This window comes from Eretmochelys imbricata, chromosome 18 (assembly GCF_965152235.1).
Source record: "Eretmochelys imbricata isolate rEreImb1 chromosome 18, rEreImb1.hap1, whole genome shotgun sequence".
Classification (NCBI taxonomy): Eukaryota; Metazoa; Chordata; order Testudines; family Cheloniidae; genus Eretmochelys; species Eretmochelys imbricata.
In genome coordinates this window covers 3,091,721-3,372,797 of record NC_135589.1, presented here as the reverse complement: position 1 = coordinate 3,372,797, position 281,077 = coordinate 3,091,721, and the positions used below count along the sequence as shown (strand labels likewise).

At 46.5% G+C, this 281,077-nt stretch overlaps 3 protein-coding genes and 1 long non-coding RNA gene across 6 annotated transcripts; 2 read left to right on the top strand and 2 right to left on the bottom strand.

Moving 5' to 3' along the window:
- The first annotated feature begins 59,305 nt into the window (after positions 1-59,305).
- YBX1 (Y-box binding protein 1) lies at positions 59,306-80,634 on the top strand. 3 transcript variants are annotated; one of them, XM_077837022.1, is made up of 8 exons: positions 59,306-59,623; positions 60,039-60,102; positions 69,393-69,426; positions 73,525-73,614; positions 73,853-74,155; positions 74,989-75,071; positions 75,158-75,435; positions 80,265-80,634. In XM_077837022.1, exons 1-7 carry the CDS (start codon positions 59,467-59,469, stop codon positions 75,402-75,404), a joined length of 978 nt encoding a protein of 325 aa, XP_077693148.1. In that variant the 5' UTR covers positions 59,306-59,466; the 3' UTR covers positions 75,405-75,435; positions 80,265-80,634. The 3 variants fall into 3 exon arrangements, with proteins under 3 accessions (XP_077693148.1, XP_077693147.1, XP_077693149.1); XM_077837021.1 differs by having other exon boundaries at positions 59,307-59,623; positions 80,260-80,634; XM_077837023.1 differs by having other exon boundaries at positions 59,309-59,623; positions 75,170-75,435; positions 80,260-80,634.
- A 32,209-nt stretch (positions 80,635-112,843) lies between these two features.
- On the bottom strand, positions 112,844-126,913 carry PPIH (peptidylprolyl isomerase H). Its single transcript, XM_077837164.1, has 10 exons — positions 126,770-126,913; positions 126,268-126,332; positions 124,725-124,748; positions 124,303-124,347; positions 123,722-123,764; positions 119,460-119,552; positions 117,148-117,235; positions 116,271-116,311; positions 114,575-114,665; positions 112,844-113,101 (listed from the first exon to the last, which is right to left on the bottom strand). Exons 1-9 carry the CDS (start codon positions 126,833-126,835, stop codon positions 114,597-114,599), a joined length of 534 nt encoding a protein of 177 aa, XP_077693290.1. The 5' UTR covers positions 126,836-126,913; the 3' UTR covers positions 112,844-113,101; positions 114,575-114,596.
- Positions 126,914-126,937: 24 nt separating this feature from the next.
- Positions 126,938-130,306, top strand: LOC144276808 (uncharacterized). Its single transcript, XR_013348339.1, has 2 exons — positions 126,938-127,000; positions 127,767-130,306. It is a non-coding gene; the product is annotated as an uncharacterized LOC144276808 (long non-coding RNA).
- A 3,197-nt stretch (positions 130,307-133,503) lies between these two features.
- CCDC30 (coiled-coil domain containing 30) lies at positions 133,504-269,550 on the bottom strand. Its single transcript, XM_077837566.1, has 24 exons — positions 269,486-269,550; positions 266,333-266,515; positions 261,753-261,873; positions 227,881-228,071; positions 223,380-223,484; positions 220,737-220,890; positions 211,707-211,778; positions 206,462-206,577; positions 201,899-202,006; positions 201,362-201,462; positions 200,022-200,188; positions 189,717-189,865; positions 180,716-180,853; positions 178,878-178,988; positions 173,771-173,947; positions 172,502-172,711; positions 167,619-167,776; positions 159,048-159,213; positions 157,336-157,457; positions 154,433-154,574; positions 151,647-151,783; positions 151,131-151,245; positions 149,662-149,729; positions 133,504-133,775 (listed from the first exon to the last, which is right to left on the bottom strand). Exons 1-24 carry the CDS (start codon positions 269,501-269,503, stop codon positions 133,562-133,564), a joined length of 3,243 nt encoding a protein of 1,080 aa, XP_077693692.1. The 5' UTR covers positions 269,504-269,550; the 3' UTR covers positions 133,504-133,561.
- Between the last annotated feature and the right edge of the window lie 11,527 nt (positions 269,551-281,077).

The window sequence follows — 281,077 nt, the reverse complement described above, 5'->3', positions numbered from 1 at the left end:
TGAGGGGCTTCTCACAGCACTGGGGTATAGCAGAGCTGGTCAAAAATGGGGGTGGGGGTGGACAGTAAACATTGACAAAAAGAAAATTTCATTTAAGTTTTCCAGAGCATCCTGCACTAAAGCAAAGGCCAGTGGTTAGCAGGGAGTGGAGTCCTCAGCTCCAGCCTCACAGGTAGGTGCCTTTCCTCTGGGAGGCAGGTGGCAGGCAGACCCGTGGATGTCTCCTCCACCGTCTTGGTGTCCGGGTGCTGGCACAGCTGGCAACAATAAGCAGGATCCCCGTCACACAGGTGCAGATGGTGCCTGCCGCAGCCATCCAGTAAGAATAGCCCAGTTCATAGGTCACCCCTGGGATCCCAAGACTGACCTGAAAGGGAAGGTAGACAGTGAGCTGAGTGGGACACAAGGAGCTGGCTATAAGCACCAAAGTGAATTTTTCAGAAGGGTCTGGTACGTTTACTGGGATAAATGCTCTCGGAGTTCTTGTGGGACAGTTCTCTGGCTGTGCTACACAGGAGGTCAGATTGGAGGAGCACAATCCTCCCTTCTGTCCTTGGAATCTCGGGCATCTCCTGGTGACTCCGTGTACATCCCTTCAAAGTCTCAGACCTCGGGCTGTCACATGTCTCTTGGGGTGGACTCATGCATTTCTCCCACTCTGAGACCAGACACTGGGTTGAATGGGTAACCCGCTCTGGAGATGGTTGTTCCTGACATATTAAGCCAAGCTTCTAAGGAATTGGCCCCTGGACTACAGCAGCAATGGCTACAGAGGCGCAGGACTCCATTTCCCGGAATGCCGAGAGTCCAGTGTGCCGCTACTCCCAGAGCCAAATATAAGCTTTACTACCAGGTTTGGGTGTTGTTGCCGTGGGGTGGAGAGAGAAGCATCACAGCCTGGGAGGTCCCCATTAAACTTCCCATTCCTTTCTGAAAGGAAGCTTTGAACTCAACAGAGACCCGCAACGCAGGAGCCTGAGGAGCGATTCCAGACCAGGGCACCGTGTCAGCATCCTTTTCCATTGGGCTCCAGAGCAGGAAGCCTCAGGAAGAGGTGTGAAGAGCTTGTAAGAAATCCTATGTCTATTTATTTTGCTGGTGAGGTTTAAGCTGCCTAATAATTACAGCATTTCATCACCCACTCAATCCACTGTCTGCCTAGGCAGGTGCTAGGAGGGAGCTGGGTGGTTTGGGCCTGTTGTAAATGTTGAGAGGTGGAAGGTTTAAAGTACTGTTGCTATTTTATTATTCTAGTTACTCCTATTCTTTCCTTATCCCTAATCCTTTGTTCTCTGTTTCGCCTCTTGTTGTATAGCTACTCTGGGAACTGTGATAATTGTTTTATTCCTTGTCTATTGGAGTACACTCCTTGTGTATTATTTGTCAGTAAACAATTCCCCAAGGGCCAGCATCCCTTGTGTCCCAGGCATTGGGAGGGGCCCCTTTGGGTAGAGGCACCAGGTGCTAAGATACAGAACTTAGGATTCAGACCCCTGAGATGAAAAGCCACTCCAAGGCAGCAGGGAGAAAGCTTGAGCGATGCAATGACAGTGGTAAGCAGTGACCGAAACAGGCTTCTTCAAGCAAAGTCGTGCTTATTTAGAATAAAAGCCTTTAGCAGAAAATATATTTATTGTAAAACGCACTAAGCACATTTCCAGCTTACCAGGGGTCTGGCAGTCTCCCAACCTGGAATCTTAGCAGGACTAATTCCTGACAGGCTCTTCTGCAAAGCCTCTCCCTGGAGCAGCTTGTCTCTGTGTCTGAGCTCACAGATAACACCCGTGCAGCTCCTGGAGAGTGTTAACTCCTCTGTGCATGGATCAACCCACTTTTCTCTGGTAAGCCTTTGCTCTGGTAACCTCCAGTTTTGGAAAACAAGCTGGCATCTTCCTCAGTGCCGGGATTCTGTTGCCTTTCAAGTGTGTGCTTGGGCATTCGTCTCTGGGAAGTCATGGTGCTGCCTTCCCTTACAGACCCCACTGAATTTGAGCATTATAGTAGATATGTGTGACAGAATACACCCTACGCGCTGTTGTAATAACCTTTGTACATGGTCTGATTTTTGAGGTACCATCTGAAAACTCATAATTTGTCAGTATTGTCTTTATAGAATATGTGTGGCAACATTGTATGTGAAGTTATAAGATTTCTCTGTATGATGTTAAAAGTTCATGTTCAAAACTCATGTAGCACCAAACTGGTCAAACAGGCCTATCTTGAACAAAGAAATGTATGTTTGCCCTAATTTGCGTTTAAGCAATAAACAGATTCATCAAGCAGGAAAGGGAAACAAAGGAAGCTCAAACAGGTGGAAAAAAAATCCAACAGACTCTTTTTTTCACCATTCCCAGTTGGAAATATTTTTCTAGAGGACTGGAACTATAAAAAACAATAAACATCCCTCCCTCTCATCCTGTCTGCCTCCGGTATCACACATAAGAAAACAAAGGAAACAGGCTTTGGGGGGAAATGTCCTGACCTGACAAGTTTGGCTGGAAGCATGTAGTGAAAAATTTTGTTTGAATCTAATATAGTTTGTTATGTTAGGCACTAGAAAGTCTTTTATTTTTATTTTTCTTCTAACCATTTCTGACTTTTATGCCTCATTAGTTTTACTCATTTAAAAGCTATCTTCATGTAGTTAATAAACTTGTTTTATTGTTTCACCTAATCTAGTGTGTTTAAGGAAATTTATATCTCTGGTCTGTCCCAAGGCTGGACAGTGCAGAACATACATTTCTGGGGGGAAAGTCCCGGACTGGGAGTGTGTGGTGGTCACCTTGCAATTTAACCACAGCTGGTGAGAGCCAGGGTGTGACTGGCAGGCTGCAGTTACACAAACACATCTGGGGAATGGCTTGCATGCTGATAGCTGGTTGTGAACAGCCTAGGTTGGAAGCTACAACAGCAAGCCACCCCAGGTTACAAGGAAGGTGCGACAGCCCCTCACTGCTCTGGATTATACCCCGGCATGTCACGGCATATACTAAACGTTCCACTTCAGACAATTAAATTTAGAGCCCTACAGTCACACAGGAAATTCTAATAATCAATACACAATAACTTCTCACTCACCCACTTTCTTGAGGTGCAGTGGCTGAATGGTTATGGTGCTTGACTACAATCCTACAGGATATGGATTTGCATCTCACTTGATCTCCCACTGAAAGGTCCTTTCCAGTTCATCCAGCTGCAAACTGTGTACCTGAACCATCAGGTTGAGGAGGTCTGATGTGTTGCTGGCTACCTCACTCCCTTATGTACTGTTGACAATGAAACTGATGTACTTTTAACCACATCCGCCTGACAAGCCATTGGCTTGGAGGAACTTTGACTGACCTACTCACACAGAGTGTCCATAAAATGATCATGTCTTAGCACTCATAACATTATATATGAGCTCCATGTCTGTCACCTGGATAGTATAAAAAATGTCCAGACCTAGACAGATAACCAGACTGATAAGCTTCATGCTTTTAACCAAAACTGGCTGGTATTTTACTGACTAGCTGGGCTAAAATGAAGCTTCAGAAACAAAGGAGCTGTTTTCCTATAAATATTCCCATCAGGAAAGAAGAAGAAAAGAACTATATGTAATGTACTGGGCCAGAAAGATGACTTCAGCTGTGATCTGGGTGTGACTTGCCATAACAGAGAAAAGCCACACTCCTGAGAGGGGAGAAGAGGGCCTTTTGGTGCTGTGGTAAGACAAATTATAAGAGAACATGCCATTGTCTTCGGCCACCCTCAAAAGGAAATAGTCTTCCTTGGGATAGCATTCCAAAATTGGCCAGAGGGATTAGTGGGGATTCACTGAAGAATCTGTCATGCTCAGAGATCGGACAATTGGCCTGTACCAGTGTGCTAGCTCTTATATTCAAATATTGCAAATCAATAGCCATAAATCAAGATTAGCCAGGTGTGATGAAATGGGAATTTTTTATAATATTTTTATGAATCCTACATTTGCCTCAGTTTCCCTTATACTTTGCATGGCTACCCGGGCAGGGAGGAATACTACGTTTGCTCTTAGGGAAAGCTAAAGGACATAAACATGTGTGTCATCTCCCTTCTGGGTGGAATGAAGAGTCGTTATGGAACTACTTGAAACCGACGCAGACAAACAAGGAGGCCAGAGAGACAATGCAAGCTCCAATGACTCATAGATTCCCTCACCTCTCAGCAAAGAAGCTGAGCAGAAACTCCAGCTTGAGAACAAAGGACTGGAAGGTACGAGATGGGGGAATAAAAGGTTGGCTTCCGAAAGGACTCTGGGCTCACTGACCAAAATAGTCCACTATGACCAGATAATGTCCTCTGAATTCACATAAACCTGCAGCTAGTCTCTTCCAAGTCCTGGCTGGTAGGCCTGGTGTTGTTATTAAAGGTACTTTGTGTTGTGGTACTCTGTTAGTTCTGCAATGGTCACATGCAGGTACTAAGGAAGGATATCAGAGAGAGAGACAGACAGCCTGAAAATGGAGTTTACTACAATTTGGCTGGTGCTCTTACTAACCAGGATGGTCTATGTTTTAATCTTCATTTCTCTATGATAACCTAAGAACTTCCAATTCTGTGTTCCAGTTGACTAATAAACCCAACTGTGTTGAAAGCACTGCTTGAGTATCACTGTAAATACTTGGTAATGTGAGCAAATTCCTGAAGAGGGAACAAGTCTCTACCAGAAGTCTATCTGTTGGACACACGGAACAGTGCTCACAGCATGAAGCCCCAGAAGTTCAGTTGCAGGAGGCAGTGGGCAAAGGAAGTGTCAGACCTGTTGGGATCTGGCACATCACAGGGTTCCTCCAAGAGACAGTTCCAAGGGTAGGAGCAGAGCACCTATCCTGCGGATGTGTGACACCAGGGAAAGCAGAATAGTTCCACACTGCAAAGCACCAAAAGCTGCAGGTGAGTCCAAGGTGCAGCTCCAGAGTCCACATGTCAATGTGCTGCCCAGACCCGCCTTGCTGGCCTTTTTCATCGATTCATGGATTTAAGGCCAGATGGGGCCATAATGACCATGCAGGCTGACTCCCTGCTTAGCACAGGCCAGGAACCCTCACCCAGTGACTCCTGCATCCAGCCCAACAATTTATCATCAAGCTAGAGCATATCTTTTGGCGCGAAATCCATTTTTAATTTAAAGACTTCCAGTGACAGAGACGTGACTACCTCCCTTAGCATTCTGTTTCAATGCTTTTCTTGCACTCTATTTCCAGATTGAACTTTGTTGAGCCATTAGATCTTGTCATGATTAATTATTTGGTCCTCAGAATAAACACTCTGTCTAACCCCTACCAACACAGTAAGTGGCAAACAGCTGCAGTAGCTGAACATTGTTTGTCCCTTTGGAATGCCAAGGCTCCGAAGAAGCTTTCCGGGGTTGCCCATGGTTCCACATCTTTGTGCCGTTTTCCAGAAGGAGACAATTGGGCGCAGTAATGCTGACATTTTACAACAATCCATACCTATATGACCCTTATCACGGCAGTGTCTCATGGCCTCATAATGCAGTTATCCTCACACAAGTGCACGGTAAGGAAAGGGCATCCCCATTTCACAAATGGGAAACTGAGGGTCCGGGCCCGGCAGAGGGAACCTGTGCCAGGAATTAAATCCAGGTCTCCCTAGTCACTAGACCACCCTTCCCACCCCTCCGAATGGGAACTGGCATCCAGAGGCTTCAGGCAACTTGGACAATCTCAGGCTGTCTTTTCCTGCCTCATCCTTTCCTTGTAACTGACGCCTCTGAGCACAGCCCAGTGCCAGTCCCAGCAAACAGAGATGCTTCATGAGCTGTGATGTGATCTGATTAAAATATGACCATATAGACGATTGTTGCAACCACTGTTATATATTTGCAGCAAATATTGTACAATGGTTGTCGAGTGAGGTGGTGATGATTATACTATCTGTATACATGAATCATGTATCTGTATATATGTATCCTGTCATTTTTGTATTTGAAGTTATAAGTATTGGTTCTATACTTGGATTACAAATATTTGCTCCTGGGGGGACGCCCACAAGGTAGCTTGGAGGAATTGTTCATATTAAGTGGTTCAAGCAAGAAACCCTTTGTTGACAATGGACCATGGGAGATACCCATCTACATTGTGTGGACTACGCTGTCCACTCTGTCTGGAGTGTAGGTAATGTAGGCTTCCTGCAATGACTAAGGGAGATTGGGCATGAACATGTGACTTGCCCATGTGACTCCAAAATCCAGCATGTTGCTGAAATTTTCCACAGTAAGAATAATGGGATGTCCTCCACATGGCAAAAGCTATAAAAGACCCCGGAAACAGCTCCATTTTGTCTTCAATCCTGCTTCTTTTTGCTACAAATGGAAGCTCTGAACAATAGAGTGAATGATCCATCCAAGCTGTGGATGTACTCCAGAGACTTGACTTAAGTCACCAGTTCATTTCATCACTGCTACAGGCCTGAACCAAGAATGTTGCTTTTATTGTATGTAATTGATTCCTTTAACCAATTTTAACTCTCACCTTTCTTTCTTTCTGTTTATAATTTTACATTTGTGGCTGCTTTATTAATTAATAAATTAATAGGCAGCAGATTTAAAACAAACAAAAGGAAGTATTTTTTCACACAGCGCACAGTCATCCTGTGAAACTCTTGGCCTTCACAACATGCTCCTACAAGGACGAAAACAGGGTTCAAAGAAGAACTAGATAAGTTTATGGAGGATAGATCCATCCATTAGCCAGGATGGGCAGGGATGGTGTCCCTAGCCTCTGTTTGCCAGAAGCTGGGAATGGACAACAGGGGATGGAGCACTTGATTATCTGTTCTGTTCATTCCCCCTGGGGCACTTGGCATTGGCCACTGTTGGAAGACAGGATACTGGGCTAGATGGACCTTTGGTCTGACCCAGTGTGGCCGTCCTTATGTTCTTATGCTTCTTCCAAGCTCAAAACTCACCTCTAGCCTATACTTCTGAACAGTGTCCACCGCATAGCAGAGAACTGCGATTGCTCCTGACAGCCCTGCAAAAGAAAGCAGTCATTACCCCCCTGGGAAAAAGGTTGCACCCCAATAGATGCTAGACTGATGCTTTGCATTTCTGTACAGTAGGAAATGCACTTTAACATGGGATATTTCTCCAGAACATAGGGGGAAACTAGCAGGGAACCTGGAAGAGGGTGTGCTTCCTCTCTAACGCAGGCTGCGGGCCCAGCTCTGCCCTGGTACTGGTTTCAGTGCACAGTTGGTGGAATTCTGGATATTGTTTTTCCCAGGGCTGAGGGGTGTTAAAAACTGTCACAGCTAGGAAGGTTTGGAAGGAGCTTTATCGGACATATGCAGCAGGGAGAGACAGGAGAAAGGAGCAAGAGCTGTTGTGGGTCCATCTACAGAGAGAGAGAGACTAGGAAAGGAGAGGAGAGCTGGATCATTCCAGTCTGAGCCCAGGAAAGCCCCCCCACAAAGCCCTCTCTCAGTACACACACCCTTCCCGCACACCGCAATACCGCTTCCCTCTCATCCCAAATAGCTCCTGCAGCACCCCTCCACTGTACTCCTTCTCCAGCTCCCCCACTCCTGGCAGTGTCCGCTACTTGGGAACTTGAAATATGGTAAACCTAATTGTAGCCACTGGCTCATCTGATTTCTTTGCAGACTCAGCTGATAAAGTAGCAGTGTAAACCTGACCAAGCTTACAAACCATGGTCCCAAGTCCACAGAACTCTTAGCAACTCACAGAATCCATCCCTAAGATTGGCAGATGCAGTTGCTTGAGGATTCCCGAGTCTAAGGAACTGATGCAGAACCACCATGGTAAGTAACCCCCTGCGTCATGCCAACCTGGCCTCGGACAGAGGAGATGTGGCTGAGAGAAAAGAGCAAATGGCCAGGGTACCCTGTATCTAGCCAATCCTGGTTACTTAAATGCCCATGAGGGCTGCTGGCAGCTGTTGCAAGACAAACTTGCGCCAGGCACTGGGATGTACCTCGTTTACTGCCACTTGTGCCACAAGCCTGGACAGGTGCTGAGTGATGCATAGCTGGTGCAGAAATTCTAGTGATCTATCTATACTATTTACAGCACCACTGAAATGCAGCCACGTCTGTGGGGAGAGCAGTAGCCAGTCAGCGCTGCCGGCAATGTGTCCTTGAAAAGATCTTGGAAAAAGATATTTCTCATCCATAGCAACAGAAAAGCCTCTAAAACACCCAGCAGACAAATTGCACCAGTGGGTTGACCTAGCACAGTGTCTGAGATGCATTTTGCAACTTTGGGGACTATGCAGATGCAATAGCTGGAGATTGTTCCCAGTTAGATAACGGCTTGTCTATACCTGAAAATTAAACTGGAATAAAGTTGGGTGTGAATTGAAAGCTGGTTATTCCTGATTAACTCCATGGAGTTCCAAACTGCACTTCTTTTCCAAAAGGTCTCCTTCATCGGGTGGGGTGGACCAAGGCACCAGGGCTTCTGCTTGTTGGCAACACATGCCTGTTACACCCCATTACAAGTGCCTTATTCCAAATTAACTTAATTCATGTTCTGGAATAAAAGCATCCAGACATGGAGTTAATCAGGAATAACTATTCCCAAATAACTACCAGTGTAGAGAAGCTCTAAGCACCTGTCACATACAAACCGGTCACAGCTACACTGTGGCACTGGGTTTTCATACTGCAGTGTTGCCTCTAGGGAGTGAGAAGAAATGTGAAGCAGAGTAAATAAGCACCACCCAAGAGCCGAAAACCCTCAAGAGACCACACGGAGCCAAGAGATACAGGGCCAAAGTCAGAAATGGTGGTGTGAGTTCTGCACCAGGAAGTGGGGGTAAATTGGTTTAACTAACACGGCCTGATGATGGTAGGGTGATAGCAGGAGAGCAACCAATAAGAGAGTGTCAGAAGGTGTAAGATCAAATAGCAGGGACCGTCTGACAAGCATCAGTTGGCTGCTTTCTGGCTATCTTTCCACCTTCCTGACATGCTAGCTACACCAATTGACACCCACAAAGTGACATGGACTGATACTATGACTTACACTACTGTTAAATCCAGGCTCATTTGACGTCAATAGGAGTTTTGCCATGACTGCGGTAGGGCTGGGATTGTCACGAGGCCGTAGGGTGCGACAGAGCCCTGCCTACAGGCAATGAGTGGGTTTTCCAAAGCCTTCCGCGCTGGCTGAATGCCGCTCTTATAGAAAGAACAGCAAAGAGTCCTGTGGCACTCTTACTGAAATCAATGTCAAAACTTCAATTGACATTCCTTGGGGCAGAGTGAAGCCAGTGCCTTGTGCTTTTCAAATCCCACCCCAGGACCCTGAGTCAATATCCAGGAGTGAACCTCAGACAGTGCCCTGATGCAGCCCTAGAGTTACCATACTGAAGCCCCTTTGATGGGTGTATAAATGCAGATCCAGGACTATTTATACTATGCTTGCATTAAATAAAAACATTGGTTTTACCTCCCAGAAAGAAAAGGGTCCCAGCAGCAAGGGAGAATTTGTATTTCTGATGGACCTGCTCACTGATCAGCTTGGTGCATTTCATTCCTGCGATTAAACAGGGCACCGCACCAAGGCAGAGGATGCCAGTCAGAATCACCAAAGCACGAGTAATCACCAGGACAGCTGGAAAGACAAGAGTGACACAGTGTACAGCTGCTACAACTAGTTACGTCTGCTAGGCGAATGCCAACTTTGGGTGTATGTCACCACTTTATGCCTAGACAGCAAAAAGCCATGAAATGCTGGCAGATCCAAGCTATGCACTGTAGCAGAGCACAACGTGTAGCCAATGCAGCCAAGGTTGCATAACCTTTCCATTATAAGCCTCTGTTTTCTGACACTCAGAGCTTTATGAATAGTTCACTTTTAAGGCTGAAATTTTCCAGCCTTCATCCCCAGCTGAACTGAATTTTAAAAAGAAACAAAACTTGGAGCCATAGCGTTTCTGCCCTGTCGGAATAAGAGCACTGTGAAAAAGTAGAAAAAATATATTGTCAAAAATTGGGCTTTTTTAACAAACCTCCAGATGGAAATGCTGAGAGTTGAAGGGTGAAATCTGGAACAGGAATAGCTCTCCTGATGAGCTGTGCCGATCCTGGTCTTGGACAAAATGAGTTTTGGCTTGTTGGAGCCATCTCATACTTGACAACCAAGACTTTGAGTGTGCTTGAGCAATGGTCTCTTGGCTGATGTACCACAAATTGAACCTGTAGAGCTTGAGGTAAAGTTGCCTTTAACAAGCTCACATCTTCTGAAGATAAGGCAGAGGAGGGGACAATACACATTCATGTGTACCCACCACTGTGCATAGGAAAGTTAGCTGCAAGATAAGGGTGACACTTTTAAACATGTGTGCCTAGCTATGGAGCTTGGCATACTAATGTATCATGTATGCTGAGAACCTAAACAAACTGGGCCATCTAAGGCCACTGTTATCATTACCTGTATAAGCATCTAATCCTTTTTTTTTTTAACCATTACTAGACTCTTGTACTCAGCAAGTCCTGGTGGCAATTAGTTCCACCGGTTAGCTATGCATTAGGTAAAAAGGATGTGAATTTATCATTTTTAAATATGCTGCCGTTCAGTTTCATTGAATGTCCCTTTGTTCATTTATTGTGAAAGTAAATAACAGTACGTGATCTACCTACTCTAGACCATTCTTTATTTTGCATAGTTCGAAAATGTCCACTATTATTTCCCTTTCTAAGATCAATAGTCCCAATCTTTTCAATCTCTCCTTATATGGAATTTTCTTTGTGCCTCTAATCATTCTTGTCATCAGTCTCTGAGCTCCTCTCTTTCTGCTATATCTTTTTTGAGATGGGGTGACCGGTACGGCCCACAGCATTCCAGGGGAGAACAAATCATTGATTTATATAATAACACTATGATGATCATTTTCCATCCCATTCGTAGTCTGTTTGTTTTTTGTCTGCTGCTGTACATGGAGAAGAGGGCTTCATTGGGCTGTCCACATTCATACTCAGCTCTTTGTTCTTTGATGGTAACAAGCCCCAGTCATATCAGATTCCATCAAAGCTGGCACCAGAGAGCCATGGAACCTCCGAAGGGACAGCGGAGGTTGGAGACTGGAGCCCTGCCGAAAGAGACAGAAGCGAGGAGGGTGCAGAGATGAAAGTGCCTCAGCTAAATTTGCTGGGCAGGCTTCTACACAGAGGCCTGGCAAGGACAGACAAGTTCTCCCACAGTACATTGCAAACTAGTTCCTAGATCAGCTCCAGTTTGTGAGATGCTAAGATTCCCCAGGGTATGTCTCCAGAAATCCTAGCACCAAACTCACGTAACTTCACTGCCAGTGCGCGGGTGGATATGTGTAGCCCTGCAGGGTGGATGCTTGCAGGGGGCTTGGAAAACACAGTCGCGCATACATGGGAAGATTTGCAGAGATTGATTACACTAGGCTCAAGTTGCTCAGGCATCCAGTGAAAAAAACCAAAACCCAAGGCTAACATTAAATGACGACAGGGAATGATTTGGTTGACAGGGCTGAGCTAGCTGAGAGATAGACCAAGAAAAGGGTTTGCTGCTCAGCAGGAAAGCTCTGGCTCTCAGCGGCAAGAAAGAAATTCACTGTATTATTATTTAAATTGCTGTAGTTCCTAGGAAGATCAGGGCTCATAGTGCGAGGTGCTGTCCATGTGTATACTGAAAAGATAGTCCCCTCACCAAAGAGGGGACCAACCTTACCATGAGGTTCTGGATGTGGTTAGCAGTATCTCAGAGAGCCCCAAATCATGAGAGTTAGAGAATTGCTGCTGGCCTTGCACGGATCCCAAGCCTGGCAATCCTGTGGGGATGGGGCCCTTCGAGAAAAACACTCACATGCTGGACTGCATACTTCTTGTGTTCTAAATTAAAATGCTGGACAAAATCACCCGGCTTCCCATGCTGCCCTGATTCATGCAGTAACACAGCACCAAAGTGAACTTTTACTCACCAGAATGCTCACTGAGATAGGAGATGGGGATGTCGCAGGTCCAGAGATTGGCCATATTATCAAACACACACTCACTCCACAGCCCCCGGCACCTGGCGCTCAGACCCACTGAAGAATGTGGGTCTTTGGCATCTTGCTGCAGAAGAAAATAAAATAGTTCATCTAAGGGTTGGGCACCATTTCTGTCCTTCCCATTCATGCCAGTGAGAGGGAGAGGGTCTATCTGCCTTCCTGCCCCTGGCAAGTTGATGCTGGTAAATATGTCTAGGGTGAAGGGCTGTGATGGAAGAGCAGCGAGTGAATTCTGTGGAAAGAAACAGATTCTCAGCATTTATTCATTCTATACCTAGCACCACAAGTGAAATGAAAGAGACACACTCAGAAGCTTTCTTATGCTTAGTTTACTCATATTGCAAGTTCTGTTTGTTCTGTGTTTGTACAGCAGTTAGTACAGTGAGGACCTGGTCAGTGACTAATGTAATAGAAATCAATAATAAATAACCAATCATAATAATACCAAGGCAGGAAATTACGATATCAAGCTGCCTGCTGTCATACCAGTTGTCATAAATGTAAAGGGAAGGGTAAACCCCTTTAAAATCCCTCCTGGCCAGAGGAAAAATCCTCTCACCTGTAAAGGGTTAAGAAGCTAAAGGTAACCTCGCTGGCACCTGACCAAAATGACCAATGACGAGACAAGATACTTTCAAAAGCTGGGAGGAGGGAGAGAAACAAAGGGTCTGTGTCTGTTGGTATGCTGCTTTTGCTGGGGATAGACCAGGAATGGAGTCTTAGAACTTTTAGTAAGTAATCTAGCTAGGTATGCGTTAGATTATGATTTCTTTAAATGGCTGAGAAAATAATTGTGCTGAATAGAATGACTATTTCTGTCTGTGTGTCGTTTTTGTAACTTAAGGTTTTGCCTAGAGGGATTCTCTATGTTTTGAATCTAATTACCCTGTAAGGTACCTACCATCCTGATTTTACAGGGGTGATTCCTTTACTCCTATTTACTTCTATTTCTATTAAAAGTCTTCTTGTAAGAAAACAGAATGCCTTTTCATTGTTCTCAGATCCAAGGGTTTGGGTCTGTGGTCACCTATGCAAATTGGTGAGGATTTTTACCAAACCTTTCCCAGGAAGTGGGGTGCAAGGATTGGGAGGATTTTGGGGGGAAAGACATGTCCAAACTACGTTTCCCAGTAAACCCAGTTAGAGTTTGGTGGTGGCAGTGGTTATTCCAAGGACAAAAGATAAAATTAATTTGTAGCTTGGGGAAGTTTTAACCTAAGCTGGTAAAAGTAAGCTTAGGAGGTTTTCATGCAGGTCCCCACATCTGTACCCTAGAGTTCAGAGTGGGAGAGGAACCTTGACACCAGTTCTGAAAACAGAGATTGTGGGATTCACACACTGGCAGGAACTGAATGAACGCTCCCCTGCCATCAAGTGATGGACTGAGGATAAAGACCTTAGGAGCAGATAGCATTTGCATAGAGACACCTACTTTGTCTAGGTCATCAGAAGACAGATCTGCTTTGTCAAAGGGATGAATTTTGGCCTTTTTGGGTTAAAATTCAATTTAGTCTGGGATGCAAGAGTAATAAAATGTTCTTATTGTATGACAAAATGGCAGAAGAACTGTACTAATGCAGTGGACACTCACTTGCTAAGCACGAAGTAGGGATGCCAAATTCAAGTAGAAGACAGAGTAAGTGAGCGGTAAGCTGTTGCAATTTAGGTGGATGGACGGACTTGTTTAAGGAGTGGTAAGGAGCTGTTTGAATTTACTCCTTCAGTGTTTAAAGACAGAACTTATCAGATTTAGTGGCGAGTGTATCTGCTCAGTCACTGCTAAAGATGAAATCATTTAAGGACTGAGTTGTAGACTGAGTGTGGGAACAGCACTGGGGTGAAAGATAATACAGGGGATACAGCACCAGTGGGGTTCACCAGAGCCCCACATAATCACTAAGAACTGGGATGTGGTATCACAACTAGAGGCATTGCTTGACAGCCTTCTCCTCCACCACCACCCGCAGGGGTGGATGTTTGTCTTTCACATTACAAAGTGGAAAACTGAGGCAAAATACTCCTTCCAAGACACTGTGGGTTGGGTGTTTACTTAAGATTTACATATTATAGACTAATTATTGTTGTGTTTTCCCAAATAATTGCTGAGTTCCGTCTTCCTTTAATAACAGTTTTGTTTTGTTTTACACAGACTGTGTTTGTGCTGGTGAGTTGCTACGGAAAGAGTTTGTTATCCCGAAAGGGGGGGAAAGGAGCAGAGCCAAGGCACGAAGAGAAAGCACTCTGAGACACAGGGCATTGCAGCAGGAGGCATAACAAGGAGCAGAAGAGGCATCAGACGTGGAAAAAGCTAATCACCAGAACAGCCAGGAGGAGGTGCCTTAGTGCTGAATGGAACCGCGCTACACCCCACATCCGATAAACACCACCAGCTTCGGAAACCAGCCCTGTCTCCCGGCTAAGAAGGCCTCCCTATTTGTTGCTGGGATTGCTGAAGCAGGAACAGAGGCAGTTGGGAAGGGAGGTGCCCACAGGGAGCCCTGTACTCTGAAGTAGCCCCACAGAAGCCTGTATTCCCCACTGTATGTCTCTTGGTCTGTTACCTGAGGTGCCTGCAGTGAAAGGAATTTAGGGGCTCTAGGTTGCAGGAAGCAACAAGGTCAGAAGTGATATGGACACGGCACCGGATATGGACTGGGAAGAAGGTGGAAATAGGTGATTAGGCAGAACAGCATGTGCAGAGGCTGATTGGTCTGAGGACAAAGAGGCGCATTAGAGCCCCACTGGTGGATGCCTCAGAGCTAAGTCCTGTTGCCCTGAGCTCCATGGCAGCCGCGTCATTTGCCCGTTGCCTTTATTCCTGCACTGGCTCTGGAGAGAGGGACTGGACAAGCCAGCTGTGGATGTTATAACTGGAGTCAGTGCTGTTTCGTTCCGGCCCAGAGTGCAGTGAGCCGTGCAGCAGGGCCCTATACAGAGGCCATGGGCTATGTAGGCCCGGAACCCATTAAAGTCAAGAAGAGTTTTGCCATTTTGAAGTCAGTGGGAGTTTATGTTGGTGAAATCCTTGTGACAGCTGACGAGACCCTCCCTTGGCAGTTTCTGGAGGTTACAGGGCTCAGGAATGTTTGTTTACTCAGAACGTTTCTTCGAGAGGCGATAGAAGTGCCTGTGACATTTCCACAGTTTAACAAGTGTGACTGTCCCCAGCTGCTGGCTTTCATGGCTGAGTGTTGTCATGACAACTCTTCTTATTTTACAAGGCAATGCGAGCCATAGCATGGCGTCTGCTCAGCTATTCAACATAATTCTCCATTTCCTCCTGCAGGGGCAAGGGCTTAGCTCATTTGGGACCCAGGACATCACAGGGAGAATGAGCAGGAGAAGCTATATGACAGTCCAGTTCCCATTGGTTTAAACAGGAGTTAGAATCCTAATCTGTTTTGGTGCTTTTGTAAATCTCATTAAGTTTGGCCTTTAGAAATCTAATTCTCATTTAAGTTGTACTTGGGGTCCTAAGTGAAGTAAGTCACTTTTTAAAAAATGAGTCTTACATTCCTCAACTTCTTAAATGCTTTGAAATATTTCACCCCTTGTCTGCGCCAGAATACATGATCATTTTTATCCCCGTTGTGAACAGTCCAAGTTAGCTGGCACAATGCTGACCAGGATCACTGTGGACCAGGACAAATTGTGTTTACCATTCTGCCATAACTATACCATAATCCCAGCAAGTTTCTCTTAGCCTCACTGATATCTGGTAGCAATGAATTCCACAGACTAATTATGCCTACTGAGAAAAATACTTATCAACTTGAAATTTGTTCCCTTTCAATTTCATTGGCTGTCCCCTGGTTCTTGTATTATGAGAAGGTAAATGGGAGGACCAGATTTGCTTTCGCTGTACCTTTCATTATTCTGTTATCTCCGCTGAATCCCCATCTTTTTAATCTCTCCTCCTCTGGAAGTTTTTCCATGCCGCTACACATCATCCATTTCTGAATACCAGTGCTGTTCTGAACTCCGGCAAATAGGGACCCAGAACTGAAACGCTGTAATCCAGGTAACTGGGAAACATTGATGGATATAATGAAATAATATTTTCGGCATTATTTTCTAACCCATTTCTTAGGCAATTTAATTGTTTTGTCTGCACATGGAACAGCCGTCTTTACTGAGCTGGCCACAGTCACATCCGGGTTCTTTACATGAGCAGTTAAAACTAATTCACAACCAAGCAATGTGCATGAGCACTACCAAGCTTCATCTGCCATCATATTCCCTGTGGTTCAGACCCTCCAAAGCTCCTCACAGTCCTCTCTCGTCTTGCTTAACTGAGACAATATTGTGTAATCAGCAAATTTAGCCACCTTACTCTCCACCCCCTTTTCCACCTCATAGATAAAAATATTGGGTGTATGGGGTGATTCAAACTGCCACACTCCTTGAGTGGTTCCTTTCCTCTCTGGTCCTCAGTGGACAAACAGTTCTCACCTGTGGCTCCAAGTAGCTGTAAATTTGCGACAGTGGCCACAGCCTGGTAAACCGCCTCGGCCGGCGGGCGAAACCAGGGGAAGCTAATCGCTAGTGACGGTGATTTAGGGATTTTCCTCCCATACATATGAAGACTTTTCTAATAGCCAAGGCAGAAGAGCCATATATTAGTCCAACGGCTTGAAAAACAGTGCAGCAATGCATTGTGGCAGGCGAAAGGCATGATGGAGCAAGACAGAAGTCATGGCTATCCACTGCAGCTAAAGAAGGCTCCAGTTGTCACCGTCTTTGTGTCACTGGGCCAAGCTTCAGGAGCCGAGAGAATGAGATTGTCCCATTGCAAAGACTCTCCCATTTTAATCAAGCTCAAGGACATGTCATTCATGCACATCTCGCTTCAAAAGTCCTGTGACTATGGGGGAGTGGCAAAGAGACAGGTGAAGATGATTCCTGGCAGTCATAGTCACAAGCCTGCAACACAGGCCGCCTGCGACATTGTTTGCTCATCCCTGACCCATTGGCAACAGGGAAGCTGAGCAAGATCCCGGGCTTACCGTGCCTGGTGGATCATCCCCAGCGCGGTCAGAAACCAAAGATAACTAAAAAAGCACCACTACTTGAAACATCAGGACTATGATAAACAAAGACGATACTTCTCGATTTGAAAGAACAACAGCTCTCCTTTCAAAAGAGCGAGCCCAGTATGATATTGACATTGCAGCGCTCAGTGAAACCAGATTGGCAGACAAGAGCTTTATTACAGAACCGGCTGGAGGGGTGCGGGGGGGCTACATCTTCTTTTGGAAGGGAAAAGAAACACATGAAGATAGAATCAATGGAATGGGAATTGCTGCAATGTCTTAAAGAATTCCGATCAGTCATCAAGAAGAGACTCATGAAACGTCGACTATCTCTAAATAAGTCGCGATTTGCTACCATCATCAGTGCATGGCCCACCTTAACAAGCCCTGACGACGTTAACGAACGGTTCTACTCGGATCTCTCATCAAGTCAATATAGCAAAGTGACAAAGTTATCATCCTCAGAGTTCAATGCAAGAGTAGATAAAGATAACAAGTGGCAAGGTGTGTTTGGAAAAAATGGCATTAGAAAAATGAATGAAAATTATCTCCTGCTCTTAAGTAACTGTGCAAGACAGCCTGACAATTAAAATACCGTCTTCAGACAGGCATAAAAATATAAAACTACATGGCTGCACCGCAGATCCGGACAATGTCATCTACCAGATTTACTCCACTGTCCAACAATGTGACATAAGGAATGTCAGGATCAGCAGAGCCATGCGTAGAGTAGAATGCTGGACAGATCATAGAATGATTAGGTCAATAGTGAATGTACACATTGTATCCACGTGCCAGAAATGCCCCAAAACAATCAAGATGTCTCCTGATATTGCTAAATTAAACCATGCATCCCTTTGAGAAAATCTACTAATAACTTGGTAAGAACTAAAGGAGTACTTGTGGCACCTTAGAGACTAACCAATCTGTATCTGTACAAGTTTTTTCATGCAGTTGATAGATTTCTACTCCATACGGCTAAATGCAGTGCCTTGCATCATGACAGGTTTCAGAGTAACAGCCGTGTTAGTCTGTATTCGCAAAAAGTACTCCTTTTCTTTTTGCGAATACAGACTAACACGGCTGTTACTCTGAAACTTGGTAAGAACTGTCTCATGGAGGAATTCAAAGCACCCGTACAAAATAGCTTGGAAGGCAGAAAAGGGTTCACCACGACTGGCTTGACGAAAACGATGAGGAAATCACAGTTCTCTTGAAAGAAAAAAATGAGGCTTTCCAAAACTGGGACAATGATAGTCCACGTCAAAGAGAAACCGACTCAAACACCTTCGAAAAAAACAACTACGCTGCAATGAAGATCCTGCACTTCGCTGGAGAGCCCAGAGAGCAGAAACTATGACGCCCATAGTACATGGACTGAGGCCGCCGTCCCTGCCACAAGTGCCTTAAAGTCCTTCTTATAGTGCTCCCGGAGGGAGCCCTGAAACTTGGGGAGGGATTGCCAGAGGTTAAACTCTTAGTGACCCAGGAGAACCTGATGGTTTACTACTCGTACCTGAAAGCTTGACGACGAAAAAACCTTTCTCTTGAAAGTATCCAGCCTCCGAGAGTCTTTGTTCTTGGGGGCCGGGGCTGGTTGCCCCTGCCGCTCCCTGTGGTTGACCAACTCGACCACGAAGGAGTTGGGCGCCGGCTGGGTATACAGATACTCGTGTCCCTTCGTGGGTACAAAGTACTTGCGCTCTGCCTTTTTAGAGATGGGAGCCAACAAGGCTGGTGTTTGCTACAGGGCATTTGAAATTCTTGCCACCCCTTCATGGAGCGGCAAGGCCACCCTGCCCAGTGCTGAACGGGACAGCACATTAAACAGGGGCTCTGAGGTATCTGCCCTCATCTCCTCAGCCTGGAGGTGGAGGCTCGCTGCCACCCTTTTTAGGAGGTCTTGATGGGCCCGGTAGTCCTCTTGCGGCAAGGAGCGGGGTAGGGCCACAATCAGCTCCTCCGTAAGGGGCGAGGCCGGTGTGGTGCTTTGAGTGTCGTCCGGCTCCGGGGATCCACCACCTGGTCGAACTCCAGGCACGGTGCCCAGGGCACAGGTCCCACTGACCTTTTTTCTGGCCGTCTAAAGATGGACTCCAACGGTGCTTCCGAGGCCCCAGCCACAGAGCGAGCCCCCACCGGGGGCTGCACCGGGGGCCATGGTGCCCTCTGGTACTACTGGGGCAGCCACGACGCCTGGTGCCATTGCAATTGCTAAGGCACCGGTGGAACCAGCTGTTCGGGCTGGCTAGCTTGACCTGTAGACGGGCGGTTGTGAGGGGACGACGAGCAGACATATGATCCACGGCTGCCTCTGGACCAGGAGTATCGGCGGTTCCGTGATCTATGTCGGCCACGGGACTGCCATCTCGACGCGGAGCAGTGGCACAGACCCTACTAGCTGTTCGCGAATGGCCTCGACAGGCGGACCCATGTCGGCGAGACACCGGCGATCGAAACCCAGGGCTTATGATGCCTTAGTGGAGACTTGGAACGGGAGTCCGAGTGGGAACGGCGTTGATGAACGTGCTGTGACCGACCGCGGTATCTCCTGCGGGACGAGGACCGTTGGCGATGTCCGCCATGGTCCTGTCGATATTCAAGTCGTGAAGATGCGCGGAGCCAGGAGTTCCGGTTGGACGGCACCCACCAGGACAGTCTGGCCGGCATCCAGGGCGATCCACATGGACCGAGCCATGAACGGTCACTCGGCGGTGAGTGGTGTCGGGAACGTTACCTCCACCGAGACTTGTACTGGGCCGGTGGCGGCTGTGGTGATCCCAGTGGCAGCTTGCCTCTGGAGCGTGGGGCCGGCATGGGCGGAGCTCCGGGCACCGGCATGAACGTGACGTCCCTGGCTGCCTGGAGGGCTTCGGGCGCAGACAGCATCTGGACATCTGGCCTGCTCCGAAGGGGCTGGGCTACTCCGCTCAATGTGAATCAGAAGGCTAGGTGCTGTGGGGATAGGGAACTACACGACATAGGCCTAGCCTCGGTCCCAGAATTCCCTCTGTGAATTGCGAAGAGAGAGTCTTTCCGGTCCTCTTGGAGTGCCCCATGGATGCAGAGCAGTGCCGACTGGATGATGGTACCACTGTGGTGCCGGGTACAGGTTCAGAGCGGCGTGCCGGGTTGGGGGCCAGCACTGACTCTATCACGATGGCCCGGAGCCTAATATCCCTTTCTTTTTTAATCCAGGGTTTGAAAGACTTGCAGCTCTTGCACTTTCGCTGACAGGGATTTCTCCCAAGCAGCGCAGACAATCTGCGTGTGTGTCGCTCCTTGGCATAGATTGCCTACAAGAGCTGCACGACTTAAAGCCTGGGGTGCGGGGAATGTCCCGGCCCAGGATCAAACTAACTGAGTTAGCTAACTGAGTACAGGTACAACTGAACAAACGAAGAGTTATAGGGACGAGCTGGACGAGCTGGACGACGAGCTGGAGCTGAGGAATGCTGAGCTGGAGCTGAGCGGTTCCGATGCAGCTTCACTGGCGGCAAGAAGCTCAGCACCCATTTTACCGCACCAGGCATGCGCTGCTCCAGGGGTCATGGGGGAGGGGCGCTTTCCCCTACGGGTACTACTAGGAGCAAAACTTCCTGCACCAGTACATGGGACGAGCACGCACACCTATTGTGGAATACAGATGAGCAATCATTCGAAGAAGAACTAAGAGAAGGACTCTTTGGGGATGATTGTGCCCTCCAAGCATACACATAGGGAGATCTCCAGGAAAACCATCATAGATAACTTCACTGAAGCATCAAAATTGTTTGGCCTTACTGTGATACCCTGACACCCCAATACTCAGCACTGTCATGTAATAGGATATGTTTTGCACAAAGTATGTCTTGCGAGGTATCATTCTAAAAATTTTGATCTGCTAGATATTAATATCGCGTTGGATTTTATGTGTTATCATCATATGTGAACTTATGAAGTTTGGCTGTGTATGTGTTACTGAAACACGTGAGATTGAACGCACCCACAAGCAGCCTTAATAGTTTATTGAGGAAATGCACACAAGCACCAGGATTACCCCAGGAACTGTGTGCAATAGAAACCACTCAGAGATACCACTACACAATGGGAACTGTTTGACCCAAGTCACAGTAAATATAAAAGGAGGAAATGACATCATAAAAGGGTCCTCAAACTCCCTACAATAACACACCTGGACATGCCTGAGGGGCAAGGACTGAACTGTTGGAAGTGATGGTCCCAAGCTAGAAGGATCATTAGTCTGTGTATGAAAACATGTTAAAGCCAAGGCTATTTTGTGCCTTAAGAGTCTACCAGCCAGTTTATCATTCATAATAATAATTTGCTGGTTTATATCCTGCCTATGTAGCGTGTTAAAATCAGTTTGCAATTTTTTTTTATTTAGTACGGTAATCTGCTTTGATCTGTGGCTATCCCTTATAATCACTTAAAATATACCTCTTTGTCCTTAATAAACTTGTTTTTGTTTTTAATGCAGTTTTTTGTAATTTATAGCTAAGGGGGGAAAATGCTGTGCATATTTCTTCCACATTGAGGGAGAGGGCGAATTTCAGTTTTCTGTGCAGTACAAAGCAATACCGTTTTGGGTTTACGCTCCATGGGATTGTCCACTTGAGTGCTGCACAATTCCCTAGCTGAAGCCTTCCCAGGCAGTGCTGATTTCGGCGTCTGTGGCTTTGTGCGGCTGGCTGAGTACCAACCTGTTTATGTGCTAGAGGAGGCTTGAGGACCTGGCTCAGAAGGACAGGGTGAGGGAGCCCAAGTTGGTGGAACAGGCGGGCTCAGTGGTACCCCAGTACTTCATGTGGCATCCTGGACGGGGTGCGGGGGGGTTTCAACCTCTTACACTCACAATCAACCTGGAGAAAACTGTGTTTTTTGCATGTCATCTTCACCACTCCATGCCATATCCCCCAACATGTCCATTAGTGGAATCCGACTGAAGCAATTATCAGTTTTACCTATCTCGGCAGCAACACCTCCAATGATGGATCTCTTGACAAAGAGATCGCAAACAGGATACAGAAAGCTTCTCAGTCATTAGCAAAGTCCTGAAATCTCACAACATAACTCTCTGAACAAAAACAAAACTTCATAGTGCTTTTATGGTCACAGATCTCTTCTACGGCTGTGCAACCTGGACACCATACAAATAGCATCTCAAACAGACCTTCCATCACCGCACTCAGCACGCCATTATGGGGGTCCCCTGGCAGGAAAAAATTACCAACCTGGAGGTTCTCCAACAGTCAAATTCCAGAAGCATTGAGACCATGTGGATAAAAACCCAAGTACGCTGGGTTGGATACCTTATTAGGATGCCTGAAAAATTTTCTATGGAGAATAGGCACAAGGACATCGGAATCAAGGCCTACCCAGAAAGCGCTACAAGGACAGCATCAAGAACAGCACACACTTTAGGGCAATAAAAGTGGATGCTCTCAAGAAGGCTGGGTTAATAGCCTGGCAACACACAGCACTCAGAGCTTTCCAAGCCTTCGAAGAGGACAGAAATAATCGATTGTTAGCTACAAGGGAAAGCATCATACTACGACTATAGCTATCAAGACTCTCACCAATGACTTTGTCTGCCCACGAGTATGCACATCATGCTTTGGACTTCAGAGTCACTCCAGAATCCACAAAAAGAGAGAGCATGAAAAGCTCATCGTCAAACACATGCACTATGCGGGAGATAAAAATAATACGCCACAGCAGTACTAGTCAAGAGAGGAAGGGCGAGTCTCGGGAGTCAGGAGATCTATGTTTATTTGCTAGCTGTATCTCGGGTGCCCTGTGTGACCCTGAGAGACTCACTGGCACAAAAAGAGATAGGCAGACAAGTCCCAATTTTGGCTTCACTGCGATGCACAAACTCATGCTGAACCCTGTAGGTGCTTAAAAACACTCAGTGCCTAAGTTTGGCTATAACAGTTCCCCTGGCACCTATGTTTCTGCCTCTGAGCATGCACGGTGCTGCCTCCCTCTGGGCTCCCAGGCAACTATCTCTCACCTCTGCACCAAAACTAGCCATCCACAAACCAGAGAAGGCATGTGTTCGCCAAGCCATCTCGCACATCGGGCTCAATCCGATAGGCATACTCAGACCGCACCTCCCAGATCGGAAGACTCCAGCTAAGGGGAGAAGGGATTTGAACAGGGCTGTGCCAGCTCTCAGCTGAGTGCTCAAACCACTCAGATATTCTGATGTGAGATTCCCTCAGTCCCTCCTATTATCTCGCCAGATAAATAATGAAAGGTGTCCCATCTTCCAAGTGAATGCTCTAAGCAGCAGGCTTCAGAGTCATTCTCATGCCTGTGCTCGCTCTCTCTGTCTCTCTGACCCAAAAATATATATATGTGTGTCAGCGAGAGAGAATGACCCTCTATAGCAGGCTAGAGCATCCCAAGCCGTGAGTTAGCTAATCATTTCTCATTCACCCATCAATAAGCATCACGTCCACGACACTACAATGATTTTAGCACTAGTGTCAGAGATGTTAAGGACAGAAGTAGAAGCTGATCCAAAGAAAATGGGGATTTGAAAAATGTGTCCCTTTTTCCACAGAAAGAAATGTAAGCCAGGAAGGGACCGTTGTGATTTTAGTCTAATCTTCTGCAGAGCCAGGGAAGGAAACCTCACTCAGGGACTCCTGTAGCCATGCATAAGCAAGGGCAGCACTTTAAGAAAAAAATCAAATCTCAATTTAAAGCTTTTTCAACCATTAAAAAAACAAGAATTTCCAAAACCAGGAAACAAATAAAACTAATCCAAACCCCTTCCCTTGGAGGGCAATTGGTTCTGCCTTCATCAATGCGACACAACACCTGCCCCAGGGCTCAACTCAAAGTGCTGCCTTGGCCAATATTTATGCAGGGATAGCAAATCCTTCCTGACTCCCCAACTCCACTGTGGCTGTAGCCAATATTCCATTCCCAAGGCAAAATGCTAGGTCCCAACATCGCTGCAGGCCAGGGCCATCGCCAGGCTTCTAAGACCAGGAGTTCTGTTACAAGTGCATCCTTTCACCTCCAAAACCCACCTGACTGAGGTGGCGGAAATTGAATGTTTGTCACTTCTAACTACTAACAAAGCGTGCTCTTAGTTTAAAAGTCAATGACTTAAAACACTATGGAGTTTGTTCTTACCCTCCAGCAATCTGTTCCAGTGCACAGGACGAAAAACAGAAGTCCCAGCCCTCCTACTGCCATCCCCAGTATATCCACAGCCGCTGCTGTGGTTGAGATTTCCATCCTTGCTCAGCAGGAACTATTCCTTAAGAAAAGCCCTTCCACACAGCCAGCTAAAGGGAATGCTAAGCCGCAGTTCACAGTAAATCGTCTCCTGCTGTACTGACAGGGAGCTTGCTGAAGGCATAAGAGCCCTTCTAGCGGGATAGCAAATATACATGCAAATGTTACACCAGTCAAAAGCCAAAGACTTAAACGCCCTTCATTTTGCTTAGAAAGGGCGGATCAGTGGTCATAGAAATCATTATGTACTGCTCTCTGAGTCCCTCTGAAAAGGTGGGTAACTACCATGTTCTTCATTTTCCAGGGAGCACAGCAAAATTAATACAAGTCATGCTGCACCCATTGGGACACACTGCGCTCTCAACTCTCATTCTCTATAATTCAGACAGCGACTCTGCTCAGGATTATCAGTATCAAACAAAAAATCTTTTGTTAACGGGAGTTCTGACTGAGAAAGTATCAGCGGCTTAAAGTCAAGAACTGTAAGAGAAGATTGTTGAAAAGCCCAAACAGCTAAAACCTGGGAAATTAGAAATGAGGATTAAACTGCAAAGAAAAAAATAGCTTTTGAGGATACAGGCCTTTCCAGGGAAGGGTCCTTCTTGCCGTACAATATGAATTCCATCCCTCTTAGCTCGTTCATAGTTCAACCCCTATTCAGGTGCCACGTTGAGTCAGTGAAGGGCAGTACCATGTGAATTTCACCTAGGACTCATGGTCAGCTCTTTCAGGGCCATGATTTTTGTGTTGGCTCAGTGGTTTCTGGCTCAGCTGCTGCTGAGAATGAGGTTTCCTCAAACCTCTCAAATAGCCCTCATTTGGAAGAACTGCTCTCATTTCAGTCCCAACGTCACCTCTGTTCTACACAAACGTGGTGTCCGCGCCTTACTTTTGCTCTTGTATCTTGTGATCTACATTAGCAATGCAAGCTTGTTCTCAATCAGGCATGGACAGCTTGTAGTAACAAATATATGTATATGTTACAAAATCATGTTTGGTCTGGAAAAAGTGAATAGGGAACTATTTATCCTTTCACATAATTCAAGAACGGGGTGGGGGGGTCACCTAATGAAATTAACAGGCAGCAGGTTTGCAACAAACAAAAATACATCTTTATACAACGCACAGTCAAGCTGTAGAACTCAGTGCGAGAGGATTGTGTGAACACCAAAAGTATAACCGTGTTCAAAAAGAATGAGCTAAATTTAGGATAATAGGGCCATCAATGGCAATTAGCCAAGATAGTCAGGAATGCAACACAATGCTCTTGGGTGTCCTTAAGCTTTGACTGCCAGATTTTTGGACTGGATGACAGGGGATGGATTGCTTGCTAATGTCCTGTTCTGTTCATTCCTTCTGAAGCACCTGGCATTGGCCACTATCAGAAGACAAGAACTGGGCTAGATGGACAATTCTTCTGACCCAGTACGGCCGATCTTACGTTAAACTATTTCGATTTAAATGCAGCAGCACACAATAACTGGAGCCTGCTGTCTGCAGCAGTGCGTGTGTAAGCAGAGTCAGGATGAGCTCCACTCTGACATCTGGTGGTGAGGTGTGGCAAGTTGTGGAAAAGAACTTCAGGGGCCGATCTCATTTGCAAAGGCACACCCACCCCGCCTAGAATGAGGCCATAGCTGCCCAAATGGTCACTTTGGCTGTTGTGGGATCCCCAGTGTCTCTGTTATTGGGGCAGGAAGAATAAATTGTTATTACCCTGATTATGGGAACTGTGCTTGGAACTGTACTTGGCCTTTTGTTATGATGGAGGGACTCACCATCAACTAAGTAGCACTCGCTAGGCAAAGGTCATGGGTTCCAAAACTCAATGAATTGAGAGAGGCTTGAGATAGGTATTAGTACTTGGTGGTATGGGCCCCTTTGTGAGGGCCTGAAACACCAATTGCACCTCTGTCTCTCTCAACTGTGGAATGTCAGAGCTAATTTTGGGTCTATTAAGAGTCTTGTTACAGGTACTGTGCTGAATTCACTTTGGCCTTATGGTGTACCAGCGCTAAGGCTCCCACTACTATGAGCTGAAATCACTGAGCACTGTGTCACGTAGAGGGGAGCTGGAAGATCTAGAGTGCAGTGGTGCTGTTCGTGGATAGGCTGGCGGAGCGTTCGTGAGACGGCGAGATGAGCTGTGCAGAGCGGAGCTGTTCGTGAGACGGTGAGGCAAGCTGTGCAGAGCGGAGCTGTTCGTGAGACGGTGGAGTGGAGCGTTCATGAGACGGCGAGCTGTGCAGAGCGGAGCTGTTCGTGAGGCAGCGGAGCGGAGCCCTGTGGGGCAGTCAGCTTCAGGTCACGTAAGGTGCCCCTTGCCTCTTTCCCCCACACACAGGCACATTTTTTAGCCAGACTGGGGAGTAACACTCTGCAGACAAACTTTTGAACTCTGGGGCTGGACTTTTTGGACTTTGGGTGATTTGTGGATTGCTGGACTTCAGAGACGTTTGGGTTCTGGGACTCAAGAACCCGAGGGAAAGGACGTGACCCAATTTGCTGGGGTGGGTCTTTGCTCATGGTTTGGTTAATGAACACTAGTTGTGGTGTTTCCCCAATTTAATGCTGATGTCGTTTACCTCATGTTATTAAAGATTCTCTGCTACACCGAGACTCTGTGCTTGCGAGAGGGGAAGTATTGCCTTTTTGAGGCACCCAGGGGGTGTGTAAGATTTTCCCAGGTCACTGGGTGGGGGCCCGAGCCACTTTTGCATTTGCTTTGATGAGAGGGAACCCCTGTGTACTGAACCCGGCCCTTGCTGCTATCAACTTGGCCTGGCAGAAGGGTTACACGAGTGAGATGGCAGCCATTTTGACCCACACAGTGAGCTTGAACCAGGCCTCCAGAACTAAAAATATAAGCTGTTAAGCACTACAGATGGAGGTATAACAGACAGCCTCAGTGGATCAGGCACAGTGGGTCAACGCAACCAGTGGGTTATACACACGGAGGTTATGAAAGCAGTGACTAACGCTTAGGGTAGATATCCCTTATCCCAATGCCATTTAATGAAGAGAGTTTTTAGAAAGAAACACCTCTTGTATGACAGTGTCCGAGATGGTATTAATTATTAGAATCCTTCATCTAATTTCAAGCCTAAACTTCTTGTGGTCCTCAGATCATCCTAGTAGCCCTTTTCTGCACCTGTTACAGTTAGAATTCATCTTTAACGTGGGAGAGCAGAATTGCACAGTATTCCAGGTGAGGTTTCACCAGTACCTTGTATAGTAGCACTTTCTCTACTGGAAATACCTTGCCTGATGTATCCTAGGACTGCATTAGCCTTTGTCACGGCCACAATAACATTGGTAACTCATAGTCATTCTATGATCAACCCATGTTTTTCTTCTGCACTGTCACTTCCAACTGATAAATCCCCAGTTTACAGCAAAAATTCTTGTTAGTCACTAAATGCATGAATTTGCATTATTAAATTTCATCACATTTCTATTAATTCCATTATTCAATGTTGTCCAGCTCCTTTTGTATGCCATTCCTGTCCTCCTCTGTACTTGCAATGCCTCCCATCTTTGTGTCAGCCACAATTTTTTTTAGCACACTCCTACTTTTTGTTCCAAGGTCATTAATAAAAATATGAAATAAGACTGATCCCTGAGGAACTCCATTAGTAGCCTCCCTCCAGCCTGACAGTTCATCATCTGTTTTAGTCTCTGCTTAAACGTGTACCTTATCCACCTTTCAGTGCTCATATTAATCCCCATCTTCTCCAATTTAACTAATAATTTTCCATGTGGAACTGTATCAAATGCCTTACTGAAATCCAGGTAGATTAGTTCTAATATATTTCCTTTGTCTACAAATCTCTTATCTTCTCAAAGGAGGAGATCAGGTTGGTCTGGTAACATTTACCTTTTGTGAAACCATGTAGTATTTTATATCAATTATCTTTCACCCCGATTTCCTCAACTATTTTCTCTTTCAAAATTTGTTCTGGGACCTTGCATACAATTCAGGTCAAACTTACAGGCCTGTAGTTTCCTAACATACATCTGATCCCTCTCTTAAAAATAAGAACTTATCACACGGCCAAAAAAGGTTAAGCAGGCTAATTGACCAATATTCAACCCTTAGAGTCATATTAGTAGTTAATGAGTGTGTTAAATTTAGTATATATTGTTAGAGACTGACAATGTAATCAAACAGTTCCTGTGTATGCTGTATTCTGTTAATTAAGAGACCAAAAGAAAATTTTATCATTTAAATGAACTGTATATATACATATATAGTGATATCACTGTCTCAATTTCCCTTTGAAGTATATAGCAAATCACCTGTAATTGGTGGAACATAGGCAATTGCCTTATGTTAATCCATATAGCTAATGCTTAGGAAATAGGTTATTTTAAAACTATATTGTTCACTCAAGGACTGGTACTGTCATAAGGCTGAAAAAAACCTCTATAAAGTCTCTTGGGGCCTCATTCTTTCATCTCATTTCTGTTTAAGCTTCATTCAGGGGAAGGTTGAGTCGTGAGACTGAGATCTCCAGTCCCATGTGCAACGCCCTGACAGTGAACATTGGACTGTAACCTGATGAACTGATTCTAAAAAGGACTTTGCAGTTCTGAAGCACCAGCTCTAAGATGATATTGACCTAAGGATTCTCGCTCTCTCTTCTTTTTAATAAATCTTAGCTTAGTTAATAAGAATTGGCTGTAAGCGTGTGTTTGAGTAAGATCTGAAATACTCATTGACCTCGGGAGTAATATACCTAATCTTTTGGGATTGGTAGAACTTTTAAAACAATGAACAAGATTCTCAGTAATCCTCATCATATTTGACTTGGCTGTCTGGGTGGGAGCCCAAGAGAACTGTGTTTTTGGCTTCTGGGTAACCAGTAAGGCATTGTAGACGCTGTTGTGTGTGGCTTGGTGAATGTAAGTACTGAAATAATCACCAGAGTTGGGGACATTCTTTGCAGTTTGCCCTAATTGAGTAATCTCAATGTGCACCCCCAGTCCCCGAGGACCCCGGTCACAGAACTATATTAGCAATTCTCCAGTGATACGTACGACCTTTGAGTTTATAGACGAATTAAAAATCCTTACTATTGAACGTGCCATTTCATGTGCCAGTTACTTTAATATTCTTGGATGGAGATTATCTGGATGCTCCGCTGCGCGCCTGTCCCCCCCTCCCCCATTTAGTCTGATGAAACTGAGTTTGACGTCCAACTTGGATGTGGTAATTTCTCATTCCACGTGTAGTGCCCCCTATCCACCTCATTACCTGCTTTAGCACCTTATTGGTTTTGACGGACAGGCCTGGGTTCTTCTGGATCCCATCACTCACTCAGCAGGGTGTAACATTTTCTTCCCATGTGAATTTTTGGAGGAAAATTCTAATCACAGGGTAACCCCCGCTTCTTAGCCAGATTGTTTTATTTTTTGGAAGTCTTCAACTAAAACATATAAAGTATTTAAAACAATAATTATATTAAACAGGAGATAAATATAACATAGGGTAAAACACTATTCTCAGGGTCAATTGGCCCCATGTTGATACCTGTGAATTTCCTCAGTCGCGTGATCTGATATAGCAAACATCAAATTCATATCCGGTTGGTATGCATACTTTGCTGGGACCCTTGAAGACCTGTGACGACCGTATCTTCTGTGCAGTAGTTAACAATGTGGTTGACTGGGTACAGTACAGCCTAAAGGACTCACAATTGAGATAAGGTGGATTTCTTTGTTACCTCAAAGCGTCCTGACAACAATCTAAAAGGTAAAACAAAATCTAATAATAAATGTGTACCAGTATCATTGCAATGTCATCACTCCCGGGACATTTCCAGTCAACATATCACTACTGTGTTAATCATTATCTCTGCCATAGAGTTCTGTACAGAGAATATTGTTCTGACTACAGAGACAGATGATTGTGCAGTGACCCGGGACTGGTACAGGCACAATTATGCTCAGACAATAGTGATCCAGTATCTTATCTTATGTGCGAAAACATCCAAATCTTTCTTTGCTGAGATGCTTTTTTAACATGTTCTTCAGAACTGTCCCATTGGCCTGGTCGAAGTTCGGCCAGTGATTTTTCTTTTTTGGTGGCTAGATTGAGGCGCAAGCAATACAGGTTTCTGCGACTCCTTTCTTGCTCAGGTCACACAGCATTGCTACTAATGTCCTTACTGTAGTAATTGTGGCACTCTGACATTCTCTCCCAGTTTGAGAATATCTCTGAAGCACTAAGATCCATTCATGTATAACAAGAACTATGTTGCAGAAATCAGGAAGGAGTGTGTCACAAACATGGTGTCATGGTGCCTGTTTCAATGCACGTTATCTTTGCTCTGTTTTTGGAAGGCATGAACAGGAAGGGACAAAACGTCGGTGTCAGATGACCTAATTATTATGGTTCTTTGACACCAAAAGACCCAAAAGCCATATTGGTACACACAGCAAGCTGAAGAATGCTTGAATCTGCTTCCTCTTAAGTACTGTACAAATCCCAGGCTTCTTCAGCACCTCTGCTGGTGATGGATTTTGCTATTTCACCGTTGAAAAAGCCACCACTCAGGGTGTTCACCAATCTTTTGTTATTTCTGGTATCCAACATTAGATTGTGTCCAATGTGGTCTTTCTGAGATTTTCATTGAATTACTGTTGTATCTGTCAACGACTTTAATGCCACAGTTAGCTTTGTCAAGTCCTTTTGGGACCTTGCTCAACTACTCATCAGCGAATTCATCAAATGTGTGGGATTTAGCTACAGCCGTCATTTGTATGACAGCCATGGCATCTCCGATGTAATCTGTGGTTTATTTTTTTGCATGCTTTTAGCTCATGGGTTCCTTCAGCTTGCCTTCGAGCTTATGCCCTTATTCAGTTTTGTCTGTTCTTCTCATTGTCCTATGAACATGGAACAGGGACATAGGCACATGTCCTAGAGACTGACTAAGAACAGTTGCTAGTGAAACATAGCCACATCATGCAAAGGAAAGGACACTGTGAAAAGCAATTCCTGGACTGATCGCTGCTGTGATTGTCCCTTCCTTGCCATACTTAAATTTGATGAATCAATGTTTTGATACTAGATTTCTTGATAAGGCACCTCTCACAATCTCTTTATTGGTTCATCAACAGCTGATATTTTCAGTGGAGACTTTTGTACATATGATTTGAAAAGCACTCCTGTAGATAGGTTGAAAAGCACTTCTGGATGTGATTCATGGTGTACCTCAGTGGAACACCCAGCACCCTCATAGTCATCCATGTAAAATGACTGTATGGTATCCAATGCATAGTTTATCATGTCAGATACCTTCGGAAGGCATATGATGCACTGAGCACTGCTGTTGTAGTGACGTTACAGTAATCGTTGTTACAGTAATGTTATAGTAAAGTTGAAGGTTGTAATTTCGTGTATATAGTTATGAGGCTGAAAATGTGTCCACATGGCTTAAACCAAGCCCAGAAAAAAGTTCCCAAGAGCAGAGAGGCAGCTCACACCTCATCAGGGTATGCGTGGGACAATCCCAGCCCAGCCTCACAGGAAAAAAGGACACTAAACTAGGCAACAACAAAGGTGCTGTTGGAGTCTCGAGTGAGTCGCCCACGTTCCTTCGGCCAGTTTGGATCTGTGATGAGATAATGCTAACCTGACTGGGGGGCGCAGCAAAGCCAAGATGGAAGAAAGGACATGATAAAAAGGAGAGCTGTTTTGCAGGCTCTTCCTCTCTCTCTTTCACCTCCATCTATACACATCACCACCAAGCAACTGACGTGCAACCAGCCTAGCTGAAGAGCAACTAGCGTTGTGGTGAGACGCATCTAAATTTGCAAGGATACCGAAAGCGTTAAGATCAGTTTGGAATGTGTTTTGCTTTTATTTCATTTGACCAAGTCTGACTTCTTGTGCATTAACTTATAATCACTTCAAATTGACATTTGTAGTTAATAAATCTTTGTTTATTCTACCTGACGCAGTATGTTTGGTTCGAAGCATGTCAGAGACTCCCCTTGGGGTAACAAGCATGGTAAATTTCAATTTCTTTGTTAAACTGAAGAATTCATATAAACTTGCCGTGTCCAGCGGTCATAACTGGACACTGCAAGATGGAGATTCCTAGGGTTGTGTCTGGGACTGGAGGTATTAGCTTCTGTCTTTCAGTTGCATAATCCAAGGAGCAGCTTACATGCCAGAGGCTCTGTGTGAACAGCCCAGGAGTGGGGGTTCTCACAGCAGAGCAGGGTAAGGCTGACTCCCAGAGTCAAGGATGGGAGTGATCTAGCAGATCACCGGTCCAGATAACACCAGAGGGGACCGTCACACATGGTCAAATGGGTTAGTAAGAGCTGTAAATACGCTCTTCATCACACTTCAGTGCAGAGAAAAGGACTTTGGTTGTGGAGTTTACGACTTTGTTTTAGGCCACATGTTTCTGTCATATCTTTTGCATACTCATAATATGAAGCTGTGTATTGTCATCACTAACATGAATACTAACCTCTGCATAAGTGTCACTGAAATAAAAAGCTAGTTTCTACAGTATTTCAAGGGCTAGTACTGCATGAATAGACAATTACAAATGAAAGCCTGCTACCAGGTAGGCTACATTACATTATAAATTCAAGTAGATTTGTATCTATGCACTATGCAGTTGAATCTAGGGACACTAAGTCTGCCACTACAGCTGCTCCACCTTCAGCGTGAGACTGTCTGGTCAGCAAATGTCAATTGAAAACGTAGAAAACGATTAACACTGGTGAGATACATTGAGACTTGGGTATATGCAATATGCAACCATTCCATATTAGTGTATCACAAAATGTTGATATTGGCCATTTTTCAGCTTCAGCATTCTTGGGAAAAAAAATAAAATTTGCTCAAGCAAAGCCAATATAAATTTGTCAAGTGGTAGCTTTGACCAATAAATCCCACATGAAGGTATAGAAATTAACTTAAACAGTAATAACTATACTGATAGTCATGTTGCAGTGTTTCTGGCACTGTGGGGAAAAGATTACACTTTCCAGTGTTGGGTAAAATTGTCTAATCTTGCTTAGAACACTACTTGTGAGCTCCACATGAGACCTCATCATATAAAATAAGCTATAAAAGGGTATATATCGTGGATATAGTAATGTGGATACATTAAACTCCAAAATATGGAGACTTGCCGCACACCTATAAGAACTGATTTCCTAATAAAGTATATCCAGAAGAACTGGTAGTGCATAAGAAAACAGTTTACATTACTGGTTAATCGTTCTGTTTGCGAAAGCGCAACTTGACAGAGTTCAGAGCGTTTTGATATTTATATCGTAGTTGTCATTGCAATACCATTTCACAAGCTGTATTTTTATTTCAAATTGTATGCAGCTAAGTCAAAGATCTACTGATTCAGCTTAATCAATAGCCTAATTGCAAAGCACTCTGGTCCAGTTTGGACAATTAGTGTTACGAGGCATTTTGTGTTTTAACTTTGTTGACCAAAACTATCTCTTCTGCTTTTAAAATTGTCCCAATTCATTGTTCAGTCTCTTGGGAATTCTTGTGTCATCTGTAGCTACCTTAGAGTGGAATGACAGAGCTGCTGAGCTGCTACCCCAACAGGATTCCACAGGATTCCAGTGACTAGATAGCTAGCAGCGCACACAGAATTATTCACTAACAGCTCCCCTCCAAGGCTAAATAGGAAACCAGAATGATGATGCCACTCCCTTGTCAGTTGGGATTCAGGATCTCCAACACCAGACTTCTACTCTTTGAAGCAATGTAGCAAGTAGCGAGCTCTTAGTCTTTTATGTAGAACATCCATGAGAGGAGAACTCCATGTGCACCCTCATGGAGTTCTCAGTCTTTTACCTAGAGGAAGTATGGATCGATCACACCCTTCTGTGGATAGCGGCAGATTCAACAAAATCACTTCTACTACAGACACATTTCAATCAGTCCCCAGTAACACGAACTCACATCCATCGTGGCTCTTGAAAAGATTAAGCTAATTGTCTGTGCGTGGCTATAATATCTGCAGACTCAGTCCTGCAGGGCATTCCAAGACACAGGAATTTGGCTAGCAATTAAGTTCGGTAATTCCATATCTGTGTAGTAAATGAGGTAGAGAGCTGCACAAAAGCAAAAGACTTAGACCAAGAAGAGCTGGTGTTTAAGGCCTGGCATGACAAAGCCCTAGTTGGGCTGATTTAGTTGGGGTTGGTCCTGCTTTGAGCAGGGGGTCGGATTAGATACCTCCTGAGTTCTCTTCCAGCCCTAAGATTCTGTGATTCTATGATTTCTGGCTCTATCAGAGATTACCGAAATTCACTTCAAGTTTTGGCTTTTATTTCTCAGTGCCTTAGCTTCCTCTCTGTAAACCATGATTAGGGCACCTGTGTCGCTAAGAACTGTCCATAAAGACCCACATGCCCCTTTCCCTCCCCTTCTGAGTGTGAGGCTATAAAAGGGGGCATTGCCGTGTTTGCCACCTCAGTTTGTTCACAATACTGTTCTCTCAAAAGCCTGATTATTTACCACACAAGTCTTTGGTGATGTTACCACCACCTCCACCACACCTACTGGGTCACCTCTGTCTTGACTGTTTTGGATCCCTGCCTCAGTGGTATCCCCAATTATTTCATTGTCGGATCTGGGCTTGGATCCACATTGATGAACAGGCGGATCCAACGGTTCATCTGGACCTGTGACCTCTGGGCAGTTCTTTTGACATGAACTATCACAAATACATGTATTTCCCTAACTATGATATGGTACCAGACTGGACAAATTGGCAGGAGAGGCAAGAGACTTTTCTAGATGTCTTGGCCTTATTGTTTAACTCCAGATTTTCCATATCAACCACCTTCAAGAGCTAGAACCTTAGTTCTGTAGCAAGGCAGAGATGTTTTCAGAGATCAGTGACATTAAGATCCCAGACACTCTGCTCCTTCACCAAGTGATGAGATAACAAGAGATAAGTCCCCTACACTGATCCAAAAAATCTTACATGATAAAGAAGTGCAAGCTGATGCATCTCAAAAAATAAAAAAATAAAAATAAATGTTTTGATCAGAAGCAGGTACGTACAGCCGACTCCTTTCCAGATGGAAATCATCAGAGGAGCCTCAGCTCCCTCAGCATCTGAGGACGCTCCCATTTCCAAGAGTTAGTCAGCAGAATTGTTTCTACTTTAACTTTAACTCATCCTGTTTTTAATATTCTTGGGTATACCTCTACAAAGTTTCTCTGCCCCTTCTGGAGGGTCCCCAGCAGGCAGAAAAATCCTTATGGAATACTTCATCTTCCTGTTAATCAACTGCTAAAAAAGCAGATAAGCTTTATCATATCCCTTAGAGGGTTTTCTTGTTTCTACGTATATCCTCCTCCTAATTTTCTTGTAGTAGTTGCAACAATGCAATTCTACTCTCAATGACAGAGGGCAAACAAAATAGATTATCTGGGAAGTAAAGTTTCTTTTCATCGTCTGTAAACATTCAGAGAGCAAACTACCCCAGATATCATGGCTAGATATCAGTTTCATCTGTGGGAAAAGGGGTTACTCTTTACCTAGACTATTCCTTATGAACACTGCAGTCTGATTAATGCCCTCTTTAAGGCGGACCATAATTTTGCTAAACACACACTGTGAGTGTCCTCTGATGTCTCAAATACATCTGCAGGGTCAATAGCTGTAGCAATAAATCTTGAACATATGTCTGGTTATGCTCCTTCTCTACTCTCCATGAAACAAGGTCAGCGAGTGAACAACTTCCATTTTAAGGAGGGGGGCTGTTTAGTTCTAAACTGACAACGTTTTAGAGAAAAGAGCTAGGTCTCGGGTCTCTTGCAGCCTCTCAAGAAAAGTATTTCTACACCTGCTTTCAGCCAGCAGAGACAATATTATCAACCTTCTTTTTCATCTATCAGAAAACACTACCACCAGCAGCAAGAGCAGTCGTCTTTTTCTCAGTAGCAGCATAAAAGAGTCCTCTAAATCCAAGATGAGACAAAAGAATTCATCCGGCACTTCTTCTTTACCTGCGTTTAGATTGTAGGTTTCACATGATGTTTGAGAACAGAGAACTGACTTTGAATTCTGTTCCCTTAATATTTATGCCAATGTTAAGCTGAGTAGCAAAAGATCATCATGGGTAGATGGGTTCTGGACACCAAAAAGGATGGTTATTTCATTCAGTTCAAGATGCTCCCTCCAAACCAACCTCCCGCTCACTCCCGATTCAGGGACCCTTCTGACAGAGCAATAGAGGTGTTTCCAGTAAAACTCAAGAATCAGGATTCCTACTAGTGCTATTTCCTAATTCCCAAGAAAGATTGAGATCTTCATCCAATCCTGCACCTGAGGAAGGGTTCACTTCAGAATGTTAATTTAAGGATCTATTATTCCCTTCTTCTCCTAGATAGGTTTACTCTTTCAACCTTAAAAAAAAATCCTATTTTCAAGTTTTGGTAAAAGGGTCACACAGGAAATACATTTGATTTGCAAGAGGACAAGACCATTCCCAATGCAGGATCTTCCTCTTTGGCCTTTCCACTGCACCCAAAGTCTTTACAAAATGTTTCTCTGGAGTAGTAGCTTTTCTGAGAAAACTGGGGATTTTTGCTTTTCTGTATTTAGACAATTAGCTTGTAAAGGCAGCTTCTAAAGACTAACTGAAGGGATTCATGGAATTCTCATGCTCTCTGCTCCAAAGGTTAATGTTTTTGATCAACAAAACAAAATCCTTACCTACCCCAACACAAAATATCCTTTTCATAGGAGCTCTTCTTGACTCCAGAATGGCGAGGGCTTACATGCCAGAGGAGACATGCCTGAAAATGAAATCTTTACTTCTGAGTCCATTTCAGAAAAAATGGTTACCTACCTTCTTGCAACTGTTGTTCTTCAAGATGTGTTCCATTCCAAATAGGTGTGCGTGTGCCGCGTGCACAGTTGGAAGGTTTTTTTCCCCTAGCAATACCTGTTGGGTGGGCTACGGCACCCCCGGGAGTCACGCCTCCATGGAGGTGTATATAGGTCTCTGTGGACCCGAGGCCTTTTCAGTTCCTTCTTGCCAGATAAACAGAGGGGAAGGTGGGTGGGTCTTGGAATGGACATGAGGAACACATCTAGAAGAACAAGAGTTATGAGAAGGTAGGTAACCATTTTTTCTTCTTCATGGACTTTCTCATGTATTTTCTGTTTGAGACGTTGTTCATGAGAAGGGTCCCTGAAGAGGGAAGGGGTGGGAGGGACTAAACTAACAGTTTTGGACAGAATATCTCAATTCTACCATGTATAAGACCCATTGGTCCGAACTGATCCAGGCCCAGCCGTGGCAGAAATGGGATAAGATGTTTCAGAAAATGGGGGAAAGGATCTGCGATTCAGCTTCATGTGTCACCCCCGGGTAAACCTTCAAAAGTTTTGCTTGCAGGCTAAAGACTGCCTTGTCGAGCCGTGGCCTTAGTTGGAAGAGGGCTGCGAGACTATTATCTATTACTCATTCATCTTGTCTGGGATGAGCACGGTAGAAGCGTGGTGGAGGCTGAGATTTAAAATGCTCCCTCGGTGGGGCTGGTTTATGGAGCCCCAGAGATTTCAGTGCTGCTCGCGAGTCCTTGAGACTATGGAGCATAGAGTCTGTTCCGAGACCAAACCCGAGGCATTGAATGGCAAGTCTCAAATTGTTCGTTGGACCTCATGCAGGAGGCTTTTGCAGTCAACACTCATGGCTTTTGCAGTCAACACTGTGCAGGTCACCAAGTCCACCAAGTCCAGTGCAGCTTGCAAGGAGGTCCTTGCGATTACCTTCCCTTCTTCAAGGACGGCTCTAAAGTCGGACCGAAAATCACCTGGGACTAACTCCTTGAAATTGGACAAAGCATGCCAAGAGTTACAATTCCAGTAGCTGAGGACAACTTGGTGGCTGGCAATCTGAAACTGGAGCCCTCTGGTGGAATGAGCCTTACAACCAAAGAGGTCCAACTTTTGTCTCCTTAGGTTTGGGTGTTGAGCCCTGCTGTCTTTGTCTCTCTTTTTAGTTTGCCACCACCACAAGAAGAGGAAGGTACTCACCTTGTGCAGTAACAATGGTTCTTCTTCAAGATGCGTCCCCGTATGGGTGCTCCACTTCAGGTATCTGTGTTCCCTTGCATCTCTAATCGGAGATTTTTGGTAGCAGTGTCCTGTTGAGCCCGCGCATGTGCTCTCCCTCCCTTGTGGTCTGCCTCAAGGCTATTTAGCACTGCTCGGGCAAACCCCCCTCACTTCCTTGTCTATCGCAGAGCCCTATAGAGAACTCCAAAGTAGAGGGGAGGAAGGCGGGTTGTGGAGCACCAACAGGGACACACATCTCGAAGAACCATCGTTACTGCACAAGATGAGTAACTTCCTCTTCTTCTTCGAGTAGTGCTCCACTTTAGGTGACTGGAGGCTGGGACTTCGGGGCGGAGTCTTTTACTACAGAGAGTACTGTGGAGTCGAAGATGGTGTCAGCGGCCAAAACTTCAGTGATAGCATAATGTTCTGCAAAAGTATGGACAGCAGCCCCAATCATTGCTCTATAGATTGGGGAGAAAGGGGTATCCCTATGGAATGCGATTGAGGTAGGAACTGATCTCATGGAGTGCGTATGGATGGAAGCAATTTGCGCCCTTGCTCAGTGATTAATGCCACTAGAGACCCATTTGGATCGTCTTTGAGGAGATATTACAGGGCTTTTGGATCTTTCTGTGGACAAAAGGAAGAGTTTAGGGGATTTCGTTAAGTCCTGAGTCCTGTCCATGTAGAATGCTAATGTCCTTCTAATATCTAGCGTATGCACAATTGTCTTCGAGTTGTCACAATGTGGTTTTGGGAAAAAACAGGGAGATGGATCTGTTGATTCATATGGAAAGTGCAGAAAAGGTAGGGAGAAACTTGGGATATGGCCTTAGAGTTAATGTTTTTTAATTTTTTTTTTAATTTTAACTTTTTTTTTATGAGACAGGCCGTGATTGATGGGTGTGCATTAAGGCCGCTATTTCGCCTATGTACCTAGCTGAGGTGATGGCAATTAGAAATGCTGTCGTCATGGACAGATGTAAAAGAGAACAAGTTGCCCCGGACTCAGAGAGAGGTCTAGTCCAAGCCATGAGAACTAGATTAAAGTCCCAGGCTGGAGCGGGTGGTGTCACATTGGAGAAGAGAGTCCCAATGCCCTTAAAGAGTTTACGCATTAGTGGTTGAGCAAACTCCAAGGAGGAAGCCATTTTTGCCATGAGATGTACCTTAAGGAAGCTGAGTCAGAGTTTAAAATGTAGTGCAAAATCAGAAGGAGGAAAGATGAGATTGGGTCTGTCCGTTTGGAATGGTACAAACGTGGAGTCATTTCCATTTTGTAGATGGGTATGTGGAGTGGTCAACTTGTGGTTGTGTTGCAACATGTGTTTCAGCTTGTCAGAGCATTCTGCTTCTAAGCCTCGGAACAAAGAAAGATCCAAGCCTGGAGGCGGAGGACCCATGGTTTGGGGTGAAGGGTCAGCCCATTGTTTTCAGAGACCGGGTGAGGAACGGGCTGACGTCAGAGGAACAGGAGGGCATATTGCCATCTGCGTCAGGTAAGAGAGCCAGACTTGTCATAGTCAAAAGGGGCAATCACAATAACTGTAGCTTTGTTTCGTTGAATTTTCAACAGAATCTTCGATAGGATAGGAAACTGGGAAAAGACATACATGTGGGCCCTGTCCGCTGGGAAGATGAGGGCAACTGCCAGTGAACGTTTCCCCAAAGGGTGGCTATATCTTGAAGCACCTGTGAATTCAATATATACTCATTCTCGTGAGAAAATTCCAACTGAGACTGTTGGTTATCCCATTCTCTACCACTTGTAGACAGACAGCTGATGAGCACATTGTGATGGGTACATCAATTCCAAACTTTGAATGCTGTCTTGCAGAGGGAGGGAGCTCTGGCAGCTCCTTGGCAGTTTATACAAAACATACAGGTCACATTAAGTCCATCATAACCTTTGTGTGTTGTTTTTTGATGAAAGGCAGAGTTTGTGCACAGGCACTTCTGACAGTCCCTAGCCCCAAAAGAGTGATATGGAAGGTCATTTCTGTGGAAGGCCATTTGTCCTGAACCTTGTTGTTGTGTAGGTAAGCTCCCCAGCATATTAGGGAGACACGGGTCCCAGGGTGGTGAATGTGGGTAGTGAGAGGAGCGTTCTTGCTTGTACTGCATCAGGTTGATGCTGATAAAGTCCAGTCACTGTACTGGGGTCAGTATGCCACTACAATGAAGTGAACCTTGGAGACTACCCTGTGTGGAGCAGTCTGTACCTTTCATGATCCTGCCCCAAAGGTAAGCAGTAGAAAATCTCCTGTACTTTGGTTGTATTGTGGCTCAGAACAGCACAGAGATGGTGAGTATTGAAAAGATTGTGATCTGTGGTGTGGTTGAGAGGTATATATTCTCTTCTTGTCCACAGTGTAGCTTCCTAAAGAGTGTAGTGCAGTGCGAGAATCCTTCAGGATGTGGAGAGAAAAATCTGTCTTCTCCGCAAAGTGTTTGGCCCTTCATATTGGAAGTCTGTAGCTCTTTGGGCAATCTAGAGAGGTGTAGTGAACAAAAACAAACAAACCCATAATCCACCTCAGTACAACTGTCATGGAGACTGGGTGGGCAGCAGTTAGAGCTACATCCAGTGGCTAAGACTGGTCTGGCTCTAGGACTGGTCGGGTATTAACTGACCTTCTCTAAGAATGGTCTGAATCTGTTCTTTTTGTGTTTCCAGTAATATTTAAAAAAACAAACAAACAAAAAAAACCAAAAACAAAACATAAAATCTCAGGGTTGGAAGGGACCTCAGGAAAATCATCTAGTCCAACCCCCTGCTCAAAGCAGGACCTCAATTTTTGCTCCAGATCCCTAAATGGCCCCCTCAAGGATTGAACTCATAACCCTGGGTTTAGCAGGCCACTGCTCAAACCACTGAGCTATTCCCCCCATTTTGGCTATGACAGTTTGGTAATTTATGACTCTAAACAGTAATGCTGCTGATGAACACGCCATCTTGCGAAGCCTGATCATGGTGTTGACTTGGTATTATGTTGCTTGCTTCATGCATTAACAGTCTTGCCTCACTGAATAGAGATGTAGCATTGGTTTTGTTTATACTCCGTTGCTGGTTGGTGTGATGGAGTATGGCTCTGCCAGATGATTTTGGTATGAGCTAGAATCAGCTCATTAATTGGGAGGACAGTTCTAGATGACACGGTAATGTGCAGAATTTCCACCAACTTGTGATGTGTATCTGCCCACCTCCTATAAGGGAATCTGCAGCTCATTTGCCACCCTCTTGGTAACATCCAGAAAGTTCTTAAATCTTCACCTAGTGATGATGGGTGTGCAGCACAGTCTCATCTGGAAGAGATTAGGAGAAGTGTACTGAAGAGGGAGCTTTCTCTTCAGGTTTGTTTTGTTTGCCCCGTCATGGTTCCTTCCCCACTCTGAACTCTAGGGTACAGATGTGGGGACCTGCATGAAAACCTCCTAAGCTTACTTTTACCAGCTTAGGTTAAAACTTCTCCAAGGTACAAATTAATTTTATCCTTTGCCCTTGGAATTTCCACTGCCACCACCAAACTTTAACTGGGTTTACTGGGAAACATAGTTTGGACACGTCTTTCCCCCCAAAATTCTCCCAACCCTTACACCCCACTTCCTGGGGAAGGTTTGGTAAAAATCCTCACCAATTTGCATAAGTGACCACAGACCCAAACCCTTGGATCTTAGAACAATGAAAAAGCATTCAGTTTTCTTACAAGAAGACTTTTAATACAAGTAAAGGAATCACCTCTGTAAAATCAGGATGGTAGATACCTTACAGGGTAATTAGATTCAAAACATAGAGAATCCCTCTAGGCAAAACCTTAAGTTACAAAAAAGACACACAGACAGGAATAGTCATTCTATTCAGCACAGTTCTTTTCTCAACCATTTAAAGAAATCATAATCTAACACATACCTAGCTAGATTACTTACTAAAAGTTCTAAGACTCCATTCCTGTTCTGTCCCTGGCAAAAGCAGCATACAGACAGACATAGACCTTTGTTTCTCTCCCTCCTCCCAGCTTTTGAAAGTATCTTGTCTTCTCATTGGTCATTTTGGTCAGGTGCCAGCGAGGTTACCTTTAGCTTCTTAACCCTTTACAGGTGAGAGGATTTTTCCTCTGGCCAGGAGGGATTTTAAAGGGGTTTACCCTTCCCTTTATATTTATGACACTCCCCCCAAATCACAGCTAGGGTGAAACACTGGCTGGGATTTCTTCCTGGAGATCTAGGAAAAACAGAGTTAATAAGACACATGCACCTCTAAATATACTACCAAGTACATAAATACTAACAATATTTTCCACATCTCAAGGACGATTTTAACCAGTTGATTCTGGGAAACTTTCACGGGAGAGTGCATCAGCCACTTTTTTAGAAGCTCCTGAGATGTGTTGGATGTCGAAATCAAAGTCTTGGAGAGCTAAACTCCACCAAATAAGTTTTTTGTTATTTCCCATGGTGGTATGAAGCCACTGTAGCACAGCTTGGTCGGTTTGCAGGTGGAAACGCCGTCCCCAAACATATGGGCGTAGCTTTTCCAGGGCGTAGACAATGGCGTAACATTTCTTTTCACTGGCTGACCAGTTGCTTTCCCTCTCAGACAGTTTTTTGCTGAGAAACACTACAGGGTGGAATTCTTGATCAGCTCCTTTCTGCATTAAAACTGCTCCCACACCATGCTCGAACGCATCTGTGGTTACTAGGAACGGTTTGTCAAAGTCTGGGGCCCTTAGTACAGGGTCAGACATGAGTGTCGCTTTAAGCTTGTTAAAGGCCTTCTGACACTTTTTGGTCCACTGAACGGCATTTGGCTGTTTCTTTTTAGTTAGGTCTGCCAGTGGGGCGGCGATTTGGCTGTATAGCATTACAAATCGTCTGTAATAACCAGCCAAGCCTAAGAAGGATTGAACCTGTTTCTTTGACTTTGGGACAGGCCACTTTTGGATAGCATCCACTTTGGCCTGTAGGGGTTTGATAGTTGCTTGACTCACCTGGTGTCCAAGGTAAGTCACTCTGTTTAGGCCTATTTGACACTTTTTAGCCTTAACAGTTAGTCCTGCCTCCCTTATGCGCTCGAAGACTTTTTGTAGATGTTCCAGGTGTTCTGCCCAGGAATCCGAAAATATGGCCACATCGTCAAGGTAGGCAACTGCATATTCTCCTAATCCCGCTAGGAGACCATCTACAAGTCTTTGGAAGGTGGCGGGTGCATTCCGCAGCCCGAAAGGGAGTACATTAAATTCATACAGCCCGCGATGTGTGGTGAAGGCTGACCTTTCCTTGGCGGATTCATCTAGCGGTACCTGCCAGTACCCCTTGGTTAAGTCCAAGGTAGAGATGAACTGGGCCCGTCCCAGTTTCTCTAATAGTTCATCTGTGCGGGGCATTGGATAGTTGTCTGGGCGAGTTACAGCATTTAGCTTACGGTAGTCCACGCAAAAACGTATCTCCCCATCTGGTTTGGGAACTAGAACTACTGGACATGCCCATGCACTGCCAGAGGGGCGGATTACACCCATCTGTAACATATCCTGGATCTCCCATTCTATAGCAGTTTTAGCTTGAGGAGACACCCGGTAAAGTTGGACTTTAATTGGGTGAGCATTACCTGTGTCAATGGAGTGGTATGCCCATTCAGTCAGTCCTGGGGTGGCTGAGAACGTCGGCGCGTAGCTAGTGCACAGCTCCTTGATCTGTTGTCGCTGCATACGCCCAACGGTCATGGAGAGGTTCACCTCTTCCACACCACCAGCACTTTGCTCTTCGAGGTAGACACCTTCAGGCCACTCAGTGTCATCTCCTCCCTGGGCTGTAAACTGACAAACCTTTAATTCTCTGGAATAAAAGGGCTTTAGAGAATTAATATTGTACACTTTAGGCTTTCGGTTGGAGGTGGGAAATGCTATGAGATAATTAACAGCTCCCAGGTGTTCCTGGACCATGAATGGTCCTTCCCACAATGCTTCCATTTTATGGGCCTGGAACGCCTTTAAGACCATGACCTGGTCCCCTACTTGGAAGGAACACTCTCTGGCATGTTTATCATACCAGGCTTTTTGTTCTTTTTGAGCATCCTACAGGTTTTCTTTAGCAAGGGCTAGAGAGGTTCGGAGGGTGTTTTGTAGGTTGGTTACGAAGTCCAGGAAGTTAGTTCCTGGAGAAGGTGTAAATCCCTCCCATTGCTGCTTCACCAACTGTAATGGCCCCTTAACCTCATGGCCATATACAAGTTCAAATGGTGAAAACCCTAAACTGGGATGTGGTACAGTTCTGTAGGCAAAGAGCAACTGCTGCAACACTAGGTCCCAATCATTGGAGTGCTCATTTACGTATCATGGCCCTCAAAGTTCCATTAAACTTTTCCACCAGGCCATTTGTTTGATGGTGGTAAGGAGTGGCAACCAAGTGATTTACCCCATGAGCTTCCCAAAGGCTTTCCATAGTTCCTGCCAGGAAATTAGTTCCTGCATCTGTGAGGATGTCGGAGGGCCAACCTACCCTGGCAAAAATGTCTGCTAGTGCCTGGCACACATTTTTAGCCCTGGTGTTGCTTAGAGCTACTGCTTCTGGCCATCGGGTGGCAAAATCCATGAAAGTCAGTATGTACTGCTTTCCTCTGGGTGTCTTTTTCGGAAAAGGACCCAGAATATCCACAGCTACTCGCTGAAATGGAACTTCAATGATGGGGAGTGGCTGGTGAGGGGCTCTGACCTGGTCTTGGGGTTTTCCCACTTTTTGGCATACCTCACAAGACCGGACATAGGTAGAAACATCCTTGCCCATTCCCTCCCAGTGGAATGACCTCCCCAACCGGTCTTTGGTCCTGTTCACCCCAGCATGGCCACTAGGATGATTGTGGGCTAAGCTCAAGAGCTTGATCTGGTACTCAGTTGGAACTACAAACTGTCTCTGAGGATGCCAGTCTTCCTGGTGTCCACCAGAAAGAGTTTTCTTGTATAAAAGTCCTCTTTCTACAACAAACCTGGATCAATTAGAAGAGCTGAGAGGCGGTGGATTGCTCCGTGCCACTGTTCAAGCTTTCTGGAGGCTTTCATCTGTTTCCTGTTCGGTCTCGAACTGTTCCCTTGATGCTGGAGACATCAGTTGCTCATTGGATTGTAGACCTATGCTTGGTCCCTCTGGAAGCGATGTAGGGGATGGGGCTGTTTCCGTTGACTGTGAACCGCTCTCCGCTGATGCACTATGTTGGGGTTCAGGCTCCGGCTGAGCCTCTTGGTTATCGGCTGCTGCCGGTTCAGGTTCGGTGGGGTCCTCTGGTGTTGGGGTTGCAAATACTGGATTCAGTGCGGGCAATGGGTCTGGTGCTGTTTGTTCCGCTGGTTCCGGTTCTGGGACTGGCTCTGTCTGGGTCTCTGGGACTGGATCCACAACTGCTGTTGCAGTAGTAGATCCATTGGCCTGGGGTCCGGTTCCATCACCTCTGACTGGGTCCTGGTAGAAGTTTCCGGAACAGAGCTAGGCGTGATGGCTTGTTTAGCCTGGCTGCGGGTGACTATTCCCACACTCTTGGCTCGCTTCACATGATTGGCCAAGTCTTCCCCCAACAGCATGGGGATGGGCATAATCATCATAGACTGCAAAAGTCCACGTTCCTGACCAGCCCTTGTACTGGACAGGCAACTTGGCTGTAGGCAAATTGAAAGAGTTTGACTTGAAGGGTTGAATCATCACTTGGATCTCTGGGTTGATTAAACTGGGATCCACTAAGGAAGCGTGGATAGCTGACACTTGTGCTCCGGTGTCTCTCCACGCGGTGACCTTCTTCCCGCCCACACTCACAGTTTCCCTTCGCTCCGAGGGTATCTGGGCCTTAGGATTTCTGGGGTGTTTCCGGTGCAATGAACTGTAATCTGTTGGGGTTCTTGGGGTAGTTGGCCTTTACATGCTCCGGCTCGTTACATTTAAAACATCGTCCAGTTGACAGGTCACTGGGGCGAGGTGGGTTGCTGGAGAACGGTGTGGCGGGACGATAAGGTGTCTGGAGGATTCCTTGGGGGGTAGGTGGGGCCTTGGGCTGCCCCCGGTAGTAGGGTGTGGTCTGAGGTCATCCCTTCGGGTATCCACTCCAACTGCGACCAGTTTTTTTCTTCTCTGCCACCTCCACCGATTTGGCTTCAATCTCCCCCGCCTCGATTACAGTTTTGGGCTTCCCATCTAGAATGTATCTTTCTATTTCCTCAGGAACACCCTCTAAGAACTGTTTCATTTGCATTAGGAAGGGCAAATCTGCTGGAGATTTAACACTTGCTCCTGATATCCAGGCATCCCAATGTTTCACAATGTGGTAGGCATGTCGGGTAAATGACACGTCTGGTTTCCACCTGAGGGCTCTGAACCTCTGACAAGAATGCTTGGGTGTTATCCCCATTCTGACTCTCGCCTTGGATTTAAACAGTTCATACTTGTTCATGTGTTCTTTAGGCATTTCAGCCGCCACCTCAGCTAAGGGTCCACTGAGCTGCGGCCTCAGCTCTACCATGTATTGGTCGGTAGAGATGCTGTACCCAAGGCAGGCCCTTTTGAAGTTTTCTAAGAAGGCCTCGGTATCATCGCCAGCCTTGTAGGTGGGGAACTTTCTGGGATGGGAAGTGGTACCTGGAGAAGGATTGCTAGGGTTTGTTGGTATATTCTGCTGAGCCTTTCCCTTCTCCATCTCCAGTGCATGTTTCCTCTCTTTTTCCTTCTCCTCCGGTTCTTTGACTCTTGCCTCCATTTCTCTGTCCCTTGCCTCCATTTCCCTCCTGTGGGCAGCCTCCATTTCTTTTTCCCTGGTCACATGTGCATCCATCTCCATCCGCATGAGTTCTATTTGTCTTTCATATTCCTTTTGTTTTTCCTCAGCCTCAAATCTGGCTAATTCCAGCTTTTGTTGAACCGTGGAGTCCGTCATCCTAACCTCTCTGTTTTTAACTAACTTTACACCGTAGAGTTAGAAAGAAAACCAAAACAAAAAAAAACTTGGCTTGTAAAATTTTGCTGTGCTGTCCGGATACCTATGTTCTCTGATATTGATTGTCAGCCTACAGAGAAATCCTAAAAAAAAACAAAAAAAAAACACCTAACACCTTTGTCTCCAGGCAAATAGGCAGAAAACCCCTCTAGTTGCTCTTAGGTTAAAAAAAAAATCTTCTTCAGGTCTGTGAAGACTGGTGAATTTCCCTGCAGGAGGTTAACTACCCTGCCTTTAGGCAGAGAAAACTCCAGCTCACAAAAGACAATTCCCTTTTGTCTCTGCTCTGGCCCCAAAGCAGAGAAAAAAACTCCAACTGCTTCCAGTTGGAAACCTGCTTTCCAGCAGCCCAAAGGGAAAAAAAGAATTCCCTTTTAAAATCTGTTTCTGGTTCAAAAAATCTCAAATTGATCTCAAAATGATTTCAAGTTAATCCCACCGCTCTGCCACCATGTCAAGGTTCCTTTCCCACTCTGAACTCTAGGATACAGATGTGGGGACCTGCATGAAAACCTCCTAAGCTTACTTTTACCAGCTTAGGTTAAAACTTCCCCAAGGTACAAACTATTTTACCTTTTGCCCTTGGACTTTCGCTGCCACCACCAAACGTCTAACCGGGTTAATTATTGGGAAAGAGCCATTTGGAAACGTCTTTCCCCCCAAAATCCTCACCAAAATTTTGCACCCCTCTTCCTGGGGAAGGTTTGATAAAAATCCTCACCAATTTGCATAGGTGACCAGACCCAAACCTTGGATCTTAAGAACAATGAAAAGAAGCATTCAGTTTCTTACAAGAAGAATTTTAATAGAAGGAAAAGTAAAAAGAATCACCTCTGTAAAATCAGGATGGTAAATACCTTACAGGGTAATTAGATTCAAAACAGAGAATCCCTCGAGGCAAAACCTTAAGTTACAAAAAGACACAAAGACAGGAATATCCATTCTATTCAGCACAGCTTATTTTCTCAGCCATTTACAGAAACTAATCTAACGCATATCTAGCTAGATTACTTACTAAGTTTTAAGACTCCATTCCTGTTCTGTCCCCGGCAAAAGCATCACACAGACAGACCCAGACCCTTTGTTTCTCCCCCCCTCCAGCTTTGAAAGTATCTTGTCTCCTCGTTGGTCATTTTGGTCAGGTGCCAGCAAGGTTATCCTAGCTTCTTAACCCTTTACAGGGTTTTTCCTCTGGCCAGGAGGGATTTTAAAAGTGTTTACCCTTCCCTTTATATTTATGACAGCTAGCTAGTATTTTTCAGTTAACCAGTTGTTTTAATCAATTTAATGTGTACCATGTTGATTTTGTATCTTTCCAGTTTCTTAATCAAAATGTTGTACCATACCAAGTCAAATGCTTTAGAGAAGGCTATACATATTACAGATGCTCCCCGGGTTACACAAACCCTATTTACGCAAATCCGAGCTTATGGAAAAACTTCCATAAGCTAGAAATAGGAGAGGTTTTTTTGTTTGTTTTTTGTTTTGCATAATGGCTGGAGATACATTTCCGACTTACACAAAGTGTTCCGGAACGGAACACTTTGCGTAAGTCAGGGAGTGTCTGTACATCAATACTATGACTTTTATCAACCAAACTTAATATCATAAAAAGCTATCAAGTTAGTGTGCCAGGATCTATTTTCCATAAACCCATGTTGATTAGCATTTAATTCTTTATTAATGGAGTTCCGTATCAATCATTCCATTATTTTGCCTGGCATCACTGTCAGCTGCCAAACCTATAATTTTCCAGGTCATCCTATTTATCCCTTTATTTGGTGGCACTCTCTCTCTCTCTCTCTCTCTTCTGTAGAACATTGCCTACCTCTGTGGTCCCGGGAGACAGGAAGCCTGAATCAGTAAAAATATGGAACATCCCACAAAATCCAGCAGAGCTGAGAGGTCTGTGTGTCAGGCCACTAAGCAGCCAATTTTCAGGCCAATGGGACCTTCTGGTAGATTTTAAGAGAAGATGAAAAATTTGGTTTTAAACAAAAATGGAGCTGCAGTCTTAGCTAAACTGGTAAACAGAAATTTCATCATGTGGAACAGTGGTGCGCACTTTCTCCCCCCCATAGAATCATAGAATATCAGAGTTGGAAGGGCCCTCAGGAGGTCATTTAGCCCAACCCCCTGCTCAAATCAGGACTAATCCCCAACTAAATCATCCCAGCCAGGGCTTTGTCAAGCCTGAACTTAAAAACCCCAAAGGACGGAAATTCCACCACCTCCCTAGGTAACACATTCCAGTGCTTCACCACCCTCCTAGTGAAAAAGTTTTTTCTAATATCCAACCTAAACCTCTCCCACTGCAACTTGAGACCATTAGTCCTTGTTCTGTCATCTGCTACCACTGAGATCAGTCTAGAGCCATCCTCTTTGGAACCCCCTTTCAGGTAGTTGAAAGCCACTATCAAATCCCCCCTCATTCTTCTCTTCCGCAGAATAAACAATCCCAGTTCCCTCAGCCTCTCCTCATAAATCATGTGTTCCAGTCCCCTAATCATTTTTGTTGCCCTCCGCTGGACGCTTTCCAATTTTTCCACATCCCTCTTGTAGCGTGGGGCCCAAAACTGGACACAGTACTTCAGATGAGGCCTCACCAATGTTGAATAGAGGGGAACTATCACTTCCCTCAATCTGCGGCCAGTGCCCCTGCTTGTATATCCCAAAATGCCATTGGCCTTCTTGGCAATGAGGGCACACTGTTGACTCGTATCCAGCTTCTCGTCCACTGTAACCCCTAGGTCCTTTTCTGCAGAACAGCTGCCGAGCCATTCGGTCCCTAGTCTGTAGCGGTGCATGGGATTCTTCTGTCCTAAGTGCAGGACTCTGCACTTGTCCTTGTTGAACCTCATCAGATTTCTTTTGGCCCAATCCTCTAATTTGTCTAGGTCCCTCTGTAGCCTATCCCTACCCTCCAGTGTATCTACCACTCCTCTCAGTTTAGTGTCATCTACAAATTTGCTGAGGGTGCAATCCACACCATCCTCCAGATCATTTATGAAGATATTGAACAAAACAGGCCCCAGGACTGACCCTTGGGGCACTCCACTTGATTCCGACTGCTAACTAGACACGGAGCCATTGATCACTACCCATTGAGCCCGATGATCTAGCCAGCTTTCTATCCACCTTATAGTCCATTCATCCAGCCCATACTTCTTTAACTTGCTGGCAAGAATACTGTGGGAGACCATATCAAAAGCTTTGCTAAAGTCAAGAAATAACACGTCCACTGCTTTCCCTTCATCCACAGAGACCATTATCTCGTCATAGAAGGCAATTAGATTAGTCAGGCATGACTTGCCGTTGATGAATCCATGCTGACTGTTCCTGATCACTTTCCTCTCCTCTAAGTCCTTCAGAATTGATTCCTTGAGGACCTGCTCCATGATTTTTCCAGGGACTAAGGTAAGGAGCCCACACTTTCCTTGACTTTCTGGTTGTTGCTAACATACCTGAAGAAACCCTTCTTGTTACTCTTAACATCTCTTGCTAGCTGCAACTTCAAGTGACCATGAGTTGGTTGAGTTCAGGATCCTGACGCAGGGAAGAAAGGTAAGCAGCAGGATACGGACCCTGGACTTCAGGAAAGCAGACTTCGACTCCCTCAGGGAACGGATGGCCAGGATCCCCTGGGGGACTAACTTGAAGGGGAAAGGAGTCCAGGAGAGCTGGCTGTATTTCAAGGAATCCCTGTTGAGGTTACAGGGACAAACCATCCCGATGAGTCGAAAGAATAGTAAATATGGCAGGCGACCAGCTTGGCTTAATGGTGAAATCCTAGCGGATCTTAAACATAAAAAAGAAGCTTACAAGAAGTGGAAGGTTGGACATATGACCAGGGAAGAGTATAAAAATATTGCTCGGGCATGTAGGAATGAAATCAGGAGGGCCAAATCGCACCTGGAGCTGCAGCTAGCGAGAGATGTCAAGAGTAACAAGAAGGGTTTCTTCAGGTATGTTGGCAACAAGAAGAAAGCCAAGGAAAGTGTGGGCCCCTTACTGAATGAGGGAGGCAACCTAGTGACAGAGGATGTGGAAAAAGCTAATGTACTCAATGCTTTTTTTGCCTCTGTTTTCACTAACAAGGTCAGCTCCCAGACTGCTACGCTGGGCATCACAAAATGGGGAAGAGATGGCCAGCCCTCTGTGGAGATAGAGGTGGTTAGGGACTATTTAGAAAAGCTGGATGTGCACAAGTCCATGGGGCCGGACGAGTTGCATCCGAGAGTGCTGAAGGAATTGGCGGCTGTGATTGCAGAGCCATTGGCCATTATCTTTGAAAACTCGTGGCGAACCGGGGAAGTCCCGGATGACTGGAAAAAGGCTAATGTAGTGCCAATCTTTAAAAAAGGGAAGAAGGAGGATCCTGGGAACTACAGGCCAGTCAGCCTCACCTCAGTCCCTGGAAAAATCATGGAGCAGGTCCTCAAAGAATCAATCTTGAAGTACTTGCATGAGAGGAAAGTGATCAGGAACAGCCAGCATGGATTCACCAAGGGAAGGTCATGCCTGACTAATCTAATCGCCTTTTATCATGAGATTACTGGTTCTGTGGATGAAGGGAAAGCAGTGGATGTATTGTTTCTTGACTTTAGCAAAGCTTTTGACACGGTCTCCCACAGTATTCTTGTCAGCAAGTTAAGGAAGTATGGGCTGGATGAATGCACTATAGGGTGGGTAGAAAGCTGGCTAGATTGTCGGGCTCAACGGGTAGTGATCAATGGCTCCATGTCTAGTTGGCAGCCGGTGTCAAGTGGAGTGCCCCAGGGGTCGGTCCTGGGGCCGGTTTTGTTCAATATCTTCATAAATGATCTGGAGGATGGTGTGGATTGCACTCTCAGCAAATTTGCGGACGATACTAAACTGGGAGGAGTGGTAGATACGCTGGAGGGGAGGGATAGGATACAGAAGGACCTAGACAAATTGGAGGATTGGGCCAAAAGAAATCTGATGAGGTTCAATAAGGATAAGTGCAGGGTCCTGCACTTAGGATGGAAGAATCCAATGCACCGCTACAGACTAGGGACCGAATGGCTAGGCAGCAGTTCTGCGGAAAAGGACCTAGGGGTGACAGTGGACGAGAAGCTGGATATGAGTCAGCAGTGTGCCCTTGTTGCCAAGAAGGCCAATGGCATTTTGGGATGTATAAGTAGGGGCATAGCGAGCAGATCGAGGGACGTGATCGTCCCCCTCTATTCGACATTGGTGAGGCCTCATCTGGAGTACTGTGTCCAGTTTTGGGCCCCACACTACAAGAAGGATGTGGATAAATTGGAGAGAGTCCAGCGAAGGGCAACAAAAATGATTAGGGGTCTGGAACACATGACTTATGAGGAGAGGCTGAGGGAGCTGGGATTGTTTAGCCTGCAGAAGAGAAGAATGAGGGGGGATTTGATAGCTGCTTTCAACTACCTGAAAGGGGGTTCCAAAGAGGATGGCTCTAGACTGTTCTCAATGGTAGCAGATGATAGAACGAGGAGTAATGGCCTCAAGTTGCAGTGGGGGAGGTTTAGATTGGATATTAGGAAAAACTTTTTCACTAAGAGGGTGGTGAAACACTGGAATGCGTTGCCTAGGGAGGTGGTGGAATCTCCTTCCTTGGAAGTTTTTAAGGTCAGGCTTGACAAAGCCCTGGCTGGGATGATTTAACTGGGAATTGGTCCTGCTTCGAGCAGGGGGTTGGACTAGATGACCTTCAGGGGTCCCTTCCAACCCTGATATTCTATGATTCTATGATTCTAAGTGTGATTTGGCCTTCCTAATTTCACTCCTACATGCCTGAGCAATATTTTTATACTCCTCCTTGGTCATTTGTCCAATCTTCCACTTCTTGTAAGCTTCTTTTTTGTGTTTAAGATCAGCAAGGATTTCACTGTTAATCCAAGCTGGTCGCAAGGATTAAACATGGGCCTTCCAGAGCCACCGTTCAGCCTTTTAGCACCAGGAGCCTAACACACATTTTTGCAATGAGTTATACAGCTATTGGCTAGACAGAAGTAGAACGTTGGGAAGCAGGATTCCTGGGTTCTATTCCTGGCTCTGGGATGGAAATATTTATTAGGGGCTAAAACAATGGTTACACACAGGCTAGCCACATAGTCAGTACAAAAGGCAATGTTGATGAGATCTGGTCTCCCCTATTAGAGATCTGGGTTCTGTTCTTAGCTCTAACAGTGATGACTGAGAGCAATTGTTCAGTTACCTTATCTGTAGAATGGAGACAATGATAGTTGGTTTTGCATGCAGCATGGAAGTATGAGGCTTTGCTCAGTAATAAGGGTTGGAAAGTTCATAGGAGTAACAGCCGCCAGTGGAAGAGAAGGCTTGAATTCACTGATCTATTTTTTCAATATGATACATATTGCATCTGAGCCTCTGCAGTGAAAATACTGTTGCCTGAAATCTCTCTGTGCCACCAGAGGATAAAACAGCTGATGAGCAGTACAAAACAGAAGGCAAAACTGGATGCTGGTGTCAGATTCTGGGGTGCAATCCAGACCAGCGAGGGGGTCTGCCACCACCTGCCTCACAAACTTGGGTGCCTCACAAAGCTTTGCTGTTGTAGCTCCCAACCTAGGCCACTCACAACCAGCCAAAACGCATGCAGGTCAGACCCTGAAGGTCTGTGTATAGCTGCAGCCTTGGTCCAGCATCTCTAACCTCAGCAGCCTGTCAGCAACACTCCAGTCAAGCAGCCTTGGTTACTATTGGTAGGGTGACCCCAACACACTCCCAATCCCGAGTTTTCCCCAAAACGTTTGTTCTGCACAGTCCAAACCTCTCCTGGACAGTTCAGATATTAAGATCTGTTGCCCCTGTCCTTACGCTAGTCAAGTTTGCTATTTTAACTAGAGTTACCAAACAGTTCAGTTTAAACACCACTGGATTGCTTTAGATTGAAAATAAAACAAGTTTATTTAAAAAAAAATTGGATTTTAAGTGAAATCACATCTCAGAGAAAGTTAGAAATGGTTACAAGCAGATAAAAGTGAAAATGCATCTAAAAGTCTAAAATTTTATCGAGCAAGTTCTGGTTCAAGACGTTGTTTAAGATGACCTTTCTCACCCACCGTGTTCCTGCAAGATGGTGACTGACCCTTTCCTTGGTCAGGATCTCTCCCAGAGATCCCAAGGTGCTGGTGCCTTTGTCTTCTTAAGTGAAAGAGAAAATCTGGGATTCTGCACTTTTTTATAGTCCAGTGAACCTTTGCGGGTTACCATTCAAAGTTAGGTTTATTCAAACAGTAAAGAAGGTGATACGGAGTCTGGTGGTGAAGGGGAGGCTCCATGCCTTTTCTTCCCCACCTGTGTTTGCTGAAATGCAAATTTGCTATGTCTCCTGCCATCTCCTCCCCCTGCTGTCTGAGGACCCTGTTTACTACTTATATGTAAACTGAGGTAAACACACATGCCTTTGTTTAGGATAGACCTGTTTAACAACTTTTGCATAGGCAGGATTATGTGGTTTTGGACATGTGCTAATAATATCATACTGGGGGATTTCATGATATTACATATAATATTGCTACATACATTTCGCTATGATATGATTGATCAGTGAGTTATTTGTTTTCAAATGATACCTTACAAGCCATATTTTGCACAAAGATTATTACAATAGTCATGCAGGGTGTGAATACAGAGATGCTTTTAGTCATAGCTGGTTGGTAAAAAATGCTCCCCTATCAGATCTCAAGGAAGATAACCAAGTACAATCCTGGTCTTTAAAATCCTCTACGGAAGGAGGGAGTATCAACTTTATGGGAAATTAGTGTTCAATTAAATATTCCCTGTTCCGCAACAAATTGAAAGGGCCAAGTCTGCACTAGTCAGCCAGACCCTGTAACACACTATCGTCTTGGCCCCAAGACAATTTCTCTTGAAGAAGAAAGGACTTCTCAGATCTTAGACTGTGAACTGGTTACACAACATTCTCCTGTCCCAAGATGACTGTTATGGGGTTCCCAGGGTGCAACCTGAACTGTGGGATCGCTAAGCCCTCTCTCCCACATAAGAATGAACATACTGGGTGAGACTAAAGTGCAGGCGCCAACTTTTCAAAGTGCTGGGGTGCTCAACCCTTTCCCCCAAGGCCCCACACATGCCCTGCCTCTTCCTGCCCCTGCTCCACCAACATCTGCCTCTTCTCATCCAGTTCAGCGCCCTCCCCTGTGTATACTCTATCCTGGCTCCTCCCCCACTCCCCAACATGCTGCAAAACAGCTGTTTGCAGCAGGAAAGGGGAGGAGGCGCTGAGCTGCAGGGCCTGCTGGTGGGTGGGAGGTGCTGGGGTGGGGGTAAGGGTGAGCTGATGGGGGGCTGCTGGTTGGTGCTCAGCACCCACCATTTTTTCCCCTTGGGTGCTTCAGCCCCGGAGTATCCACACAGTCCACGCCTATGGATCAAAGGTCCATCTATCCCAGTATTCTGTCTTCTAACACTGGCCAATGCCAGCTGCTTCAAAGGGAATGAACAGAGCAGGTAATCATCAAGTAATCCATCCCCTGTCGTCTATTCCCAGTTACTGGTAAAACCGAGGCTAGGGACCCACCAACCTGAGGTATCCTTCAAACTGTGATGCTGTTGGCAAGCTACAAACCTCTAGCAAGTACTGTACTTACATAAACATCCACAGGCCGGGGGACACTCAATTGAGTTACATGAATGCTTCTCCCAGCCACTCATGAATCAACAATAGAGAGGCCACAGCCAATTCCCCCCAGCTCCTCAGCCTTGTACCCCAGAACTGTGCCAACTTGCCTTAGTCAGAAGCCTGACCAGTGTAAGTTCATTACCCAGTCTGTCCCCCCTCGATATGCAGACGACACACACTAGCCTTTGTAACTGAGCTGAGATTTCCCAAGCACTTCAACCAAAACACACGGTTTTGGATAAAATATAAAACAGACTTATTAACTACAGAAAGATAGATTTTTAAGTGATTATAAGTAGTAAGCGTAGTTTCCCCACTTGGTTAAGCATTCTCCATTGTCTCCGTGCTCTCTCTGAGAAGTCTCCATTGTATACAATTCTTGGGCTAGTGGATTCTCAGCATGTCTGGCTACTCCACTGTTGTACCTGAAAGGCTGGTTGTGGGTGTTCCCAACCTCACAACCTATTTCAGTTGCGCACACATAGCAAAACTTTGTTAACTCCACATACAACAATAGCACATACAATCCAATAGGATATTGATGTTCAAAGATCAAGACTTTTAAAATGATACCTCACAAGGCATACTTTATACAAAACAAATCATAATTAAATGACAGAGGTGAATATGGGGGTTCCAGGGTGCTGATTTGAAGTACAGAGTGCCACAATGACCTTTGCTGCACTTGTCAAATGACTCCTAACTTGCACATAATCACAGACTTGTCTGTTGATATCTCAGAGACAGAGACTTGCTGTGATTGTACAGACCGATGCCTGAGAGGTTAACTGAAGAGAATGAGCGTGCTGAAAATCCCTCACAGTTGGTGTGGTTTGAGATTCTCTCCCAAGTATATACAGAATGGGATTTTCAAAAGCACCTAGTATGGGCTGGATGAATGAACTATAAGGTAGACAGAAAGCTGGCTAGATCGTCGGGCTCAACGCATAGTGATCGATGGCTCCAAGTCTAGCTGGCAGCCGGTATCAAGTAGAGTGCCCAAAGGGTCGGTCCTGGGGCCGGTTTTGTTCAATATCTTCATTAATTATCTGAAGGATGGCATGGATTGCACCCTCAGCACGTTTGCAGATGACACTAAACTGGGAGGAGAGGTAGATATGCTGGAGGGTAAGGATAGGATACAGACGGACCTAGACAAATTAGAGGATTGGGCCAAAAGAAATCTGATGAGGTTCAACAAGGACAAGTGCAGAGTCCTGCACTTAGGACAGAAGAATCCCATGCACCGCTACAGACTAGGGACTGAATGGCTAGGCAGCAGTTCTGCAGAAAAGGACCTAGGGGTTACAGTGGATGAGAAGCTGGATATGAGTTAACAGTGTGCCCTCATTGCCAAGAAGGCCAATGGCATTTTGGGATATACAAGCAGGGGCACTGGCCGCAGATTGAGGGACGTGATAGTTCCCCTCTATTCAACATTGGTGACGCCTCATCTGAAGTACTGTGTCCAGTTTTGGGCCCCACACTACAAGAAGGATGTGGAAAAATTGGAAAGAGTCCAGCGGAGGGCAACAAAAATGATTACGGGTCTAGAACACATGATTTATGAGGAGAGGCTGAGGGAATTGGGATTGTTTATTCTGCGGAAGAGAAGAATGAGGGGGGATTTGATAGCGGCTTTCAACTACCTGAAAGGGGGTTCCAAAGAGGATGGATCTAGACTGTTCTCAGTGGTAGCAGATGACAGAATGAGTCATTACTCTCAAGTTGCAGTGGGGGAGGTTTAGGTTGGATATTAGGAAAAACTTTTTCACTAGGAGGGTGGTGAAGCACTGGAATGTGTTACCTAGGGAGGTGGTGGAATCTCTTTCCTTTGAGGTTTTTAAGGTCAGGCTTGACAAAGTCCTGGCTGGAATGATTTAGTTGGGGATTGGTCCTGGTTTGAGCAGGGGGTTGGACTAGATGACCTCCTGCGGTCCCTTCCAACCCTGAGATTCTATGATTTATATGCCAAATGCAAAAGTGAGGTCCAAAACAACTTCCATCTCCTAGAGCACACAGCAGTTGGATGCATGCTACATGTGCTGCAAAAGCACTTGCGTCAACCTAGTCCTGATGCTCACAGTCTAGGTCTCAGATTCCACTGCCAACACCAGCCTCTACCGTGGCCTGACATCCCATCTGAAGCCACATTCGACCTCATTACAGAAACCACCTCCCTTCCAAGCCTGGAGGAAGTGCTCATGCCTCAGGGGAGTCGCCTCAGAGTGGACTGAGGGTGTCTCTTCATGGCAGTGCTTTAATGTGGCTATGTAGTCGCTCCCCAGCGCTGTAAAAAACCCACCCCCAGGAGGAGAGTAGCTCCTGCTGGTGCACTGTCTACGCTGCCACTTTACAGCGCTGAAACTTACATTGCTCAGAGGGGTGTTTTTTCAGCACTATAATACGCCAGCGTAAACAAGGCCTGATGCCGAACTGCCCAGAGTCGCAGCAGGGCCCTCAGAGACGCGTGTGTGAACGGCGTCGGACCGGCGTGAGGTTGGTGAACACCCTGGGGTGGGGGCGTCTCTGTGCCGGGCTGGGGGACACCCGGGGGGGGGGGGTCTCTGTAGGCCCTAGGTACCCCCACCTGCATGCCCTATCCCAGCCAGGCGCCCAGCGCTCACACAGACCCAGCTGTTTCCCACCTAAAGGAAAGCCAGGCCCCTTCCCCACAGACTGGCCAGGGAGCAGGGCAGCCCCAGGGGAACACCAGTGAGCTGTAGCTCACAAAGCTTATGCTCAAATAAATTGGCTAGTCTCTAAGGCGCCACAAGTCCTCCTGTTCTTTTTGCAAATACAGACTAACAGGGCTGCTGCTCTGAAACCAGTTCAAGCCAGGGCACGTGCTGCGGGCCCTCCGGCTCCCCACCCCCGCTGTAACCCAGCGCTCTCCCACCCCCGGCCTTCTCCAGGCAGCGGAATCAGCGGCGCTGCTGCACCAATCACGCTCCGCAAGGGAGGAGTAATGAAACTGGCCGAAAAAAGGCCCGGCGGCGCTGATTCGTACAGCCAATGGGTGTGCGCGTTATATGAGAGGCCGGCTCTGCGGCCAATAGATGTTAGCGAGCTGTCTGTGCGGGATAGAAGCACCCAATAACTGAGAGCGTTCGATGAGGGGCAGGCGCCGTATCCAATGGGTGCGTCAGTGACCGCGTGGGCGGATTTTTAGAAACCAATGAGTTTGCACGTCGCGTGACGGTCAAGCTCCGCAGCCAGTGAATGAGCTAGTGGGCGGTGCATGCGGGGTGGCTAGCCGGTGCGGGCCGCCATTGTGGTCAGTTCGATCGGTATCGGGAGCGGAGAGCGGAGCCCAGCGAGCCCGGAGCAGGGAGCAGCCCCCCCCACGGCCGGCCCCAGTCACCATCACACCGCGGGAGGCGGCGCAACAGCCAGTCACCACCACCGTCCGCACCGAACAGCCGCCGCCATGAGCAGCGAGGCCGAGACCCAACCGCCCGCCGCCCCTCTCCCCGCGGCGGCCCCCACCGCCCCCGCCGAGTCCAAACCCAACGGCGGCACCGGCAACGGTGGCAGCGGCCTGGCCTCGGCGGCGCCCCCCGCCGGCGGGGACAAGAAGGTCATCGGTGAGGGGGGGTGATGTGGAGGGGCTAAAGGGGAGGGGTCTGTGGGCGTCATCCCTCCTCCACCACAGGAAGGCGCGAGACCCCTTCCTGGTGCGCGCGCAGTGGCCGTTAGGCTCCGCGCGCCGCCTGAGTCGTTGGGCCCCGCGTGCGGCGGTGGATGGGGCGGGGCTGGCGCGGAGAGACTCAAAATGTCCGCCACGCGTGGCCTTTGTGTGAGACCCACTTAGCCACGTGCCCTCCCGGGACCCCAGCGCGCAACGCTCCGTGAGGCCTGGCCGTCCTGGAGTGCGCTGGCCGAAGGGTCCGGCCGGTGGGGAGGGGGCCGAGCCCGTCTCACTGGCGCGGTGGGAACCTGGCTCAGCTGCCCGGAGATGGGGGCGATGCGTCATGTGACATGTTCGGTTTTTTCTTTCAGCAACGAAGGTTTTGGGAACAGTAAAATGGTTCAACGTAAGAAACGGCTACGGTTTCATCAACAGGTGAGGAAGGAGGTGCCATGTGCTCGCTGACCAGGGGTTCAGGGGCGGGATGGTGTCCTGAGAGCTGGGTGGGGACCGTGGGAACACTTTAGACAGAGTCACTGTATCTGTCACTCTGTTCGCTGACCAGGCCTCATCTGACACATCTACTGGCTTTCAGATGAGTCTTTACGAAGCTTTTCAAGTGGCTTAGTGCTGAGATGACTAGCCTGGGGAATGGACTGAGACTGGGTTGGTGGGTTTGGTGGCTGCTGCAGAACTTCCCCAGGGAGACGTTTTGACTATTCAAGTACATTGTAGTCATGGCTTTTTTTCCTCCCAACACTACTCACATTAGGTTTATTGTTTCACATTTTTCTGTCTTTAGTTTTCCACCAAACCAGGTAAGAAATCCAATCATAGTAATTCCCCATGTCCCTGCCTGCTTTCCCTCAGGTCAGCAGGACTAGAGCAGTGGGCTGTCATCACAGCCTCCTCCTTTGGTATGTGGCAAGACGCTTGTCTGCAAGTGTTGTTTTGGCTGACGTTCTGGATATTTCCAAACAAACATTGGACCCAAGTGTAGTTACAGTTTCAATAACATTTTTGTGAGCTGTAGGGAATAATGCGTGTGGATCAGGTGTGACCTGATCACTCTGTCTCATGGGGCTTTTCACAGAAGTGGTAAGTTGTTAATGCAGGTATCCCCTCTGTATTCCGCTTTTGTTCTCTTGCAGAGTTTTCAGTAAAGTGGTTTTAACAGGGATATTTAGTCAGTGTTGGAGGTAGTTGATTTTCATATGTAGTGATTTGTGTCTTTGATCCTTTGAGATGAGGTTTAAATGTAAAACAGGTTCATGCCCTGTGTTAATACTTTTTTGATTCTAAGCTGTGTTTAAATGTACAAAAGTGATAAACCTGTTTTGCATTAGGTATTGATACTTGCATTGGTATTTTTGAAAGTCATTTGACTATAAGCATAGTAATTTATACTGAACCTAGTTTCATTTTTAATTACACCACTCTCAGAAATGTCACTTCTAGAACAAAAACGGAGCGTATCAATGCTAACTGAACTGCAAAGAGTACACTTAGTAAAATGGTCTGGTCAATAGTTTTATTTTTTAAACTCGTTCAGTTTGCCCTTCTATGCAAAGTTAGATAATTTTTAAATGATCTGTTTTAAACCTGTTGCAGGGAATTTCTAAGATGGCTAACAAATTAGAATTTTTTTCTCCATTTGACAACACTTTGTGTAAACTCCATTTTCACTGTTTGCTCTGTGTTGTCAGTTAGAAAGGGAGACTAACTGAGAAGTCTCCTGTAAAAATACCTCATTAGATTAAAAATGAGCATAAGGAGTTTTCTGAATGAATTTTAAAAAGACCAGCTATATTTTCTAAAGTGTTCGCTATCAGAAAATGAGCTACTTCCAGTTTTTTAAAATATACTAATTTAAAGTATTCCTTGTATCTTGGATTATTTTAATAAGAGCTATGTTTGTTAATACTTGAGATGGAATCTCTAGCCGTGACTCAGTAGAGGTGCTTAAATGCTGGTTGCATTTTAATAAGATGCCAAGTTCCTTTACAGCTCAATTCTGGAAGCCTTCTGCATGTAGGACTCTCATTGAAGTCAGTGCGTGTTTTGCAAACAGAGCTGGCAAAGAGCCCTTAGAGCAGTAATATGGAGGCAAAGAGAATAACTATGTTAATCCATGTATTGCTTTGAGAGGTGTACAGTAGTACCTGCGTTATCTGAGAGTCTCAGAATACCTGCCCTCCCCAATAGGGTAATGTGAAATAACACAATGAGCAATTATAATAGACAACAGTTAGTTTTATTGTATAAATAAGATGTTTATTTACTCCTCTTAGTGAACTAGAGCACACACTTCTGCACCATACCACTTCTTGACATCCTAACAGGTTATTGTCTCATTTTTCCTCCCAACACTCCCAATTGTTTTTGCTCTAATTTTTCTTAATAGGATATGTAGGAACTAGTGTTGACAAAGCAAACTACTTTGAATTCCTTATTTATCCAGGAGGGCGCAGGTGTAGGCTCTGATGTGTTCATTCATAAAATTGGCTGGATTATGTAAAAGGTCTAGTAGATTATGTTTAATTGGTTTTGCACATGTATCATTTAAATGTCTGGACATTCCTATAGTTCAAGTGTAAAACACTTCTTATGTACAGCCTTTTAATTCTGTGGCTGAATCTTAAACACCAGACCAAGGAATAGCTGTTTAAATTGTAAGTGCTAGGAACTCTTGACCGTTGCAAGTTCAAAACAGTGGGTTATACATTCTACTTGTAGAGAAAGTATTTACAACTACATTCATTAAAGAAAATTTCACTTAAAAAGAAAATGTAAGTTAATCAAGGAAATTACAGCACATAATATTCTGAACATTCAGATGCCTTTTAACTAACTAATATGAATTGGGCAGCTTCTTCGTCCCTGGAGCTGCTAGTTTAATGAGAAACCCTGCATGATCACATGTTACCAAGACAGGAAGGTTAAAGTTGCAAAAACTAGGAACTTCATGACATTTCCACAACTCTTAGAACAAGACTGTTCTTTCTGGGATCTCTCGTTTACTGTAAGAAAAACATTTCATAAACAGAGCACTTCAGCTATTGCTTGTATTTAATTGCAGATTGTGTTTTTGTAACTCTGATCATCCGGTTTTGATGCAAATATATGTTAGCTTAATGACAGTATGGCTGTCTATTTTATATTTAGTGTTTTACTCTGCAGTGTCATCTTGGGTTCTAAGGATCTTATCAAATGTTTCTCTGTTATAACAGTAATTAGGTCTTCAATGACAGAGGTTGCCCCATTGCCTCAAATGGGGTTGCACATGTATCTGATGATGTATTTGGAACTCCATAGAATTTACTTTGAATACCCACAGGGAATAGACCTCTTAAGTAAGAAAGTGCCACTTCTAAACAGTATCTGGATTGTGTAGTGCAAAGAGGAGATGTACACCATAATTAATGGTCTAGAGAACGCAAACAGAGTACTCAGACTTATAACAAAAACACAAGGCGACTTCAGATTATACCAAAAGAAAAGTTTAAAATTGTAAAATTTGTTTACACAATGCATAATAGTGGGGCCAAAAGAAATCTGATGAGGTTCAATAAGGATAAGTGCAGGGTCCTGCACTTAGGACAGAAGAATCCAATGCACCGCTACAGACTAGGGGCCGAATGGCTAGGCAGCAGTTCTGCGGAAAAGGACCTAGGGGTGACAGTGGATGAGAAGCTGGATATGAGTCAGCAGTGTGCCCTTGTTGCCAAGAAGGCCAATGGCATTTTGGGATGTATAAGTAGGGGCATAGCGAGCAGATCGAGGGACGTAATCGTTCCCCTCTATTTGACATTGGTGAGGCTTCATCTGGAGTACTGTGTCCAGTTTTGGGCCCCACACTAGAAGAAGGATGTGGATAAATTGGAGAGAGTCCAGCGAAGGGCAACAAAAATGATTAGGGGTCTAGAACACATGACTTATGAGGAGAGGCTGAGGGAGCTGGGATTGTTTAGCCTGCAGAAGAGAAGAATGAGGGAGGATTTGATAGCTGCTTTCAACTACCTGAAAGGGGGTTCCAAAGAGGATGGCTCTAGACTGTTCTCAATGGTAGCAGATGACAGAACGAGGAGTAATGGTCTCAAGTTGCAGTGGGGGAGGTTTAGATTGGATATTAGGAAAAACTTTTTCACTATGAGGGTGGTGAAACACTGGAATGCATTACCTAGGGAGGTGGTAGAATCTCCTTCCTTAGAGGTTTTTAAGGTCAGGCTTGACAAAGCCCTGGCTGGGATGATTTAACTGGGAATTGGTCCTGCTTCGAGCAGGGGGTTGGACTAGATGACCTTCTGGAGTCCCTTCCAACCCTGATATTCTATGATTCTATGATAATTAACTTGATCTCATTGCCAGATAATACCGCTTGAGGTAGTTATTTTAGGAGTTAAAGTATTAATGTTTATATAGATAATTAGCAGATTTAGAATTACATTAGGATTTGCAAAAAACTTTTATAAGGATATAAATCTTATACTTCAGGGTGAGCAAACTTCAAAGCAGTGGGTTAGGAAGAAATTTTCCCCAAGGGGAGATTATATTAACTGTCAGCTACTGAATTTCTTGTGGCTTCTTGTGAAGCATTTGGAACTAGCCACTGACAGGATATTGGATTAGATGGTCTGAGGAATGGCAATCCAGAGAAGTGTACTGCACTTTGAACTTTAGGAATCTGTTTTAAATTCTTTGTAGTGATTTTTGACCCTGATCTTGTATACACTTATGCACATGCCTGAGGATTGTGATCCTGTTTGACCCTAAGTCAGTTAACTTTCAGTTCACTGCGATCTTCCTTTAAGGTGACTGGGGGAATTCTAGATCATCTCAAGCCAAATAGGCAGCTGTTGCATATTTCAAAGCCAACTGTGGGTGTTAATCTTGCCAGAAGTAGGCACAAATGACTTTGGCTGGTGAATATGAGAATTCAGCACTATGATCCTGGGGCAGTGCTTTGAGAAGGCTGTCATCTCAGCAATTGGGAAGAGATGAGGTTCTGGGATTTCTAGAAGGATCTTGTCCTGGGACCCTGCTTGAAGGTTTCATCTTTCATATCTTCTGGCCAATAGGTATCTTATTAACTTGAAGCATCACTAACTGTTGGTAAGGTGAAAGTGCTTGTGCTCCTGGAGGCTGTGGTGTGTTGTGACTTTGTTTCTCTGCCTACTGAAACAGTAAAGAGGCTTACAGTGCAGTGCTCTTCCTAGATGTTCTCAGTTTCAGTTTTCCTGCTCCATTAACCCCTGAAGCTCACAGCACTCCCAAGGAATAGCATCATGAACTGTCATATTTGTCCACAGAGTGTGTTTTTCTCACAGTTGCTATATAATAAAAATGGTTCTACGCCCATACGTAGCATCAGTATAATATTGGAGATCAGTGTGATGTAAATTATGACCACAAGTGGTCACTAAAGTTAAGTTTATTAGATGCTCTAAAAATACTAAGTATTTCATATCACAGTGCCTAAGGTGGTCACAGCTGAGAATGCCCAACTCAGGACAGACTGCTGAGAAACAGGGCAGACACATCTCAAACTAGTGGTCAGTCTGTCTTTAGAGTTCACCAAGCCAGTGACAAGATGTGCTCCTGTATCAGTACAGTGGTTAACAAGACAAAAACAAGTCCTCTTAGGCATTTCAGCACTTGGCTCACCACCCATACAATTGGACTCTGAGAGGTTACTGAAAACCAGATTCATCTCATATAAAGTTCTTCCAATCCCAAGGGACCAGGTCAGTATATTACCCAAAAGTCACTCTTAGAGTCAACCCTTTAGTAACTAACAGCTAAAGATTTAATAGTACATATATAAAAAAGTTATAAATGGCTAAGGAAACAGATACATTACAGTTGATTTCAGAGATTGCAGGTCAGGGTCATAGGCGCAGACTCCATGGGTGCTCCAGGGCTGGAGCACCTATGAGAAAAAATTAGTGGGTGCTGAGCATGCACTGGCAGCCAGCTCCCTCTCTTCCCCCCCTCAGTGCCAACTGCCCATTGCAATTAGCTGTTCAGTGGCATGCAGGAGGCATTGGGAGGGAGGGGGAGAAGAGGGGATGTGGCATGCTCATGGAGGGATGGAACTGGATGGGAAGAGATGAGGTGGGGGCAGGAAGGGTGGGGCTTGAGGTTCGGGTGGAGTTAGGGTCTGGGGCAGAGCGGGGGTTGAGCACCCTTGGGACTGGAGGAAGCTGGTGCCTATGATAGCAGTGATGTAGATCTGCCATCTTGTAAAAGGTATGGATTCACCCAAACAGATTGGGGATCATTCAGTTCCCTGTTTTAAGCTTCCTTGTTAGAAATCCATTCCAGATATGCGAAGCAGGAGATGAAGAGACAGCAGTGATGTTACGGCTTGCAATTTATAGCCTAACCCCCGTGCATGGAAAGTTAATGGCCTGATATGGAGTCCAGGGTCACATGAGCATGAAAAGTTAATGGTAAAAGATGCCGTCTTAGGTCACGTGTCCTTACGTGGTTTGCTGAATTGCAGGGGGCAGCCATTGGTAAAGAAAACTTACTGCGTGGGATGAGGTTTTTTTCAATGGGCCCCTCCTGAGAGTTGAGTGTTCTTAATGAACTATCAACACATAACTGGCTACCCTTGATGTAAATTTATTGGGTGGGGCGAGGTGTAACTCAGGAACACAACATGTTTGATAGAAATGCATAGCCAGTATTCATAACTTGAGCCACAAAGATGCATATAAACAGAATTATTGTACTTAATAGATCATAATTTTTCTATTGATACCTTACATGGCATACTCTATTAGACAATGCAATTGCACAGTAATGGTGATACATTAGTGATTGTAACAGTGGTGATACATTAGTGTACACTTGGTTATCATTCCTTACATCACATTTCAGTTTTCAGTTTTAGATGAAGTCACATGAGTTGTATTAAGACTACTCCCTCCTTGCAGTGACTGTGTCTCTTGACTGCAGAACAGACATTGAAGTGGCTTTATTTGCTGCTGTATTGCAGTGCATGTTCAGATCTTACTTGTGCACTTTCATTACAGCTTCTGAAGTGACTCCTTTCTACTGAATATTGCTTTGGGGTTTTTGCAGATGTATTGACATACTGAGCTATCCCTCCCCCTGTAGTTTGAGCATTGGCCTGTTAAACCCAGGGTTGTGGGCTCAATCCTTGAGGGGGCCATTTAGGGATCTGGGGAAAAAATTGGGGATTGGTCCTGCTTTGAGCAGGGGGTTGGACTAGATGACCTCCTGAGGTCCCATTCAACCCTGATATTCTATGATTCTATGACTTGGTTGTCCAGATCAAATCTTTTAGTGTCTTCCCATATTTCTGATTTCTTTAGGTTCCTTTGAATAGTGTTTGAAACGCCTCCCCACTGCAAATTTAACATACTACTTTATCTGAAGGGCAGCACACTCATGTCTAGGGAGGAGCTTTGACTTGTGCTATCATTCACTGTCCATAAAGACTCATGAAATAAAGGGGGAGTGGGGTGGCAAATGCAAAACTAAATAAAGTTGAATAGGTAGTGTGCCTTTTCTACATTGATGCTACCTTGTCTATCCATTTGCCACCATACAAATGGCTTATGCTGTCTTCTGTGCAACCCCTGTGTACTGAATGTTTTCCCTGATCTGATCGACAAGGCCATTAACCTCTACATTCAGGTTTCCCTGAAAGACCCACCATTGATGTAACCTGTGAGAGAACTAGCTGGCAATGAAAATCGTGAGTAATTGGGAATAGCAGATAAATTCTATTTTATTTAAATAACAGTAACTCTGTATTAAGATGACATGGCCAGTCATCAGCTTAATCATGCTCCTCTTTTTCTGAGGATTGTGAGCTTGCTGGGAAAAGCACTGTGATCTTTGTTGGAAAGTATCTAGACACTGGGGCACTACCAGAAATGATTGATTTTAACCATTACCATGCTAAAATTCCCTCCAGTTCTCCTCGCCATATCTCCTTTGGACCTGAGTGGGAGTGGGGAGAGAAATGCTATCTGTTAGGAAACTAGTGAACTGCAGGGGGGTTGGAAAGGAAGTGGAGGGAAAAACCGACTGAGTTATGCATTATGGAGGGGTAGGAGGGACATAAACTTGGTGTGAAGTGATTGAAAGAGCATGAGGTAGCGGGCAGTGTGAACACACAAGAGTAAAGGGAAGGAATGATTTTGTTGAGAGATCTCTAGGCCTAGTGTGCCTACTTTTTAACTAAAGCACCTTGTATGCTTGAACTCTTTGAAATTGACTTATCAGATATTTTTAAAGCACTCTTTTACTTAGTATGTCTTCAAAATGTTTCCTTTTTTCAAAAATATTTGCCACTTTTTGCTTCCTCTGTGTAAAGGGATATCAATTTATCTACTTCTCCCTGCTTAACCTGATGAGTTAGTGCTGTCAAACACTTAAACTCCCAACAACCTCATGTTTCTTGCCAACTTTTTAGTTACAGAAAATTGAAGTGGGGTAGGGTGTTCAAAATATGGCACTTGGGTTGATATCCTTTTAATTTGAACACTAGAATGCAGTTAAGGGGTAGGGACATCACGTACAGTGACTCCTCGCTTAACATAGTTATGTTCCTGAAAAATGCTACTTTAAGCGAAAAGATGTTAAGCGAATCCAGTTTCTCCAGAAGAATTAATGTAAATAGGGGGTGTTAGGTTCCAGGGAAATTTTTTTCGCCGGACAAAAGACATATATATACACAGAGACAGTATAAGTTTTAAACAATTTAATACTGTACACAACAATGACAATTGTGAAACTTGGTTGAGGTGGTGGAGTCAGAGGGTGGAGTATTTCCAAGGGAATGCCTTGTTGCTAACTGATGAACTAGCCCTTAGCTAAGACCTCAAGGGTTAACACATTATTGTTAATGTAGCCTCACACTCTACAAGGCAGTAGGAATGAAGGGAGGAGACACAACAGACACATGGCAGTGTCTGCAAATGTTCCCTGTGGAGACTGAATGTTATGATGAACCCACGCTATCCCACTGGAGTGCACCACTCCCTGCACTTTCCAAAATGCTGGGGCTTACGTCTGTGTGAGAGAGAGAGACGTGCGCACACACCCTGTGTGAGGGAGAGACTCGCATTGCCCCTTTAAGTACGCTGACCCCACGCCTTTTTAAGTAGATCAGCAAGTTGAGACAGCAGCTGCTGCCAGCAAGCTCCCTCTGTCCTGAGCCCTGTTGTGTGCCCCTCTGCCCTGTGGAGACAGGGTACAGGAATGGGGGAAGGTGGGACACCCTGACATCAGCTCTGCCCCCCCACCCTCCCAAGCAGGAGGTCCTGGGAATAGCTCCAAGGCAGAGGGCAGGAGCAGCACACGGCAGTGAGGGGAGGGACACCTGAATTGCCTGGCAATTCATAGCTTGCTGGGGGGCTGCCAGCCCACCCTGGTTCCAAGCCTACACCAGCTATCTCCAACGGGCTGGTCTTCCTGCAAGCAGTAGACAAAGCTGGCGGCTGCCAAACAACGTTATAAGGGAGCATTGTGCAACTTTAAACAAGCATGTTCTCTAATAGATCAGTGACATAACAATGTTAACCCAGACAATGTTAAGTGAGGAGTTACTGTACTGATAGCCAATGTGGTCTTTGGCAGTACCTCAGGTTAGCGTTTGGCCCCATGCCAAACATTAGTGAGTCTAGAAAATGTGTTGGTTTTGTTCACCACACCCTTCTGAATCTGAATTTTTTTTTGTATTGCAGGAATGACACCAAGGAAGATGTGTTTGTACACCAGGTGAGTTACTTTTCTGCAGGTGGTAGTGCAGATACCTCTTTTTAGAACTAAAGCTTATTATGCTGACTTGGTGAACTGTACGAGTTGAAGCTTAACTGAAGGGAGGGGGAGCATATTAGATGCTGTGTTCACTGAAGAAATCTTAGTTCTCCAAGGTCATCTGCCTTAACACCATGGATTTTCATTCTGTGGGTACAAGTAGTACATCCGTATAGTTAAGGTTGCCAAACAGTCTCCATTGTAATCCTATATTTTTCATGCCTGGACAGTTTTATATTTACATATTTTATACTTAACTTAAAAACCTCATTATGTGCAAGTGTACGCTTCTTCCTTTAATCTGTTAAGATATTTTTGAAGAATTTTCAAAAGGATAAAGGAGAACTAGCAAAAAAAAAAAATTAAAAATCCAAATAAATGTTTGACTGTCCTTCATGAAGCTATTAAAAGTAGTCATGGGGGGAGAAGTAAAATTCTGTCATCAGTTAGAAACTGTAAGAATAAATGGAAAATTCACAGCATTTAAGTTGTGGAACTTGCTGGTACAAGGTATTCATGAAAGCTTAGTAGGATTTGAAAACTGCTTACACAAATGAGTGCCTACACTTACATTTGACTAAAACCTTTGAGATAAGAACCTTAATCCCTTAAAGCATAAAGCAATTCACACCTGTTTCAATATTAACTAACAACCCAAAGGGCAGGCTCTTCCATAATGAACAACCATGGGAGTTTTACACCTTCCTCTGAATATGATGCTGGGCAATCAGTAGAACCTGTTTAAAAAGAAAAAATGGACAGGTGGTCTGATGCATTATGGTAATTCCCATGTTCTACACACACAAGAGGACAGAACTGTGAGGATTCAGCTGCACTGTTTTATATTTCCTGACTTAAATGTATAAGTTATTTAAAATTCAAATTGTATTGAAGGACCCATGGCAATCTGAAAATCATACTTCTGGCTAAAAATCTTGAATTTAGGAAAGTTATAACACTTATAAGTACTACAGCTGAAAAGTTAGCAGTATTTCAGTTAACCTTGTGCAACTTACAAAACTTATTTACTATTTTCTGTGGCCAGTTAGCCAGGAATAAACTAACTGCAATGATAAAGGGAGCAGAATACCCTTCCTGTTTTTTAAGTAATTTCAGAAAGTGTATTGTGATATTTCTATTTTTTTGGTTAACTAGTAAGTTTTGGTCAGTTTCTGAGTGTCCTGAAATCTTCCAAAAAGTGTGTAACAGGATATATGACTGATCATCAAGAACATAGTAAAGCTTGACTGTATGCAAAGCGCTAGAAAATGAGCGAAGTAAATGGAAAATAAACTGAAACTAAATTTCAGTCTCTATAATTACTTCTAAGATTGTGAAGTGAGAGATGCTGATGAAACACTATGAGAGCTAGTTATTAGGGTTTGTTTTGTTTTTTAAAATAATGTAATTTGATGGTGTTTTTGTAATATAGGCAGTGAGTACATGGTAACTAGCAATCAGTTTAGATCCAATTTGAAATAAATATAAAATCAGTGACTTTATAAGGTAAGAAGAAAAGGAGTACTAGTGGCACCTTAGACTAACCAATTTATTTGAGCATAAGCTTTCGTGAGCTACAACTCATTCATTGGATGCTGTAGCTCACGAAAGCTTATGCTCAAATAAATTGGTTAGTCTCTAAGGTGCCACTAGTACTCCTTCTCTTTTTGCGAATACAGACTAACACTGCTGCTACTCTGAAACCTGTCTTTATAAAGTAAATCTCTAATTTGATAGGCGTTTGAGGAAGATATAAGCTCTCTCCCATCCTGTTACCAATTTGGGTTCTTTTCAGACATCAGTTGTGCAGAGCAACTAGGGGAGCAGGCTTTCCTGGTGTCGTCTCAACACAACAGTAGATCAGTAGACTGAAAATTTGCAAATGTATTGTTACAGTGGATTTCATTCCCTCTGGGGCATGAAAATGCTGGGATGCTGTCAGCACTATTTCACTTTTGTGAAGTTCTCATGCTTGTGCTCTACTACTGAGCTCAAAAAGTGTTTGGTAAACAAAATGTGGTTTTGTGAGGGATTAGTGTGTACTGAGCATTTACAGGATTTATTAAAAATCTCTTCTGACTCCAGAAAACATGGGGATTTTCAGTATGTAGTTGCACAGTCTGTTAGAAGCTGTAGGCTTGTTTCTGAAGTGTTGCAAGGTTAGACAGCCTAATCTTTATTTTAAAATATACTCAGAAATACAGGATTGAACACTTTTTCTGATCAGGGTGTAAACTAAGCTTTTTAAGCAGCCTTGCAATGTTGTGGCTACAACTGATTTAAGAAGGAAGCAGTGCCTCAACTTCAGGCTGTCTTCAAGTTTGAACTGAAATGAGATCAGGCAATTGTTTTCCTCAACTGTAATTGTACCATTGCGTGTAGTACTTAGTGTGGTTTTACATTAGCTTATGCTCTTTAATTTTAGACCTCAATAGACTATATAGTAGAATAAACACTGCTGTGGAAACTTCAATGTCTCTTGCAAATTCTCAGCTGTAACAAAGGTTTTAGAATTTATAATCCAATAACAGCTATTTTCAAACTGATGGGCACTTACATAGCTACACAGATACCCAAATAAGTGGCCTGACTGTAAAAGAGGTGAGTTCTCACGATTACAGACATGCAATGCCCCTCTACCATGTACATTGGTCAAACTGGACAGTCTCTACGTAAAAGAATAAATGGACACAAATCAGATGTCAAGAACTATAACATTCATAAACCAGTCGGAGAACACTTCAATCTCTCTGGTCACACGATTACAGACATGAAAGTTGCGATATTAGAACAGAAAAACTTCAAATCCAGACTCCAGCGAGAGACTGCTGAATTGGAATTCATTTGCAAATTGGATACAATTAACTTAGGCTTGAATAGAGACTGGGAGTGGCTAAGTCATTATACAAGGTAACCTATTTTCCCTTGTTTTCCTAACACCCCCCCCCCCACCCCACCCCCGATGTTCTTGTTAAACCCTGGATTTGTGCTGGAAATGGCCCACCTTGATTATCACACACATTGTAAGGAGAGTGATCGCTTTAGATAAGCTATTACCAGCAGGAGAGTGGGGTGGGGGGAGAGAGAACCTTTTGTAGTGATAAACACCCATTTTTTCATGATTTGTGTGTGTAAAAACAAACATCTTCTGTATTTTCCACAGTATGCATCCGATGAAGTGAGCTGTAGCTCACGAAAGCTTATGCTCAAATAAATTGGTTAGTCTCTAAGGTGCCACAAGTAATCCTTTTCTTCTCACAGTTTCAGTGACTTCAGTGGGAGTTAAATGCGCTCAGTGCTTGGAAAAAAGGCCACTGATCTGGAAGTGTAAATTTGGGGCTGTATTTGGCCATATGCTTTTTTTAAAGTAGTCTTAGTTTTGTGGGAAATAATACAGTGTGATGGAATCCTGAATACACAAATTCCAGGGGCAAAGCGAACCTTTTTTCTTTTGTATAGATCAGCATTGATTATTGAGAATCTTTTTTAAAATATTCCTGACAGTGATTTGGTTTTATCAGTTTGATTGCTTTATCTCATTTTTTTTTAATTCTTCAAGGCATGGCAGTTAAGTGGAGCAAAGCTTGCTGAGAAGCATGCTCCTTGTTTTGACAGTACTGGACATGAACAGGCTATTTGTTGTACTAATCCTGCATGCCCTGTTATATTGTCAGACTTATGGGAACCCTCATAGGCTAGTATCAGTGGCTTTTGACACTTATCTGGTAGGTCTGCCTCCAATTAATTTAAATATTTGTAGCATTATTTTAAGATATATTAGAATGTTGCCACTGTAGTTGAATTTACATGTTACTGTAGGCAGTTTTGGGCGAGCACTTTTTGTTAGACATTTTCCCCTGTGAAATCTAGCATATTTCTGTTGAAACTAAAAGTTAGTTTATATGCTGATATTGCTGAATTTCTAGTTCAAGGAAGCACATTCTACCAAGGAAAACAGAATGTTCAAGTACATCCAAAATCTAGGAAATCTCTTCATATATCTTTACAATCTCTGCATGCTGTGCGTCTAAAGCTAATTCTGGAATATTATGTTACTAGACTGCCATAAAGAAGAATAACCCCAGGAAGTACCTTCGCAGTGTAGGTGATGGAGAGACTGTGGAGTTTGATGTGGTAGAAGGTGAAAAGGTGAGCATATTCTCTAATATTAAAACTCACAGAAAAATTGATTTGCCATTTGGGCTGATGTTTGGTGGCTTCTTCTGAGTAGATGGCTAATGAGAAGTTCAAGGAGGTTAAATTTTTTTCTCGCTTTCCAATATGTGTGCTCAGTTAATCGTGATTTACTTACGAGTCAGTTATGGCATGAGAATGTAACTTTTTTTCCTCTTCTGATCATTACTTAACACTATCATGCTGTTTTTAGGGTGCAGAGGCAGCTAATGTTACAGGTCCTGGTGGAGTTCCAGTACAAGGCAGTAAATACGCAGCAGACCGTAACCATTACAGACGGTATCCACGACGTAGGGGTCCTCCACGCAATTACCAGCAAAATTACCAGAACAGTGAGAGTGGGGAAAAGAACGAGGGATCAGATAGCATACCAGAAGGGCAAGCCCAACAGCGCCGTCCCTACCGCAGGCGGCGGTACCCACCTTACTATATGCGTAGACCCTATGGGCGTCGACCACAATATTCCAACCCTCCTGTGCAGGGAGAGATAGTGGAGGTAATTTTTGTATAACTTTTGATACTGTACTATCTTGCTTATAATGGAAGGGGTTGGGGCTTTTCAGCTACCTATATGTAGGATGTTGGGTTTGTTTCCTTTGACTGTGTAAGGTTTAGCAATACAAATGAGCTAAAGAGCAGAAATCTTGTTTGCCAGCAGACTGTCAATTCAAAAATGCTATAATTTAAGTATGAAATGTGAATCAGTTATTTTTTCAGATAGTTTTTTAATTATTTAAAGGTAACCGCCTAAACTAGACTCCACACATAATGCATTAGTTTGTGCCCCAGGACCTCTTTGGCGCTTACCAGATACTTTGCTCTTACCCAACAAAGATTCAGTGCGCCAAACTGCCACTATGGCTAATAGCGACTTCTAACTAGTTGGTTTAAGTCATTTAGTTCAGGGGTTCTCAACCTTTTGTTCCTGAGGGGGCCCCTGCCCAACCTGCTATAAAAACTCCACAGCCCGCCTGTGCCACAACAGCTGATTTTCTGCATACAAAAGCCAGGGCCGGCATTAGCGGGTAGCAAGTAGGGCAATTGCCTGGGCTCCCCACAAAGCTTAAGTTGCTTGGGCTTTGGCTTCGGCTTCAGCCCTGCATGGCAAGGCTCAGGACCCCAGGCTTCAGCCCCATGCAGTGGGGCTTCGGCTTTCTGCCTTGGGCCCCAGCGAATCTAATGCCTGGCCGTGCTTGGAGGACTCCCTGGAAACCTGCTTGTGTTCTCTTCAAACCTTCCCCCCCCCGGGCCCCGTGACCCTTGGTTGAGAACCATTGATTTTGTTCGCTCTTGTAGCTGGCTAAGTTGTCTTGATGTACATTATTTCAGGGTGCTGACAACCAGGGTGCAGGAGAACAAGGCAGACAGGTCAGACAGAATATGTATCGGGGTTACAGACCACGATTTCGCAGGTATGCTGCAGATCCACTTGTTATGTTATGAAATTTTGTTTATGTGCTAGAACACAGTGGTCAGAAGGTGCATCCTTAAAGCCTAGCTTGATTTTCAGGGGTCCTCCTCGTCAAAGACAGCCTAGGGAGGAAGGAAACGAAGAAGATAAAGAGAACCAAGGGGATGAGACCCAAGGTCAGCAGCCACCTCAACGTCGGTACCGTCGTAACTTCAACTACCGACGCAGACGCCCAGAGAACCCTAAACCACAAGATGGCAAAGAGACGAAGGCAGCCGAACCACCAGCTGAGAACACGTCCGCTCCCGAGGCTGAGCAGGGCGGGGCTGAGTAAATGCCGGCTTACCATCTCTACCATCATCCGGGTGGGTATTCTCATTCTTGTTTAAGATATTCTACTATAATAGAGTTCCTTCAGAAGCTTTTTTTACTTCTAACCTACTTCAGGTTTTAACTGTTACAGCAGTTGTTTTCACTCTTGTACTTGTGATCCCTTTCACATAGCAAGCCTCTGAGTGCAAACCCCTAATAAATTAAAAACACTTTTTAATATATTTAATACCATTATAAATGCTGGAGGTAAAGCAGGGTTTTGGGTGGAGGCTGACTGTTAGCGACACCCCAGGTATAACCTTGTCAACCCCCTGAGGGGTCCTGACCCCCAGTTTGAGAACTCCTGTGTTATAATATGCATTTCTTGCCATTTGGATTTGGTGTGAATGCACATGTTGGGTAAAATGTCTTGTAACAGATTGCAGGTTCAAGTTCTTTCAACAGGACAGCTATAAACTAGGGGACTTAGCTGCAGGAGGTTTCTGATTTTAGATGGGATCTTAGCCATGTCCTGTACAAGGCTAGGCTTGGATGTGTTCAGTGCTTTAGCCTGGTGGCAGATATTTAGCTCTCATGTATGTTGCAAATAAGAATCATGTAAGTGCAGGAGTGGTTGTAATTGTATGTGAATGAGATCTTAGTCGCACCTTACAACTATATGGAACAAATATTGAAATAACCAAACATCTACAGGTAAAAGCAGCATTGTTTGCTAATTCTTTAAAAGATAAACCCTATTCTTGATGGACTTTTGGTAGAATTATGTTAGTAGATGAATGGAACAGTGTTGGGCTAATTTTTGTATTTTAGTTACTCAACTGAAAAATTAACTCAAACTGGCTTGGATAGGGTCACTTTCAGATGGTCTGAAGACTGGTTGAAACACTTCCCACAAGGTCACAATAAGCACAATGTAGTGACATGTGGGAGATGTTCTAGTGGGGATATTGCAGATGCATTAGAATCAGTCCTCATCTGGAGGAGAGAATAGCAGTACATTAAACTTCTAGATAATACTAGATTGAGGAGTTGCTAAAATTGACTAGGATTGAGGAATAACCCAGGATGCTAGAGAGATGTGGACAGATTCAACTTGGAAAAACTAATACCTAGAGAATGTGAGAAACTGAATCTTGAGAAAGACCTAGCAATCATACGCAGCCAATTAGGAATAGTCTGCAATGTGGTATGCCAACAAAAAGCCAATGTCATGTTTGGCTGCATGTGCAAAGACATCACATCAAAAAGCAGGGAGGCAACAAACAGTGCTTGGTGTGGCTGCCCTTTTGATACTGCATTTAGTTTTGGCCTTTGCTCTACCAGAGAGGAATGTTTCACTGGCCATGGCAAAGTTTGTAAAAATGAAAATTGGAATATGGCCTTTATTTAGTAACTAAACTTTTAGTTATCGTGAGAATAGGTCATTTCTAGGACCATCACTATTCCTGCCCTTTGTTTGTTTTCCTCAGATCTGCTTTTCTGTGTTTCTGTCCTTGTTCCTTGTCTTTAGATGTCCTCTGTTCTTTTTCATCTGTTTCCTCCGCTGCACCAACCTTTAGTTCCCACCCCATGGACTGCCACTCACCCTTCTGTGAAATAGTTATGGTAGACCAGTGGTCCTCAAATTTTTTAAGTCACGTCCCCCCCATTATCCCCAAATGTAATTTTCCAATGCTCCTTCAGTTGCTGGGAGTGGGGCTATAGTCAGGGTTGGGGTGGAGCTGCATCCGGGGCTGGAGGCCGGGGCGGAGCAGGGCTAGGTGGTGCTCCCTCCCTGCCCCCCAGTCCACACTGCACCCCCCCGAATGTTCCCCTGTGTCCCCCGGGAGCGGGGGGACAGGCCTCGTAGTTTGGGGACCACTGATGTAGACTCGTGTCATCATTAGTCTTCAGTATCAACACACCAAAGGGATTATTAGGGAATGCAGGAGTTTGCATCTGAGTTACTGTTTAAGGCCCTGTGATTCAGAAAGGCAAGACTGAGAGTCTGTTGTTCAGTTCACACTTTCAAGGTTGTACTCCTAACCATGAGGGCTAGAGACTCTTTTTAAATGAAAGTTTAGATTGTTGAATTTGCATGTCATACAGGTCCAGTTTACTTGATTGGACACCCCTGCTCTAGTTGTTCCTAGCAAAGAGCTTTCTATTAGCTGATAGATATGAACTCCCGTCATTCAGCGATGTGTTAATCTTAACACCTTTTGAGATGAAGTCAGATGGCGACTTTAGTTTCTCCTTAGCATGGACAGTAGTGCTCATCTATTCCTTGTATACTGAGAGATCTTTGGGCTCTTAAATGGCACTGCAGAGATAGCGGAACCAGGTTCTTTATTTCATTCTTCTCCTCCAGAAAAATTCCTCACCTGTGCCTTAAAGGGGAAAGAGATGCAGTATTTAAATGTCTTCTCGACAGCCACCAGGGGCCAAAAGCCTTAGGCTTCCACAGCAGCCAAAATGTTAGTCTTTCACCTGATCTATATGAGAGCTGCAGCACACTGTGAATTTAAAACATAGTACCAGTGTAAAATCAATTTTGGTACAATCCTTCTCAAATAATATTGTAAGTCTCTGGAAACAGAGGATGGGAATGAGGGGAGAATCGGGAAGGGGAAGTGCGCTGCCACATAGCCTAGGGTCAAATGCAGCGTAGGACCCAATAGATAAGTGGCTTCCTAACAAAAAGTAGGCTGTTTTGATATGCAGTGAGTAACAGTGGCACATAGTCAACTCCAGGCTCTAGTCACAACAATGGGGAAAAGGTCTAAGCTAACACTGAGTAGGAAAGATGGCAAGAGACCACCAGGGATTAACCAGGAGATCTTCAGTGATCTGAAACTCAAAAAAGAGTCCTACAAAAAGTGGAAACTAGGTCAAATTACAAAGGATGAATATAACAACACAAGTATGTAGGGACAAAATTAGAAAGGCCAAGGCACAAACTGAGATCAAACTAGCTAGAGAGACAAAGAGTAAGAAGAAAATGTTCTACAAATACATTAGAAGCAAGAGAAAGACCAAGGACAGGGTAGGCTCATTATTGAATTGCGGGGGGACAATAACAGAAAATGTAGAAATGGCAAAGGTACTTAATGACTTCTTTGACTCAGTTTTCAGCAAGAAGGTTGGGGGTGATTGGATGTCTAACAGTGCATGCCAGTGAAAATGGAGTAGGATCAGAGGCTAAAATAGGGAAAACAAGTTAAGTTAAAAATTACTTAAGACGAGTAAGATATTTTCAAGTCACCAGGGCCTGATGAAATGCATCCTAGAGTACTCAAGGAGCTGACTGAGGAGATAGCTGAGACATTTGCGATTATCTTTGAAAAGTCATGGAAGACGGGAGAGATTCCAGAAGATTGGAAAAGGACAAATATAGTGCCCATCTATAAAAAGGGAAATAAGGACAAGCTGGGGACTTACAGACCAGTTAGCTAAACTTCTGTACCCAGAAAGATAATGGAGCAAATAATTAAGCAATCAGTTTGCAAACACATAGAAGATAATAAGGTGATAAGTAACAGCATGGATTTGTCAAGAACAAATTGTGTAACTGTTGCCAAAAAGCGAACATTAGTAGGAATGTTGTAAGCAAGACATGAGAAGTAAGTCTTCCACTCTACTCCTATCTGATTAGTATTGTGTCCAGTTCTGGGCACCACATTTCAGGAAAGATGTGGACAAATTGGAGAAAGTACAGAGAAGAGCAACAAAAATGATTAAAGGTCTAGAAAACATGACCTATGAGAGAAGATTTGGGGGTGCGGACTGACCTTTGAGAGAGGTTGGGGTGGGGGAAATGGGTTTGTTTAGTCTGGAAAATAGAAGACTTAGAGGGGACATAACAGTTTCCAAGTTCTTAAAAAGTTGTTACAAGAAGGAGGGAGAAAAGTTGTCCTCTTTAACGTCTGAGGAAAGGACAAGAAGCAATGGGCTTAAATTGCAGCAAGGGAGGTTTAGGTTGGACATGAGGAAAAAATTCCTAACTGTCAGGGTGGTTAAGCACTGGAATAAATTGCCTAGGGAGGTTGTGAAATCTCCATCATGGGAGATTAAGAGTAGGTTGAACACACCTGTCGGGTGGGCAAACTATGGCCCTTCAGACATTTTAATCCGGCCCTCAAGCTCCGGAGTGGCGTCTGGGGCTTGCCCTGTTCCGCGCATGCTGGGCCTGACTCCATGTGGCTTCTGGAAGCAGTAGCATGTCCCCCTCTTCCCCGCCCCCCCACTCCTCCTACATGTAGGGGCAACCAGGCGGCTCCGCACATTGCCCTTGCAGTTCCCATTGGCTGGCAACTGCGGCCAATGGGAGCTGCAGGGGCAGTGCCTGCGAACGGGGCAGTGCGAAGAGTTGCCTGGCCACACCTCCGCATAGGAGCCAGAGGGAGGATATGCTGCTTGAGGTAAGTGCTGCCTGGAGCCTGCACCCCTGACCCCCACCTATGCCCCAACCCCATGCCTCAGCCCTGATCCCCCTGCTGCCCTCCGAACCCTTTGGTTCCAGCCCCTCGTCCCCAGCCCCACCCCAGAATCCACACCCCCCAGCCAAAGCCCTCACCCCCTCCTGTACCCCAATCCCCAATTTTGTGAGCATTCATGGCCCACCATACAATTTCCATACCCAGATGTGGCCCTCAGGCCAAATGTTTGCCCACTCCTGGTCTAGATACTACTTAGTCCTGCCATGAGTGCAGCTGATTGGACTAGATGACCTGTTGAGGTCTCTTCCAGTCCTACAATTTGTGCACCTTTCTTAAGCGTTCTGCGAATCCATGTTGAATTAATATTGCAAATGATCTTATCACCAGAAACACTTAAGCCTCCAACACGCATCTTTGATAGTCTTTTTCCTTTCCCAGTTTAGTCATCAAAGAAGAAAAGAATATGAAATAAAGAGAAGAATATGAAATTCCAGCAATAAGAAATGAACAAAAGAATTGGAACTGAAGACCTTAAGTGCTTGCTTTTTGCTGTTGACCAGATAACTAGACTATCTGCATTATCTATGCAGCATGGGATTTTTATTATTTTTACCTGAAGAAGTCTCCTTTTGGGAACGACAAACGTTTTTTAAAAGGCCTGTTTTTTCTCAATACACCTTTAAAGGTTTTTAAATTGTTTCATATCTGGTCAAGTTGAGATTTTTAAGAACCTCATTTTTAATTTGTATGAAATGTACACCTAATTTTTTCAAGTCAAACTGCAAGCATCTGTTAATAAAGGTCTTAAAGAAATGCCGTGTGTTTGTCTGTTTCAGCTCTGCTTTTCCTTTTACTGAAGGGTTACAGGCTGCACCTTAAATGTTAGTCCTGGTCTACACTATGAGTTTAGGTCAAATTTAGCACACGATGAAGCCATTTTTTTTTACTTAAAGGGCTATTAAAATAGATTTCTGTACTCCTCCCCCAACGAGGGGATTAGCTCTGAAATCGACCTTGCCAGGTTGAATTTGGGGTAGTGTGGTCGCAATTCAACGGTATTGGCCGCCAGGAGCTATCCCACAGTGCTCCATTGTGACCACTCTGGACAGTGCTCTCAACTCAGATGCACCGGCCAGGTAGACAGGAAAGGGCCCACAAACTTTTGAATCTCATTTCCTGTTTGGCTAGCGTGGCAAGCTGCAGGTGAGTGCAGAGGTGCCCATGATGGAGTCGCAAAAGAGCTCCAGCATGGATTGAACTGGAGGTACGGAATCTGATCACTGTATAGGGAGACAAATCCATGCTATCAGAACTCCATTCCAAAAGACAAAATGCCCAAGCATTTGAAAAAATCTCCGAGGGCATGAAGGACAGAGGCTATAACAGGGACCTGCAGCAGTGCTGTGTGAAACTTAAGGAGTTCAGGCAAGCCTACCAAAAATATAGAGGCAAATGGCTGCTCAGGGTCAGAGCCCCAGATATGCCACTTCTATGGTGAGCTGCATGCCAGTCTAGGGGGTGCAGCCACCACTACCCCACCCCTGTGCTTTGACTCAGTCAGTGGATTATCATGCAACAGGGATGTGCATTTTGGGGATGAGGAAGATAGCGCACAGCAAGGAAGCGGGGAAACCATTTTCCCAGAGGGCCAGGAACTGTTTCTCACCCTGGACCTAGAGCCAGTACTCTCCGAACCCACCCAAGGTGGGCTCCCGAACCTGCCAGGCAGAGAAAGGACCTCTGGTGAGTGTACCGTTGTAAATATAATACATGGTTTAAAAGCAAGCGTGTTTAATGATTAATTTGCCCTGAAGATTTGGGATGCATTCACAGCGAGTACAGCTACTGGAAAAGTCTGTTAACATGTCTGGGGATGGAGCAGAAATCCTCCAGGAACATCTCCATAAAGCTCTCTTGGGTGGTCACTCCTCATGGTCACCTGGTTAAAATAGGGTAATTTCATTAAGGGGACATTCAGAGGTGGCCGTTCCTGCTGGGCTGTATGCCTGTGGCTGCACAGAAATCTTCCCCACTGTTAGCCACGCCGTGGGGGGAGGGGTGAAGCGATCATCCCAGAGAAGGGGGACGGGGGGGTTAGTTGGGTTTGTGTTGCATGTTAACCCGAAAACCACAGCCCCTCCTTTTAAATGGCCAACCCAACGAGTGCTTGGTATGGGAAATGAGGGTGCTCTGTTTGAAGCCATTCCCACATCTTATTTAGGTTAAAGAAGCCAAAAGACTAGCTTACCGTGGCTGCCTGCAAGCCGAATTCTGTTGCCCGGCCCTGCATGTGGGATCTCTCACACCAAACCGGCAGACCCTCAATATAAGAGGCAAAATGCAACCTTGTACCAAAAGCACATGTGCTATGTAATGTTAACAGCAAGGTTCACCCTGAAAGAATCTACCCATTGTTCTCTAAAATGTGTCTTTTTAACTACTACTCTCCCTTTTTTTTTCCCTCCTGCAGTTGCAAATGTTTCAATGCTCCCCCTATCATTTCTGTAGCAGAGGCTAGCGAAGATTAGAAGGCAAAAAAAAACGCACTCATAAGGAAATGAGCTCATGCAGTCCTCCCACACTGAAAGAGCCCAGCAGAATGCGTGGAGGCAAGCAATGTCAGAGTCCAGGAAAGCACAATATGAATGCAAGGACAGGTGGCAGGTTGAAGATGATAGGTGACGTCAGCTTGCTGACAGAAGGCAGGAGGCAATGCTGAGGCTACTGGAGGATCAAACTAATATGCTCCAGCATATGGTTGAGCTGCAGAAAGGCAGCAGGAGCACAGACTGCCGTTACAGCCCCTGTGTAACCAACTGCCCTCCTCCGCAGGTTCCATAGCCTCCTCACCCAGACACCCAAGAACGCAGTGGGGGGGCCTCCGGGCACCCAAGCACTCCACCCCAGAGGACTTCCCAAGCAACAGAAGGCTGGCATTCAATAAGTTTTGAAGTGCTGTGTGGCCTTGTCCTTACCTCCTCCCCCACCACTCCCAGGCTACCTTGGCAGTTATCCCCTATTTGTGTGATGAATTAATAAAGAATGCATGAATTTGAAACAACGACTTGCCTCTGCAAGTGGTGATCTAAGGGGGAGGGGAGGGCGGTTGGCTTACAGGGAAGTAGAGTGAACCAAGGGGGCAGGTTTTCATCAAGGAGAAACAAACAGAACTTTTACACCGTAGCCTGGCCAGTCATGAAACGGGTTTTCAAAGCTTCTCTGATGTGCACCATGCCCTCCTGTACTCTTCTATGTGCAGCCAGGCAATTTGCCTCAACCTCCCACCCCGCCATAAACGTCTCCCCCTCTCTGATATTTTGGAGTGCACCGCAAGCAGTAATAACCATAGGGATATTGGTTTTACTGAGGTCTGAGTCAGTAAACTGCGCCAGCGTGCTTTTAAATGTCCAAATGCACATTCTACCACCATTCTGCACTTGCTCAGCTTATGGTTGAACAGCTCCTGACTACTGTCCAGGCTGCCTGTGTATCGCTTCATGAGCCATGGGGGAGGGATAGCTAAGTGGGTTGAGCATTGGCCCGCTAAACCCAGCTTTGAGAGTCCAATCCTTGAGGGACTATTTAGGGATCTGGGGCAAAAATTGGGGATTGGCCCTGCTTTGAGCAGGGGGTTGGATTAGATGACCTCTTGAGATCCCTTCCAACTCTGATATTCTGTGATTGGGTAGGCTGGGTCCCCAGGATAACTATAGGCATTTCAGCATCCCCAACAGTTATTTTCTGGTCTGGGAAGAAAATCCCTTGCTGCAGCTGTTGAAACAGACCGGAGTTCCTGAAGATGTGAGCGTCATGTACCTTTCCCGGCCATCCCATGTTGATGTTGGTGACACATCCCTTGTGATCCACCAGTGCTTGCAGCACCATTGAAAAGTACCCCTTTTGGTGTATGTACTCACTGCCTTAGTGCTCTGGTGCCAAGATAGGGATATGGGTTCTGTCTATCGCCCCACCACAGTTAGGGAATCCCATTGTAGCAAAGCCATCCACTATGACCTGCACATTTCCCAGAGTCACTACCCTTGATAGCAGCAGCTCAGTGATTGTGTTGTCTAGTTGGATCACAGCAGCCCGCACAGTAGATTTGCCTGCTCCAAATTGATTCCTGACTGACTGGCATTCAAAGCTTCCAAAGGGCTATCGCCACTTGCTTGTGAACTGTGAGGTTTGCTCTCACCTTGGTATTCTTGTGCTTCGGGGCAGGAGAAAACAAGTCACAAAGTTCCATGAAAGTGCCCTTAGACGTACAAAAGTTTCGTAGCCCCTGGGAATTGTCCCAGACCTCCAACACTATGTGGTCCCACCAGTCTGTGCTTGTTTCCCAGGCCCAGAATTGGTGTTCAATGTGTGAACCTGCCCCATTACCACCAGGATGTCCAAATTGCTGGGGCCCATACTTGGAGAGAAGTCTGTGTCCATGTCCTCATCACTCTCGTCACCGCGCTGCTGTCACCTGCTTTTGCAGGTTCTGGTTCTGCATAAACTGCTGGATAATGTGTGTGGTGTTTACAGTGCTCATAATTGTGATCCCAGTGGCCTCCATGCTTGCTGTGGTCTGGCATCTGTAGGAGAGCAGAGTGGCAGCGGAAGCGGTGGGTGGATGACGATGCTGACAGCAATATGTCACCCACACGGAAAAGGTGCAAAATATTGTTGGCTGTTGCTTTCACAGAGGAAGGGACGGGGGAGCAAGTGGTAGGCTGGCAGCAGACAGTGCAGTATGACTGCTAGCCGTCATCGTCTCCTGGGTGCTCACCAGCAGACAGTGCAGTACGACTGTAGGCATCATAGTTTCCAGGCAGACTGAATCTTCATGAGATGAAACTTAAGAAGAGAAGGACGTGGAGTCACTCCCATTTATGTCTAGGCACCCCTGAGGAACCTCACCAAGGTCTGCCAGGAGCTCCCATGTCTGACCAGGCACCCCTGACTGACCTCACCAAGGTCAGCAAAGAGCAGCCAGGAGATGACAACAGCTACCAGTCATACTGACCGCTGCTGCTACAAGGCAATGAGCTGCTTCTGTGTAGCAATGCAGTACCCCATCTGTAAGCACTCAGGACACGTATGGTGACAGTGAGCTGAGCGGGCTCCGTGCTTGACGTGGTATGGCATCTGCACTGGTAACCCAGGAAAACAGGCACAAAACAATTGTCTGCAGTTGCTTTCACCGGGGGGGAGCCTGACGACATGTACCCAGACCACCCGTGACAATGTTTTTGCCCCATCAGGCATTGGAATCTCAACCCAGCATTCCAATGGGCAGCAGAGACTGCGAGAAATGTGGGATAACTACCCACAGTGCAACGCTTCAGAAGTAGACGCTAGCCTCGGTACTGTGGACTCACGCTGCCGACGTAATGGTCTTTGGGGAATCATAGAATATCAGGGTTGGAAGGGACCTCAGGAGGTCATCTAGTCCAACCCCCTGCTCAAAGCAGGACCGATCCCTGACTAAATCATCCCAGCCAGGGCTTTGTCAAGCCTGACCTTAAAAACTTCTAGGGAAGGAGATTCCACCACCTCCCTAGGTAACGCATTCCAGTGTTTCACCACCCTCCTAGTGAAACAGTTTTTCCTAATATCCAACCTAAATCTCCCCCACTGCAACTTGAGACCATTACTCCTTGTTCTGTCATCTGCTACCACTGAGAACAGCCTAGAGCCATCCTCTTTGGAACCCCCTTTCAGGCAGTTGAAAGCAGCTATCAAATCCCCCCTCATTCTTCTCTTCTGAAGACTAAACATCCCCAGTTACCTCAGCCTCTCCTCATAAGTCATGTGTTCCAGTCCCCTAATCATTTTTGTTGCCCTCCGCTGGACTCTTTCCAATTTTTCCATATTCTTCTTGTAGTGTGGGGCCCAAAACTGGACACAGTACTCCAGATGAGGCCTCACCAATGTCAAATAGAGGGGAATGATCACATCCCTCGATCTGCTGGCAATGCCCCTACTTATACATCCCAAAATGCCATTGGCCTTCTTGGCAACAAGGGCACACTGTTGACTCATATCCTACTTCTCGTCCACTGTAACCCCTAGGTCCTTTTCTGCAGAACTGCTGCTTAGCCATTCGGTCCCTAGTCTGTAGTGGTGCATTGGATTCTTCCGTCCTAAGTGCAGGACTCTGCACTTGTCCTTGTTGAACCTCATCAGATTTCTTTTGGCCCAATCCTCCAATTTGTCTAGGTCCCTCTGTATCCTATCCCTACCCCCCAGCATATCTACCACTCCTCCCAGTTTAGTGTCATCTGCAAACTTGCTGAGGGTGCAATCCACACCATCCTCCAGATCATTTCTGAAGATATTGAACAAAACCGGCTCCAGGAACGACCCCTGCGGCACTCCATTTGATACCGGCTGCCAACTAGACATGGAGCCATTGATCACTACCCGTTGAGCCCGACAATCTAGCCAGCTTTTTATCCACCTTATAGTCCATTCATCCAGCCCATACTTCTTTAACTTGCTGGCAAGAATACTGTGGGAGACTGTGTCAAAAGCTTTGCTAAAGTCAAGAAACAACACATCCACTGCTTTCCCTTCATCCACAGAGCCAGTTATCTCGTCATAGAAGGCAATTAGATTAGTCAGGCATGACTTGCCCTTGGTGAATCCATGCTGACTGTTCCTGATCACTTTCCTCTCCTCTAAGTGCTTCAGAATTGATTCCTTGAGGACCTGCTCCATGATTTTTCCAGGGACTGAGGTGAGGCTGACTGGCCTGTAGTTCCCAGGATCCTCCTTCTTCCCTTTTTTAAAGATGGGCACTACATTAGCCTTTTTCCAGTCATCTGGGACCTCCCCTGATCGCCATGAGTTTTCAAAGATAATGGCCAATGGCTCTGCAATCACATCCGTCAACTCCTTTAACACTCTCGGATGCAACTCATCCGGCCCCATGGACTTGTGCTCGTCCAGCTTTTTTAAATACTCCCGAACCACTTCCTTCTCCACAGAGGGCTGGTCACCTCCTCCCCATGCTGTGCTGCCCAGTGCAGTAGTCTGGGAGCTGACCTTGTTCGTGAAGACGGAGGCAAAAAGAGCATTGAGTACATGAGCTTTTTCCACATCCTCTGTCACTAGGTTTTCTCCCTCATTCAGTAAGGGGCCCACACTTTCCTTGACTTTCTTCTTGTTGCTAACATACCTGAAGAAACCCTTCTTGTTACTCTTAACATCTCTTGCTAGCTGCAACTCCAACTGTGATTTGGCCTTCCTGATTTCACTCCTGCAAGCCCAAGCAATATTTTTATACTCATCCCTGGTCATTCGTCCAATCTTCCACTTCTTGTAAGCTTCTTTTTTGTATTTAAGAGCAGCAAGGATTTCACTGTTAAGCCAAGCTGGTCGCCTGCCATATTTACTATTCTTTCTACACATTGGGATGGTTTGTCCCTGTAACCTCAATAAGGATTCTTTAAAATACAGCCAGCTCTCCTGGACTCCTTTCCCCCTCATGTTATTCTCCCGGGAGATCTTGCCCATCAGTTCCCTGAGGGAGTCAAAGTCTGCTTTTCTGAAGTCCAGGGTCTGTATTCTGCTGCTCTCCTTTCTTCCTTGTGTTAGGATCCTGAACTCGACCATTTCATGGTCACTGCCTCCCAGGTTCCCATCCACTTTTGCTTCCCCTACCAATTCTTCCCAGTTTGTGAGCAGCAGGTCAAGAAGAGCTCTGCCCCTAGTTGGTTCCTCCAGCACTTGCACCAGGAAATTGTCCCCTACATTTTCCAAAAACTTCCTGGATTGTCTATGCACCGCTGTATTGCTCTCCCAGCAGATGTCAGGAAAATTAAAGTCACCCATGAGAATCAGGGCCTGCGATCTAGTAACTTCTGCGAGTTGCCGGAAGAAAGTCTCGTCCACCTCATCCCCCTGGTCTGGTGGTCTATAGTAGATTCCCACCATGACATCACCCTTGTTGCTCACACTTCTAAACTTAATCCAGAGACTCTCAGGTTTTTCTGCAGTTTCATACTTGAGCTCTGAGCAGTCATACTGCTCCCTTACATACAGTGCAACTCCCCCACCTTTTCTGCCCTTCCTGTCCTTCCTGAACAGCTTATATCCATCCATGACAGTACTCCAGTCATGTGAGTTATCCCACCAAGTCTCTGTTATTCCAATCACATCATAATTCCTTGACTGTACCAGGACTTCGAGTTCTCCCTGGTTGTTTCCCAGGCTTCGTGCATTTGTATATAGGCACTTGAGGTAACCTGCTGATTGCCCCTCTTTCTCAGTATGAGGCAGGAGCCCTCCCCTCTCACGCGTTCCTGCTCGTGCCTCCTCCCGGTGTCCCACTTCCCCACTTACCTCAGGGCTTTGGTCTCCTTCCCCCGGTGAACCTAGTTTAAAGCCCTCCTCACTAGGTTAGCCAGCCTGCTTGCGAAGATGCTCTTCCCTCTCTTCATTAGGTGGAGCCCGTCTCTGCCTAGCACTCCTTCTTGGAACACCATCCCATGGTCAAAGAATCCAAAGCCTTCTCTCCGACACCACCTGCGTAGCCATTTGTTGACTTCCACGATTCGACGGTCTCTACCCAGGCCTTTTCCTTCCACGGGGAGGATGGACGAGAACACCACTTGTGCCTCAAACTCCTTTACCCTTCTTCCCAGAGCCACGTAGTCTGCAGTGATCCGCTCAAGGTCATTCTTGGCAGTATCATTGGTGCCCACGTGGAGAAGCAGGAAGGGGTAGCAATTTGAGGGCTTGATGAGTCTCGGCAGTCTCTCTGTCACATCATGAATCTTAGCTCCTGGCAAGCAGCAGACTTCTCGGTTTTCCTGGTCAGGAAAACACACGATCAACTGTATAAAATCAATTTCTAAAAAATCAACTTCTATAAATTCGACATTTCGTAGTGTAGACATACCCTTCATGTAAAGCAATATAACAGCTTATTTAAAGATACTTATAAGGGGGCTTTAGACTGAATAGATGGTATTAGTTTGTTGTATTCATTGGCTATCATTTTGGATTACTTGGCGGGCTTTATCAAAAGTCATCTTGAACATCTGTGCTAGTCAGTCTATTCAAAGCTCCCTCAACTGTTGCCCCAGTGAGCACATCTTCATATCCAAAGTCCATGTACTTATGCATTCTGTAGCCAACCACTTGACTGTTCTGCCTTCTACCTGCCCTGCTGCAACCTATCTGCCACTACTCTTTTCTTCAGCTTTCCCATAAGTGAAGTTAACTGGATTATCAGCATATGTTTCTGCACTGAGAAAGTTGCAGCAGCAAAATACTGATGGGCAAGGAGCCGCTAAAGCTTCCTGCATCTCTGGCAGCACAGTGGTGGGTGTGGGGCTTAAGCTGAGTTAACTAGAAAACACTTAAGTTTGTGGAGTTGAGGCCCAGGCAACTAGAGATCCTTGGAATAGTTTATTCAGTATTTCCCAGCCTTTGGTGACTCCATGTAGTCTGTATCAGTCTTCTCTCTCATGTGTGCCAACTGGAATGGGAGAGAGCCTTGAGCCACTGAAGCCTGCTAGGAGACAACCCCATGTCCTGTGAAAGTAGAGGGACCCAGGTACAATAGCCATCCAAGTTAGCCTAGATCTGCCCTCATTCCAAAAGATAACGCTTGGTAGGCAGTTTCAGTAAGTGGTGTGTAGAGAGGAGGAAACAGAGCCCGTGTTGCTAGCAGCTAGATAAAAGGGGCAGGAGGGAAGCTGCCTTAGGCAAAACCAGAATGTGTATTCCAGAATATAACAATTTACATTGTTTCAGAATTTAGTTTCCTGCTGTAGGACTTGGGTTCATTGTAGCATGAAGTACCTGCGTCCCTGACAATTGTAACCAGTAGCCTACTATGCACAATGCACATTGTTTTTCACCAAAAAGTTTAGTAGCAATTAGACATCTCACTTAATGAATGCCAGTGAAAATGGTAAAAAGAAAAGGAGTACTTGTGGCACCTTAGAGAGTAACCAATTTATTTGAGCATAAGTTTTCGTGAGCTACAACTCACTTCATCGGATGCATTCAGTGGAAATTGCAGAAGACATTATATACACAGAGATCATGAAACAATACCTCCTCCCACCCCACTCTCCTGATGGTAATAGCTTATCTAAAGTGATCACTCTCCTTACAATGTGTATAATAATCAAGTTGGGCCATTTCCAGCACAAATCCAGGTTTTCTCACCCTCCACCCCCCACACACAAACTCACTCTCCTTCTGGTAATAGCCATAGAATCATAGAATATCAGGGTTGGAAGGGACCCCTGAAGGTCATCTAGTCCAACCCCCTGCTCGAAGCAGGACCAATTCCCAGTTAAATCATCCCAGCCAGGGCTTTGTCAAGCCTGACCTTAAAAACTTCCAAGGAAGGAGATTCCACCACCTCCCTAGGCAACGCATTCCAGTGTTTCACCACCCTCTTAGTGAAAAAGTTTTTCCTAATATCCAATCTAAACCTCCCCCACTGCAACTTGAGGCCATTACTCCTCGTTCTGTCATCTGCTACCATTGAGAACAGTCTAGAGCCATCCTCTTTGGAACCCCCTTTCAGGTAGTTGAAAGCAGCTATCAAATCCCCCCTCATTCTTCTCTTCTGCAGGCTAAACAATCCCAGCTCCCTCAGCCTCTCCTCATAAGTCATGTGTTCCAGACCCCTAATCATTTTTGTTGCCCTTCGCTGGACTCTCTCCAATTTATCCACATCCTTCTTGTAGTGTGGGGCCCAAAACTGGACACAGTACTCCAGATGAGGCCTAACCAATGTCGAATAGAGGGGGACGATCACGTCCCTCGATCTGCTCGCTATGCCCCTACGTATACATCCCAAAATGCCATTGGCCTTCTTGGCAACAAGGGCACACTGCTGACTCATATCCAGCTTCTCGTCCACTGTCACCCCTAGGTCCTTTTCCGCAGAACTGCTGCCTAGCCATTCGGTCCCTAGTCTGTAGCGGTGCATTGGATTCTTCCGTCCTAAGTGCAGGACCTTGCACTTATCCTTATTGAACCTCATCAGATTTCTTTTGGCCCAATCCTCCAATTTGTCTAGGTCCTTCTGTATCCTATCCCTCCCCTCCAGCGTATCTACCACTCCTCCCAGTTTAGTATCGTCCGCAAATTTGCTGAGAGTGCAATCCACACCATCCTCCAGATCATTTATGAAGATATTGAACAAAACCAGCCCCAGGACCGACCCCTGGGGCACTCCACTTGACACCGGCTGCCAACTAGACATGGAGCCATTGATCACTACCCGTTGAGCCCGACAATCTAGCCAGCTTTCTACCCACCCTATAGTGCATTCATCCAGCCCATACTTCCTTAACTTGCTGACAAGAATACTGTGGGAGACCGTGTCAAAAGCTTTGCTAAAGTCAAGAAACAATACATCCACTGCTTTCCCTTCATCCACAGAACCAGTAATCTCATGATAAAAGGCGATTAGATTAGTCAGGCATGACCTTCCCTTGGTGAATCCATGCTGGCTGTTCCTGATCACTTTCCTCTCATGCAAGTACTTCAAGATTGATTCTTTGAGGACCTGCTCCATGATTTTTCCAGGGACTGAGGTGAGGCTGACTGGCCTGTAGTTCCCAGGATCCTCCTTCTTCCCTTTTTTAAAGATTGGCACTACATTAGCCTTTTTCCAGTCAACCGGGACTTCCCCGGTTCGCCACGAGTTTTCAAAGATAATGGCCAATGGCTCTGCAATCACAGCCGCCAATTCCTTCAGCACTCTTGGATGCAACTCGTCCGGCCCCATGGACTTGTGCACGTCCAGCTTTTCTAAATAGTCCCTAACCACCTCTATCTCCACAGAGGGCTGGCCATCTCTTCCCCATTTTGTGATGCCCAGCGTAGCAGTCTGGGAGCTGACCTTGTTAGTGAAAACAGAGGCAAAAAAAGCATTGAGTACATTAGCTTTTTCCACATCCTCTGTCACTAGGTTGCCTCCCTCATTCAGTAAGGGGCCCACACTTTCCTTGGCTTTCTTCTTGTTGCCAACATACCTGAAGAAACCCTTCTTGTTACTCTTGACATCTCTCGCTAGCTGCAGCTCCAGGTGTGATTTGGCCCTCCTGATTTCATTCCTACATGCCCGAGCAATATTTTTATACTCTTCCCTGGTCATATGTCCAACCTTCCACTTCTTGTAAGCTTCTTTTTTATGTTTAAGATCCGCTAGGATTTCACCGTTAAGCCAAGCCGGTCGCCTGCCATATTTACTATTCTTTCGACTCATCGGGATGGTTTGTCCCTGTAACCTCAACAGGGATTCCTTGAAATACAGCCAGCTCTCCTGGACTCCTTTCCCCTTCAAGTTAGTCCCCCAGGGGATCCTGGCCATCCGTTCCCTGAGGGAGTCGAAGTCTGCTTTCCTGAAGTCCAGGGTCCGTATCCTGCTGCTTACCTTTCTTCCCTGCGTCAGGATCCTGAACTCAACCAACTCATGGTCACTGCCTCCCAGATTCCCATCCACTTTTGCTTCCCCCACTAATTCTACCTGGTTTGTGAGCAGCAGGTCAAGAAAAGCGCCCCCCCTAGTTGGCTCCTCTAGCACTTGCACCAGGAAATTGTCCCCTACGCTTTCCATAAACTTCCTGGATTGTCTATGCACCGCAGTATTGCTCTCCCAGCAGATATCAGGAAAATTAAAGTCACCCATGAGAATCAGGGCATGCGATCTAGTAGCTTCCGTGAACTGCCAGAAGAAAGCCTCATCTACCTCATCCCCCTGGTCCAGTGGTCTATAGCAGACTCCCACCACTACATCACTCTTGTTGCACACACTTCTAAACTTAATCCAGAGACACTCAGGTTTTTCTACAGTTTCGTACCGGAGCTCTGAGCCGTCATACTGCTCCCTTACATACAGTGCTACTCCCCCACCTTTTCTGCCCTGCCTGTCCTTCCTGAACAGTTTATAACCATCCATGACAGTACTCCAGTCATGTGAGTTATCCCACCAAGTCTCTGTGATTCCAATCACATCATACAAAGTGATCACTCTCTTTACAATGTGTATTATAATCAAGGTGGGCCATTTCCAGCACAAATCCAGGTTTTCTCACTCCCCCCCCCCCCCAAAAAAAAACCACACACACACAAACTCACTCTCCTGCTGGTAATAGCTTATCCAAAGTGACCACTCTCCTTACAATGTGTATGAAAATCAAGGTGGGCCATTTCTAGTTTTTTCCTACCCCCCCCCCAGACGTTCTGGTTAAACTTGGATTTATGCTGGAAATGGCCCACCTTGATTATCATACACATTGTAAGGAGAGTGGCCAGTTTGGATGAGCTATTACCAGCAGGAGAGTGAGTTTGTGTGTGTATGGGGGGGGTGGGGTGAGAAAACCTGGATTTGTGCTGGAAATGGCCCACCTTGATTAACATGCACATTGTAGGGAGAGTGGTCACTTTGGATAAGCTATTACCAGCAGGAGAGTGAGTTTGTGTGTGTGTGCTTTTTGGGGGGGAGGGGGGGAGAAAACCTGGATTTGTGCTGGAAATGGCCCACCTTGATTTTCATACACATTGTAAGGAGAGTGATCGCTTTAGATAAGCTTTTACCAGCAGGAGAGTGAGTTTGTGTGTGTGGTTTTTGGAAAAAAAAAAAAAGGGGGGGGGGGGTGAGAAAACCTGGATTTATGCTGGAAATGGCCCACCTTGATTATCATACACATTGTAAAGAGAGTGGTCTAGGGACCGAATGGCTAGGCAGCAGGGATCGAATGGCTAGGCAGCAGTTCTGCGGAAAAGGACCTAGGGGTGACAGTGGACGAGAAGCTGGATATGAGTCAGCAGTGTGCCCTTGTTGCCAAGAAGGCCAATGGCATTTTGGGATGTATAAGTAGGGGCATTGCCAGCAGATCGAGGGACGTGATCGTTCCCCTCTATTCGACGTTGGTGAGGCCTCATCTGGAGTAGTGTGTCCAGTTTTGGGCCCCACACTACAAGAAGGATGTGGATAAATTGGAGAGAGTCCAGCGAAGGGCAACAAAAATGATTAGGGGACTGGAACACATGACTTATGAGGAGAGGCTGAGGGAACTGTTGCTGCTGTCCAGGTTTCTGTTGTAGGGCTTATTGACACATGGGAGTAAGGGTCTCCCTAGATCACGATGGGCATTTTAATATCCCCCACTGCAATCTTCTGGTCTGGAAATAAAGCCCCTGCTAGGAGCTTTCTGTACAGGCCAGTGTTCTTGAAGATGTGTGCATCATGCACTTTCCTGGACCACCCCGTGTTGTTATGAGTGAAATGCCCCCTGTGAATACCTGAGAAGCACCTGCAATACCAGAGAAGTACCCCCTTTCTACTGATGTACACTGTCGCAAGATGGTCCGGGGCCAAAATTGGAACATGCCCCTCCAAAGTTAGGGAAGCCCATTGCCACAGAGCCATCACATTTCACACACATTGCCAAGAGTCAGTCCTTCATCGTAGGATGTGATAAATGGCCCTGCACACTTGAATTAATGCAACCCCAACAGTCGACTTCCCGACTCCAAACTGATTTGTGACTGACCAATAGCAGTCTGGAGTCACCAGCTTTCACACAGTGGTTGCCACGTGCTTCTTCACCGAGAGGGCAGCGCTCATTTTGATGTCCTTGTGCCGCACTCCTGAGGCAAGCTCTGCACATAGTTCCTGGAAGGTGATTTTTCCACATCCAAAAGTTCTGCAGCCACACTCTTCATCCCAGACTTGCATAATGATACAATCCCATCACTCAATGGTTGTTTCCTGAGCCAAAAGCAACGGTCCACCATGTTCAGCTACTCTGGGAATGCCAAAAGTAAACTGGTGTTGTTTCTTTCCATGGCACACAGCAGGTCAGGCAACTCTGATTCCTGTTCAGAGCTCAAAATATACTGCTTGACCATCCACAATGTGTTCATAACAGTGACTACAACAGTAGAGAACAGTGCACCATCCATCCTTTCAGACAGAGATGGCGGGAGCACAGTAAACAAGGGCCATTGAAAAATGCTGCAAAATGCAGTTGGAAACCCATGGAATCCTGGGACAGAAAGAACTGCATCATGGGACATTGAACCTGCACCTATGATGGATGCACTGCGATCCACTCTGCCTTCCCACAACTCCTAGCTCCAGAAGGTGGCAAGTAGCACAGTGATAGAGCTACCTCTCACTGCTGTAGCTCCCGAAAGCTTATGCTCAAATACATTTGTTAGTATCTAAGGTGCCACAAGTCCTCCTTTTCTTTTTCCTTCAGTCTCCACTCCCTGTGTTTTCTTTTTTTCAGCTTCTGAAGATTGGAGTACCTCTCAGAACATGTCCTTGGTCCCCTTGGTTGCTTCCTTATCTGGTAGAGGCACTCCGTCAGTGTGTAGGAGGTTCCCCTGAAAGCCACATTTAGAAGCACAAGAAAAAATACACAGAATCATGATTGTTAGTTTATGCACAGCACTGAATGATTACAGTAAAATACACCTCTTTTTATGTATGAATCACTTTCTCATTCTCCCTTGGCAGGCACACATCTCAGCGAACACCCTAAACATGGTGAGTTCATCCTGGCTTGTGGGTTGGGCAAAGTGTCTATATTGCTTTTTAAGGGGATCAGTACAGGCAAATAGGGACACTATTGTAAATTTTGCCACCATTTTCCATAGGCGGGAGTTATCAAAGCCAACACCTCACTCCTGAGGGTAAGAAAGGATGCAAGAGTGCATCTACATATGTGCGGCTTCAGACCTGAGCCCCATGCTGCTCACCTGTGTGCTGCTTTTGTCCCTGCACAAGCAATTGACGATTGGTGCAGGAAAGCTTCCTACAATGGGGGGAAGGAACAAAGCAGCTTTGCCAAAGAACCTTCGGCAGAGGATTCAAGAGTCCCTCCAGGAAAGTTTCCTAGAGATCTCTCTGGAGGATTCCCGTTAAATCTCGGCGTGCATTAGCACACTGTTGCACCACACTGCTTAGTTACACAGGGGAATGTGGAGTACAGTCAAACACAGCTAGTCTTGTTCATTTCTATCCCTGCACCCACTCCTAGACTATAAAAAGACCAGCTCTACCTCATATAACTGAGCAGCATCAACTCAAAAAGATCACTTACCCGGGCCCTCCTCTCCTGCATCATGTGCGCCGGAGACGGACTGCTGGGACTGGCTCGTCCCCTCGAGTAGAAAAGAGGTCCTGACTCGCCATGTCACCCTGCCGTGTGCTCCACATTGTTCTCCAATTCCACATCATCCAGAACTTTGTTGTCAGGGCTGAGTCTGCTGCCTCCAACCACACTGAAGTATCCACAGGGCTCTTGGGGGTGGAGGTGGGGTTGCTGTGAAGGATGGCATCTTGCCTCTTATAGAAGTAGCCGGTCTCCAGCGCAGCACAAAAGCGACAGTTTGCCTTCTTTGCCATCTTGTACACCTGCCTCAGCTCCTTCATCTTCGTATGGCACTGCTGCGTATCCTGCTTGTAGCCCTTCTCCAACAATCCATGAGAAATCTGACCATTGGAATTGAAAGGATGCATTTCCGGGGAGGGATAGCTCAGTGGTTTGAGCATTGGCCTGCTAAACCCAGGGTTGTGAGTTCAGTCCTTGAGGGGGCCATTTAGAGGTCTGGGGCAAAAACTGGGGATTGGTCCTACTTTGAGCAGGGGGTTCATAGAATCATAGACTATCAGGGTTAGAAGGGACCTCAGGAGGTCATCTAGTCCAACCTCCTGCTCAAAGCAGGGTCCCTTCCAACCCTGAGATTCTATGATTATATGAAGTCTCTACTGCAAGAGCAGAGTTGGGACTGCACAGCCTCCTCTCCCCACAGTACCAGCAGATCCAACATCTCAGGTGTGCTTCAAGCAGGAGAGTGTTTGCTTTGTAGAGCCACCCTAGTCAGCTGGGAAGATGGGTTGTGAGCTATCCACCTGGAGCAAATAGGAAGTGGAATTTCAAAAATTCCTGGGTCTTTAAAGGGGGAGGGGAAGAAGCCTGTGTACAGTCCCTAGGTGCAGGTCAGCACAGTTTGAACTGCTGACCAGAGCAGTCTGGCTTACCACTGCAGGACACCTCTTGGAGGCCATTTCCAGTGACATAATCAAGCACGGTATCTACACTGACTGTCTATATAACTTTGCTGCAAAAGGTCTATGCCTCTCGTTGAGGTGGTTTTATTTTCTTAGCAAAGCAGGAGAGTTTTGTCAGCAGAAGGAGCATTGCAGCGTTTACACCTCCACTCTTTTGTCAATGAAACTTGACCCTTGTCAACAAAATTGAAGTATAAACCAGGCCTTAGACAAGTTAGATGTCTTCAAGTCACCATGGCCTGATGAAATACATCCTAGAATACTCAAGGAGCTGACTAAAGAGATATGAGTCATCAGTGATTCTTCTTCAAGCGCTTGCTCATATCAATTCCAATTAGGTGTGTGTGCACCGTGTGCACGAGTGTCAGAGAATTTTTACCCCAGCAACACTCGTTGGGTCGGCTGTGGAGCCCCCTGGAGTGGTGCCTTCATGGCGCTGGATATATACCACAGCCCCCCCCTCCCCCCCCGTTCCTTCTTACTTCCTGTGATGGTCGTTGGAACTGTGTCGTCCACTCTCCCTAGGTTTTTGCTTCCTATTGTAAGATAGTTGTATAATTAGTATAGTTGCAGCGGTTACAGAGATAGTGATAAGTTTAGGCTTAATGTTGGGTTGGACGGGGCCTTTCCCCTCCTCCCTGCCCACCGCTTGGGCTCATGCCCAAGTCTCCGGGTTTCAAACCTTGCTTAGCCTGCTCAAAGCCCATGCCAACGGGGAGACCCCCACAACTCCTGTTTGAAGTGCCTCGGAGAGTCTCATCAGGCTGACAAGTGTAGGATCTGTAAGGCGTTCAGACCTCGGACCAAAAAGGAGTGGGACTTTAGACTCAAGCAGCTCCTCATGGAGGCAGCCCTTAGCCCAGACCCTCCATCGGCATGCCAAGTTCTGGTACCGGGCGCTTTGGTGCGCAGCGCCCCGGCAGCAGCATCAGGTACTGCACCGTGGTTGGACTCTGATGGAGGCCCGCAGCACTGGACCTCTCCGACAGGTCAGCCAGTACAAGTGACCCAGCGCCATTCTCTATCTCCGGGCCAGACGAGACAGCGCATACCAGAGGCGACTGTTCCACCTCAACAGACACAGGCACCTCCTTTATCAGCCTCGGGGTTGCGTCCAGGACCGATATAGGCGCCGTTGACTCTGGCACCGAGAGAGGAGCCTTTGAGTCCAGTGCACACAGGCTCCCCGATCCGGACCATGGTTGAGCCCTTCTGTCAATGCCGGAGACGTTCGCAGCAGTGCAAGGCCTTATCGCCCTTACAGAGCTGGCATCATCGCAGACTGCGGCGCTGCCTCCAACTTGTGCAGTACCGTCTAGGGGCAAGCCAACCCTTATACATCCGCCATCTCCACGCGTGTAAAGACGGCACCTCTCCTGGTCCCGGATCTGGTCCCGATCCCAATGCCGTTCGCACTCCCAACGTCGATCGCAGTCCCGATGCTGCTCCCTCTCACGGTGCCGGTCGTACTCACGGCACCAATGTGGCTCTCTGCAAGGCTCTGGACCATGCTCAGGCTCCCGACGTCGCTCCCGGCACCAATCAGAGCGCCGATCTCCTTTCTGGAGCCGATCCTGACACCGCTCCCACGGACGGTCATCGTTGCGGTCCAGATCTGGATCCCGGTACTGCCCCAGTCATCTACCGTGACCTCAATCCCGGTACCGATCCTCCAATGACCCAGTACCGATCTGCACCGTGCCCCGGAGAGTCGATGCAGGCACGGTCTGCACCGCCTTGGCCCTCGCGCTCTGACTCATGGTCATCACAGTCTGAGGGCAGCTAGCTCTCAGCCTACCCCGCTCCAAGCCATGGCGAGAGTGATGGGGTCACTGGCAGGAGCCTTTACAATGGTCACAGCAGGTTCTGCCAAAGGATCCCCGGCCCCTGTGGCATCCTCATCCTCTCCAGATGAGGCAGTGACAGAGACAACAATCTCGGGTCTTCCCCCAATAGACCTTCGTGCCCACCAAGACCTTCTGCATAGGGTTGCACTCCAAGATGAGAGGTAGTGGAGTTGGAGGACCCAGTTGTGGGCATCCTTTCAGCGGAGACCCTGGCCCGAGTAGCTTTGCCCATTATCCAACATGGGAGCAACAGCTGCACTCCCTCAATGTTCGTAGGGCTCTCGCCTTCTATATTGAGCTCACAAAGCCGTTTAGAAAAATGACCCAGCTCTTTGTTGCCATGGCGGACCTGATGAAAGGCCTCCCAGTCTCCTCACAGCGCATCTCTTCCTGGATCATGGCCTGTATCCATGCTTGCTACGTCTTGGCTGGTGTCCTGACCATGCACCTCACCACCCACTCCAAAAGGCCTCAAGCCTCATCGGCCGCTTTCCTGGCCCATGTTCCAATACAGGAGATCTGTAGAGCAGCCACTTGGTCATCGGTACATTACACTCATTACGCGATAATTCAGCAGTCCTGGGTGATGCTGCATTTGGTTCAGTGGTCCTTCACTCCACGACATCTCACTCTAACCCCACCGCCTCGGTAAGGCTTGGGAGTCACCTAATTGGAATTGATAAGAGCAAGCACTGGAAGAAGAAAAGACGGTTACTCAGCTTTGTAACTGTTGTTCTTCGCGATGCGTTGCTTATATCCATTCCAAACCTGCCCTCCTTCCTTCTGTTGGAGTAGCCAGCAAGAAGGAACAGAGGGGGCACTGGGTCGGCTGCGGCATATATCCAGTGCCATGAATGCAGCACTCCAGGGGGCTCCACAGCCGACTGACCAGGTGTTGCTAGGGTAAAAATTCTCCAAAGATCCTGCGTGCGGCGTGCACACCTAATTGGAATGGATATGAGCAACACAGCTCAAAGAACAACAGTTACAAAGGTGAGTAACTGTCTTTTAGCTTTGAAAAGTTTTTGAAGATGGACAAGAGTGGAGAGGACTTGAAAAGGGCAAATATAGTATATTTCTACACTTACAAGAATACAGCAGCAAACCTGTACAGCTACAGGTGTCCAGCTGTAAGAGCATTCATGTAGCCACATTATGCCAATGGGAGAGAGCTTTTCTGTCAACATAATAAAACCAGCTGAAAGAGCGGAGGTAGCTGTGTTCGGGGGAGAGCGTCTACTGTTGACATAGCTCTGTGCACATGAGCACTTATGCTGGCAGAATTTGTCACACAGGGGTTTGTTTTTCACACCCCTGAGTGACAAAAGTTATGCTGACATAAGTGCTAGTGTAAACATGGCCATATTGGCCATCTATAAAGAAGAGAATAAGGACAATTCTGGGGGATCACAGGCCAGTCATCTTAACTTCAGTATCTGGAAAGATAATGGAGCAAATAATTAAGCAATCAATTTGCAGAGAGCTAAAAGATAAGGTGATAAGTAAGTCAATACGGATTTGTCAGTAAATCTTGTCAAACCAACCTAATAGTTTTCTTTGACAGGGTAACAAGCCTTGTGGATGGGGGAAGCAGTGGTATAGCTTTAGTAAGATTTTTGATACTGTCTGGCATGACCCTCTCATAAACAAAATGCAAAATAGATGGAGCTACTATCAGGTGGGTGCGTAACTGTTTGGGAAACTGTTCCTAGAGAATAGTTATCAGTGGTTCACAGTCAAGCTGGAAGGGTATATCAAGTGGGGGTGCCAGAGAGATTGGTCCTGCATCCGGTTCTGTTCAATATCTTCAGCAATGATTTAGACTATACCTAGCTAGGAGGAGTTTCCAGTGCATTGGAGGATATGATTAACATCAAAATGATCTGTACAAACTGTAAAAATGGTCTGAAGTAAATAGGATGAAATTCAATCAGGACAAAAGGCAAAGTACTCTACTTAGGAGGGAAGAATAAGTTACATACATGGAGAATGACTACCTAGGAAGGAATACAGTCGAGAGAATTCTGGGAGTCAGTGGATCACAAGCTAAATATGAGTCAACAGTGTAATGCTAAACAAAGCAAACATTCTGAGATGTATTAGCAGGAGTATCTTAAGCAAAACACAAGAAATTAAACTTCTGCTCTACTCCGCACTAATTAGGCCTCAACTGGAGTATTGTGTCCAGTTCTGGGCACTATATTTCAGGAAAGATGTGGACAAATTGGAAAAAGACCAAAGAAGAGCAAAGGCCTAGAAAACATGACCTACAAGGGATGATCGAAAGTGTGGGGTGAAAACATGATAACCTTTTATGTACTTGAAAACCCTTGTTATAAGGAGGTGGGAGAAAAAATTGTTTTCTTTAACATGTGAGGATAGGCCAAGAAGCAATGGGCTTAAATTGCAGCAATGTTGGCTTAGGTTAGACATTAGGAAAAACGTCCTGTCAGGATGGCTAAGCACTGGACTTAATTGCCTAGGGTTGTTGTGGAATCTCCGTCACTGGAGATTTTTAAGGGCAGGTTAGACAACATGTAAGGGATGGGCTAGATCGGGGTGGGCAAACTTTTTGAACCGAGGGACACATCTGGGAATAGAAATTTTATGGTGGGCCATGAATGCTTACAAAATTGGGTTGGGGTGCGGGGTGGTGGTGAGGACTTCAGCTGGGGGTACGGGCTCGGGTGGGGCTCGGGATGAGTGGTTTGGGGTGCAGGAGGCTGCTCTGGGCTGGGATTGAAGGGTTCGTAGGGCGGGAGGGGGATCAGCGGCAGGAAGCTGGGGCATGGGAAGAGGCTCTGGGCGGCGCTTACCTCAACCAGCTCTCGGAAGCAGCAGTATGTCCCTTCTCCGGCTCGTATGTGGAGGTGTGACCAGGTGGCTCTGCACACTGCCCCATCCGGAGGCACCACCCCTGCAGCTCCCATTGGCTGCGATTCCTGGCCAATGGGAGCTTCGGGGGCAGCACCAAGTGTGAGGGCAGCATGCAGAGCGGAGCCCCTAGCTACCTCTTGGGAGCCAGAGGGAGCCCATGCTGCTGCCTCCAGGAGCCACGTGGAGCGGCCCCTGACACTGCTCCATGGCTGCAGTGGTGGAGCAGGGTGAGCCCTGCTCCTCGGCAGGAGCTTGAGGGCCAGATTTAAACAGCTGGCAGGCCGTATTTTGCCCACCCCAGTCTAGATAATGCGTAGTCCTGCCATGAGTGCAGGGGACTGGACAAAACTCTCATTTGGGGCATGCTCTGCCCAACTATCAATACAGACAATGTACCATGGACCCTTCTCTCTGGTACCAAATGAACCCCTGGTACTGCATGAGCTCTGGTACCCTTGAGACCTGATGATTGGGGAAGAACACAATCCCCATTACTTGGTACCAGGAACACAATATCGAGCACATCCCGGCACCCTGAATTCCTCTTAGGACTGGGCTGTATACTGCCAATACCCCAGTCAGTGGCACCCTTACCCACTGACGAATCTGACACTGGCCAGAAGGAGGTCATTCCCTGGCCCTTCAAAGTGGTCCACCACCACACTACAAGTGTCATCCCCAATTCCATCACGCCAACTGCCCATGCCTGCCTTCCTGCCTCTCCCTCCCAAGGCCATATTGTAACTCTTCAGGTATATACACACACAGCACGACCATCTCCGGTGTCTCTCAGTGACAGTCCACCACAGGGAGAGTCCACCAGATGGTTTGCTACAACCTGGCCCCTGAGCCAGGGCAGGAGAGCATGTGAGCCAGGACAGGAGAAAGCTTTTTCAGACCAGGAAAGAATGTGGAAGGGGGCTGTCATAAATATAAAGGGAAGGGTAAACCCCTTTAAAATCCCTCCTGGCCAGAGGAAAAATCCTCTCACCTGTAAAGGGTTAAGAAGCTAAAGGTAACCTCGCTGGCACCTGACCAAAATGACCAATGAGGAGACAAGATACTTTCAAAGCTGGGAGGAGGGAGAGAAACAAAGGTCTATGTCTGTCTGTATGCTGCTTTTGCCAGGGACAGAACAGGAATGGAGTCTTAGAACTTTTAGTAAGTCATCTAGCTAGGTATGTGTTAGATTATGATTTCTTTAAATGGCTGAGAAAAGAACTGTGCTGAATAGAATGACTATCCCTGTCTGTGTGTCTTTTTTGTAACTTAAGGTTTTTCCTAGAGGGATTCTCTATGTTTTGAATCTAATTACCCTGTAAGTTATCTACCATCCTGATTTTACAGAGGTGATTCCTTTACTTGTATTAAAAGTCTTCTTGTAAGAAAACTGAATGCTTTTTCATTGTTCTAAGATCCAAGGGTTTGGGTCTGTGGTCACCTATGCAAATTGGTGAGGATTTTTACCAAACCTTCCCCAGGAAGTGGGGTGTAAGGGTTGGGAGAAAGACGTGTCCAAACTACGTGTCCAGACGTTTTTTGGGGAAAGACGTGTCCAAACTACGTTTCCCAGTAAACCCAGTTAAAGTTTGGTGGTGGCAGTGGAAATTCCAAGGGCAAAGGATAAAATTAATTTGTACCTTGGGGAAGTTTTAACCTAAGCTGGTAAAAGTAAGCTTAGGAGGTTTTCATGCAGGTCCCCACATCTGTACCCTAGAGTTCAGAGTGGGGAAGGAACCGTGACATGGTGGCAGAGGTGGGATTCGAACCCATGCCCCCGAAGAGACTGGAGGAGAAGGACAAAGAGAGAAAGCATGTGGAGGAGATGGAGAAGATAAAGGCTCAGCAGAATATACCAACAAACCCTAGCAATCCTTCTCCAGGTACCACTTCCCATCCCAGAAAGTTCCCCACCTACAAGGCAGCGATGATACGGAGGCCTTCTTAGAAAACTTTGAAAGGGCCTGTCTTGGGTACAGCATCTCTACCGACCAATACATGGTAGAGCTGAGGCCCCAGCTCAGTGGACCCTTAGCTGAGGTGGCGGCTGAAATGCCTAAAGAACACATGAACAGGTATGAACTGTTTAAATCCAAGGCGAGAGTCAGAATGGGGATAACACCCGAGCAGTCTCGTCGGAGGTTCAGAGCCCTAAGGTGGAAACCAGACGTGTCATTTACCCGACATGCCTACCACATTGTGAAACATTGGGATGCCTGGATGTCAGGAGCAAGTGTTGAATCTCCAGTAAGTTTGCCCTTCCTAGTGCAAAAGGAACAATTCTTAGAGGGTGTTCCTGAGGAAATAGAAAGATACATCCTAGATGGGAAGCCCAAAACTGTAATCGAGGCAGGAGAGATTGGAGCCAGATGGATGGAGGTGGCAGAGAAGAAGAAAACTGGTCGCAGTTGGAGCTGAGACCAGAAGGGACAAGCCCAAATCACACCCTATTACAGGGGGCCGCCCAAGGCCCCACCTACCTCCCAAAGAACCCTCCAGACCCCTTATCGTCCCACCACCCGGTTCTCCAGCAACCCACCTCGCCCCAGTGACCCATCAGCTGGACGATGTTTTAAATGTAATGAGCTGGGGCATGTAAAGGCCAATTGCCCCAAGAACCCCAACAGATTACAGTTCATTGCACCAGAATCACACCAAAGATCCGCAGGCCCAGATACCTCCCAGATACCCTTGGAGCGGAGGAAAACTGTGAGTGTGGGCGGGAAGAAGGTCACCGCGTGGAGGGACACCGGAGCACAAGTGTCAGCTATCCATGCTTCCTTAGTGGACCCCAATTTAATCAATCCAGAGATCCAAGTGACAATTCAACCCTTCAAGTCCAACTCTTTCAATCTGCCTACAGCCAAGTTGCCTGTCCAGTACCAGGGCTGGTCAGGAACTTTTGCAGTCTATGATGATTATGCCCATCCCCATGCTGTTGTGGGAAGACTTGGCCAATCATGTGAAGCGGACCAAGAGGGTGGGAATGGTCACCCACAGCCAGGCTAAACAAGCCGTGAGGCCTAGCTCTGTTCTGGAAACTTCTATCAGGACCAGGTCAGAGGTGATGGACCTGGACCCCAGGCCAATGTCTGCAGCAGCAGTAGTGGATCCAGTCTCAGAGACCCAGACGGAACCAGTCCCAGAACCGGAACCAGCAGAACAACCAGCACCAGACCCATTGCCAGCACTGAATCCAGTACTTGCAACCTCAACACCAGAGGGCCCCATCGAACCTGAACCGGCAGCAGCCTATAACCCTACACAAGAGGCTCAGCCAGAGCTTGAACCCCAACAGAGTGTCCCAGTGGAGAGCGGTTCACAGTCAACGGAAACAGCCCCATCCCCTACATCGCTTCCAAAGGGACCATGCATAGGTCCACAATGCAATGAGGAACTGATGTCTCCAGCATCAAGGGAACAGTTCCAGACAAAACAGGAAGCAGATGAGAGCCTCCAGAGAGCTTGGACGGCGGCACGGAGCAACCCACTGCCTCTCAGATCTTCTAATCGATCCAGGTTTGTTGTAGAAAGAAAACTTTTATACAAGGAAACTCTTTCTGGTGGACACCAGGAAGACTGGCATCCTCAGAGACAGTTGGTAGTTCCAACTAAATACTGGGCCAAGCTCTTGAGCTTAGCCCACGATCATCCTAGTGGCCATGCTGGGGTGAACAGGACCAAATACCGTTTGCGGGGGTCATTCCACGGGGAGGGAATGGGCAAGGATGTTTCTACCTATGTCCAGTCTTGTGAAGTATGCCAAAGAGTGGGAAAACCCCAAGACCAGGTCAAAGCCCCTCTCCAGCCACTCCCCATCATTGAAGTTCCAGTTCAGTGAGTAGCTGTGGATATTCTAGGTCCTTTTCCGAAAAAGACACCCAGAGGAAAGCAGTACATACTGACTTTCATGGATTTTGCCACCCGATGGCCGGAAGCAGTAGCTCTAAGCAACACCAGGGCTAAAAGTGTGTGCCAGGCACTAGCAGACATTTTTGCCAGGGTAGGTTGGCCCTCCGACATCCTCACAGATGCAGGGACTAATTTCCTGGCAGGAACTATGGAAAGCCTTTGGGAAGCTCATGGGGTAAATCACTTGGTTGCCACTCCTTACCACCATCAAACAAATGGCCTGGTGGAGAAGTTTAATGGAACTTTGGGGGCCATGATACGTAAATTCGTAAATGAGCACTCCAATGATTGGGACCTAGTGTTGCAGCAGTTGCTCTTTACCTACAGAGCTGTACCACATCCCAGTTAAGGGTTTTCCCCATTTGAACTTGTATATGGCCATGAGGTTAAGGGGCCATTACAGTTGGTGAAGCAGCAATGGGAGGGATTTACACCTTCTCCAGGAACTAACATTCTGGACTTCGTAACCAACCTACAAAACACCCTCCGAATCTCTTTAGCCCTTGCTAAAAAAAACTTACAGGATGCTCAAAAAGAGCAAAAAGCCTGGTATGATAAACATGCCAGAGAGCGTTCCTTCAAAGTAGGGGACCAGGTCATGGTCTTAAAGGCGCTCCAGGCCCATAAAATGGAAGCATCGTGGGAAGGGCCATTCACAGTCCAGGAGCGCTAATTATCTCATAGCATTCCCCACCTCCAACCGAAAGCCTAAGGTGTACCATATTAATTCTCTAAAGCCCTTTTATTCCAGAGAGTTAAAGGTTCGTCAGTTTACAGCCCAGGGAGGAGAAACCGCTGAGTGGCCTGAAGGTGTCTACTACGAAGGGAAAAGTGCTGGTGGTGTGGAAGAGGTGAACCTCTCCATGACCCTTGGGCGTATGCAGCGACAGCAGATCCAGGAGCTGTGCGCTAGCTATGCGCCGACGTTCTCAGCCACCCCAGGACTGACTGAACGGGCATACCACTCCATTGACACAGGTAATGCTCACCCAATTAAAGTCCAACCTTACCGGGTGTCTCCTCAAGCTAAAACTGCTATAGAACGGGAGATCCAGGATATGTTACAGATGGGTGTAATCCGCCCCTCTGGAAGTGCATGGGCATCTCCAGTGGTTCTAGTTCCCAAACCAGATGGGGAGATACGTTTTTGCGTGACTACTGTAAGCTAAATGCTGTAACTCGCCCAGACAACTCTCCAATGCCACGCATAGATGACCTATTAGAGAAACTGGGATGGGCCCAGTTCATCTCTACCTTGGACTTAACCAAGGGGTACTGGCAAGTACCACTAGATGAATGCGCCAAGGAAAGGTCAGCCTTCACCACACATCTCGGGCTGTATGAATTTAATGTACTCCCTTTCGGGCTGCGTAATGCACCCACCACCTTCCAAAGACCTGTAGATGGTCTCCTAGCGGGATTAGGAGACTATGCAGTTGCCTACCTTGACAACGTGGCCATATTTTCCGATTCCTGGGCAGAACACCTGGAACATCTACAAAAAGTCCTTGAGCATATAAGGGAGGCAGGACTAATTGTTAAGACTAAAAAGTGTCAAATAGGCCTAAACAGAGTGACTTACCTTGGACACCAGGTGGGTCAGGGAACTATCAGCCCCCTACAGGATAAAGTGGATGCTATCCAAAAGTGGCCTGCCCCAAAGTCAAAGAAACAGGTTCAATCCTTCTTAGGCTTGGCCGGTTATTACAGACGATTTGTAATGCTATACAGCCAAATCGCCGCCCCACTGACAGACCTAACTAAAAAGAAACAGCCAAATGCCGTTCAGTGGACCAAAAAGTGTCAGAAGGCCTTTAACCAGCTTAAAGCGACACTCATGTCTGACCCTGTACTAAGGGCCCCAGACTTTGACAAACCGTTCCTAGTAACCACAGATGTGTCCGAGCGTGGCGTGGGAGTAGTTTTAACGCAGAAAGGAGCTGATCAAGAATTCCACCCTGTAGTGTTTCTCAGCAAAAAACTGTCTGAGAGGGAAAGCAACTGGTCAGCCAGTGAAAAGAAATGTTACGCCATTGTCTATGCCCTCGAAAAGCTACGCCCATATGTTTGGGGACGGCGTTTCCATCTGCAAACCGACCAAGCTGCGCTACAGTGGCTTCATACTGCCACGGGAAATAACAAAAAACTTATTCAGTGGAGTTTAGCTCTCCAAGATTTTGGTTTCGACATCCAACACATCTCAGGAGCTTCTAACAAAGTGGCTGATGCACTCTCCTGTGAAAGTTTCCCAGAATCAACTGGTTAAAATCGTCCTTGAGATGTGGAAAATATTGTTAGTCTTTATGTACTTGGTAGTATATTTAGAGGTGCATGTGTCTTATTCACTCTGTTTTTTCCTAGAGCTCCAGGAAGAAATCCCAGCCAGTGTTTCACCCTAGCTGAGATTTGGGGGGCATGTCATAAATATAAAGGGAAGGGTAAATACCTTTAAAATCCCTCCTGGCCAGAGGAAAAGCCCTTTCACCTGTAAAGGGTTAAGAAGCTAGGATAACCTCGCTGGCACCGGACCAAAATGACCAACGAGGAGACAAGATACTTTCAAAGCTGGAGGGGGGAGAAACAAAGGGTCTGGGTCTGTCTGTGTGATGCTTTTGCCGGGGACAGAACAGGAATGGAGTCTTAAAACTTAGTAAGTAATCTAGCTAGATATGCGTTAGATTGGTTTCTGTAAATGGCTGAGAAAATAAGCTGTGCTGAATAGAATGGATATTCCTGTCTTTGTGTCTTTTTGTAACTTAAGGTTTTGCCTCGAGGGATTCTCTGTTTTGAATCTAATTACCCTGTAAGGTATTTACCACTCTGATTTTACAGAGATGATTCTTTTTACTTTTCCTTCTATTAAAATTCTTCTTGTAAGAAACTGAATGCTTCTTTTAATTGTTCTTAAGATCCAAGGGTTTGGGTCTGTGCTCACCTATGCAAATTGGTGAGGATTTTTATCAAACCTTCTCCAGGAAGGGGGGTGCAAGGTTTTGTTGAGGATTTTGGGGGGGAAAGACGTTTCCAAATGGCTCTTTCCCAATAATAAACCCAGTTAGACGTTTGGTGGTGGCAGCGAAAGTCCATGGGCAAAAGGTAAAATAGTTTGTACCTTGGGGAAGTTTTAACCTAAGCTGGTAAAAGTAAGCTTAGGAAGTTTTCATGCAGGTCCCCACATCTGTACCCTAGAGTTCAGAATGGGGAAGGAACCTTGACACTAGCCAATTACAGTCTATGTTCTCAGTTTATATAAATCCAGATCCAACTGGATTAATTAAGAATAGAGAAATGGGAGACAATATTCAGACAGTTCTTAAAATCATCGCCAGCCCTACATTTCTATGGTTCTATAATGAGAGAGAAAAAAAAAATCAAATTTCTCATTATCACTAGATGCAGTGAAAGCCTTTGAGGGGAACTTTCTGTTTCAAGTCCTGTCCCATATGGACTTTGGCCTCCAGTTCATTAAATAGATACCTACTCTTTACACCAGTCCAAAAGCTGCCGTGCGAGTTAATAGGGTGAGCTCTCCCCTTTTGAGTTACACAGAGGGACTAGGCAGAGATGTCCATTGTCTCCTTTACTTTTTGCACTGGCCGTGGAGCCTTTTGCACAGAGGATACGGAACAATGGCTTTGTAACAGGAATAGAACTTTCAGGAACAAATCAGAAAATGGCATTGTATGCACATGATGTAATTTTTATCTAAACCAAATATTCCCCAATTATTTGGAAAATTAGTTTCCAAAATAATCTAGGACTTTGGGAAAGCATCTGGGTTTAAAGTAAATTGAGTCAAATCTGAAATGCTAACTATAAAATTGCCAGACACTGAAAAGTCACTCCTCCAGGAAACATTTGGGTACAAATGGGCAACAAATTCTATAAGATATCTGGGAATTCAAATTTCAACCTAGAGCTCTATGATTTAAATGTCAAACCTCTACTTCAGCAAATGAAAAAAGATCTGAGGGGCTGGAGGAAGTATGCAATTTTTTGGTTGGGAAGAGTAGCCAGTCAAACTGAATATTCTGCCAAGATACCTTTCTAGTTTCAAAATCTTTCTTTGATTGTTCCACAGAGGACGTAATTAGCATTCATATTGAATAAGAAAAGACAGAGTGAGAATAACTAATTTATACAGACCCATTACACATGATGGAATGGCCGTTCCAAATAATCTATGGTACTACTAAGATAGCCAGTTCAAAGCAGTAGTGCATTGAGGGTATTCTAACCCCACCGACACTGGGTTTTTATTGAATAAAACCCAGAGAGCTGGCTGTATTTCAAAGAATCCTTATTGACGTTACAGGGGCAAACCATCCCGATGTGCAGAAAGAATAGTAAATATGGCAGGCGACCAGCTTGGCTTAACAGTGAAATCCTTGCTGATCTTAAACACAAAAAAGAAGCTTACAAGAAGTGGAAGATTGGACAAATGACCAGGGATGAGTATAAAAATATTGCTCAGGCATGCTGGAGTGAAATCAGGAAGGCCAAATCACACCTGGAGTTGCAACTAGCAAGAGATGTTAAGAGTAACAAGCAGGTTTTCTTCAGGTATGTTGGTAACAAGAAGAAAGTCAAGGAAAGCGTGGGCCCCTTACTGAATGAGGGAGGCAACCTAGTGACAGAGGATGTGGAAAAAGCTTAGGTACTCAATGCTCTTTTTGCCTCTGTCTTCACGAACAAGGTCAGCTCCCAGACTACTGCACTGGGCAGCACAGCATGGGGAGGAGGTGACCAGCCCTCTGTGGAGAAAGAAGTGGTTCAGGACTGTTTAGAAAACCTGGACGTGCACAAGTCCATGGGGCCGGATGCGCTGCATCCGAGAGTGCTAAAGGAGTTGGCGGATGAGATTGCAGAGCCATTGGCCATTATCTTTGAAAACTCATGGCGATCCGGGGAAGTCCCGGACGACGGGGAAAAGGCTAATGTAGCGCCCATCTTTAAAAAAAGGGAAGGAGGAGGATCCTGGGAACTACAGGCCAGTCAGCTTCACCTCAGTCCCTGGAAAAATCAAGGAGCAGGTCCTCAAGGAATCAATTCTGAAGCACTTAGAGGAGAGGAAAGTGATCAGGAACAGTCAGCATGGATTCACCAAGGGCAAGTCATGCCTGACTAATCTAATTGCCTTCTATGATGAGATAACTGGTTCTGTGGATGAAGGTAAAGCAGTGGACGTGGTGATCCTTGACTTTAGCAAAGCTTTTGACACTGTCTCCCATAGTATTATTGTCAGCAAGTTAAAGAAGTATGGGCTGGATGAATGCACTATAAGGTGGATAGAAAGCTGGCTAGATTGTCGGGCTCAACGGGTAGTGATCAATGGCTCCATGTCTAGTTGGCAGCCAGTATCAAGCAGAGTGCCCCCAGGGTTGGTCCTGGGGCTGGTGTTGTTCAATATCTTCATTAATGATCTGGAGGATGGTGTGGATTGCACCCTCAGCAAGTTTGCAGACACTAAACTGGGAGGAGTGGTAGATACACTGGAGGGTACAGAGGGACCTAGACAAATTGGAGGATTGGGCCAAAAGAAATCTGATGAGGTTCAACAAGGACAAGTGCAGAGTCCTGCACTTAGGACGGAAGAATCCAATGCACCACTACAGACTAGGGACCGAATGGCTAAGCAGCAGTTCTGCAGAAAAGGATCTAGGGGTTACAGTGGACGAGAAGCTGGATATGAGTCAGCAGTGTGCCCTTTTTGCCAAGAAGGCCAATTGCATTTTGGGATGTATAAGTAGGGGCATTGCCAGCAGATCGAGGGACGTGATCGTTCCCCTCTATTAGACATTGGTGAGGCCTCATCTGGAGTACTGTGTCCAGTTTTGGGCCCCACACTACAAGAAGGATGTGGAAAAATTGGAGAGAGTCCAGCGGAGGGCAACTAAAATGATTAGAGGACTGGAACACATGACTTATGAGGAGAGGCTGAGGGAACTGGGATTGTTTAATCTGTGGAAGAGAAGAATGAGGGGGGATTTGATAGCTGCTTTCAACTACCTGAAAGGTGGTTCCAAAGAGGATGGATCTAGACTATTCTCAGTGGTAGCTGATGACAGGACAAGGAGTAATGGTCTCAAGTTGCAGTGCGGGAGATTTAGGTTGGATATTAGGAAAAACTTTTTCACTAGGAGGGTGGTGAACACTGGAATGTGTTACCTAGGGAGGTGGTGGAATCTCCTTCCTTAGAAGTTTTTAAGGTCAGGCTTGACAAAGCCCTGGCTGGAATGATTTAATTGGGGATCGGTTCTGCTTTGAGCAGGGGATTGGACTAGATGACCTCCTGAGGTCCCTTCCAACCCTGATATTCTATATTCTAATAAGAAAATTGCAGTAATGTAAACATCACTAGCTACCATGGATTAATAAAAAAAAAATCACACCCTCCAGAAATTTACACACATCCTTTAGCGAAGGCTACTCTATGGGCTTGGGATAGCACTAGAGAGAAGATAAACTCTTTCTTCACCAATGACACCCACTGCAAATAATCCAGAGTTTAACCCAAAACTGCAAACTAAAGAGCTTCAAAGACTGGGAGAGCCAAGGAATACACACAGTTGACCAGCTATTCAGTAAAGAAACTTCTAACTTATTTAAGAATCAAAATTAATTTTAACTGGCCCACTCTCCCCTGGCACCAATACTTTCAAATCAGGCGTTGTGTTTCTCAGCTTTCTAGACAACCTGGTTTATACAGAAAGCTAATTTTAATAGAAGCAATGGCATCCAGTCAATTAGGAAGAAAAAAAATTATAACATTTATCAATTGTTGCAGACAGCTTTCCTAACAAATAAGTGTCCCTATGACACACTGGGAAAAGGATACTGATAGCCAATTTACCCCAGAGGTATGTGATTTGATGTGGAAAGGGGACCAGCAACCTCAGCGTGTAGCACAAAAAAATAAAATGTCTTTAAGATATTGTTTCAATGGTACCTCACGCCAGTCAGATGGAAAAAATATAGAGATTTAATGGGGATAAATGTTGAAGAAATTGTGGTGAAAGAGGAGTTATGCTTATATGGTGGCCATGTCTGGTCATTTGAGGGTATTGGGATGCAAGCTGTAACGAACTACCACAAATTGCTGGATATTTATTACCAAATGATCCCTTGTAATCCTCCTGGCGCTTCCTAGTGGAAAGGGTCACATAAAAGGAAATTAATTAATCTCTCTTCTGCTAATAGCTCTTGGCTGTTGTTAGCTTCTCACTGGAAAAAGGAAAATAGCCTGACCATAGAGAACTTGTTAAAAAAAATGAAATTGTGGTTATGGAAAAATTAACATACAAATTACCCAGCAAAATACACAGAAAACAGGTAATTCAATATTTGGTTACCTTTTATTTACTCAAAGTACACTGACCTGCAAAAAAAAAACAACAAAAAGTACCTGTCCAAGAATCCAGCCTGAAATATTCTAATTGAACAACACTGCAAAGACATTTAACAAAATGCTTTATTTACACTGGAAAATTTGTTTTTAAAAAAATTGTGCATCCTGAATATCAGAAACTTCTGTAGAAGTGCCAGCAGCACAGATATGGCCTGCAGGAAAAGGCAACGAGGGACCAATGACTACCTGGAAGTGGGAGGAGAAAGAAGATCAGTAATAGTAATAGCCATGTCACAGAATCCTCTGACTGATCCCCAAGAAGAACAGCTGAAGGGATGGAATAGAAACAGCTAAGTAATTCGGCACTCTTAGCCCCAGCTCATGGTCTGGGTTACATCGCTGTGCAGTGATACTCAGCTGAGCCCCAGTGTCTGTAGCTGTATCTCAGCTAGTCCTTGTCAGGGACATGGGAATGGCACAATTCTGTTGCCATGGAATCTGCAGCAGAATCTCAGCTTCCATTTAAAAATTATGCTCCCAGCCACCACAGCTGCAAAAGAAGCTTTGAAAACTATGAGCAGAGTGTAAACGCCTGCCCAAGTCTGTGAGCAACTTAACACCCACCCCTCAGTGAGGCGTGCTCCACGCATGAGCCCAGTGGGGGAGCTGAAACCTAAAGATGGCAATTTCAATGTCAGCATTATTAATGATTTCACTGTTCATCATCTTAACAGAACTACCCAGCTAACAGGAACTGCGAACTGGGGAGAGGAAGCAGCACAGAATGGTGATATTACTTACCTACACAGCTGGAGGCGTCATTTATTGAGGACCCAATCCTGCAAAGCACTGAATGCCTTCTCTAAGGGGCAGAGGGCACTCAGCATCTTACAGGATTGGGTCCTAAATGTCTGCAAAGCACTGTGGATCTAAACCCTTCCTTGTGGCAGGTATCTATGCAGGCATTTTGGGAATGATTTGGGCTTAGCTTGTTTTCAAAAAGCAGTTCTGTTCATCTTGCAGATGATATGAGTGGAGAGGAATCATATGCAGTGCTTCCATGCCACTATCTGCTTGTTAAAATCTGAAAGTCAGTGGCTAAAAGGCTAACAAAAACAGACGTTTGGGAAATTCTAATTTAAAATCAAGTTGTAGCTTGACATGCTGTAATCTGCGCACACATGTTGAAATGCTTTTTGTCTGGGATGAAGTAGCTGGATGAGTGGGAAAGACAGCATTATACTTTAATATAAGGTCTCTGGCGCAGTCTATGACCTTAAGTACCAACGACTATGTGAGCAAACCAAGGTGGCCAGGAGCACAGTAAATGCTAGAAACACTTGACCATGGATCAGGAGAATGGCACCTTCTGTCGTCAGGAGAGAGGGTGTACCACGTGTCAGCAACCTCACTTTCATGACAAGAGCCCTCCCCATCCTGACAGTAAGTGCTTCAGCTTCATGATACATACGGCCCCAGGAGAGACAATGCCAAAGTTGCCCTGAATTAGGAAATACAGAATCCTCTATTCTTCCAGCAGGTACTTTCTTGGGCTTTAAGATTTACTTGCATCTCCCACAGACTACGAAACTCTTCACTCTTTGCAAGCTGGCAGAACCGCAAATTGTGAACTTCAAGGCAGTGAGAGGTGGATTTCGATCACAATAATCTCTTATCAGATAGTTTCTCAGCCACACTGATGAAGACTGACAGACCTACCGAGATTTCTGCGTTCATTGCTCTACATTTCACCGCACTGTGAGATGACCACTGGCAGTTTGGGTTTGTTATTTGGACCAGTAGGTACATTCTGGGGGGACAAAAAATCCACACTGTTACAAAGTATAAATACACAGCAAGTTAGTGGGAGTCACAAGCTATTTTGAGAGGCTGGATAAGAGAATTAGGCTAACTGAGCCTCACGAATAGGGAGGAACTGCACTTGGACTATGTCTGACTCATGACTGCTGCTCTTTCATTTCCTCTTCTCTTTTGCAGCAATGTCCTTGGACCCTTTCCTAGAGCCAGCTAACTGCCTCTTTACTACAGAGCTGTGAGACATGGGAAAGACTCTGACCTCACAAATGGGGAACAAAGCAAGTGGCAAAGCGATACAGGTAGCTTCCAGTGAGATGCAATATGTATCATGTCACTTGCTATTTCTTTGTCTTTAGGTCTTTAAAATGACACTAATTACAGTATCAAAGAGAAAAGCAACCCGTTTGTACAGAAGGGGGAGCTATTCAGTAACCTCAGAAATCACACATCATTCTGGACTTGGGCCAATGCTCTTTGTGTGTGTCACTTAATTCCTTTCTACTCTGCCCATCACAGTAGTGTTTGGGCATCCTACAAAAGAGGTACAGTTATCCTCCTTTTGTTTATAAAAGTACTTCTGGTGGGAAACGCGGCAAGAGGAATCTCCTTCTGGTCTCCAGCCATGGTTATGACGACTCTAAGCTATGTGTCAGTTTTGGTCTCTTCTGTGTTGGCTACACCTCCAATTTACAGCAGTCAGACAAGGTGATCAGGGAAAGTTTACACTTTCTGTATATCTAACATAAAATTTTAACAAAAATCACCTATACGGTGGTTTTCTTAAAACAGAGCTAGCAATAAAGGAATTGTGCTGTATGATTCCCAGCATGAGACCTTCTCAGTGAAGGTCAACATGAGGCTTTAAGTGGAGCTGTTGTCAGCTCTGTAATGTCTTTCCCCCTTTTGATTCTCTATATTACTAGCATTCACACACTATTCCTGGCTCAGCTCTGGGATCCACTGTTTGCACTCAAGCACCCAGTCAGAAAGCAGAATGCCAGGGGGTGCTCTGTCTATTCAGCTATCCATCGCAGTGGTACGCTGACACTTTACAAGAGTATATTAAACAGGCCCTGGGTGTTTATCAGCCACACACCATTCTAAATATGGAACTCACTGGTCAACACATAGATGTGTGTATCTGCAGCACCTGGAAACCCTTTGGAAACCTTGTTTAATATTGATTATTAGAAGGTGTTGATTAGATTTCAACTGAAGAACTCAGGGAATTTATCATCCCCTTCACATTACCATGCAATATCACAGAACCACTACATTCCTGTTCTCAACTTGTAAATCAAACAGGTTTCCAGAAAGGATTCTATGCACCACAACCAAACCCATCTGAACAAGTTTCCCAGTCACTAACTGGCTACTCCAACTGCACAGCACAAAACTCCCTGTGTCCTACTAAGGTAAATCTACATGATGGACTCCATCACTGCAGAGGGCACAGCCCCTGCAAGGAGCTCCCTGGCACTATTGTTAAATCATTGTCCTGCACATGGACAGGGAGGGAACATGAAGCCCTGATTACTGCCGCATGTGACTATCTGGCTTGCGCATTCATGAACAGGATGGGGAACTAAAAACTTACTTCAATTTTTCTCATGACAAGGAGCCCATCAACGATTTTACCTGTAAGGGAAAAAGAACACTTATCAGTAGCAGTTTTATACTGCACTTATTCACCTTTTCTGTAGTCCCAGATTGTCAAGTACAGAGGATACTTTACTCTAATTTCTCAGACCCCTGTGATTCCTTTGCTCTGGACTTGGCTACCTCTCCATACACCATTCTTTGCCCCAGCGAAGTCTCTCACCCATTTATAACTACAGGACACCTGTGGGTTTGTTATATATCTGATAAAGGGCTCATAAATAATACAACTACAACCTTCCCAGACATGGGGCTGGTATCTATATCTTCAGGACAGGCACCGTGCATCTTCCCAGCAGGTAGGGCGTGCATGGAAATACAGACTGAGTCACAGCCCTCTCCGGTGTATTATTAGACATAATCCTACTGATGGAGATGCAGTTTGTGTTGTTTGTGAACAGGAAAAATGGCTATTATCAAATAGCCTGGAGGACCCAATAAGGAGCAGGGCCCCATCATGCCAATATTATACATTAGTTCAGTAATAAGATGACAGACCCTACCCTTAAGACCTTACAGTCTATGACATAAAACGTGCGCTTTTGTAAAATTACAGCATGCAAACTCTGGTGTCACTGCTATTTCATCATGACACATAAAATAAGCATCAGTTCTCCACATCCTTCCCTCAACCAAGTCATCATTAACTAGCTGATTTATTACTGCTTTCACAATAGCAGTAGGTTTCGATGCAGATTTCCATAGAAGCTCTTACTCCACTTGGGTAAGATTAATGGGAAACAACAACAAAAACCATGTGGTTGAAACAGAAGGGGTATACGACCAGGATATCACTCTGTGCTGCAGCTACTCACCAAACACAACATGCTTCCCATCCAGCCAGTCACATTTGGAACATGTGAAGAAGAACTGACACCCGTTTGTACTTGGACCACTGTTTGCCTGATTGAAAATGCAAAAACAAAACACAGAAAAAAGTTAGGGAATAGAACATCTCAAGCCAGAGGCAGTCAGAAGACAGAGGCGCCTGAAACAAGAGCGAGCGGTCACTCCTGGACTATATTCTAAAGTTAATATTAGCTCCACAACATGTGGAGCAAAGAAAAAAGCAAGAAGTGCCATGTGCTATGATGGCGACTGTGGCCTCAGAGCCCTTGCTGAGCAATAACAGATCATCTGAATCCGATCTGTGGATCGTTCTCTGAAAACATCTACTCAATGTGCAGCGGCAGTCAAAAAAGCGAACAGAATGTTGGGAATTATTAAGAAAGGGATAGATAATAAGACAGAAAATATCATATTGCCTATATATAAATCCATGGTATGTCCACATCTTGAATACTGCATGCAGATGTGGTCACCACATCTCAAAAAAGATTTATTGGACATGGAAAAGGTTCAGAAATGGGCAACAAAAATGATTAGGGGTATGGAACAGCTGCCGTATGAGGAAAGAGTAATAAGTCTGGGACTTTTCAGCTTGGAAAAGAGATGACTAAGGGGGGATACGATAAAGGTCTATAAAATCATGACTGGTGTGGAGAAAGTACATAAGGAAGTGTTATTTACTCCTTCTCATAACACAAGAACTAGGGGCCACCAAATGAAATTAATAGGCAGCAGGTTTAAAACAAACAAAAGGAAGTATTTCTTCACACAATGCACAGTCAACCTGTGGAACTCATTGCCAGGGGATGTACTGAAGGCCAAGCTATAACAGGGTTCAAAAAAGAACTAGATAAATTCATGGAGGATAGGTCCATCAATGCCTATTAGCCAGGATGGGCAGGAATGGTGTCCCTATTCTCTGTTTGCCAGAAGCTGGGAATGGGCGACAGGAGATGGATCACTTGATGATTACCTGTTCTGTTCATTCCCTCTGGGGCACCTGGCATTGGCCACTGTCAAAAGACAGGAGACTGGGCTTGGTGGACCTTTGGTATGACCCAGTGTGGCCATTCTTATGTTCTTATCTGCGAGTGTGTGCAGCCAGCTGAATCACAGAGATTCTTCTGTAGCTCTGAAAGAGCTTTGGGGCCAAAATAATACCGTGTTGAGATCCATAACATCACACTGTGCTTTTGGGAGAAGGGTGCGTCTTTTGTATTGATGACACTTACTGCATCATAGAAATTGTCACAGATGAAGCTGAAAATTTAGGGATCTGTGTAGGGGAAAGTTATGGATTTTTGCAGTTAGGAAGGATGCTTAGGATTATAGGATAAACAGGTTAGCTGGATGCTCTGCTAAAATGATCAGCAGTGAAACAGTTAATGATGAAATTTATTTAGCCCTCTACAGGTTTCAGAGTTAACACGCTCTGAAAGGTGTGGTACAGTTCCCACACCTCTCAAAGCTGTCTTTTCAGGCTGTCTCAGGAAGACATCACTGCATCAGTTATACTTGGTTCATGTTTTCAAGGTTCTCTTTGCAGCCAGGAGGTGGCCCAGAAACAGGTTACTTAAATTAACACTGAGAAAGGAGAATTCTGTAACAAATTCTGCAGCTTCAGAATCACAGGATATCTGGGGTTATGCCCAGTTATGTTCCAGCACAACTGCCCATTATGGGGGTACCATCCTCTGAAATAGCTAGTTAGTGACAACATACTGCACTAGATAGACCATTTGTCTGGTCCAGCATGGCCTTTTGTATGTTCCAACCTACATAGCATATGATGGTGGCTATGTTTCTATAAAATGAAGCACGGAGCATATATTATACAAGATTCAAACACTATTTCTATTGCTATTCAATTCCTTGACTCAACGTTAGTTGGGTGGTGTTTAATAACAATTAGCAGGTAGAGAAGAAAGACTTACTGGAGTGCAAAAATATGAGAGACCAATAATTCTAAAAGCAGAGCAAATTAAACCTACCCCAACAATTCTAATAGAGAAGGGTAAATTATTGACTGGACTGCTACCTTGAGTCATGTTCATTAGCACCTTATGCCATTAATGGTTCCACTGAAGTCATTGGGAGCTACTCACAAAGTAAAATACTGTTCAACATGACTATGAGTAGCAGAATCTGGCCCTAAATGAGGATTTTTCAGACATTCTATCCAAAGCAGGAGACTTCTGCAAGCCAGGAGATAAGCTAAGAATCTCCACAAGGAGCACAGAGCTATTTTAGTCCTACTACTTTGTCTTCTTCTACTTACCATAGACAACAGCCCAGGAGCAGAATGTCTGAGTTTGAAGTTTTCATCTGCAAAGGGACCCCGATATATACTAGCTACTCCAGTACCATCTCCCTGTATAAAGAGAAGGTGTTCAATCCCACCTCGATAGAAGTGCAGTCTGTAGCATGCATTTAAAATTCCGAGACAAACTGCTTTGTTAAATCAGAGTTCCAGTTCAGAACATATTTCCATTTGAAAACCATTGTTAACAAGAATGTTAGAACTGAAAACATCTGAACATTTTAGAGTAAGGAAACCAGGAGTCAGTGTTCTAACCGCAACTATGATTAAGCCCTTGCTACCTCGTCTGCCTTCCTCATATTAGCCAGAAACTTGCTCCCATTGCCATATGAAACTACAGGAGAGCAAGGACAGATGGTGTCAAGTGGGGGGTGGAGTCCAGGTATCAGAGCCAGGAGACAAGAGGTCATGGATGGTAGTGAGTGGATCATTTTAGACACAGCAGACATTCTGGAGGAAACAGAAGGGAGGAGAGAAGGAAAGGCGTGGGTGTGAAGTTTAAAAGTGTCACAGGTGACAAATGAGGCAGAGGTGGTGATGATGAAGGGTAAGCATGGTGGAAAGGAGGGGGTGGGGTTGGAGGAAGGCTCAGGGTTGAGGGCTAGCCTCAACTGTTTTAAGAACAGGGAAATGATCCCCTCTGTTGGCTTTTCCAATGGATGTCTGTCTGTGAGGCCTCAGATGACACACTTATGGGAAGCAGAGATTATAACTTTGCTGAAGTTCCAGCCATACTGAGGCAGCTTTTACTCACCCTAACTGCCAGCATTCAGGCCTCAAAACAATTTATAAATTATACCAGCACAGTATGTCACTTCTGCAAATTAGAAGCTTGCACTGTTACAAAGGAGTTTAGAACTTCCATGTAGGGTTGTCGATTAATTGCAGTTAACTCACGCAATTAACTCAAAAACATTAATCGCAATTTAAAAAATTAATCATGATTAACTGCACTGTTAAACAATAGAATACCAACTGAAATTTATTAAATATTTTTGGATGGCACTGTAAAAATGATAAAAAATAGTATTTTTCAATTCACCTTGTACAAGTACTGTAGTGCAATCTCTTCAGCATGAAAGTATAACTTACAAATGTAGATTTTTTTTTGTTACACGACTGCACTCAAAAACAAAATAACGTAAAACTTTACAGCCTACAAGTCCACTCAGTCCTACTTCCTATTCAGCCAATCACTAAGACAAACAAGTTTGTTTACATTTACGGGAGATAATGCTGCCTGCTTCTTATTTACGTCACCTAAACGTGAGAACAGGCATTTGGATGGCACTCTTGTAGCTGGCATTACAAGGTATTTACGTGCCAGATATGCTAAACATTTGTATGCCCCTTCATGCTTCGGCCACCCTGCCAGAGGACAAGCTTCCATGACGATGATGCTCTTTTTTTTTTAAAAAAAAAAAAGCCTTAATTAAATTTGTGACTAAACTTCTTGGGAGAGAATTGTATGTCCCCTCCTCTGTTTTACCCGCATGCTGCCATATATTTCATGTTATGGCAGTCTCGGATGATGACCTAACACATGTTGTTCGTTTTAAGAACACTTTCACTGTAGATTTGACAAAATGAAAAGAAGGTACCAATGTGAGATTTCTAAAGATAGCTACAGCACTCGACCCAAGGTTTAAGAATCTGAAGTGCCTTCCAAAATCTGAGAGGGACGAGGTGTGGCGCATGCTTTCAGAAGAGTTAAAAGGGCAACACTCCGATGCAGAAACTACAGAACCCGAACCACCAAAAACAAACAAACAAAAAAACCCCCAAACTTTCTGCTAGTGGCATCTGACTCAGACAATGAAAATGTACATGCATTGGTCCCCACTACTCTGGATCGTTATCGAGCAGAACCCGTCATCAGCATGGATGCACGTTCTCTGGAATGGTGGTTGAAGCATGAAGGGACATATGAATCTTTAGCGCATCTGGCATGTAAATATCTTGCAGTGCCAGCTACAACAGTGCCATGCAAATGTCTTCTTACTTTCAGGTATATTGTAAACAAGAAATGGGCAGCATTATCTCCTGCAAATGTAAACAAACTTGTTTGAGTGATTGGCTGAACAAGAAGTAGGACTGAGTGGACTTGTAGGCTCTGTTTTATTTTTGAGTGCAGTTATTTTTGTACATAATTCTATCTTTGTAAGTTCAACTTGCATGATAAAGATATTGCACTACAGTACTTGTATTGGGTGAATTGAAAAATACTATTTCTTTTGTTTTTGCAGTGCAAATATTTGTAATAAAAATAATAATAGAAAGTGAGCACTGTACACTTTGTATTCTGTGTTGTAATTGAAATCAATATATTTGAAAATATAGAACATATCAAAAAATATTTAAATAAATTGCAAAAAGAAAAGGAGGACTTGTGGCCCCTTAGAGGCTAACCAATTTATTTGAGCATAAGCTTTCGTGAGCTACAGCTCACTTCATTGGAGGCCTCACCACAAGTACTTTTCTTTTTGCGAATACAGACTAACACGGCTGCTACTCTGAAACCTTAAATAAATTGTATTCTATTATTGTTTAACATTGCGTGATTAATTTTTTTAACCACTTGACAACCCTACTTCCATGATGTCTAACAGGTGATTCCTACAAGTATTATTATTTGAGAGTGCAGGAGGGCTACTGCTTCCTCAGGACCCTCCAGATCCAGAACTGTGCAGGGCTCTGGGGGCACTAGGACTCCTGTGGCATACCCTTTGCCTTCAGCCATGTGGCTTTAGGCTTAGGGAAAGAAACAGTGAGTCAGAACAAACCTGCCTGAGGCCAAAACTGGCAGAGCAGCTTCAGAAGCAGTGTAAGTAGGGGCTTCTAGACACTGATGATTTATTTTTTCCCCAGTTGACTGGACATTCTCTTCCCCTGTGCTGACTGGTGTTTGCCCCAACCCCCTCCTCTCTTCTCCTCTCCTTGTTTTCTGTTTAGCTTAGACCCTCCCTCACTAAAGCACACCAAACACTAAGAAAAAGCACAGTGGCACTAACATGATGTTTGCCGCTATCACTGTTTATTCTGCTCTGTACGTTCTACCCTGCCACTGTTAGTCTTATCTGGTTAGACAACAAGTTCTTCAAGGGAGGGGCTGGCTACTGCTCTAAGTCCAATGCCCAGCACAACTGCTCTCAGTTGGTTCCCGGCTCTACTGTAATAAACAATTTTTTCTCTCATAATTAGCAGTAGCAATAAGTTACAAGTGTCAATGGAGCTTGTAATTTTTGCTAAGCTTCTACTGGAAGTTATCAAACGTCCCTGTGGTGTTTAGAAGAGCACTCATGAATAAAGAACCTGACTTTAAATAAACATAGGTAGCTAAACCAAGCTTCCTGTGGCCAGTTTTGTGAGAGCTATCATGAAGAATCAAAGCATAACCATTTTTATTTGATTGGTTTTGATCAGCCAGCTTTTATTCATTTTGCCAACTCATAATTCAAACTGAAAAAAATAGCAATTTTCCCAACTCCCAAATAGCTCAATGAATCTCAAACTTAAAAAAATATTCTCCTCTTATCAAAGCCTGAGGCCTACAAATTTCAAGCAGAAATTACCTTTTAATTCTGAGATAGTTCAGTAGGGGAAAACCCATCAAACTTAGTAACCCTTCGTAGAAGCTCCGTTTCCTCTAAATACAAACGTTCTCTCCACACAGCCAATTATCATTTTTCTTCACTAGTGTGAGATGCAGTTTATGAAACACTGGTTAATCTGGTAGTGCAGAAAATTACACTTCCTTTTGAAAACATGAATGTCAAATCCAACCCTCAACTGGCAGACCAAACGTTCTCCAGAAAAGATGATGGAGAACATTGATGTCGTGTGGAATAAACTGTCTCATGGTTAGAGGCACCTCCAGCAGGCCACGGAAACCCCACTTTGCAGAGGACAGTCATTGCAGCAGAAGAGCCCAGCACTTCTCACCCAAGGAAAGGGAATTTTTGCATGTCAGAAATACATGACAATTTAGCGAATGCTGTTCCAGTTGCTGCAGAGAAAACATTTTGCCCAGTCCCCAGATATCTGTTTCCTAGCACGTTCCAATTTATTCCAGTGCAGAGAGTAGGAAAACACCAGCGAAGCTTCTCAAGTAATATCTTCTCATGAGAGAAATAGTGAATAGAAAACAGATGAATATCTACCCGGGAAAGAGCAACACACCACACATCCTTTAAGACAGGAAAAGAACACAGAGTACCTACGTTTACAAAGTCACCTCCCTGTATCATGAAATCCTTAATGACTCTAAAGAAGTAATAAAAAAAAATAATAGTTACTTCTTTCTGAAAAAGCTTCTTGAGAAGCTTAATATGTTAGTGAAAAATAGAGATACTCCCCACAACAATGAAAATGCATCATGATTTGCAAACACATACATTCTGTAATAATGTATATAATTCCAATATATAATTCCCACTGTTTAAGATGAAACGAATTGTGGCCATTGGCCGTTAGATCTGATGATGTACTCAAGGGGAATTGAACCCTGATCTCAAGAGAGGAAGAGAAAGGAGAGGTACTGCCTGTCTGTGGGATCAAAGGCACCTAGAAGGCAGTGGTTTCTCTCTGTAAGTACAACAGAAGGGCTACCAAGAACTACAGTGGACAGAGTCCCGCAAACTATAGGTGCAAGGCAGAGGTTACAGAAGGAAAACAAATTCAGAGCTACTATTTTTTAATGTGTATAGCATGCCTCTTAGTTCAAGGATGTCCTTAAAAAGAGGGCTCCAGAATGCCTATAGTTCACCAAGCTGTTTTAAGCATTAGAAGGAAAAATATTTACCTGTGGAAAGTGCTCCCTTTGTAACCTATTGGGACACCATCTTTCCTACAATGAAAGAAAAAGAAAGGGCATTGGGAGTCACTGCACCTCACAGCACGAAACCCCCCAGGAGTCTTTAGTCCCAAGAGCTCCAAGTTGAGGAGATCAACTCCTATGTGCTGCCTTGACATGTTTCCCTCTTACACTGCTTGTGAGGGCAGCTTGTTTGGCAATATTGCAGTTTGTAGCCAATTCAGTCCGACAAACAGCAAAAATATTTTTGACGTCAACTGAGTGTTTTCCAAGAGTCTTTATTTTGCATTCATGTAGGTAACAAGGAGGAGGTTAAGAATAAGTACATTTAATCCCTACTATCTGTCCATAACTCTTCCTGCTTGTGGGAACTTATTACTTAAGCGGAGGCAGAAATTGACCCTACATACCTGAATTCACCTGTACAAAATTGCCTGAAAAGAAAAAACAACAAACACACTAGTTAGTGAGTCACTTTGAAAAGTTATTTGAAAATCAAGGACACAAATTATTACCCACTGAATATGTCACAGAAGAGGAATAGCAGGGATGTCCATTATTAGAAGGAATAAATGACACTGTCTCTAGAAGCAGGTGCCATCAAGAGCTGTTAGTAACTTTCAGCTCTTCAGGTTTGTCTCTGCAGCTGGGAGAGGGATAGGACCGAACAGATACTGGGGCTTGTAAGAGGCAGGTGAAGTGGAACTGGGCAGCATTTTGTGGAGGTCTGTGATGGATGAGGATACACTTGCTCATCTTGAGGGACTGGGCTGTCTGTTGTGCAAGACACCCTCCAGCCAGAGGTAAGCAAGCAGGGGCCAAGTCAGTATGTTGCCATCTCTCTTGTGTACTGAGGTGCTATGGGAGGAAGGGGCAAACATGAACAGAGTGGGCTGCTAGGTTTCTGAGTCATGCACACATCTCCCAAGCAAGAATGGTTGACTTGCTCCTCTTTTCTGAGCATGTGGGAGTAGCAGCTTGGGCCAGGCCTCCTTCCTTAGGAACTAGTAAAAGTCTGGCCAGTCCGAATGTACAGCTGAGTTTTGCTCACCCTGTGGACTGAATCTCACAAGGACATAGCACAGAATTTGGTGCCTGGGTGGTGATGGGGAAATATGACAGTAAGGCCACCACATCTGCTAGGCTATTTCCAATATGGAGACTTGACATGGGATAAGAGTCTTAACCCTGTCCCTTACCTTTAGGGGACCAGCTAAAAGTAAAAGTTCAGAGGAAATTATGCATGTCTGAGTAGACGAAGTTAGACAAACCCGTGACCATTCCCACTTTCCCCAGAATGTGACTCCATGGAAGCAGGTGGTGGGCAGGAAAACAAGAATGGTCAAAGTAGGATTTCCTAGAGGTGAAAAAAAAATGGCCAGGGCTAACATTGGTCTGGCTTCTGGCAGCCTAGCAAGCAGGTACTTTTAGTCCAAAAGGTGTATCCCAGGCTGCAGAGTCTAAGATTTAGTTTCATTTAAATCTCTAGTCTTGAATATTATAAAGACATCTTAAAACATGACCTGAGTGTAACTGATGCAGTGTAACTAATGCTTGGGTCTGCAGAGAGCCTGAAACTAAACTTTGAGAAATGTGAATTACCCCTTTCATCTGAATGGGATGATAGCTCTGAAATCCAGTGATGACAGTTTAATTGTCAAGGCTGTTAATGATTTCCTTGCTGATAAAAGCACATTTTAGAGAGGACTGATCACTTACAAGTGTGCAATCTGCTGCATGGGGCAGCTCACACATGTGCCTCAAATGGGCAGAACTCAGTGCTCAACCACCACTGAAATCTCTTCCCAATCAGACACCATGGGCACCGAGCTGCGCTGGGCGCCCCACCACAGGGAGGGATGGTCCGGTATGGGGCTGTCCTACCATGTGTTGCTGCGTGACCGACCCCAGGGAATTGGGCTGCCTCAGTAGGAGCAAAGTGCCACAGGTTACCTGAAATTCTCCGCCGTTTTGGGCACAACGTCAGCGAACAGTTCCACCTTCATGCGGCCAATCTCCTGGGGGGACAGCGAGAATCAGCGCTGGGCGCCGCCCGTCTAAAGGCTGTGACCCCGCCGCGGCCGCCTCTTCTCCCGGGCCCCCGCACTGCAACCCCTGGGCCCGGGCCCCCGCACTGCAACCCCTGGGCCCGGGCCCCCGCACCCGGCCGCGCCCGCCTCTTCCCCCGGGCCCCCGCACCTCAACCCCTGCGCCCGGGCCCCCGCACCGCAACCCCTGCGCCCGGGCCCCCGCACCGCAACCCCTGCGCCCGGGCCCCCGCACCCGGCCGCGCCCGCCTCTTCCCCCGGGCCCCCGCACTGCAACCCCTGGGCCCGGGCCCCCGCACTGCAACCCCTGGGCCCGAGCCCCCGCACCCCGCCGCGCCCGCCTCTTCCCCCGAGCCGAGCCGAGCCCCACTCCCGCGGGCCCGGCGCCGCAGTGGCCCAGCCCCCACCTGGCCGCCGATGCTGACATCGAAGAAGACCACGGGGTTGTTGGGATTGGCGGCCAGCACCGCCATGGCGACCCAGCCTCACCCGGAACCGGAACCCGGCCGCCGGCAACATGGCGGGCCTGCCCCAGGCACGCGCGTGCGCAGCAGCACGTGCTCCGCCCTCGGGGCGGGAGGGGTCACCGCGGAGGCGCCTGTGCCGTGCCCGAAGCTGTGGCTGTAGGAACGTGCTCGGTAGGGGGCACGGAGCATGCGCAGTAACATCTGCCCCTTCCCGGGGTGGGGCTCTGCAGCCTGCCCTTTACGCGGGCTGCAAAGCGGGAAGCGGAGCCGGGGGGAGGCCAGGGTCTGAACAGGGGGCGGAAATCGACGGGTGGCGGCCGGCGGCGGGAGGCAGGGCCAGGCTGGGGCTGACGGGGAAAATCAGGGGCGGGGGGAGCCGGAGTGAAACGCAGGGGCGAGGCGCTGGCAGAGGGCAAAAGCCCGGCACTGCGGCCCGGCGGTGGGCGCAGAGCCCGTGTTTGCAGGGGCCGGGCCGGGGGCCTTTTGTCCCCCGCCCACAGGCGGCACCTCTCAGCACGGGCTCCGCAGGGCTGGTTCTTGGCGGCCCAGGAATCCCAGGGCCGGGGCCCTGCAGCGCCTCTCGCTCTGGTGAGGGGGGCTGCGGGGCTGCAGGAGCCTTGGCTCAGTGAGATGCTTTACTCCAAAGGCAGAATCCCGTGTCCGTGTATCTGACCGCATCAAGTCTCATAGCCCTTCACCCTCTGTCTGTCCTGCTGCCGGGCTTCCCTGAGTTCCCCTTAGCACGTCCCCGTTGAGCTTTGATACCGTGCAGATGCATCTCACTGTGCTATTTAATTTATATTTTAACAAGACTCATTGAAAAGATGTATAAGTACTTGCTAGTAGTTTGAACAACGACATCTGTGTTTCTAGTAGTGTTTTTTACTGTGATTTCCAAGTTGGAATTTTTAATTTAACTTTTTCTTATTATTTTTAGAGCAGAAGTTTATTCTGATGGATCATCTGACTTCCAGTCTGACTGAATTTCTGGCCTGGTCTCAAAACTTTGTTTTCATTCAATCCACTAATGGCAATTGCCTTTTGCAACTGTTATTTTGCCTCTCAATCCAGCCCTTAGTGTTTTTCCGTATGCCATTGCTTGCGTGTAGAACTTGATTCTCAAATATTCAGTAGAGGCAGTATACTATCTCATGTGACATTCTTCTCAAAAGCAAAAATCTGTTCTAATTTTTGCTAAACATTAGAACTGCTGTAGTGGGTCAGACCAATAGTCCATCTAGTCCAGTATCCTGCCGTCTGACAGTGTCCAGGGCCAGGTGCTTCAGAGGGAATGAACGGAACAGGCAATCACTGAGTGAACCATCCCTTCATCCACTCCCAGCATCTGGTAGTCGGAGGTTTAGGGAGACCCACAGCATGGGGATGCATCCCTGATTATCTTGGCTGATAGCTGATGCACCTATCCTGAGGAACTGATCCTCACTGGGGAGTAAGGGTTGCCCTCACCAGTTCAGCATACACTCCACACAGTGCATGGCTCCTTTGGGGTGCTAGGTATAGCTGGCAGTGCCTCCTGCCCCTACCCGTTTGCCATCAGGGTATTTAGGCAGCAGCAACATTATGGCTTCCATATGAATGGGTGTGTTTGCAGGAGGGAAAGGACTTCTTGGCCCTCTTCTCACCTCCACCTCTGTGTGATGGCAGCCATATTTTGACCCTATAATAGATAGGAACTGCTTCTATCAGGAAAAATTCAGGTGAGCATAGATAGCTCTCAGTAAGGGAAATAGGAAATCCAAAATACTTCTCTCTCCTTTCTACCCAGCCAGGGACTAAAATACACCTGCATGGAGACAAACCCATCTGGATCATCTTTACCCTACTGACATCAAAATCTCTCTCTGAACAAGCCCCTTCATCTCCAATGAGATATTACCCCAGGAGCTTGCTGGAATCTAGCCTCCCTTTGATCAGAAACCTTTGTCAGTCAAGGCAATAGGACAAGTGCATTGCTGCCTGTGACTGCCTGCTGAGTTGATGAAATGTAATGGTCAGAGATTGCACCAACATAGAAGTATATTGAAGGCAAACCCTAAGAAAATTAAGAGTTTAAATTATCCTCCACATGTCCCGCGTCCCACTAAAATTAATCCAACCCACAGGTAACTTGGGCAGAAATGTCAATGTCAGGATGGCACAGTAAATGAAGCTGCAGAATAAATGATGTTTAAATGAACTCACTCTATTTTTTATAATCCTCTGTTAAGAGGTAATTGATTCATATGTACCCCAGGCAGGGTCATTTGGAAGCCGAACACTTTATGTTTCCATCTCATACTGTAAAGCTTTAGCAAATTAGGACAAGTTTTAGGAATTAGGACAAGTCAGCAAATAAGAACAACCTTAGGTATCAGTAACTGCTACTGGTAACAATTCACTGCTACTGGTAGCATAAGAACGGTCATACTGGGTCAGACCAAAGGTCCATCCAGCCAAGTATCCTGTCTACTGACAGTGGCCAATGCCAGGTGCCCCAGAGGGAGTGAACCTAATAGGTAATGATCTAGTGATCTCTCTCCTGCCATCCATCACCACCCTCTGGGCTAGGGACACCATTCCTTACTCATCCTGGCTAATAGCCATGAATGGACTTAACCTCCGTGAATTTATCCAGTTCTCTTTTAAACCCTGTTATAGTCCTAGTCTTCACAACCTCCTCAGGCAAGGAGTTCCACAGGTTGGCTGTGTGCTGCGTGAAGAAGAACTTCCTTTTATTTGTTTTAAACTTGCTGCCCATTAATTTCATTTGGTGGCCCCTAGTTCTTATATTATGGGAACAAGTAAATAACTTTTCCTTTTATAACTGCCTCTTGAAATTTCCACTACATGCTTCTGACGAAGTGGGTATTCACCCACAAAAGCTTATGCTCCAATACATCAGTTAATTTATAAGGTGCCACAGGACTCTTTGCCGCCTTTACAGATCCAGACTAACATGGCTACCCTTCTGATACTTTACTTTTCCTTATTCACTTTCTCCACACCACTCATGATTTTACATACCTCTCTCATATCCCCCCTTAGTCTCCTCTTTTCCAAGCTGAAAAGTCCTAGCCTCTTTAATCTCTCCTCATATGGGACCCGCTCCAAACCCCTAATCATTTTAGTTGCCCTTCTCTGAGTGTATTCTAATGCCAGTATTGGGCGGGATTGAGATGAGGAGACCACATCTGTACACAGTATTCAAGATATGGGCGTACCATGGATTTATATAAGGGCAATAGGACATTCTCTGTCTTATTCTCTATCCCTATTTTAATGATTCCTAACATCCTGTTTGCATTTTTGAGTGCTGCTGCACACTGCGTGGACGTCTTCAGAGAACTATCCACGATGACTCCAAGATCTCTAGTTGTAGCTAAATTAGCCCCCATCATATTGTATGTATAGTTGGGGTTATTTTTTCCAATGTGCATTACTTTACATTTATCCACATTAAATTTCATTTGCCATTTTGTTGCCCAATCTCTTAGTTTTGTGAGATCGTTTTGAAGTTCTTCACAGTCTGCTTTGGTCTTAACTATCTTAAGCAGTTTAGTATCATCTGCAAACTTTGCAACCTTACTGTTTACCCCTTTCTCCGGATCATTTATGAATAAGTTGAATAGGACTGGTCCTAGGAGTGACCCTTGGGGAACACCACGAGTTACCCCTCTCCATTCTGAAAATTTACCATTTATTCCTACTCTTTGTTCCCTGTCTTTTAACCAGTTCTCAATCCACGAAAGGATCTTCCCTCTTATCCCATGACAACTTAATTCATGTTTGGTGAGGGACCTTGTCAAAGGCTTTCTGGAAATCTAAGTACACTATGTCCACTGGATTCCCCCTTGTCCACGTTTGTTGACCCCTTCAAAGAACTCTAATAGATTAGTAAAACATGATTTACCTTTACAGAAACCATGCTGACTTTTGCACAACAATTTATGTTCTATGTGTCTGACAATTTTATTCTTTACTGTTGTTTCAACTAATTTGCCCGATATTGACGTTAGACTTACCAGTCTGTAATTGCCGGGATCACCTCTAGAGCCCTTCTTAAATATTGACATTACATTAGCTATCTTCCAGGCTTTGGGTACAGTAACTGATTTAAAGGACAGGTTACAAACCATAGTCAATAGTTTCGCAATTTCACATTTGAGTTCTTTCAGAACTCTTGGGTGAATGCCATCTGGTCCCGGTGACTTGTTACTATTAAGTTTCTCAATTAATTCCAAAATCTCCTCTAGTGACACATCAATCTGTGACAATTCCTCAGATTTGTCACCTACAAAAGACAGCTCAGGTTTGTGAATCTCCCTAACATCCTCAGCCGTAAAGACTGAAGCAAAGAATTAATTTAGTTTTGCCACAATGACTTTATCATCTTTAAGTGCTCCTTTTGTATCTCGATCGTCCAGGGGCCCCACTGGTTGTTTAGAAGGCCTCCTGCTTCTGATGTACTTAAAAATCTTTTTGTTACTACCTTTTGAGTTTTTGGCTAGCTGTTCTTCAAACTCCATCAGATTACATCAGATAGGAGTTTTCTACAATCCCTTACATATGAGTAACTGCTACCGGTAGCAAATTCCAGTGCAGAAAAGGGGTCGCCTGAGCGGGCGGGAAAAGCGCCTACCCAGTCTCATGTCTCCCTCCTGCCCAATGCAGGCCAGGCCGGCTTGTCTGGAGGATAGGATTGGGGCCCAGGTCCCGCTGTGACCGCAGGATGCAGTACCGGGTTTACAGTGGCATCAGGCCCACACTTGGAAGTGGCCATGTGACTACTTGGGGGCCCACAAAGGGTTAATCCAGCCCTGGCCACAGCCCAGCAATGTGAAGTCAGCAACTTCTCAGTGCTGGTTGAAACCGCATGCAGGCACAGCAGGGACTGGGTGTTGCAAGGCATGCTGGGAGGTATGGTTTGCACGCCACTGCGTTCCGCTGGGGCCTTGGGATCTGCGCTGCCAGCTGCAATACTAGTCCCAGCATGCCCCGTGCAATGCTGTGGGCTGCCCCAGGTGAAGCGGGCAGACCAAAAACAAAAAACCCAACGCCCCAGCAAGGAAATAGTGCAGGGAGAGAGTTCCCAGTGCTGACCCTGCTTGGTCCCCTGCCCCCATGGGGCACGGCGGGAGGGGCTCCAGGCTCACCCCACCCCTGAGTCTGTCCCGCTCTCCTGGGGCAGTGGGAAGCCAGGAGCGGCCGTGGTGCTCTGACTCCCTGCGTGCAGCCCTCCCGGCCATGGGCTCCTGGGCACCATCTGGACCCTGCAGCTTTGCATTGGGGGGGTTGAAGGTGGTTGTCTGTGGCCCCCAGGGGAGGGGGGCGGTGACAGCAGGGCTGGCTGCCCGCTCCCTGCCGGTGGCAATGCCCAGCAACTGCCCCTGCCCTCCAGGGAGGGCAGAACACGGCTTGGGGGGAAGGGGCAGTTGTGGAGTGAGTCTGGGTTCAACGGGGGAAGCTGGTGGTGACTCTGTGGGGGAGGAGGATAGGAGAAGCAGGGTGTGAAGGTGGAGGGGGCAGAAGGAGGGGATAGTTCCGGTTGAAGCTGGGGGTTGGTTTGGGGGGGCAGTAGAAGGGAGGAAGGTGACAGCCCTGGGGTGAAAGTGTGTGTGTGTGTCGGGGGTGAGTGGTAGCAGGGATATTGAGAAGAGCCCTTGTGTGAAGGTCGGGGTTAGTTGTGTGTGGGGGGGGGGCAGTAGGAGAGACAGGGAGAGGAGAGCCCAGGTGTGAACATTGGGGTAGAGGCTTGAGGCTGGGTTGTGGTAGCCTTTGTGATAAAGAGTGTGTGTGTGTGTCTCTCAGTAGTCTTTTCTCCCAGCACCAGCAATTTTCCTCCCCACACTCCACCCCAGTAACTTACGTTTTGTAAACATTATTGTACCAAGCTAGAAAATCCAGCTTTCAAAATTGTATTTATGAAACATAAGGAGAGGGTGGAGGGGACATGCAGGTGCAACTCTACTGAGGGGTACATTGGGGCTTAATATGGCTCATAAATGTGCTAGTTAAGCACTTGTGTTCAGGGCCAGAAGCAGGCCCTGAGTGTTTTAACAAAAAAAGCAAAACTAACAAAGAACCTCCTCCCACACAAGTAAACCAAATTCAAGAGTATTCTGAATATATTGATGTTAGCCCAGTCTGTTCTCTATGGACTGAGGGAAGGTCTTAATCAAGTATGGCTTCAAATATCTTGTTTAGTTTTTGAATAAATGTTTTCATCTCCATCCCAGCAGGACCAGGTTTACTGTGGCACCGTTGCACTGGGCCCACACTTCGAAAGGGTCCATAACGACTACGTGAGGGCTCACAGATATATTTGGCGTCAGGCCCACAAAAGTTTAATCTGGCCCTGGCAGGGCAGACCTATGTGGAGGGCAGGATCAGGGCCCTGGCCCTGCTGTGAGTGCAGGTGGGCCCGTGTGGAGGCAGGATTGGGGCCCCGGCCTGTGAACGTGTCTAGATCACACAAGGAGTTGAGACCAAATGACAAACACCCCTTTTAAAAAAACCTTGTTTAATTAGATCTGTGAAAATTCCAGGGAGATCTGGGATGAGACGCTAGAGCCGGGCAAGTGATTGACATAACAGCTGTCAAATAACAGCTGAGAAAATCACAAAGTTAATTGAACGAGTTATTAGACACACAGTGATCCAGCTGGCATGGCCCCTTGCAGCGGGAAGCCAACAGCCACAGTCCAAGCAGAGAGCAGCTCCTTGTAGTCCCTCTTAGATGCTATCGCAGCTGAAGCTTGGACTCTGAGGCTGAGTTGGGAAGTTTGGGGTGTCTCCAGGTGAAGCCACATTTAAGTAACCAATCTCAGAAGGCTGAGACGGTGATAAAGAAAACATGGACTTTGGGGTCTCGGTTCCTTCTTCAGGCTTGACATCTTGAATGGCTCTCAGAATGCCGTGGGAGTTTGACAGCCCTGTCACTGAGAAGCTGAAAAAGAATTTCCATCACTAATTCACTTTGCAAACATCTGCCTATGGCAGTCACCTGGCCTCCACTATTGTAGCGTCTAAGTGCCTCACAATCTAACATATTTGTCCTCACACGCCCGGTGGGCAGGGCAGTGCTATTATCCCCCAATTACAGCTGGGAAACAGGCTCAAAGAGGCTGAGTGACATCAGACAGGAAGTCTGTGGCACAGCAGGGACTTGAACCCAAATCCTAGGCTAGTGCCCTACTGACCGGACTATCCTTCCTTTCTCTGCAACCTTCCCAACAGGTTCTCTCGCCAGTAAGGCCATGCTTTAAAGGAACAGGGCAATTTGTGTCACAAACAGGTGGTTTTTAATTTAAAAATAAATGTTTTGGAGCTGTTTTTGGAAAACTTCATTTGGGAGAAAAGTCAGTAAAATGTGCTTAAACGTGTGTTCAGAAATGTCCATTGCTGTTGCATATTTACAGTGCAGTGCTGATAATATCTGTCAAGTTGCTTTATTCTTACACTGTCTTGCACAGAATATGTTTGCTAATGTTTATGGCAAAACCCCTGAGTAACCTAAGTCAATGTGCAGCTGCCCTGCGACCCCAGCCCTGCTAACCAGCAGAAGCAAAACTTTCTCTTCCCACTCAGTTCCATATCACCTTGATCAACATGGGCAGGGCACCAAGTTCTGGGTCTCCACACCTCACTCAATCCTCATGCCTCCCCAAATCACCTAGTTTCCCCCATAACCCACTGTCCCCCAACTCAACTTGAGGCAAGCCCCAAGCCACCCAGCTCTCTAGATGGCTGCTCCACCATAACTGTGATAGACTCGTATTTCCCTCGCTCCCTTGGCTCCTCCTAACCCACAGTGCCTCCAAAGCTCCCCACAAAAGTACACCCCTACAAGCTCCTGTGACTCAATGGTTCCCACCATGATTATTTCAACCCCTCTATCCCCTCACTGCTCCCAACCTAAACCTTAGAGACTCTGTTTTCCTCTGAGGAGCCCCCAGACTCCACAGTGCAAACAATGCCGAACTCCTGGCTCTCTGATGGCACCCCAGCACTCTGTGCCCCTTCCTCAGTAAACCAACAGCTCTTTATTGTTATTAATTATGTGTATTGCAGTGGCACCTGGAAGCCCCAACCAAGGAGCAAGGCCCATTGTGATAGGTCCTTTACACACACAGTGGAAAGCTCCGAAGGGCTTACAATCAAAGAAAAGGAGGCAGCAGCTAGCAGTTTAGCCACTCGACCACACCTATAACCCCCCTAAAATTCAATTCCTCCTTAAACACCCCTTCTTCACATGACCCCTGCTCCCCCTTAGCCCTGGGAGTGTTTGAGGGAGGGCTGTAGCCAGAACCCAATTTCAAATTTTGGGCAGGCCAATGGCCCACGATCCTCCAGGTTAGGTACCAGGATCTTCAGGAGAAGGTCACTGCCCTTCCAATACCCACAGGGGCATGGCCTGTTATGCAAACTAAGCTGGCAAAGCACTGGCCCTATCTTTTATAACAAGGCCTTGGGGGAAGCCCTCCCCCAATGGGCAGGGTTTCTCTGTGTGTATGAGTAGCCCCACCAAACAGGGGTGGAGTGGGGCTTCCCCTTAGCATGGGAGAAACCCTGCCCATCGTAGGAGGGGCTTCCAAAGACCCAGCAACCATAAGATATGTATTAAAGACCTGGATGCTGGGGGACAAGCATGGGAATCCCTTTGCAAGGGTTTCTTAGTCCCTCTGTCTCCTAGGGCACGGGCAGAGGGCTTTTTTTGAAGTTTCACTGCAAACAGTTTTGCAAATTATCAAGTCCCCTGAAGAAGAGTTGTGAGAATGGGACTAATGGTTATTATGATCCTAGTGACAGGACAGACAGCTTATGGAATTGTGGGAAAAGGCCTAAAATCTTCTAATGAAGAAGAACCCAAGCAGGCTGGGATTTTGTTGAAATTTATTCCGAAAGCTCTATTTTGTGGTTGTCTTTCAGACTGTTTAGGAAATGACACTTAGCACTACAGGAGAAGGTTCACTCCCATGTATGGTTATGGAGACATTAAGCCCGAGATCATGAAAAAGAAAAAACGGTTACTCACCTCTGTAACTGTTGTTCTTTGAAATGTGTTGCTCATATCCATTCCAATTAGGTGTGAGCGCGCTGTGTGCATGGCCATCGGAGGATTTTTTACCCTAGCAACACCCGGTGGGTTGGCTTTGGAGCCCCCTGGAGTGGCGCCTTCATGGCGCTCGATATATATCCCAGCCGACCCATCACCCCCTCAGTTCCTTCTTGCCGGCTGCTCCGACAGAGGGGAAGGGGGGTGGGTTTGGAATGGATATGAGCAACACATCTCGAAGAACAACAGTTACAAAGGTGAGTAACTGTTTTTTCTTCGAGTGCTTGCTCATATTGATTCCAATTAGGTGACTCCCAAGCCTTACCTAGGCGGTGGGGTCAGAGTGGAGCAACCTGAATTGTAGGACCACTCTACCAAATGCCGCATCATCTCCTGTGTGTCGGATGACGGCATAGTGCGAAGCAAAAGTGTGTACCGAGGAACAAGTTGTGGCTCTGCAGATCTCCTGGATCGGCACCTGGACCAGAAAAGCCACTGATGAGGGCAAGCGCAGATGAAGACATGATCTATGAAGAGATCCACTGAGAGGAGACCAGGAGGCCTTTGATCTGGTCCGCCACCTCAGCAAAGAGCTATGTCAAGTTCCTGAACTGCTTCGTACACACGATGTAGGAGGCAAGGGCTCTATGGACATCGAGGGAGTGCAGCCGCTGTTCCTGGCGACTGGCATACAGGTTTGGATAAAAAACTGGAAGAAAAATGTCCTGGCTGATATGGAAGGCAGATACCACCTTGGGAAGAAAGGCTGGGTGGGGCCGAAGCTGCACTTTATCTTCATGGAAGATTGTGTAGGGTGGTTCCAAGGTAAGGGCTCTGAGCTTGGAGACACGCTGTGCCGACGTGATAGTGATATGGAAAGCCATTTTCCAGGAGAGGTAGAGGAGGGAGCAGCTGGCCAGTGGGTCAAACGGGGGCCCCATGAGTTGGGAGAGGACCAGGTTAAGGTCCCATGTGGGGACTGGCTGTCGAACCTGTGGGTAGAGATGGTCCAGGCCCTTGAGGAACCTGCCAACCATGGGATTGGCGAAGACTGAGCGACCATTTGCGCCTGGGTGAAAAGCCGAGATGGCCACAAGGTGACCTCTGACAGAGGATGCCGCCAGGCCCTGCTGTTTTAGGCTCAGGAGATACTCCAAAATGAGAGGCATGGACGCCTGGAGAGGGGGCGTGTTGCACTGAGCGCACCAGCACAAAAACCGCTTCCACTTAGCCGTATATGTGACCTGAGTGGAGGGCTTCCTACTGCCCATCAGCACTTGCTGTACCGAATCTGAACAGACACATTCTGAAGGGTTTACCCAAGCAGCATCCATGCCGTTAGGTGGAGAGATCGCAGGTCGGGATGGCAGAGGCGACTGTGATCCGGAGTAATCGGTCGGGAAGAAGAGGCAATGGGACTGGAGCATCCACAGAGAGCTCCAATAGCACAGTGAACCAGAGCTGTCTGGGCCACGCTGGAGCCACCAGAATCACTTGCGCCCTGTCCCTGTGCACTTTGAGCAAGACCCTGTGCACAAGGGGGAACGGGGGAAAGGTGTAAAATAGTCAACCCATCCACAGGAGCAAGAAGGCATCTGTGAGAGAGCCCGGGGAACGGCCTTGGAGGGAGCAGAAAGCTGGGCATTTCCGATTGCTGCGGGAGGCGAACAGGTTGACCTGGGGAAACCCTCACCTTCGGAAGATGGGGTGGATGACATCTGGTCGGAGTGACCACTCGTGGGAGCGGAAGGACCTGCTTAGGTGGGCCGCCAGCGTGTTCTGGACCCCAGGGAGAAAGGACGCCACCAGGTGAATGGAGTGGGCTATGCAGAATTCCCACAGTCGAACTGCCTCCTGAGAGAGGGGGGAGGAACGGGCCCCCCCCTTGTTTGTTGATGTAGAACATGGCCATGGTGCTGTCTGTGAGGACCGCCACACAAGGACTGTGCAGCCGCTCCTGGAAGGCTTGTCAGGCAAGGCGTACCGCCATCAGTTCCTGTACGTTGATATGAAGGGAGAGCATGGAAGGGGACCATAGGCCCTGCTTCTGAATGTCCCCAAGGTGGGCACCCCATCCCAGGGTGACGCATCCATGATAAGGGACAAGGAGGGCTGTGGGCTGTGAAAAGGGACTCCTTTGCATATCACCAGGGGATCCAGCCCCTAGTGGAGGGAGGCCAGGATCCACTCTGGGACGGTGGCCACCAAGTTCAGGCTCTCTCGACCTGGGCGATAGACTGATGCCAGCCTGGCTTGTAATGGGAGGAGTTGAAGTCTGGCATGCCTAGTCATGTATGTGCAGGAAGTCATGTGTCCGAGAAGACTCAAGCACCTTCTTGCCGATGAGGTTGGGAAGCTCTGAAGGCTCCGGACAAGGGCCACTATAGCCTGGAAACGAGCGTCCGGCAGGAACATAAGAATATAAGAACGGCCACATTGGGTCAGACCAAAGGTCCATCCAGCCCAGTATCCTGTCTACCGACAGTGGCCAATCCCAGGTGCCCCAGAGGGAGTGAACCTAACAGGTAATGATCTAGTGATCTCTCTCCTGCCATCCATCTCCACCCTCTGACAAACAGAGGCGAGGGACACCATTCCTTACCCATCCTGGCTAATAGCCATTAATGGAATTAACATTCATGAATTTATCCAGTTCTCTTTTAAACCCTGTTATAGTCGTAGCCTTCACAATCTCTTCAGGCAAGGAGTTCCACAGGTTGACTGTGCGCTGAGTGAAGAAGAACTTCCTTTTATTTGTGTTAAACCTTCTACCCATTAATTTCATTTTGTGGCTCCTACTTCTTATATTATGGGAACCAGTAAATAACTTTTCCTTATTCCCTTTCTCCACACCACTCATGATTTTATATACCTCTATCATATCCCCCCTTAGTCTCCTCTTTTCCAAGCTGAAAAGTCCTAGCCTCTTTAATCTCTCCTCATATGGGACCTGTTCCAAACCCCTAATCATTTTAGTTGCCCTTTTCTGAACCTTTTCTAATGCCAGTATATCTTTTTTGAGATGAGGGGACCACATCTGTATGCACTATTCAAGATGTGGGCATACCATGGATTTATATAAGGGCAATAAGATATTCTCTGTCTTATTCTCTATCCCTTTTTTAAAGATTCCTAACATCCCGTTTGCTTTTTTGACTGCTGCTGCACACTGCGTGGATGTCTTCAGAGAACTATCCACGATGAATCCAAGAACTTTCTCCTGATTAGTTGAAGCTAAATTAGCCCCCATCATATTGTATGTATAATTGGGGTTATTTTTTCCAATGTGCATTACTTTACATTTATCAACAGTAAATTTCATTTGCCTTTTTGTCGCCCAATCACTTAGTTTTGAGATATCTTTTTGAAGTTTTTCACAGTCTGCTTTGGTCTTAACTATCTTGAGCAGTTTAGTATCAACTGCAAATGCCACCTCACTGTTTACCCCTTTCTCCAGATCATTTATGAATAGGTTGAATAGAATTGGTCCTAGGACTGACCCTTGGGGAACACCACTAGTTACCCCTCTCCATTCTGAAAATTTACCATTTATTCCTACCCTTTGTTCCCTGTCTTTTAACCAGTTGTCAAGCCATGAAAGGATCTTCCCTCTTATCCCATGACAACTTAATTCACGTAAGAGCCTTTGGTGAGGGACCTTGTCAAAGGCTTTCTGGAAATCTAAGTACACTATGTCCACTGGATCCCCCTCGTCCACATGTTTGTTGACCCCCTCAAAGAACTCTAATCGATTAGTAAGACATGATCTCCCTTTACAGAAACCATGTTGACTTTTGCACAACAATTTATGTTCTTCTATGTGTCTGACAATTTTATTCTTTACTATTGTTTCAACTAATTTGCCCGGTACTGACGTTAGACTTACTGGTCTGTAAGTGCTAGGATCACCCCTAGAGCCCTTCTTAAATGTTACATTAGCTATCTTCCAGGCATAGGGTACAGAAGCTGATTTAAAGGACAGGTTACAAACCATCATTAATTGTTCCTCATTTTCACATCTGAGTTCTTTCAGAACTCTTGGGTGAATGCCATCTGGTCCTGGTGACTTGCTACTGTTAAGTTTCTCAATTAATTCCAAAACCTCCTCTGGTGACGCTTCGATCTGTGACAATTCCTCAGATTTGTCACCTACAAAAGACGGCTCAGGTTTGGGAATCTCCCTAACATCTTCAGCTGTGAAGACTGAAGCAAAGAATTAATTTAGTTTCTCTGCAATGACTTTTTCGTCTTTAGGTGCTCCTTTTGTATCGCGATCGTCCAGGGGCCTCACTGGTTGTTTAGCAGGCTTCCTGCTTCTGATGTACTTAAAAAACATTTTGTTATTACCTTTTGAGTTTTTGGCTAGTTGTTCTTCAAACTCCTTTTTGGCTTTTCTTATTACATTTTTACCTTTTATTTGGCAGTGTTTATGCTCCTTTCTATTTACCTCACTAGGATTTGACTTCCACTTTTTAAAAGATGACTTTTTATCTCTCACTGCTTCTTTTATATGGTTGTTAAGCCACGGTGGCTCTTTTTTAGTTCTTTTACTATGTTTTTTAATTTGGGGTATACATTTAAGTTGGGCCACTATTATGGTGTCTTTGAAAAGTGTCCATGCAGCTTGCAGGGATTTCACTCTAGTCACTGTACCTTTTAACTTCTGTTTAACTAAGCTCCTCATTTTTGCATAGTTCCCCTTTCTGAAATTAAATACCACAGTGTTGGGCTGTTGAGGTGTTCTTCCCACCACAGGAATGTTAAATGTTATTATATTATGGTCACTATTTCCAAGCGGTCCTGTTATAGTTACCTCTTGGACCAGATCCTGCGCTCTACTTTGGACTAGATCGAGAGTTGCCTCTCCCCTTGTGGGTTCCTGTACCAGCTGCTCCCTTAGCATTTCATCGTCACTATCACTGTCCTGGGCAGGTGGTCGATAATAGATCGCTACTGTTACATTCTTATTAGAGCATGTAATTACTATTCATAGAGATTCTGTGGAACATGTGGATTCATTTAAGATTTTTATTTCTTTTGATTCTACATTTTCTTTCACCTATAGTGCCACTCCCCGCCCCCCCACGTACGACCTGTTCTGTCCTTCCAATATATTTTGTTCCCTGGAATGATTGTGCCCCATTGATTGTCCTCACTCCACCAGGTTTCTGTGATGCCTATTATGTCAATATCCTCCTTTAACAGGAGGCACTCTAGTTCACCCATCTTATTATTTAGACTTCTAGCATTTGTGTACAAGCACTTTAAAAACTTGTCACTGTTTATTTGTCTGCCCTTTTCTGATGTGTCAGATTCTTCATGTGAATGTTTCTCGTCTGATCTGGCCCATATTTTGTCCTCTTTCCTCCTCTCTTCCTGACTAAAACCTGGAGAATCTCTATCACTAGACTCTCCTCTAAGAGAAGTCTCTGACCGATCCAGGTGTGCCTCTGCAGCGATCGGCTTTCCTCATCTCTTAGTTTAAAAACTGCTCTGCAACCTTTTTAATGTTTAGTGCCAGCAGCCTGGATCCTTCCTGTATAGGCTGCCCCCAACCCCAAAATTTCCTCAGTTCCTAACAAATCTAAACCCCTCCTTGCTACACCATCGTCTCATCCACGCATTGAGACTCTGAAGCTCTGCCTGCCCACCTGGCCCTGCGCCTGGAACTGGAAGCATTTCTGAGAATGCCACCATGGAGGTCCTGGATTTCAGTCTCTTTCCTAGCAGCCTAAATTTGACCTCCAGGACGTCTCTCCTACCCTTCCCTACGTCATTGGTACCTCCATGTACCACGACCCCTGGCTCCTCCCCAGCACTACACATAAGTCTATCTAGATGCCTCGAGAGATCCGCAACCTTCACACCAGGCAGGCAAGTCACCATACGGTTCTCCCTGTCATCACAAACCCAGCTATCTATGTTTCTAATGATCGACTCTCCCATTACTAACACCTGCCTTTTCCTAATGACTGGAGTTCCCTCGCCCGGAGAGGTAACCTCAGTGCGAGAGGATACCCCAGCATCATCTGGAAGGAGGGTCCCAACTATGGGAAAGTTCCTCTCTGTTCCGGTTGACTGCTTGTAATGGGGCGGCGGCCGCATTCCCATGCCAGATTGGGCTACAGCAGGCTAGACCGGCTGCGCACCACGGCAGCCAATCAGGGAGGGCCTGTTAGAGAGCCAATCAGGGCTGAGCAGGAGGCAGTCAATCAGGGCCAGGCTAGGCCCTATATAAAGGCTGCCCAGGCAAGACGCAGTCAGTCTCTCCCAGACCTTCAAAGGGGAAGGTCTGTCTCCTGAGCGAGGAGACCAGCACCTGGGACACCGCAGTGCTGGGCAGGCTCAAGGGAGCAGAAGGGAACTCCAGCCTGGTACCTGCCAGGCTGCAGGCCCTGATAGAAGGGCCCACAAGGTGCAAAGGGGCCAAAGGGAAGCGAAGGAGGGCAGGGAGGCTGCTGCCACAGGGTCCCTGGGCCGGGACCCAGAGTAGGGGGTGGGCCTGGGTCCCCCCCCTTCCCCCTTGTATTACACCCGGCCGTTAGAAGTGGCCATAGCGGACTGCACCCGACCCCTGACAGAAGGGGGTTAGACTTTAGGGGTGTGGTTGGCCACTGTGGCTGGGGCGAAGCAGAAAGACTGCTGTTAACCCCCCTGGAAGGGGGTGAAGGTGGACTAGGGGGCACTGCCGGAGGGCAGTGTCCTGAAGAGGACGCCGCGAGAAGGGAGCAACGCGGGTCCAGACGCCAACAGAGGGCGAGAGATGGACGGGACACCACCAGCGGAGGGCGCTCCACATGGACTGAGCTAATTCCCAGAGTTACCAACAAGAGGCGCTATGGTGGTGAGTCCCAACCCCGTCACACTGCTCTCCTCTGGGCCTTTCATCCTCCTTAACAGCGCAGGGGCTGTCTGACCAGAGGTGGGACAAATCTACAGTGTCCTGGAAAGCCTCATCAACACACCTCTCTGCCTCCCTTAGCTCCTCCAGTTCTGCCACCCTGGCCTCCAAAGCCCGTACACAGTCTCTGAGGGCCAGGAGCTCCTTGCACCGAATGCACACATACGCCACCCGCCCACAGGGCAGGTAATCATACATGCTACACTGAGCACAATAAACAGGATATCCCCCACTCGGCTGCTGGGCTTCTGCCTGCATTTTCTCCTACCGTTACCTAGGTTAATGATAGGGTTTTTGTTTAAATCAAGAAGTTTTGATTATAGTTTAAAGGTTTTAAAGAATGGCAAATGTACCTTGCACCCTTCCCAACTCCCTCTCGAAACTCCCTGTTAGTGGCCCCTGTTTGCAAAGCTCCCTGGTCGCTTGCTCACTGCTTTATAAAGCCCTGGCCTCCTTGATAGCCCCGCCCCCTGACTAAGGCTCAGCCAATGAACAGAGGCTTCTAGATTTCAAACCTTGTTTAGAAGCTCACAGCTTCCAACTGCCGGCTCATGTTTGCATGGAGTACAGAACCGCCCCGATTGGGTTGCCACTTTGAGAAGGAGGCGTAACCGACTAAACGTGTCTGGGACCAAGCGGAAGTAGGACTGCACCTATTCTCTGATGCGCCCCTGGTTAAGCCAGTCGTCGAGGTAAGGGTATACCTGCATCCGCCGTCGACCAAGGAAGGCCGCCTCGACTGCCATACATTTAGTGAACACTCGGGGGGATGGAGGGGGCGGGGGGAGACCAAAGGGGAGGGCCATGAACTGATAGCGTTCGCAGTTGACCACAAAGTGGAGGAAGTGTTTGTCTGTTGGATGAATCGCTATGTGGAAATACACATCCTTCATGTCAAGGGTGGCGTACCAGTCTCCAGGATCCAGGGAAGGTATAATGGTGCCCAAGGAGACCATGCGGAACTTCAACTTTACCATGAACTTGTTGAGTCCACGCAGGTCCACAATGGGCCAAAGCCTGCCCTTTGCCTTGGGGATTAGGAAATATCGGGAGTAGAACCCCCTGCCTCTTAGCTCCCACGGAACCTCCTTGATCGCCCCAATGGCGAGGAGCGTCTGAACCTTCTGAATAAGGAGTTGCTCATGAGAAGGGTCCCTGACGAGGGATGGGGAAGGAGGGTGGGGAGGAAGAAAATTGGAGAGAGTATCCCCCTTCGACCGTGCGGAGGACCCAGTGGTCTGTGGTTATGTGAGACCAAGCACAGTGGAAACAGGATAAACAATTCAAGAAAGGTGGGGTAGGATCCTGAACGATGTCCAATACATCGTCCTCGGGCGTCTCTTCAAAAGGCCTGTTTTGAGCCCGATGAGGGCTTGGACGGGCCCTGGCCTTGTCCAGACTGGTGGTTGGAGGGCTTCCTCCTGTCATAACACCCCTGCCTCCTATAGAAATCCTGCCTCGGCCAAGGAAGAGGATAGGAGCCTTGTTGCGGCTGCTGGGGTTTGAAGGATTTCCGCTGGGTAGCAGGTGTGCGCATGCCCAGGGACTTCATTATCGCCCTTGAGTCCTTAAGGCTTTGTAGCCTTGAATCTGTCTTTTCCAAAAACGGGCCCTCTCCATCAAAGGGGAGGTCCTGCAGTGTTTGCTGAAGTTCCGGTGGCAGGCCGGAGGCTTGCAGCCCGGAGATAGGCCTCACTGCGATCCCTAAGGACAAAGTACATGCGGTGGAGTCAGCAGCGTCCAGCGAGGCCTCCAACGAGGTCCGTGCCACTGTTTTGCCTCTTCCACTAAAGCCTCAAACTCCTCTCTGGACTCAGGAGGTACTAACTCCTTAAACTTCAGCACAGAGTTCCAGGAGTTAAAATTGTAACGGCTCAGGAGCGCCTGCTGATTAGCGATCCTGAGCTGAAGTCTCCCCGAGGAATAAACTTTGCGCCCAGACAAATCAAGGAGCTGAGCACCCTTTGATTGGGCCTGCTGGCCAGGCCATTCTTTTTCGTTCACTGATGCCACCACAAGCGAAGAGGGCTGTGGGCGTGTGAACGGATAATCCTGTCCCTTCGAGGGGACAAAGCAGCCGCGCAGCCAGGTGGCGGGAACGGGGGGAGCGATCCAGAAAAAAAGGCACCACCCGCTGCGGCGCGTGTACTCCCCTGGCGGCGCTCCGGGGCTTCGGCGGCGGGACCACCCGGGGCGAGCGGGGGCGGCCGCTGGGGCTTCGGCGGCGGGACCACCCGGAGCGAGCGGGGGCGGCACCGGGGGCTTCGGCAGCGGGACCTTCAGGGCAGACACCCGGGGCGAGCGGGGGCGGCACCGGGGCTTCGGCGGCGGGACCTTCAGGGCAGACACCCGGGGCGAGCGGGGGCGGCCGCTGGGGCTTCGGCGGCGGGACCTTCAGGGCAGACACCCGGGGCGAGCGGGGGCGGCACCGGGGGCTTCGGCGGCGGGACCTTCGGCGCAGACACCCGGGGCGAGCGGGGGCGGCCGCGGGGGCTTCGGCGGCGGGACCTTCGGCGCAGACACCCGGGGCGAGCGGGGGGCGGCACCGGGGCTTCGGCGGCGGGACCTTCAGGGCAGACACCCGGGGCGAGCGGGGGCGGCACCGGGGCTTCGGCGGCGGGACCTTCAGGGCAGACACCCGGGGCGAGCGGGGGCGGCCGCGGGGGCTTCGGCGGCGGGACCTTCAGGGCAGACACCCGGAGCGAGCGGGGGCGGCACCGGGGCTTCGGCGGCGGGACCTTCAGGGCAGACACCCGGGGCGAGCGGGGGCGGCCGCGGGGGCTTCGGCGGCGGGACCTTCGGCGCAGACACCCGGGGCGAGCGGGGGCGGCACCGGGGCTTCGGCGGCGGGACCTTCAGGGCAGACACCCGGGGCGAGCGGGGGCGGCACCGGGGCTTCGGCGGCGGGACCTTCAGCGCAGACACCCGGGGCGAGCGGGGGCGGCCGCGGGGGCTTCGGCGGCGGGACCTTCAGGGCAGACACCCGGGGCGAGCGGGGGCGGCCGCGGGGGCTTCGGCGGCGGGACCTTCGGCGCAGACACCCGGGGCGAGCGGGGGCGGCCGCGGGGGCTTCGGCGGCGGGACCTTCAGGGCAGACACCCGGGGCGAGTGGGGGAGGCCGCTGGGGCTTCGGCGGCGGGACCACCCGGGGCGAGCGGGGGCGGCACCGGGGCTTCGGCAGCGGGACCTTCGGCGCAGACACCCGGAGCGAGCGGGGGCGGCCGCGGGGGCTTCAGGGCAGACACCCGGGGCGAGTGGGGGCGGCCGCTGGGGCTTCGGCGGCGGGACCTTCAGGGCAGACACCCGGGGCGAGCGGGGGCGGCCGCGGGGGCTTCGGCGGCGGGACCTTCAGGGCAGACACCCGGAGCGAGCGGGGGCGGCACCGGGGCTTCGGCGGCGGGACCTTCAGGGCAGACACCCGGGGCGAGCGGGGGCGGCGCTCCGGGGCTTCGGCGGCGGGACCTTCAGGGCAGACACCCGGGGCGAGCGGGGGCGGCCGCGGGGGCTTCGGCGGCGGGACCTTCGGCGCAGACACCCGGGGCGAGCGGGGGCGGCACCGGGGCTTCGGCGGCGGGACCTTCAGGGCAGACACCCGGGGCGAGCGGGGGCGGCACCGGGGCTTCGGCGGCGGGACCTTCAGGGCAGACACCCGGGGCGAGCGGGGGCGGCCGCGGGGGCTTCGGCGGCTGGACCTTCGGCGCAGACACCCGGGGCGAGCGGGGGCGGCCGCGGGGGCTTCGGCGGCGGGACCTTCAGCGCAGACACCCGGGGCGAGCGGGGGCGGCCGCGGGGGCTTCGGCGGCGGGACCTTCAGGGCAGACACCCGGGGCGAGCGGGGGCGGCCGCGGGGGCTTCGGCGGCGGGACCTTCAGCGCAGACACCCGGGGCGAGCAGGGGCGGCCACCATGGGAGTAAACGCGCCGCAGCGGGTGGCACCTGTTTTCCTGGATCGCTCCCCCCCCGTTCCCGCCACGGGGGGAAATTTAAAAGGCACCAAGACATTGACGAGGCGCCACTTGTGCTCAGAGGGGGAGCGGCCACTGTCCCGCTCCCCCCCAGCTACGTCACTGGGACAAAGTATTTCCGCTCCACTCCCTTAGCAGCTGGGGGAATGGATGCAGGTGTTTGCCAGATCGTTCTGGCGGTGGTTTGGGTGGTCCGAATAAGGGGCAGGGCCACCCTTGATGGAGCTTCGGCAGACAGAATGTCTACCTCGGGGTCCTCCACCTCTACCACCTCCTCCGCCTGCAGGTTCATATTCTGTGCCGCCCTGTGCAGGAGGTCTTGGTGGGCATGGAGGTCTATCGGAGGGGGACCCGAGCCTGCAGTGCCTGCCACCGCCTCGTCGGGGAGGAGGAGGCCACGGGGGAGAAGAGGGTCATCTAGGGCCTCTTGCGGAGCTGGGCCCAGCTGTCCTGTGTCAGCGACCTCAGTGCCCGGACCAGGAACTGGTGTCGGAGGAGGTCCTGAAGCAGGGAGAGAAGCTGCCACAGTCTCCATGCCCCCTGGCGGTAGCCTCTGGCACTCGTGGCTCAGATGGGGCTGATCGAGAAGCTGATCCAGAAGGAGCACCCTGGGCCTGGTGGTACACCCAGGGCGTCCAGAATAGCCATTGAGTGGGCCCTTGAGCGAGACCCTGCTCCTGCTCCTGCCAATGCCCAGCCCCTGACTCCAGGTGGCTACGGTCCAAATGGCGGCATTCCGAGAAACGTGACCCCGCCTCTGATCCCGAAGAACGAGAAGTGGAATGTGAGGGCCATGGTGGTGCTGAGCGGATCTGCGCCGAGGCACGCTGATGAGGCGATTGGGAGTGGTGTCGCAACGCTGGGGGGCAATGCCGGGACCTGGACCGGTATCTGGACCGGCACCTGGATCTGGACCTGGGCCAAGATGATGACCGGCGTCGAGAGCAGTCTCGGGTCCGGGATCTGCTCCTGGATGGCAGCCGGCGGGCAGACCGGTGGCGTGACCGGGACCGGTGCCAGGAGTCGGAGCGGTGCTGCAGGTACAACCGGCGCTGCAAGGGAAAGTGGTGCCGGGACCGTGAGTGGCGTCGGGAGCGGGAAAAGTGCCAAGAACGGGATTGGTGCCGCGGCTTGACCAACGGTGCTGAGGGGTGGATTAGGGCCAGCTTGCCCCGGGATGGTGCCGCACGTACAGGCACTGGTGCCTTGGCATGAGGCTGAGGGGATGCCGATGCCTTCATGGCAATAAGATCCCTTGCAGCCGCAAAGGTATCCGGGGTGGACGGCAACTGGACCTCAACCACGCTCTGTGTCGGGGAGTCCAGGGGCACCGGACTCAACGGTTCTCCCCTGGGGGCCGGAGTCAATGGTGCCGAAGCCGTAGGTTGTGCCCCTAGATGCTCCCCTGCGGGATGCGTCTCCGCAGGTGGTTCCAGGGAAGCTGGAGGTGGGTCAGCCTCTTCCAGCTTCCGGTGCCGCTTCTGGCCAGGAGAATGGGAGCATCGGCTGGGCCGATGATGTTGGCTGCGGTGCCGGGGAGCGCCGGTGCCGCAGGTCTCTGTCAGAGTCCAACCGCGGTGCAAGTCCTACCGCTACCGTCAGGGCGCTGCACACCGAGGTGCTCAGTGCCAGATCTTGGAGCACCACAGGAGGCTGAGGGCTAAGAGCCGCCTCCATGAGGAGCTGCTTTAAACAAAAGTCCCGCTCCTTCTTAGTCCAGGGACTAAACCCTTCACAGATCCTGCACTTCTCTGCTTGATGAGACTCCCCCAGACACTTCATGGGGGTCACCCGTTGGCATGGGATTAGAGCAGGAACCGCAGGGCTTAAATCCCGGAGCCTTGGGCATGAGCCCAAGAGAAAAATCAGGGACCCCCCCCCCAACCCCACTAACACTAACAACTATAACTATCTAACTATAACTATTAACTAAACTATGAGGTATATGCTAGGGAGAGTGGAGAGCAGTGAAGCAGGACTCCACAGTTCCAATGACTGTCATGGGCAGTAAGAAGGAACTGAGGAGGCACTGGGTCGGCTGGAGTATATATCGAGCGCCATGAAGGTGCCACTCCAGGGGGCTCCACAGCTAACGCACCAGATGTTGCTAGGGTAACGAATTCTCCAATGGCCATGCACACAGCGCACTCACACCTAATTGGAATTGATATGAGCAAGCACTCGAAGAAGAACCCTAAGTTTTAGCAGCACCTGTGGGGCACAAGAGTAACAGAGAAATAACTGGTTTCAGAGTAACAGCCGTGTTAGTCTGTATTCGCAAAAAGAACAGGAGGACTTGTGGCACCTTAGAGACTAACCAATTTATTTGAGCATGAGCTTTCGTGAGCTACAGCTCACTTCATCGGATGCAACAGAATCCAGTGACATTAATTTGCACCATGTACTCCTGAGCTTGGCGAAGAAAACTATAACAATTGAGGAATGTTATCCATCAGTATTACACTTAGTGATTTAAATGTGAGCTTAGATGGCACAGACCAGCTGTCTTCTGGTTTCATTCAAATTATTTTATTATCTATTATAGTATCTCTTAAGAAGAGCTGTGCATGCATGGGCCAAGGGATAAAGATTTTGAAACTCCACTGTGTATGTAGCTGACAGTGCATCTTTAGTCTTGTACGATTATGTTATCACTTAAACTACCACCCATAAATCATGTGGAGCTGGAAAACGTATTTCTGGAGTTTTACTTCTGTGTACCATGTGCTTTTATATAATTGTTTTATTACTGTTTTTTCCCCACAGCATGACTAAAACACATCTCTGAATAAAAGAAAGGGTGGAGCACGTGTTTGGAAAACAAGAATTCACAGCTTTCTTCTCCCCATACACTGACTAGTCTCACTATTAGTAAGTAGACAAACTGCCTGTATGTTTTTACTTATAATACCTTGTGTTTGGACGTGGCAACATCTTACTTAGCAGCTGGCATTCAGAGAAGCCAATGCTCCTGATGTCCTAGAAAGAGAACCAGAAAAATAAACAACAGATCCAAGGTAGGAAGGATGCTCTAGGCAATCAATGCTTGCAAGTGCGTCATTCACAAACTAGAGAGACAAAGAAGGTTTTAATATAACATTTATAGAGAGAACACGAGGAATCACAGACACAGAGAAGTCCAAAGAGATGAAACACCTCAAGGGGACATATGTTTTGTGTGTGTTGGTGGGGTGTGAGGGATGTTATTTATAGGATGGGTTTTTTCCTAACAACAACAGTTCAATGCAAGGGCATGAGCCAGAGGTGGGCAAACTACGGCCTGCAGGCCACATCCGGCCCGCAGGACCGTCCTGCCCGGCCCTTGAGCTTCCGGCTGGGGAGACTAGCCTCTGGTCCCTCCCCTGCGGTCCCTCCTCCCCCGCAGCCTCAGCTCGCCATGCTGCCTGCACTCTGGGCAGCAGGGCTGCGAGCACCCTGCCCTGACATAGCTATGCTGGCAAAACCGCCAGTGGAGGCACTAGTGTGCCAACTTCTGTCAACCGGGCTAACCGTCTGGGGAGGTGGTGTAGCTGTGTCGGCAGAAAAACTCTTCTGTCAGCCTGTTCTGCATCTACACTAGGGGCTATGCTGCTATAGGCTCTATAGTGTAGACATGGCTCAGATATATTGAGGCCCTTAGGCTGTGATTTTCAAAGGTCTCTAAGGGAGTTAAGCACTCAATTCCTATTTAATTTAAACTTTGAAAATCCCAGTCAAATAAATGGCTTGATTCTCAGAGGTCCTGAGTCCATGCAAGGGGAAATGGGAGTGCTCAGCACCTTTGCAAATCAGGACACCTCTTCAGATGCCGAGGTAGGGATTTAGGCTCCCATGTTTGACACTTTGGGGTCATTTGTGTAAAATATCTAAAATTACCCACTTTTAAAAAAATTTTCCTGGTTCCCGACCTTACACGTCACTGGGATATTTTTAATGACTGAAAAACAAAAAAGAACAAAGGTAAGAAAAAGTGATACCTTTGTCACGATGACAGGTGGCCTAATAACACAACAGACACGGGCACTGGCTGTGTCAGCAGACTGGAAATGAACCATAAAGCCTTGCACATCTAGGCCACTGGCTCCAATTCAGCTAATCAAGAGTGACATTACCAGCCAATCTCTGGGGGGTGTCATTTATGAAATGAGTTGGTGGGACTCAGTCCAATGCCTAGGGAACTGGGCCACTAACAATACACCTCCCCTTCTGGCAGTGGTTACTACTCACTTTTGAAAGTCTGGTCCTGTATGGACATATGTACCAAAAATTCCTGTGGAGTCTAGAAGAGGTTCTTTCAGGTTAAAGCTGAGGTATATTGGTAGGAACTAGGGAGAAATTCCTCAGATGTGCCCATTTTTGGAGAAAAGCAGCACATCTCACCTCTAAGTTGTGGGTGTGGATGTTCCTCAGAGTGCGCTCCAGAATGCCAACCTGACCGGAAAGCTGCAGGGTGCTTTCCTGGAGTCGCTTGTTTTCTTCATCCAGGAACTGCACTCTGAGAAGGTCACACAGAAAGGGCACAGTTTATTTTCTGCACATGAATCTTCACCCTAACCATTTTCTGTTTTCAAAGGGGCATTTCCTCTCAATCTCTCTGCTGAGAAACTCAAACAACCCTTTAAACCCTTCAAACATATTGCCCCTGCAGTTTTACACCTAGTCACGTTCCATGCAGCAGCAGAGGCAGGGCCATTTCAAAGCAGCTATTCCCGTGTAGTGGCCTGAGTACATCCTTTAGGCATGAAGAGCAGCTGCCTGCCTCATCACTGCGCTACCCTAGTTGTATCCATGCACAGAACGAGGATTTCATTGGAGTGACGCTGCACAGAATGGGAGAAAAGGGCTAACTTTGAACTCTGGCCCAGGAGCGCTCTCTGTAACAGCATTAATGGCTACCTGTTCTGGATTGTGGAAATGATCCATTTGTTGTTCCGTCCAATTTCTTCCTGTTCATTAAGCTGCTGTAAGAGTTCTCTTTTCTCTTGGAGCAAATTCTCATTCTCCGTGGTGATCTGTCTGATCAATGCATGTTCCTGTGGTTAAGAAAACAGGATGAAACAATAAGCTTTGATATAGCACTTTTCATCCACAGATCTCGAAGTGCTGAGTAAAGGAGGTCACCATCCGGGGTCTGATTATAAAATATGTATTGTCTTTGATGTTATGTGGCCTGGAAAGGGCTGTGTAGTTGCACCTGTCCAATGGCATTTCAGATGGACAGGTGGAAAGAATGTTTGACACCATCAGAAGCAGATGTGAGACAATCCCACACATGTCCCAGTCATAGAGTTCTCCCCAAGGCACCTGTGTTTTTGCAGAAAAGGGCAAATTAATTCAGAAAACCTCAGTCTCAGTAAGTAATACTGGGTATTCCAGGAACTTCTACTGTGGCCAGGCAACAGTGAGTTACTGGGCAGCACCAGTCACAGTAAAATCACCACTGCCCTCCTCTGGTAGGCCCACCGCAAGAGAAGGGTTCTCTGCACATGGGCAGTTTGGGTTTGTTAAATAATAGGGAATTGCATTTCCTTAAAATAAAGGATTTCTAATACACAAAATACATCAGTTAATGCGACAGGCCAAATCTGTTCCTGGTGCAACCGCAATGTGCTCAGTGGAGACAGGAACACCAGAAACTAGGGTGACCTGTATGTTAAGTTTCAGAGTAACAGCCGTGTTAGTCTGTATTCGCAAAAAGAAAAGGAGTACTTGTGCCACCTTAGAGACTAACCAATTTATTTGAGCATGAGCTTTCGTGAGCTACAGCTCACTTCATCAGATACATACCGTGGAAACTGCAGCAGACTTTATATATACACAGAGAATATGAAACAATACCTCCTCCCACCCCACTGTCCTGCTGGTAATAGCAAGGTAGCCTATTTCCTCTTGTTTTTTCCTCCCCCCCCCCCCCCCCCAGATGTTCTGGTTTAACTTGGATTTAAACTTGGAGAGTGGTCAGTTTGGACGAGCTATTACCAGCAGGAGAGTGAGTCTGTGTGTGTATGGGGGTGGGTTTTTGGAGGGGGGTGAGGGAGTGAGAGAACCTGGATTTGTGCAGGAAATGGCCTAACTTCATTATCATGCACATTGTGTAAAGAGTTGTCACTTTGGATGGGCTATCACCAGCAGGAGAGTGAATTTGTGTGGGGGGGTGGAGGGTGAGAAAACCTGGATTTGTGCTGGAAATGGCCTAACCTGACGATTACTTTAGATAAGCTATTACCAGCAGGACAGTGGGGTGGGAGGAGGTATTGTTTCATATTCTCTGTGTATATATAAAGTCTGCTGCAGTTTCCACGGTATGCATCTGATGAAGTGAGCTGTAGCTCACGAAAGCTCATGCTCAAATAAATTGGTTAGTCTCTAAGGTGCCACAAGTCCTCCTTTTCTGTATGTTAAGAGAATTTGTAAATGGAACCTCATCTGAGGTATGTTTCCTAAGGTGGGCACCTCAGGCTAACTGAAGGCACAAGAGGCACCCCAGAGGAGCAGGTAGGAGCGGGAAGAGAAAGCTGCTCAGCCTACATCTGTCCCACCTCACTAAAACAATCCTTAGACATCACTCACCCTACTACTGCAGCAGCCCCTCCTGTGCTCAGCTGTGCATGGGGCTGCAAGCTTTGGCTGATGCTCTGCTCTTGCGGCACTATACTCAACTGAAAGAGTGCATGCAGGCCTGCCCAAATGAGCCCTCTCAAGCCGCACTTGGCCTGCTGGGGAAATGGGCAATAGGGAAGAATTCTAAAGCACAAAAAAAGAATAAAAGGAGAATAGAGACAGAAAAGATGGAGAAAAACAGTGGAAAGAAAGCAAGATGATGACAACTGTATTAGGGTATGGCATGATACGGTAGGGGTCACCAACCTGCCAAGCCACTGACTGGGGCTCCTCCAAAACCAGACAGGGAACCACTGATCTATGGTACCCAGGAAGCCTCTGTCTCCTAAGCACTGAGATACGCTTGTCTCTCTCCATTGCTCAGGCTTACACAAGCATAGTTTGATTAGCCTGATTTTCACCTCCCCGACTTTATCCACACTGAACCGATCTGTCTGAAGTTTCGTGTTGGATTGTATGCCTGCGTAGCGCTTTTCTGGAAAGTTTGAGGCAAATGCAGCAGCAAAAAGCTTGGAAGGCAGGAGCAGGGCTTAATTTGTGCCCCTGGCACCTCTCGGCTTGGCAGGTCATAGTCCCAGCACCTCTGGGCCTGCCATGTCGGTTATGGATGTAAAGAAATTGCTTGAACCCTGGCACCTATTTCATTACAAGTTAAGCACTGGGCTGGGTGGTTCAAACACGAGGTGACTTCGCTTCCCAAACACTGTCCTTTTGTGGGCTCATCATAACGCCGAACAAGCTTGGTCTAGACAATCCCTTTGTGTGAACCTGTTTGCCTCGGTGAGGACTGGAGCCTATGTCTAGTTCGGGGGGGCAAGTTATTCACAGAGGTTTATATGGTATGGGCTCTGCTGACCTCTTAGCTGCCCATGCTGGCTCCCAGATTCCTGAACCACACATGAGCACAATGCCTGACATGAGCTAAGCCTCCATCCGAACAGTTGGGCCATGCAAAGTTCCTAAGGCATGCATGCCAGTGACCCTGCTAGGGCAGCTTCCGTTTTGGGACCCTCCTGGAGCAGCGGCCCCACAGTGGAAATCTCTGTCATCTGCTTCCTCACCTTTCCCGTCTGGCTCCTGGACAGCACAATTTCACTTTCAAGCTGTTTAATCCTCACATCTCTTTGCTTCACTTCATGAACAAATGTCTCCTTGGCTCTGCGGAGCTTGGCTTTATGGCGGAGTTGCCGCTCATTGTGTTTCCTGAGAAGGTAGATGTGTAAATAGCAGCCTATTAAAATGCTTGACTGCTTTTTTACACGAAGAACAATACACTAGATGCCTAGCACTTGCTCAGATTGCCACATGGAATCTGTACAATCCTGGGAGGGGTGAGAGGAAGAAGAATAGTACCCAGGCAGAACAATACAGCCAGTGGATCTGCTGTGGGGTCAATGTAGCCAGTCCAAATACTGAGTGACCAGCCTAACTGACTGATACTGTCGTTTCTCTGAAATGGTTCCAAGTTCCCCCCATTCTGGTAAAAAAAGCCAGCCTTTGAATGTGCCCCAGAAACGGTACCAACCTCTGGGCCCAGTGCAGAGCCCTATGATCTCTGTTAGCACAGACAGAAGCCTGCTGGCCTTGGGAACCGCACCCTAAGGTGGGGTGCATGATTGTTGAGAGATGAGCCCACAAACTTTTCATCTTCCTATTGGCCATGAATCCAAAATCACAAACCACAGTAACAAGGCCCTTGTCTCTTTACCTAACGTCTGGGTCTGCCCATCTTGGTTTTTGTTTGTTTTTAAATAAGCTACTACTTCAACCAATCAGAAACCAGTTTCTGAAGCAGGGCCCACGCTTTCCACAAGTTGGCTCCTAGAAGGGTCCTATCCAATCCTTCCCCAGGAGACTAGGAGAAACAGAAATCCCACCCTGTCTAGTTTTAATAAACCTGGAATGAACCTTCAACCACTTCGATCTCCCCTTTCCCAGCTTTGGTTCTGAAGATGCCAGGCTCAGTTCCTCCTTATGCGACCTTGGTCTCACTTACAATCCCTGAAACCTGTGGAGTGACACTGGCAGAACACTGGGGTAATGCGGCAGCGAACTCTGCGCTCTGCATTCACCCCTCCATTCCCAGGATAATCAGTCAGAGCTTCTCCTTCCTTGCTGCTTAAAATCTTCATCAATTTATTCACTTATTGGTGCAGACTGAACTCCAGAAACATGCCCACATACAGACTGTAAGTGCCCTGACAACCAGCTGCTGGAAAATAACCACCCAACATCACAACACAATACAGTAAATCAGCTTACAGTCAAGAAATCAAATCAGCAGAACATCCCCCATCCCACACCACCCACTGCCCCAAATGCCCTGTCAAGTAGATGGGCTTTTGCAGGGGAATTAGGCCATTTTGGATGTAATGAGGCAAAGCAGATTGCCTCTTGGAGAATGGCGTACTGGTAACTCTCTCTCTTTAATGCCAGCGGGGTGTCTGCTGAGAACAGCCGTGGCAGGGTGGCCCAGAGAGGCGTCTCTCAGGAAGGCAGGACACAAGCCAGTGCAGTGTAGGCTGTATAGGTCAAAACTAGTACGTTCAACTCCACCTGGAATCCATCAGGCAGACAATTGCAGATGCTCAGGAAGAAACAGGGGAAGGAGTAAAAACATGACAGAAGTGCATTTGTTCCCGCCGAAAAAAACCCGACATTTTGGAAACAATTCAAAATTTTTGTTTCAAAAAGTTTTTCAAAAAAATGAAATCAAAAAATTTCAACCAAAATCAAATATCTCAAATATTGTGAACTTGTTTGAAACTGGAATGTTTTGTGAGTCTGAATCAAATCTGATTGTAAAGGCCTTTTCCGTCAAAAAACGTTTAGATCAGGGGTGGGCAAACTTTTTGGCCTGAGGGGCACATGGGGTTTCCGAAATTGTATGGAGGGCCAGTTAAGGGAGGCTGTGCCTCCCCAAAGAACCAGGCTTGGCCCGGCCCCCGCCCCCTATCTGACCCCCCTGTTCCCTGTCCCCTGACGGCCCACCCCAGGACCCCTGCCCCATCCATCCCGCCCTGTCCCCTGATAGCCCCCCGGACCTCCCGCCCCTGACTGCGTCCCGCCACACCATCCAACCCCTCCTCTCATTCCTGACGGTCCCCTGTCCCCCGGGACCCTTGCCCCATCCAACCACCCCTTCTCCCTGACTGCCCCCCGCCGCCCCATCCAACCCCCACTCTCTTTCCTGACTGCCCCCCTGGGACCCCTACCCCCATTCAACCCCCCGATCCCTGCCCTCTGACTGCCCCGCCCCCTATCCACACCCCCGCCCCCTGACCACCACCCCAAACTCCCCTGCCCTCTAGCCAACCCTCCCTGCTCCCTGCCCCCTTACCGCGCTGCCTGGAGCACCGGTGGCTGGCAGCACTACAGATGCACCGCCCAGAGCATCAGGACAGGCAGCCGTGCTGCCCGGCTGGAGCCAGTCGCACCACTGCGCAGCACAGAGCACCGGGTCAGGCTGGGCAGATTGCACCGGTGGCACAGTGAGCTGAGGCTGCGGGGGAGGGGGAACAGCAGGGGAGGGGCTAGGGGACAGCCTCCCAGACCAGGAGCTCAGGGGCAGGGCAGGAGGGTCCCGCGGGCTGGATGTGGCCCGCGGGCTGTAGTTTGCCCACCTCTGGTTTAGATGAAAAATGTCTAAAGAGCTCTACAGCCAGTGAAGGTCCTGCAGCACCAGTGCTGTGTGCGCCTGGTGAGACCCCACCTGACTACGTGGTGCCTGTGACCTGCACCACCCTCAGCTCCTGAATGGAAGAACACAGAATGAAGTAGCTGCAGAAGTGGGACATTTACTCCACCTGATTCTGTTTGAAGATGTCAACTGAAAGCAGATCTCTTAGTGCTGACTGTATTTTACACGGGAGACCAAAGTTTACGCTATAAGCCACTCCACTGTCACACAGTGCAGCTGCGGTGCAACCTCATTCCTCCGTGGCCCTGCTGCTTTGGTAACTACCTGACGTAGATGTCGAGCTGCTTCAGGAGATGATGATATTCCTCGTGAAGGGTTTCCTTCTCCTGCTGCAACAGCGATAGCTGCTCTGAAAGGTTCTGACTGGTTTTTTGACAATGGAGATGCTGAAAAACAGATGCATGTTTTAGAATTTATCTTTAAAAAAAATGCAGGGACGGAAAACGTTCTTTCAATCCTTGTGCTCCCGGCTCTGGCCTCAACAGCTTCTTTGTCATAAAGCCTCGTTTTTGCCCCAGTAACCAGACAATGGAACAATCAGATCTAGTCTATCCTGCTCTTGCCACTCCAATGAAACTGCCCTCGCTACGGCCACAGGAGGAGTCTGCCTCTTCCTAGCTAAGTTGGAAGAATGTGGCTCTCCCTGTTGCTCCTGGCGGGGACACAGAGAGAAGGGACACAGCTCCCAGGTGTATTGTCTCCTACCCGGATTGCTGTGCAAAAGCCCCCATGCTCTGAAAGCAAAGGGGCTGCCTTCTCCTGTTCCATCATCCTGCCCCCACCTAACCCTCCCATGGAGCTCTCCAGGAGGCAGTAGCTAGGTTAATGGAAGCACTCTTCCATTTGCCTAGCCATGTCTACACCAGGGGTTAGGCCATTCTCACTACAGTGCTCAGAGCATGACTTTTTCACAGCTAAGTGGAGCTAATTTTTAAGTGTAGACCAGGCCTTAACCAGATGGGTGAGATGGTGTTGTGGAGGGGAGCACAGAGAGCTCCCTCTGTTTTCACATCACCCATATTCTAATCCAGACCCCTAAGAGATCCTGAACACTTGGAATCCCTGTTGAAATCAGTGGGAGCTGCAGGAGCTCAGAACCTCTCAGGATTTGACCCTGTGTTGTCAATTTCTGGGCATGGGCCCTGCAACTCCACTGCTCCAAGACTGAGCCGTCTGGCTCCAGCACCTCTGTTCTCACTGTGGCTCTTCAGTGGGTCCAAATGAGCATTGGCCCCTGGTAGAGACTTCACTGGGGAGCAAGACAACCAGCAGGGATTTATAGGAAAGCAGGACAACCTATTCAGAACAAACCAACATTTACCAGTCAACTAGAATACCACTAGAACACGGTACTAAAGGGTCCTTAGGTTAGTGTGAAAAAGCAAAACTTAACTGAGAGCCCATGCTGGCAGAATTACCTGCCCCTGCTGTCCACAGCCTCCTGGATTTCATCTCTCTCTGCTTTTTTCCCCTGTACCCTGGGTAGCTGCAATCTTCTATCCCAATCTGCTCCTCCCAAGTCCCTTGTCCCTAGTTGCAGCCGTGCTGTGTTCACACGTCCTGCTTCCTACAGCTCCCAGCCATTAAAAGTTAATGTCCAGTCTTTGGTCCTCCATTGTATCTCCCAAGGCAAATTCATCCGTAAGGGGACAGTTCTTGATAGTTCATTCATACCAACCCAGGCAAGCCCACATGACACTAACATCCCCATCCCTTATCCGCTTGAAATTAACTCCTTCACACCCAGTGGGTAGCAATACAAATTGAGTGGGGATACGGAGTCACACATATCTTTCATAACAATGTAACATACATTTCCACATTCTCCACAGCAGCATTATCAGCTGATAGGAAAGTACTGACTCTTACCTTGATGGTCTGTATTGAAGTTAGTTATTAGAACAGCAGCATCATTTATGCCACCAACCTGTCCCCTTCCCAAGCAGCCAACCCCAGAGCAGCAATGTCTAACTTACCTCATTTGATGCTGTTTTTTTTTCATCCTCTAATATATGCAGTTGTGCCTCCTGCTGCTGAAACCTGACCTGCAGCTCAGCATGAGTCTTGGCCAGCAAAGTCTCAGTCTCGTGTGAGTGTCTGAGCTGTTGCTGCAGCTCCTCTGCATGCTGATCCAGGAGCTTCCTAAAAGCATGTCATGGCAATGAGGCAACAATGGACAACCGCTGATAAGAAGTCAAGTTGACAGGGTTTCAGAGCTACTCTGGGCCTGGTTCACACAGAGATTTTGTATCAGAATAAATAGTTATACCAATACAATCCCTAGTTGGAACCCAGTTATATTGGTATAAAGGCGCCTTATACGAGCATAGTTTATTGTCCTTTCCACATGGGAATAAGCTTTACTGGTATAAGCACCTTTATTCTGGTATAACTGCATCCACACTGGGGGAGCTGTACCCTTTAAAGTACACTGGTATAGTTAAAAAGATACAATTTTTGGGTGTAGACAAGCCCAGTTACAAATGCAAAGCCCCCTCTGAAGATCATTAGTCATTAGAACTGTGAATCAGAAAGACAATGAAATCATAATGAGCTAAGAATACTGTGACCTAGGGACCCATTGATGCCAACTGGCAGAGGGGGTCATAGGGTTTTACAGGGATCCCCTGGGTCTGATATCTGCATAACAGTTCATTGAAGGGTGGCATGTGAGATCTCTATCGAGAGCCAGTAGCCCATTGGTCATCATAACCAGTGTGAAATGTATGTATGGATAATATTTAAGAATTTATGTATCTATCCTGAAAATTATACTCTTAAGTAGGGGCTGTCAATTAATAGCAGTTAACTCATGTGATTAATTAAAAAAATTAATCTCGATTAAACATATTAATTGTGATTAATCACAGCTTTAATCACATTGTTAAACAATAATAGGATACCAATGGAAATTTATTAAATATTTTTGGATGTTTTTCTACATTTTCAAATATATTGATTTCAATTACAACATAGAATACAAAGTGCACAGTGCTCACTTTATATTATTATTTTTATTACAAATGTTTGCACTGTAAAAATGATAACAGAAAGAGTATTTTTCAATTAACCTCATACAAGTACATAGTGCAATCTCTTTATTGTGAAAGTGCAACTTGCAAATGTAGATTTTTTTAATTAAATAACTGCACTCAAAAACAAAACAATGTAAAACTTTAGAGCCTACAAGTCCACTCAGTCCTACTTCTTGTTCAGCCAATGGCTAAGACCAACAAGTTTGTTTACATTTACGGGGGATAATGCTGCCCACTTCTTATTTACAATGTCACCTTAAAGTGAGAAAAAGGCATTTGCATGGCACTTTTGTAGCCGGCATTGCAAGATATTTATGTGCCAGATATGCTAAACATTTGTATGCCCCTTCATGCTTCAGCCACCATTCCAGAGGACATGCTTCCATGCTGATGACGCTTGTTAAAAAATAATGCATTAATTAAATGTGTGACTGACCTCCTTGGGGGAGAATTGTATGTTTCTTGCTCTGTTTAACCCACATTCTGCCATATATTTCATGTTATAGCAGTCTTGGATGATGACTTAGCACATGTTCTTTTTAAGAACACTTTCTCTGCAGATTTGACAAAATGTGAGTTTTCTAAAGATAGCTATAGCACTTGACCCAAAGTTTAAGAATCTGAAGTGCCTTCCAAAATCGGAGAGGGATGAGATGTGGCTCATGCTTTCAGAAGTCTTAAAAGAGCAACACTCTGATGCAGAAACTACAGAACCCGAACCACCAAAAAAGAAAATCAACTGTTTGCTGGTGGCATCTGACTCCAATGATGAAAATGAACATGCATTGGTTTCCACAGTTTTGAATCATTATCGAGCAGAACCTGTCATCAGCATGGACGCATGTCCTGTGGAATGGTGGCTGAAGCATGAAGGGACATATGAACCTTTTGTGCAGCTGGCACATAAATATCTTGCAACACTGGCTACAACAGTGCCATGCGAACACCTTTTTTGACTTTCAGGTGACATTGTAAACAAGAAGCTGGCAGCATTATCTCCCATAAGTTCAACTTTCATGATAAAGAGATTGCACTACAGTACTTGTAATGGGGGAATTGAAAAATATAATTTATTTTGTTTTTTAAAGTGTATATCTGTAATAAAAAATAAATATAAAGTGAGCACTGTACACTTTGTATTCTCTGCTGTAATTGAAATCAATATATTTGAAAATATCCAAAAATATTTAAATAAATGGTATTCGAATTTTAACAGTGCGATCAATCGTGTGATTAATCGCAATTTATTTTTTAATTGTGCGATTAATAGCAATTGATTTTTTTACTCGCTTGACAGCCCAACTCTTAAGGTCTTGGAGTTAAGACAAATCACCAGGAGGTGATATACGTTGGAAATGTTCCTTCCAGGCAGGAGGTAACAGAGACCTCTCTCCCTATCCGGTGATTTGTGTGTTCTGTTTTACGCCTCACTGTGCGCCTATTTGCATACTGAGCCACAGGCAAAAGAAGAGATTGAGAAATCTACAAGAGAGCAAGTCTACAAAATGAAACCAACAGCAGGGGGTGAGTTGTTTATGAATAAAGACAAAGGATGGGATTGGTATATCTTGGGGGCCTAAGAAACAAATGGAATCCGTCATCTCAGAGACAAGCTGACAGTGTGTCTGTCTCATGAAAGGAGGGTCACAGGCAACCTGGCTGTAAAGTGCTGCTGAGAAATACTTGGTCAGACAGAAGAGTATCTAGTTAATTAAGTCTAGGGCAGGCTCTAGCATGTGTGCTGGGATTTTATTTTATATGTAACCATTTGTTTCAATTCTTCCACTTGTGACCACCTGAATATCTCTGTTAAATAAACATATATTTTATTTCACTCTGTACATATGCAAGTGCTGTGTGTTAAGCAGAGTGGTGATCAGAGGTGCCTGGTAAGCTAGGTGTCAAGGTTCCTTCCCCACTCTGAACTCTAGGGTACAGATGTGGGGACCTGCACGAAAGACCCCCTAAGCTTATTCTTACCAGCTTAGGTTAAAAACTTCCCCAAGGTACAAACTTTGCCTTGTCCTTGAACCCTGTGCTGCCACCACCAAGCGTTTTAAACAAAGAACAGGGAAAGAGCCCACTTGGAGACGTCTTCCCCCAAAATATCCCCCCAAGCCCTACACCCCCTTTCCTGGAGAAGGTTTGATAAGAATCCTCACCAACTGGCACAGGTGAACACAGACCCAAACCCTTGGATCTTAAGAACAATGAAAAAGCAATCAGGTTCTTAAAAGAAGAATTTTACTTAAAGAAAAGGTAAAAGAATCACCTCTGTAAAATCAGGATGGTAAATACCTTACAGGGTAATCAGATTCAAAACATAGAGAATCCCTCTAGGCAAAACCTTAAGTTACAAAAAGACACATAAACAGGAATATACATTCCATCCAGCACAGCTTATTTTACCAGCCATTAAACAAAAGGAAATCTAACGCATTTCTAGCTAGATTACTTACTAACTTAACAGAAGTTGTAAGTCTGCGTTCCTGATCTGTTCCCGGCAAAAGCATCACACAGACACACAAACCCTTTGTTCCCCCCCTCCAGATTTGAAAGTATCTTGTCCCCTCATTGGTCATTTTGGGTCAGGTGCCAGCGAGGTTATCTTAGCTTCTTAACCCTTTACAGGTGAAAGGGTTTTGCCTCTGGCTAGGAGGGATTTTACAGCACTGTATACAGAAAGGTGGTTACCCTTCCCTTTATATTTATGACACTAGGGTATATTGTTTCTTTGGAAGCAGCCAACCTATGAATATTCTGAGGGTCCAGTGGACGGACACATCAGGGAGATGCTTGGAGGACTCAGGGTTTGGAGTGTACGTATTGCTAACCTGTAGAGAGACAGCAGGACCTGCAAGGCCCAAAGGGAACGACGTGTGTTGCCCACGGCTGATGGAGTTGGGGCGCTGAACCTAGCAGACAAAGACAGGGCTTCCCCACGGCAAGGACAGAGGGGAGCGAGGTGCCTCCCAACCTTGGGTAACCCCAGGAAGCGTCACAAATGCTAAATGCATATCTTTGTGTTGTGCCCACTACACATGTTGCCATTCCTAGAGTCAGAGACCTTGTGATGGGGAAAAGATTTATTTTAGGACCTGTCCACATGGGAAAGTTAGTTGTGAAATAAGCTAGGGAATGTAAAGTGCAATAGCTTCTCCACACTAGCTCCCCGAGGAGACGCTCTTATTCCACTTCCAAAATGGATTAACCAGTGCGGAAAAGCTATTCCCCAGTGTAGACAAGCACAGAGTCCATCCTCACCTGAGAGCAGGTGCAGGTCCTACCCAGCCACTGCAGGAGGTGCACTTCCGAAGTTCATTCCAGTTCTAGGGATATCATGGTTCTAAGCGTATTCACCATTAGCAGTACAGGGAGTCTCCCTGAAACCGCCAATTATCTCCAGGACCAGAATGACCTTGTTAACCTTACCTGTTGTTCTATACCCCAAAGCAAACATGCCATAGAACCCCTCCCTTGCTTCGGAACAGTGTGGCATAATCTAGGCGTTTACGTCTGTAATGGAAGCTTCCAACAGTGACTGATGCAGCAATGTCTGCCTGAGTTTGCACAGGGACAGGGACTGTAGTGGGATGTGCCCCATTCAGTCTCAGGGGGAGTTAATGCTGAGGCCAACTGACGACCATTTCGAAGTTGACATTGTTAACTCTTTCATTGCTGATCACCCAGCCAATCTGTTTACCGTTGGTACTGAACGCCCTGGTGAATGCTGGGGTGGGGGGCAATGAGGAGAGCGGGTGCTGTCAAAGGTTGCTGGGGTGGGGAATTATGGGCCTAATTCAGTCTGAGGTTACAGGACTCTACTGGCAGAAAGTCCACCAAGAGCAGTGGCACAGGAGCCAGCTGGCAGGGAAGTGGGTGAGATCAGCACCATCCCAGGCAGCCTCTGCAGTGGAGTTCACACAGAATACTGCCCAGCGTGCAAAGCCACGGAGCTGCTGCAGCTGCTCCTCTGCGTGCTGATCCAGGATCTTCCTGAAAACATGGCATGGCAATGAGGCAGAATCCCCAAGGGTCCTGCCTTCCCTCCAGGGAAATGATTTTCCTGATCCAGCTGCCCCTGTGGGTTGCGTCCCCTTGTCCTTGAAGGGATGACTCAGGCTCTAGGAGTTCACAAAAAACTCTCCACCTATTTCCACAGCCCTAATAATCTCTGTTGATGTGAAATGCACTGTACTATCCATGCAGCTTGCCACACAATGGCTATCTCTGCTGTGGACATTCCAATCAGCACCAAGTCCTTTCCTCCCTTCGTCCCATCTAGCTGGCTGAATATTCACACGTGTTTTCCAAGACTAAAGCCCAGTCCCCATGTCTTTAATTTACCCACACTTCTCTATAATCTCAGCACACTACGCCGTTTGCCAGTGACCCCTGCTATGTTCGTACTGGCTGTAAATGCAGACATTACAGCTTATGTCATAGGCGCTGACTCCGTGGGTGTTCCAGGGCGGGAGCACCCATGGGGAAAAATTGGTGGGTGCTCTGCACCCACCGGCAGCCAAGCTCCCCACCCCACCCCCCCTCCCCAGCTCACCTCTGCCTCTGCCTCCTCCCCTGAGCACGCTGTGTCCCCGCTTCTCCTCCCAGGCTTGCCACCGTGAAACAGCTGTCTCAAGGCGTAACAAGCTGTGGGAGGGAGAGGGGAGGAGTGGGAACGTGGTGTGCTCAGGGGAGGAGGCGGGGAAGAGGCGGGGCCAGGGCAGCGATTTAGGGAAGGGGTCCAATAGGGGCAAGGAGGGGGCGGAATTGGGGCAGGGACTTTGGGGAAGGGGTTAGAATGGGGGCAGGGCAGGGGCGGGAGGAGGCGGGGCAAGGGTGGAGTCATGGTGGGGTTAGGGGTGGGGGTGGGCGAGCACCCCGCAGTGCCAGAAGTTGGTGCCTATGGCTGATGCTATTTCTCATTTCACTTAACAATATGTTTAGACAGACATACAGACAACATTAGCTACCATCTCTCTAGGCTCTTACACTGTGTCCATCACCATGGTATCTGAGTGCCTGCTCTGCTGCTCAGCCTTATAGGCAGGGCCCTACCAAATTCACAGTCCATTTTGGTCAATTTCACAGTCATAGGGTTTTAAAAATCATAAATTTCATGATTTCAGCTATTTAAATCTCAAATTTTATGGTGTTATAATTGTAGGGGTCCTGACCCAAAAAGGAGTTGTGTGTGGGGGGGGGGTCACAAGGTTATTGTGGGGGGAGGGTCACGGTACTGCTACCCTTACTTCTGCACTGCTGCTGGCGGTGATGCTGCCTTCAGAGCTGGGCCCTCAGTCAGCAACAGCTGCTCTCCGGCTGCCCGGCTCTGAAGGCAGAGCAGAAGTAACGGGGCAATACTGCAACCCCCCGAAAATAACCTTGAGACCCCCTTGCAACTCTCTTTTGGGTCAGGACCCGCAATTTGAGAAATGCTGGTCTCCCCCGTGAAATCTGTATCGTAGAGGGTAAAAGCAGACAAAAGACCAGATTTCATGGGGGGAGACCAGATTTCACAGTCCATGACACATTTTTCATGGCAGTGAATTTGGTAGGGGCCTACTTATGGGACTCAAACTTGTAGATTTAATGCTATTTACTATATTTGTCTGGACCCTTCCTGCCCCTTTCCCAGTTTGAGAAATTAAACACAGTTACTTTTCTATTCAGGGCCAGATTCGGGGTTCAAACAGCCTCTTGTACTCTTGGCCCTGATGCCTACATATTTTATCCTGTCCATCATCTGCCAGTGTGGTAGCTATAATGGATTCCAGTTAAACTCCATCCACTGTCTGCCCTTCATCAATAGTCTTTGTTACTCCTTTCAATAATACAGTTAATGAATCACATCAGAACACACACTCAGTGAGGGGTGGGGGAGAACCCTGGCGTTTGGTAATGCTGAAAGTGACTAACTCTTAGTGTCCAATGACACACAAAGCTGGGAGCACTTTCTAAAGGCTTAGACCAGAAAAAAGCCTAAAGTATTATTCACATCAAGTCTGTGGACCATGGCTTTGCCAGGATGGAACAAATAAAATCCACAGGATGATTAAGATGGAACTCTATGGCCTTTCCTTTGCCTGTATAGCTATACTGGCAAAGCCCCCTAGTGTAGACACAGCTTATACCAAAAAAAGGAGGTTTTCTGCTAGCGTAGGTAAACCTCCTCCCCGAATGACATCAGCTATGTCGACAGAAGCACTCTTCTCTCGGCATAGCTGTGTGTGCACCTGGGGATTTGCCAGCATCACTATGTTGGCTGAGTGGGGGGTCTCTTCACATCCTGACTAACTTAGCTAGGCTGACAAAAATTTGTAGTATAGACCTGACCTGTCAGTCACCCCTTTGGAAGGAACGTAGTATGTGTCCGTAACATCAACTTATCTTTAAAGGCTGTAGTCAACTGGATCACTCACTAGGGCCTGCTGCTCACTCGCTCTAGGAGCTGAAGTCCAGATTCCATAACGATGGGCATACTATAACCAAGGCCCTGTGTACTCTGCAGCAAGCTGGACCTAGCTTTTGCGGTGAGGTCTCTGGGTTCTGCAGACTCTGGTGGAAATCTGGACCGTCCCTGGCAGCTTTGGGTGAATTTAAAAAATTGAGGTTTTTGTTGAGTTATCGACCTGGCAAACCCTCTCTGCCAGATCCACCTACTCCTCCAGTCAGGAGCAGTATGCTTTTGTGGCCGGTGCACTGGACTGGGAATCAGGAGAGCCGGGTTTTATTCTCTGGGTTCTGGAATAGAACCCAGCTCTCCCACCGACTTGATGCATGACCTTGGGCAAGTCACTTCCTCTCTCTGTTCCCCCTCCCAACCTTTGTCCATCATGTTTATTTAGACTATCTGTTCTCTGGGGCAGGGACCATCTTGTGCCCTGTATTTGTACAGCACTCAGCCCTGCGGGGCTCTGATCTTGGTTGGGGTCTGGAGGTGCTGCCATATTACATATAGAAATAATAATGCTAAAACCCCATTCTGGGGCAGGGAGGCTTTTTGCTGAGCTGAGGTGCCCTGTGACTGGAATGCCTTCCCAGCAGAACACTGGCAGGCTGGATATTTGCTCCACATCTGGAGGTTTTTGCTGCTTGTCATTAGGCCTTTGCAGCCCCCTGTGGAGTTTGCTTGCAGCACACACCATGCGACACTCAAGTCACACCACCCCAAGAGGACTGCTCAGAACTCCCTTTCTAGGGTTTTGATTTCTGTAGGGGAGACCATGACAAAAGCATTCCCCTGCCACCTCCCTCCTCCTCCTTAGGGTTGTCAACAGTGCCCATCACCACAGCCTGGTGACAGTGCGGACACCCTTAGTTCTGGGGGGGGAGGGGATCCCCGTGCCCACACTCATCATTTCCTGTTCAGGCTAACGCAGTAATGCAGCCCATCTCCACTGCCAGGCAGAGCGCCATGTAAATGGTAGGCCGGCGTGTTCCCGGAGCAGCCAGCATCCTGGGACTAGCACCCCCTCACCTCAGCAACATGACAATCTCAGTTCCTTTCACCTTTTCCGCTGCTCTTCCTGGAACTGCCGCCGCAGCTGAGTTTCCCTTTCTTGGGCCTCCTTTAACTCCTCCCCCATTTGTTTCCTGCCCAAAACGTGGGTCTCAGTTAGGCGGAGCTGATGATGGGACTCCTTCAGTTTTTGCTGTAGCTCCAAAACCTTGGGGGAAATTGGTTGCAGATTAGACAAACAGTAAATGACAGGTTTTGGCTGGATGCTGTCAATAACAGCTGGCTACTGCAAGTAAGCATGGGCTGCGGGAGAACAGAACCTGTCTCTGGTACAGTCGGCAGGGCCAGCCTCTCCTACCCCTGCTGCATGCTAATTTGTGGGACCACAATGCCACCTCTCCTGCCTGAAGGAATGGCTTCTCCGAACATTTGCTGGAACAGGGAATGCACAGACAGCGACTACATTAGAAGCAAGAGGAAGACCTAGGACAGGGTAGGCCCATTACTCAGTGAGGAGGGAAAAACAATAACAGAAAATGTGGAAATGGCAAAGGTGCTTAATGACTTCTTTGACTCGGTTTTCACCAAGAAGGTTGGTGGTGTCTAACATAGTGAATGCCAGTGAAAATGAGGTAGGATCAGAGACTAAAATAGGGAAAGAACAAGTTAAAAATTACTTAGACAAATTAGATGTTTTCAAGTCACCGGGGCCTGATGAAATGCATCCTAGAATACTCAAGGAGCTGACTGAGGAGATATCTGAGCCATTAGTGATTATCTTTGAAAAGTCATGGAAGAAGGGAGAGATTCCAGAAAATTGGAAACGGGCAAATATAGTGCCCTATCTATAAAAAGGGGAATAAGGACAACCCGAGAAATTACAGAGCAGTTATCTTAACTTCAGTCCCTGGAAAGATAATGGAACAAATAATAAAGCAATTAATTTGCAAACATCTAGAAGACAACAAGGTGATAAATAACAGTCAGCATGGATTTGTCAAGAACAAATCATGTCAAACCAACTTGATAGCTTTCTTTGACAGGGTAACAAGCCTTGTGGATGGGGGAAGCATTAGATGTGGTATATCTTGACTTTAGTAAAGCTTTTGATACGGTCTCGCATGACTTTCTCATGAACAAACTTGCATGCCTAATTTAGTTGCACACTGAAAAATACAGTGAATGAGGAAGCAGTGAATGAGGAAGCAGTGAATGAGGTAGAGGAACCCCCAAGGGGAGAGGCAACTCTTGATCTAGTCCTGAGTGGAGCACAGGATCTGGTCCAAGAGGTAACTATAACAGGACTGCTTGGAAATAGTGACCATAATATAATAACATTTAACATTCCTGTGGTGGGAAGAACATCCCAACAGGCCAACACTGTGGCATTTAATTTCAGAAAGGGGAACTATGCAAAAATGAGGAGCTTAGTTAAACAGAAATTAAAAGGTACAGTGACTAGAGTGAAATTCCTGCAAGCTCCATGGACACTTTTCAAAGACACCATAATAGAGGCCCAACTTAAATGTATACCCCAAATTAAAAAACACAGTAAAAGAACTAAAAAAGAGCCACCGTGGCTTAACAACCACATAAAAGAAGCAATGAGAGATAAAAAGGCATCTTTTAAAAAGTGGAAGTCAAATCCTAGTGAGGTAAATAGAAAGGAGCATAAACACTGCCAAATAAAAGGTAAAAATGTAATAAGAAAAGCCAAAAAGGAGTTTGAAGAACAACTAGCCAAAAACTCAAAAGGTAATAACAAAATGTTTTTTAAGTACATCAGAAGCAGGAAGCTTTCTAAACAACCAGTGGGCCCCCTGGACAATCGAGATACAAAAGGAGCACTTAAGGACGATAAAGTCATTGTGGAGAAACTAAATGAATTCTTTGCTTCAGTCTTCACGGCTGAGGATGTTAGGGAGATTCCCAAACCTGAGCCATCTTTTGTAGGTGACAAATCTGAGGAATTGTCACAGATCGAAGTGTCACCAGAGGGGGTTTTGGAATTAATTGAGAAATTTAACAATAACAAGTCACCGGGACCGGATAGCATTCACCCAAGAACTCAAATGTGAAATTGCGGAACGATTAACGATGGTTTGTAACCTGTCCTTTAAATCAGCTACTGTACCCAATGCCTGGAAGATAGCTAATGTAATGCCAATATTTAAGAAGGGCTCTAGGGGTGATCCTGGCAATTACAGACCAGTAAGTCTAACGTCAGTACCGGGCAAATTAGTTGAAACAATAGTAAAGAATAAAATTGTCAGACACATAAATTGTTGTGCAAAAGTCAACATGGTTTCTGTAAATGGAGATTGTGTCTTACTAATCTATTAGAGTTCTTTGAGGGGGTCAATAAACATGTGGACAAAGGGGATCCGGTGGACATAGTGTACTTAGATTTCCAGAAAGCCTGTGACAAGGTCCCTTATGTAAATTAAGTTGTCATGGGATAAGAGGGAAGATCCTTTCATGGATTGAGAACTGGTTAAAAGACAGGGAACAAAGGGTGGGAATAAATGGTAAATTTTCAGAATGGAGAGGGGTAACTAGTGGTGTTCCCCAAGGGTCAGTCCTAGGACCAATCCTATTCAACTTATTCATAAATGATCTGGAGAAAGGAGTAAACAGTGAGGTGGCAATGTTTGCAGATGATACTAAACTGCTCAAGATAGTTAAGACCAAAGCAGACTGTGAAGAACTTCAAAAAGATCTCACAAAACTAAGTGATTGGGCAACAAAATGGCAAATGAAATTTAATGTGGATAAATGTAAAGTAATGCACATTGGAAAAAATAACCTCAACTATACATACAGTATGATGGGAGCTAATTTAGCTACAACTAATCAGGAGAAAGATCTTGGAGTCATTGTGGATAGTTCTCTGAAGATGTCCACGCAGTGTGCAGCAGCAGTCAAAAAAGCAAACGGGATGTTAGGAATCATTAAAAAAGGGATAGAGAATAAGACAGAGAATATCTTATTGCCCTTATATAAATCCATGGTATGCCCACATCTTGAATAGTGCCTACAGATGTGGTCCCCTCATCTCAAAAAAGATATACTGGCATTAGAATACATTCAGAAAAGGGCAACTAAAATGATTGGAACTGTTTGGAACTGGTCCCATATGAGGAGAGATTAAAGAGGCTAGGACTTTTCAGCTTGGAAAAGAGGAGACTAAGGGGGAATATGATAGAGGTATATAAAATCATGAGTAGTGTGGAGAAAGTGAATAAGGAAAAGTTATTTACTAGTTCCCATAATATAAGAATTAGGGGCCACCAAATGAAATTAATGGGTAGCAGGTTTAAAACAAATAAAAGAAAGTTCTTCTTCACTCAGCGCACAGTCAACCTGTGGAACTCCTTGCCTGAGGAGGTTGTGAAGACTAGGACTAAACAGGGTTTAAAAGAGAACTGGATAAATTCATGGAGGTTAAGTCCATTAATGGCTATTAGCCAGGATGGGTAAGGAATGGTGTCCCTCGCCTCTGTTTGTCAGAGGGTGGAGATGGATGGCAGGAGAGAGATCACTAGATCATTACCTGTTAGGTTCACTCACTCTGGAGCACCTGGCATTGGCCACTGTCGGTAGACAGGATGCTGGGCTGGATGGACCTTTGGTCTGACCCAGTATGGCCATTCTTATATTCTTATGTTCAGGGCTCCCCAGGTTGGAAACAAAATACTGGGTGAGATTCATAAATATGCTTTGGACTCTTCCAGCAACCCCAGGGGGAAGGGATAGCTCAGTTTGAGCATTGGCCTGCTAAACCCAGGGTTCTGAGTTCAATCCTTTAGGGGGCCATTTAGGGATCTGGGGCAAAAATTGGGGATTGGTCCTGCTTTTGAGCAGGGGGTTGGACTAGATGATCTCCTGAGGTCCCTTCCAACCCTGATATTCTATGATTAACTGACTGCTCCAATGAATCAGTGTGAGATACTAGACTGCATTTTTGAGGGTGGCCCCGATTTTCCTCTCATTTACATTGGTGTAAAGCAATTGATGTAACTACAAAGTGAGGAATCAGGCTTGGTACCATATTGCATATGCATTTGGGTACAGAGTTAAGGCCATCTGTGCAACCTAACTTTATTATTATTTGCTGCTACTGCGTGCTTACAGACTAGATCCTGCAAACAGACCCACTGGACAGAGCTCAGCAACCACATACAGTCCCACTTGCTTCTATAGGATTCTAGGTGCACACATGGCAGCACCTGGATGACATGAACTGCAGGATTGGGCCTTAGTTTGCAACTGCTGCATAGTTTTTTGGATGGAATGTTTATAGATTAGTATTCAAATCGAAGGGGGGGAGGTAGGAGAGATTTGCTTGCCTCTGCTTGAGTTTATCCCCATCTCTGTATGGGTCTGATCCAAAGCTAACTAAAGCCAAGAGGAGGCTTTCCACTGATTTCAATGGGTTTTGGATTAGACCCTGTATTGCTAATCCAACTCAGAGATCACTTTATTAATTATTATTATTAACATTGCTGGAGCACCTAGGGACCCCAGTCATGGACCTGCTGTGCTAGGCACTGTAGAAACACAGAACAAGGAGACAGTCCCTGCCCCAAAGAGCCCACAACCTAAGTACCTGACAAGAGTTATCATGTGGGTACAGACAGAAAGGCAGACGCGGGAGTACAAGGAAACAATGGGAAAATATTCTGAATTTCAGAAATAAGATTTCAAAGATGATGTTCAGATTTGCATATTAATATATTCATTGTGTTCCTCGTAATAATTGAAATGCACTTCAAATACTTCCGAAAACCTCACAAGTGATCAAAAACGAGCAAACTGTGCATCTGAGTACTAAGACATTAGCTACCAGTGCATGCTTTTTAGTCTGAACTTCTGCAGACTACAACTAATGAATGCAGATTTGATACTAATGCAATGTAGGTTGTATATTTACCTTTTTCTCTGCATCAGTAGCCCTAGATTTCTCCAGTGCAAGTTTCTCCTGCAGACCGCTCTGCAGTTTACTACTCTGGGAGTGCTTCAGCAACTCTAGTTCAAGTTCTTTGACTTTCTGCTGACTGTGCTCCCATTGCACAGTGAGAGAGGAGCACATTTTGGTTGAGTCGGTTAACTTCAACTGGACTTGTCTCAGTTCAGCTTTGACCTGTGTTTGACAAGGAAAGAAAAGTACAGAATTGAGCACTGACTTCCATGTGCTTCAAGCAAAATGGACTGATAGGAAAAAGGGAGATGGGGTTACTAGACAATCCAATATAGCGAAAGATAAACAAATGCACAATGTTTTGTACTGAGTCAGCGCCAATGCCAGCTGCTCCCAGGATCATCAGGAGAGTTGGGTTTCTGTATGCTTTAAACATATCCTTTGAAAAATAAATAAAGAAATACTGGACACAGCAAGATATTTCAATTAATGCAACAGTCGTTAGAGACAACATCGAGGTAGAGGAATGCAAATGTGCAAGTCTAGGGCGAGATTTTCAAAAGATTCAGCTCTACAAATCTATTCAAACAGTCACTGATTTTCACGTGTTTTCAGGACTCCTGCACTGGGAGACTGGGATCCCATGAATATGGATCTAAGATGACAATGTTCAAAGAAGAAATGCTGACTTCTAGTTCCAGGCCTGACCTTTACTCCCCCTGTGGCCTGGGACTTAACCTCTCTGCCTCAGGTTCCCCATATGACAAGTGGAGATAATAGCTACATAACTTCCTCCCAGGGGAGTTGCGAGGATGAATCAGTGAGCACATGGAAGAGGTAAAGCTACATCTATTACAGAGCTAGATCTGGTGCAGGCCACGAACTCCTCTATCACTCTCCAGCTCAGGAGTAATTACTGAGCACCTACCAGTCCTCCTCATTTGGAACGTCCTCAGATGATACGGGCTGGATGCTAATTGGGGTGCTACAGACTTTGCGCTAAATTCTGTCTCCTTTATGTTAAGGCAACTTGATGCCACTCTGGCAGTAGAAAAGAGGCCCTAATAAATTACTACCATTTTAAGTTACTGCTAATGCAGTGTAAAGGGCCTTTGCATTCTTGAGAATCAGAACCATGAGAAACTGAGCAAAACTTGCATCTCACCTTTTGTCTCTGAAAGAGCTGGGAATGAAACTCCCACATGTCCCCAAACTGTGGTGAAAATGCCCCTGGAACCCATGATGGCTCTTTTAATGCAGTGGCACACACCATGCACGTACCTTGGTGCTTTCTTGCTGGAGCAAAATATTATACTTCTTTAAGTCCAAGTTTTTCTCCCTTTCATATCTCAGCTCTTTCTCAGCCGAGCTGCACAAATTCTGAACTCTGTGGAAATCCTGTCTCAGTTGTTGCATTTCCTCCTGTTGCTGCTGCAGGAGTCTCTCTCCAGACAGATACTGCATTAATAAGGAAACAGAGGCATGTGAAGAGGGGGAAAATTAGGATGATAGGAGGATTCTTGGTTGAAAAAAAGTCTTCATTAAAAAGGGGAGGTGAAGGCAGCAATAAAAAATTAAAAAAGTAATACATAGTAATGAGTACTAATCAACAGTTAGGAAATTCAAACAATTGATAAGGGAAGCAAAAGGTATCAATGAAAATTCTGTGGCCAGTCAAATTCAGGAAAATAAGAAGGGATTCTTTAAATATTTCAGGAATAAACAAAATTCTTGCAAAGGTATAGGTACGATACTAGACAAGGATGGTAAAATTATCAACCAGGATGCAGAAAACGCCAGTGTTCAATAAATATTTCTCTTCATAGATTCCAAGGCCAGAAGGGACAACTGTGATAATCTGGTCTGACTTCCTGTTCTGTATTCAGAAAGAAGGAGGATGATGTATTCACATCTTATAGTGATAATGAAATACTTACTATTCCATCAGTAACAAGGGAGCATGTTAAACAGCAACTATTAAATATTTTTAAATCTTGCAGGACTGGATATTAAGGGAATTCAGCAAGGAGCTCTCTGAACCATTAATGTTGATTTTTAAAAAAAACTTGGTGCATGGGGGGAGATCCAGAGTTCAAAAAAAAGCTAACATTGTGCCAATATTTGAAAAGGATAAATAGGATGACCTGGGTAACTTAAAGGCCAGTTAGCCTGACATCAATCCTTGTCAAAATCATGGAAAGGCTGATATGGGATGCAATCAGAAAAGAATTAAAAGACTGTAGCATAATTAATGCCAATCAACATGGTCTCATGGAAAATAGACAAAATGATACCACTTTTGATGAGATCACAATTTTGAATGATAAAGGTAAATGATAACACAATATACTTAGACTTCTGCAAGGCATCTAAGTCCTGCATGACATTCCAATAAAAAACGTAGCACTATGTAAAGTCAATGCAGCCAATATTAAATGGATTAAAAACTAGTTAACTGTCAGAGTGCAAAAAGTAATTTTAATTGGGGAATTGTCATCCAATGAGAATGGTTCTAGTTGGGATCTGTTCTCAGTCCAGTGCTATTTAGTATCTTTATCAATGATCTGGAAGAAAATATAAAATCATTGCTGACAAACTTTGCAGATGAGGACAGATCAGTTATACTGACAGACCTGGGCTGCTTGGTAAGCTGGACTCATTTGAACAACACGCATTTGAATACAGACTAACGCAAGGTCATACATTAAAGAACGAAGAATGCAGGTCACACTTATAAGACTGTACTCTGCAAAACAGTGACTCTGAAAATGACTTTGGGGTCATAGCAAAAACCAACTGAACATGAGCTCCCACTGTGATGCTGCAGCTAAAAGTGTGAACACAATCATAAGCAGGGGAATATCAAGTAGGAGAAGGGTATTACTTCTGTGTATTGCATTAGTAAGACTGTTATGTTACACCCCTTATTCTTTATGGAAATATGCTTATGATATGGATATGGCATAACAGATATATGTTATGTAAAATGGGTCTTGTAAGGTATCGTTGGAAAGGTAATAATTTACTGAATGGGATTATTCAATTTGTATGCATGTATCATTTCTGTATCTAAAGTTAGGAATATTGACTATGTAATAATTACAACTGGGTGTGTACTTGGGAAACCCCCATCACACAACAGGCCTTCAGCCTTGATGGGCCATTAGGAAGAAACCATGAGACTTTGAAGATATTAATCCCTCTCCTTCCTGAGAGGCGTCCTGGGATGCTGCTGTGACACTACTTGGTCATGTCACTTGGTACTAAACACCATCTTGGACTTCTAGTAATTTTCCACTAAAAGGAGGGGGAGGTCAAGACTGTGAAACAAAAGTTTCCCACCTTATGTAAATCTTATTTAAGGCTGGGGAGTAAGCTGATCTTTGTTTACTCTTCATGGAATCCCCACCCAGGATGACTGCTGGAAACACCTAAGAGCACGTCTTCACTAGCAACATTAAAGCACTGTCATGGAGCTCTCCCAGTGCTATAAAAAAACCACCTCCATGAGGGGAGTAGCTACCAGCACTGGTGCACTGTCTACACTGCCACTTTAGAGTGCTGAAACTTGCAGCGCTCAGGGGTGTGTTTGTTCACACCCCTGAGCGAGAAAGTTGCAGCGCTGTAAAGTGGCCGTGTAGACAAGACCTAAGGAACAAGGACAAAGGGAAAGTGGGAGGAGTACTGAACCCAGGCTGGAAAAGGGATCTGGTCTGTGAATAAGATACCTGAAGATTTAAGCTGCAAGCAGGGTAGCTAACCTTCAAGAATTTCTGCAACCTGCCCAAAATCAACATTTAGAGCGAGAAATTACTTCTGGAAACCAGTCTCTTTAAGATCTTAAGCTTGGTATTGTGTTTTGTTTTATTTCCTTAGTAATCTGCTTTGTTCTGTTTGCTATCCCTTATAATCACTTAAAATTTACCTTTTATAGTTAATAAACTTATTTCTTGTTTACAGCATATCCCAGTTTGTGCAATTCATATCTGGGGCGGGGAGCAAGAAGCTGTGAATATCACTCTCCACAATGAGGGAGAGGGCAAATTTTTATGAGCTTGCGCTGTGTAGACTTTTTTATACAGCGCAAGACAGTATTGTTTTGGGTTAACTCCCCAAAGGGGGTGTGCACTTGACTGCTGGGCAACTTCCTAGCTGAGTATTCTCATAGAGAGCTGCCTGCAGACTCTGTGTGATTCTACAGCTGGTGATCCCCACCTGTGTGTGTGTGCTGCCAGAGGCCGGAGAGCCTGATTCAGCAAAACAGGGAGAGGGAGCCTAGGCTAGTGGAGCAGATGGGCTCAGTGAAACCCCAGTACATCAGGTGGCATCCCAGATGCAGGGGTGGGGAGTCCAACCCGTCACAGAGACTATTAGTGGATACTGTGTCCCATTCTGTGTCCCCACCTCAAAAAGGCTTTTCTAAATTTGAAAAGGGTTCAGAGAAGAGCTACAGGAATAATTTGAGGTCTGAAAAACCTGCCTTAATAGTGAGAAACTAAAGAAGCTTGATCAAGTGAATTTATCCAAGAGAAGGTTAAGTGATGACTTGATCACCACTTACAAACACCTATATGAGGAAAAGATTTCTGATAGCAGAGGGCTCTTTAATCTACCAGAAAAAATGCATAACAAGATCCAATGTTTGAAAGCTGAAGCTAGACAAATTTAGACAAGAGAAAAGACACAAACTTTTAACAGTAAGGGTTACTAACCACTGGAACAACTTACCTAGGGATGCAGTAGATTCGCCATCACTTGAAGTGTTTAAAGTATGACTGGTTTTCTTTCTAAACGATATGCTCTAGCTCAAACAAGAGTTATGGCTTAAGGTAGAAATTACTGTCTATGTCCTGGGTTAAGCGGGAGGCCAGACCAGATGATCAAAATGGTTCCTTCTACCTTTAAATCTATTAATCTATGAAGCTTCATATAGGAAGATGGGAAAGTGAAATTGGTTAATTACTTGTTTTTTTATATATGTATTTTACCCAGGTAAATTAATCAGTTCTCCACAGCATGCAATGATGTTGCAGTGGCTTGTTGGCTGATAAAAACTATTTCACTGTTTCAAGTTCACTTTTTATCCAGCTTATGCCCCTACACTGGTTAAACCACTCAAAATGGAGGAGTGGCACTTACTGTAAGGGGCTCTCATACCTGTTTAATGCTCATGTTTAATGCTGTGTTACATTCAGAGCTCCGGGGGTTGAGAGGCTGGGTCTCTTGGCTCATCTCAGATTTAATGCTTACAGCCTCTTCTATCTTGTTGTGAAATTGTTCCCTTGTAGCCAGGATGTCTTGTCTTAGCTGAGCATTTTCTTCCTGTAACAGTTGTTTTTCTTCATTGCTCCCCTTCACCTGCTTTTCTAACTCCTCTGTTTTCTTGTTGCTCTCTAATAGCTTGGTACTTGAGGTAAAAATAGTAAAAAAACCCAAACAAACAAACTTCAGTCAAATTACTCATGATAGGTGAAATTCACCATTGTAAAGGATCAGCAATATGCCTAGGCACCACTGAAGCTCTCAAGCGGCTCACAGGCCTTGTGCTAATAGTTCTACATAGGGTGAATTTCACCCAGAGGCTTGGGGCTTGTCTACACAGGCACTTTACAGCACTGCAACTTCTCGCTCGGGGAGGTGAAAAAACACCCCCCTGAGCGCAGCAAGTTTCAGCACTGTAAAGCGCCAGTGTAAACAGTGCCCCAGCGCTAGAAGCCGCACTCCCAGTGCTGGTAGCTACACCGCTCGTGGAGCTCTCTCCCAGCGCTCTGCCGTGACTGCACAAGCCATGTTAAAGCGCAGTCGCGGTCGCGCTTTAGCGTTGCCAGTGTAGATTAGCCCTTGCGCTGGAAAAACTAAATCTGAGGCAATTCTCTCCTTTAGTTATGTTAGTGCAAGTCTGTGTATGGAGACTCTCATTTCTGTTTCAGAGGGTCCACAGGCACAACTTGTACTTACTACAAACAGGTGTGAATGACAATCAATTTCGAAGCAAGCTTGCATAAGCTGAGAAGGGAACTAAAATAAAAGTGTTCCGAAAGGGCCAGAGCAATCTCACATTTACACAGGTGTGAATCTGGGGTAACAACACTGAAATAAATCAGTTACTCCAGATTTACAGTAGTATGACAGAGAAGACTCGGGCTCAGCAAAAGCCTGAGTGCAAGACAGCTGAATATTTGAGCTGGAATAGGAGAAAAAAAGGCATCTGCTGATCTCTCATTCATGCACTTTATAAAAACAAGCGCTAAGATTTTAAAAAAACTGAACATTTCTAGGTTACTCACTGAAGATAAAATGCAGAAAACACAGAGGGTGCTATTAAGATTTACCATAATTGGTCTCTCTCTCCTCCCAGGATTTGGATCTGTTCTTCCAATATTCTTGCTTTAGTCATAAGCTCTTTATATTTCCTTTCACTTGTTGTAAAGTTTTCATCTGTCTTCTGATTCACTACAAGCTGGTTTAACTGTTCACATTCCTGTGAGAGCTCAGAGACCTGTAAAGTCAGACTTGTAAATGTCATAAGACTGATTTTCTATGATTTCATGGAAATCTTTCATGGGGTATAAGAAAGTCTAGTGACTTCAACTAAAGAAAACTTGTAAATCTGCAATATAAAGTCTAAATTACCCTAATGCCCCATATTTCTTCAATATTTTGCAATACTGTGCATGGGAAATCAGTGAGCAGTTTACACATATATCAAGGGAAGCTCTACCATAAAATCACATTTGTCTATTTGGATTTGTACCCTTATTGCTTATCTACAGCTCTAGGTATATTACAAATTTTAAAATACAAAGTACAAAGTAAAGTCATAAAACATCTGCTGAAGCACACACTAGCTAACAGACTGCAACACACAACAGAATAATATCTGTCTCCTGGCCAATCTCCTCAGCATGATTGCCACTTCTTTCCCAACTACCAGTCATCCCAAATGCACAGAGAAAAGAGATGGACATCCCAGCATTCCCAGAGCATTAACAATCCAGGCTCTGGACACGCTGGTGCACCACAGGAGTCTTATGACCATGGTGCATCATAGGAGATGAGGCATTGAGGCATGCAAACTACAACTCCCATGAGGCACTGTAGCAGCACAGATGGACACAGATTAGTGTTGAACTGACCCGAAACAAAACATTTTGATTCAGTTTGACAAATTGAAATGTTTCAAATTTGGGTCAACTGGACCTGCAGCAAAATACTTCGTTTCAATTTCCCCAAGGGAAAAATCAACAAATGATGGTAAAATTTACCTTTCACTAGGAAGGTCTCTCACAGAGATAGGAGCTTGACACTTTCACTGTGAATTAATGAAATTACACTGGACAATAACAGAGCCAGCACTTGAGACCGTGAAAAAAGATGCAAAGCTAATAGTTGGAGAAGGAGTTGGAGATGAAGGACTCAGAGAACATAAAGAGTGCTTAGGAACACAGGAACTGCTGGATTGGATCAGACCCATTGTCCGTCTAACCCAGTCTCCTGTCTTTCAGAGTGGCCAGACTCAGATGCTTCAGAGGAAGGTGTAAAATACCTGCTAATCCCCAGTAGTTAGAGATTGGCTTAAATTCGGAGGCATGAAATTTAATATCTCTTCGCAAATTTGTTGGCATTAACTACTGTAACTGAATAATCTTGCTATCCATGTAATGTCCTGTCCCTTTTTGAGAAGTGCAAATTGTCAGATTTTGTCAGTGTCAGTCAATGGAACACTGGACGAGCTATTACCAGCAGGAGAGTGAGTCTGTGTGTGTATGGGGGTTGGTTTTTTGGAGGGGGGTGAGAGAGTGAGAGAACCTGGATTTGTGCAGGAAATGGCCTAACTTCATTATCATACACATTGTGTAGAGAGTTGTCACTTTGGATGGGCTATCACCAGCAGGAGAGTGAATTTGTGTGGGGGGGTGGAGGGTGAGAAAACCTGGATTTGTGCTGGAAATGGCCTAACCTGACGATTACTTTAGATAAGCTATTACCAGCAGGACAGTGGGGTGGGAGGAAGTATTGTTTCATATTCTCTGTGTATATATAAAGTCTGCTGCAGTTTCCACGGTATACATCTGATGAAGTGAGCTGTAGCTCACGAAAGCTCATGCTCAAATAAATTGGTTAGTCTCTAAGGTGCCACAAGTACTCCTTTTCTTTTTACGAATACAGACTAACACGGCTGTTACTCTGAAACCTGAAAGACTACTGATCTCACTAAATTCTCACCTTTGTTTCCAATAAAGTATTTTCTTGCTGTAGTTTCTCATGGGTTACATTAAGGAAATCTCTTTCTTCTGCCGCACCTCGGAGATTCTGGAGCTCATCATAAAGACTCATGAGCTCTGACTTTGAATTATGTAATTCCTGGTTAAAAAGAAAAAGGAGTTAGTCAAAGAAGCATATCACTAATTCTAGGCACAGATTAAATGAGAGTCATTTGTCTATTTAGATATTTAATAATTTCTTGTATTTAAGGAAAAAGCAAGTTCCAAAGGGCTTTGCATGTTGTTGGTTAACAACACATCGTTTACTTAGTTTTCCTTTGATTTACGGGAAAAAAGATATTGCCCCAACGATCAGGTGCTCCTCCTGTGTTCTGACGAAGATTTAAATGAATAATCTCAAACCATTACCCCAGATACAGGTTATACCCATAATAGACTGTTCATTCCATCCAAAGTTAAACCCTCGTGCTCTGACCGTAAATACTATACTAGGGCTGTGCATTCAGAGGGTTGAAGCAGGTTCTCCTGGGAATTTGAGTGGCCTGTTCCATGCTGCGATCTACTTCTCTGGTCGAGTGTCCTTGGATGGTGAAGGCAGGTAAGGTGTGTATACCAGGCTTTCTCCTCAGAGCACATTCTGTGGTATCTGAGTGCCTGGCAGAGGATAACATATTTCTTAGGCCATGTCTACACTAGCATTTATGTTGGCAAAACTTTTGTGGCTCAGGGGTGTGAAAAAGCACCCCCCGAGATAAGTTTTGCTGGCACACGCACTCATGTGCACAGCGCTAGAGTGGTGCGAGACACTCTCCGGCCGACATAGCTACGGCGGCTAGCGGCGCTGGTTTTGTATGTCGAGAGGAGAGCTATTTCCTGTTGGCATAATGCAGCTACATGAGCGATCTTACAGTGGCACTGCACGGGTACAGTTGTGCCACTGTAAGCTTGCAAATATAGACATGGCCTTAGTGCTTGGGACAGGGGCGCCAGAATGGGGTGGGCGGCCATGGCTTTCCCCACTTTTCAGCACAGGCCCCGCCCCCCACCTCTCCTCTTCCCCCCAAAGGCCCATACCCCGGACAGGCCAGAAGCATAGCCCAGCTGGGGAGCACAGGCAGCTGTGGGGAGCGACAGACCCTCCACCTGCCCATGGTGCGGGGGCCTGAGAGCAGCCCCTGGCCCATGTCCCTGCCCCCTGCGTTCCCAGCCCCGGGCAGATGGAGGGTCTGTAGCTCCCCACAGCTGCCTGGAAGGCACTTACCATGGCTGGTCTGCGCCTCCGAGGCCCCGCCCCCCTGGCTGGGTCTGGGTCGGGGTAAGAGCTGCACGAACAGCTGTGGGGAGCCCCCCCACCCCAGGCAGCTAGAGGGGCCTGGGCTCCCTGGCCCCACTCTGGCTTCTGGCTTCGCCAGGGCAGAACCTTGGGGGAAGAGGAGGGACATGGGTGTGGCCACAGAGCGGGCAGGGGCCCTGGTTCCCTCACTTTTGGGAAGGCTCCACTGTCCCTGGTTTGGGATGGTTACTGAATCTGTGAAGGTAAGTGTGGTGATTCATGGATCTCTTGTATATAGTGGTTTGTAGGATTTCATTTTTGAAGCTGATTGTGGTGTCCCGGATGTTGATGCTGGTTTGGGAGTGTCCTAGAGAGAATTTGATGGACAAGTGGTGATTGCTGAAGTTCTGGTGGAAATCTATGAGGGAGTTTAGGTTGTCTGTCCAGAGGATGAAAATATCATCGATGTACCTCAGGTGTATCATTGGTTTCGTGGCACATTTGTCCAGAAAATTATTCCTCAAGATGGCCCAAGAAGAGGGCCCATATTAGTGAGATGGACAAGCTTACACAGAGCTCTTCTTCAGGTCACTGTGGAAGCTCAAAAGCTTGTCTCTCTCACCCACAGAGGCTGATCCAATAAAAGATATTACCTCACCCTCCTTGTCTCTCTAATATCCTGGGACTGACCTGGCTACATCAACTCTGCATACAACCATGAAGAAGTTGGTATTCTGGGGAACCATCCTAGTACCCAAGGTTGTTCCCATGGTTTGAACAAAATGTGTATTGTTGAATGTAAAATTGTTATGGGTGAACATGGAAAAAAACCCAAACCCTTCAATCACCTACCACCCCACACCGGAACTCATACGGGGTATCATTAAACAGCTACAACCCATATTCGATGTGCTCCACATCCTGAAATAAATCTTTCCCAAACCCCCTGTTCTGGCCTTCAAACAACCCCCCAACCTCACCAAGATCATCAGCAGAAGCAAGCTCCCCACAGACCCACCAATTCAAAGCAGCACCAGACCCTGCCAGAACAACAGATGCAAAACCAGCAGACATATCTCCACTGCTGTGATGATCAATACCCCCCACAAAACACTGCTCAAGATCCAGGGGTCTGACACATGCCTATCACAATATGTGGTGAAACTCATCCAGTGCACTAAATGCCCAAACAACAACTATGTGGGTGAAACCAGACAATCACTACACCCTCAAATGAACTCACACAGGAAAATGATAAAAGACAAAAATACCATGTCACACATGGGCAAACACTTTTCACAAAACGATCACTCCATATCTGACCTCATCGCCTCAACGAAAACCTGCACAGCACCGTCAAAAGATGAGCCTGGGAGCTCAAATTCATAACTTTGCTAGACACTACAAATCATGGTCTTAATAAAGACACTGGATTTATGGTTTATTACAACAATCTGTAACCCACTGTCCCCCACCCCTCCACACACCTTTTTTTGTCCTTTGACTACAAAGTTGTTAACTGGCCACTTCAGCTTGAATGGTCTCTGACTTACATTATGTGTTAACTTCTTATGCTAAACAATCTGTCCCACCTTGTGTTCACCTGTGAGACTGGGAGCATCTTTCCCAGACCTGAAGAAGATCTCTGTGTAGCTCCAAAGCTCCAAAGCTTGTCTCTCCCACCAACAGAAGTTGGTCCAATAAAAGATATTACCTCTTGTCTCTCTAATATCCTGGGACCAACAAGGCTACAACAACACTGCAAACTACTACGGCCAGGTCCACACTACAGACTTATATTGGCAAAAAGAAAAGGAGGACTTGTGGCATCTCAGAGACTAACAAATTTATTTGAGCATAAGCTTTCGTGAGCTTATGCTCAAATAAATTTGTTAGTCTCTACGGTGCCACAAGTCCTCCTTTTCTTTTTGCGGTTACAGACTAACACGGCTGTTACTCTGAAACCAGACTTATATTGGTGTAACTACGTTGCTCAGGTCAGGGGTGTGAATAATCCACACCCCTGAGCAACATGGGGGGGAAGGGATAGCTCAGTGGTTTGAGCATTGGCCTGCTAAACCCAGGGTTGTGAGTTCAATCCTTGAAGGGGCCATTTAGGGATCTGGGGCAAAAATTGGGGATTGGTCCTGCTTTGAGCAGGGGGTTGGACTAGATGACCTCCTGAGGTCCCTTCCAACCCTGAGATTCTATAATAGTTATACTGACCTAACCCCTGGTGTAGACAACACTATGTCAGTAGGACAGCTTCTCCTGTTGATTTTGCTACTGCCTCTTGCAGAGGTGGATTAACTACGTTGACAGGAGACGCTCTCCCATTGGTGTAGGAGCATGTTCACTTAAGCACTGCAGCTTTGCCGATGCTGCGTTTTAAGTGTAGACCTGCCTTAAGTAAATTACCCTGGAGGTTGAACTGGAGCAGATCTTTTAGCGAGACATGCAATCTCAATGTAAAGTCTCCAAGAGATGAGTTTACACAGCCCTTGGGAAGCTGTTCCAATAGTTAGTTACCCTCCTTGTTAAAAAGTTGTCTTACCTCCAGTTTGAATCTTTCTGACTTCAACTTCCAACCACTAGATCTTGCTCTGTCCCCTACTATCTCTTCTCCCCATGTAGGTACCAACAGACCATGACCACAGTTATGTCTGCACTACAGCCCATGTTAGCATAACTTACGTCACTCAGGGGTGTGAATAAACCACCCCACTGAGCAAGAGAAGTTAAACTGACATAAGTGCTCGTGTGCACAATGCTATGTCGGCGGGAGAGCTTCTCCCACTGACGTAGCTTCTGCCGCTCGTGGAGCTGGTTTTTTAGGCCAATGGGAGAGCTCTCGCCGATGTGCTGCTGCGGTGCAGCTGTATCTGTACAGCTGCCGTGCTGTACGTACAGACATGGCCGAAGTCACCTCTTAACTTCCTCTTCCACAAAATAGACTGAACTGTCTCTTCTCATGCTTATAATTCTTCACTAAACCCTCTTCCAATCTGTCAATGTCCTGCTTAGAGTGTGGGCACAGAACTGGATTTAGTATCCTAGTAATGGTCTCCCCAATGCAATAAACAGAGGTAAAACCAAGTCCTTTCGGCTACTTGACAGCACTGTTCAATATATTCATAAATGATCTAGAGAAGGAGGTAAACAGTGAATAGCAAAGTTTACATATGATACAAAATTACTCAAGATAGTTAAGTCCTAGGATGACTGTGAAGAGCTACAAAGGGATCTCACAAAACTGGGTGACTGGGCAACAAAATGGCAGAAGAAATTCAATGTTGATAAATGCAAAGTAATGCACATTGGAAAACAGAATCCCAACTATACGTACAAAATGATGGGGTCTAAATTAGCTGCATCCGAGAGTGCTAAAGGAGTTGGCGGATGTGATTACAGAGCCATTGGCCATTATCTTTGAAAACTCATGGCGATCGGGGGAGGTCCCGGGCGATGGGAAAAAGGCTAATGTAGTGCCCATCTTTGAAAAAGGGAAGGAGGATCCAGGGAACTACAGGACAGTCAGCCTCACCTCAGTCCCTGGAAAAATCATGGAGCAGGTCCTCAAGGAATCACTTCTGAAGCACTTAGAGGAGAGGAAAGTGATCAGGAACAGTCAGCATGGATTCACCAAGGGCAAGTCAGGCCTGACTGATCTAATTGCCTTCTGTGATGAGATAACGGTCTCTGTGGATGAGGGGAAAGCAGTGGATGTGTTATTCCTTGACTTTAGCAAAGCTTTTGATATGGTCTCCCACGATATTCTTGCCAGCAAGTTAAAGAAGTATGGGCTGGATGAATGGACTATACGGAAGATAGAAAGCTGGCTAGATTGTCAGGCTCAACGAGTAGTGATCAATGGCTCCATGTCCAGCTGGCAGCTGGTATCAAGCGGAGTGCCCCAAGGGTCAGTCCTGGGGCCGGTTTTGTTCAATATCTTCATTAATGATCTGGAGGATGGCGTGGACTGCACCCATAGCAAGTTTGCAGTTGACACTAAACTGGGAGGAAAGGTAGATACGCTGGAGGGTAGGGATAGGATACAGAGGGCCCTAGACAAATTAGAGGATTGGGCCAAAAGAAATCTGATGAGGTTCAGCAAGGACAAATGCAGAATCCAGCACTTAGGATGGAAAAATCCCATGCACCGCTACAGACTAGGGACCGAATGGCTAGGCAGCAGTTCTGCGGAAAAGGACCTAGGGGTTACAGTGGACGAGAAGCTGGATATGAGTCAACAGTGTGCCCTTGTTGCCAAGAGGGCTAACGGCATTTTGGGCTGTATAAGTACGGGCATTGCCAGCAGATCGAGGGACGTGATCGTTCCCTTCTAGTCGACATTGGTGAGGCCTCATCTGAAGTACTGTGTCCAGTTTTGGGCTCCACACTACAAGAAGGATGTGGAAAAATTGGAAAGCGTCCAGCGGAGGGCAACAAAAATGATTAGGGGACTGGAACACATGACTTATGAGAAGAGGCTAAGGGAACTAGGATTGTTTAGTCTGCAGAAGTGAAGAATGAGGGGGGATTTGACAGCTGCTTTCAACTACCTGAAAGGGGGTTCCAAAGGGGATGGATCTAGACTGTTCTCAGTGGTAGCAGATGATAGAACGAGAAGTAATGGGCTCAAGTTGTAGTGGGGGAGGTTTAGGTTGGATATTAGGAAAACCTTTTTCACTCGTAGGGTGGTGAAACACTGGAATGCATTACCTAGGGAGGTGGTGGAATCTCCTTCCTTTGAGGTTTTTAAGGTCAGGCTTGACAAAGCCCTGGCTGGGATGATTTAGTTGGGGATTGGTCCTGGTTTGAGCAGGGGGTTGGACTAGATGACCTCCTGAGGTCCCTTCCAACCCTGATATTCTATATTCTATGATTGTTACCACTTAACAGGGGCAGGCACAAGGGGGGAAAAGCAGGGGCATGCCCCACCTAATAATCTGCGGGAGATGCAGAATTCCTCCGGCTTGAGGTCCCCGGCAAGGGGTGCAGAACTCCTCCTGCTCCTGGGCTCCGGCAGGGAGAGCAAACTTCTCCAGCGACTGCTTTCCCTGCTGCAGCTCAGGAGCAGAAGGAGTTCTGCGCCCCTTGCTGGGGCCCCTGGGCTGGAGGAGTTTGCTCTTCTCCCTCCTGCAGAGGAGTTCTGCGCCCCTCATCGGTGCACCCACAAAAGTGGTGAAATTTAAATTCCTGCACATGCTGTGATACTCTGTACCTTGGGGGAACACCCTACACTCCCATGTTCATCTTTAGAAAATGATTGTGTGGTATCCAATGCAAAGTTTGTCATGTCGGGTGTCTTCGGAAGGCTAATGATGCGCTGAGCATTGTTGTTATAGTGATGTTACAGTAGTCATTGTTACCGTAATGTTATAGTAATGTTATAGGTTGTAATTTCATGTATATAGTTATGAGGCTGAAAATGTATCCTCACGGCTTAAAGCAAGCCCAGACAAATACTCTACAAGAGCAGAGAGGTAGTGCACACCTCATCAGGGCAGGTATGGGACAAACCCAGCTCAGCCTCACAGGAACAAAGGACGCTGGCCTAGGCAGCAACAAAAGAATCTGTTAGACTCTCAAGTGAGTCACCCCTCCTCCTTTGGTCAGTTTGGAACTGCAATGAGGTAATGCTCACCTGACTCTGAATGGGGCTGGGAGGGCAAAGCCAAGAGGTAAGAAAGGACATGATAAAAGGGAGAGATATTTGCCATGCTCTCTCTCTCTTCCACCTACATCTACAGACACCACCACCACAAAAGCGACTGAAGCACAGACCAAAGGGGAGAGCCTGGCTGAAAAGCAACCAGCCAGCCTGTGATGAGAAGCATCTAAGTTTGTAAGGGCACTGAAAGTGTTAAGAACAGCTTAGAATGCATTTTGCTTTTATTTCATTTGACCAAATCTGTCTTGTTATGCTTTGACGTATAATCACTTAGAATCTATCTTTATAGTTAAATCTGTTTGTTTATTCTACCTGAAGCAGTGCATTTGGTTTGAAGCATGTCAGAGAGTTTCCCCTTGGGATAACAAGCCTGGAACATATCAATTTCTTTGTTAATTTGACACTTATATTAGCTTGCTGTGTCCATAACTGGACACTGCAAGACGGAGGTTCCTAGGGTTGCGTCTGGGATCGGAGATATTGGCTAGTGTTATTTGTTTGCAAGTAGCTGGGAGCAGCTTACATGCCAGAGGCTGTGCGTGAACAGCCCAGGAGTGGGGTTCTCGCAGCAGAGCAGGGTAAGGCTGGCTCCCAGAGTCAAGGATTGGAGTGGCCTAGCAGATCACTGGTCCAGATAACACCAGAGGGGAACGTCACATGCCCCTGCCACTCAAGTAAGAGATCTTGGAGTCATCGTGGATAGTTCTCTGAAATCATCTGCTCAATGTGCAGTGGCAGTTAAAAAAACTAAAAGAATGTTAGGAGCCATTAGGAAAGGGATAGCTAAGAATACAGAAAATATCATAATGCTGCTATATAAATCCTTGGTATGCCCACACCTGGATGTCACCCCATCTCAGAAAAAATATATTAGAATTGGAAAAAGTACTGAGAATCACAACAAAAATTATTAGGGTCTGGAACAGCTTCCATATGAGGAGAGATTAAAAAGACTGGAACTGTTCAGCTTAGAAAAGAGACGACTAAGGGGGGACATGATGGAGGGCTATAAAATAATGAATGGGGTGGAGAAAGTGAATAGGGAGGTGTTATTTATCCCTTCACATAACACAAGAACCAGTGGTTACTCAATGAAATTAATAGGTAGGAGGTTTAAAACAAACATAAGGAAAGTACTTCTTCAAACAATGCACTATCAATTCATGGAACTCGTTGCCAGGGGATGTTGTGAAGGCCAAAACTATAACAAGGTTCAAAAAAGAATTAGATAAATTCATGGAGGATAGGTCCATCAATAGCTATTAGCCAGGATGCTCAGTGATGCAACCCCATGCCTGGGCATCCCTAAACCTCTGCCTGCCAGAAGCTGGGACTGGATGACAGGGGATGGATCACTCGATAATTGTCTTGTTCTGTTCATTCCCTCTGACCACTGTCGGAAGACAGGATACTGGGGTCGATGGACCATTGGTCTGACCCAGTGTGGCCATTCTTATGTTTTAATACAGCCAAATGCAAGGTCATACATCTAGAAACAAAGAACATAGTTCACACTGACACCAGCATAGTGTGACAAAAAGAGCCACGGTCCTTGGATGTATAAATAGGAGACATTCTAGCAATACTGTGTCAATAAGTGCTCATCAGGGTGAGTAAGGGGTCCAAAATCTAGTCCTCTGCAATTTCTGGGCTCCAGGCTTTCAGGACGCTCTACCTGACTTCAGTTTGTTTTTCTTGGTCCAGCAGAATTCTATTTGGCAGCAAAGGTTTTTTGCTGTTGTTTTATATCATTGACTGAAAGGAAAAATAAGATATCTGTAGATCTGGGATAAATTATGGAGGAAAAAGTCAGAGGAGGGGACTAGGAAAGCCATGGTAAACAATTGTATTCAAAGCAACCTGAAGAGACCTTCAGAAATGTCTGTTTGATAGAGATGGGTATTTAACTAAAGGACAAGCACAATTATATGTGGAATGTTGTGGGGTCTTCTAGAAAGACGGAGGTGGCCATCTAGTTCAAGAATACAGTAGAATTAGTAAGCATTCCCCAAGAGAACAGCTTCACACTACAACACATGTCCAGCCATTCAATACCTTTTTTTCAGCCTTCAAAGCTTTCTGCGTCTTTTCAAGGTCAGATGCAAGTTGCTTTCTCCAATCTCTCTCCTCTGATAATTTACTTTCAAGTACTTCAACCTTCTCCTCGTGGCTTTTCAGCATCTGCAATTGTTCAACAGCAGCATCTGTTATGAGTCACATCCACAGTCTTTCATACACTAGAAAGATGAGGGCTGGGATTCTCCAAGCTGCAGCCAGGATTTGGATTCCCAATTCCCATGGCAACCCAGGCATCCAAATCCCCTAGACAGATTTGGAAATCCCAGCCAAGAACCCTAAATTACCTTGTCCAGTACTAGTTCTCAGAGATCATCAACATATCAGAATCACAGACAATATATAGACCATGCTAAAAATACTAGAGGTGCAAGGCGTGGGGTTTTAACTCAGTAATGATGGAAGGAACTTAAGAACATAAGAACATAAGTGATCCATCCCATCGCCCATTCCCAGCTTCTGGCAAACAGAGGCTAGGGACACCATTCCTGTCCATCCTGGCTAATAGCCATTGATGGACTTATACTCCATGAATGTATCTAGTTTTTTTTTGAACCCCGTTATAGTCTTGGCCTTCACAACATCCTCTGGCAAGGAGTTCCACAGGTTGACTGTGCATTGTGTGAAAAAATACTTCATTTTGTTTGTTTTAAATCTGCTGCCTATTAATTTAATTTGGTGCCCCCTAGTACTTGTGTTATGAGGAGTAAATAACACTTTCTTATTTACTTTCTCCACACCAATCATGATTTTTTGATCTCTATTATATCCCCCCTTAGTTGTCTCTTTTCCAAGCTGAAAATTCCCAGTCTTATTAATCTCTCCTCATACGGAAGCTGTTCCATACCCCTAATCATTTTTGTTTCCCTTTTCTGAACCTTTTCCAATTCCAATATACCTTTTTTGAGATGGGGTGACCACATCTGCATGCAGTATTCAAGATGCGGGCGTAGCATGGAATTATATATAGGCAATATGATATTTTCTGTCTTATTATCTATCCCTTTCTTAACAATTCCCAACATTCTGTTCACTTTTTTGACTGCCGCTGCACATTGAGTGGATGTTTTCCCAAGAACTATTGACAATGACTTCAAGATCTCTTTCTTGAGTGGTAACAGCTAATTTAGACCCCATCGTTTTATATGTAGCAACAGCTGGGGAAGATGGAACCATTAGACAAAATGTTGTCATTGGACATAGGGTTGTCCCAAGGCACGGTGGGGGAAGAGAAGAGGTACTTGATGAGAAAGGTCAGAGGGGACATATTATCCCTTTCCCCATGCCATTAATTAATATTCTGCTGCAATAATAACACCCTTCCAATCAATGGGGCAGCCTGAAGAATGGGCCAGAGGAGGAGCCGGAGACAAAGAGATTATGGGAAAGGAGAAGTGTCGACAGTGGAGCTGTGCAAGTAATTGATTTTTTCAGTTCCTGGCTAAACTGAGGGGAAAAAATTACCTTCGGGCTGACTTGAAATGAAAATTATTTGAATTTATTGGCAAACCAAAGAAGTTGGAAAATTTTTGTTCCAGGTCAAACAAATCATTTCGATTTTGGGGTTTCTTTTATATCTTTTTCAATAAAATAGAAGTAGTTTAGAATTGAAAAACTGAAATGCTTCAATTTTTCAGGGTTTTTTTAATATAATTATTTGGTGAATTTGTGAAATGTTTTGGTCAACCCAAATCTGCATTTTTTGGTGAAAAAATTTTTGGGCAAAAATTGTTGCCCAGCTGGGCCTGGAAGGGCATTGACCAGGAGACGGGAAGGAGGCAGCTGGAGCTGGCAGGGCATTAATCAGGAGACAGGAGGGAGGCAGAAGTTAAGGGTGTCATACTGGATGGGGGCAGAGTTGTATAGTGCCTCAGAAGGAAGAACAGGGAGTTTAAGCTTCAGGGAGCCCGAGAAGGGATTCATGGGTGTGGGGGACAGGCTCAGAGTGGAAGGGATGCCAGATTATTATTGCTGCAGCCTGCTGGACAAACTGCAGGAGGAAGAGATGCCAAAAATGCTGATTCCCTTGTCATGAACCAAAGAAGGGCTGACCGTTCCGGAACAACTGCATGGGAATAGCAAGTATCCACCCAGTTGAATTTTTAACCAGAACAGTTGGTTCCTCAGCAAAGTTCTCTTACCTCTTGGAAATCTTGCACTTTTTTAGTTGTTTCTTGATCTTTCATGTTGGCTTCAGTTTTATTCATCTGTGCTTTGAGTAACTCCGTCTCTAAACTTGTGATCTTGACACAAATAAATCCCCAGTTTAAAAACATACACTTGCCATTTGAATCATGAAAACATGTATGATAGAAACAGCAATTTTAGAAACAGAGAGGCTGGGAGAAAATGCTGAGAGCTGCCTATGCCACACAAGCTCCAGCACAGTCTATGGATGTTGGTCAAAAGGGTGGATTGGCTGCTCAGGACCAACCTGTAAAAGTGAGAACCTAGCTGCACAAAAAGGGTCTCTGGAAGAACTTGGGAAAGATATCCAGACACCTTTTTAACATTACATCCCCCCATAGATTGCTCTTTGTAGGCCTTCATCGAAGAGGAGCAGTCGAGGAGCCCAACAGATCCTGTCATTGTGGTACAGAGAGGCCTCCCTAACCCATAAATGAAGAAAGCTTCTTCTTCCCCTACCCAACTCACATTTGCCTTTGGCCCCACTCCTCCCCCAGCAGAGCTCCAGAGCACAGTTGTCATCCAGGCTGATGCTGGGTCAGATTCATAGCTCCTTCTAGCCTCTAGCACCAGGGGGCCATAATGCTGGCTTAGAGATCAGTCCTGCAAGGCATCAGGCACTCTGGACCTGACCCAGCAAAGCATTTAAGCACGAGTGTACCTTTAAGTTGAGAGTAGTTCCATTGATCTCACCAGGGCTACTCAAATGCTGAACGATAAGCAGTGGACTAGGGCCTTAAACATCCTCCGGGGATCCTCCTAGCGTAGGGCACTCTCATGGGGACAACAATGAGCCCTATAGGCTGGGATTGGCAAGGGTTTTAGGGAATTAGAAGCCCCCCTCCTTGTGACTTGTAGAAGTCAGGTTCATGCTTTGAGTGCTGAAGGATACAGGTTCAAACCCCACATCAGCTGAAGCAGGAAGTCATTGTATTCACTCCGGCTGTCAGCTTCTGTTCTTTGTATAAACATTTCTAATGACTTTCACATCTCCAGACAGCTGAGCTGACCTCCCAGAACCAGCATGAAGCAAAAGTGAAAATGCAAAGTAAATGGCTATATGCAAAAAGATATAAGGATACATTCTATGGAATGACACTAAAGATTAATGTGCCATTTTCATGTGCAATTTCCATGTACAAATATACTTTAAGGCAGGGATGCCTCACCTGTGGCCCTTGGGCTGTACACAGACCACTACAGCATTTCATCAGACCCGTGGCCTGCTTCAATACAATATACTAATGGCCGATTCACTAGTGTTTTGTCATCATGCTTACATCACTTTAGTTTACACAAGGAAGTATCAGAAGTATCTTTACAGTTTTTTCCCTGTTTTCTATAATTCATGTTTTATGCACTGATTTCTTTGTTTTTAAATAGACAATACTGTACATAGGTTCTTTCTATCTAAATACATACGAGACAAGCTGAACTTTAAATATAAATCAATACAGGTGCCTTGAAATCTTATTAAAATATGTAGAACCTGCGTGGCCCACATAAGGCTGTGCTTAGGTATATGTGGGCACCACTGTTTTAATGAATGACAAATTCACACAACTGAGGACTCAAGGGTCTTACAACATTTTGTTTTCTTCTTGCATTCTTCGCACATACGCAGTTGTCATCATCATTCAGTATTCACCTAAGAGCTGCTGAGCCTCCGCAAATCCCATTGACTGTTTTAAGTGATTACAATGTAATACTGTAAATTGAAACAGGGAGACTGACTTGCAGTTGTACTATTCAGCCACTAGATGTCTGTGTGCTACGTTGTAAGTCCCAGGCAGGGAGGGGTATCTGAAGCTGCTGAGGGAGCTGTGTTCTCTGATAAAGGCAGTGCTGCCAGCCCACCACAAGTTACGAGATTGCCTTAAAATCATAAGATTTAAAAAAAAACCCAAAGTTTAGGTTCCTTGTTTTTGCCTTCTGGGTTTTGAGCTTTTCAGGGTCACACCTTTAAGCTTTCCTCTGCAACCAGAACTAGAAACGTCTTCTTTTTTTAAATGAAAACTGAGATCCACAGAATCACAGGACTCATGGATCTTGGGCTTTAATAAAACACCAGATATTATGTATCAGAGGGGTAGCTGTGTTAGTCTGGATCTGTAAAAGCAGCAAAGAGTCCTGTGGCACCTTATAGACTAACAGACGTATTGGAGCTTCAGCTTTCATGGGTGAATACCCACTTCGTCAGATGCACGTAGTGGAAATTTCCATAGGCAGGTATGAATATGCAAGCAAGAATCAGGCTAGGGATAACGAGGTTAGTTCAATCAGGGAGGATGAGGCCCTCTTCTAGCAGTTGAGGTGTGGACACCAAGGAAGGAGACTGTGAATGGCTAGCCAACAACAAAAGCAGTTTTTCCTCCCTTGGTTTCCACACCTCAACTGCTAGAAGAGGGCCTCATCCTCCCTGATTGAACTAACCTCGTTATCCCTAGCCTGATTCTTGCTTGCATATTTATACCTGCCTCTGGAAATTTCCACTACCTGCATCTGACAAAGTGGGTATTCACCCACGAAAGCTTATGCTCCAATACGTTTATTAGTCTATAAGGTGCCACAGGACTCTTTACCAGATATTATGAGACTCAGGATGAAAATCGCAAGAGCTGGCTGCACGGTAAATGGAGGTTCAAGGAGGTCTGTGACTCTAGAGATTATGACACAGACCACGCTATCTTCCTTCTGCTGGTATAGGACAAGGGTTGGGGTGGGGGAGAACTGGCAAAGCTACCTACTGCTTTAGATGGAAACCCAACACTACTTAGAAATTGTCCTTTTGAACGACTTTACCCTCCTAGCAAAAGTGATAGCGAACTCTCCCTTCAGTGAAAAACATAGTAGGCTACTCCCCAAAGGGAGCTTACCAAAAACCATGGGCTCAAGGTCCAAATGTAAGTGCTACAGGTAGGCACCTAAATCTATAGTTAGGCACCCAAATAAATGGCCTGATTTTCAGAGGTGCTCAGCATGCACAGTTCCCACTAAAGTAAATGATGACTAGGTCAGAACCTGGAGATAGTTCTGTTTCCTAGTACAAAGGGAAACAGGGAAAGACATTCAGGTGGAAGGCTTACAAACCAATCTCAATTCATCAGCGCAAAACTGCAAGTAATCAGGAATTTAGAACCCAAGATCCAAGCTGTCAGGTGAAGGGATTCTGGATCTGAGGATGGGGATTTGGACTATTGGGAAAATAAATCTAGACACCGGCCACAGGTTCTAGCAGCACTGCTCCTGATGGGCCCAGGATGGAGTTATCATGATGATCCTGGGCTTTGTCTTATTTTAAAGCTCAGAAGATTGATAGGAACAGGGCAAGGTGGGAAACAGCTGCCTGCCCCAGTAGAATAGAGAAGCATCCACCAATAACTCTTGATCTCTGTGTACCCTGTAACAGAACACAGGGTATTTTGAGCTGCAGTGTGATGCAATGAGATCTCTGGATGACTCCACTTGAGACACAATGGCATTGGCACTGTATTCTTGAGAAACCTCTCTTGCTGGTCTTGGGGCTGTCCACCAAAAGGTGGTCTTGGCTTCTAGATGAAGGGCGAAGGAAATGGCTTGGTTTTTGAACAGCCGTATAGCTGGAATGCCTGGGAGTTAATTGAAATTTGGTACCTCAATAGCACTCACTGAGAAACAGCACCCAGCTTTGTTACAGAGGGGATAGGTTTGGATTTGACACTTATCCATGCTTGACAAATCAGGTTCTAAGCAGTCAACAGATTGAGGAGGTTTGCAGCAGAGCTGGGAGCCCAGGCCAGATCTCTGTTGTGATGGAGCCATGTCCTCATCCACTGTGCCTCACTAAAAACAGGGTTCCAAATCCATGCACAGGTTCCACTACCTGTAAAGTGGGGCTGCTTTGAAAGCTACCAGTGAGTAAGTGCTAAGAAAGGGCAAAGTATTTTTAGGCTATTTTACAGACCAGAGAGCTCAAAGCTCAATGACTTGCCTGCCCAGCACTGCGGTGGGTCAGACAGAGACTTACAAGCCCAAGTACCTTGTTTCTGATTTTAGGTCTCCCACTTATCAGCTGTGCTGTAAGTCACCTATCCTTCATGTTCCCTGCATTGATTTTTCCTTGCAGATGCCCACTTACGGAGTCACATGTCTGGACTTGCGAGTACCCAGAATGTTCCACGACAGTTTGGTCGCTAAGGAGCACATGCTGGGCTCAGCATTCTATATCAAATACCTAACGGGACACTGCAATACTCCACTTTCTCTTCTAGTGCCAGCGGTCCTGGAACGTGTTTCTCTTTCCTTCCTAACATAGTCTCCTACTTGGTTGGGGGAGTTGCCATTGTACTGAGATTAGTCAGTCAGCAGTTGGAGTATCATCCCCAGTTCGTTACTCAGAACCCATGAGAAAAGACAGAAGAACAGAGGAAGGTGTATGGGACACAAGGATCTATACCAACAAAAACTACAGTTAACAGCAAGAAACCCCTCTTCTTGGAGTATTACCTTTCTGCACAAATCAGCATTACTGGAAGATTAGCAGGCAGTAAGGTGCCTCAGATTTGTGAAGTGACATGAGTTTAAACTGGACGTTATAGGTTGAGTTGGAGTTTCATAAGGTTATCTAATTAATGTGTCTTATTAGCATTTTTGTACCAGATATGGTTATCTTACATTTTGTGAAGCACCAAGAGTTCCCAGAGGATGGTATTGGGCAGTTGCTCTTTCTCTGGCATGGTGACATGTGGTTCTGGTCTGATGCTCTCCTTGTTCAACATGTGTATGGGGCAACTGGGGGGCCAGCAAGGAAACATGGCTCATGATGATGATAACTAGCTGTATATTTCTATTTTTTTGCCTTTGGCTGGTGTGGTGAGTTGATTTACCCAATGTCTAAATGGAGACTGGGGCCTGGATGAGGGCTAGGCTGGCTGACACGCAGTCCATTTCAAATTGAGATAATGCCTAGAGATTGGGAGAAAGACTCAGATGAAAGAACAGAAATGATTCCAGTATCTCCAAGGGACTGGGTACTCCCAATATTTGCTGCTAAGTTTTGCAAGATGCGGGTCTGGTGGAAACCTATTTGCAGCAGTTCCCAAGAATATTTCTTACCATCTGCCCTTGGCAAGGAGGCTGTGTCTGTTTCTTTCAGATGTGGGACCTCACCTTGGTCCAGCCATTTCTCTAGGCAAGATGACTACAATGTACTCTACATGGGACTACACCTTCAGACCATGCAGAAATTGCATCTAGAGCACAGAGGGGCAACTTGTGTATTAAATGGCGTTTCACCCAGAGCACACATTTCTGAGTGCGGCTTCATGTTGTTTTTGTCTTAGAAATCCCTAAATGATTCGAGTCTTCTCGGCTTGAGCAACTGCCTCCCTCCTGATGTGACACCATGGCAGTTGTGAGCTCCTGCTGTCAGCCTCCTGGAGGACCTGGGAAAGGCCTGTGCCAGGACGTTCTTGGTGAGGGGTCCTGATCTCTGGAACTCCTGTCCCTACATGGGTTGAGCCAAGCCACAATCTGGTGACCTACTGGACACGCTATAAAACTCATTTGTTCTCCAAGGCTTGAGATGGTGAAGAATGGGAGGAGACATTGATGGCTTCACTTCATTGCTATGGTTACAATCACACCTACATTAAGGCCAGAGCCATAGAATCGTAGAATATCAGGGTTGGAAGGGACCTCAGGAGGTCATCTAGTCCAACCCCCTGCTCAAAGCAGGACCAATCCCCAACTAAATCATCCATGTGATGGGACCTTGGTGTAACTGAGAATATGGCCCCTAGAGTTCAAGATAAGTGCACACAGAATCAAAATAAAATCAAACATTCCTAGAAACAGAGGTGTTGGGGTCGTATGTTCCAAGGACATTCAGAGTGATATTGCATGGCAGTGAGAGAGTGAATCTAAATGTCCTTGGATTCAAGATACAGGAACCAAGAGTAGCTTTTCAGAAGCCTCAGGAGAGCCATAGGCTCCCTGTTCAAACAATGGAAGAGGAAAAAAGGACGAAGAGAAAGCCTAGTCAGATCTGGAGAAAACACTACCTGCACCTGCAACGCTTGACTGCAAGGACCTAACAGTGCCAAGCGAGCCCCAGAGCCAGGCCTCACTTAAGCCTTATTGACATGAGTGAACTATTACTGCTGCTTCTTTTCCCTGGTATGACTCTCGATCCAATGAGGCTGAGGTTTCCTCTGACTTCTCTAGGCTGCAAGGCAGATCTCAGACTTGAAGAACTCTCCTTAGATCTGAACTGGGGACCATTCATTGACCTGTGGCCAAGGTAGCTGGAAAGTCTTTAGAGGATAACTTAGCCAGACCCTCGGTGTTAGATTCGACCAATGGAGCCTCAAGAGCTTATTCTAAAAGGAAGAGCTGGAGACGGCTCTCTCTGGCTTTTCAGGCCTCAAGAATGAAGGCTGCCCAAACTAACCACAACCTCAGGGAATGCTGCTCACAGACAGGTAAGGGATGGAACATGCTGATCTGATAGACGTCTTGGGTCCATATAAAGGGCAGCACTTAAAGCCAATCCTCTTACTGGTTCTAGCCATGGAGAATATCAACATCACAGTAATGAGTCTGAACACACATGGAAATGGAGGCAAAACCCTCAAAAAACAGCAAAAACGGACCCTAACTGCTATCCAGAAGGTTCCAGGCTTGCACACTGCAGTAGGGTGGATCTATACAGGAAGAACAAGATGACGACATTTGGAGGAACCAAGTGTGCTATACCTAGACTGTAGATGCAGCAGGCTACCCCTCTTGGAGCTAATGCTTCAGAACTTTGAGCTCTGGAGATCCCGCACATGCCTTGTACTAGGGGCATGGGCTTGCTAGTACTTGCTAGTGAGGATTTGCTGAAGCATTTGGGGGACCTTTTATAAAAAAAACAGTCAAAAAATTCAAAAACAGCTGGGTGGGTTTTCTTGCAAATTTACTGAAAAAACAGTATTTGGGGAGAGATGAAGTATGACAAATTTCAGAGCCAAAGAAAAACTGTTGAGGAAGTAATAAATGTCTAAAGTCAGCTTCCTAGTGGGACAGCAACCTCAGCCTTCACTATCACTGACAGCTCTGGTTATAATTTCTTTTGGTATTATATTTAGCGCCCCCTAAAATATCTGTTCACACCAGATGCATATCCTCTGATCATGAGTATCTGCTTGTCAACACATAGGGTGGATTCTACTATCTGGATATCTCTAACTCCATTAGAACTGGAGGAACCAGGGCTGGATATACTCTGAATGTCCAGTTGCTCTAAAACATAGGCACCGCCCTTCTATATTCATTACCCCTTACTTCTGAAGCACCTCTAAAGTGGGGACATCTCAGAGGTCAGAGAGTTGCAGCACTCACATTGCATTGCAGCCTTTGCTTTCCTCACACACTGGCTCTCCTGCATTAATTCTACAGCATCGCTTTTAGCCCACCTCCTACTCTCACATCCATGCCTGTCTCTCCATTCCCCCCAACCCTGCCATCCCACGTGCCATTCCTCTGTCCACTGGCACAACATAGCTGCAGCTCCTCCCTGAGGCGGGTCAGCACAGCTGCTATTATTGAGCACATGCCAGATGTCCAGTTACACAGCCCACTATCACTGTGACTACTTGATTCTCCTCACTGGCTCTCCAAAAAGACAATCCCCAATCCTGATGCAACCTTGGCTCAGGCCGTCTGAGCAGTAACACAGCCCCAGAAGGAAACATTTACAAAAGGAACCCCTGCCTGATTCCCAATGGTTCAGAAGCTGATTCTGTCATTTTTCAGTATTACTGGAAGCCCTTTTAAATGGCCTCTGACTGTGAAAAAGACGACACTGCTGTGTGCATAAGAATCCTTACTTCCAAAACACGAGTGTCATAATTAACTGTTTGATTTTTTCATCTCTTCTCCCAGATTTCTGGATTTGGTGGATGTTGCTAGTTGTATATCTGCTGAACCAAAAAGCACAGCAACATGCAATGTTATATAAAATATTGTTTTATTTTATTTGTCATTGTATAGCGCCAAAAGGAGATAAAGGTTAAAAAGAAATATCTGGCGCTCTTTAATTCTAACTTACTTTCCTGTGAAGTCCTTCAATCTCACCCTCAAGATGTTCTCTCTCTTCTCTGGTTTGGTTCTGAGTTTCTCCCAGAATCGATTCTAACTCTTCATTACGTTCAACCAAATCCTCGTGTTCTCGCTGCAGCTTCTGTAGCTTGTGCAGAAGCTGAAAATTCCTGCCCTCAATGTCGTCTATTACCTTTCGGCACCTAGACACCAATGACAATAATTGCTATAACTGCTAAATTAACATATAATCACACAATCATTACAATCCTTCATGCACCTGGCAGAGACCAATCACTGGATGGGGGTTTGGGGAGAGTACACAGGAAAGCACACAGGCTCCCCAGAAGTATTTTATAAACTCCAGAGATGAGGCATGTCTGTCCTGGGTGATTGCAGGTCTGGACTCAGGTAACCTGGGACTCTGATGATCCCACTGCAGTCCCATCCCCAACATGACCCACCTTAGCCCCATCCCCTGCTTGGCTCCTCACACAGAGCCCTCTGCACTGGTGGGGGTGGCGAGGACCCTCTGGTCAGGTGGGAGTCACCTGAAGAGCAGCAGGGGCAGCACAAGGCCATTCAGCTGCCCAAAAATTGATGGAGACAAGCCAGGACTCTCCTTTCCCTGATGCATCCAAAGAGGAGCAGACAAGGTGGGACAGGCAGCAGGCACCCCTCCTCTCTTAGCAGCTGCGGTGGCAGAGTGGAGAGAAATAAAGCTTTGACCCTCTAGAAGACCCCAGTCTGGGGGTTTAACTTAAAAAGTGAATGCCTTGATAGGAGTTTGCAACATCATATAGTAGTAAAAAAATAAACAACAACAAAGCAGCATGACTTTGGGACGCAGAAGGAAAATGTAGACTAGATACCAGGGAAAACCCTCCTGACAGCGAAATGTATCAGACTACCAAGTCATTTTCCAAAGGATGTGCTGGAAGCCCCATTGCTTAAGAAATGTAACATGAGGCTGAAGAAAGCCATGGAGAACACGTTGGAGGGAAATCTCCTGCCCTGACCCTGGGGGCTAGAGGCCAGCTGAGAGCTTTATTACCTCCAGTGCTTATGATTTATGAACCAGCGAACAAAGCTAACATTAAAAGGTCTTTTAAAGCAAGCAGTAAATGCTCCCACACCAGTGACATTAACATTGCAAGAAGGGAAAGCTGCTCCGGGAGAACTAGTGGGTTCTTGAACGGGGCTATATGGAAGCAACCGAGGAAGGACAATAGGAGGTGACAACTGAAAGCACAATTCTCATTGTCAAGGTGGAGATTTTGAAGCAAACATAGATCAGATTCACTTGTGTTTTCACTTTGAATTTGGTTAAAACTGCAATGACTGAGCCATTCCCCTTGGCTAGCCACATCATTCACCTTTTATGAACAGTCTCATTATTCTGATCTCTTCTTTCCTGACCTGAGTCAGCTTTGTCTACAGCACACTCTTCTTCAAACCTCGCTGGATCTTTTTTATCCTGCATTTAAAGAATATATTTAAAGTCAGCAGAGATTTAAGAAAAACATAAAAGAGAAATCTCGGAAATGGCTGTACCCAAGAGCATCCTAATGTACGTAAGTTACAGTGTAAACAGAGAGGAAGTAGAATCTTCTACCCTCAATCCCACTAGGAGTGTAATGGAGCCAATCAGTCAACATCGGTTTACACTAGCAGAGATTTGTTCTTAACTTTAAATGCATTTCTAAGCCCCATATGTCCTAAAGTCATATGAATCCATATCACTGAGCCACACTCAAATTCTAGAATGGAAATACACAAAATTTGCCTAATTAGAACGAAAGCACAGTTGTGCTATATTCTTATTCGTGTTATATGACTTAAGAGAAGAATAAAGCTCATTTATTTTAAACAATTTCTCAGATGGCAACCTGAAAATCAGCTGTTGAAAATACCTGCAGTGAGCAACATGCGTTTTCTTCTGTTTCATCCATTCCAGGCACTACAAGTCCTGGTTTCTCATTCTTTTGATACTCACAAATCTCTTCTTTGAGCTTTTCAACCTTTAAAGGCAAAAAGAGTCTCTTGTATTTCCATTGTATCTTCATCTGGCCAGCTAAAGTCACTTTACAACTCACAGCAAATCAGGAAAAGGAGAACAGCCCAAATAATTACCCATAAGTAGGGTTTTAAAAGCACATTATGCAAAATTAAGAACACTGTTTTAAACAAAAATATTCTAAGATAATACCACACCAATTGAAACAAACAGTCCAAAATCTTCAACATACAAGTAAAAATGTTTTGTCAAATTCGTAGGAAACCAACAGTTGAAATCTTGCTAATTTTACTTGTTAATAAACTGCTAGATTAAATGCTAGAAGGCTAAAATAATTCAACCATTAATGTTCAGAATTCAAATCACAATATTCTGGAAAAATCAAAGCTGGTTCTCATATCAACATTCAATATTGCATGGGACAATATGCAATTCCTAATTGAATTGTATAAGAATATTACTGTGTCAGCTGTATTCGTATTCCCTGCTAAAGCTCCAAGATGAGATAAATGTATGATCAAAAGTGCTACTTCTTTATCATTTAAAACATGTACAAAATCCCAGCCAAAGTATTTGAAGAGGAGGGATTTCAGGTGGTTCTCTCATCTACTGCAAGGGAAAAACTGATGGGGGGTTATGATCTTACTACGTCTTTTGCATCCTATTCTGTGAGTCATGACAGCAATTCTCATGGCAGCAGGTTGAAGATTAAATCACAACAGTGGATGAGAGGTGGAGCAACAAGGCACACTGTGACCTGGCACACTGAGGGTGTGTGTGGCAGTAGCAGTTGTCTGGGTCTAGGGAGCACAACTCAGATTCTTTAGCAAATGGGCTGGTTGATCCTGGTATGTTGAGACAAAAGACCAGAGGGCCAACTTTTATTATCTGTCCCACTGGTGTCCTCTGAGGCCTTATTTCAGGGGCCTAATGGAGCAACTGGAAGAAGTGCCCCAAACCTTCAGCTCACATTGCTTAATGAACAGCAGGAAAGCCACCATCTGTGATTTAGGCATGGATTTGGGTTCAAGCCTTGCACTAATTCATAGAGTTTTAAGACCAGAAGGGATCTCACAGGCCACAGAATTTCACCCAGTCATTCCTGCATCATGCCCATATCTTGCGGTTGAGCCAGAGTATATTTTGTAGAACGTGTTACCAAGATCTGGTTGAACATCTGGATATTTGCTTCAACATGATCTAAGGGAAAGGGATATAACTGTGCTCTTTGCAGGTTACCTCAAAAGGTAGGAGATGCCACACCAAGGATGGATTCATTTGAATGTGTCCATCTGACATGTGAGTTTCAGGATAAAATTGATCTAGGAATTCTGGTAGTACACAGACAATCGTGCTGTTCTGCAGCATTCCTATCTGAGCCTAAGGAGCTATTTTCTTGTTAATACATAATAAAATAAAATAAAAAATAAATAATAATAGTTAGGCCTGGTATTGCATTCTCCAAGACTTCTTGGGTGAACTCCTGGTCTTATTAGCATCAGGGGGAGTTTTGCTACTGACTTCGGTGAGGCAAGGGATTGCACTCCTTTTTTAAAAATCAATTTTATTGTCCATACTGGAACATCAACCTGGGATCAGCCAGGCCACATCGACAAATATGGGAGTTTATCTGGTGCTTTCTGACTCTACTCTCCACAATGGACACATTCTGGATCTGATTTTTGGGATGTGGATGGAAATAGAAGGTGTTAAATATATGTTGCAGTTGGCAACCACCAAGAGGTTGCTCATGGACAGACACACAGAGAGAAAGGCTCCAGTTTCATCTGTTAATTTCTACTTAAATTTTGCTAGAGGTCTCATCCTGCCAGTAGTTTCTACAAATTAAAGATGATAAATTTCTAACATAAAAAGTATTGTACCCAAAAAAAGTGTGATTCGCTATACTACTATTATAATGATAATCTTTATCCATCAGAATTAAGTTTCTCATTGAATTAAAAAATAGTGGTTGCTTAGGTAGACGTGATCATGACTTGGTAACATTTGCCCTGAGTATACTGAATATAGATCCAGCCAGCAATATATACCTGGTACCTTTGATCGGTCATTGAGAAGGAGGCCCTAGCAGTGAAATGGGCTGTGGAGGCTTTAAGTACTACTTGTGGGGGAATGCCGGTCAGCTAGTGACTTACCACGTGCCACTATGATGGCTGGACACCAAGACAAATACTAACCACAGGATTATGCAGTGATACCTCTCCTTGCAGCTGTACAGCTTTGAAATCCTTCACTGAACAGGGAAGGATCACAAAAACACCAATTTTTCTAGAGAGATGCGGTGGAGAGGGATTTTCCAAGAACCACAGGACTATGCCCTGGCACCGATCCAAAGCAGGACGGTTTGTGACAGAGTGTATAAACCTCTCACTGGACAGGAGGGGGTTAAGGAGAAACTCTGGTCTCAGGAGGCCCTGCCCCTCCGACTGTGCCATGCGTGCTCAGATTGGAGGCAGGGTTTAAAAGGCAGCCAAACAGCTCAGTCAGGGCTAGCAGGCCAGGGAGAAAGATGTGCTCTGGGAGCTCCAGGGGAGACATGGCTGGATCCTACACCAAGCCAAGGAATAGGGAGCTGCAGCACTGGAGACTGGGGCCAGATCAGGAAGCCCAGAAGGCAGTGCTCCTCAGGGATGGCTGGTGGTCAGCTGGGATGCAAAAGGAGGTAGGAAGTGACCCAGGGAAGCTGTCTGGAGACTGATGCAAGAAACCATAGGGTGAGAGGAGCCAAACCAGCCTCCCAGGGCCCTGGGTCAGAACCCTGTGCAGTGGGAGGGCCCAGGTTCCCCTACCCCACTGAGAACTGAACACACTAGGCCGGGCTGCCACCTGTGAACTGAACCCACTAGGCTGAGCTGGCACCCATGAACTATACCCACTAGGCAGGGTTGCTGCCTTCAAGAGTGACACCCACTAGGTGAAATTTCCGCCAGAGGTGAACCATTGGGTGTCACTGCTGCCTTGGAATCTAACCGCTAGGCGAGAGATGCTACCTCCTGCTGATAGGGTCTCACAGGATCAATCCCAACACTATTCAATATCTTTATCAATGTGTCACGGAGTCCCTGGGTGATGCTCTGGAACTGCTCCCCATGAAGCCAGTCAGGACTCTGGGGCAGTCGCCTTTCTGTGAGCAGCCTGTCTTCAGGACACACAGCTCACACAGCTTCCACCTTCCTGGGTCTGACCTCGGAGCATTCAGCATCCTCTGCCCCTCCGTGCGCTTCCCACAGCGAGTCCACTCAGGTGGGGCTCCTGGGGAAGCCAGAGGGTCCTGCCCCCCAACTCCGCAGTCAGACGTGACTCTCAGCCAGCCAGTAAAACAGAGGTTTATTAGACAACAGGAACATGGTCTAACACAGAGCTTGCAGGTGCAGAGAACAGGACCCCTCAGCTGGGTCCATTTTGGGGGGCAGTGAGCCAGACAACCACGTCTGCCCTTCACTCCATGTCCCAGCCAGCCCCCAACTGAAACTCCCTCCAGCCCCACCTCCTCTGGGCTTTGTCCCTTTCCTGGGCCAGGAGGTCACCTGATTCCTTTGTTTTCCAACCCTTTAGCTCTCACCTTGCAGGGGGGAAGGGCCCAGGCCATCAGTTGCCAGGAAACAGGGTGTCGGCCATTCTCTGTGTCCAGACTCCTGCACACACCTGCCCTCTAGGGCTCTGCAGTGATCATACACCCTTACCCCACCACCTAGATACTTAAGAACTGCAGAGGGGAAACTGAGGCACCCCCACACTATTCAGAGGAAACATTAAGAACAGTCCCACTTCGTCACACAATGACCCCAAAGAAAATATAAAATCACATCTGACAACATTTGCACATTATTCGGGTGGTAAATAATGCTGAGGACAGGCTACTAATAGAGAACAATCTGGATCACACGGCAAGCGGGGCACAATAACACAACATGCATGTTAAGGTCCCAGTTCAGTAAAGCACTGAAGCACATGCTTAAACTTAAGCACATGAGCAATGCTATCCCTACTCAGCAAAGCATGTAAGCATGGGCTTAAAGGTAAGTTTAGGCTTAACCCCCCTTGCAGTCAATAGGAGAGGGATGGGATTTCAGTGTTTCCTTTTTGGGTACCCAACCTGAGTCACTTCAGCACTCACAGCTCCCACTAATTTCATTTGGAGCTCTGGGTGCTCAATGTTTCCAGAAGCCATGAGGCTCATGGTCACAGGCCATAGAAATTTGTTTACAGAAACACCCAGTGTCCGAATGTTTCTGGTTGTTCAGGTTCCTTTAGTGGACACTAACCAGAAAACGGGAGAACTCTGACTCAAGGTGAGATTAACGAGGCCAGGGGCACAGCAGCAGGAAAGGCTAGATGTGATGGTGTGACTGAATAAACAGCTGAGGCATGGACAGCTCAGTGCTACAGCAGACTGAGAGTGAATTACATGCCAAATAAGGTGGAGACAGAGACTTACCAGTTCTAGGAACACTTTTCTTTCAGAGTCAAGCAATCGGACCCGACTGCGCAATGCTAGAATTTCCTTGTCCAGTCTGTTGTTGTGTTCCATGGCCTTCTGCAGCTCAGTCCTATCTAAACTCCAGCAAATGACAGGAAAACACTTAGGCAACACATGGACAGAAGGCAATGGAGTCAACACTGCCCTATCCCTGGCCCTTGCTGTGCATCTGAGCTCAGGGTTTGGCACAGATGGGCATCCCTTTTTAGTCTGCAGAAGAGAAGAATGAGGGGGGATTTGATAGCTGCTTTCAACTACCTGAGAGGTGGTTCCAGAGAGGATGGTTCTAGACTATTCTCAGTGGTAGAAGAGGACAGGACAAGGAGTAATGGTCTCAAGTTGCAGTGGGGGAGGTTTAGGTTAGGTTTAGGAAAAACTTTTTCACTAGGAGGGTGGTGAAACACTGGAATGCGTTACCTAGGGAGGTGGTAGAATCTCCTTCCTTAGAAGTTTTTAAGGTCAGGCTTGACAAAGCCCTGGCTGGGATGATTTAATTGGGGATTGGTCCTGCTTTGAGCAGGGGGTTGGACTAGATGACCTCCTGAGGTCCCTTCCAACCCTGATATTCTATGATTCTATGATTCTATGATCATATGAGTATGGACCCCTGGAATGTACTACCTTTGGGTGTGTGATGCTGCCCTCTAGTGGCTGGTTCACAAAGCATAAGGGAACCATTATTCAGGTCACGGAGCTTTATTTCAGCTCAAATGTCAGAGGCTTGTGATTTTTGGAGCTTTAGGACCAGGGTTCTAGTCCAAGATCTGCTAGTATGTGGTTTATTATGGAAGCATGTCAGCCTTTCCTTAGTCAGGGCTGAGCTTGATCTCATTTGTAGCACAACAAAAAACCTAATTCTTTCAACTATTTAAAGACAGGTCTCAGTGACAACTGGAACATATTCTGACAACACTGAATAAACTGAGCAACTACTTTTCCGGATTTAAGAATGACTCCTTTTAGAAATTTCTCCCAAGCGTCTAATATTTATCTGTACACTTCTATCCACCCAACAAAATCACATTACACCTACCAATTTGAAACCCAGGTAGATTTGGAGATTGGTGTATGCAAGAGACCATTTTTCTTAAAAAGGCAAGAACAGTAAAATATATAGGAAATCACCATTGTTTGAAAATTAGATGTGGTTATCCCCCAGTGAAGCTGTTATACATGGCAAGTGAGACTATTCCATTTTAAAACTCTGGAACTAGCTGGGCTACTTTTTAAACCCAGAAAGAAATGCCAAGGTGTATGAAGTGAAGGTCCTCCATGGTTGCAGAAGTCAGGGTAGTGGGGCAGCCTGGTGTGTTTGCAGGGAGTAGCCTGGGGTAGAGGGTGCTGGAGAGTTGGTATCACTCTGGAGTTGTGGAAATTTAGCCTATACTCCTGACAGAATTCTGCGTCCCTGCAGGGGTGTAGAATCCATAGGGCCCACATATTTCTGTACACCCCATGCAGAAAAATGCAAAAGAAATCTGCAGGGAGACATTTGCCTCTTCCCCAGCAGCACGTCTGTTCCAGAGTGCCTGGAGCAGTTTTAGAGACACAAATCACTGTGCGGGGAGCGGGGCTGGGCATACATGTCTGCATGGGAGACATTTATCACCACTGGGGACAGGGCTGGGCGTGGGTCAACATGCAAGAGAAACTCTGTCCCTCTCATTTGCTACTGCAGCTTGCCGGGGGCATGGAGGGTAGGTCTTTTTATTATGCACGAGGAAGGCTCGGTCACGGAGGCAGAAACGTAGCAGCCTGCTTGCTAGTTAATTGATCTCATTCTCTGAGGCAGAAATGTTGCAGCCTGCTTGCGTAGCAGCATTGTTAATGTTCCTGCTGTTAGTTAACTGTTCCCATTCTCAGTCAGTTTCCCCCAGAGGCATAAAACCTGTAAAAGTTTTAAGGCCCCTACATTGCCAGAGTGATGTAAAGTCTTATAAATGACAGTAAGGGAATCAGCTAGGAAGATCTATGCGCTGTCTCACTTTTTTCCTGTGCCAAAGTGGCACAATGGGGTACAGCTCAGGGTCTATTTTACTTACCTATTATTAAAAAAAAAAATACTTTGAGGGCAAATAAAACATTTACCAAGCAGTCAGTAAAATGTCAGGACAATCAGAAGCAAACACTTCCCAAAGTCCCCAGACAGGTCCAGGACAATGATTAGCAAAACTACGACTTTTATGTGTGAAAGTCTGAGCAATTAAAAATGACATTCTACTTTTTTTTATGTGGCTGTTTGGTGTTCTGTAATTTAATTTAAATGAAAATCCAGGATTATAACTGGAATGCAAGGTATTAGTTACCAAGTGTTTGTAATTTAACTTTCATGTGTTTAGGAAATGCTGAATAGTTATTGTGACTTTTTTTCTGTACTGTAATTTAAATAAATTACCAAAACAATTTAAACTGGTGTAATTATATTGCATTATTTTGACAAATAAAATATGCAGAATTTTTAATTTTTTGGTGCAGAATCCCACCAGGAGTAAACCTAGTCTGGTTACTGCTGTAGGAATCAGCCCTCAACAGCAGGGAGGACTTCTCTCTGGAAAAGGAGAGGTGTCCCTTGGAAACATCAAAATTACCTATTTAGATAAAAATAAGCACAGAAGAGACTCTGGGCCATAAGCAATTGGTAAAAGCAGTGGAGCATGTGAACCTCAGCCCTGGTGCAGGTTAGAGCAACAATGGAGGGGAGGCGTGCTCTAACTTAACCTGGCAGTGGTCCCTAAGGACCATTCTCCAGACGAGCATAGATGGAGCACAGCACAATTCAGCTGTGCCCCTGACAAATTCCTTATGCTGAGCAGGGCTGAATGGAGAGTGTCACTGCAGCTGGCTCTGCCCATTAATAGCTCCTGCACACCAGGTTAGATGCGCAGGTGAACAAGCCTCTGATAGTGTGGCTGATGTGATTAGGCCCTGTGATGGTGTCCCCTGAATAGATATGTGGACATAATTGGCAACGGGCTTTGTTGCAAGGATAGGTCCCTGGGTTAGTGGTTCTGTTGTGTGGTTGCTGGTGAGTATTTGCTTCAGGTTGGGGGGCTGTCTGTAAGCAAGGACTGGCCTGTCTCCCAAGATCTGTGAGAGTGATGGGTCATACTTCAGGATAGGTTGTAGATCCTTGATGATGCGTTGGAGAGGTTTTAGTTGGGGGCTGAAGGTGATAGCTAGTGGCTAGATGGCTAGACAGGCCAGTCCTTGCTTACAGACAGCCCCCCAACCTGAAGCAAATACTCACCAGCAACCACACACCACACAACAAAAACACTAACCCAGGAACCTATCCTTGCAGCAAAGCCCATTGCCAACTGTGTTCACATATCTATTCAGGGGACACCATCACATCAGCCACAGTATCAGAGGCTCATTCACCTGCGCATCTACCAATGTGATATATGCCATCATGTGCCAGCAATGCCCCTCTGCCATGTACATTGGCCAAACTGGACAGACTCTACGTAAAGAATAAACGGACACAAATCAGACATCAAGAATTATAACATTCATAAACCAGTCAGAGAACACTTTAGTCTCTTTGGTCACTCGATTACAGACCTAAAAGTGGCAATTCTTCAACAAAAAAACTTCAAAAACAGACTCCAACGAGAAACTGATTAATTGGAATTAATCTGCAAACTGGATACAATTAACTTAGGCTTGAATAGAGACTGGGAGTGGATGTGTCATTACACAAAGTAAAACTATTTCCCCTTGTTTATTTCCCCCCCTACTGTTCTTGTCAACTGCTGGAAATGGCCCACCTTGATTATCACTAGAAAAGGTCTCCCCCCCCGCCCCCCGCTGGTAATAGCTCACCTTTCCTGATCACTCTTGTTACAGTCTGTATGGTAACACCCATTGTTTCATGTTCTCTGTGTATATAAAATATCCCCACTGTATTTTCCACTGTATGCATCCGATGAAGTGAGCTGTAGCTCACGAAAGCTTATGTGCAAATAAATTTGTTAGTCTCTATGGTGCCACAAGTCCTCCTTTTCTTTCTGCACACCAGGGTAATTCTCACTTGCCTGATCTGCCTGCTTTCTGGCCCCTTTGCGCTGTCTAACGCACATAAAGAAACCAGAACAGAAGAGAGGATTTGGACCCATTTCTAAGGTCTCTTAGTCACCCTGACTTTCGCTTCTCCAGAAGGTTGTTTACTGAGCTTTATTTTTAGTAAAAACAAGCACAATTAATTCTGCAGCAGAAAATATTTGTAATTAGCAACTGAAAGGTCCAGGACAATGTAAGGAGAGGGGTTAGTTCAGTGCAAGCAGAAGGGACACATGTTGCTTTCTTGCTCTTGAGAAACATACAGAAAACATCCGATGAAGTGAGCTGTAGCTCACGAAAGCTCATGCTCAAATAAATTGGTTAGTCTCTAAGGTGCCACAAGTACTCCTTTTCTTTTTGCGAATACAGACTAACACGGCTGTTACTCTGAAACCATACAGAAAACTAACGCCTTTGGGAATGTGTTTACTTCATGAACAGATTCTAAAGGTTCACAGAAACCACGACACTAAATTTTACCATGAACAGAAACAATCCGAGCTTATTAGCATAGCAGCATAGGCATAACACTAACACTTATGGAATACATTGGTGCAATAAAACCATGTTAGTACGGTACTTACTCCTATCCCTTACAGTGTTTCAAAAAGTCATAGCTAGTGAACATAATATAGCTCATTCTACAGCCATTCTGGTGAATATGGATAGCAAAGAATTTAGACTGTAAGTAACATCAAGCAAAGTGTCAATAGCTTGTGTTAGCAGCACAACACTAGAAATCTTTCCAGATTTGAATTTATATTCCAACCATACTCCTTAGTAGAGCTGGTCAAAAAAAAAAATTTTCTCCTCAGAAAATTTGGACAAAAACTATTTTTTTCATTTTCATCTAACTTTTCAGTGGGAAATTTCAACTTTTTGTCAAAAAATGAAGCTATTTTAGCCCAAAACTGCTGAAAACCCACAAAATTTCTGGTTTTAGCTGAAAATTTTGGGCATTTTGATTTTCAGTTTTCCAATTAAATATAACTTTTTTTCAAGGAAAACATACACTTTCTGCAAAAATTTTCATTCAGCTGAAAACTCAATTTCCTGTTAAAATAATTTTGACAAAAAATTTCAACCACCCAGGCCTGGAAGTAACGTCAGCAGGTATGTATGCTGCTAATGTATGTCTTACCACTGTCTTTCAGCTTATTCATCTCTTCTCTCCAGCTCTCAGATGTTTGTGGGGCCAGCCGCAAAGCAGGATCTAAGAGAACAACGGAGAAACAATCTCACCTATGATAACTTTGCCAATCCTTTTTTATGAGCACAGAATTCTAGAATCCTATAGTTTTTCATTCAAAAAATTCAAACAAAATAACATTGAGCTCAAAGGAGTGGAAAGAGCACAAAACCAGACCATAACTCATGATTTTAAACATTTAGCAACCACCAACAATAGAAAATAATGTACTGGACTGAAAAATTGCCTAATAGGGATCATACACTTTTTATTAAACTTCAACAGGCTGCAAGAGCAAACACTGGTTCTAGATGGACTTTCCCTCAAATAAATCAGGGATCCCACTTGATTTTCTATGATTGAATCTAGTTACAGTGCATTTAGCTCCTAAAATCTACAGGGAGGATTAAAATTCCAGAAACACAATTATTATTAGTTTTAGTTTTAATAGCTTCCCTTGGTAAGTTTTAATATGATTCTGAACACTAACATTCTAAGCATAACAAAGCACAGAAACACGTCAGACATTAAAACCTTAATCACAGCGTAGAAAGCCAAACTCTAATTCATACTTTTATGCAGATTACAAAACTGAGCATGCTCATCATAAATAGATTTCTCACTGGTTCAATGCACACAAGGTTCCGCTGGGAAGGAAGTCAAATACAGCAGCTCTGTCCATGATCTGGAGAAGTATTGTTTGGAGGCTGTGACACATTGCCGAGCTTGTGCCCTTTGACGCATGTATATCGATCAATCAACATAGAAGGTCTGACAAACTCTGTGTACAGTGTTTGCTCCCAAGACTTTGAATAAAACACAGCCTATGACTGACTGCTCAGGCTGCTGATTGGAGCTGTTTAATGACTTGGAGACAGTGCTTCTTGGGTAAAAGTAAGCTGATGTGGTCAGTTACATGACAAGTCTATGCAGGTGTATTCCATGTGGAGTCCCAGTGAAGTAAATGGGGCTCAGCCTGGGCAGAGGGTCAACCCCTCATGGATCACATTGTAGGACAGGGACCTTCAGCTGCTGTTTAAACTTCAACTGATCGTTTTCTGATGCTTCCTGTATACATTCTCAGCTGGGAGGAATAATTTAATCAGAAAAATGTGTATGATAAATGGGAATCATTTAAGAACATCTTACTAGATGCCCCAAAAGCCATAGTCCCAGAATTGAGGGAGAAGGTTGTGCTAATTAAAAAACTGACCTGATTTAGAGGGGAAGTGAAGGCAGCTATAAAAAAATAAAATAGTATATGACAAATGGAAGAAAGGGTAAATTAGTAATAATGGATGTAAATTAGAAGTTTGGAATTGTAGAAAATTGATAAGGGAAGCCAAGGGACACAAGGAGAAATCTACGGCCAAGTGTTAAGGACAATAAGAAAGAGTTTTTATAAATATACTGGGAAGAAAAAGAATCCTGACAATGGTACTGGTCCATTACTACATGGAAACTGTAGAATTATCAATAATACTGCAGAAAAGGCAAAAATGTTCAATCAATATTTCTGTTTTGTATTTGGGGAAAAACAGATAATATGCTCATCATATGGGGATGATAATACTCTTTCCATTCCACTAATATTTCTGGAGGATGTTAAACAGAAGCTACTAAAGTGAGACATTTTTGAATTAGCAGGACCAGATAACTTCATCCAAGAGTTTTAAAAGAGATGGCTACGGAGCTTGCTAGAATGTTAATACTGATTTTCAATAAGTCTTTGAGCACTGGGAAAGTTCCAGAAAACTGGAAGAAAGCTAATGTGCCAATTTTTTAAAAAGGGTAAATTGGATGACCAAGGAATTATAGGCCTGTCAGTCAGACATTGATCCCAGGCAAGATAATGGAACAGCTTATATGAGACTTGATTAATAAAGAATTAAAGGAGAGTAAAGTAATTAATGCAAATCAACATGGTTTTGGAAAATAGATCCTGTCAAACTAACTTGGTATCTTTTTTTGATGAGATGACAAGTTTGATTGATATAGGTAACAGTGATGACATAGACTTCTGTAAGGCATTTGACTTGATACCACACAGCATTTTGATTAAAAAATTAGAATGCTATAAAATTATCATGGCACACATTAAATGAATTAAAAACTGGCTAACTGATAGGTCTCAAAATGTAACTATAAATGGGGAATCATCACTGATTGGGTCTGTTTCAGTGTGGTGCCAAAGAGATTGGTTCTTGGCCCTATGCTATTTTTCATTTTTATTAATGTCCTGGAAGAAATATAAAGTCATCACTGACAAAAGTTTGCAGATGACACAAAAACTGAGGGAGTGGTAAATAATGATGAGAACAGGTCACTGAATCATAATGATCTAGATCATTTGGTAAATTGTGCATAAGCAAACAATATCCATTTTAATGCGGCTAAATGTCAATGGATACAACTGGGAACAAGGGTCGTAGGCCATACTTACAGGATGGGGACTCTATCCTGGGAAGCAGTGACACTGAAAAAGATCTGAGGGTTGTAGTGGATAATCAACCCAACATGAGCTCCAAGTGTGATGCTGTGGCCAAAGAAGGTAATGCCATCCGATGATGCATAAACAGGGGGATTCTCTCGGGGGCGGGCGGGGGGGAGGAGTAGGATGTTATTTCCCCTCTGTATCAGGCTCTGGTGTGGCTGCTGCTGGAATACTTTGTCCTGTTCTGGTGTGCACAAGTCAAGGAGGATGCTGATAAGTGGGAGCCACGAGAATGATTAAAGGATTAGAAAACCTGCCTTGAGTGATAGACTCAAACAGCTCAACCTATTTAGCTTCGCAGGTTAAGAGGTGACCTGATTAGTCTACACAAATACCTACATGGGGAACAAATATTTAATAATGGGCTTTTCAATATGGCAGCGAAATGTCTAACACAATCCAATGACTGGAAGCTGGAGCTGGACAAATTCAGACTGGAAATAAGGTATACATTTTTAATGATGAGAGTAAATTAACCCAGGGTCGTGGTGGATTCTCCATGACTGACAATTGTTAAATCAAGACAGGTGTAAAAGCTCTGCTCTAGGAGTTATTGTGCGGCACGTCTCTGGCCTGTGTCAAACAGGAGATCACACTAGATGATCACAATGGTCCCTTCTGGCCTTTGAATCTCTGAGGTAAGAGCAAAAACCCAGCTCTGTGGTGGCTGACTGGGAGAAGGAGTAGATCTCTAGAGTCAGTCCTGTGAAGGAAGGCCTGCAAAGGGCCAGAACTTAACCAGAGATTGCCTTGAAGCTGGAAATGCATTCCCTGAGGTATGCATGGGGAACGGCTCAGTGACGCACTCTTCAGATGGCACATGAGGACAGGAAATCTGTAATCAATGGCATCTTAGAGACAGGGAGCAGGTGGCCCGTCTGCTTTTGGACTGAATGGGTAGCTGTTCCTCTCAGCCCCATCTCTGGCTTCTTCCTCCTCCACAAAAGCCAAGGAGAAGAAACCAGGACTATGCTACCATAGTATCATGTCAAATCAGCCAATGTCTTGGTTTTCCCCATTCACACTTCATTGCCTATCAGCTACTGAATACAAGTGTCAAAGTAACAGCCGTGTTAGTCTGTATTCGCAAAAAGAAAAGGAGTACTTGTGGCACCTTAGAGACTAACCAATTTATTTGAGCATAAGCTTTCGTGAGCTCTCTAAGGTGCCACAAGTACTCCTTTTCTTTTTGTGAATACAAGTGAAAGACTTTATTCTGAATTCCAACGCATCAGGCTAATATGTGACACAGACTGAATTTCCCATGCTAGGGCCTGGTCTACACTACGAGTTTATGTCAGACTTAGCAGCATTAAATCGAATTAACCCTACACCCGTCCACACAACGAAGCTATTTTTTTCGACATAAAGGGCTCTTAAGACCAATTTCTGTACTCCTCCCCAATAAGGGGATCAGTGCTGAAATCGACATCGCCGTTTTGAATTAGGGTTAGTGTGGACACAATTTGAAGGTATTGGCCTCCGGGAGCTATCCCACAAGTGCACCATTGTGACTGCTCTGGATAGCACTCTGAACTCGGATGCACTGGCCTGGTGTATAGGAAAAGCCCTGGGAACTTTTGAATCTCATTTCCTGTTTGGCCATGTGAGCTCATCAGCACAGGTGACCATGCAGTACCAGAATTGAAAAAGAGCTCCAGCATGGACTGAATGGGAGGTACTGGATCTGATTGCTGTCTGGGGAGAGGAATCCGTGCTATCAGAACTATATTCCAAAAGACGAAATGCCAAAACATGTCCCATGAGGGACAGAGGCTACAGCAGGGATGCAACACAGTGCTGCATGAAACTTAAGGAGCTCAGACAAACCAGAAAACCAAAGAAACAAACGGACGCTCCGGGACAGCGCCCCAGACATGCCGCTTCTACGCTGAGCTGCAAGCAATTCTAGGGGGGGCCGCCACCACTACCCCACCCCTGTCCTTGGACTCTGATGATGGGGTACTCTCGGCTATGCCTGAGGATTTTGCAGATAGGGAAGATGAGGAGGAGGACGAGCTTGAGGAGAGCACACAGCACACCGTTCTCCCCGACAGCTAGGATCTTTTTCTCACTCTGACTGAAATACCCTCCCAACCCAAAGAAGCCGGTGAAGGGACCTCTGGTTAGTGTACCTTTTTAAATATAATACATGTTATAAAAGCAAGCATTTTTTAATGATTAAGTAGCCCTGAGGACTTGGGATGCATTCGTGACCAGTACAGCTACTGGAAAAGTCTGTTAACGTGTCTGGGGATGGAGCGGAAATCCTCCAGGGATATCTCCATGAAGCTCTCCTGGAGGTACTCTAAAAGCCTTTGCAGAAGGTTTCTGGGGAAAGCAGCCTTATTCCGTCCTCCATGGTAGGACACTTTACCATGCCATGCTAGTAGCAAGTAATCTGGTATCATTGCATGACGAAGTCTGGCAGCGTATGGTCCCGGTGTTTGCTGGCATTCAAGCAACATCCGTTCTTTATCTCTCTGTGTTATCCTCAGGAGAGTGATATTGTTCATGGTAACCTGCTTGAAATAGGGGAATTTAATTAAGGGGACATTCAGAGGTGGCCATTCCTACTGGGCTGTTTGCCTGTGGCTGAAAAAAATCCTCCCTGCAGTTAGCCACGCGGTGGGGGCGGGGGGGCCACTGGCGCTGAGCTGTTCGCGTTTGGCTAGCAGGGATCTTCCCTGATACCAGCCATGCGGTGGGGGGAGGGGTAAAGCAATCATCCCAGAGAATTGGATGAAGGGGGGTGGGGGTTAGTTTGGTTTCTGCTGCTGCATGTTAACAGGAAAACCGCAGCACTAAATGGCCAACTCAACGGGCTTTGCTTGGTATGGGAGAGGAGGGCACTGCTGTTATGAAGGCTGCAGAAGCCAAAAGACTGTGGCTTACCATGGCCGCCTGCAAGCTGAATTCTGTTGCCCGGCCCTGCGAGTGTGATCTCCAACACCAAATCCGCAGGCACTCAATATAAGATGCAAAATGCGACCTTGTACCAAAATCACAGGTGCTCTGTAATGTGAATAGCGCTGTTCACCGTGAAAGAGTATAGCCATTGTTCTGTAAAATGTATCTTCTAAAATACTTCACTCCCTTTTTTTCCTCCGGCAGCTGCAAATGTTTCAAGCCTCCCTCCTCCATCCCAAAGGCTATCTCAGATAAGGCGGTGAAAAACATGCACGCGTGATGAAATGTTCTCTGAGCTCATGCAGTCGTCCGGCACTGACAGAGCTCAGGAGAATGTGTGGAGGGACACAATAGCAGAGTACAGGAAAGTAGGCGATGAACGTGAGGAGAGGTGGCGGCAGGAAGATCAAAGGAGGCATGAGGCAACACTAGGGCTACTGCGGGATCAAACGGACACGCTCCGGCGTCTGGTGGAGGTTCATGAACAGCAGCAGGATCAGACTGCTGCTGCAGCTGCTGTTTAACTGCCATCCCTCCTCCTCAAGTTCCATAGCCTTCTCACCCAGATGCCCACTCCACCCCAGTGGACAGCCCAAGCAACAGAAGGCTGTCATTCAAGAAGTTTTAAAGTGGCCTTTTCCTTCCCTACTACCCTCCTCCCACACCCCACCCGGGCTACCTTGTGATTTATCTCCCTATTTTTATAATCAATTAATGAAGAATACATGTTTTTTAAATGATAGTGAATTTATTTCCTTTGCAAGCAAGCTGTGATCGAAGGAGGGAGGGCGGGTGGCTTACAGGGAATTTAGAGGCAACCAAGGGGGCGGGTTTTCATCAAGGAGAAACAAACAGAAGCGTCACACAGTACCCTGGCCAGTCATGAGACTGGGTTTCAAAGCTTCTCTGATGTGCAGTGCTTCCTGCTGTGCTCTGCTAACCGCCCTGGTGTCTGGCTGCACATATTCAGCAGCCAGGCGATTTGCATCAACCTCCCACCTCACCATAAATGTCTCCCCCTTACTCTCACAGAGATTGTGGAGCACACAGCAAGCAGCAATAACAATGGGAATATTGGTTTCGCTGAGGTCTGAGCGAGTCAGTAAACTGCACCAGCGACCCTTTAAACGTCCAAATGCACACTCTACCACCATTCTGCACTTATAGAATCATAGAATATCAGAGTTGGAAAGGACCTCAGGAGGTCATCTAGTCCAACCCCCTGCTCAAAGCAGGATCAATCCCCAACTAAATCATCCCAGCCAGGGCTTTGTCAAGCCTGACTTTAAAAACTTCTAAGGAAGGAGATTCCACCACCTCCCTAGGTAATGCATTCCAGTGTTTCACCACGCTCCTAATGAAAAAGTTTTTCCTAATATCCAACCTAATATCCAACCACTTACTCAGCCTATAGTTGAACAGCTCCTTACTACTGTCCAGGGTGCCTGTGTAGGGCTTCATGAGCCAGGGCATTAAGTGGTAGGCTGGGTCCCCAAGGATAACTATAGGCATTTCAACACCCCCAACAGTTATTTTCTGGTCTGGGAAGTAAATCCCTTCCTGCAGCCTTTAAACAGACCAGAGTTCCTGAAGATGTGAGCGTCATGAACCTTTCCCGGCCATCCCACGTTGATGTTCGTGAAACGTCCCTTGTGATCCACCAGTGCTTGCAGCACCATTGAAAAGTACCCCTTGCGGTTTATGTACTAGCTGCCCTGGTGGTCCGGTCCCAACATAGGGATATGCGTTCCCTCTATAGCCCCACCACAGTTTGGGAATCCCATTGCAGCAAAGCCATCTAGTGTGACCTGCACATTTCCCAGAGTCACTACCTTTGATAGTAGCAGCTCAGTGATTGTGTTGGCTACTTGCATCACAGCAACCCCCACAGTAGATTTGCCCACTCCAAATTGATTCCCGACTGACCGGTAGCTGTCTGGCGTTGCAAGCTTCCACAAGGCTATTGCCACTCGCTTGTGAACTGTGAGAGCTGCTCTCATCTTGGTATTCTTGCGCTTCAGGGCAGGGGAAAGCAAGTCATAAAGTTCCATAAAAGTGCCCTTACACATGCAAAAGTTTCGGAGCCACTGGGAATCATCCCAAACCTACAACACGATGCGGTCCCACCACTCTGTGCTTGTTTCCCGGGCCCAAAATCAGCGTTCCACGGCATGAGCCTGCCCCAGTAACACCATGATCTCCAAATTGCTGGGGACCGTGGTTTTAGAGAAAAGTGTGTTCATGTCCTCATCACCGCGCTGCCGTCGCCTCCTCGCCTGGTTTTTCAGGTGCTGGTTCTGCATAAGCTGCATGATAATGCGTGAGGTGTTTACAATGGTCATAACTGCTGCGGTGAGCTGAACGGGCTCCATGCTTGCTGTGCTATGGCGTCTGCTCGGGCAATCCAGGGAAAGGGGCGCAAAATGATTGTCTGCCGTTGCTCCGACGGAGGGAGGGGTGACTGACAACATGGCTTACAGGGTTGGCTTACAGGGAATTAAAATCAGCAAAGGGGGTGGCTTTGCAACAAGGAAAAACAGAATGGCCACCTCAAGGATAAAACTCAAAACCCTGGGTTTAGCAGGCCGTTGATTTCACAGAGGCAGGAAGGAAGGAGAAAATGAATACAAAACAAATCTGGTCTATTTCTTGTTTTGATCCACTTCATCTGTCTTTATACATCTTGCTGGCAGCAGACAGTGCAGTACGACTGCTGGCCATCATCATCTCCTGGCTGCTCATTAGAAGATGGTGCAGTAGGACTGTCAGCAGGACTGAATCGCCATGAGACAAAACTTAAAAGGGAAATGACCTGACTGAGTCACTCCCATGTTTGCCCAGGCGCCTCTGACCGACCTCACCGACGTTGGCTAAAAGAGCACCCTGGAGTACATCGACGATGGCTACCAGTCATACTGCACTGTCTGCTGCCAAAAGGCAATGAGCGGCTGCTGTGTAGCAATGCTGTACCGCATCTGCCAGCACCCAGGAAACATACGGTGAGCTGAGCTGGCTCCATGCTTGCCATGGTATAGCGTCTGCACAGGTAACCCAGGAAAAAAGGTGCGAAACGATTGTCTGCCCTTGCTTTCACGGAGGGAGGGAGGGAAGGGGGGGGCCTGACGATATGTACCCAGAACCACCCGCGACAATGATTTTGCCCCATCAGGCATTGGGATTTCTACCCAGAATTCAAATGGGTGGCAGAGACTGCGGGAACTGTGGGATAGCTATCCATAGTGCAACGCTCCGGAAGTCGACAGTTGCCTCGGTACTGTGGATGCACTCCACCGACTAAATGCACTTAGAGCATTTATGTGGGGACAAACACAATTGACTGTATAAAAATGCTTTCTACAAAACCGACTTCTATAAATTTGACCTAATTTCGTAGTGTACACATGGCACAGAGTGGGGCTAGGAGACTTTCTATGACTATTCTCAGAATGACAGGCAAGGTTTACATAGAATAGAACCTGATTTTTAGAGGTGTTGAGTGAGCAATGCGAGTGATCAGCACCTCTGAAAACCAGGCCTAGTACAGGCTAATAATTGAGTCGCATGCCACTCAAATTTACCCAGTTTGCTTTGCTCCTTTTTCAGCACGTCCAGTTCGTCTGTTAGCCGGCGGATCTCTTCGTGAGCCATCTGTAGCCTCCGTGCGGCCTCATCCAGGTCTCGCTCAACCCGATTTCGTAACACTTTCTCTCTTTCCAGCTCTTCATTATGGGACTGAAACAGAAGCAATGCTCATAGGACAAAGTAAACCGAATACCTTGTCTGCACTAACAAGCTGCAGCATAGCAGCTTGCACTAGTGCAGAGGTGGGAAAACTTTTTGGCCTGAGAGCCACATCTGGGCATGGAAATTGTATGGCAGGCCATGAATGCTCACAAAATGAGGGGTTGGGGTGTGGGAGGGGGTGTTGGCTCTGGGCTGGGGGTGCGGGTTCTGGGGTGGGGCCACAAATGAGGGGTTCAGGGTATGGGAAGGGGCTCTAGGCTGGGGCAGGGGGCTCCGGGCTGAGGATGAGGGATTCAGATTGCGGGAGGGGGCTCTGGGTTGAGGCAGGGGGATAAGAAGGTGAGGGCTCTGGCTGGAGGTGCAGGCTCTGGGGTGGGGATGGGACCAAGGGGATTGGGGTGCAGGTGGGTGCTCCAGGTTGGGACCCAGGGGATCAGAGGGCGGGAGCGGGATCAGGGCTGGAAGCAGCGGCATGTCCCTCGTCCAGCCAATGGGAGCTGCAGAGCCGGCGCTTGGGGCAGGGGCAGTGTGCGGAGCTCCCTGGCTGCCCCTACATTTAGGAGCCGGAGGGGGAACATTGTGCTGCTTCTGGAAGCCACGTGATGCCACGGCACATGCAGAGCAGGGCAAGCCCCCAACCCCACTCCCCAGCTGGAGTGCTGGAGCAGGGCAAGTCCCCAACCCCACTCCCTGGCATGAGCTCGAGGGCCGGATTAAAAGGTCTGAAGGGCCAAACGCTGCCCAAGGCCTGTAATTTGCCCACCCCTGCACTAGTGCCTGGGAAGTGGGGACACACTAAATATGCAGGAAGCAGGCGTGTGGGAGCTGCTGCTGAGGCAGTACATGGAGTTGCCAGCAACCCCCAGTTACGTAAGCACGCTGACATGTTATGTGTGTATGTCATTGCTGCAGGCTGGCAGCTGATTTTAGGCATTGGTGTTTTCCAGGTGAATCTCTGTGGGATAAAAAGAACAGAAGCACTTTCTCCCTTGAGAGAAACTGTTAGTCAAGTTGTATTTTCACTCCTAGATTCATAGATTTTGGGCCCAGGAGGGACCATTAGATCTAGCAGGGCTTCCAGCAGGGCATCCAGTCTTGATCTGAAGACTTCAAGAGATGGAGAATCCACCACTCCCCTTCGTAGTCTGTTCCAATGGTTAATCAATTTTGCATTCTTTTTAGTGTCTTTGGGTTGTTTGGGGTGGGGAGAATGGGCAGAGCTGAGAGCAGCCAAGCCCTGAATGAGGGCTGCAAGGCTGTTTAATAAAAGACACTTTTTATGTTTACAGTGGAGGAAAGTGCTTTTTGCTCAAACTTTCCAAAACAATTCCCACTGGGGCACTTCCTTTTCCCTTTTGCATCCCCTTCACTTTCATTCACTGCTTCTATCGCCACACGATTTTCAACTTCCACATCTATTGTTTCCATTTCTGTTTCTTTCCCTTCCTGCTTTCTGCCTGTCTCTCTTCCCCTGCCTCGTCTCAGCTTTCCTCCTCCTCCTCCTCCCTGTCTCTTCCCAGATCTCCCTTCCCCCATCACGTTTCTTCACTTTTCCCTTGTCCTTTCCATGTGTCTTTAGCTGGAACCAACCCCTTCCTTCTAAGGCAGTTGCCCCTGCTAGGCTAGCTCCAGTAGCACTGGGTCGGCTAGCTAATACTAACCTCCTCCTGTTATCGTCTGCACCAGCTCCTGGACTGTGGATGTTTTTTATTCAGGAGCCAGGTACCTTTCCCACTAGTCTGACTTTTTGCGGAAAGGTGATTTATTTATAACTAGGGCTCTACCAAATTCATGGTCCATTTTGGTCAATTTCATGGTCATAGGATTTTAAAAATAATAAATTTCACGATTTCAGCTATTTAAATCTGAAATTTCACAGTGTTGTAATTGTAGGGGTCCTGACCCAAAAAGGAGTTGCCGGGGGGGGGTCACAAGGTTGTGGTACTGCTACCCTTACTTCTCACTGCTGCTGGCAGAGCTGGACCCTCAGTCAGCAGCCACCACTCTCCAGCCGCCCAGCTCTGCAGGCAGCAGCATAGAAGTAAGAGTGGCAGAATCATACCATGCCATCCTTACTTCTGCACTGCCTTCAGAGCTGGGCTCCCAGCCTGCAGCTGCCACTCTCCGGCCACCCCGCTCTGAAGTCAGCACAGAAGTAAGGGTGGCAAAACCACAACCCCCTAAAATAAGCTTGTGACTCCCCTGCAACTCCCTTTCGTGTCAGGACCCCCAATTTGAGAAACACTGGTCTCCCCAGCAAAATCTGTATAGCACACAAAAGACCAGATTTCACAGGAGAGACCAGATTTCACAGTCCATGATGCATTTTTCAAGGCTGTGAATTTGGTAGGGCCCTATCTATAACTGTTCTCAATCCAGTTGACCTGTATCCGCTTCACTTCCCAAAGTCACATCTCTCTGTGTGGAATCACAGTTACATACTGTATTAGAAGCAAAAGGTTGCATAAATGTTTTACCTTATTCATTGTCTCTTTAGTATAGTGCATGGATTCATGCTGTTGCTGAAGTTCATCTTCTAATGTCTGGTGGATACGATCAAACTTATCCTTGCACGAAAAGACCTATTAATAAGCCAACACCATGAAAAGGCTTGCTGATTATCTTCACTGGATATTGATATGCTGTCATTTAAATGTTAATGTATCTTAATTAACCATGGGTTGTAACCATGTTTTATATTTCAAAAGTGCCTTTAATCCAGATAGATCCCAAATTGCTTTAAAGAGCCCTCACGTGCCTGTTGCACTCTGCTGCTTATAGGGAACTCTGCAGGTTCTTTGCCTTTTTTAAACTTGTGATGTGACAGGCCTCTTCCTTTTACATCCGATGGGCTCAGCTCTGCACAAAGAAATATACTGATACTGAATATGCTTCACTGACTCTAGCTGAATAAAGCTGGATAACTTCCCCATGTTCCAGCCAGTCTGCACCACTCAAAAACTTAATTACAACCTCATACTTCCTCCAGAAACACAAACCACACAGCACACTTAATCTGTGAACATACATCAAGGCTGCAAAGGTTGTAATTAAGATTTTGCATTTTATTGTGAGGGAGGGGAATGTGCTAGTGTGTAATGCATTTCCTTATCACCTGAAGCCTGATAAGGATATTCCTGGTGAGACTTCAGAGTCTGTCCATGGAAACATGCTGTGTGGTCAGAGTACCATTAAAAGGTGTTCCAGAACTTGACATTTCCTTGCTTTTAAAAGTTTGCATTGTCGGGGAGAATGTTCCACTTACCCAGCCTTAATCCCTTTTAAACACAAATTTTGCTGGACTATATTTCAGTGGTTTTATTATACTGATGATATATTTTTAACATGGAAATCAGATCTTGACAACTTTGAATATCCTGCAGCAGAAATAAACAGTCTTCATCCGACTATGATGACCTTTGAAATGAATAGTTGTATTCATACTGTTAATTTTTTTGGCTGCACAAAATTTACAACAAAATTACTACCTCTCTCCATGGGAGAAGTATAGATTAAAATCTTTATATATTAATAGTTTTGAACCCAAAATTATAATCAGAAGTTTGTCATACTCAGTTGTCCAGAGTTAAGAGATTCCTATCAGACATCACATATAACTATAATGGATGAGAAGTGTGAAAGTCTGTACTAGAGTTAGACAGGGAGTGTGTCAGACTAAACTCAAGTACAGTCCTTCACTAACCAGAGTCAGTGAGGACTGTATATGTTGTATATCCTTGGTGGGAGTTTTAGCCATTAGCTACCGTAGCTCTTTTTCACAAGAGATTGTTTCATTTGGCCAAAGAATATACTAGTGACTATATTCTGTGATCTAGGATCCCTTGTCCTTTGCTCACCTGGGGCACACCAACAATGCTGTTGCCTGAGTGATGCATGGGAAACTTTGCATAGATATGTATAAAATATCCTTTTCTAACATTCTTTTCTCTCCATTCTTCCTCCCTTTGATTAACTCGCTTGTTCAGTGCTGACTCCTCCGTTAGGGCTGCCCTCTTTACAGAGTTTATCTGATTATACCTGCTAATTGACCAAGAACAAGTTGTAATTAAACTCAGTATTTTATTAGAAGGTTATTATAGCTCAGTTGGCTCTTTTTAAAATATCTTGGGGCTTCTAACTGAATTTTTAATTGGGAATAATTGATTTGTAGTTTTTGTAGTTTGTAGTGATTATTTGTACCAGCTGGCAGAGCACTGACTGCAATGGTTCATGACCCAGAACTTTTGTATAAATGAAGCTTCCCCCCCTTAATGCTAATGGAAGAGGCTTATGTGTCTAAACATCAGCCATAACCTGGATTTGTTAAGTGTGAACTCAGGTTAGTATTTATCTGAAAATATTAATGACTATTTATTTATAGTGTGTGAGGTGGGCATTGCATGTTTTTATTTGGGGTACCAGAGCCTTTTGTGACTTGAAGATTTAGGCTCTAACCCTGAAAAGACTTAGGGATGGGGTTTTCTCAAGCCTAATGCTGAGCTGTTTTGAATATTCCACTCTATGCATGTGCTTAAGTCTTTTCAGGATTGGGGTTGTATTTACGAAATTGTCTAATGACTACTTTGGATTGCATAAGCATTAGGTGTATTTTTATCGCTTTTACCTTTTACTACTTATAGACTGAAAATATGACAGGATTATGGTCAAATTTAATAATAGCACAATTATTGAAACAACACAGCCTGCGACAGAACACTCAGGACCCAAAAGGAGGTTCTTATAGTTATGGCTATTCCATATCACAAGTTCCCTAACAGCAGCAGGCAACATCATAGAATATCAGGGTTGGAAGGGACCCCTGAAGGTCATCTAGTCCAACCCCCTGCTCGAAGCAGGACCAATTCCCAGTTAAATCATCCCAGCCAGGGCTTTGTCAAGCCTGACCTTAAAAACTTCCAAGGAAGGAGATTCCACCACCTCCCTAGGCAACGCATTCCAGTGTTTCACCACCCTCTTAGTGAAAAAGTTTTTCCTAATATCCAATCTAAACCTCCCCCACTGCAACTTGAGGCCATTACTCCTTGTTCTGTCATCTGCTACCATTGAGAACAGTCTAGAGCCATCCTCTTTGGAACCCCCTTTCAGGTAGTTGAAAGCAGCTATCAAATCCCCCCTCATTCTTCTCTTCTGCAGGCTAAACAATCCCAGCTCCCTCAGCCTCTCCTCATAAGTCATGTGTTCTAGACCCCTAATCATTTTTGTTGCCCTTCGCTGGACTCTCTCCAATTTATCCACATCCTTCTTGTAGTGTGGGGCCCAAAACTGGACACAGTACTCCAGATGAGGCCTCACCAATGTCGAATAGAGGGGGACGATCACATCCCTCGATCTGCTCGCTATGCCCCTACTTATACATCCCAAAATGCCATTGGCCTTCTTGGCAACAAGGGCACACTGCTGACTCATATCCAGCTTCTCATCCACTGTCACCCCTAGGTCCTTTTCCGCAGAACTGCTGCCTAGCCATTTGGTCCCTAGTCTGTAGCGGTGCATTGGATTCTTCCGTCCTAAGTGCAGGACCCTGCACTTATCCTTATTGAACCTCATCAGATTTCTTTTGGCCCAATCCTCCAATTTGTCTAGGTCCTTCTGTATCCTATCCCTCCCCTCCAGCGTATCTACCACTCCTCCCAGTTTAGTATCGTCCGCAAATTTGCTGAGAGTGCAATCCACACCATCCTCCAGATCATTTATGAAGATATTGAACAAAACCGGCCCCAGGTGGACAGTGGGACAGTGGACAGTGGACAGTGGGAAGCTGGGACCAAGACAAGTTCCCTCCAGAGCTCAAAGGCAAAGGACAGGACAGGGGCACCCAATTTCCAGGGGCAGCCGGTCTCCAAAAGCATGTATGAGGCCAGCCTTGTAAGGAGGTGCTCAGAAGAAACCTTTTGTAGTACACAATACGAAGTTTTATTGGTCCTACAAAACCCAGGAACCATGCTCCGTATTCTTGAGCACTATGTACTGGCACCTTTTCTGTTCACTAACTATTTACCTGTATATAGAGACAGAGCACTCCTGTAACAAGTCTCCTAGAAATGGCTATTATGGCTGAAATGGTACATCAGACTAACAATACTCTTTGGTGTGCTGGTTTTGTTATGAACCATGCTTTGGAATAAGCAGCCTAAACGTATGAGGGCCTGTGGGGCTAAAATACATAGCCAGACAACTTTTCTAGGAGAGTTTTTTCTTCTAAAGCATTTCCTGTTTCTTTGAAGGACTTTGGAAATGAGCTCTATCACAGAGCCTTAGTCTTGCCATTCCAAGACCTTTATGGACCCAGTCCAAGACCTTTATGGACCCAGTCCGGAAGTCCTTACTCAGTCCTCATTTGTGCACAGGTTTATCAGATCTCTGAGTTATATTAGAAGTCTCATGATACATAGTGTTTTACTTAAAGCCCCAGTTCCTGCAGTCATGTGATTGGGAGACTCTTAGCTTTTGTGGGTTTTGGTTTTTTTAAATAAAGTTTCTATCCTTCATGGTTGTGAAGAATTCCTCAAAAGCTAGAAAGAACACAGTATATTCTTTTTAAAGTCTCATGATTTTTAAGCTAATCTTACAATTTTGAGGGAGGTATGACTCATGAAATCCTGCACATGGAGTCATCAGAAATACCAGGGTAAATGGGAAGCCAATACTACCTGAGTAAGACTTCCGTACTGGGCCTTATAGGTTTTCTTTTTCATAACAAAGCCTTCAGCACTCTCTCCTTTTATAGAAAAAATAATGCTGTTAATTATTCAATTCCAGAACTCTGGAGCAACGCAAGTACAAACATGGATAAGTAAAAATTAGTATGGAAACAGACTTCAGCTCTAAGAATACAGGGGCTTCTTATAAATGATAAAAATGTTTTTAATTAAAAAAAAAAAAAACAACCCTGAGAATAGCCTTAATTGTCCCTTCGGAGGGGCTAATCGGATAATCAGCAACTGAAGAGTTTGATACCTGAAGTTGTGCGGCACACAGTCCGTCTATGTAGCTATGTGAATCCAGCTTTTGATCTGCAATCTCTAGTTTCTCCAACAGCGTAGTTCTTTCTACCAGTAAATAAGCAATCTGTTCGCTAGGACTGCTGTGAGCTATCTTGGACAAGCCTTCCTGTGCCAGCATTTCCTCTACCTCCTTCAGCTGGGCTTCTGAAAGAAACACAGAGAGCAATGAGCAATCATTAGTGTATGCTTAGGGGTTGGATTTTCAAAACTGCCTGACACCCACGGCCTATGACCGCCAATGAGTGCCTAACCTCTTCAAGTACTAATAACCCCCACTCTGCTGACATGCAGAGCTGAGCATGTTCAGCACTCACAAGTGTGGTTAGATTTTCAAAAGTACTTTGCTCCTAGCGGCTTCCATTGTTCTCAAGTGCACTGAATGAGGCAGGGGTCCTGTGGGGAAAATAGTACGTGATCATGTAATCGACAAACAAATTAAGGTTGCAAGGACGACCTTAATTCTGGTTTATCCTAACTCTTGAGAGCTTGATTTTGCAACTTTAATAGTGTTCTTTGAAAGTAGAGAGACAAGGTGGGTGAGGTAATACCTTTCATTGGACCAACTTCTGTTGGTGAGCAGGACAAACTTCTTGAGTTTACACAGAGTTCTTCTTCAGGTCTTCTTTTAATGTAGGTTTTATGTATGTAATTTCCAAATTTAAATAAATAAAAATTCCATCATGTGGAGCCATATTGACCCCCAGCTTGGGTCCTCAACATGGTTCAGCATGTTAGATCCACAGCATAGACCTCTACCACTCGAACTAATACACAGTCTAAGAAGTCAGGCTATTATCCTCTATGTAGACCAGTCACTAGAGGAGGATGAGTTATACTTTGCCATCGAGTTTCATGCCTATTTGTTGACCACAGAGGAACGTAGAGATGAGGACTCCTGGGCTCAATTCCAGGTTTGGTAGGGGAGTGTTCTCTAATGGTTATGGACCCTTCTAGCCCTGGGTTCCTAGCCCACCTCTGTCCCAATTCTGTCTTCCTCCCCCTCTGCCCTATCCATCAGCTCCAAGCCCTGTCCCCCTCTCCCTCTGCTCCTATCCACCACCTCCTGTTCGCATTTATCTCCCTGCTCCAGTTCCTTCAACATTCTCTTCCCTGCCGGCTCCAGTTTCTCACCCCTCTACATTCCAGTGTGGTTGCTTCTTTCCCTTCTTCTGTGCTGTCTGGATGCCAGCAACCCTGACCTGTCAGTAGGAACAACTGCAGGGAAATTCCTGCTCAGCCCCTGCACCCCCAGGATGCATAATGATCAGTCTCTCTATGGGGATGATGCGTGCACAATCTGGTGACACACAGCAGATGTGAGGGAATGGAGCATGCTCATTGCAGACAAACTCTTGAGAGAAGTTAGCTGCTGAACTCTAACAACCTGTGTGTGTGCAAACTGAGATTTTTTTGGAGGTTTATACCTTGGCCACATTTGGGCAAATTTTCATGGGGACAGCAAAAGGCATGCCCCTGACACCTGGATGACCCCCTGCCAAATGTAAGTCTCTGTTCCAAAGCACAGAGGTGTTATAGCTTCTCAGCAAAGCAGCTGTAAGAATTTTTAACACAGGTAAACACTGTATTTTCCCTAACCTCATTGTCAGAAACAGCCACTTTTAGCAGAAACTTCCTTTAAAAGGCTCTGCCCAAGGGTGACACCAAGCATGGAAAACTTTAGCCCAAATGGATCATTTGGCAAAGTTATAAGCAACTGAAAATACAGCCTCATAATGCTAAGTGTCAGGCAACCTCAGTAACAGGTGGTGTTACCAGCTCCACCTGAATATTCAATAAACCAAACATCTCATAAGAAAAATGCTGGTTCAAATGATCTGAGATCTGGCACACATCAGTGCGCGCGGCACATATGCTGCTGCTCAGGGCTGGATTAAAGAGTTTTGGGGCACTGTGCACTACAGAAATTGGGGGGGCCCCCACCATCACTCAGATTTAGCCTGACTGCCCCAAACCTGAGCAGTGCTGCAACCCCACACTAGCTCTGCTCCAGCTGCTGCCAGCCCTGCACAGCATTAACTGAGGCTGCTCAGCAAAGTGCCCTTGCCCCACACACTGAATGCCCCTCGCACCCCACAGATACCCCAACAACCCTCCACCAGCCCCAACGTATCCTGAGAGTCCCCATACACATCGTAGCAACGCTGACATACAGCCCACTCACCGTACAGCCCCAATCCCTGAGCCCACAGCCCCCAACATCCCAGCTCCCAACCCCACCACCACCAGTATCCCCTGCTCGTCTCCAGCCCCTCAACATTCCTGACTCACCCCATAGGCCACCAACAACTTGCTCCCCACTCCAGGACCTTCCTGGCCACTCATCGGCGCCCCCTCAGCTCAGCGCTCTGCTCCTCTCCTGAGCTAGGATGGCTCCTCCTGATCCCAGCTGCTCAGCGGCTCCACTCGCTCCCATTGCCCGCCCCACATTCATACACCACAGGCCAAGTTTGAGTGAGTGGCTTTGCCTGGTTGCCTGCCCCCAGCCCATGATGACAGAGAGGCGACCAGCCAAGCCTGAATGGTGCTGCGACTCAGAAGTACATAAGAATGGCCATACTGGGTCAGACCAAAGGTCCATCCAGCCCAGTATCCTGTCTACCAACAGTGGCCAATGCCAGGTGTTCTAGAGGGAGTGAACCTAACAGGTAGTGATCTAGTGATCTCTCTCCTGCCATCCATCTCCACCCTCTGACAAACAGAGGCGAGGGACACCATTCCTTACTCATCCTGGCTGATAGCCATTAATGGGCTTAACTTCCATGAATTTATCAAGTTCTCTTTTAAACCCTGTTATAGTCCTAGTCTTCACAATCTCCGCAGGCAAGGAGTTCCACAGGTTGACTGTGTGCTGAGTGAAGAAGAACTTCCTTTTATTTGTTTTAAACCTGCTACACATTAATTTCATTTGGTGGTCCCTAGTTGTTACATTATGGGAACAAGTAAAAAACTTTTCCTTATTCCTTTTCTCCACACCACTCATGATTTTATATACCTCTATCATATCCCCCCTTAGGGTATGTCTACACTACGAAATTAGGTCGAATTTATAGAAGTTGTTTTTTTAGAAATCGGTTTTATATATTCGAGTGTGTGTGTCCCCACAGAAAATCCTCTAAGTGCATTAAGTGCATTAACTCGGCGGAGCGCTTCCACAGTACCGAGGCTAGAGTCAACTTCCAGAGTGTTGCACTGTGGGTAGCTATCCCACAGTTCCCGCAGTCTCCACTGCCCATTGGAATTCTGGGTTGAGATCCCAATGCCTGATGGGGCTAAAACATTGTCGCGGGTGGTTCTGGGTACATATCGTCAGGCCCCCATTCCCTCCCTCCCTCCGTGAAAGCAAGGGCAGACAATTGTTTTGCGCCTTTTTTCCTGAGTTACCTGTGCAGACGCCATACCACGGCAAGCATGGAGCCCGCTCAGGTAACCGTCACCGTATGTCTCCTGGGTGCTGGCAGACGTGGTACTGCATTGCTACACAGTAGCAGCAACCCATTGCCTTGTGGCAGCAGATGGTGCAATAGGACTGGTAGCTGTCATCGTCATGTCCGAGGTGCTCCTGGTCACCTGTGTGAGGTCGATCAGGAGCGCCTGGACAGACATGAGTGCAGGGACTAAATCTGGAGTGACTTGATCAAGTCATTCTCTTTAGTCCTGCAGTCAGTCCTATTGAACCATCTTATGGTGAGCAGGCAGGCGATATGGATTGCTAGCAGTCCTATTGCATCATCTTCTGCCAGGCAGGCAAGAGATGAGGATGGCTAGCAGTTGTATTGTACCATCTTCTGCCGAGCAGCCCTGAGATGTGGATGGCATGCAGTCCTTCTGCACCGTCTGCTGCCAGCCAAAGATGTAAAAGATAGATGGAGTGTATCAAAACAAGAAATAGACCAGATTTGTTTTGTACTCATTTGCTTCCCCCTCCCCCCCGTCTAGGGGACTCATTCCTCTAGGTCACACTGCAGTCACTCACGGAGAAGGTGCAGCGAGGTAAATCTAGCCATGTATCAATCAGAGGCCAGACTAACCTCCTTGTTCCAATAAGAACAATAGCTTAGGTGCACCATTTCTTATTGGAACCCTCTGTGAAGTCCTGCCTGAAATACTCCTTGATGTAAAGCCACCCCCTTTGTTGATTTTAGGTCCCTGAAGCCAACCCTGTAAGCCGTGTCATCAGTTGCCCCTCCCTCCGTCAGAGCAATGGCAGACAACCGTTCCACGCCTTTTTTTCTGTGCGGACGCCATACCAAGGCAAGCATGGAGGCCGCTCAGCTCATTTTGGCAATTAGGAGCACATTAAACACCACACGCATTATCCAGCAGTATATGCAGCACCAGAACCTGGCAGAGCGATACCGGGCGAGGAGGCGACGTCAGCGCAGTCACGTGAGTGATCAGGACATGGACACAGATTTCTTTGAAAGCATGAGCCCTGCCAATGCATGCATCATGGTGCTAATGGGGCAGGTTCATGCTGTGGAACGCCGATTCTGGGCTTGGGAAACAAGCACAGACTGGTGGGACCGCATAGTGTTGCAGGTCTGGGACGATTCCCAGTGGCTGCGAAACTTTTGCATGCGTAAAGGCACTTTCATGGAACTTTGTGACTTGCTTTCCCCTGCCCTGAAGCGCATGAATACCAAGATGAGAGCAGTCCTCACAGCTGAGAAGCGAGTGGCGATAGCCCTGTGGAAGCTTGCAACACCAGACAGCTACCGGTCAGTTGGGAATCAATTTGGAGTGGGCAAATCTACTGTGGGGGCTGCTGTGATGCAAGTAGCCCACGCAATCAAAGATCTGCTGATATCAAGGGTAGTGACCCTGGGAAATGTGCAGGTAACAGTGGATGGCTTTGCTGCAATGGGATTCCCTAACTGTGGTGGGGCCATAGACGGAACCCATATTCCTGTCTTGGCACCGGAGCACCAAGCCAGCGAGTACATAAACCGCAAGGGGTACTTTTCAATAGTGCTGTGAGCTCTGGTGGATCACAAGGGACATTTCACCAACATCAATGTGAGATGGCCGGGAAAGGTACATGACGCTCGCATCTTCAGGAACTCTGGTCTGTTTCAAAAGCTGCAGGAATGGACTTTATTCCCAGACCAGAAAATAACTGTTGGGGATGTTGAAATGCTGATAGTTATCCTTGGGGACCCAGCCTACCCCTTAATACCATGGCTCATGAAGCCGTACACAGGCAGCCTGGACAGTAGTCAGGAGCTGTTCAACTACAGGCTGAGCAAGTGCGGACTGGTGGTAGAATGTGCATTTGGATGTTTAAAAGCGCTCTGGTGCAATTTACTGACTCGCTTAGACCTCAGCGAAACCAATATTCCCACTGTTATTACTGCTTGCTGTGCGCTCCACAATATCTGTGAGAGTAAGGGGGAGACGTTTATGGCGGGAGGTTGAGGCAAATCGCCTGGCTGCTGGTTACGCGCAGCCAGACACCAGGGCGGTTAGAAGAGCACAGGAGGGCGCGGTACACATCAGAGAAGCTTTGAAAACCAGTTTCATGACTGGCCAGGCTACGGTGTGAAAGTTCTGTTTGTTTCTCCTTGATGAAACCCCCCGCCCCTTGGTTCACTCTATTTCCCTGTAAGCCAACCGCCCTCCCCTCCTCCCTTCGATCACCGCTTGTAGAGGCAATAAAGACATTAATGCTTCACAATCATGCATTCTTTACTCAAGGAGGGGTGGATGGAGGAGGGAAGGAAAATGCCACACAGCACTTTAACCTTTAAAATTTATTGAATGCCAGCCTTCTGTTTTTTGGGCAATCCTCTGTGGTGGAGTGGCTGGTTGGCCGGAGGCCCCCCCCACCGCGTTCTTGGGCGTCTGGGTGAGGAGGCTATGGAACTTGGGGAGGAGGGCGGTTGGTTACACAGGGGCTGTAGTGGCAGTCTGTGCTCCAGCTGCCTTTGCTGCAGCTCACCCATACACTGGAGCATACTGGTTTGATCCTCCAGCAGCCTCAGCATTGAATCCTGCCTCCTCTCATCACGCTGCCGCCACCTTTCAGCTTCAGCCCTGTCTTCAGCCCGCCCCTTACTCTCTTCAGCCCGCCACCTCTCCTCCCGGTCATTTTGTGCTTTCCTGCACTCTGACATTATTTGCCTCCACGCATTCGTCTGTGCTCTGTCAGTGTGGGAGGACAGCATGAGCTCAGAGAACATTTCATCACGAGTGCGTTTTTTTTTCTTTCTAATCTTCACTAGCCTCTGGGAAAGAGAAGATCCTCTGAACATTGAAACACATGCAGCTGGTGGAGAAAAAAAAAGGACAGCGGTATTTAAAAAGACACATTTTATAAAACAGTGGCTACACTCTTTCAGGGTAAACCTTGCTGTTAACATTACGTACATAGCACATGTGCTTTCATTACAAGGTAGCATTTTGCCTCCCCCCACCGCGTGGCTACCCCCTCAACCCTCCCCCCTCCCCATAGCTAACAGCGGGGAACATTTCTGTTCAGCCATAGGCAAACAGCCCTGCAGGAACGGTCTCCTCTGAGTGTCCCCTGAAGAAAAGCACCCTATTTCATCCTGGTGACCATGAATGATATCTCACTCTCCTGAGGATAACACAGAGAGATAAAGAACGGATGTTGTTTGAACGCCATCAAACATACACTGCAATGCTTTGTTGTACAATGATTCCCGAGTACGTGTTACTGGCCTGGAGTGGTAAAGTGTCCTACCATGGAGGACACAATAAGGCTGCCCTCCCCAGAAACCTTTTGCAAAGGCTTTGGGAGTACATCCAGGAGAGCCGCGAACGCCAGGGCAAATGCTCAAATAAATTGGTTAGTCTCTAAGGTGCCACAAGTACTCCTTTCCTTTCACATGCTTGCTTTTAAACCATGCATAGTATTTTAAAAGTTACACTCACCGGAGGTCCCTTCTCCGCCTGCCGGGTCCAGGAGGCAGCCTTGGGTGGGTTCGGGGGGTACTGGCTCCAGGTCCAGGGTGAGAAACAGTTCCTGGCTGTCGGGAAAACCGGTTTCTCCGCTTGCTTGCTGTGAGCTATCTACAACCTCCTCCTCATCATCATCTTCTTCTTCGTCCCCAAAACCTGCTTCCATGTTGCCTCCATCTCCATTGAAGGAGTCAAACAACACGGCTGGGGTAGTGGTGGCTGAACCCCCTAAAATGGCATGCAGCTCATCATAGAAGCGGCATGTTTGGGGCTCTGACCCGGAGCGGCCGTTCGTCTCTCTGGTTTTCTGGTAGGCTTGCCTCAGCTCCTTAAGTTTCATGCAGCACTGCTTCGAGTCCCTGTTATGGCCTCTGTCCTTCATGCCCTGGGAGATTTTGACAAAGGTTTTGGCATTTCGAAAACTGGAACGGAGTTCTGATAGCACGGATTCCTCTCCCCATACAGCGATCAGATCCCGTACCTCCCGTTCAGTCCATGCTGGAGCTCTATTGCGATTCTGGGACTCCATCATGGTCACCTCTGCTGATGAGCTCTGCATGGTCACCTGCAGCTTGCCACGCTGGCCAAACAAGAAATGAGTTTCAAAAGTTCGTGGTTCTTTTCCTGTCTACCTGGCCAGTGCATCTGAGTTGAGAGTGCTGTCCAGAGCGGTCACAATGGAGCACTCTGAGATAGCTCCCGGAGGCCAATACCGTCGCATTGTGTCCACAGTACCCCAAATTCGACCCAGCAAGGCCGATTTAAGCGCTAATCCACTTGTCGGGGTGGAGTAAGGAAATCAATTTTAAGAGCCCTTTAAGTTGAAATAAAGGGCTTCATCGTGTGGACGGGTGCAGGTTTATATCGATTTAACACTGCTAAATTTGACCTAAAGTCCTAGTGTAGACCAGGGCCAAGTCTGCTCTTTTCCAAGCTGAAAAGTCCTAGCCTCTTTAATCTCTCCTCATATGGGACCCGTTCCAAACCCCCAATCATTTTAGTTGCCCTTTTCTGAACCTTTTCTAATGCCAGTATATCTTTTTTGAGACGAGGGGACCACATCTGTACACACTATTCAAGATGTGGGCGTACCATGGATTTATATAAGGGCAATAAGATATTTTACTCTGTCTTACTCCTTTTTTAATGATTCCTAACATCCCGTTTGCTTTCTTGACTGCCGCTGCACACTGCATGGACGTCTTCAAAGAACTATCCACAATGACTCCAAGATCTTTCTCCTGATTAGTTGTAGCTAAATTAGCCCCCATCATACTGTATGTACAGTTGGGGTTATTTTTTCCAATGTGCATTAGTTTACATTTATCCACATTAAATTTCATTTGCCATTTTGTTGCTCAATCACTTAGTTTTGAGATGTTTTTGAAGTTCTTCACAGTCTTCTTTGGTCTTAACTATCTTGAGCAGTTTAGTATCATCTGCAAACTTTGCCACCTTGCTGTTTACCCCCTTCTTCAGATCATTTATGAACAGGTTGAATAGGATTGGTCCTAGGACTGACCCTTGGGGAACATCACTAGTTATCCTCTCCATTCTGAAAATTTACCATTTATTCCCACCCTTTGTTCCCTGTCTTTTGACCAGTTCTCAATCCATAAAAGGATCTTCCCTCTTATCCCATGACAACTTAATTTACGTAAGAGCCTTTGGTGAGGGACCTTGTCAAAGGCTTTCTGGAAATCTAAGGACACTATGTTCACTGGATCCCCCTCGTCCACATGTTTGTTGACCCGCTCAGAGAACTCTAATAAATTAGTAAAACACAATCTCCCTTTACAGAAACCGTGTTGACTTTTGCGCAACAATTTATGTGTCTGACAATTTTATTCTTTACTATTGTTTCAAATAATTTGCCCGGTACTGACATTAGACTTACTGGTCTGTAATTACAGCCGTGTTAGTCTGTATTCACAAAAAGAACAGGAGGACTTGTGGCATCTTAGAGATTAACCAATTTATTTGAGCATAAGCTTTCGTGAGCTACAGCTCACTTCTTCAGATGCATACTGTGGAAACTGCAGAAGACATTATATACACAGAGACCATGAAACAATACCTCCTCCCATCCCACTCTCCTGCTGGTAATAGCTTATCTAAAGTGATCACTCTCCTTACAATGTGTATGATAATCAAGTTGGGCCATTTCCAGCACAAATCCAGGTTTTCTCACCCCCCCACCCCCATACACACACAAACTCACTCTCCTGCTGGTAATAGCTCATCCAAACTGACCACTCTCCTTACAATGTGTATGATAATCAAGGTGGGCCACTTCCAGCATAAATCCAAGTTTAACCAGAACGTCTTGGCGGGGGGGGGGGTGGAGGGGTAGGAAAAAACAAGGGGAAATAGGCTACCTTGCATAATGCCTTAGCCACTCCCAGTCTCTATTTAAGCCTAAATTAATAGTATCCAATTTGCAAATGAATTCCAATTCAGCAGTTTCTTGCTGGAGTCTGGATCTGAAGTTTTTCTGTTGTAAGATAACGACCTTCATGTCTGTAATTGCGTGACCAGAGAGATTGAAGTGTTCTCCAACTGGTTTATGAATGTTATAATTCTTGACATCTGATTTGTGTCCATTTATTCTTTTATGTAGAGACTGTCCAGTTTGCCCAATGTACATGGCAGAGGGGCATTGCTGGCACATGACGGCATATATCACATTGGTGGATGTGCAGGTGAACGAGCCTCTGACAGTGTGGCTGATGTTATTAGGCTCTGTGATGGTGTCGCCTGAATAGATATGTGGGCATAGTTGGCAACGGGCTTTGTTGCAAGGATAGGTTCCTGGGTTAGTGGTTCTGTTGTGTGGTATGTGGTTGTTGGTGAGTATTTGCTTCAGGTTGGGGGGCTGTCTGTAGGCAAGGACTGGCCTGTCTCCCAAGATTTGTGAGAGTGTTGGGTCATCCTTCAGGATAGGTTGCAGATCCTTAATAATGCGTTGGAGGGGTTTTAGTTGGGGGCTGAAGGTGACGGCTAGTGGCGTTCTGTTATTTATTTTGTTAGGCCTGTCCTGTAGTAGGTGACTTCTGGGAACTCTTCTGGCTCTATCAATCTGTTTCTTCACTTCCGCAGGTGGGTATTGTAGTTGTAAGAATGCTTGACAGAGATCTTGTAGGTGTTTGTCTCTGTCTGAGGGGTTGGAGCAAATGCGGTTGTATCGTAGAGCTTGGCTGTAGACGATGGATCGTGTGGTGTGGTCTGGGTGAAAGCTGGAGGCATGTAGGTAGGAATAGCGGTCAGTAGGTTTCCGGTATAGGGTGGTGGTTATGTGACCATCGCTTATTAGCACCGTAGTGTCCAGGAAGTGGATCTCTTGCGTGGACTGGTCCAGGCTGAGGTTGATGGTGGTATGGAAATTGTTGAAATCATGGTGGAATTCCTCAAGGGCTTCTTTTCCATGGGTCCAGATGATGAAGATGTCATCAATATAGTGCAAGTAGAGTAGGGGCATTAGGGGACGAGAGCTGAGGAGGCGTTGTTCTAAGTCAGCCATAAAAATGTTGGCATACTGTGGGGCCATGCGGGTACCCATAGCAGTGCCACTGATCTGAAGTTATACATTGTCCCCAAATGTGAAATAGTTATGGGTGAGGGAAAAGTCACAAAGTTCAGCCAGCAGGTTTGCCGTGACATTATCGGGGATACTGTTCCTGACGGCTTGTAGTCCATCTTTGTGTGGAGTGTTGGTGTAGAGGGCTTCTACATCCATAGTGGCCAGAATGGTGTATTCAGGAAGATCACCGATGGATTGTAGTCAGTGGTGTCTCGAAGATAACTGGGAGTGCTGGTAGTGTAGGGCCTGAGGAGGGAGTCTACATAGCCAGACAATCCTGCTGTCAGGGTGCCAATGCCTGAGCGAATGGGGCGTCCAGGATTTCCAGGCTTATGGAACTTTGGGTAGCAGACAGAATGCCTCCGGTCGGGGTTCCAGGGGTGTGTCTGTACAGATTTGTTCTTGTGCACGAACATGATACAGTTCTGTGGTGACCTAGAATTCTATTTTTGACGTCTCCGACTCAAGGAATATTTCCAACACACCTCTGAACAACATACTAATCCACAGAGACCTTCCTACCAACACTACAAAAACAAGGATTCTAGGTGGACTCCTCCTGAAGGTCGAAACAACAGACTGGACTTCTACATAGAGTGCTTCCGCCGACGTGCACGGGCTGAAATTGTGGAAAAGCAGCATCACTTGCCCCATAACCTCAGCCGTGCAGAACACAATGCCATCCACAGCCTCAGAAACAACTCTGACATCATAATCAAAAAGGCTGACAAAGGAGGTGCTGTTATCATCATGAATAGGTCAGACTATGAACAAGAAGCTGCTTGGCAGCTCTCCAACACCACTTTCTACAAGCCGTTACCCTCTGATCCCACTGAGAGTTACCAAGAGAAACTACAGCATTTGCTCAAGAAACTTCCTGAAAAAGCACAAGAACAAATCTGTACAGACATACCCCTGGAACCCTGACTGGAGGCATTCTATCTGCTACCCAAGATCCATAAACCTGGAAATCCTGGATGCCCCATCATCTCAGGCATTGGCACCCTGACAGCAGGATTGTCTGGCTATGTAGACTCCCTCCTCAGGCCCTATGCTACCAGCACTCCCAGCTATCTTCGAGACACCACTGACTTCCTGAGGAATCATAGAATATCAGGGTTGGAAGGGACCTCAGGAGGTCATCTAGTCCAACCCCCCGCTCAAAGCAGGACCAATCCCCAATTTTTGCCCCAGATCCCTAAATGGACTCCTCAAGGATTGAACTCACAACCCTGAGTTTAGCAGGCCAATGCTCAAACCACTGAGCTATCCCTCCCCCAACTACAGTCCATCGGTGATCTTCCTGAATACACCATCCTGGCCACTATGGATGTAGAAGCCCTCTACACCAACACTCCACAGAAAGATGGACTACAAGCCGTCAAGAACAGTATCCCCGATAATGTCACAGCAAACCTGGTGGCTGAACTTTGTGACTTTGTCCTTACCCATAACTATTTCACATTTGGGGACAATGTATATCTTCAAATCAGCGGCACTGCTGTGGGTATCCACATGGCCCCACAGTATGCCAACATTTTTATGGCTGACTTAGAACAACGCTTCCTCAGCTCTCGTCCCCTAATGCCCCTACTCTACTTGCGCTATATTGATGACATCTTCATCATCTGGACCCATGGAAAAGAAGCCCTTGAGGAATTCCACCATGATTTCAACAATTTCCATACCACCATCAACCTCAGCCTGGACCAGTCCACGCAAGAGATCCACTTCCTGGACACTACAGTGATAATAAGCGATGGTCACATAAACACCACCCTATACCGGAAACCTACTGACCGCTATTCCTACCTACATGCCTCCAGCTTTCACCCAGACCACACCACACGATCCATCATCTACAGCCAAGCTCTATGATACAACCGCATTTCCTCCAACCCCTCAGACAGAGACAAACACCTACAAGATCTCTATCAAGCATTCTTACAACTACAATACCCACCTGCTGAAGTGAAGAAACAGATTGATAGAGCCAGAAGAGTACCCAGAAGTCACCTACTACAGGACAGGCCCAACAAAGATAATAACGGAACGCCACTAGCCATCACCTTCAGCCCCCAACTAAAACCTCTCCAACGCATCATCAAGGATCTACAACCTATCCTGAAGGACGACCCAACACTCTCACAGATCTTGGGAGACAGGCCAGTCCTTGCCTACAGACAGCCCCTCAACCTGAAGCAAATACTCACTAGCAACCACACAACAGAACCACTAACCCAGGAACCTATGCTTGGAACCAAGCTTGTTGCCAACTGTGTCCACATATCTATTCAGGGGACACCATCATAGGGCCTAATCACATCAGCCACACTATCAGAGGCTCGTTCACCTGCACATCTACCAATGTGATATATGCCATCATGTGCCAGCAATGCCCCTCTGCCATGTACATTGGTCAAACTGGACAGTCTCTATGTAAAAGAATAAATGGACACAAATCAGATGTTAAGAATTATAACATTCATCAACCAGTTGGAGAACACTTCAATCTCTCTGGTCCCTCAATTACAGACCTAAAGGCCACAATATTACAACAAAAAGACTTCAAAAACAGACTCAAGTGAGAGACTGCTGAATTGGAATTAATTTGCAAACTGGATACAATTAACTTAGGCTTGAATAGAGACTGGGAGTGGATGTGTCATTACACAAAGTAAAACTATTTCCCCACCCCCCACTGCTCCTCAGACGTTCTTGTTAACTGCTGGAAATGGCCCACCTTGATTATCACTACAAAAGGTTCTCCCCCGCTTCCCCCCCACCCCCGCTCTCCTGCTGGTAATAGCTCATCTTAAGTGATCACTCTCCTTACAGTGTGCATGATACACACAGAACATGAAAAAATGGGTGTTTATATAAATCTCCTCATTGTATTTTCCACTGAATGCATCCGATGAAGTGAGCTGTAGCTCATGAAAGCTTATGCTCAAATAAATTAGTTAGTTTCTAAGGTGCCACTAGTACTCCTTCTCTTTAAGCTCTTTGGGTCTATCTATTTAGCTTACCAAGGAGAAGGTTAAGAGGTGACATTACTAAAGTTCATAAATATTTAATAATGGGCTTTTCGGTCTAGTAGGGAAAGGTATCACATAATCCAGTGGCTAGAAGCTGAAGCTACACAAATTCAGCTGGGAAATAAGGTGTACATTTTTAACGGTGAGAGTAATTAACCACTGGAACAATTTACCAATGATTGTGGTGGATCCTCCATCACTGACAATTTTAAAATCAAGATTGCATGTTGTTCTAAAAGCTGCCCTAGAAATAATTCTGGATAAGTTTTATGACCTGTGTTATACAGGAGGTCAGACTAGATTATCTCACCCAAACGCTAGAAGGGCTGCTTGGGGTGAAAATAATTGCAGATATCCTCACTCTAGGTAAAAGGAGTAATGATAAAGAAGCTGAAAAAGACCATGACAGAAAGCTACAAGCTTCTCTACTGCAATGCAGGGACAAGATCATAAAACTCAAACAGCATGCGGTGACATACATTGGACTTTGCTCACCGCGGCAGGACTGAATACAAATCCCAACAAGATCAAAGCAGTCAGAGACATGCCAGCTTCAGTGGATCAAAAAGTATACAGCTCTTCATAGGAATGATAGGTTTTCTGTTCACACCTGGCTCCAGTGAACCCATACATTGACTCTCAAAGCAGGATGTTGAGTGGGACTAGGCAGGTTCCCAACAGCAAACATTTGACATACTGAAACAAATGATAACTGATGCCCCTGTTGTGAAGTACTATCAATCAGGAGAGCCACTGATTCTCCAATGGGATGCATCAGAGAAAGGATTGGCTGTATTTCTTTTGCAGGAGCAGCTGGTCAGTTATCTCAGCAGAGACCTTCAGAGATTGAACAGGGGTAATGCCCAAATGGAAAAGGAGCTTCTGGCTGTGGTATTTGGAGTGAAGCAATTCCATCAGTGCCCCTATGACTACCCAGTTAAGAGTGCAATCCGACCACAAGTTTCACTTGCTCAACTCAGCCTGCACTCAGCTTCACTCTTGAAATAGATTAGTCTCTCTAGAAACAAAAGTATAGGTGTACTGCTTGTTTTGAGTTCTATTTTGCATTGTGCCTATGTTTGGCATCAAAAACAAAATCCATTGAAAGGAAGCCTTCAAAAAGGGCAGTTTGCTTTGGCTTTGCAGCAGAGGGGGAAAAATTCATACATTTGAGTGCCTGGCCGGAAGCTACAATCTAGTCTCACCATCTGCTAGGACAGGCCAGAGAATTCCACCCAGGGATTCTTGCACTGAATCCAGTAATGTGTGGGTGGGCTGGCGCAGATCTTTATAAACAAACACCAACATCCAGATTTAAAGACTCTATAGGATGGAGAATTTACCATTTGTGTTCTGGTTGTTATTCATCCTCACTTCAAAATTTGCTTCCTATTTCCAGTTCAGGATAGAAAATGAGTGAGACACTCGGAGCATGGCAGTAGGACAGGAATTGAGGGTGGCTGTGGCTCTTACATACTGTCACACTAAGCCTTTAGATCTGCAGTAGGTCATGTATGCAGCTCCACTGCTCATATCTCTTTAAATGGTCTTTGTCTCACCCCAGGGAGGTACAATTCTCGAAGGCGAGTCTTAGCAAGGGCCTCCTGTAAAGGAGCAGGAAAAGCTAAGGCAACCTCCTATTTTGTTTGATTATTTTTCTTTTCGTAAGTGGCATTTGACACAGAACTCCATAAACTCAGTCTGGATACAATCCAGTATAACAATTTCATCCTACGCCTGAAGGCCAAATCAACTGCATGTTTCCACTCCACATTCTGCTGCCTGGTCTATCTACCCCATCGATGGAAAACACCCTGCGGTTTCCTGTTTGTCTCCTCCCTTGATTTTAAATTGCAGATTGTACAATGAATATACTACGGCCAAATGTGGCTGTCTTGCCATTTTTCTGCACTAAGTGCAGCAAAATGCTTTTTTATTTATTTTGCTGTTTAAAATACACCTGGCCGCATGTTCTAGATGCACATCTAAGAAATATGACAATGCTAACGCTACAGATTCCCAAGAAATTATAAACTCTTCCTCCCCCAGTAGCAGTTTCTGTAATCAGGATGATCACATGAACACTCACCCCACCCAGAAATTGCATACACCCAACTGCTAGATTGAGCTTCATCTTCAAAGAATTCATATTTGACCTAGAATAGAAATGATTGTTCAGAGGGTATTAGTGGACAATAGGGGGGAGGGGTGTACCTTTAAATTTAGGACCAAAAGAGACAGTGACACTTCAGCCACGAAAGGACATATTAATCCCATATGAGATCTTCACACTTCTGTCTGGGACAAGGTCTCTCCGTGCTAATTCTAGGTTGAGCAAAGGATGATCTACAGCTAAGCTTTAGAGGGAGCCAAGGCATGGCCCTGGGTCTATGCCAGGCTTTCAGCTGAAATATTTTGCACTGGCACTGACTCAGGTACAGGTCTGCTTTTGGGGGCAATAATGGGGTGCTCTAGGTGGCCCACAGTGTTTCCAGCACTGCGCTGTCTAACCCTGCTTGGGTAAGAACGCCAGCATCTTGTCCGCACTAGGCCCCCCCCCCCCCCGCTGCTATCACTGCCAGAACTACTCTAATTTTAGTATGGGGGGGGGCATTTTTCAGACTTAAAACCAGTGTAGACAGAGCTTCTCAGTTCAGGGAAGCTTCTGAAACCAAGCTTGTTTGTCTAGGAGAAGGGGGATGAATCCACATCCCAAAAGGAATGACCCCGTGACTGCCCCAGCCAGCTCCTTGGAATACTATGGGGTAGCTCACACACAGCGGAGATGGCCACTGAACTGGCTAGACAAATAGACCATGGCAAGTCTGCCTGAAAACAGAGAGGCCACGGGGGCTTATGGATGAGAAATGCTACTGAGAGAGAGAAGGTGCAGAAATAATGAGGTGTTGGGAGTCTCTGTGCCCTTCACTTTCCTTTTCTCTGTCTCTTCCATCCCCCAAGGTCTCTGCTTCCCTCCTTACCCTCCCATTCCCACCTCCCAGTCTCTACTTCCCTTTCCTTAGTCATCGCGCACAGTGTCCAGGCCACCAACATGATCTCCCCTTTCATTGCACCCTACATAACCTCCCCCTTTGGTGTGCAATCTCTCCCCACTCCTGCTGAACCCCATCTATTATGGGGGTTCACTTGCACCTTCCCCTGAAGCAACTGGTGGTAGTCACTGTCTCAGACAAGACACTGGGTTAGAGGGACCAGTGGCCTGAACCAGTCTGGCCATTCCTATGTTCTTACGGTATTTGTATATCAGACAGGCATTCTTCTAATAGCCCAGCTGCAGAGTAGCCCCAGCAGTACGATTTGGAGTAGCCCAGATCCAACTACTCATAAATAGCAGCCTCCAAACCTGGGGTGGAGAAATGGCTCCTCCTCTTTTATAAAAAGAGCAGGAGTACTTGGGGCACCTTAGAGACTAACAATATACCTTTTAGTTCATGTACTGGTGCCCAGTTACTATTTTTAGATTTTAAACTCCTTGGGGCAGGGACTGTGTTTTCTTTACCTTTGTACTGCACCTAGTGCAACAACAATACACATAATGTAACAGTAATCAGCAGCGCATCCGACGAAGGGAGCTGTAGCTCACGGAAGCTTCTGCTCAGATAAACGGGTTAGTCTCTAAGGTGCCACAAGTCCTCCTGTTCTTTTGAGTAATCATCAATGTGATTGGCATTTTACAGTTACTGTTCTGTACATTTCTAAAGTAAAAATATAAAGCAACAGCTATTATTTACAGGGTTTGACATAGTGGAACAAGGTGTAATCACTTGAAATACTACATGCATACATTTGAAATGCATTCCCCCTCTCCCCCAAGAGAGAGGGCAATTGGGCAAAGGAATGATCTGCCTAGGCAGGTGGCTGGAGCAGGCCCTCTAGAAGCCTGCAAGGGGGACCTTGACAAAAAACTTGAGGGGCAAAGGAAACTTCTGCTCCTGAGGGGAGGCCTCTCCGAACCCATCAACTGTTATAGAAGGAACGACAAGTTAAATATTAGCAAGGTAGAGCTTAGCAGGAATTTGGAAGCAATTTGCCCCTGTGGAAACCAGGAAATCTGACTTGTAAGAAAATAACTCACCCAGACACACAGCTATTTTGGTTAGAAGCGTGACTTTTTACTGATATAGTTATACAGGTATAAGCCCTAGTATGGATGAATTGTACTGCTATAAGGGTGCCATCTACAAGTGTAATTTATTTCCCTCCCCAAATGGCAATAAGCTATGCCAGTATAAGCACTTTTGTTCCAGTATAACTGAGCCCAGACTAGGAGGGGTGCTACACAACTGGCATGGTTAAATTGTTGAAATGGGTATGCATAGGCAGGCTCTTAGGCTAGACCCCTCTACATCTTCTCATGTTCACTTTTTAGACAAACTGCGATGTGCTCCTAATGAGAGCAGTGGAAACACAATGCTATAGTTATCTCTCATAAAAGCTGTTGGTACCCCAGCACACAAACAATCGATCTGCCCTACAAAAACACTGAGCCTATTAGAAGAGAGCTGTTGAAATGGATTGCAAACTGCCTCAAGGACAGGAAACTGTTCACTGTGGAGAGAGGCACTAAATGAGGTGCCCCCTAGGAGCAATAACTGAGCACAAAGCCAGCAGTAGCTGGATCCTGAGGATAACATAAGCTATGCCACAGCTTTATTCCTGTGGTTATAAGGGCAGTTTAATAGACCACTAACTGAATCACTGTGTTTTACTCTATCGCTTTAGAACTTTTGATTGATTTTTGTACCTGCCTCAGTCTCTAGTGTAGCTATTATTCATTTATTGGGATTTTCTTATGTAACCTTTCTGCCCGTCAGAGTTGGCAGCAACAAGGGCCGGGTTCAATATCTAGGGGATCCATTCCTATAACACAATGCATAACTGGCTCGAGCCCCCACCCAGTGACCTGGGACAAATATATACCACCCCCGCTGGGCGCCTCCAAGAGGCAATACTTCCTCTCTCGCAAGCACAGAGTCTGAGTGTGGCAAAAAGCCTTTTAGTAACAGAGAGAAACAATGTGGCATTATGTTGGGGAAACACCACCAACAGGATTCACAACACAACCCATGAGCGAAAACCCACCCCAAGCAAATTGGGTCGTGTCCTTTCCCTTTGGTTCTTGAGTCCAGCAACCCCAAATCACCCAAAGTTCCAAAATTCCAATGACCCAAAAGTCTCTGTCCCTGGTCAGGGCAGCCCCAGAGTTTGAAAGTTTATCCACAGAACTTTACCTCCCAACCTGGGTGGAGATCAGGGCAGGGGTGGGAAGAGAGGTAAGGGGCACATTACATGATCTGAAGCTGACCGCCCCACAGCTCCATAGGGCTCCGCTCCACTAGCTCTGCATCCCACAAGCAGCTCCCACCATCCCACAAACGGCTCCACCAGCCCATCCACACACTGCTCTGCTCTACGTCCCACAAGCAGCTCCCACCATCCCACAAATTGCTCCACAATATATCTTTAGGCTCCCCCACTACTTAACACAACACTCAGTGATTTCAGCTCTTAGTCAGTTCAGGTCTTTGGTGAATTCAGCTTGTAGTAGGGGAGCCTCAGTGCTGGTGTACCATTAGCCCGAAGTGAGCTCAGCAACCTGTAACTAGACTCCTAAAAGAATCAAAATTAGCTCTGATATTCCACAGTGGAGAGAGAAGGAAGTGCAACTAGCATATAAGGCCCTCACCAAGGGGCCCATACCACCAAATATTAATACTTGTCCTCAATCTCTCTCAATTCACAGAGTTTTGAAACCCATGACCCTTGCCTAGCAAGTGCTACTTAGTTGATGGTGAGTCCCTCCATCATAACAAAAGGCCAAGTACAGTTCCAAGCACAGTTCCCATAATCAGGGTAATAATTTATTCTTCTTGCCCCAATAACAGAGACACTGGGGATCCCACAGCAGCCAAAGTGACCATTTGGGCAGCTATGGCCTCATTCTAGGCGGGGTGGGTGTGCCTATGCAAATGAGATCGGCTCCTGAAGTTCTTTTCCACAACTTGCCACACCTCACCACCAGGTGTCAGGGTGGAGCTCATCCTGACTCTGCTTACACTTACAAGACCTGTTTTCTTCTCTATACATTTCTCTTCTTCACACAGGAGTCCAAGTTTCTGCTGTATCACATAGACCCTACGTTTTCACCAGTGAGTGATATCACCTGGTAAATACATTGTTAGAGGACCATCATACTTGCTTTGTACAATGTTCTACTCACCCAAAACCTTAATAACCAAAGAAATCCAAAGCTAGGGCATGACTATCAAATATTCCATACCACCTGCCCATCTTGTATGATACTGTCACTGACAGTACTTTCCCTTACACTTCCACTGTGCACTCACACAACACTGCAAAACCTTAACACCCACAGCAGCAACAGGGTCAGTGATATGGTGAGCAAAGACCCAACTGTTTGTGACAAGAGTATAAGCCCTCAGTGTTCCCCTAACTTGCACCCTGACTGCCATGTCCCCTCTGGGCATTGTGACAGCCAGAGAATAACCGAAGTTTAGAAATACAGGAATGCCACAGTCCATCCCTAGAATACCCCCTGGTATCAGGGGCTTCTGCTGGGTTGGGGTGCAGAGACACTGGCTAGCTCTGTGACTGCCAAAGAGGACCCCAATGCTAGGGTTATGCCCAGGGCACTGTGGGCAGGATCCTTATGGCTGTTTTGTGGCCACCAATGAAGTGAGACCATTGTCCAGGGTGATGGGAACGTCCATTCTGATTCTTGCAAGTTAACTTGGCATCTCAAGACTTGTCTGCTTAGTGGTGCACTCCATGTGTTTATTGGCCCAGTATACAGAGGTGGGTGTACTCTGGATCATACTTATGGGCTGGGATTGGACCTTGTCATGGTCAGCACACCATCTCCTCTGTGCACAGATCTGGTCTTACCCAACTCCTCTCAAAGCAGAACTGATTGCCTTGCTCTGCTCTCAGACTGTCTAGGAGTACTCTGGTTTCAGAATTCTCTGCAGGAAAATACTGCAGCTGATCTACCAGGCCATTGTGGTCATCATTTTATCATTGGCCATCACAGGTCCCATGTTCACAGCATCTTTGGGTACAGCTGACAAACAGAGAGACCTGCACTCGTCGGGAGAAGCATTGCTTAGTTTAGCTGGTTGTGGCAAAGACTTTTTGCAGTATATGTCATGGCTAAGGTGAAGGCCAAGCTGTCTTCTTAGGTGATGTCTACACCACAGCCTAAGTTGGCAAAACTTATGTCACTCAGGGGTGTGAACATTCCAACCCCAGAGCAACGTAAGTGTTTGAGTGCACAGCGCTATGTCGACAGGAGACATAACTTATGCTGCTCGTGGAGGTGGGTTTTTTATACTGACGGGACAGCTTTCTCCGGTCGGCATAGAGCCTCTTCACCAGACGTGCTTCAGCAGTGCAGCTGTACCGCAGCAGCGCTGTACGTATAGACACGGCCTTAGTTAGAATATCCATACAGCGTAGACCAGTGGAACTGTCTCATTCTAATCATTGCCCTGTCTTGGGCCTTCCATTTTGGTGAAGGAGAGAGAAAAAATTGTGCAGAAGTAGCTCTACGACTGTCTGGAAGCTTTTAATATACTTGACTGATCTGTGGTCTGGTTACAGTCTGTGGGAGCCAGGTATACTGTGTAGAGGATGCTGGAGCTTGGAACTCTTGTTGGAGCTCCAGAGAATGGAGTCAGGATCATCCATTTGCTCCAGCTGTTGCTGGAGGAAACTAGGTGGTAAAGCAGTGTTTATAGGAATGGGGTGGGAACGGTGGTTGTAGCAAGCTGGCATTGTTTTGTGGATTGGTTAGATACTGACAATTACTGGCAGTATGTGGACAATATTGATTTTAATTATGTTTTACTGATGTAAATGCAAGCTTAGACAGTGAGTGCATGTTATCAATAAATATCCCAGGAGCTGCAGCAACTGCTTTAGTTAAGATTGCATAATAGTTTCCATACATAAGAATTATTTGCATAACAGTGACATCGCAGCCCAAGCCGCTGATAACACTCTCCCAAAAAGAAATATATAGAAACTAGGTAAAACTGAAGTTTAACTGGTTTCAGAGTAACAGCCGTGTTAGTCTGTATTCGCAAAAAGAAAAGGTGCCACAAGTACTCCTTTTCTTTTTTTGAAGTTTAACTGGAACCCACATAGATTTCTGGGGAATTCTGCACATAAACCAGCAAGCCCGCCCTCCCCCCAAAATTAACCCACTGATAGAAGCTTGGCTCACTCTGCTGGTTACACAAATGGCTTCCTACTCACAGCCTAATACTAACACCCTTGGAAATCTTAAAAAGCAAGAAAGCCATCCGTTCAGATGATGGAAGCAAAGTCACAATGAGAAGAGAGAAAGATGTGTTATCATCTACTAGATTCATCAGAATGCATCCAATGAAGTGAGCTGTAGCTCACGAAAGCTTATGCTCAAATAAATTTGTTAGTCTCTAAGGTGCCACAAGTACTCCTTTTCTTTTTGCAAATACAAACTAACACGGCCGCTACTCTGAAACCTAGATTTATGTTGTTTGTCTGCCATCTAGTGGAGAAAAGACAGGGGAGGGAATGCCAATTCAGTGAAAATATTCTCAGCAAAATAGAGTTGCAATCCCATGGCCATAGGTCACTAATGATTTAAAAGACTTGGTGACCAAGATCTTTTTAAAAGTGACATTTTGGGTGCCCAGAGACACCTTAAAAAGGCCCTATTTTCAGAGACGGCTGAGCACCCACTCTTTGAAAATCAGGCCCTTCAAGGTGTCAGGTTGGGCTTTCAAAATCACTAATCAATTTTTAAAGTCTTGGCCCTTGATTTTCAAGTACTGAACAACTCAGAGTGAATATCAAAAAGCACAGCAAGAAATATAAAGACAGGGTAAATTCCAAGCAAATAAACCTACAGTTAATTTAGTACAAGGTTCAGAAAACAAGTGCTTAAAAGTTACAAAATTCCAAATATAAACTGAGAACACACAACCTTAGCTCTGCCCAGTAATGCAGAAATACTTCCAACCCTTGTTGCTGGTGATACTCAATTTTATGTATTTTTTTAATTTAGAGAATATCACTAATAAAGCTTTAGAACAGTAAAAAGTGAAAGAATTCTAGAAATCCAATTTCCTTACTATTTATGCTGTTTATTCACTTTTTACATTTCGTTCAGATTGGATTATGGCAATCACAGAGTTTAAGGCCAGCAGGGACCATTAGATCACCTAGTCCAGTGGTTTTCGACCTGTGGTCTGTACACCCCTGGGTCCACAAACTATGTCTAAGGGGGTCTGTAAAAAGTGCCTATAAAAATAAAGTTTCAGATCCCAGAAAAGGTATTCTGTTTTTCTGATCAATGAAAGTCTGTGAATATCTCCATCCACGGGTCAAAACCTTGGCAGTGTTGTCATTCTCATAGAAGCCCAAAGTTTAGCACCCTTTCTCGCACTGCGTCAAATGCCGTGCTGAGCACATGCAGCATTTATAGCTGAATTCTGTTCAGTCAGTTTTCAGCTTAAGACTTTTATGGTTGGGGTCTGTGGACCACAGGATGAATTTCCAAAGGGGTCCACACCTCCATTTGAAATTTTTTTAAGGGTCCGCAAATGAAAAAAAGTTGAAATCCAGTCTGACCTCCTGAATATCCGGTCCTTAGTACTGCAATGTTGAGGCTTCAAATCCTGCAGGTAAATATTTACTTGTTTAATAACAACTGTTTTCATTGACATTTTTTAAATTATGGAAACTTTCTGATTGTTTTTTATAAAAACTCATTTCTTGTAGTACACTGTGACCCTGAGCCAGCCTCTCCCAGCTGGCCTGTAAGCTACCTCCTCCCAGCTCTGCTGAAACTGGCTGCAAAGGCCTCTCAAACAAACAAAACTTTGGGGGCATGTGGGGGGAGAACCCATCACGATGTAAGCAGTGTCAGGATGAGCTCCACCCCGACATCTGGTGGTGAGGTGTGGCAAGTTGTGGAAAAGAACTTCAGGGGCCAATCTCATTTGCATAGGCACACCCACCCCGCCTAGAATGAGGCCATAGCTGCCCAAATGGTCACTTTGGCTGCTGTGGGATCCCCAGTGTCTCTGTTATTGGGGCAGGAAGAATAAATGTTATTACCCTGATTATGGGAACTGTGCTTGGAACTGTACTTGGCCTTTTGTTATGATGGAGGGACTCACCATCAACTAAGTAGCACTCGCTAGGCAAGGATCATGGGTTCCAAAACTCTGTGAATTGAGAGAGGTTGGGGACAAGCATTAATACTTGGTGGTATGGGCCCCTTGGTGAGGGCCTTACATGCTAATCGCACTTCCTTCTCTCTCCACCGTAGAATATCAGAGCTAATTTTGATTCTATTAGGAGTCTGGTTACAGGCTGCTGAGCTCACTTTGGAATAATGGTGCACCAGCACTGAGGCTCCCCTACTACAAGCTGAATTCACCAAAGACCTGAACTGACTAAAAGCTGAAATCACTGAGTGTTGTGTTAAGTAGTGGGGGAGCCTAAAGATATATTGTGGAGCAGTTTGTGGGATGGCTGGAGTGCCTTGTGGACAGGCTGGTGGAGCAGTTCATAGGACAGCGGGAGTTGCTTGTAGGACGCAGAGTGGAGCAGTTCATGGGACGGTGGGCGTTGCTTGTGGGCCACAGAGCAGAGCCGAGTGAAGCAGTTCGTGGGGTGGCAAGCAGAGTGGAGCGAAGGCCTATGGAGCTGTGGGGCGGTCAGCTTCAGATCATGTAAGGTGCCTCTTACCGCTCTCTCTCTCTCCCCCCCCCCGCCCACCTCCACCCAGGTTGGGAGGTAAAGCTCTGTGGATAAACTTTCGAAGTCTGGGGCTGCCCTAACCAGGGACAGAGACTTTTGGGTCACTGGACTTTTGGGACTTTGGGTGATTTGAGGTTGCTGGACTCAAGAACCAAAGGGAAAGGGCATGCCCCAATTTGCTTGGGGTGGGTTTTTTTTGCTCATGGGTTGTGTTATGAATCCTGTTGGTGGTGTTTCCCCAACATAATGCCACATTGTTTCTCTCTGTTATTAAAAAGCTTTTTGCTACACTCAGACTATGTGCTTGCAAGAGAGGAAGTATTGCCTATTGGAGGCGCCCAGCGGGGGTGGTATATATTTGTCCCAGGTCACTGGGTAGGGGCTCAAGCCGGTTTGCATTGTGTTATTGGAATGGATCCCCAAGATATTGAACCCGGCCCTTGTTGCTACCAACTCTGACGGGCAGAAGGGTTACAACAACAAAATGTTCTTTTCTCACCAGGAATCCCTGAGGGGGTGCTGTTTTCACAGTGCTCCTCCACAGCTTGGAAGCAAAGTCAAAGCAGCTTGGTCTTAGGGCTTGTCTACACTACCAGCCAGATCTATGGGCAGCGATCAATCCAGCGGGGGTCGACTTATTGTGTCTAGTATAAACGCAATAAATCGACTGCCCATTGCTCTAGCGTCAACTCCGCTACTCCACGTCAACGAGACGTGCAAGGGGAAATCGATGGGAGAGCGTCTCCTGTCAACACACCACAGTGAAGACACTGCTGTAAATAGATTTAAGTACGTCAACTTCAGCCATGTTATTCATAAAAAGAAAAGGAGTACTTGTGGCACCTTAGAGACTAACCAATTTATTTGAGCATAAGCTTTTGTGAGCTACAGCTCACTTCATCGGATGCATACTGTGGAAAATACAGAAGATGTTTGTTTTTATACACACAAATCATGAAAAAATGGGTGTTTATCACTACAAAAGGTTTTCTCTCCCCCCACCCCACTCTCCTGCTGGTAATAGCTTATGTAAAGTGATCACTCTCCTTACAATGTGTATGATAATCAAGGTGGGCCATTTCCAGCACAAATCCACGGTTTAACAAGAATGTCTGAGGAAGAGGGGGAGTGGGAGGAGGATTAGGAAAACAAGGGGAAATAGGCTTGAATAGAGACTGGGAGTGACTAAGTCATTATGCAAGGTAACCTATTTCCCCTTGTTTTCCTCCCCCCCCCTTCCTCAGACATTCTTGTTAAACCCTAGATTTGTGCTGGAAATGGCCCACCTTGATTATCATACACATTGTAAGGAGAGTGATCACTTTACATAAGCTATTACCAGCAGGAGAGTGGGGTGGGGGGGAGAGAAAACCTTTTGTAGTGATAAACACCCATTTTTTCATGATTTGTGTGTATAAAAACAAACATCTTCTGTATTTTCCACAGTATGCATCCGATGAAGTGAGCTGTAGCTCACAAAAGCTTATGCTCAAATAAATGGGTTAGTCTCTAAGGTGCCACAAGTACTCCTTTTCTTTTTGCGAATACAGACTAACACGGCTGTTACTCTGAAATATGTTATTCATGTAGCTGAAGTTGCGTAAATTAGATCAATTTCCTCCTCCCCCCACCCTCTCCCCCGTAGTGTACACCAGCCCTCATTCTCCCACTTCCAAGCCTGGGAGAGGTTAACAGACCCTCCTCTTCCTACCAGAGTCTCTCTCCCTTATGAGGAGGAAAGAGGCAGGTTATATGCTGCCCTCCTTCCCAGAACCCATCCTGATTGGCTGAGAGAAGAGAGCTCTGCCCCCTCCTTCCCACATACTACAAGGCTCCTGGCCCCAGGCCCTAAACAAAACAGTAGCCTGTGGTTTTCCCAGATACCAGCTGTCACCCCAAGACCACACCCTCTCTCTCAGCATCTGCCTCAATCCTTCCCGGGGTCTATAGGCCCCAGAACTCCTGGAATGGGATAGTCTGCCTGCCCTGCCTAGGAATTCCCCCCTGACTTTAAAGGGCCAGTATACCATTACACACCACCATACGTTTACACTCTCCTCAGAGCAATCCCATGGTCCTGCTCTCCAGACTTTACCGGGGGAAAATAATTGCATTAGTTTCCCCAGGTTGGTACCAGGCTGGAAGGACAAAGGGCTGTAGGTCCAGTACCAGCAGGTGATTCCACTGTTTATGTCTTTCATAGCTCCGAATCACCATAAAGGCATGTGACCAGTAACTAAAGTGACTGCCCATGAGGCAGTAATGTAGCATACCCACTGCCCTCTGAACTACCAGGCATTCCTTGGTGGTGGAACTCAGAGTTTCTCCAGGCAAAAAGCTTGTGACTTTAGTATAAGACAGAATGCTCCCCTTCAAACTCTTGTGAGAGAACAGCCCTCAAACCTAGTTGTAACACAAATGAGTGATCAGAATCGGGGAGTGTAACATTATAGTCTGGGAGCATAAAATGTCTTTCAAATTACTGAGGCCTCTTTCAAGCTGATCAGTCCCATTCACCAGTTTTGGCAACAACTGCTTCATCAGTTCAGTTAATGGAGTCTCTAGGACAGCAAACTGGGGTACATATAGTCTGTAATATCCTGCTAACTGCCAGAAGTGCCCACAGTTGCTTCTTTGTGGTAGAAACTAACTGATTCTTCAGAGCCTCTACCATGGCCTTCAAGGGCTGAATGCATCCATTCCCAGCCTAGCATCTTAGGTATTTTATTCTTGGTTCCTGAATCTGCACTTTTTGGGTTGGTTGTGAGCCCAGCTGTTCTAACACATAATCCATGAATCACAGGAATGTGGCAGGTGCTCTGTGCAGCACAAGAGGCGCCAAGGGGAACTGAAGCAGACCAAAAAAAGGGGTGGCAAAAACAGTCCCTCTCTAGAGATTCTGGTGTTAGGGGGGAATCTGCTGGTCACCAGATCCAAGGCTGGTGTATTCTTTTTAATACGAGCATTTCAGAGAGAACATTTTTTCTATATAAATATTACTTCGGTGTCCTGTAACCAAACAGCCTGCTTTAAAGCAATGTCATAGCCCCAATGGAAACAGACCTGCAGGGTCTGATTCTAAGCTAGACCTGCTGAGGCGATCATGGTTGATACATGGGGGATTGCAACCCACCAAGTGATCCAAGAGTGGGAAAATGGGGTAGAATTACCCCAAGAGAGGTGAGTGCCCAAGACCTAGAGGGGACGCATTCAGAGGTACAGTTTGCCCCATAACTGTGACAGGCTCTAGTTAAAAGAAAAGGAGTACTTGTGGCCCTTAGAGACTAACAAATTTATTTGAGCATAAGCTTTCATGAGCTACAGCTCACTTCATCGGATGCATCTGTAGCTGACAAAAGCTTATGCTCAAATAAATTTGTTAGTCTCTAAGGTGCCACAAGTCCTCCTTTTCTTTTTGCGGATACAGACTGACACGGCTGGTACTCTGAAACCAGGCTCTAGTTAGATTCTCAAGGTCCCAGAGTGACCAGTTTTTCCATCATCCGAAGGATGCACTGCATTATAATGGTTCTGCAAGAGGGGGAACCCTTCCATCCTTAACTATGAGATCCAGCTCTCCTTGTGGTCACTGCCCATACAAAAATATGGGGAAAGTCCCGTGGACATGTGGGATACCTCACAGATTGCAAAGAGGAGATAATGGCAATAACCTATCCCCATCTTTTGCATCTGTTTCCACAAGTTTCTGGAGCATTAATTTCAGGGTGCGGGGAAATCACTTCATCAGTTGGTCTGTGATACTGGTGGGTTTTACCTTCAGTAGCCACCAAACCTTTTAACATGTGGGACACAATGTTAATTCTCAGCCAGTAAGGATCTCTGTGGGCAACTCTACCCAGGAGAGCAGGGGTGGCCAACCTATGGCTCCAGAGCCACATTCGACTCTTCAGAAGTTAATATGTGGCTCCTTGTATAGGGACGTGATCGTTCCCCTCTATTCGACATTGGTGGAGTACTGTGTCCAGTTTTGGGCCCCACACTACAAGAAGGATGTGGAAAAATTGGAAAGAGTCCAGCGGAGGGCAACAAAAATGATTAGGGGTCTGGAACACATGACTTATGAGGAGAGGCTGAGGGAACTGAGATTGTTTAGTCTACGGAAGAGAAGAAGGAGGGAGGATTTGATAGCTGCTTTCAACTACCTCAAAGTGGGTTCTAAAGAGGATGGCTCTAGACTGTCCTCAGTAGTCACAGACGACAGAACAAGGAGTAATGGCCTCAAATTGCAGTGGGGAAGATTTAGGTTGGATGTCAGGAAAAACTTTTTCACTAGGAGGGTGGTGAAGCACTGGAATGCGTTACCTAGGGAGGTGGTGGAATCTCCTTCCCTAGAAGTTTTTAAGGTCAGGCTTGACAAAGCCCTGGCTGGGATGGTTTAGGCGGGGATCGGTCCCGCTTCGAGCAGGGGGTGGGACTAGGTGGCCCCCTGAGGTCCCTTCCAACCCGGATATTCTATGACAGGCACCGACTCCAGGGCTGGAGCTACAGGCGCCAACTTTCCCATGTGCCGGGGGTGCTCGCTGCTCACCCCCTGGCTCTGCCACAGGCCCCGCCCCCTCCCCTGAGCCTGCCGTTCCCCCACCCCTCTCCCCCAGAGCCTCCTGCATGCCATGAAACAGCTGATCGGGAGGTGTGAGGAGGGAGGGAGAGGTGCTGATTTGCGGGGCTGCTGGTGGGCGGGAGACGCTGGGAGCAGGTGTGGGAGAGCTGCTGGGGGCTGCTGACGTATTACTGTGGCTCTTTGGCAATGTACATTGGTAAATTCTGGCTCCTTCTCAGGCTCAGGTTGGCCAGCCCTGCAGGAGAATATTTGCCACTATAACTTCCTCTAGGTGCCACTCACTGGCATTCAACATGATGCACACACCCAGCACGTTTCCTTGTAAATCCCTGACCAGAAAGTGGGCTAACAGTGATTTTGTCCCATCCTAGGTGATGTAGGCTTGACAAAGCCCTGCCTGGGATGATTTAGTTGGGGATTGGTCCTGCTTCGAGCAGGGGGTTGGACTAGATGACCTCCTGAGGTCCCTTCCAACCCTGGTATTCTATGATTCTATGATACACAAGACACAACATGTTTCAGCTGTAAGATTTTCCCTTCGTAGTAGTGAGGGTTCTGGCAGCTGGTATCTCCCTCAGTCTGCAAGTTCTGGTCTATTCAACAAAGCAGGTCATTCTCCAATGGGAAGTGGGGGTAGTCTGCAGCCTTCCCATCCCCGCCAGCTGGAGATATGCCTCTCTCACAGAGGTGTCCACTTGTTGCTCAGCCACTATGTCAAAAATTGGCCAGAATGTGGTGTTTGGTCTACTGGTCCCTCTTGTACCCCTGTGGTAGCCACATTCTCCTTGCCCTGATCAGTGGAAGTACTTCCCCTTGTCCTCGTCTGTGATGGTCATTTCATTTTCCCTTCCCTAGTGTGATTCAAATTCACCCTGGCTGTCCTGCCTTCCATTACCAGCTTCTGGACTTCCAGGGACAGAACCAAACTTTACAAAGATCTGAGTCCAGCACGGGGAGTGCAAGCATAAATCCCTCAGGTGGGCTCTCTCCTTCTTGTCTGGGTCCTGACTGTAGGGCAATAGCTGAATCTAGTAGGTCCCAGAAATGTTTCCAGTCTCATCCAATCACCATCAACCTGGGTAAGGTTCTTGAGATTTCTACCAGAATCTCCTCTTCACAATTCACCATCCACATGGCTACAATAGGAGTGAGAGAAGGCTTTGCATCTCCAAGTACAAATGAAATAACATATGTGTTTAGCAAGTGGTCTGCTAGTATCAGATCCCCTCAGACTGGTGTCTGGCTACATCCTGAGTCCACTAGGCCAGATGTAGTTTTCCCTTCATTTTGGAGAGGCAGCAGAAATCCACTAGGTGCCTTATCTGATACACATACCATAAAGCTACAAGTCTGCTCCTGTCCTGAAAAATCTTGCTCCATTAGTAGTCAGAATTTCTTTATCTATTCAAGCCAACTGCACCAAAAGTACTTCCTGAAAGCCTCAGGTTGTCAAGAGCAGGGCAAAGAATCAGGCTACTGACACCTCTCCACTCTCTGCTGCACCCTGTGTAAATGCAGCACAGAAACTGCACCATTATGTATGCATCACTCCCCTTTTATTCACTAATCCAACACACACCAGTCACAAAAAGAAAAGTTAAGAAAAACTGCAGCGGGCTATGAAAGGTATTTAAACACAATATTCAGCAGAATTACAAAGAAAAGCAGTCACTAAAAAAGCATAAAATTGTCCCTGCTGGAAGTGATCGCAGGGGTTTAGGAAACAGGAACATTACTCACAGAAACTGAAATATGAATACAATAATTATATTAAACATAATTAAGAAGCTAACATAAACTGACATTGTGAAATTGTATCATCATCGATCAGGGCTGAGAATACCATGTCACTATTAGGTCTTTCAAAGTTGTTTTTAAGTAAACTCTGAGCCTGATCCCAGTCTGACTGAAGTCAATGACAAAACTCATTGGCTTCAGTAGGAGCAGGATTGGACCCCTTTTGGTTAACTGAATAAATATAGCAACTTTGAATGTCTGTTCTAAACTGATTTAAAATTTAATTTTAATGGTATAGAATACAGGCAGGGCAGAAAAGGTGGGGGAGTTGCATTGTATGTAAGAGAGCAGTATGACTGCTCAGAGCTCAAGTATGAAACTGAAAAAAAACTTGAGAGTCTCTGGATTAAGTTTAGAAGTGTGAGCAACAAGGATGATGTCGTGGTGGGAGTCTGCTATAGACCACCGGACCAGCGGGATGAGGTGGATGAGGCTTTCTTCCAGCAACTAACGGAAGTTACTAGATCACAGGCCCTGGTTCTCATGGGAGACTTCAATCACCCTGATATCTGCTGGGAGAGCAATACAGCGGTGCACAGACAATCCAGGAAGTTTTTGGAAAGTGGAGGGGACAATTTCCTGGTACAAGTGCTTGAGGAACCAACTAGGGGCAGAGCTCTTCTTGACCTGCTGCTTACAAACCAGGAAGAATTAGTAGGGGAAGCAAAAGTGGATGGAACCTGGGAGGTCGAGTTCAGGATCCTGACACAAGGAAGAAAGGAGAGCAGCAGAATACGGACCCTGGACTTCAGAAAAGCAGACTTTGACAACCTCAGGGAACTGATGGGCAGGATCCTTTGGGAGAACAACATGAGGGGGAAGGGAGTCCAGGAGAGCTGGCTGTATTTTAAAGAATCCTGATTGAGGTTACAGGAACAAACCATCCCAATGTTTAGAAAGAACAGTAAATATGGCAGGCGACCAACCTGACTTAACAGTGAAATCCTTGCTGATCTTAAACACAAAAAAGAAGCTTACAAGAAGTGGAAGCTTGGACAAATGACCAGGGAAGAGTATAAAAATATTGCTCAGGCATGCAGGAGTGAAATCAGGAAGGCCAAATCACACCTGGAGTTGCAGCTAGCAAGAGATGTTAAGAGTAACAAGAAGGGTTTCTTCAGGTATGTTAGCAACAAGAAGAAAGTCAAGGAAAGTGTGGGCCCCTTACTGAATGAGGGAGGCAACCTCGTAATAGAGGATGTGAAAAAAGCTAATGTACTCAATGCTTTTTTTGCCTATGTCTTCATGAACAAGGTCAACTCCCAGACTACTGCACTGGGCAGCACAGCATGGGGAGGAGGTGACCAGCCCTCTGTGGAGAAAGAAGTGGTTCGGGACTATGTAGAAAAGCTGGATGAGCACAAGTCCATTGGGCTGGATGCATTGCATCCAAGAGAGCTAAAGGAGTTGGCGGATGAGATTGCAGAGCCATTGGCCATTATCTTTGAAAACTCATGGCAATCGGGGGAGGTCCTGGATGACGGGAAAAAGGCTAATGTAGTGCCCATCTTTAAAAAAGGGAAGAAGGAGGATCCTGGGAACTACAGGCCAGTCAGCCTCACCACAGTCCCTGGAAAAATCATGGAGCAGGTCCTCAAGGAATCACTTCTGAAGCACTTAGATGAGAGGAAAGTGATCAGGAACAGTCAGCATGGATTCACCAAGGGCAAGCCATGCCTGACTAATCTAATTGCCTTCTATGACGAGATAACTGGCTCTGTGGATGAGGGGAAAGCAGTGGATGTCTTATTCCTTGACTTTAGCAAAGCTTTTGATATGGTCTCCCACAGTATTCTTGCCAGCAAGTTAAAGAAGTATGGGCTGGATGAATGGACTATAAGGAGGATAGAAAGCTGGCTAGATTGTCGGGCTCAACGGGTAGTGATCAATGGCTCCATGTCTAGTTGGCAGCTGGTAGCAAGTGGAGTGCCCCAAGGGTCAGTCCTGGGGCCGGTTTTGTTCAATATCTTCATAAATGATCTGGTGGATGGTGTGGATTGCACCCTCAGCAAGTTCGCAGATGACACTAAACTGGGAAGCGAGGTAGATAAGCTGGAGGGTAGGGATAGGATACAGAGGGCCCTAGACAAATTAGAGGATTGGGCCAAAAGAAATCTGATGAGGTTCAACAAGGACAAGTGCAGAGTCCTGTACTTAGGACGGAAGAATCCCATGCACCGCTACAGACTAGGGACCGAATGGCTAGGCAGCAGTTCTGCAGAAAAGGACCTAGGGGTTACAGTGGAAGAGAAGCTGGATATGAGTCAACAGTGTGCCCTTGTTGCCAAGAAGGCTAACGGCATTTTGGGCTATATAAGTAGGGGCATTGCCAGCAGATCGAGGGACTCTATTCGACATTGGTGAGGCCTCATCTGGAGTACTGTGTCCAGTTTTGGGCCCCACACTACAAGAAGGATGTGGAAAAATTGGAAAGTGTCCAGCGGAGGGCAACAAAAATGATTAGGGGACTGGAACACATGACTTATAAGGAGATGCTGAGGGAACTGGGATAGTTTATTCTGAGGAAGAGAAGAATGAGGGGGGATCTGATATCTGCGTTCAACTACCTGAAAGGAGGTTCCAAACAGGATGGATCTAGACTGTTCTCAATGGTAGCAGATGACAGGACAAGGAGTAATGGTCTCAAGTTGCAGTGGGGGAGGTTTTAGGTTGGATATTAGGAAAAACTTTTTCACTAGAAGGGTGGTTAAGCACTGGAATGCGTTATCTAGGGAGGTGGTGGAATCTCCTTCCCTAGAAGTTTTTAAGGTAAGGCTTGACAAAGCCCTGGCTGGGATGATTTAGTTGGGGATTGGTCCTTCTTTGAGCAGGGGGTTGGACTAGATGACCTCCTGCGGTCCCTTCCAACCCTGATATTCTGTGATTCTAATTTAGACATACATTCTGTCTACCTAGATAATTGTATATTACACAGACTTATCTATAACATCTAGTTCTTAAAGTACAAGAAGAAATCACTCTTGTTTCCTTGCAGGGCAGCACTCAACCAGCTTCCCTGAATAACCTCTAGCCCTGACACATGTTACAGCACAAATACCGAAGCGCTTTCAGAGAAAGGAGAGAGGGATTACCCTGCTGGAGTTGCAGTTGTGTAAACTCAATTCTGAGTTGTTCATTTTCTTTTTCAAACTCAGTGGTGAAAGCGTCTCGCTCTGCTGTGAGACTACGGACATGGCCCACATAATGCTCCACCTAGAAACAAAGAGAGCAACAAGATTTCAAACTTTGGATGTGTGACTTTCATTTACAAACAAGTCACTAGCATCACTAGCTCACACAGTACCCTTGAAGAAAAGGAGTACTTGTGGCACCTTAGAGACTAACCAATTTATTTGAGCATACAGTATACACCCCAATGCACTTCTGCCGGGAAGAAATGAAACACTCACAGAGAAGTTTTCAGAGTAACAGCCATGTTAGTCTGTAGTCGCAAAAAGGAAAGGAGTACTTGTGGCACCTTAGAGACTAACCAATTTATTTGAGCATAAGCTTTCATGAGCTACAGCTCACTTCATCGGATGCAGCATCCGATGAAGTGAGCTGTAGCTCATGAAAGCTTATGCTCAAATAAATTGGTTAGTCTCTAAGGTGCCACTAGTACTCCTTTTCTTTTTACTCACAGAGAAGCATTTCTTTGTGTTCTTTAAATGTTTAAGGATTTTATGACTACAAAGGCTCTATTCATTTCTCTCTCCTGGTGGGTCACTAAAATCGACTGAAAGGCCCAACATTAGGGATGTGACGTTCCCCTGGTGTTATCTGGACTGGTGATCTGCTAGGTCACTCCAATCCTTGACTCTGGGAGCCAGCCTTACCTTGGCTCTGCTGTGAGAACTCCCACTCCTGGGCTGTTCACGCACAGCCTCGAGCATGTAAGCTGCTTGGATTGTGCAACTGAATGACACTAGTCAATATCTCTAGTCCCAGACACAACCCTAGGAACCTCCATCTTGCAGTGTCCAGTTATGCCTGCTGGATGCTGCAAGCTTTTATGAGTTTGTCAATTTAACAAAGAAATTGATATGCATTAGGCTTGTTATCCCAAGGGGAGTTTCTGACATGCTCCAAACAAAATGCACTGCTTCAGGTAGAACAAACAAACAAATTTATTAACCACAAAAGATAGAATTTAAGTGATTATAAGTCAAAGCACAAGTCGGATTTGGTCAAATGAAATAAAAGCAAAACGCATTATAAGCTGATCTCAGCACTTGCAGTGTCCTTACAAACTTAGATGCTTCTCACCACAGGCTGGCTGGTTGCCCTTCAGCCAGGCTCTCCCTTCGATCAGCGCTTCAGTCGCTTGGTGGTGATGTCTGTGGACGGAGGTAGGAGAGAGAGGAAGAGGATGGCAAACATCCCTTTTATCATGTTCTTTTTTCCCCTCTTGGCTTTGCGCCCCCCGCCCTTAGGGTCAGGTGAGCATTAACTCATCGTAGTCCCAAACTGTCTAAGGGAAGGGGACTGACTCACTCGAGAGTCCAACAGATCCTTTGTTGCTGCCCAGGCCAGAGCGTTTTGTTCCTGTGAGGCTAGACTGGGTTTGTCCCATACATGGGCTGATGAGGTGTGAACTGCCCCTCTGTTCCTGGAGAGTTTTGCCTGGGCTTGTTTTAAGCCATGAGGACAAATTTCAGCCTCATAACTATATACATGAAATTACAACCTATAACATTACTATAACAACAATGCTCAGTGCATCATGAGCCTTCCAAAGACACCCGACATGACAAACTTTGCACTGGATACCACACAATCATTTTATAAGGATAAACATGGGGATGCAGGTGTTCCTGCAACGCAAAGAGTGTCACAAGGGAAAGGGAAATAGCCTAGGGAGGCGCACAATGGCATGGACACCAAAAAACCCAGTGTGTGTGTATGCATGCGCCTTTTTGTGTGTATCTGTGTGCGTGTTTTAAACACACAAAAGCTTAAGTTACTAGCTAGCTAACTATGAAAAACAGGACGCAAAGAGGCAGCCAAAGGACAGAACTGATGGGGGGAGCATTGACCCTGCACTATACTCCAATCAAACTGAAGCTTTGGCAGCCAGAAAGAGTTGAAGTGGGTTTAGAGCCACCCGCCAAACCCCATGTAAAAGGAGGAGATGAAGAGTGAGTGGCCCCAATGGGTGATACATTCTAGAAGATTCTGAGCATGTAGACCAGGCCATATTTGTGCCAAGAATAGGGGTCCATATGTACAATTTCCATTCAAAGCAGAATGGGGATCACCCACATATAGGGAGTAAAAATAAGCCTTATAATGGAACATTGATTGCAGCCTTAACTATGGAGTTATGACCAGCTTGCTCCTCTAATTAGGCTATGTGCGAGATGGAAAGAACCATTGATTTTCAATGCCCAGAGTGATCTGTGGGGCTGTTACAGCCATCTTGTACTTGTCAACAGCACAAACTTTTTATATGGAATTAAATGAGTCACAACCTTGGACTTTTCCACAAGTGCCATTTTCCATAGCCACTTCCTCACTTTGAAACCCGTGAGCTCAACACAAAGCTTTTTGTTTTTAATTTCTCCTGTGTTAATTAAAATGGTAAAAATACCAAAACAAAAACCCTTTGTAAACAAAGAGTTAAGATTTCCCAGGAACAGCTCCAGAATGCCAAGTTCAACATAACTCAAACTTCAGAAAACCAGCAAATACAAAGTAAAAGTATATGCCCATGTACCCTTAACTCTGTCCCCATCCTCAAGCTGGCAGCTGCCACTGGGAGTTACTTCATGCACTGCAGCTGTATTCAGTGTGAGAGCTGTAGTTGTAGTGAATGGTTTGAATGGTGGAGGTGTTGGTGGGGCAAGTTGGTAGAAGTGTGTTTTTGAGCTGAGGAGACGGGAATTCGTTTGAGGAGCACCACAGAGCTGTGACTGATTTGGGGTCCAGCCCGTATGTGCGAATAAAGGAAAGGCAGGTATGTGTATCTTGAGAATGTAGCCTGCATCATCTTATTGCAAAATTGTGTAGATTGTCTCAAGACACCTGCTCCACTCCCCTCCTGTGCCTTCCCCCAGGAATTGTTAGTAGGGTGGGATATGAGAGCAGTCCATAGGTTTAATGATGGGTAAGGGAAAGTATAGGTTTAGATGGTATCCTATGTGAATTAGTAGTTTAATTTCACAAGTGCAGTATTCTGTCAGGAGAGTAGGCTAAGTGTTTGAGTGCAAGGCAGGTGCAGGTAGCTCTTTTCCTTCACAGTGAAAAGGCGGAGACAAGCATGTGTGATATGGAACAACGCTCAAAGAGGGCAGAGTTATGATAATGTGGGCGTGTACCTTAACCCTGTATTTCCTAGTTTACAGCAATGCTTTCCTTCATCTCTTGGGTATTCAGGAAAGTGGTAACATCACAGAAATATTGCCCAATGTTATCTATACCAAACTGTCACGTGACTCTGGACACTTAACTGGTGGTGCCACAGAGAGTAAGATAGCTAAATGCCCAAGCAACTAATTGAACTCCTGCTGCTTAAACCTATGCTGGACTTTGTAATCTTTCTAAATACATTTTGACATTATCCATTAGATCAGTAAAAAAAGCACTATTATCCCTAATTTAGAGTAACTCGTATGCAATCCACTGCTAACTAGCACTGAGTGATCAGATCATTAAAATGAATCCATTTTTAATTTTATCCTGATAACAAACCATGCTCATAGAGAGAAAAGGGCATCCTCTAACAATTGGAAGTCAAATACTACTGAGGAAAATAGAAAGCCGCATAAACTCTGTCAAGTCACGTGTAAAAGTATAATTACGCAGGCCAAAAAAGAATTTGAAGAGCAACTAGCAAAAGACACAAAAACTAACAGCAAAAATTCTTTAAATACAACAGAAGCAGGAAGCCTGCCAAACAGTCAACGTGGGTGGCCACTGGACAATTGAGGTGCTAATGGGTCACTCAAAGAAGACGAGGCCATTATGGAGAAGCCAAATCAATTCTTTGGATCAGTCTTCACTGCAGTGGATTTGAGGGAGATTCCCACATCTGAGCCATTCTTTCTGGGTGACAAATCTGAGGAACTGTCCCAGACTGAGGTGTTGATAGAGGAGATTTTGGAATGAACTGATAAATTAAACAGTAATGAATCACTAGGACTTGATGGTATTCGCCCAAGAGTTCTGAAGGAACTCAAATATGAAATTGCAGAACTAGTAAGTATGGTATGTAATCTATCATTTAAATCAGCTTCTGTAACAGATGACTAGATGATAGCTAACGTAAACACCAATTTTTTAAAAAGGCGCCAGAGGCAATCCTGGCAAATTACAGGCAAGTAAGCCTAACTTCAGTACCAGCCAAATTGGTTGAAACAATAGTGAAGAACAGAATTATCAGACACATGGCTGAACATGATTTGTTGGGAAAGGGAAATCATGCCTTCCCAATCCATTAGAATTCTTTGAGGCTGTCAACAAACATGTGGATAAGGGTGATCCAGTAGATATCGCGTATGTGGCCTTTTAGAAAACCTTTAACAAGGTCCCTCACCAAAAGCTCTTAAGCAAAGTAAGCAGTCATGGGATAAGAGGGAAGGTCCTCTCCTGGATCAGTAACTGGTTAAAAGTGAAATCATAATGGAAAGCACAAATATTCATAAAGATTACTCTAATGTCAATTAGCTCTTACCTCTCTCATTTCTTCTGCTTGCTGTTGTCTAAGGTCCTCTAAATCCTGACTAGCAGACCGTAACTTGTCTTCATTACGCAGGAATAATTGCCAAACATAACAAAGTTGTTCATCTGCAGAAGCTGAAGGGTCAATTCCTTCTTCCTTGAGCCTCTCAAGTATGTCTTCCACCTGTACTTTTTCCTGTTGGAATAAATCATCAAAATGTAACCTACTCAAACATCTAAAACATTTCCTCCTGGGAAAGATTTGTGTGGGCATAATATTTCTGAACCAGTAAAAGTTAAGTTGTAATTAATGTGCACTTAATGGCAGTGCAGAAAACAAATAAAACTAATGTGATGGAAGCATATGACTCCCAAAGGTATTTAATCATATCAAATTTGATGACTCTTGTTTGATGAGAGGGATTTGGGATGTGAGGATCCTTGCCCTTATGTTCCGTTATGGGAAGTTATACAAAAATATACCATAGAGATGACCAGACTCACGTACCATATACTTGTTTGGATTCTATTCCAAAACTCAAGGATTTCTGTAATCACTTAATGATGGCTGATAGCAGCTCCCAGCTAATCAATTTTGGAAATTTTAAAGAAAGACAGGTGTTGCCTGATCTATTGATTGTATGTTAATCAGTATTCCCAAGTTAGCATTCTGTGGTTTGGAAGGGTTCTGCTTCAAGATCAGACCCAGTGTTACTGTGAGGACCCTGATGTGCATGCGAAAGCCACTCAGAGGCCTCTTGACTTTGTAATGTTTTTTTAAGACAATTAGCAAAATCACAAACACTCCAATCCAGCAAAATGGGTAGAGATAATACAGAATGGTTGAGACGTCCTGCAGCAGAGCATTTGTATACCCTCACCATCCCTTGTGGAAATCTATGATCAATGAGACAGGTGAGCCACGAGTGGTCCTACCTCTGGCATGCCAAGAAGATCCCAAGAGGGTAGGCTATTATAGGGTTACATGGCAGCCATGAATATTCATAAAGATGTCCGGCATCCTCTATCCATAGTTAAACTTCCTCACCCCAATAACGTTGAGAGTGCTCTCCTCTGATATAGTTATCATATATATGTTATTATGCCATTTACCTCAAGCTTATTAGCATATATGTCAATTGGTTGCCATCACATTCTTGTGGTTGAACATCTGCTGATGTTCCTATCCTAAAATATCCAAAACTAGAATCAACTGGCATCCAGCAGTTACCTATCAGTTTAGTCATACTTGTTCATTACAACATTCTATCTTACGATATCTTATGATCCAGGGTTACTCCTGGTTAGCTGTTTATGCTAAGACTTATGCTAAGGCTTTTGGGCCTTATGCTTCAATCTGGCTAAGCTACTAGTCTTTGAAGACTGCAGGCTTCTTGCACTACTTATTAACTTATACCTAAGCCTCACCTAGCAAATACCTATATCTATTTGCTACAGAGACAGCTCTACATTAAAATTTGGGCAGTTGTTCAAAATGTACTTGAGCAATACTTAGTCCTGCCTTGAGTGCAGGGAGCTGGACTAGATGACCTCTCAAGGTCCCTTCCAGTTCTGTGATTCTATGAATACACTGGGGTCACAGTCCCTTGTTAAATGGGACTGATATAAATCACTTCCATGTGTTTCGCTCAGCCTACCTTCTCCAGGTTTAGCTGCTGCAGCCCACTTGCCCGCTTCAGTCAAGGCCCACACGGGCTTTGTCTAGACTGGAAAAACCCATCCTGCTAGAAAATGTTTTAAATTAGACATTTCCTATCTAGCCCAATGTCAGGCACCACTTTGCCCTTAGCGTGAACAAGGCCAGTCTAGTCCATATGTAACGGCAGCTGTCCCTGGTTAAATGCACAGTAACCTCGAGGGGAGCAGTGAAATGGATTAAAACCTGGAGGGAACAGGGAGCGGAGAGCAGAAGAACCGGATCACTCAGCACCAGGGCTGGAGTGATGCCAAGGGGCAACGCCAGCGAAGGGCTGAACCAGCTGACAACAAAGTTATCTGCGAGACAAGGTGGGTGAGGTAATACCTTGTATTGGACCAACTTCTGCTGGGGAGAGACACACACTTTGGACCCACACAGAGCTTGGCAAGTCTGTAAGACTGATGGGCAGGCCAGGACCCCTGTAACAGGTGCTGGAAGAGCCCACAGCTCTGGGAACCCTGGAGCCGGCAGGGAGCCCAGGGTTGACCGCAGTCAGACATGGGGGCGGGGTGTGTGTGTTTGCAGGGTGATGCCAGGGCCAGAGGGCCCCACGTGCAGCTAATGCCGGGGCGGGGGTCCCAGGGGCAGTGCGATGCCAGGGCTGGGAGAGCCCGAGGGGGCCTGGGTGCAGCCAATGCCAGGGCCGGAAGGGGCGGGGTGCTGCCAGGGGCATGGGGCCCAGGGACAGCGCGATGCCAGGGGCGGGGAAGCCCGAGGGGGCCTGGGTGCAGCGCGATGCCAGGGGCGGGGAAGCCCGAGGGGGCCCGGGGAGGGCAGGGTGGACCCAGGGGCAGGGGTCCCGGGGCCAGTGCGATGCCAGGGCTGGGTGAGCCCGAGGGGGCCCGGATGCAGCCAATGCCAGGGCCGGAAGGGGCGGGGTGCTGCCGGGGGCCCCGGGGGGTCGGCGAGCCCGAGGGGGCTGGGGGGGGGGGGCCCGGGGGGTCGGGTGAGCCCGAGGGGCGGGGGGCCCGGGGGGTCGGGCGAGCCCGAGGGGGCTGGGGGGGGGGGCCCCGGGGGGTCGGGCGAGCCCGAGGGGGCTGGGGGGGGGGGCCCCGGGGGGTCGGGCGAGCCCGAGGGGGCTGGGGGGGGGGCCCCGGGGGGTCGGGCGAGCCCACAGGGGGCTGGGGGGGGGGCCCCGGGGGGTCGGGCGAGCCCACAGGGGGCTGGGGGGGGGCCCGGGGGGTCGCGCGAGCCCACAGGGGGCTGGGGGGGGGCCCGGGGGGTCGCGCGAGCCCACAGGGGGCTGGGGGGGGGCCCGGGGGGTCGCGCGAGCCCACAGGGGGCTGGGGGGGGGCCCGAGGGGGCGGCGCAGAGCTCTCCGTTAGCTGGGCTCCCACGGGGAACGGCCTGAGGGCCGCACCGCGGAGGGGCCCCGGGCAGCGGCGGGAGCGGCCCCCGGTCCCGGCTGAGGGCTCGGGGCGGCCGGGGCCAGTCGCTGTCACTCACCCGCGCGGGCTCCTCCATGCGGCGGGAGCGGTAGGCAGCCGCGGCCGCTCGGGCCCCTGGGACAGCGCTAGGGACAGCGGGGGGGGGCGGGGCTACGGGAGTCATGGCAACGGGACCTTCTCTTCTGCTACAGCCGAGAAGCTCTGTGTCTGAGCGGCGGGAGTCATGGCAACGGGCCGAACCATTCTCAGCCTGCGGGGGTCAAGGTCCTGCCGCCTCCTGTCTGCCACAATCAGCTGGCCCCGCCCCCTGCTTTTGGCTCCAGCCTCCACCCCCCCTGCGTGTCGGGGCTGCAGCCCAGCCCCCTGGGTCAGACGGCCCCTCCCCCCCATAGCTCGGCTCCGGATGCGCTGCCCCGTCCCACGCCCCCTGGACATTTGGTCCCAGTCCCCAACTCAGCCTCCTTCACTCTGAGGGTCATGCAGCTCCTAGGGACACCCACACAGCCCTTCTCTGCCAGCAAGGAGTAGGAAGCGTTTCCCTTTGAGTAATAAGGCCCCAGCCAGGAGTGGGTTGCATTGTGCTATGTTTACAGGAAGTAACTAATTTATTTTTTAAATCATATCATTTGAAACAATCAAGCTGTACACATAGCTAACGGCTGTAGCCCCCGGGGGCAGTGGAACACTTTGTTGAGTGGGGTACTGAGAGCCATTGAACCAAATTGTAAACGCTGTATATGATGGAAACCGCTTCAAGCCGGGGGTGTGGCTGCACGTCCTGTACGCCCGAGTTCCAGCAGCTATGGTAGCCCCATGGTCTCAGCGTCACCCTCATCCTGCCTTCCATACTCACCAGCAACCACACACCACACCACACAACCACGAACCCCGGAACCTATCCTTGCCACAAAGCCCCTTGCCAACTGCGCCCACATATCTATTCAGGGGACATCATCACGGGGCCTAATCACATCAGCCACAGTATCAGGCTCGTTCACCTGCACATCCACCAATGTGATCTATGCCATCATGTGCCAGCAATGCCCCTCTGCCATGGACATTGGTCAAACTGGACAGTCTCTACCTAAAAGAATAAATGGACACAAATCAGATGTCAAGAATTACAACATTCATAAACCAGTCAGAGAACACTTCAATCTCTCTGGTCACTCGATCTCTGACCTAAAAGTCGCTATATTACAATAAAATAAATATATTACAATAAAAAAATATATTCAGAAACAGACTCCAATGAGAGACTGCTGAATTGGAATTAATTTGAAAACTGGATACAATTAACTTAGGCTTGAATAGAGACTGGGAGTGGATGAGTTATTACACAAAGTAAAACTATTTCCCCATGTTTATTCCTCGCCCCCCCCCCCCCCGACATTCTTGTTAACTGCTGGAAATGGCCCACCTTGATTATCACTACAAAAGGTTTTCTTCCCCCGCCGACCCACCTCCCCGCTCTCCTGCTGGTAATAGCTCATCTTAAGTGATCACTCTCCTTACAGTGTGTATGATAACAGCCATTTTTTCATGTTCTGTGTGTATATAAATCTCCTCACTGTATTTTCCACTGAATGCATCCGATGAAGTGAGCTGTAGCTCGTGTAAGCTTATGCTCAAATAAATTGGTTAGTCTCTAAGGTGCCACAAGTACTCCTATTATCTCTATTGTTTTTTACATCCTTTGTTGCATCAGATTTCAAAGCAGACTGACTTATCTTTGTGGCAGGCCTTGCAGAATTATAGTATCTTTTAAAGTTTACCAACCTCCACCTATGCTCTTGGATTCAAATACTTCCTCACATTATACCTTACTCACTGGGGTCCTAATTCTATGCCCATTGAAGTAAATGGGAAATTTTTGGCTCTTTGCAGAATCAAGACACCTATCAAAACCCAGGGCTGGTGCTGACGACTTAGCTTGTATGGAGAACAGGAGTACTTGTGGCACCTTAGATGTTCCATTCTACCCATCTGATGAAGTGGGCTCAAAAGCTTATGCTCAAATAACTTTGTTAGTCTCTAAGGTGCCACAAGTACTCCTTTTCTTTTTGCGAATACAGACTAACACGGCTGCTACTCTGAAACCTGTCATTATGCAAGGAGTACTTGTGGCATCTTAGAGACTAACAAATTTATTAGAGCATAACCTTCGTGAGCTACAGCTCACTTCATCGGATGGATAGAATGGAACATATAGTAAGAGATAGATAGATACATACATACATACAGATAAGTTGAAAGTTACCATACAAACTATGAGAGGCTAATTAGTTACCAGCAGGAGAAAAAAACTTTTGTAGTGATAATCAAGATGTCCCATTTAGACAGTTGACAAGAAGGTGTGAGGATACTTAACTTAAGGAAATAGATTCAATATGTGTAATGACCCAGCCACTCCCAATCTCTCTTCAACCCAAGTTAATGGTATCTAGTTTGCATATTAATTCAAGCTCAGCAGTTTCTCATTGGAAGTTTCTCTTTGCAGAATCAAGACACCTATCAAAACCCAGGGCTGGTGCTGATGACTTAGCTTGTATGGAGAACAGGAGTACTTGTGGCACCTTAGATGTTCCATTCTATCCATCTGATGAAGTGGGCTCAAAAGCTTATGCTCAAATAACTTTGTTAGTCTCTAAGGTGCCACAAGTACTCCTTTTCTTTTTGCGAATACAGACTAACACGGCTGTTACTCTGAAACCTGTCATTGGAGACTGTTTTTGAAGCTTTTCTGTTGCAAAATTGCCACCCTTAAATCTTTTACTGAGTGGCCACAGAGGTTGAAGTGTTCTTCTACCGGTTTTTGAATGTTATGATTCCTGATGTCAGATTTGTGTCCATTTATTCCTTTGCGTAGAGACTGTCCGGTTTGGCCAATGTACATGGCAGAGGGGCATTGCTGGCACATGATGGCATCTATCACATTGGTATATGTGCAGGTGAACAAGCCCCTAATGGCGTGGATAATGTGATTAGGTCCTATGATGGTGTCACTTGAATAAATATGTGGACAGAGTTGGCATCGGGCTTTGTTGCAAGGATAGAAACTTAGCTTGTATGGATTTGTCTTGGACAAAGGTCTGAAGATGTTTCCGCCTGTGGTTGCAGGCCCAGGGTGCACTATGTACAGGGAAATCGCCTTCCAATGTAGAACTGATCAATGAAATTGTTTTTAATTGTTCACTTTATTAATATAACTTCATAAGTAAAGTTTTATGAATGAAACTACATTCATTCATAAAACCAGGTACCCCAATAACTGGCTAATTGAGTTTCACTTTCAATCCAATTGCTGCTTAAATCACTGAAATTTGCACTGTTTCAACATTGTAACTTCCGCTCACTGTTTGTCATTTATTATACTTGTCTGTATTGTAACTTCTGTTCACTGTTTGCCATTCCTTACACTTGTCCATGTTGTAAAACTCCATTTTAACTTGTCCCAAACTCCATTTTAAAATGCTCACTTCATTTTTGCAAAACCCTGCTGTAATCTGATTAGTGTAGTTTAGATATGGGAATGAGGTATGGATGGATGATGGAATCAACCTCCAGCCACAGCCTGTCCTGATGAAATAAAGTGTAAACACAGACCACTGAAGATTCAGACAACAACCCTGACAAAGCAAGAAGAGTCCGCCCTCAAAAGAAAAGAACAAAGGTACAATTGAAGAAACATCAAAGCCAGGTCCCAGGCTGAAAGTCATGTCTGCGATTGACGGGTGATCAATCACACCGAACCCAGAGGCAGCCTGACACAGCAAGACCCATAGACTCTGGATTCAAACTAAAGCCTACAAAAAGGATGAGTGAGATGGAAGATTTTGGAGGGTAACATTCTGCTGCCAACATGGAAGGGCATCGGTGCACGCCCAACAGAGACTCAGTTCTTCCTTGTGCCTGGCTTTCCTGGCCAGTTCGCAGCCACAAGCTACAAACCCAAGTCACGAACTCAAGCTACATTCAGATTGGTAACTATCTAGCAGCTGCAGAACATTTGATGTGTGTGTGTGTGTGTATATGTGTGTATACATAGGCATTAGATATTAGTTATTGGTCTTAAATCAAATTGTGTTATTATAATAAATGTGACATCTTGTATTGTCCCCTGAAACGATCCTGTGTAGTTTTATCTGCGGAACAGCATCCCAACACGACCGCTGCTACCCCCAGCACCTTGGGCCGTAGCTCGGGGGAGAACAGGGTGGCCACCCCAGTTGAATGGGCGCCGAGGTGGCTAAAGTAAATCTCATCCCCCGACTCCAGCCGCCAGCTAGCCTCAATACCTGGAGCCATGTGGGTCTCCTGCAGGAAGATCACAGAGTACCCCCCCTCCCGAAGGAAGGAGAGCACCTGGCTCCTGTGGAGACCCACACTACAGTCCCTGGTGTTCAGCGTAGCAAAGATCATATCCTTCAAAGGGAGGGCTGGGGCAAATCCTCACGGACAGGGGGGTCGACAGCCTTCAGCAGGCCCCACAACAACCCACATTCGACCTCAAAGGTCGTCAGGGAGTCGCGGCACTTACGGGCCCACCGGTAGGCCACGAGGTCCTGCCTCCCGGTCCCTCTCCCCTCCCCCAAAAGGCCCTTCACGGCCCGGAGGACATGATGGAAGTCCCCCCAGTGCTGAAGGGCGAGCTGCACCTTGCCCTTTGAGCCACAGGTATCCAGCAGGAAACAGCTCAGCTCTTCCCTCAGCGCAGAGGGGGCAGCCAACCCACTGCCGTCCTCTGGTGAGGCCCCTAAAAGATCTTCGCGGCCTGCAGAGACGGGCAAGCATGGAGCAGAACCCCAGCGCAGTTGCGCCGGGCAGCCCGTCTCCATCCTCGGCACAGGAGGGGGCGGCGGAGGGAATAGTGCAGCCCCCATGAAGTTGGAAAGAGGGGACACGAAAACCGCCCCCTGAGAATTGTCCATAGATGGAGGAAACGAGACAACCTCAGGGGCGGCAATAACATGGGCGGTGGCGGGGAAGGGGCGAGCGACTTATTGGGGACAGAAATAGGATCGGGGGCGGGGCGGGGACTGGGCCAGGGGCAAGGACAGAAGAAGGGGAGGGAGCAGGGAGAAGGGCTAATATTGGGTCTGGGGCAGGAGAGGGGCCGGGAACAGGGGTAGGAACAGGAGCGGGGACACTGATGGGTTTACGGTCCCCGGCAGCCAGGCTATCGGGGTGCGGCTCCTCTCAGCCGGGATTGGGGTACAAAGGGACCGGGGTTAGAGAGGTGCCTTCACTGAAGCCAGGCATGGGAGCTGTGAGAAACACGTCACCAGCAGCCATGGCGTCAGGCATTACGGAGACTTCAGTGGGGCCCCCCTCCGGAGGGGAAACCAACCGCTCCGTCTGTGTGGTAGAGGGCATGCCCACAGGCCCGGGGCCTGACTGCTTGGCATTGGCCGTCGCCTCTGGGGGGTGGGCAGCCTCAGGTGAGGTGCCATCCGTGGCCGGGCAAATAGGGAGATCCAGGGGCGCTCCGAGGACCAGAGCAGGGGCTACAGCTGGGAGTGAGAAGCAAGGAGAAGAAGGAGGGGGTGGTGGAATTGGAATTGAGCCACCGCCCAGATCAAGGCCCGCTGGCGGGGGGGGTCATCCTCCCCCTGGGTGACCGGGGTCACACCCAGGGCCTCGATCTCCTCAAATATGGAAGTAAATTCAGTCCCCGCAGCCCCGGAGTCCTCCCCGCCAGTAACCGGGGCCCCGGTATTGATGGCAACAGGGGGCACAGGTGGAAAGGGGGCCAGGGGAACTCCCACAGAGGCCTCCTTGGCGGGGGACTGAACAAGGGGGGCCGTGGTGTCTCCGTCCGCTGCCATGGGTCCCGTGGCTAGTATCTCCTGCCAGGCTCCTTCCAGGGGTGCTCTATACATTGCATTTCCTCACCCTCGTGTCCCGCCCTGACACCAAATGGCGGGACTATCTTCCACCTAAAGAGGGTGAGGAGCCCCGGTGGGCCAGCCTTTATTCCACCTTGGTCCCGCGGCCCACCAGGGACATTAGTTGGTGGCTCCTTCATGGAGCCATGAGCACGGACGTGTACCTGGCGCGGTTCATCCCTATACCTGAGGCCGCATGAGGGAGAACCTGGCGCACGCCTATCTCGAATGCGCCAGGTTGCAGCTCCTATTCCGGCTCCTCCAAAACCTCTTGTTGAGGTTCTGGCTGCACTTCTTCCCACACTTGTTCCTCTTTGTACTCCGTATCTGTGGCCCCACGAAGTCACGAGACCTCCTCGTCAACCTCCTCTTGGCCATGGCCAAAGTTTCCATCTATAATACCAGGAGGAGGATGTTGGATGAGGGGGTGCTCTGTGACTGCGGGGCCTATTTCCGATAGAGTCCGTTCCGCCCCCTTAACATCCAAAGCCCCTGCGAGTCCCAAAGCGAGTGTCGCTTCGAGAGCTGGTGGGGAGGGCCTTGGAGTGGTGGGAGGTGATCTCCCCTCCTTCTATGAGGAGATAGAGGCCCTGGGTCTGACCCCGGTCACCCAGGGGGAGGACAACCCTCTGCCAGCGGGCCTCGACCTAAGCGACCTCACCTCGGCCCCCCCTTCCCCGTTCCCCCTCCCCATGACCACTGCTTCTGCTCCCACCTCGGAGGGTCCCCTGGATTCTTTGACCTACTCGGCCACAGGTAGCGCTCTGCTGACGGCTGCCGAGCCAGTTGAGGCGATGGCCAGTGCCTCGTGGCCGGGACCCGAGTTACCAGGGGTACCCCCTGTTGGCATGGGGCAACCAACTTCTTTCCCGGGTGGAGTCCCCACTGAAAATTGCACACCTCCTGATGCCATGGCTGTCACATCTGCCATTGAGCCTGAACCTGGCATCACTGGGGACCCCCTCCCCGTCCCTCAGATCCCTGAGCCAGACCGAGGGGAGTCACCTTCCAGCAGCCCAGTTACTGGGGCCCAGGATCCTGCCTCTGCCCCTCTCCCCGTCCTACTCCTGACCCCTGCCCAGCCCCTACTTCTGACCCCGTCCCTATCCCCTCCACCTCCCACGATGCCATTGCTGCCCCTGGGTCCATCTCCTTCCCTTTCCCAGAGGGTGACCCTCAGGGAGTGGCCTTTGTGTTTCCCTGTCCCGACCCATTAGGGGCTGCTATCTTCCCTCCGCTGCCCCCCACTGAGCCGGGGTCTGAGGTGGGCCACGTGGCGCCAGCCCATCGGGTGTCACGTCGAGGGTCCGTCCCTTGCCTACCCGTCTCGGTGGGCCACGGGGCTGTGCCAGGGGCCCCACTAGAGGACGACCGGGAGCCAATGACCCCGCTCACCCATCGGCTGCGAGAGGAGCTGTGGGAGTTTCTAGAAGACATCCATGGCTCCCGCAATAAGGTGCAGCTCACTCTGCAGCAATGGGGGGATTTTCATCAAGTCCTCCGGGCCGTGAGGGCCCTTATGGGGGAGGGTAAGAGGACCGGAAAGCAGGGCACCGTGGCTTGCCATTGAGCCCGTGGCTTCCATGACTCCTTGTTCACCTTCAGGGTAGGTCACGGTTTACTGCATGGCCCACTGGGGGCCGTTAGTGTCCCTACCGGCGAAGATCCCCCCCAGCCCTCCTCATGGCACCTATCACCTTTGCAACACTGAACACCCGGGGCTGTAGGATGGGTCTCCGCAGGTGCCAGATGCTCTCCTTCCTTTGGGGGGGCGGTACTCTGTGGTTTTTCTGCAGGAGACCCATACGGATCCGGCCACCAAAGACAGCTGGTGGCTGGAGTGCGGGGGACAGGGTCTATTTCAGCCATCTCACAGTTCATACAGCTGGAGTGGCGACCCTGTTCTCCCCCGACCTATGGCCCGAGGTGCTGGGGGTTGCCGAGGTTGTACTGGGCTGCCTGCTGCACCTTCAAGTCCGCACGGAGGGTCTTGTAGTCAATCTCGTTAACATCTATGCCCCGACATCGGGCCTGGAGCGGCTGCGTCTTTATCAGCAGGCGTCCGCCTTCCTCGGCTCCTCGTGAGTGCCTGGTCCTGGGCGGGGACTTCAACGCCACCCTTGAGGAGCAGGACCACTCAGGGACCAAGCAGAGCCTGGCCGCCGCGGATGTCCCCTGGGAGATGGTCGAACAGTTGGCAGCCAGTATCAAGTGGAGTGCCCCAAGGATCGGTCCTCAGGCTGGTTTTATTCAATATCTTCATAAATGATCTGGAGAATGGTGTGGATTGCACCCTCAGCAAGTTTGCAGATGACACTAAACTGGGAAGAGAAGTAGATACGCTGGAGGGTAGGGATAGGATACAGAGGGCCCTAGACAAATTGGAGGACTGGGCCAAAAGAAATCTGATGAGGTTCAACAAGGACAAGTGCAGAGTTCTGCACTTAGGACAGAAGAATCCCATGCACTGCTACAAACTAGGGACCAAATGGCTAGGCAGCAGTTCTGCAAAAAAGGACGTAGGGGTTACAGTGGACGAGAAGCTGGGTATGAGTCAACAGTGTGCCCTTGTTGCCAAGAAGGTCAATGGCATTTTGGGATGTATAAGTAGGGGCATTGCCAGCAGATCGAGGGATGTGATCATTCCCCTCTATTCAACATTGGTGAGGCCTCATCTGGAGTACTGTGTCCAGTTTTGGGCCCCACACTACAAGAAGGATGTGGAAAATTGGAAAGAGTCCAGCCGAGGACAACAAAAATGATTAGGGGACAGGAACACATGACTTATGAAGAGAGGCTGAGGGAACTGGGATTGTTTAGTCTGCGGAAGAGAAGAATGAGGGGGGATTTGATAGTTGCTTTCAACTACCTGAAAGGGGGTTCCAAAGAGGATGGATCTAGACTGTTCTCAGTGGTAGCTGATGACAGAACAAGGAGTAATGGGCTCAAGCTGCAGTGGGGGAGGTTTAGGTTGGATATTAGGAAAAACTTTTTCATTAGGAGGGTGGTGAAACACTGGAATGCGTTACCTAGGGAGGTGGTGGAATCTCCTTCCTTAGATATTTTTCAGGTCAGGCTTGACAAAGCCCTGGCTGGGATGATTTAGTTGGGGATTGGTCCTGCTTTGAGCAGGGGGTTGGACTAGATGACCTCCTGAGGTCCCTTCCAACCCTGATATTCTATGATTCTATGATCACTCCCTGGTGGATGTCTGGCGTGACCACCACCCGGACGATGTCTCGATGTTTACCTATTTCCGCGTGGAGGCCCATCGGTCATGCCACTCCTGGTTGGACTGCATCTATGTGTTATGCTTCCATCTTTCATGGGCCCACTCCTCCACTATTTGGCCGGCCCCTTTTTCGGATCACCATCTCACCACCATGACGGCATCTCTCCATGTGGAGAGGCCGGCGCCGGCCTATTGGCATTTTAACAACAGCTTGCTGGAGGATGTGGGCTTCGTGGCATCCTTCTGGGAGTTCTGGCTGGCCTGGCGAGGGCAGCAGCGTGCCTTTCCCTCGGTGCGTCGGTGATGGGATCTGGGGAAGGTGCACGCCCGGCTGTTCTACCGTAACTGCACCTGGGGTGCCAGTCGATGGAGGGATGATGCAATAGAGCAGTTGGAACAGTAGGTCTTAGAGCTAGGGAGGTGTCTGGATGCCAGCCCTGAGGATCCATTCCTTTGCGGAGTGTGCCAGGAGAAGCGGGAGGAGCTCCGGGTCCTCGACGACCATCGGGACCGGGGTGCTTTTGATCGATCCTGCATCCGCCTCCAACAGGAGATGGATCGCGGCTCCCGCTTCGTCTACGCCCTGGAGAAAAAGAGGGGGGCCAAGAAACACGTCATCTGGCTTCTAGTGTAGGACGGCACCCCCCTCACAGATCTGGCGGAGATGTGCGAGAGGGCCCGGACCTTCTATGCACACCTTTTCTCCCCGGATCCAACCGAGCCTAACGCTTGCAGAGAGCTCTGGGATGGACTCCCGATGGTCAGCATGGGCGACCAGGACCGGCTAGAGCTGCCTCTCTCTCTGGCTGAGTTCTCGGAAGCCCTCTGCCGCATGCCCACCAACAAATCTCTGGGCTGACCGTGGAGTTTTACCGAGTGTTCTGGGATGTCCTCGGCCCAGACCTGGTCACCATCTGGGCCGAGTCATTACAAAACAGGGTCCTCCCTCTCTCATGCAGTGAGCCATGCTTGCCTTATTGCTGAAGACGGGGGACCTCCATTACTTACGGAATTGGCATCCCGTCTCGCTCCTCAGCACGGACTACAAAATCGTAGCGAAGGCCATCTCGCTGCAGCTGGGGTCCGTGCTGGAGGACGTGATCCACCCAGACCAGGCCTACACTGTCCCGGGCTGTACCATCTTTGATAACCTGTATCTAATCTGGGATCTCTTGGAGCTTGGGTGTAGGGATGGTCTGTCGTTCACCCTCCTGTCCCTGAATCAGGAGAATGCATTCTACAGGGTGGACCACGGGTATCTCCTGGGCACTCTGTGAGCGTTAGGTTTCGGATCCCAGTTTGTGGGTTTTCTCCAGGTGCTGTACGCCTCCGCAGAGTGTCTGGTCAGGCTCATCTGACTGAGCCGGTCAGCTTTGGGCGAGGAGTATGGCAGGGGTGCCCCCTCTCAGGCCAGCTGTACACTCTGGCGATTGAGCCCTTCTTCTGTCTCCTCCGCAAGAGGTTGACAGGGTTGGTGCTTCGAGTGCCGGAGCTGCAGCTGGTCCTGTCGGTGTACGCTGACAATGTGCTCCTCGTAGTCCAGGACCTGGGCGACTTGGCGCGTGTGGAGGCTTGCCAGACCATGTACTAGGCAGCCTCCTCCGCCCGGGTCAATGGGGTCAAGAGCTCTGGCCTGGTGGTTGGAGACAGGTGGCAGGCGAGCTCCCTCCCACCCGCGCTTCAGGCCATCCGGTGGAGCATGGGTCCGCTGCTCTGTCTCGGCCTTTACCCTTCTGTCACCCATCTGTCTCCGCTGGAGAACTGGAACAGTTTGCAGGGCAGGGTGACGGAGCGGCTCCGGAGCTGGACAGGACTACTCCGGTGCCTCTCCTTTCGAGGAAGGGCGCTGGTACTCAAACAACTAGTCCTGTCTGTGCTCTGGTACAGGCTCAACACCCTTGTCTCAGCCCCAGGCTTCCTGGCCGACCTCCAGATGGCGATTCTGGAGTTCTTTTGGCCAGCATTGCACTGGGTCTCTGCAGGGGTTCTCCATCTACCCCTGGAGGAGGGAGGGCAGGGTCTGAAGTGTCTACTCACTCAGGTCCATGTCTTCCGCCAACAGGCCCTGCAGAGGCTCCTTTATGGTGCAGGTAGTCCGGCATGGAGCATACTGGCGCACGCCTTCCTGCGCCACCTCCGAGGGCTCCGCTGTGACCGGCAACTCCTTTATCTCCATCCGAGAGGTCTTTCGCGAGACCTCTCCCTGCTGCCAGTCTTCTACCAGGACCTCCTCCAGACCTGGAAACTGTTCTTGGCGACCAGGTCCGTGGCGGCCACCGAGGGGGCAGATCTCCTCGCGGACCCCTGCTACACAATCCCCAGCTCCGTGTGCAGGTGGCGGAGTCCCCCTCGGAGCGCCAGAGGTTGGTCCTGGCAGAAGTCAACAGAGTCGGAGACCTCCTGGTTTACTACTGGGGAGACTGGCTGGATCCCCTGATGCTTGCTCAGCGCATGGGACTCTCCAGGCCTTGTACTCCCCGTTGTGTACTTCAGGAGGTGAGGGCCACTTTGCCGCCTGCTGCTCGGGTTT

Excerpts from the sequence above, each read along its gene's own strand:
- YBX1 (XM_077837022.1), top strand. The coding sequence starts at position 59,467 with ATGAGCAGCGAGGCCGAGACCCAACCGCCCGCCGCCCCTCTCCCCGCG. Across the intron at positions 60,103-69,392 it reads GGCTACGGTTTCATCAACAG|GAATGACACCAAGGAAGATG; the intron begins GTGAGGAAGGAG and ends TTTGTATTGCAG. Across the intron at positions 74,156-74,988 it reads TGCAGGGAGAGATAGTGGAG|GGTGCTGACAACCAGGGTGC; the intron begins GTAATTTTTGTA and ends ACATTATTTCAG.
- PPIH (XM_077837164.1), bottom strand. The coding sequence starts at position 126,835 with ATGGCGGTGCTGGCCGCCAATCCCAACAACCCCGTGGTCTTCTTCGAT. Across the intron at positions 123,765-124,302 it reads AAAGGGAGCACTTTCCACAG|AGTCATTAAGGATTTCATGA; the intron begins GTAAATATTTTT and ends TTACTTCTTTAG. Across the intron at positions 117,236-119,459 it reads CTCCTGGGCTGTTGTCTATG|GCAAACAGTGGTCCAAGTAC; the intron begins GTAAGTAGAAGA and ends ATTTTCAATCAG.
- CCDC30 (XM_077837566.1), bottom strand. Across the intron at positions 261,874-266,332 it reads AAGCAGAAGAAATGAGAGAG|GTGGAGCATTATGTGGGCCA; the intron begins GTAAGAGCTAAT and ends CTTTGTTTCTAG. Across the intron at positions 172,712-173,770 it reads TCCAGCAAGAAAGCACCAAG|GTCAAAGCTGAACTGAGACA; the intron begins GTACGTGCATGG and ends TGTCAAACACAG.